This window comes from Dunckerocampus dactyliophorus, chromosome 6 (assembly GCF_027744805.1).
Source record: "Dunckerocampus dactyliophorus isolate RoL2022-P2 chromosome 6, RoL_Ddac_1.1, whole genome shotgun sequence".
In the NCBI taxonomy this organism is placed as follows: Eukaryota; Metazoa; Chordata; class Actinopteri; order Syngnathiformes; family Syngnathidae; genus Dunckerocampus; species Dunckerocampus dactyliophorus.
Window position 1 is genome coordinate 20,234,570 of NC_072824.1, and position 230,572 is coordinate 20,465,141.

General features: G+C 40.7%; 1 protein-coding gene across 22 annotated transcripts; it reads right to left on the reverse strand.

The window, feature by feature from the left end:
• Positions 1 to 6,497: 6,497 nt before the first annotated feature.
• LOC129182291 (receptor-type tyrosine-protein phosphatase delta-like) lies at positions 6,498 to 226,949 on the reverse strand. Of its 22 annotated transcripts, XM_054778192.1 has the most exons (45): positions 226,816 to 226,949; positions 226,565 to 226,687; positions 181,381 to 181,406; positions 155,741 to 155,817; positions 151,304 to 151,348; positions 88,539 to 88,688; positions 73,925 to 74,070; positions 71,943 to 72,084; positions 62,267 to 62,455; positions 61,247 to 61,255; positions 58,377 to 58,394; positions 56,741 to 56,851; positions 53,657 to 53,668; positions 52,433 to 52,702; positions 50,292 to 50,401; positions 49,859 to 50,056; positions 48,666 to 48,791; positions 48,414 to 48,561; positions 48,163 to 48,308; positions 47,535 to 47,679; positions 45,921 to 46,223; positions 44,830 to 45,023; positions 44,706 to 44,732; positions 43,975 to 44,092; positions 41,982 to 42,569; positions 41,537 to 41,631; positions 40,761 to 41,017; positions 39,412 to 39,505; positions 38,326 to 38,550; positions 37,851 to 38,011; positions 37,290 to 37,301; positions 35,980 to 36,092; positions 34,818 to 34,915; positions 29,340 to 29,463; positions 25,248 to 25,423; positions 21,735 to 21,758; positions 18,820 to 18,939; positions 15,482 to 15,636; positions 13,532 to 13,817; positions 9,616 to 9,794; positions 9,421 to 9,547; positions 9,190 to 9,315; positions 8,970 to 9,124; positions 8,076 to 8,211; positions 6,498 to 7,998 (listed from the first exon to the last, which is right to left on the reverse strand). In XM_054778192.1, exons 6-45 carry the CDS (start codon positions 88,621 to 88,623, stop codon positions 7,930 to 7,932), a joined length of 5,817 nt encoding a protein of 1,938 aa, XP_054634167.1. In that variant the 5' UTR covers positions 88,624 to 88,688; positions 151,304 to 151,348; positions 155,741 to 155,817; positions 181,381 to 181,406; positions 226,565 to 226,687; positions 226,816 to 226,949; the 3' UTR covers positions 6,498 to 7,929. The 22 variants fall into 22 exon arrangements, with proteins under 22 accessions (XP_054634167.1, XP_054634169.1, XP_054634173.1 ...); XM_054778194.1 differs by lacking the exon at positions 61,247 to 61,255; XM_054778198.1 differs by lacking the exon at positions 45,921 to 46,223.
• Positions 226,950 to 230,572: the final 3,623 nt, after the last annotated feature.

The following is a 230,572-nucleotide window of genomic DNA, read 5'->3' on the forward strand; positions in this document are numbered from 1 at the left end:
ATAAAATGTTGGTGCAACCCCACAGGTAAGAAAGGCACATGGAAGCAGCTCAAAATGAAATATACAGTATGGAAGGTAAACACAAAGTAAATATCGTTAAGTGGATATATATTTTTTTCTTACAAGGCACATTATTAAGTATTATGTACTTAGTTTTAAGTATTATGTACTAAAATCTGATACACACTTTGTAAAATATGCACAATAATCTGTCTTTTCAGATTTTGTTGGTAGTTTATTTTGCTTATTTTAAGTAAGATAGCTCATATATTATTTTTATTTATTATAATGAAATGCCGAAATGATCTTTTTTTCCGTTTAATTATGACAAACATGAAATCTAAAACAGATTAAATTATGAAATCAAGGTAAAAAATGTTTTTTTTTTGACTAAGAAGATATTTAATGTGTGAGACCAATTTGCTTAATTTAAGTAATATCGTTCAGATTTGAGTTATAGTACAATAATGAAAAAAAAACACAAAAATAATATACAGTTTTTAAATTTATTATTTATTATTAAAAAAAAAATCTAAGCAAGATAAAAAATCAGGGCTATTTTTTAATAAATAAGATATTTTTAGGCCAATTTTTCGTATGATAAATAATATGTATTAAAATTGGAGATGCAGTACTTTCCTTACATCTCTACACACAGTGGCTTTCTCTAAATGTTCTGCATAGCCTATATTGAGATTGGAAGATCCCCATGGCAAAGAAGCGTAGGACAACACACAGATTGTACTCTGATGTGGCATCTCGAGAGTGTGCGATATTGGATATGTATGGCTGGAGGATATTATTCAAATTATGGAGCGTGACGAAAAACAGGAGCGTTAGGTCAGATACTCATCTGGAAATGATGGTACATCAAGTATCAATTCGTGGACTCCAAATCCTCTCCCGATGTAAGGCTCCAGAAATGAATTCTACTGGGTTACGAAGGAACAAACACGCCATGTGTGGACGTTTGCTTCAAGTTCATCAGGAGGAAAAACACCCTCCTGATAATAGCGAAACAAACGGGCAGTGCCACAGCCAGGCACCAAGCTAAAGTAAGTTTTTTAAAGGTGGAATGGCTGTCGGAGAATGTGGGAACAGAAGAACAAGAGTTGAATTTTCTTTTTCAAATGAGAAGGGACTGCTCTGAGCCAGTTTTCCGAGTGAAAAGTTTGGACTGAATGAGATGCTAACCAGTGCATGTGGTACTGGCATGCTTTTATTTTGATATTTTGATGGCTGGACTTACCGAATAGAGGAAGTTTGCCCGAGTGATGCTGAAGGGACCGGAAGATGATTGTTTTTTTTGGTTGAGATTTTTTTTTTTAATTTAAATTTTTTATTTAGACAAAAGTAAACATATGCAGCAGGAAGGTAATAAAAGTAGACATCATTAACAAAATAAATGCTTAAACAAGAAAAGAAAGGGAAAATGAAATGATAAACGAGGTGTTTCAGATCATGAATTGGATGAGATGGTTGTTTGTCTATACGTGCCCTGTGATTGGCTGCCGATCAAACCAGGGTGTACCCCGCCTCTCGCCCGAAGTCAGCTGGGATAGGCTCCAGCATACCCGTGACCCTAGTGATGAATGAATGAATGAGTTCCACCTGTTTTGTCTGCGATGTACAAAAAAGAAAGCGACGTTGTGTCTTTTTTAAATTCTGCCTTGCTGACCTTTTGAACCCACTCGTATACAAAACACCACAGAATGGAAGTTGGACGACCTGAAGTTCTCAGGTTTTGGACGGGTGGGATGATACTACAAGTCCTGGAGTTCATGTTGTAAAGCGTGTTTGTGGGGATTGGCTGATTTGTGTGAATTGGCGCGATCGCAACATCCCGAAATCCGGTCTGACTAACGATCTTTCCTACTTACTCAAATTCAGATGATTTTGCTCGATCCATTTAATCTGACGTGTGCTGTTTCTCCTGGGTGACCTCCGCAGCATGTTTGGAATCAAAAACAACGACAAAGGACCGAGATGTCTGACGAATAAGAAGATTTTCACCAGATCCTTGCCATAAAGAGCTTGCTACCGCTTGCATCTTCGTCACAAAGGCTCACTCGTGTTTGTACCAATGACCGCAATGACCCATTTATCCGTGGAAAGCACTGTCGTGTTTCAGGAACTGTTCTTTTCTTCTTTTTGACTTGTTTAAAACCCACGGTAGTTTAAAAAATGCCATTTCAAATCCTGTCGTCTGCAACAGATTTGCCGATTTTTGAGCGTCTTATGGATAGCAGCAACATCTCCGGTGTCTTCAGCCGATAATGTACGTGGTCCCACGACGCCATGGTTACGAAGCACTGTTCTAGATGACGGATGGTTGGACTTGAAGCACTTAAAGTGCATCTTAAGGGCGTCACAAAGGAAACGCAGGAGCATTTCTTCAGAGACACAATTATCAGCTTTCGGTTGTCAGACGGGAATGCTGGTATCCTCGGGGTAGTCTCACTCCACCAATTCCAATCAGAGACTAAACGTCTTCTTCAAGGTTGGCTGATCAAACCCTGAGGAGTTCAACTTCATGTGCTCAAAGGATCCAAAGCAGGTACCCCTGAAAATACTGCGTTACTGCTTGGAATCTCCTCCGAGTTGTACGAGCTTTGAGATCTCTCAGGCGATGGTGGAGGACACCCTGGCATCAGCAGGCTCTCTTGGGTCATCATTGGGTTTAGCTCTGTCTACTAAATTTTTGTTTCCCCTCTCAGAGATGGGAGAAACCATGTAGAAAGCTGAGAGCTTTGCCTTCGTGTACACCAGCATCTCCTCCACATTTCTGCTGACACTGCAAACGTCTGCATGTCAACGTGATGTTTCATCCTCCTCTTGATAACTCATCTTATTCCATGAGACTGATTGTTGGATTTGACGTCCATGAGCTCTCCGACACTCTCCACTGGGAGAAGGCGCAAGTAAAGACCTTCTTCCAGATGTCTCCAATTCACCAACATCCGAATGCATCATATGTCCAACGGTGTGCTTCCGCTCCTGCGAAGGTCATATTCATTTTGTGCCATTATTTCAACTATTTTTTTTTCCACGGTGGAAATGATTATTGTAATGGCAATTTTATATTTTACGCGTATTCCGTTTGATTTGACCAGTAATAGTTATACACTAACATATACAGAATGTCTATGTACTTCTGCTAGCTAACATACACTCTTGTATTACACTGTGTGTATTACACTAGCTTGCTACAAGTAAGAAGTAACTGCTGTACAGTCATCCCTCGCTTATCACGGTTAATTGGTTCCAGACCTGACCGTGATAAGTGAATTTCCACAAAGTAGGATTCCTGATTTATAAATGGAATATTGTTGACGTTAGAACATAGAGAAGCTATTTACGACCTTCTAACATTATGAAAGCCATCTAGACATAAAATAACAACCTTTAAAATAACACCTTTACACTCATATTACACAATACAGTAGCTTTGGTATTTGACTCTGATTGGGTATTTGTTCACACCTACAAATACCTGGGAGTGCATCTGGATGATGAACTGGACTGGAATGCCAACGTGGATGCTTCGTGCAGGAAAGGGCAGAGCCGTTTTCTTCCTCTGAAGGCTGGCGTTCCTTCAACATATGCAAGAAGCTACTACAGATCTCCTACCAGACTGTGGTAGCTAGTTCTCTCCTGTATGCAGGAGTGTGCTGGGGGAGCAGCCTCAAGAAGAAGGACGCCACACGCCTGGACAAACTGGTGAGGAAGGCAGGCTCTGTCATTGGCACTGAGCTGGACAGCCTGACATCTGCGGCAGAGCAAAGGACGCTGAGGAGGCTCCTGTCCATCATGGACGACCAGCACCATCCAATGCACAGCATCATCTCCCAACAGAAGAGCAGTTTCAGTGGCAGATTACTATCACTGCCCTGCCAGTGAAAGACTGAGCAGGTCATTCCTCCCCCACGCCATGCGGCTTTTCAACACAACAGAGGGGGAACGATAAAAACACACACAGGACTGGACTGATGACCTTATTATGTATTGTTATTATTTAGTATGTATTATGGCACTACGGACTGTTGCAGGACAAACCCTTTCCTTTAAACACTGACATCTACATTGAATAAGACCCACAAGTTGACCACACACGTTCTGTCTTTTTATTTCACTTGAGTTTATTTGTAACAAATGAAACTTGTGTCGACAAACAACAGAATTCCATACAGACCTGTGTGTTTCTTTTTTTTTTGTTGTTGTTTTGTATTTTGTCCCCATCCACACCCGGACAACCCATGTAAGAAAAATAAAAAGCACTTGTTGACTCAGAGCAGAAAATGAACGAACAGAAAAGAAAACATAAAAAGCTTACATTTACATACCAGTTGGAGGTAACCGATCCACGTAATACACACCATTATTTTCATGTCTATACAATTTATAAACTCCCGTTTTTAATCCATCTATGTGATACACTGGGAGGGGGTTAAAATGGAACACTTTTTAATTGTGAGACGATCTGTTTTTTTGTGGTGCAACAAAGCCACAATGTGATGTATTGCACATATTTTTGTGCCATAAACTGTGATTTCTGGTGTATTCTTCTATGATATAAAATCACCGTATATCCAATAGAGTTCACCTTTGCAATTACTCTCTGTGTCTGGTGTTATTTACATATACACAACCGTGAGCATTACAGGGTCCATCTCCACCTAGTTCAAGTAAAACATCTTTTTTGAGGGGGCTGGGGGCGGATCTAACGGAGATAAGAGGATTAGTGCATAGTAAAAGAGAGAAAGTGCAAGTCTTCCTATTACAGGTGCGACCAACGGGGCCAGGGGAGGGCATCTCCAAAGTGGTACCATGCATACAAACAACATGAGGGTCACCACAACATGGTGGAAACGTGCCAACAACTAAGATGCAGGTTCTGTTTGGCTGCTATAGTAGCACCTGGACTTTTGTCATGAAGAGAACATACAGCATATGCAAGAGAGGAGGGGAAACACACTTTGACCGGTTGGCTTATTTTTTGGTGAAGGAAGTAGGATCCACATTTGTATGCAAGAAAGAAAGTCATTTTGCATGACAGTAAAAGCCTTTGCTGTTTAGATGAACCGTATTTCCTCATGTAGTGACCACGGGGGCGTTCATTCAGGCAACTGCAGAGTGTAGGTGAACACGCATGACATTTGTTTGCCTGTTTTTGGTGAAAGAAGTAGGATCCACTCTTGTATGCAAAACTCATTACTTTAGTTTGACTATAAAAAGCCTCCGCTGTTCAGATTGCATTTCCTCATGTTTACTCAACTGCCGTAATCAGATGAACACATGACACTGTTGGCTCTTTTCACTGAAGGAAGTGGGATTCCTTGTTGTAAGCAGCAAAACCTCATTGGTTTATTTGACAGTAAAACGCCTCTGCTGTTTCGACATACTTCATTTGCTCATGTAGTGGCCATTTTATTTACTCAACTGCAGAGAGTAGGTGGACACACATGTTAGTAAAAATCTGCTGTTTAGATTAATCATGTTTGGTCCAAGACAGGCGTTTATTTACTCAACTGCATGGAGTACCAAGCATCCGTGGGGGCAAGCCTTTGGCAAAACGGAGCGCAGTACTTAGCTGAAACCAGCAGAGGCGCTGTTGAGACAGTATAACTTGTTTGTTGTTTGTTAGCAATCAAGTAATTGATGTCTAATTGGGAGATGGCATCGAGCGTTGGCCACTATTTGAGGAAATAGGGTGTATAGAAAGTCAAAGACTTCGTGGCAAAATCGTGGCAAAAAAAAGGGAAATGGCTGCCAATGTAGACACTTTTCGTAATAAAATATTCATCCCAGTTATAGCTCTTGCTTTTGAATATCTTTGAACTGCATTTGAGTCTCATTTTGACTTTGAAGTGATATGACAGCATTCCTTTTCGAGTGATGAGGATGAGGAGCCAGGCTTCTTTAGAAAAAACAACTCACGCTAGAACTGAACAAAAATATAACACACACGCGCACACACACACACACACACACACACACACACACACACACATACAGTATATATATATATAATTATATAGTGTGCATACATAAAATACACAAGAACCCTTGAACGTAACATTATCAAAATAGGCGTGTAATATAAGGCACTAGAAATCTAAAATGAAACTATTGATCTGATGCTGTTTGAGGAGGAGGAGATGCAATCATTCCTTGGTTGTCCGGTTACCGTGACGACAATATTGTCTATTGGGGGTGGTGACATGATAAGAGGAGGTGGGAGAAGGGGCAGTCTAGAAAATGATGTACCATCACCATCATCATCATCATCATCATCATGGCATGTGACTGCTGTTAGTGAGTGAACACAAAAATATATAGATACATCTACTTATTATTATTATTATTATTATATTATTATTATTGCACACGGAATCAGACACACAAGAGCATTCCAGTGAGAAACTTCTTGTTGCTCCAAAATCTTTGTGTAGCTTTAAATATATATATATTTAAATCCCCCCCCCCCCCCCCCCCACCCAAAAAAAAAACATTCCGTAAACACTCAGAACACAGATTTGTGATCTAGACTCCTCTCTCGTAAAATGAAGAACTTCTTTGTAATTGGCTGGTAGCTGCACACTTATTAATACTTGGTGGCAAGACAACCCTAAACCTTAGATCTTTACCCTAAACCCTGACCGTAGCCTAGACCTGAATCCTATACACTGAAACCCTTATCCCTAAAACTGAACCTGACTAACTACTAACCCTAAACCTAATCCCTTAACCCTGGATATTTACCCAAAACCTGAATGTCACCCTAACCCAACCCTGATCGTATGCTCTTAAAGACAAAGCATAAACCCGTACCCTAAATACAATCCTAAATCCTAACCCATAACCCTAGCCCTAACCCTGAAACCTTTACCCGAACACTGAACTCCAAACCCAAACCCTACTCTGAACCTATAACCATGGACCCGTAACACTAACACTGAACCCTAGACCCCTACCCTGACCCCCAACACTGAACACGAAACCATCCAACAAAACAGCCGTCATCCACCACCTATTAGGTGGACAGTTCAAAGTTGCTCATGCAAATACACTTGAGTGACTTAATGGTGGTACTTTTCCAAAATCTGTCAACGCTGTTCTCCCAAAAATTATTTGATTGGAAAAAATATATATATATTTTGATAACATAAAAAGCAGACAAAGTAAAAAAAAAACAAAAACAAACCAAAACTTTAAGAGAGCCCACTTTTTGAAGAAAAGGAGTCACAAGTATTGAGTTTTTGTGGTGAGGGTGGTGCTTTTTAAAGCTCTGTCAGTATATCCCTTGTCTTAAAATGTGAAGCCTTAAGTGGTGCGTTGTGTTACTATATGATAGAAATGTCTTTTTCATTCACCGGAAACAAGAGTCTGCTTCCCCCAGAAAACATCAAGAAAAAGCAGGGCAAACAACACTTCATGGTGTCCTTTTTGGGGCTGTGTCCTTAATACTGTGTGCTCCGTGAGTCTCCTCTTGGCGCTCCCAGTTGTCCCGGTCGTGTCCGTCCACAAGGCGTCCATATGATGGATGCCTTGGAGAGGAGGTCTAAAGATAGAAAAATCAAATGTCCTGTGATTCTTTATCAAGGTTGGTGATGCTACACTGGTGGTGGGTGAGGTGAAGAGTTCCACACCTCGACAATGTAAAGCAACCGAAGTGCCCCGAAACAGCGCTGAAACAAAGACAAAGTAGATTCTGATCAAGACTGACCAGACTGACTAGAGTGACCAATGGACGTGTTTGGGTGGAGAGACCCCTTGTCAAGAAGGTTGCTATGGCTCAGTTAGAGGTGCGATGAACCTCCTTCACTCTGCGTGTGCTGGCGCTTTCTTCACAGACGCGTCGCAGCCTAGCGCACTCATCCACAGACGACTGGACTAGCTGGGACGTGCTATGACAGACGGCCGCTGGGTTTATGTTGCATAGTGATCAAAGCTTCCCAGGTACTCCAGACTGGCCCGGTAGCAGAACTGGTACTGGTCCTGAAAAAGGAGACAGAATTAACCAATCAGAGGAGCTGAAGGACAGACATGGATGAGCAAGAGAGAACACGACTCACCTCTGTTTGAACGGTGGCGGGCCTCTGTGTGCGCAGCATCTTCACCGTCTGGAAGATGTCCACCACACCTTCGTACCTCATCCTCTCCAGCACGATGCTCAGTGTGATGAACACGCCGGTCCGGCCCACTCCAGCACTGTGGTGGGGGACACGCGTTAACAGCTCAATGTTGGTCAAGTGGAACGCTTTCAAGGGGACATTTTCCAGGAAACTTCCAAGGGAATTAGCAAAGGGACTTTCAAAGTATCTCATTTCAATAAAAAATTCATATGACTTATTAGAGCATTTGGGATACAGTGGGAGGTTTAGGTGAGGAGTTTTACCTTTTTTAGCGACATTTATTTATTTATTATGTGTCAATTCGGGGAATTTTTGATGATATAAACTTGTATGCAAAACATTCCTAACTATTGTGTCAAGGAATAGTCGCATTTGGAATATATTTAATTATTAATATTTGTATTTATATTTCAATCTATAGTTTATATTAATTTTATATTCATATTTTAATCAATTATATATGGTAATTTGGATGAATAATGTATAAAACCCTGCAAATAAACAGCGTTTAGGGTTGGGAAAAGTCTGAACATTTCCATGGGAAGTTTAGCTGAGGAATTTTGCAAATACTGATTTCGATTTTTTACAGTTTATTTAATTAATTGACTGTCATTAATTGGAATTATTTGAATATTTTGGATGATGTTTATAATCTGTATTGTACACAAACATCTGCATACAAACACATTTTGCTCTGTCACAATCAAGACTGCAAAAAGGTCGAATATTTCAGAGAACTTTTTGGAATTCTTTGTAGGAGGTCATAGATGGATGAGTAGGAAATGAATGCAAGCAAAGTGTTGCTGGAGGAAAGATGTTTTTTGTTGCTGTTACCTGCAGTGTACAGTTATTGGTCCATCCTGGCCAAACTGTTCTTTAGTTTTGTGCACTTGACCAATGAAATCGATGAATCCCTCCCCTGACTTTGGCACTCCTTGTTCTGGCCAATCTGTGAACTGGAATTGACGAACTGTTCGAGATTGGCCATCCTGGAAGAGAGAGGGGGCGTCACTTTATTCTTCTCGGAACCCTAAGAAAGGAGTTGATGGCTCACCCTGGCGTCGGTGACTTTGAATTCTCGGAGGATGTATTGAGGCATGTTGTATTCGGCCATGGGATCCACCACAAAGTACTGGTACCGAGCTGAGCGCTCTGCCGGCCAATACTGGTGACACTTCTCCTGCATGGGCGCACAAACCCTTACATCACTTATACACGGCATTTGTCAACTATTTACTCTGACTTCAGGCAACACTATTTGCTTTGTGTCCAACAGTGTTCTCACCCGTCCCATCTCTCTCAGTTTGGTGAGCATGACAACTATAGTGGAGTTGTGCTCCCACAGCATCCGCCAGTAGTCCTCCGTGGTCTCCGCCAATGGTCCTTGTGTTGCAATGTAGGCCTTCTGTTGCCTGGAAACACATTTAACGTCACAAAGAAGCACACAAGTTCGCGTCTGAGCACTGAAGGTGTGACTGACCTGTATCCATCAATGAAGCTGGCGTTGATGTAGTCCGACCCCTCCACCCCCCTGATTGGCTGCAGACAGACGCGGGTGGTCTCGTAGGGCATGATGTTGACCAGCCTGTTCTTGAACTTGTTGCACGGCAGGTTGGCACTCACGAAGCGTGATGTGTGGGCCTTGGCACTGGCCAGACGCTGGCATGGGAAAGACAGTAAATAGATTAATGATAACTGGCTAATTAATGTTTGGCGCCCCCTATAGGTGGTGCTTAAAACGCTTTGGAAGGCATGCTAGCATACATGTAATACAGACATCCTTGAAAGTTTTATAATCATGAAACAAATTATGTGGCTTATCGACAATTAGCTGCTCAGTTCTGCCCATTCCACTGCAAAAACATTTTTCTTGATGGTGGCCTTGTTTCTCAATCTTGCTCAAATTTTACACCCTAGTGCTTGTCCGTTCCCTAAAGGGGTGTAACAAATTTTCTGGTATTGAGAGAAAATTTCAAGTCAACCCGGCTAACAGGGTTTAATAACGGCACCACCATGCGGTGTATTTGTATAGCACAGGCAGCACAGTAGTGGTGGATGTTTTTCCAAATTTTCCCCTTTTTGTGTGCAACGGTTCGTGAGTGGAAGACTTGCACCATGGGGTGTCCTCATTTTTTCACACAACTGTGGGCGAGAGGAGTACGGACGAAATACCAAAAATGGAGGGATAAGGAGGAAAGATGGAAGGTGGAAACCTCACTGAAATGTTTTCTGGCACACTGCACAAGTGAAATGAGAAAAGTCCTCATGTCTTGCCAGGCCTCAGGGCATACAGTCAGCAGACAACACAATAAACAAGAGAATATTGTGGGATGGGGGCACATAAGAAAGACAGATAAGAGGAGGAACAAAGTTGGTTGCAGGAAACCACAAGGCCCCACGCTGTCTCACTGTACTGTACATGTGTGACCTGCAACTGATTCCGTAACCCCGGATCACACATGCATTGACGTGTGTGTGTGTACTCTCTTACTGGACCAGTGGATGACATCTTAAAACAAGGGAGGGAACAACAGCGACCGCAGGGAAACCACAAACTCCAGGGGGAACGAAACAATACCCCTTTGCTCGATAACAATGGGGTCTCTCAAAGTAGTTAGCTTCCAGTATTGGTGACTATGGGAACGCTGCGTGAGAAACTTTATTTTCTTTAAGGCAAAGAGCCCAAGCAGGAAAATCCCTCCTTGACAAACCCAGACCAGATTATTTTGGTACTTTTAAGTCTGGTTTTCATTGCCAACAATCAAGATGGTCTTATCGAGAAAATCCGGTGAAAACAAAGCATTATTCATCTTTATGTCTGTATGTCTACTTTCATTTTTCAGGCATTGTAACTGTAAGTGTATGCACATGCACTGCAACCAGCAACGATACCCATCTTCATATGAGGCCAGGCTACTTAAGACTACTCCTGTGGTCGGACAATTCGGTATTTGGCCTGAATTTGTATGTGAGAGAAGAAGCAGAGAAAACACTACACAGTGTTGTGCGGAGAGGTTCACAGCTGGGGGGGCACTGACTCTTTTGGGAGTTTTTTATGTTAATACAGGTTGATCATTAAGAGGGTAACAAGAATAATTCACTTTTGTTTAAAAAATGTTTTCAAATACATCTTAGTCCCATTGGTTTATTTTTTTTATCAACTGGGAAACATTTGTGGTCTTACCTTTGTTTGTGTATGAAGTACATGCACGCTATCCTTCTCCAGAAAAAGCTCTGTTACTTGGTTGTAAAAGTTTGATCACCTTCTGTTGAGCTTGGCTATATAATCCTCCATCTTGGCAGTCAAATTCATTAACTCATTCAGCAGAATATAAACACATCTTTCATGCATTTGACTTGTTGCTGACTCCAGCTGAAGCAACTGTTATTATTTATTTCAATAAACCTTTTCTTTAAAAAGCTGGCACTGGCTTTTCCTTCCTGGAAAAGGATGGCAGCGACAAGCACCTTCCAACTCATGCACCGCAGAACTGTGCATTGCGGACCCCAACAAACATACGTCTTACCACGGTCTGTTTGATCAAGTGTTTTTTTCCGGTATCATCTGACATTACCAGTGTAAAAGTGGTAGTATTATATGTAGCACAGACTGCACAACCATTCTTACTAAGGAAGAGTACTCGATCAATACTTTGTGTAGCTCATATCAGACCTAAATCTTTAAAAACTGCTAAAAAATTGTCTATCGGTGAAGACAATTTGTTAAAATAAATAGTGTTTATTGAATGCCTTTATTACATATTAAACACAGTTTAAACAATGTCATGTTGTCAAGGCATCTCTCCAGCTGGTGTGGAGAAGTAATCACAGAAGTTGGCTTCGCTGTGCATGTGAGAGCATCGGTCACTGGTGTCGCTGGCCACAGCCGTTCGTTGCCTCGATGTGTTTTTTTTTGTGTGTGTAGAGCCCATGAGACAGTCAAAAGTGATCAAACGTGTAATTCTCCCCTTCCACAGCTGCAAACTTTTCCGTGTTACACACCTCGCGGACTGTAATGTGTTAGGCTACGTTCACACTGCAGGTCAGTTCCATTTTTTTTGGCTTATTTGTGACTTGTATCTGATTTTATCAGTGTAAACAGTACTATTCCGATTTTTCAAATGCAACTAAGGCCTCGTTGGTATATAGTTCTCCAGGAACTGCCATATCCAAAATTCTTGCCCACTTTCTTCTTAATCTCCAACACGGAATCATTTGGTTAAGAAAATATTGACTCCCGCTGAACAAAATCCTTGAAACTGCCACAAATGCATTAAGGAGCGCACACACTGCAGCAATTTTTACTTCCGTAAACACACTGAAATGCGCGTGATGTCGTGCTGTTACTTTTTGAGCCATGTTCGTAACATCAAACGAGCATCTGTGTGTGTGGACTGATGATACATACGAGTGTGCTACATTCATGTTGGTTAAAAGGACAATAATGTTTTCAGAAGTTTTTTCTTTTAAACACAAGTCTTTAAAATGTAAGGATAAATAATAAGAAAGATACTAGAGAGGGGGGGTCCTGTCCAAATTGGCCCGTGACCTAAAGTCGGCTTTGAGTTTTGGCCCCTTGTGTGCTTGAGTTTGACACCCCTGCCTGAGAGGCTCCACTGTACTATGCCCATGCCGGATTTACAACTTCACTCTTCAGTGATGTTGAAAAGTGTATTTCCATGTGTTTGTGCAAGTGTAACACTGAGATGGAATCTGTTGAACGAACCAACCCTTGCATGTGTTTTCCATCAATGCAAGACTGGAAAAGACAGCACAGAGGGCGCAGAGTTCGTTGTTATTCTGGTGTTCGTCAATAGAGGAGGTCACCAGAAGAGGCTTTTTTACCGACACGCTTTCTGAGCAGACACGTGACATTTTTCTCATGTACGTAATAACAATAATAGAATATAATAAGAACTCAACTTTTGAGACACGACTTGTTTTTTCTTTGTATCCCTTGCTTGTCTCCTAAAACCATCAGTAAAATGGTCTTTCCTTCGGTGAAACCCCATAATACTTCTTTAATTCCTAAATTCCTGGGGGCTGCTGGAACTGGAAGAGCCTTTAAAACAGCCTTAGGGAATGTGCTGTCAGACACTATGAAGGTAAAAATTCCAAGTTCATACATACAGTATGCCCTAAGCAGCGAAAATTCATCCCAAGATTTTCCTAGGGGCTACTTTGGTGCGTCCTCTCAATTCACTTTGCTCATTATCTCTATGTATTTTATGCTGCAATCTTAACTCATTTAGGCTTGAACATAAGTTCTAGGATAATTAGCCTTATACCAAGCAATTTGGATAGCGCTTCACATAGATGACTTTCATGCAATAAGCAGTAGATGGATGACCTTCAGAATCTATGATGAGAAAAAGGTTATTGTAGATTTTGCTGACCTTGAACTCCAGCTCCATGCCGGTGACGTTCTCGCCAGGTTCTATCTGCGTCAGCCTCTGGATGTAGGAGTACAGATTCCTGGCAGGGACCTCCGTGTTGCCACAGGTGACGGCCTCCAGCAGCGCATCATAGATGAAGATGTACTGGTCCTCCGTCTGAACCATGTAGTTCCTCTGGGAGCGCATTAGCGTGACGTGGCCGTAAATGTCCACGGTCTTCTCGTGCTTTATCCGCTCGGCCATGGCGTCGATCACAATGAAGCAACCGGTGCGGCCCACTCCAGCGCTGAATAGGGAAACGGGGGAAATGGTGAAGTACAGTAAAATTATAGCATCTCACAAAAGTGAGTACACTACTCAGTTTTATTTGTACTTCACAAGGGACAATGCAATTACAATGAAACTTAAATACTTTAGAGTAGTTAGTGTACATCTTATAGCAGTATAGATTTGCTATACTCTCCAGGTTTCCCAACTGGGAAGGAATCCGCAGCTCAAGGTGCAGCGGTGCCTTCGTCCTGACAGTCAAAACTTACTGAGACATTTGGTCGGCAAAGCAAATAGAAACAAAACAGTCGTGCTGACCGAGACTTGGATAAAGGTACTCGCAGATGTAGACAAAAGCTCTTGTTGTTGTCATCCAAAAATTATTTTTAAAAAGTATCAGTGAAGCGGCTCTCGGAAATGTCCCAGCACCGACATATGTGGGTGGTTTCTTCTTAATCTGCTATGCAGGATCATTTGGTTCATTTTGGTTGCACAAAATCATTGAAATTGTCACAAACGCACCGAGGAGAGCACACTGCAGCAATTTTACTTTCGTAAAAACACGGCAATGAATGTGATGTTTTATGCTTTTGCGCATGCACGTCCCTTCCCGGGCGCTTTGCGTTCACATTGACAAGTCGCATTTTTTTGGTGATGTCAACGACCACATAAAAAATAGGATTTTAACAAAAAATCTATATTGGGCACCATACCCTGCAGTGTGAACTTAGCCTAGCATGGAGTCTCAGTCTTGCAATATTTTCAACAGAAAAACAGCATGAAAAATGACACAGCGACGAGTCAGCACTGGCATTAGACAGAAATACCTTATCTACATATAGTCCAAATCTAAAATACATCTAGAAGCCTATTCTAACACATTATGCTGTGCTGGTAGTGGAACGATGAAACCCTGAGCAAGCAACTTCATGGAAACCCTCTTGGCAGAATGAATCGGTGTGTGTGAGTGGAATGAGATTTGGGCCCATTGTCTGATTCACAGGCTGCCTGATATGGTAAGGCACATTATGACAGAGGCTTGCCCAGATAATTAAATTTGACTGCTAATCCTGTTAGATACTCAATCTGACTGCTAGCAAAGATTAGGAGGCGCTTCTCTGCAGACAACCTTTTCACCCCCTTGCTTCTCGCCCTCACCGCCCTCTTTCTTCCTTTCCACTTCCACTAAGTACCTGTCACAAAGTCTCCCACCAGCCACAACTGTCGTCAGCCTGGATTTTCTCTCCACCTCTCCTCTTCTTTAATTCAGTACTTCCATTCGCTGTGTCCAAGGTTTGACCTCACCTCTTCCCTGGGCTCCCACAGTCACTCTTATTCTGCTCATATGTCATTATTTAAACTCCCAGTCCCTCGCTAACTCTTCCTCTCAATCATTGTCTTTTTTCCTCCATTCTGCATCTCTACCACACTAATTGTTCCTCTCTGGAGCTTCTGGCCCACATTCCATCAGCAGCCTTCTATCCTCTTCCCCCTGGTTACTGCAAATAACGGCCTCCCTTCAGCTATCTAACAACACACTTCCAAAAAAATCCCTCCTCTGGCTGAGAAGGTATTTGAATAAAGATTTACGAAGCAAGGCCAGCTTGAGTGGTTAACAGTAAAACACTGCTCATGCAAAATACGTAAAATAAAGCAATAAAATATGAAGAAAGCGAGACACACCTGCAGTGGACGATCATGGGTCCTGCATCAGGAGGGTTGCAGGCCTTGACCCTACGCAGGAAAGCCAGGAACGGGGTGGGGTGCTCGGGTACGCCGTGGTCTGGCCAGGCGGTGAACTGGAAGTGACGAACCTCTCGCTTCTCATTGGAGCCACTCTGGATCAACACACACATTAGGGGTCAGGTTCCCGTGGATCATGCTGTGTTTCACAATGTCACAGTACATGTTTTAATTCATATTTCCTTCAATGAACTGCAAATCCCCAGTGGCGGCAGCACTCATGAGGTTCCAGACCACCACAATGCTTGATGGTAGACCAGATACAAATACGGTATCTTGCTCCTCACTTACAATGTCTACCATGTTTTTAGCTACAATACTGCAAAATGGACATTTCACTTCACAGCAGCAAAATTCTAAGTCTGATTTCCAGTCATATATTTTTTAACTCATTTAAAAGAACGCAAGAGGCTTAGGTAGCAAAAGATTTTCAGTTTTAGCAATGGTATGATGACCATGAACTAGAATGTCACTCAGTAAAATGCAGAAGTGAAGGAGGGTATTAGTGTTTGTCCATCTGTTTGTTAGTTAGCAGTCTACTGATGAACAGATGGGCAGTGCTATTATGATTCTAGGGGTTGGGGCTGGGTGGATGGAAATAATTCCTGTGGCTGGGTGTTTATCCAGATCCTTACCAAAATGTAATAGCTTCATGCACCACCAGTCTACAAAATTGATGTGCATGTTTTTTTTCTCATAATCCTGCTCACTGTATATTATCTACTATTAACTGTTACAATAACAATGATCAAGCCAATGGTAGTCGACAGATTTATGCATACAAATCAACAGGTGGCGCCAAATGACTTCTCCCAAGCAAGTCAGAGCTTTTCTTCTTGTCTCTCTCTCTCTCACACACACACATAAACTGGAGAGATGCACCTGGGACACCTTCTGGAAGAAGTGTCTCAAAGGTGATCAATGAAGCAGAGTCATCAAACAACTGACAAGCAGCTAAGAAATATGATATCCATTTTTATTTTTATTTTTATTTTAATCTACCAGTTGTTACACACTCCTGGTCAAAATTTTAAGACCAGCTGAAAAATTGAAAACATTTCCATTTTGCACTGTTGGTTCTTAAGGAGGTTCTAAATACAGCAGTAATGTAAAGACAAAAAATATTTTCATTAGCAATTTATTGCAAATAACCATTGAACTGAAATAGGCTGTTCATCAGTCTATCAAACAAAAACTAAAGTTTAAGACCATAGCTAAAAAAAACCCTGAAACCCCCCCTAAAAAAGAAATAACATTTTCAAAAAAAGGACTCAGTCATGAGTAGCTGCGCCATTTTTGTTAATCGCCTCAAAAATTGGTTTGGGCATGCTTGATGCCAGTGTTTCCAGAAGGCTAGTGGGAATGTTGCTCGAGGGGGTGAAGATGGCTTCACGGAGGGCATCCACTGTCTGGAGCTGATGTCCATTTTCGTAAACTTCCCTTGCCATTCATCCTCATATGTTCTCAGTTAGATTTAGATCACGGAAACACTCAAGATGTTCCAAAAGAGTGATGTTATTCCTCTTTTTTAGGCGAGCAGTGTGAAATGCAGCGTTGTCCTGTTAAAAAACCCAGTCATTACCACACAGAAAGGGCCGTCAGTCATGACAAATGCCCCCAGCAACATCTCCACATAGCTACTGTCGTTTGACGCCCCTGCACAACCTGAAGGTCCATTGTTCCATTGAATAAAAAAAGTGTGATGGTATGATGGTGCCCCCTCCACTGTGCTGTGTGAAAAACATTTCAGGTGGGATCTCCTTGTCATGCCAGTAACACCGGAAGCCATCAGGACCGTCATGATTCCATTTTCTCCAATAAAAGAATAAAACTTTCTTCCACCTTTCGATGTCCCATGTTCGGTGCTCTCGCGCAAATTCCAAACAGTCAGTTTTGGGGTGTTGAAGCGGATGAGGCCTGTGAGGAGGTTTGTTCTTAAAACGCTTCTCTCGCAGATGCCGTCTGATGGTTATTGAACTGCACTCAGCACCAGTAACAACATTCATTTGGGCTGAGGATCGTCCCGTATCTTGACGCATATCCAGTTCGCTCCTCCAGCTCATGGTCGGTGATCTTTTTTTGGGACTACCACTTCACTTTTTTGCTCCATAACAATAGTTAAAAATGACTGTCTTACTGTGTCCAACCTCAGCAGCAATGGTGTGCTGCGAGAGGCCTTGCTCATGCGGCTCAACAGTCTGCCTGCATTCAAAGACAGAAAGCTTTTTTGCCTTTGCCACCAAGAGATCATGACAGTGTGAATACCCGACAGAAAATGACATTGAATCCACATTTTTGCCAAGATTTTGGCTTTTAAAGGCTGTGGTCTTAAACGTTTGATGAGATGATGAACAGCCTTTTTCACTTTAATGCTTGTTTGCAATAAATTGCTTCCTCAAAACATTTTTGTCTCACTCCTATTTCTTCTTTTTGTATTTTGAGATCCAACAGTGCAAAATAAATCATGTAAATTCTTGCCAATTTTCAAAACTAGCTTGACATTGACGTTCTTCTATTTCGATCAACATTTGCAATAAGAGTGACTGTTGTAATTATTAGATTACATTCAGCTCCACAACCCTACCCTGTCTCTCTATTGTAATTTTGCCTCAAAAAAATATTTTTCCAAAAACTCGTCTTGACAAAGAAGGGTGAAGTTATTTTCGGGTCAATACAGTACATGTTTCATGTTGTATCATTTCATAATTCAATTAAAACTGGCACATAAGTAGATTATTCCACTGGAATTTAATGTGAGAACTATGTTTGTGACTACTAAATCACGCAAGACCATAACCAAAACATGTGTTCCAATGCCATCAAATGGTACGGCACATCCGATCTGTTGAGTGACCTATCTTCCAAAGTGGGTCAGTAGTCCCATGTACTGTAGTTCCATTTTTAATTCACATAGCAGAAAATAGCGCATTGGCTGATTAATACGCGCTTGGTGAGTATTAAAAGCAGCCGGAGGGTCTATGAGGTATTGACTGGAACAAACTGTGTGGTCCTGACAATGCATTGGTTTGTTTGCTATATGGACTACACTCACTGATCAAAACATTAGGCACATAAGTTGTGAGATCCAATAAAAGAGTTGCAGCAAACATGATAATGCTTAATTGTGATTGACACTAACATATACAGTATATACAGTAACTGCCAAATGGCAGCACGACAGTGCATCAACACGCCAAAGCAAGCAGCATAAATATTTGAAGGGATCAATAGCCACTCGTAAAAAAGTGTGTCACGGCCAACTGCACACGTCATGTTACCTTGTAAAGCGCAAAGGTCCTCACAGAGTAGGTGGCCAACTCCACTGTGTCCAGCAGAGTGACCTGGATCAGGCCGTAGGTTTCTGTACCTCGTGTTGGCCAGTACTGGTCGCACTTCACCTGAAAAGGGAGGACGATAAATGCTGTGAGACATAGTAAGTGCGTCTTTGTATTTGAAGAGAAAGAAGTGCATGAGCACAGTGTACAACACGGCTATTCAACTGGACGGCCCAGCAAAAGCAGAGCGATCCTGTCAAACCATAACCATCATAACCATCTTTAACTTGCATTTTTGCTCCTAGAAGAGTGCTCCTGCCATAAAGAGAATCTTTGACTAGCTTTTTTGCAGTAGGCCCTTAAAAACAGCAGAGTGCTCCTGCCATGTAGAGGACCTTTGACTAGCCTTTTTGTTGTGTGTCATTAAAACAGAAGAGTGCTCTTGCCATAGAGGATCTCTACCTAGCCTCTTTGCAGTTCATCCTTAACAGAGCAGAGCGCTCCTGCTATAGAGGATCTTTGACTAGCATTTTTTACGGTAGGTAAACAGTAGTGTACTCCGGCCATACAGTATAGAGGATCTTTGACTAGCCTTTTTGCGGTACGTCCTTATGAAACAGCAGCGCACATGTCATATAGAGGATCTTTGACTTGCATTTCTTCGATGGTTTGGATAGTTTGGATTTTTTTACATGAAGTTGTATGACATCCCCGTCAGCAGTGGACTATATCAACAATGACTTACACCCCCATTTGGTGCCACGAGTCCAGTTCTGGACGGATTTCCGTGTCGAGGAACGTAGTTCTGCTTAGTTGCTGGGTCCTTTAAGTAAAGAGTTTGGCTTCTCAAAACAATATGCGTTCAAAAGAATATAACGTTTGAATCATAAAAATGCCTCCTCACAAACCGCTCGGCGTTATACAGTATTTGTCTCCTGCTCTTTTTTCCGCTGTGGAACACACGTAAACCCGATGGCCGCGGCGCTTCTTCGTGGATGAAGATGCGAGCGTCTTCATCACATACCACGAAGGGAGAGGCGCAGGCACATGGCGGGAGACAAATATACTGCCGAGCGATTTGTGAGGTCTGATTTTTTTGAGGCAATTTTGTGATGCAAATGTATTACTCTTTTGAACGCATATTGTTTTGAGAAGCCAAACTCTTTACTTAAATGACCCAGCAACCAAGCAGAATGTTATGTTCTATGTTCCTCATCACAGAAATCCATAACTGGACTCGCGGGCCCAAATGGGTAAGTAATGTAAGTCATTGTTGATATAGTCCACTGCTGATGGGGGTGTCATACAATTTCATATCAAACAATCCAAACTATCCCTTTAAAGACAGCAAATGTCTCCTGTCACATACAGGATCATTGACTAGCGTTTTTTGCGAAAAGTCCTTAAATTAGCCGAGCACACGCTGTCATATAAAGGATCTTTGACCGGTGTAAAAATATTGTTTCTGTTTTAATGTATAACTTTGTTCCCGTATTTATGACTATGTTACGCGTTTGTGGTAAAAATGTGTAGGTATGACACAGCCTGAGAAGTCTTTGTGAAAATGTGGGCCAGAGAACAATTGAGTTGAATAGCCTTGGTGTGCAGGGATAAAGGAAGAAGGAAGGGGGGATTAAAACAGATCTGTGAGACTTTCAGACAGAAACGTTGGAAAATATTGTGCATATTGAGGCAACCCAGTGTGTGTAAGAGGTTTTAGTGCATGTGTGGAGTGATAGAGCGAGAGGGGTGTTGTGTAGCTTTCTAGGGTACAACTTGTTTGATATTCTTTGCTAAGACTCTGCACTATGAAGATACCGTGTTTGGCAAGTGCTCACAGGGATCCACCACAGAGCTGGAAAAGTGGAGTATCACATGGCTCAACGTGGCCTCAACATTCTGACCTCACAAATCCCTAAAAGACGACAACGATGCACGCCTCGCCACCCCAAACACCTTGAAATTCCCTTCCGTCATATGATCATACTTGTAGTTCCTCAGCTCAGCCTCAGAGACCACAAGGAGAGGGAACCATCCCAGCGGAGCGGGAGGTAGGAGAGCCTTGGCAGAATCAGGCCAAACCAAACGCTGCTCGCTGATCCCTCCGGTCCTCACATCAAAGACAGAATGGAGTTCAGCTCAGCTCACTCTGCATTCCGCTGCTCCAGACTGAGGATTAAGCACCGTGGCCTGGGACGTTCAGGCTGTAATTACAGTTTTTCAACCGTGTTCCCACCAGACCTTGAGACACTATCGGGACGAGAACAGTCGTCCATGGTGGGAAGAGGAGGGTTGCAAACCACACCCAACGTATAGGAAGATGGATGATATGATGATATGATGATATGTGGACCACCAGCACAGCTTTGCTCTTGTGTGGTTTGCTCAAAGGAAGACTCATCTGTGATGATTTGTGTTGGCAATGTTTAAACACATAACGACCTTTATGGCTTAGAAAAGTGATCACATCATTTCCTCTAGCAAGAGATAGTAAACATCCAGACACTTTACATTTGAGAAAACGCTAATTTATCATGTTTATGAGACCGTTAATGTTCTTTACAGCAAACGTGCCACAGAGTTCAATTCTTACCCATGATATAAAGTGCTCCTGTGCTATGAAATGTAATGCTACACACTTTACAGCACCACAGCTAGACAGGAAGACCATTTGTAGGTGTGATCATGCAAGTGCAGACACTAATGTGCACTGTTTCTGAACTAGAGTGGTAACAAGAAACCCATGTCAGCCCTCATTGGCTGTGGGTGCCTTGTGGTGCTTTGAAACTATTTCAACTCATCGCATTTGGCTATTGCACACGGGTGGGTGGGGGGCTGGGGTTGAGGAAAGGGGTAAGGAGAAAACCATGTGAGGCATTTGAAAAGGGATTAGCAAAGGAGAGAAAGCGAGCTCTTGCCTTAGAGAAGAAATAAGAGGGCATCTGAGGGTCAAAGAGACACAACAGAGACAGTTGGAGAAGGTTGGAAAGGAGACAGCTTGAACATAATGCACAGGTTAATAATAATAGGAAAAGAAGCACAGATGAGAAGAGAGGATCATTTGCAACAAAGAAGTGGGTATCACTTGTGATTAGGATTTTTTTTTAAACCTCAGCCATTCTTTCCAATTTGTATGTCACTGTATATGCTGCATATTTTGTTAATAACAGTACATTAGAGCTACAGTAAATATACTGCCTGGTCTAAAAAATGTCAGCACCTGGATTTTACTGAGCAAATAGGTAAGATAATTACTGCATAGGTGATTACATTTCAGCTGGCAACACCTTATTTAACCCTAACAGATGCAGTGAGTAGCCTCTCATTTGTTTAACAACCACGTCGAAAGACACATGCTGTGGTCGTGGAAAAGTTCATCTGTCACAGGAAGGTGAAATTACTGGAAAACATGCATGAAAAAACATTTGAGGAGATAGTCAACGCATTATGAAAAAGTGGAAGGACAGTAGGGAAACTTTGCACAGTGGTCCGAATCTCCATCAATACAAGATTTTGGTAAAAAATTCATGCAACTCGGGACAGAAATAAATGTTGAGACATTGTGGAAATGATGCCACAGCGAATAAACGCCGCAATCAAATCCAAAGGCAGTCCAACAAACTATTAAGAGTGTGTGACCATTTTTTTGTGGCCAGGCAGTGATATGTTATTATATCCACTGTGTTGTATGCCATTCTATTGTGAACCTCATTCAAATTTTCCTTCATGGAAATTTAATTCAACACACAATAAAACCTCCTGGCTCTTCAATCTACTTTTAACAATCCCCAATACCCTAACTCTTTAACCTCTAGTCTCATTATTTGTGTAAAATCATACTTTATATAAGGTTGCTCTGATGCCAGTCAAACAATAATGTTTTACAGAAATATGCATTTGGCTTCATTTTCTGGAGGATCTGGTTGTAAACATATAAAGTTTGAAATGTTGCCACAATATTTCCTCACAAATGAACAGCCTCTACAGCTGATGCAAGCAAAGTACTTACCAACACATTTATAAACACAAGGCTTCAAGAACCTGATGAATTTATAAACTAAAATGCAGATGTGTACATTTATAGAGTCTGTACCCAGCATAATTTAGTTTTATACTTTACACTGTATATCATATTATGTAATTAAAAAACAATATTATTATATATATGATATAGTTTTGTAATTAAAAACTATATTATTATATACATTATATAGGTTTTAATTGCATAATATGATCTACAAACTATATAGTATATATAATTATGGGCTGAACGTGGACGAGTGGTTAGCATGTTTGCCTCACAATCAGGAGATCGGGAAGATCTGGGTTCAAATCTCCGCTTGGGCATCACTGTGTGGAGTTTGTTCTCCCTGTGCGTGCGTATTCTATGGGTGCTCTGGTTTCTTCCCACATTCCAAAAACATGCATGTTAGGTTAATTGGAGACTGTAAATTGTCAATGATCGTTTGTCTATATGTGCCCTGCAATTGGCTGGCAACCAGTCCAGGGGGTACTCTGCCCCTCGCTCGAAGTCAGCTGCAATGGATATATAATAATATATTTTTGGGGAATCTTGAAAAAGGTGCAATTATCATTATCACTTCCTTAAATAAATAATGACAGTTAAATCATCACAATAAATTGACTGTAAATAGTACAACGATCATTTAAATATTATATTACATCATTATTAAAGTAATTTTTCTGTACACGTAAAGGCACTCTAAAAGCGCTCTCTTCTTCTCAAGGAATGTTTTGTTCCAATCAGTAATTATTTTCAAGCCACTATCACTGTAAAATGTTTAGCAGGTTTTCTTAGGAAGGATCTTTCTCTTTGAAGTGAATACTAAACTGCAGCTTTACAGATGCCGTGCAATGGCAAGGTACTTATAGCTACTTAGGCAATGCACCTGGCATAGTGTGGAGGCTACTACAGTATGTGAGGAAATATGGTACTGCAATTCAAAAATGAAAAAATCCTATTGAATCCTCATCTATTCAATTCTTAAAGAGTCCCTGACATGATTAATCAACTTTGCTTAAATATGTTGTATATTGTAATTATGTTCTACATTGTTTGATTTTTGAAAGCGAACAGTATATTTTCAAAAATTACATTTATAGTTCATGGCACCAGCCATGACGAACGAGCTTGCTGCTCAGCCTCGTTTCCGGAAGGGACGTCATCGGGGTGACGCCTCCCAGCTAAAGCAGAGTAAACTAATGTTTCTTGAGGTAGATCGTTGACTTGGTTCAGTATATTTTTCATCAAAATAGTAGTCATGCCAAATATTGTGTTGCTGCTGGATGTTCACAGTATACCAGTGATACTGTAAGTTTACTTTATTTTCCAATAGAGGAAGATTTAAGACAACAATGGACGAAGCAAATACAGAGAACGAGAGATAGATGGCCGCCCACCTCGAGTTCTGTTCTTTGCAGTGATCATTTCACTGACGACGGTACGTAAGTACAGTATGAATGCATTTTGAAAAAGGATACTATTCCGCCGGTACACAAGAAAAAAACAAGAAAACGAAGAACGACCTCTATGTCAAAGTTGGCACAAAAGAGAAAGTGTTGTTTACATAATGTCTTCTATTATTCCATGAAGGGTTATTACATCTTTTGACAGCGTTATGTTTACTGTGAGGGGCAGCGGCGGCGGCCAACATTCATCCTCGACGTGGTCACATATACAATCAAACGCGCTATAAAACCCCTTTACGCTCATTAAGATTTAAAACAATAACACCAGAGTAATTTTCACTTACCGTTCTGTGTTTTGAAGGCGACCAATCTTCACCTCCACCACCATGTCTTAATCCATGTACAAGTTCTCTATTTCAGCTCCAAATGTTTCTTCCTCCTCAAAAACTACTGACACATCGCTCAAATCTTCACTCTGATCACTGTAAACACCCTCCGTCTCGTACATCGCCATGTTTGTTTACCTGAGTGATAGTACCCCGACGTCGTCACTTCCGGAAATGAGGCTGAACTGCGAGAGCTAGTTCATCACGGCTGGTGTCGTGAACTATAAATGTAATTTTGCGAATTTACCGCTCACTTTCAAAAATCAAACAATGTAGATAATGTAGGCATAATTACAAACTAAATATGTAAAGTATAACATATTTAAGTAAAGTTGATCAATCATGTCAGGGATCCTTTAATTAGAAATGTACATAGTAAGTCCGATTATGATCTGCAATCTGCATTTGGTACAAGTTACAATAAGGTGACTAAAGTATGTAAACCTTGCAGCTGTGAGCATTGTATTATTATATACTGCAACGTGCAACACTTTCTCCTTGCAATTGAATGCATCTATTGTTTTTTCTGTTCCTTACCACACAACATTCTTTTAGTATTGAGCCAGCAGTGTCCCACACCGCTCTGTCTTTGCTATTCTATCCACCATGTCTTACCCTTGACTTCTCCTCCAGCTTAGTCATCATAATAATATTGGCTGTATGCTGCTCCCACACCATCCTCCAGAAGTCCCCAAAAGTTTCCGGAAGGGAGCCCTGAGTGGCTATGTAGGCGTTTTGACGGCGGTAGCCATCGATGTAGTTGGCGTTGATATAGTCACTACCTGGGACACCTGCGAGTGAAGAATACAAGTCATTAAGGAAAAGCATCAGGGCTTCGACAAACATTTTATAGGACTTTTCCTTGCAGATAAACATAATTGTTATTCTGTGAAATAATCTACATTATATGGATTAGTTCCAGTCGAAGAGTATGAAAGCAGGTTTATGTCCCAGTAATGAAGGGTGCGGACCAACTGAGGTTGTGGCAGGAAGATTAATGTATTCACAGGGCCAAGTCCTTCAGTGTTGGATTGTTCAGCCGTCTTGTTTTATAATACACGCTAAGACGATCACGGGTCTAATCTGAGCATACTCTGGATGTGTGGCTTTGAATGGCAATATGACTGTATGGCCGCCTCTGTGTAAGACTAGGCTGACACTGGGATTGTGTCTAGTGTGTGTGTGTGTGTGTGTGTGTGTGTGTGTGTGTGTGTATGAGATGTGAGAGGCCATCTGTGTGAGTTTGATTTTGGATCAGTCCTGCTCATCTGGGGACTAATACCATAATCTCCAAATTCACTGAGTCATAGCTCAAACAAACACAAGTACACAAGAAATACACATGTAGGCGCACACACAAACACGCGCGCACTGTCAGCCGTGACCTGATTCTGCCAAAGTGAGCCACAAAACCTCCTTTTGCATCTTTTGATGGCAATTTACAGCTACAGTGAGAAGATGCAGACGGGGGAGTCTGTACATTAAGGGTGTTGGGCCAATGTATTTTGGCTTTATTCCTCTTAAACCCTACAAAATTAAAATGAGCCGCATTCCTCCAAAGTATTTTCCCTCACTTGATGTTTTTATCTACGCCCAGCCTAAAATGTACAAGAGGTGCTCAGTTGGGTTGGGATGTGGTAACTGTAAAGGACATGGCTTTCGATTATTTCAGACCTGCGAACATGCACGCATTCCGCCCCTTGAATACATATGTACGCTTTGCTGCTGCTCCCCAGGTACGCATTTTGTTGCATTTGGCTGGTTTCAGTTTGGAGTTGAGAAACCTCGAAAATGCTCCTGTGTGAAGGCACTAGTGTACGCTGCAAACCCTCTTGCGTAGCGTGACGTGCACCTCCGAAAAAAAAATCGAATCTTGCAAACCGTGAAGGCTGTCATAGGTCAGCTTGGAAAACATTATTTCCTACGTGTATTCGACTAATTCAGAGAGCGTACACCGCGAATGCCTTCTTTTCGAATTTCAGATTTCGCATCAACATTTGCAAGAAAAATGACTTTTGTAACGCATCGATTAGCAGCTGCAATTACACTCCTCTTTACTAATTACCAATTATCAAAACATTTCTGTAGTTCAGCTTGGGGCCTTTATCCACTTCTTGAAAGTATGTTTGCTCCGCTCAACCTTCCATAGTAGTTCTGAAAGGGCTCCCCCTTACGCCCATCTGCAGTTGGGTACTTTTCAGAAAAAGTTGAGTGCTTGTTTTGAAAATGTCTTTCAACATTACATTACATTTTCTGTTGTTTGCTAATTTCTCGCCACATATCAAGCACACGGCTGGTAAGCCAGGGTCAGTGGCTTTGAAGGTAAAGGAATATATCCATTCAGAATAAAACTCTCAATTTTCTTCTGAGATTTTTCTTTTTAGGGACCTATTCATGGCTATGACTAGCTTACAGTGGTGGCACGCTGTCAAGACATCTTTTTCGTGTCTCACTGACTGAACAAATTGACCCCTTCTCCCTTCCCCTGCTCATCCAATCAGCAGTCAGAACAACAGTGTAGATGCATTCACGGACTAACATTGAGGCGGATATTTCAAAGTCTTTTTGAAAACGCACATTTCTTCTGCTTGCATGTTAAAAAAAACAATCAGTGTTTGGCGTGGGAGCTGCAACAAGGAGGCTGAAGAGCTGCCGACGACTGCTATAGCCTGACACATGACGATACTGCTTCTCTACTATTAAGGTTACTTTAACCAGCCTGTTACAACAGGGTACCCAAATGTTTCCAGGCCAAATCCCCCCCAAATTGTATTTACTTCTGATCAACCCCCCCTTTTGAAAGTTGCTTTGGTTGACTAGTCAGAAATAAAACCATTAATGCTCCAGTTGACACCTCTATTCAATTAATTGCAGAATTTTCTATGTGCACTGAGTGCGTGGTCTATAAAAAAACTTTGGCATTAACAGCTGTGGCTGTAGGCAACCTCCTGATGTAGGTTTTTATCCCCTCCACAAGATGGCAGTGGCTGCATTTGCATTATAAAAAGTAATCAGCATCCAGCAGCTTTATCTAGATCTGCATGCACTTTATAATGCTTAAATTGTACTCATCTGTTGCTGTGAAACTCATGCGTGTTACACTTGCCGTACTGTAGTTTACAATGAACTAATCAGCAGTGTTAATGCTGGCCGATCAGTTCGCTCCTTACTGCTATTACAACACTGATTCTGTTGCTGCTGTGTTGTGTAAAAAAGTGTTAATAAATGTCACTGTGGTCAAAGAGAGCTAAGTTTTCCTTTCCACTTTGTCATGCACTCCAAATCATTATCAAAGTTTAAAAATGAAGTTGTTGAGGTTTTCCAATGTCGGAAATAACAGCTCTTCAATCGTACCCCATCGTCTTTTATTCACAAGATGTAATATATTAATATAAATCACATTTATACTGACATACTAGAACTATAGTATTCCAAACATTTTGCTGGTGAATGCTTAGAGATGCTGTGCTAAAATGCAGAGGGTAGAAATAAATTTAGGACGACAACACAGTTTAATACACAACGGCATATTATCATCAATCCACAAATATTGATGGCAAATTAAGTATGCAGTGAAAGGTGAAAGGACCAAAGACATACTATAGATCAGAGTTGGACTGACAGCAAAAAGCTGAGGGAAACCATGAATATTTAACAGATATGTTCAGTCTAAGCGTTGTAACTGATGTGTTTGCAGCATTTCTCCATTTGTGTGTTCTTATAAAAAAAATAGAAGGTGTTTGTTCATTTTGACTATAAAAACAAAGAGGGTATGTAAGCCAGCCATTTGATATGGGCAAATTTGGGTCCAATGATAAAAATGCTAGTGTGAACCAAAACGCAGCAGGTGCTTGGTCCCGAATGACAAATGGGCAATGAGCAATGCCACTGTTATTAAGTGAGGAAGAATAATGATTTTTTTGTGCATAACAGCATTAACTCAGCATTCACACAATTATTTTCCCTCATCTTACTTTCAAATTGTTGAAGCCCCCAAGGCTTCCTATAGTTGGCCTTAAAAGCAAGCTGCTAGTTAGTAGATGCTAATGAGAATCCTGCTTGCAGTCATTTCATGGGCAGCGCTACCACTCAGTAGCACCGTAGAAATGAGGTTTTATTGCTTATTGAACATAGCAGACAGCAGTAGTGCTCCAAACATATGTTTATCAAAAGTCTGTAGCGGGCAGCTCAGCTTAGAGTTTTGATACGCTATAACTTTATTGCACGAGATTAGAGCAGACGCATTGTGCAGACAGAACAAATACACGCACTTGCACTTAAGAGTTGCTTGGCAGCTGAAGAAGCTTCCCAGGAAGTGTGTGTGTGAGCAGTCTGGAAGCAAGCGTGCATATCTGTTGCTGTGCATGACTATATGAGAGACAGGACTCCAGGAAAAGCGGGGGTGAGTCAGGGGGGCTCCTCACACATGTTCTACCCAGATAAGGCTCATCTGTCTGGGCTTGGCCTCCCACCTCCTCCCTCCCTATGTACTGGTGTTGCCAATTTCTGACACCTGAGGTAGCTAAATGTGATTGCAGACACCCACTAAGAACAGCAGTAAGACACAAAACGGTGTCAGTAAATAGCACAGCATGTGACAGCCCTGAACTTAACCTTCGATGTGAGAGGAGGTACACATTGACACCCCAAACGGCTTTTTCTTCCTCCAACCACTCGCCCACACACAACAAACACAACATCTCTTACCCTCAATGCTGGAGAGGATCACCCTGGAGTGGTCGTAGGCGATGACGTTAGCGTAGCGGTTCTTTGGTTTGTTCACCTCCAAGTTGGAGTTCTCCCACGTGAACTGCTGACCCGGGTCAACGGACTGCAAGTCACAAAAATTACCGGCAAGAGTTAGGGAACAAACATGGTGGAGAGTTGTGCTAGTTTTGGATGATGTTCACACATGGCCCTTCTCAGTGTTTTGACTCCAAATGAAAGATTGTTTTTGAAATGGTTCTTCCTGCATATGGTCTGGCAGCTGGACTACAATCTGACAAATCACCACAGCATGTATGTTTTTACAGTGCCATGATTTGATGGAAAATGTACAAATTGACATCTGGAACACCATCTAGACAAGCCAAGAAAGGGAGTGTGTTTCACGAATTGGAGCTTACAGATATTTTCCACTGTTGATGAAGTCAAAGCACGTGTCACTTCCTGCCCACGTGGCTTGAATACATCTATGTGCTTTAAAGACGACCCATGTCTTTATGATGAATGGCCACAGTGTAATTGATCTCATACGATACAAAAGTTGGATACAAAAAATTCTACCTTTCAATAACTAAAATATGAAAAAAAACCTCAGCATGACCACGCAAAACTACAACCACAATAATGAACATATTATCTTGGTAAAATTTATCTCATAACATAATTTTAAAGTAAATTTTGTGCATTTCAGGGTGTATTTATATATTATTTTATTGATATGTTTACTAATTTAAAAACATACTATTAAACTCGGCTGTATCTTCGTACATGTAGCTTTTTTGTTGGATTTTTACTTCGTTATAAATAAAAAAATGCACTATGTTCTCTAATCTGATACCAAAGTTGTATTCACAATTCCGCCGTAACAAAGAGATGTAAATAGATTTAAATAATAAACATATTATGATTTTTTTTTATACAATTTGAGTGCATTCTTTTTTTTTTTTTTATCTTTTTTGGGACATTTTGAGTATTTTTTTATTAGTACATTTTCCCCTTGGGATGTAGGATAAAATGACAAAAATGGAGCATTAAAGATTGAGACTGGGTTTCAATAGATATGCAGATGTGCCTAATGTGGTGGCTGGCTAGTGGTGATACTGTACACAGAGTGTCGCAAACGTTCACCCCAGTCACTTCTAATGCGCAACTGTCTTTTCTAAAGCCAATACGAAGTGAACGTTTGAAGAAATGCGGGCCAAAAGAGATTCTGAGTTTCACTAAACAGAGCAGAAACGATGTAGGGACTTTCCGCTTTCTCCAGAGAGAACTAGCAGGAGAAAGATGATACTAGCTTAAAATGATTCCTCTGGGAAAGAGAGGATGGTTGTGTTAGACCAACACATTAAGTTCCTGGAGGGTAATTACAGTGTAAGCTGGGAGAGGCAGACATGAGGTCATTATGGAGCTGTCAATGGAGAGGGATGAGGATGAGAGAGAGCCAGAGCAATTTAGCCATTCTGAATATTATACCACACATAATTATGGTTTAGTGGGTGGGTGGGTGGCTGGGGCTTGGGGGTGGGGGGTGGACAGAGGTGATACTAGGGTGTGTGTGTGCTTGTATGCATGTGTTTCAGGCCACTCCTGCGGCTCTGCCTGATATCATGTGTGTCTGATTATTTCACCACAATCATTTCTGGCCTCCCCCTCAATGCATCCAACATCCATTTCTCTCCTGCTCCCTGTTAGGGGCTCACTCATGAACAAAGCACACAGTCATGCAGAGCGAATGCGAGGAACCGCTTCCTACACCGGCTCTTCCATTGTTCTTCATGTCCTCTCCCTGGTGCTGTTCTTCTACTTTTTCCTATAATGTTTCTCTATAAGCCTACCACACTGTATTTTCCTCCCGTGGGGGACCAATTAAAGTCACCCAGTCACAGCTAATTGTGATCTCTATTTGCTATTAAACTGCCAGTATTGGGCATAGTTTTTTTGTTGATGGACATTGACAATAGTGCGGGAAAATCTTGACTGACTGGCTTTATATGTGTCTCATGGTGAGACTGCAGCGCCTTTATTTCTATCTGCCTCTCCTCTTTCTGCACCAGTGGACTGGATAACAATCTGCCTGTAAGCAAACTTTCCTTGAGCCTTGCATTTTCAATTTCCATCTTTTCAAGCGATGGCAAATGTGCTCAGTTTTGCCTTACTTTGATCAATATACAGTTAGGTCCACATGTATTTGGACAGTGACTGAGTTTTTATTCCATTTTTGCCACAATTAATGTGAAATAACACAACCAATTTGGGATCGAAGTGTAGCCTTTCAGCTTTAATTTAACATATTTGACCAAAATGTGTCTTTTACCATTCAGGAATTAGAGCTATTTTTATGCAGATTAACTCCATTTTAATGACATAGTGATACATATCACATAAATTGCTAATACATTTGTTTGTGCGCTTCCTGTAATCAACATGTACCATTTACCAATTTTGAAATAGAATCCAATTTGAAATACCATAAGAAATGATAAGGCAGTATCACAGTGTGTTACAACAGGAGTTAAGGGTTGTGATATATTGATAACCTACAGTATGTAACATTGATGATAATTAATAAATACATAATTAGTGATGGTAAATTAATAGTTGACAGAAACATACAGTAGTTCGTTGTTGAGTGAGTACAGACAATATAACCCTTCATTTGAACGACGTGCACCAGACCAAATTCCTTCTTGGAGATGTTTCGCCTTCACTTTCTGCTTGTTCGTGGCTCTTCCTGCCTTCACGTTTGTCAGCACTAAGTGACATTTATCCTCTACTTTGGGTTGAGATGAGGACACTGACAAGTCCATTGACAAAAACTGAAATTCGTCTTTGAAAAATGATGAGATAGATGTCAAAGCCATACTTTGGTGAAACCTCACTGCACTTCAACCACATACACTTCAATCACATACTGACTGTTCAAAAGCAGTTGTGATGGTGATGGTGCCACTGTCCAAATATTTATAGAACTACAATAAGAACAAAAGTGATGGGGGACCTGGCCATTACAAAACATTAAGATGTTCCCCCATTGCGCCTTTAACAAAAATTAACATTTGACTTCTAAGAAATTAACATTTATGAGCCTGAGAGCTCACCATCTCTGTTAAAGTTTATCCCAAAGATGGGATTCCTCCACACCGAGTGTGCCTTCATTTACCTTGCTTGCACTGGGAACAGAAAAAGGGTCTTTTAGAAATTGCTCCCACAAAATCAGAAGCATACAATTAATTGTCCAAAATGTCTTGGTAAGGTGAAGAATTCAAGGTCCCAAAATCATACTGGAAACATAGCATTTTGTGTGTCTGTAGCTTTAATATTGTGTTTGTCCATCCCTGTCTCTGACAGTGTGTGTGGCTCCAAGAAGCGCTATTGTGCACTGTATCCACTTTTTACATACAGGTGGTCCTGGGTAATAGCGTTCTGTGTTACGGCGTTAGCGTTCCCAAAAAATTAGTTAATCATTTTGATCCATAAACACTGGACTCGCTCGAGATCTCGTTTCAGCACGCCCAGCGCATGACTACGCGCCGCACGCTGCAGTGAGGAGAAACACCCACTTTTGGTATTAAACATTGGACTATTAAAACCATCATTAAGCATAAAGATCGTATCCTTGCATGTTAAAGCATCTGCTCCTATAAAAGTGACAGTAATAAATAACCAGCACAGTGTTCTCATTATTGCAGTTGTGTGCAGTCAGGGCCAGCAAAGCCTTCTCTGCTGGTCCAAACACTAGGAGCGTCATGAGATTAAAAGGTGATGATATTTCTCGCAAGAACAGGGCAGCTAGAAGCCAATCAGACTGAACTATGGCATCACTACTCTGAATGATAATACGGTAATATGGACGTGTAGGTGGTAGGATTGGAACTGCACAATATAAACTTTGCAATTCAAAGCTGGCCTCGGGTTTTCCCGTGTCTCTCGTCACACACTTTTTTTTCAGCGGGGTTCAGCAGCTACTGCGGTGTTACTGTCCAAGCAGAAGCTGTAGCAATTCTACTACCAAATGACCTAAGATTTGTTAGATCAAAACACGATCGCGACATATGACTTCTATCAAAACATGTGATACTAATCCGGAAATTCACTACTTCCTCGTTTTACAGTCTAGACATCATAGAAACTGTAGTTCTTTTAGCGTAAACATGAAACTAATCTACTGCAATCTATTTTACATGTGCCTTTTCATAACTACACATCAACATAAATGTTTAAAACATATACAGGATGATCAAACTTTCAGCTCCAACGTCTGTAGCTGAGAAATGGATAGCTGGCAGAGGTCCAAGCTTTATTTTAAGATGTGTAGCAAAGTCTGCCTTTTTTTTCCAACTAAGCTGCCCTCCGTGAAGTTGTGGGCATATACGTGGTGCTGGCTCATCTAGCCTGGGGCAGGTCGGAGTTGGTATCGTGTCCATGAGGAAGGAGGTTTCTCCTTCATGACGTCATGAAAACCCATGAAAACTTCAAACGTGCTTGTTTAGTGTCTCTTTCGTCAAACGTGTAGCAAAAAAAGTGAGGGAGATCATCAAATTTTCTCATGTTTGGTGCTCATAAACAGGCTTTAGGGACACATATTGTGGAGAGTAGTCAGAGTGAAGAAATAGCCCCAATAGCAGTTTAATGTCTCAGTCAACGGCCCTTTGGTTTGGGACAATTCGTCTTTCATCACTTCAGTGGTGTCCCAAGACTTTTGTTCATATTGTGCAATGTAGACCAGTGGTCCCCAACCTTTTTTGACCCACGGACCGGCTTGTGTTCCCACAAATCCCCCGCAGACCGGGTGGGGGGGGCGTACATTCTAGCGATCTAATGCATCTTATTTATTATGTATTGTGTAAAACTAAGACATGAATAACATCAAATTAAAAGCACAAAATGAATGCTGACCCACCATCCACCAGTTCAAGTTCCAGCCAAGTTTATCCAGAAAGATTATTACTTGTACATCGCTGTTTGACGTGTGTGGGAAAAGGCAGTGCGCTAGCATGAATTAACTTCAGACAAATGTGCACATTAGCACTCAATAAGTCATCAAAACTTACCTTTATGCATTCCCACATAGTATCAGCATTTGACACCAAATATGAGGTAAAAGAAAAATGCTAAAAATACAGTAGTAGTCTATCTGTTTGGCGAGAGATAAAGTTAGCACACGCACAAAAGACATGTGTCAAGTGAAACAGATGTAACACAGAGAATCTGGCCACTTTTCAAAATAAAACATTTGAAAAAATGAAATAATGGAAATAATTTTTTCTTTCTGTGCGACCCGGTACCAAATGGCCCACGGCCCGGTACCGGGTGTGGCCAGGGGTTGGGGACCACTGATGTAGACTTTGATGTAGGAGTTTGTGGGGCCTAATCCAAAGTTTCCAAAACTGGGTAAGAAATAAAGGCAATGATCGACATGCACGTAGATTCACAGAGGGGGACAATCATCAGCATTCCTACCTCATATTCCTGAGAGAACTTCAGATTGTCGTTTGCCTTCAGGCGCTCAATGTTATCTGCCAGCTCCGAGATGGGGACAGGCGGGTGGCTTGCCATGCCTGCCGGAATAGAAAAAAAAAAAAAGAAAGGCCATTTTGGAACATCTCCTCTTGTTTTTTGCAAGGAAAATGTTAAGAGAGTTAAAAGGGTCCTCAGAGGAGGTGTTTTTATTTTTAAAAATTTTTTTAGTGTCTGTCCACACAGTGCCAACGGAGAAAGCGAATGGAAGTGTTTCTTTGTTAAGTGACCATTTTCTCTCCAAAGCAGACAGAAAGAACAATGTGCATGTTCGGAAAGCTACTGAAGCATAATAACATGTCCTTAGAGTCTGTGCGGCTGGTGGAGATTAAAAAAGGCTGTGACACAGGCTGTTAAAAATTTAGCATTGGGGAGAAAAAAAAAGTTTGGATGAAATACAGTGGAACCTCTCAATTTGAATTAAGTTGTACAAACCAGAATTCGACTAACAACAATTCAGAGGTTGAACCGTGAAACATGACAACAATAGAACCAACAATTGAAGTTATTGTGACTTACGAAAGTGCTACACACCCTCTCTCTGCTGGCCGCTAAGTACAATACAGCTGAAGCCGCAATCATAAGAAGAACAAAAAGAAGAAGAAAATATAGACTGGAATTTGAGCTGCACCTCGTCACCGAAATGAATGGCGAGTCAATTTTTTTGTATGTATTTTTTTTTTGTTTTTACTGTTACAGCAGTTAACTTTTTACACTTGATATTATGATATTTTAGAATGAACATTGAAACATTGCCCGTACATTTAATAAATGTTTGACCTAAGCAGTTCCACTGTATTCCCAAGGCTTTTTGATGAGATGTCAATCGAAGCAGCTTCATCCTACGTTGGATGGAAGTTAGTTAGCATGAACCTCTAATACAAACAGAGACAGACCCAAGAATGACAGAAATGAACTGGCGAGGAGGAGGAGGGTAACCATGACAGCAAATCTTTGGCAGACTGAGACCAACTAACTTGACAAACGCTGATAACCACGGTACACTGATACGCGGTAGGCTGAAAAGGAAACAATACCAGGGTTAAAGAAAACACACCCAACTACGTAGACGCTGTAAAAGCAGGGTGCACACGCTGATGTGTACCTGGAGTCTGGAAGTTGATTCTACGCAGCTCCACGGGATCAGTGGGGTGGTGAGACGACATGGCTTTGCTGCAGGGGAAACTGCCTTTCCTGCCCTCGGCCTCAGCTCGTTTCCTAGGATAACATTACACACCTTATCACTGCTCCAAAAAGTAATATTAAATGTGGCTACTACTACCACAGTTTCGGAGAAGTGTTGCTGGATGTTTCTTAGTTTTACTTTTAGACATGTGCTTATTTATTCATGCTTAATGGTAAAGCCATCGTCCCATGTATTCACACTCAATAAAAGAACAAAATGACGTGAGCTTTAGGTATTTGATCCTAATTTTTTGAATTGTTTCTTTTTTTTTTTTTTTACAATAAAATAAAATAAAATCAGTCTTCTGCTGTTATGGTATCATTGGGTTCCTATGATATACTCTGATGTGTTAACCTTCAACTCCTTATAGCAGGGGTCAGAGCCAGCTGGCCCATTAGACAAAAGAGGCAAAAGCTAAGGGCACTACAGCTGCCTGGAGTTGCTACAAAATTTGGAAAAAAACCCCAATTCACTATTAAAAACTATTAACTATTAAAAAGTAAAGCTCTCATTGATTCTAATGTAAAGCAAAGCCCAAATAATATACGAATTACATAGTTTTACATATAGTTGTATATATGTGTTTCATATAAATTCTGTATATTCTTTTTTGTACATAGTTATTGCATAGTGTAAATGTAGCTTATGTATTTGATTTATTGCAAAGTGTTTGGTTATTTAAATTAGATGATGTTGTTTGTATTTATTTGTCATTTGTTAAGCATGTACATTGGTTATGTAATAAATTAAGGACAACGGTAAAAACAATTCTATTCGATTTCTTTTGTGTGTATGTCAATCGTTGATGGAGGCGGCGCCAGATAAAATCTCGCCTAAGGGGCCATATTGGGTAGTGCCGGCCGGCTCTGGCAGCAGTCTGCAACCTTTCTGATGCCACAGACCTGCTGTGTTCTTTCAAACCCCTGATAATTGATATGCATTTACTGCACATAAAATCTGATGCAATTATTTACAAAACTACTGAAATAAAACGTGTCTATTATTTAAATGTTTCTGAACAGCTGTGTGTTAACAATAATATAGAAGAGTAGCATAACTTTTCTTATATTTAGTTAGAACCTTTCTGCTATGATGAACTTTCTTTGTTGCCTGGCTGTCTTTTACTGAGGCTGGTGGTGTCTATTTTGATTTAACTTTTGGGCCATATCTCCATTATTTCTTGTTGCCTAACAAAAAACTGTTAAAGGAAAAAAAGAGAGGTTGATTACCTGTCAGGTTTGCTGGATTCAGACGGAGACGAGCAAAAAAAAAACAAAAAACAAGACAAGAACATTATTATCTGACCTCACACAGAAACTAAAACCAGATTTTATCATTCTATTCTGCGTTCACTCCTAAAAGAAAATGACCGCATGTATGTTTACATTCCACTGATCTCACCCTTGCACACTCATGAACAAGCCGGTGACTAATGGATCATGAACTTAAGATCATTAGCATCAGGGAAATTTATCTTGCCGTACCGCATCCGCTGCAGCAATTATTCATGTGTTAACAAAGCTATAGCTGGGAGGCCTGATGATTATCATAAATAATGGTAATGTTTTGATAATTGTACTGTATCTACCTCCCATTTGTTTGGCATGATAACCTCTCCCTGTGCAGATTTCAAAGCAGATTACAAGTCCCATTAAACTAAGTCTGATCTGGTATAAGAGAGTTTGAGATGTTAATTGACTCAGTAAAAGCCTCAAGTCAGAGGTTTAGCCTGCTTCAAAGAAAAAGTAGATGGCTAAGAATAGATTTATATTCAATTCCCATGCTCTTACCTTTTAAAAAGAAGGATGGCAATGACAATGCACACGATGAAGATGACAGCCAGTACAGGCCCCACCACCCACAGGAGACCCTCCTCCTCGTCGACAATCGGCTGTGGGTCTACGTCTGATGATGTCACAGGATCGGAATACGGGCTGGTGGAGAACATGGTCTGTGTGGGAGCATGTGGTGTTACTGAGTGTAATAACCACAACTGCATTTGTTCAGGGGCTTTCAAAGTGTGAGGTGCTGTCAAGGGAAGCACTGCAACTTGAAAAAAATCAAGAAAAACAAATTAAATCTGTTTAGCTAATTTCAGTTAAGTCAAAGGCAAAATGGATAGAATTTAGTGACGACAGTGAGAGAATAAATGCCACAGAAAATGAGTTTTTTCAGGGAGTAGGGCTGGACTGTATTATATTCTGAGTGTGTCACACTTCGAAAACCCCTGCGTTTGACAAACATTTAGATATGAACTCTACTCACATTCTCCGAGAGGTCCAGCAGGGCAAGCACAAAGAAGACGTACTCCTGGCCATTCTGCAGCGGACGATTGCGGAAGTCGCCGTAGTTTCGACCATCACCAAGCGTAAACTCCATGGGCAGGGTTTTGAAGTGAGCGCTAACGTAAGACCTGGGATCTGACAGACCAACCTGTCTGCGGATACGGAGGGCTCGGCTCACGCTGGTTCTGTTAATCTCTTTCAGAAGCTGATAGGGAAGAACAGAAACAATGACTGACAGATACAATGACTGACAACAAAAGATCCGATGGCTTACGCAAACCTTTCAAAGCTTCTGACCATAATTTCCACATAAGTATCAGTGATCTCTTTAGAGAGTATGACCAAGGTAAATACGTCTTCATCATCATATTTACCCATCCAGACAGCGGGCATGAAAAGGAATCCCACTCAAATCATTAAGGCCTAATATTGTGAGCCATCTTATCCAATAATCACTATGTCCTTTGATATCAGTTTCATGTCATAACAAACAAAGGAAAATGTAAAAATGTTTGTGTATGAAGTGAACATTGATGGGTAACAAGAAAAAGCAGTTAGAAATTGCATTCCTAAATCAGATTTTTGACAGTAAGCATGTTTAAATTTCCTGCCAAATGTATGGCATAAAATCTCTGCTTGGAGAATATGAATCTGAATCTGAATCTGTTAGAAATTGCGATGGTACAGATTATTTTCCCTTTGACTTGAGTTACTTTGGTACAGTGGATGAACAAAGTCAACACACTGTTGTTAAAAACAACATTTTCCGTCAGTAAACCGCTGCTTCCCAGTGATGGCAGCACTCATGCGGCCTCAGACAGGCTGTAGATGTTGCCGGCTATGGCTGTGAGTCATTTTAAATGCACAGTCAATCTATATTACTATGCAAGCTGTACACTGACTACTCCAGAGTATATCTACGTTTCATTTCTTTGGTGTTGTCCTTTCAGAAGATACTGTAATAAAAATGGTTGCTGAAATGTGAGGGATGTACTCACTTTTGTGAGATATTATACATGGTCCACATGATTTCAAAAGTACAAGTAGTATGGCATGATGCGCTCACCTCATCCAGGTTCATCTGGTCTGGCTCCTCCCAGGGATTCAGGAATTTCCCTCCTCGTTGCTTCTTCAGGGGCACCACAACCACGTAATAACCCCTGCAACACAGCATCCATTGTGTTTATTTTGATAAATAGACAATGAGCTACTCTTCATTTCTTAAAACTGTTATAAACATATTGTTAAATTAATACCCCTCTATCTGTGTCACTCAGTGAAGGCAGAATTTATGCTAGAGCTATAGCACTGGGTCATGTGTACCTAATGAAGTGTCTAAAGTGCCTAAAGCCATGTAGGAGAACAAAAGTAAAAGCATCATTAGAGAAGGAGAATTTGTCATTAGCCAGAAGGCCATTCACACTAAAATGGTCCATGTGTCCCCAGAGCATGACTCACTCCACTGCGTGCTGTTAATAACATAACTTGCATTACATCAGTATGGCAAAATACTGAGGATGAACTGAAAAAGTCGAAATGTTGATGACGTATTTTTGCAATAAAATGAAATGTGCACCTGATTAGTTTGTGCCTCGATCTTTTACTAGGATGGAAGTGTTCTGTTGAATTTGGCTTATTTGAGAATACGGTATTAAAAATAAAAATCATATGACTGTACGTCATTGACTTATTTGATATCTATGTTATGATGCTAGGTGGTTGTCCAAAGTAAATGATAAATTTAGTAGACAACAGAAAGCATTACTCTAAGATCATCGTACAGACTATTCAAATGATTGTAACGAGAGAAGACCGGAGAGACCACTGGTATGCAACAGCTATTATTGTTCCTAAGTTACAACTGTGTTTAGTGATGAGTAATAATTTGATGCTATTCCTCTTTGATTGAAGTTATCAACCTAAGCTGTGCTGCTGTAAATAGCTGAAGTGTGAAATAAAACTCAAGAAAATCTACTTGAGTTGAGTTGATAAAGCATCCATCCTCTGCGATCTTCTTGGCCTTTTCAAGTGCAAGCTGGCCTAAGTCCAAGAGGACAGGAACAGACACTGAAAATAATGAGACCAGAACCCGCCATGGTGGGAGTTACAGTGGAATGACTCATGCTGAAATTTACAGAGGATTTCTAAGGAGTGCATTGGTTCTCTATGTTTATTCTTGGTTTGAAAAAGATTACGAGCTTTGTGCTTTAACCCTGCCTGATGTGGGAGTTTGGAGAACTGAATAGCCTTCAACTCATAAGGAGAAATCCCTCCTGTTTGGACAATGAATGCAGCATGCAAAGGAAGATGGCGGAATTTCCTCAAAGGACCAATAGAGCGCTCCATTTCATTCTGACTTAATTGTAGATGGAAAAGTCTGCACATTTGTTAAAATCACATGTTTGCTTCCCTTACTTGACTTTAGCTGCCGTCTGAACGGATGGAAGCTGCACAGTCACCATGCCGTCAGCATTGGTCTTTCCCACCACGATGGGCTTGGTTTTGAGGATATCCGGAGCAGTGGTGGCTGTGACGCGGTGCTGCAGGCCCCCGGCGCTGTTGGCCCGGTTGGTTAGCAAAAAGGAGTACAGGGTGTCTGGCTGCAAACCAGTGATCAGCTTCTGTGTCTGCTTCCCGTCCACCTCCACAGACTGACCCTTTCCATATAAGATCTGAAAATGGAGCAGATGTTTCAACATGTTTTTGAAGCATTAGGCCAACAAAATAGTATGCAGTACACTGTTTATGCCAAGATTTTATTTTTATCCCCACATTTTTGATTGTTGCAAATCTTGCAACAGGCATATTTTTTGGCTTCAAAGCTTTTCATTCCAGTGAGATTATTTCTACTTTTATACTGCCTTCCATTCGCTTAAGCTTAAGTATCTCGTGCAACTGTCTTGTTGACAGGGTATAAATGTTCAAGGTGAAGAAATTAATCAATCTACTCATGTGGCAACTCCAAAAAATGTGACTAATATGGGTAAATGGTGGCAAGAGTAGTAAAATACGGAGTCTGCCGGGAACATGAAGGCGTTAGCATGAGAGAAATTATTCTCCCAAAGATCATCCCAGTGAAATTTGGTGAGAATCCACACAAAAAATGTAATAATCTCTTTATCAATGTTTATCCCATTTGAACCTAAATTTAGGTCTAGCAGATCTAGGAGAAACCCATTCATCATACTTACAGTGAATGGCTGGGTAGGATTCTTGTCTCGGCTCTCCCAGGACAACAGAACAGAATTCTTCATGGCGGCCTTCACTCTGAAGTTGGCGGCAAAAACTACAGTAAAAAAAAAAGAGATAAACAAACAAATGAAGATTAACTTGATGGTGAACTCCTGTCAGGCAAAATGGCATACCTGGGCACTACTCTCTAGCACATGCCGCCTATTTGCTTGGATCAGCAACCCAGTCAGTGTGACCGGCCAGACCCAAGACACTTACCTTGTTTTGGGAAAAGGATGTTTTGTCTAAGAGTACAGCGACAAGACAATGAAAAAGGACACTTAGGATGTATTCAGATGTGTGTTTGTTTGTGTGCATGTTGGATCTAGGGTCCTATGTCAGGAAGCTTATGTGGTATCCCGACTGATGGAAGATGGCTTGTTAGGCAGTGAGTGTGAGTCCTACCTTGGTCTAGCCGCTGCGTCCTAAACTGGACACCGGGGCTGTATGGACCCTGCCCGACAGCCGTGAATGCGCACACCCTGACATGATACACAGTATCGGCACTCAGACCCTCCAACAAAACACTCGACCCTGGAGTGGGCACCACGACTTCTGAGGCATTCCCCCGACTGTTTACATCCTTGTACAGAACCGAGTACTTCACAATTTTTCCATTTTGCTCAATGAGCGGGACTGATTTCCAAGTCAGTTGAAGGGAGTTGGCAGACATCTCCTCTGAGATTATATTTTCTGGGTAGCCAGTTGGAGCATCTTCAGGGGTGGCAACCTCTTTAACTGCCTCCTCTCCATAGCCCATTTTGTTGCGGGCGGACAGTCTGAACACATAGTTGGCACCCTTGTGGATGTCCTGGGCTGTATAGCGATTCTCCTTGGTGGGGAACTCCACCACCGTAAAGGGAAGAACGTCCAGACGGCCAAACGTGAGGCGATAACCCAGGAGAGGGGTGGGCGGATTGGGTGGTGGGGTCCACTGTAGCATAGCAGTGCCAGAGTCAGTCGCACTCACCATTAGTTTGGGCTTTTCCGGCACTGCAAAAAAAAAAAAAAAAAGCGCATGAAGACAAGCAGGAAATAGCTATGGAGACATCTAAATTGCCAAAGGTGCCACATGTAAAAAAAAAAAAAAGTTTTCTTTTTCAACAATTTTTTGCTTTTTCAACATTGGACAACACTCACAAACAGACAAATAATATATAGACACTACATCTGTATGTATACATACACAGTAATCATATAATATAAAGATACTACATCTGTATGTATACATACACAGTAATCATATAATATATAGATACTACAACTGTATGTATACATACACAGTAATGATATACAGTAATAGAAAGATACTACATCTGTATGTGTACATACACTGTAATCATATAAAATATACAGAGGCAGACAGTTGTAACTATACAATTGACAACATCCCAGGCCAGGCAGGCTTACATAGATGCTCAATGTATGATGAGTGGGGGTAGTGGTCTCAAATGGGTCACAACATACAGTATTTATCATCATTTTCCTCATGAGTCTTTGTTTTTTGAGTCCGTCGTAGTCTGTTCAGTACCCATGGCATATGCACATGCCAACGTACATACCAACATACTTTGACAATTTACTGTATCGTTAGATCAGTCACAGACAGACAAAACCAACATTATTTCAGATCATAGTAAGATATCAATTTTTCTGTTCAATATCAATCTTTTCTTATCTGTGGCGTATCTCAGCGAAAATGTTATTTGTTCCATACTGTAAATATCCTGAATTTTCTTTCTCATTCAAAGATTCTTTTGCTTATCATTTTTTAGTTATTACTTTCTAACTACCAGCCCGTAATATGTGTAATAAATATCCATTCCCTCTTCTGACTATAGCTGGCATATTTCACAAGTATGTAACCTCCTCTCAAAGCTGCTTTTAATTGATACCAATTGGCATTTTTATATGAAAAAAATGGAGAGACTACTGTAGTCTCAATTAACAAATCACGGCAGTGGTGTATTTACTCAGGATTAGGAGCTTGACTCACGACGTTCATTAAGATGTTACCTGTATTGTGTCCACTCGAGTTTGTACTTGCTACACGGCTGGATGACCGTGCTGATGTGTATTTTTTGTTGTATATTTTATTAATTGAACAATTAGCTTATTTTCACTGTGATTGGTTGGTTTGTGTAATATCTTGTGTGTGCTACTTGGGAAGAAAACTGATGTCAAAGTAGTTTGTGTTTTTACGTACTTAAGCAGACTTCACAGCTGACATTTAACAGCCACAATTTGAGGATTTCAAGTACATAAATGTTGCATTTCTCTATTACCTTTTATTATATATAACATGACAACAAAAACAAAATGACAACTGGCTCGAGATGTTAGTTTTTGCTTGTATTTATATTCTAATATTTGCATAAAACAAATGTCTGTAGCTTACATGGCAGTGCGGTGCAGACGCTCACAGGCTTGCTCCGAGCGCCATCTCCCTTGGCGGTGTAAGCTCCCACTGAGACAGAGTAGGAGGTGTCTGCCTTCAAATCTCCAAGAACCGCCTCCTGCAAGACAACACAAAGCGGTCGGTGAGCTGCATCGCTCTACATTGTTGGCCGCTCGACTCTCTAAATGCCAAAAGGTACGACCCTCATAATCACAGCTAAGAATCTACATACAGTGAACTTTTATTATACAGCCACAATATTTCTGTTTATTGCTCACCTCGCTGCATCTAAAACACAGGTAGATATGCAGTACTACGTAAAGCCCAGCACTAGCTTGTTTTAATGACCTTTTTCACAGCAGTCATTTTGACATATTGCAATAAAGTCAGACAGATATAGTCATTAGCAATTCCATTTAAAGTTTAGCCATCCAGATTTGTTTGTTTTTTGCTTTACATGTGTGTTTTTGTCATGTACAGTCTTTGGAATGGTTTTAGAATACATTTCATTGCATGCTAATAGTAGTATAAACATTTCTGTTTTTTATAAATTACAAAAGTGTTTTAATTGAGAAGTACTGATCTCATCCAAAGCCATTGTTATTAAAAACCTGGAGAACACAGAGGTAAAAAGGGAGTAAAATTTGAAGGCCTCACTTAAATTGGAGGATCAATTTTGAACAATTTACATGCTGTGCTTTACAATGATTATAAAATAAATGTTTACTCACGTATTGAGCTGATTGGGCGTATTCCCACTAATTTAGAGAAAAAGGACAGAAAAGCCACAATTCTTAATACAAGAATATAAACCAATGGACTGATATTCAATTGTATTCATATTGGGACTGATACCTGTGAGTCCTCTATGAGGATGTCCTTGATAGAGGGTTGACCCTGAGGCTCGCCGTAGTTCATCCTCACATAGTGGACTTGGTAGCCTCGGATCTGACCGTGCTGCAGCTCTGGGGCTGGAGCTCGCCATTTCACTCTAATGGCTGAAGCGTTCACTGTCTCTGCGTCCACCCCTCGAGGAGGACCACTTGGAACTATAAATGCATTTTGGAATAGAGGTCAAGGGTCACTGGCTGGCACTCAGGTCTCAACGCTAAGCTGGAACTATGTTTTTTTTAATGAAAAATAGCTTGGGGCAGATACAAAAATATACAGAAAAACGTATGTAAAAATGCAACCATCCAAAAAGTCTAAATCTTCAGTAATGTCTGGGGAAAAAAGGTCAAAATAGTAAAAAAAAAAGAAAAATGTGGGTGCTCGAGGAAAAACATGGAGGAAAAAGCAGTGTCGGATAAGAAGCAAATGTAGAGAAAGATAAGAATGGCAGATAGAAAGGGATTTGTCGCCATGGGCAGATAAACAGTGGCAGACAGTCAAAGAGAAAATACTGTTATCAAGAAAAAAAAACCTCTCTTGTGCTGCCAAGAACTACACTTCTCCCCCACAGAACTGGAGAGAGTGTTATTGGTGGAAACACTGGGAATATCAGCCACTAAGTCAAAATATTGCTGAAAATATGACAAAATCAGGCAAACACATTTAGGAAATGTGGTTAAAATACATGAAAAACAGCTGTCTCTGTGTTGGGGAGTTGGAGGGGCAGTTGGAGGTGAGAGAAGGCCAAGGTTCAGCATAAGTTATTGAGGAGTATTGTTATTCTGAGGAAGGGAAATCCCAACATGGGGAGCTGAAAAGCAGTAAAAAGGGGATAAAAACAGCAGCATGGGAAAAAGGCTTGCTGCATACGGGTAGAAAGTGGTGGGGAAGAAAAGGGAGTTTTTCCAGTTGTGGTGGTTGCAAAGGGATAAAGGAGAGGTTCTTAAAGTCATGGTGTAGTTAGTTAGTGAAGGGTGCTCTGAGCTCATTAGTCGTATCAGTGGGATAGCCATTGATAGTGGGGCAGCGCATCCTAAGATTGTTTGCAAACATACCATCTTCCTCGGTGCGGATAATCAGCTGTAAACTCTCTGGTCCGTCGCCGGCTTCCGTCTGCGCCCGCACCGTTATTCCATACTCAGTCCATTTCTCTAGGTTTTCCAAGAGATACGGAGAACTTTCCGGAGGAATGTCGTCAATTCTTTTGGATGTTTTGTTGCCCCCCGTAGTGGAGTACTGGATGGTGTATCCCGTAATGATGCCATTCTGAAACTCCACAGGAGGTGGTGCCCAACTTACCAGGATGCTGGTAGAAGTGGGGCTGGTGCATGTTATGTCCTGGGGAGGTGCTGAAGGAACTGATTGGCCAGTTTTCAGGAGAGTTGTATTGGGGTAAGTGTGAGTAGGTGGTGGTGTGTGCAAGTTGTGTGCAAGTTGTTATTTGGTGGGTGCAGAGGGGTGAGGAATGGGGATGGAATGGAGCAGACGAAAGACAGAACAGAAGACAAAGAAACAAAATGAAAACAAAACACTGGAGAACAGAAGCTATCAAGAAAAAATGGCCCTTGACTAGAAAGCAAGATGACTGAACAAAGATACTTAATGATGGGTGTTGACTTCTGTTTGATTGAATGCTTGACGGATGAAAAGAAAGAATGACTTAAGAGACGCAACACAGAATACACCGACTAAAGCTTAAAACACACAAACATACCTGCCTCCATACCTCAAGTCTGAGCTCTCGATCCATGATAGAGATCACATCTCCAGCTACAAACCTCTCGCTTCTACCCATGCTTCTACTCAATCTCTTACAGACCTCACATTGATAGCCAACAATGAAAGATATGACTGCCAATCATGATTGAATGTGGCGAACGTTTGTTGAAATATCAACTCTGAGGTCAATGTAAGACTGGTTGGCCCATTTGTAACAATGCAAACTGTTTTTCATTGCTGTCTGTTTGGGTTGCGTAGCTTATGATAAAAAAATAAATAAAACAGCAACAAAAATACAATCAATTGCCCAAACTGTGGAACCTTGAAAGTTGAATGCCACACCATTTGGAGATTTTCTGGAAAGATATTCCTCAAAAGTCAAACAATCAATCAATCAAGGCTTCAGCTCAGTGAACTTCACACTTTTTTATTTTTTTTTTATGCCACTATAATAGAGCATCATTAATAGCAATTAAGAAAAATGTGATAACCATAGAATCAGAAATTGAATTCACTGCAAGCGTTGGGAGGCTCAGTATAGTACAAGCCATACTATTGATAAAATATCAATTTCATCAATTTTTGTTTTATTATGAAGTGATTAACTTGAATGTTGTCATACTTGTACAGTTAATAAAGGTTTTATGATGTCTCCAGTTTGGAACAAATCAGTTTCGTTTACTGTACATTATTCCCATGGGATATCAAGGGGAGAGTCAACGAGCTTAACCAAACAGATTGTGTCCGGCTTTGGAGGTTTCACTGTAACTTTGCAAAGTATGTAGTATTGTCGTATAACTTATTTAAAATTTTACTTGGATACAACGGATATCGGTTCAGCTTTGCATTGGTTTACCATTTAATCTCATCAGCATTTTTGCATTGTCCAAATACAGCCCAACTCTTTTCACTCTCTCCATTCACACTATTGAACATGAAACTGGACTTACGTGTCTGAGGCGTGTCAATGGACACTTCGTTGGTATATGCACCAATTCCATGTTTGCTCCTGGCAGCCAGTTGGAAAGTGTAGGCTGAGAAAGGCTTCAGGTTCTTCAACAGGTAGGAGGTGGTTGGCTCAAAGTTCACTTTCTTCTGCAGAGATATTAAAATAACATGACATTAATGATGATGGATGCTCAAGACTTAATAGCTATCAATAACCGTCCCGCCATGCATTTTCATGATGCTTGTCCTAATTAGCGTCACAGGTGAGCTGGAGTCTTTCCTAGCTGACTTTGGTTAAGCCCTGGACTGGTCAACGGTCACTGACAGGGCACAGATAGACAAACAACCATTCACACTCACATTCACACCTATTGATAATCATGGCGACTTGACTTAATCTAACATGCGTGTTATTGCTATATAGGACGAAGCCGGAGTACACGGGAAAACCCCACGCAAGCAGTAGCAGAATACTAATATGCAAACTCCACAGACGGGTTAACCGCTAGGCCACTGCGAAGACCCATATCAATAACTATAATACAAATTCTACTCAATAATACCATGAACCAACTTTGCACTGTTCATCCCTCCTTCATTCACGAACAAACCCTCTCATCTTGTCCTTACCTCCTCTGTATCATCTGCTCGTCGATAAACCAGTTCATATCCTGTGATCTGGTTGTCAGGGCCACCCTGGGGTGGCGCCACCCACGACAACAGGATGCTCGTCTCTGATTTGGCCTCCCCTTTGAATTCTGAAGGCTGGGATGGAACTGGAGAGTTTTAGAGAATTGTGATTATTGAAAACAATGTATTACGTATACAGTATTTCCTTTGTATTTACACACTGTGACATTATTCAATCTGTGGTGTTTTACCCCCAGTCTTGGCTATAATCTGCAGGTCCTGGGAAAGAGGACCGTCTCCTACTGAGGTGAAGGCCAGCACCCTGATGTAGTATGTCTTGTTAGGAGTCAAACCCTGAATGGTAATGAAGTTGGCACTGCGCACCATCTGCTTCTCCCACTGCATCGCACCAATATAGGAGGCAACATGTGAACCCAAGCATTAGACATGTAAACATCTTGTTAATCATCAGCCAACTCTATGTACTGTATATCAACACACACCTGGTTGACTGGCAACGTGTTGTCAGAGGTGTAGTAGACTCTGTAGCCCACCACCTGCCCATTTGGTTCCTCTGGCTCGTCCCAGTGGATGATTGCTGTTGTGGTGCTCAGCATGCGACCTCTGACCTGCAGATGAGTCATATTTTGTTGCATTCTGAGTTTACTGTTACTACTATATTATGTAGTACAAGTAAATTACAGGCACATGGACAAAAGTGTTAGGAAACTTTGCCTGTACATTTTGAAAGATTTTCTTTTTTGTTGATTTGTCAAGATGAGCCGATTGAAGTTCTTTGACACCAAACTCAACAAACCATGCTTTTATAGCCCATGCTTTGTGCAAAACCGGAAGCACAGAATTGGCCAAAACATATTGTACAGCTTATGATAAAAATGCGAGTTTAAAATAAAAATTAGTTTTTTTTATTTTAAACTCGTATTGGTTCTTGAATATTTCTTAGCTACCTTTTGAGTGGTAAGTTGCTGTGTGATGATTTTAGCATTTTTTTTTTATAAGATGACACCTGGAGTCAGACTGTTATATTGAGTAATGACCGCCTACAATTTCTAATGGGTTGACAAGCTCGTCCTGAGTTTTTTCATAGCTCATGATTGCCTCCTGTCCAAGATCTACCTGGTCCTCACGGACTCATGCGGGCCACAATATGCCATTTTATGACGTGTACAAATCTGTTTTTCTCTCTAAATTTAGTGGGTGCGGCCTAAACACCGGTGCGTCTTATACACCGGAAATTACGGCAATGAAATACCAGTGAGGAAAGATTAACTAGATAGAAATGGTAGTAGATAACCACAGTTTATCCCACCGGGTATCCTCTAATTGTTTATGATAATGTATATTTATATGTAAAATAAACTATGGGTTCAAATAATTAAGGCCAGCTCAAATAAAATTTGAACGAGACCTTTAGTACAGTATATGTCATTTTTTGGCCCTGTTGAGCTCTGTTACAAATACACAAATTTAAAATGTGATCCAAATACTGTATAACTGTTCAACTGTTTTGAGCAAACCAAAAAATGGGAGGACTATGAATTCAGTGTATCCCCATGGTTCATGTAGCATCAAATCTTCCTACCTCCAGGCCACAACAAAATATATAATACTGCTAATACAATTACATTTATGATGCCTTACAAGTTCCTTTCAAAACTAAGGGTATTGCCCTTACTTGTCGGGGAGGCGAGGAGGGTGCCTGCTCCGCTGTGCGAGCCTCCACCACTTCGCTGGAGGGGCCTTGGCCAATGGTGTTAACAGCTGCCACTCGGAAGTCGTAATGGGAGTAAGGGCTCAGGCCGCCCACACTGTAGCGGGTGGTGGCGATGCCATCAATCTCTTTATAGGGGTCCTCTGAGCCCTTGGACCGATGCTGGTGCAAGAGACCGTGCATCAAGATATAAGACACAATAATGCACCAACATTAAACCAACATACGGCGTGATTTATGACAAAAGATGAAGATGGAGCATTTGGTCAAATAAATGTCAACAGAGCACGCTTTCTACAGTAAATGATAAATTAAGCGTTTTTTAATATAAATATTGTCACTGGCAATATGACTATGTAACTCACTTGCTGTGTGTTTTTGTGCGCCTGCCATTTACCTGAATGATGTAATAAGAGACGGGCTCAGGGTTGCCAGAGTCCCAGGTGAGAGTGATGCTTGTTGCAGTTCTCTCAGTCACCACTGGGGTCCCAGGAGCCTTTGGGAGAGCTGAAACAAGACAAAATAATACAAATTGAACATAAATACAGTCAGTCGCCTCAGTAATAATACGTTGTAAGGCATTCATTGAAAAACTGTAGTCAAAAGTAGTTCTGGCAGTGACTTAAATTGTATGTTTCACTAACTTTGCTGCGTCAGCATTAAAAAAGGGGTAGTAAAGATTTTTAATAAAATACACTCAAAAATATAAACACAACGTATAAATGCAGTTTTGTTTTTGATACTGTTTTTCATGAGATGAACAAAGATGTAAAACGTTTTCTACGTACACAAAAGGCTTACGTCTTTCTAATATTGTTCACACATCTGTCTTAATCTGTGTTCGTGAGCATTCATCATTCATGATTCATAATCTATCCCACTCACAGGTGTGGCCTATCAAGATGCTGATGAGGCAGCATGATTATTGCATGTGTGCCTTAGGTTGGCTACAAGAAAAGGCCACTCTAAAAATGTACATTTAAAACTGCATTAAGGGTGGCCGGGGGGGTCTGAAAATCAGCCAGTATCTGCTGTGACCCCCCATTTGCCTCAAATACCGTATACACCGTTCCACAGCATCCCAAACATGCTCAATGGGTGACATGTAGGGTGAGTATGGTGGCCATGCAAGTACTGGGATGTTTTCACATTCCAGGAATCGTGTACAGATCATTACAACATGGAGTCATGCATTATCATGATGCAACATGAGGTGACGCTTGTGAATGAATGCCACAACAATGGGCCTCAAGCTCTCGTCACAGTATCTGTGCATTCAAAATGCTATCAATACAGTAAAATGCACCTGTGTTGTAGATGAAGTGATCCATGGTGGCAGTAGACAACAAACACAGGTGCATTTTGACGATAGCGAGTATGTTTGGGATGCTCTGGATCGCTGTATAAAGTATTTGAGGCAAATGGTGGTCACACCAGATACTGACTGGTTTTCTGACTCCCCCAATACAGTTAAACTGCGCATTTTGGAGTGGCCTTTTATTATGGCCAACCTAAGGCACACCTGTGCAATAATCATGCTGCCTCATCAGCATCTTGATATACCACACCTGTGAGGAGGATAGATTATGAATCATGAATGATGAATGCTCACTAACACAGATTTTAGACAGATTTGTGAACAATATTTGAGAGAGATAGGCCTTTTGTGTATATAGAAAAAGGTTTACATCTTTGAATTCAGTTCATGAAAAATTGAAGCAAAAACAAGCATTATGTTAATATTTTTGTTGGGTGTATGTGCATGTATGTGTATGTGTTTTTAATGCTGACCCTTCTTCAGAACTAATAGAACAGCTCATTAAAAGAATATAGCAATGTGAATAAAACTGATTCTGAAACTGAAAAGCTAGTGAAAGACAAAGCTTGACTCACTGTGGAACATTGGCGAAAAACATTTGACGCAGAAAATTATTTTATTGTATTTTTTGTTCTAAATGTAATTTCTTTCTAAATTAAATTAGCCTACTGCATTTTAAAAAATTGTGTTTGTGCCAATTTTTGAAAAATGTTACTCATTTTATTATGTATGTAATAATGATACAGTATATCAGTCGGCTGCTAGTAATGATATACCGATATACTTTTATGTCATTATAGTTATTCATGTTAGATTAATGTTTAATCATTTTATTATAGCGTGTGTAACCATTGCATTCAACATTAAGTACCATTAAGTTCGCAAAAATGGGCTAAAGAAAAAAAGTGAAGAATATTTTTACAGCCGTCTTTGTTTTTTTAAAAAACAATTTAGCTTTTTTCATTTTATTCTGAGGATAACAGTGGATGATTTTCTGAGCTTTATTATGTTATTTCTCATGCACAACCTTATTTTATTTCAGGACTTCGTTCCTTGTGTTTTTGCTGAAAATGTTATTTTTAGAGTATACCCTGCTACATATAAAAGATACTTGTAATTGAATGGAGGACTCATTCGTGTCAAGATCAAACACTCTTCTTCTCACTTCAGCTCTCTCTGCTCAGCCAGAACCTTCCTTTTCCATACGCTGATCAACTTACCTTTAACAATAATCTGTGCCACTGCTTCAATAACGCCCAGCGTCGACATGGCAACGCAGGTGTAGTTGTTAGACTGGCGTACATCCGTCAGCTCGAGAACGTTGCGGCCGATGGGCATGTCGTCCTCGGGGGTGAGGTCCTCCGCTCCGAGCATCCACTTCACGTAAGGCATGGGGGAGCCCACTGCCACGCAGGTGATGTTGACATTCCCCCCTGGCATGATCTCGCTGTCCGCCGGGGGAATGGAGAACCGAGGGGGTACGCGGCGGACTGGAGTGGGTGGCAGCAAACGCAGGAAAGCAGGAGAAGAAGCAATATTAGAATTTTATGACTGTTGCTTGGTAAAGTGCATTCAGATGAAGTTCCATGGCATACAGAAACCAACAGCAAATGTTCAGTCAGGTACAGCAAGTCATCACATGGCCACATGTGATTTATTCATGATGTTTATAGGTTAGAACAGAAATATATTACGCATGGAACCAGAAATGACACCACACACAAAAACAAAGCACAGCAACCACATGTTCACTCAAAGGAAAAAAACGCAATAGAATTGATGAAATGTTCATGAAGAGCAAACCTTAAACAGACACACCAACTCAAATGGTGGCTTATCTGACAAAAACAAACACTCAATCGAGCAGGGGTGTCCAAAGAGTGGCCTGAGATAAAATCAAACACGTCTGACATTAGAAAATTAAATACAGGTTCATGCTCTTTGGTGATTTTTCCTCTTTTGTCTGATTTCGGACTGCAAATCAATGCATAGTTCGGGAGATATCAGTGGATTAACTGCTTTTTCTTTGACTTTTTTATGGCACTTACTGCACCAAACAATTGCACCAACTGACAAGTTAAGCACCCAAGATACATGTGCTCACATAAATTGACACATACACGAGTGTGTCAAAAAGGTAATTCAGTTTCAATAAAATAATAATCATAATCATAATAATAATCACAATAATATTAAACAATAGAAATACAAAGAAAACAATTTCAAGGCGGTTTCTTTGTCACCCATAAGTTTATTTATTTGCTTAGCCTATCTTGACCCACACTGGATTGATTTGAGTGTGTTTAATCAATTAAGATGTGAAGAATATCCAAGTGTCCTCCGAACCCGTAAATTTTTTTTGTATGCAGCCCTCAATGGAAAAAGTTTGGACACCCCTGCATTGGAGAAACTCAATGGAGTCACACTGTCTTGACAGTACCAACCTTCTCGCAGCTCTGCAGAGGGAGTAAGGACAAGTGCGGGGGCAGCATACGGTAGAGGAGTGGGGTGTAAAGACGAGGAAAATGGCCGATATCAGAGAGGAGACAGGGAGAGAAAACACGTTAGACAAAGGAGCGTGGCAAGGCCGAAAGAGACGCAAGGGAGAACTCAAGAGAAGAAGACAAAGAAGGGAAAAAAACAGAAGCTGTGGATGGCCAGCGTGTCGGCCAAAGCCCGTCACAGCCCGTCAAACACTCACTGAGCGGCACCGCAACATTTTAGTGAGCCTGCAAGCACTAGACACACATCACTGACTTTGCGTATATACATGTATTTCTAAATGTATGACATTTATGTGTGCTTATAATTGTGCATCGGTGGCGTGTTTGTTTCTAATCCTCCAGAGCAAAGTTCCAATCACACTCTTGAAATGCAACAGAGCAAAAGGCTTAAGAATAAAAGCGTCTTCAAGACTCAAACACTGCGGGTGAACATGCGCCCGAGGAGGTGAGAAGCCTGTCAGAAATTGGGGGAGAAACACAAGTCCTAACTAGACAATGATTTGTTGTCTGTTTTTGAGGTCTAAAGGCTAAGAAGGGAGGGCAGAGAGATTAATAGCCTCAGTAAAAAATCTCAGCCCTGCCTCAACTCTCTGGAAACAAGACCCTTGTTTTGAAAGCCCTCTCTTGGCTTGGCAGTTATAACCAGGTTAAAGAGCATAGTTTTATTTACTTGCATTGGTGCAACTTTCAAATATAATTCCATGTAATTTAGTTTTTTTCGACAAATACATACATACTTAAAATATGTTATACAGAACAAATATACACTACAAAATATATACAGTGATTAACGCATTTACAGTATTCGTCCATCTGTCATAACTCTGTCAACAAACACTAAAAAAATCTTTCCATACTAAAACAAAAAATGTCATGTTATTTATTTGGCAAATAAACACTGACACGACTAAATACAGTCGTCCCTCGCCACTTTGTGGTTCAAACATCGCTCCCTCACTCTATCGTGTTTTTTCAGAAATTAATTAAAGATAAACAATCGCTGTTTTGTGGTTGACTATGGCCTATTATTAGTCAAAATATATTGAAATTCAAGTCATACGTAGTATTCTACACAGGTCACAAGGTGTCAGTAATGTTGCACTGATGAGACAGTACATTACCTTAAGTTGCACTGCATGGAGTTAGCCATGGATGCAGAGTGAAAAAAAGTCCTTCCATTCCGTGTGGAAGTGTTAGGTTTTTGGCTTCGTACTTTATCCTTTCTTCAGTTTAGAACAAATAAATTGGAGGCTGACTAGCTTGTTATGCTTAAATTGGCGGCCTTCCCTTGAGGTCCTGTAGCCTGCGCGTAAGCGTTGCGCAATGTGGTGTAAACATAGCAGTATGTACTGTATGATGTACCGTATGTGTTTGCCAGATGCATGTCAGCCTGGCTGCCCTGTATATCAGTCAAGTGACAAACATCATAGTGAGGATGGATGGCAGACTAACATCAATCTTTATTGTAATGCCATGCTATTGACCCACATTACGTTCGAGATACTACATCAACAAGGAACTTTACTAATGCTAATGTGTGAGTTATTGTGTTTTACTATTGCTTATCATGTCAACTACATTAGGTAATACGAGAGTACTGGTAACTATAGGGGTGTTATTTCACGTCTACAGGGCTCTAATAATGGTAAAAACAATATTTAGAAGGCCATAAACAGGTTTCCTATGCTCTGACTATGAAAATATTCCATTTGTTAATATTGAATCCTACTTCGGAAATTCACTTGTCACGGTTGGGTCTGGAACCAATTAAACGCGATAAACGAGAGACGACTGTAGTCCTTTTCACACATAAAATATAAAAATATCTTCTATGGCATTCTTTGCCCTTGAAACATATCCAGAGATAAACGTGTGTTGCTGTTTTTTTCAGTTTTTTAAAAACAATATAATTGAACATAAAAATTATATTTTAGCATTAAAATGTTTACATTTATACGATCATTGAGGGGGGACTGGACCCCAGTCAGGCCAGTCTGCCACTATAGACGGCAGTGACTCTTACAAAAACATAAATATTGATTTTGGTCCTTGCCAATACTGTTAATTTAATGCAACTGTGGCATGACGCACACATTTGGTGGTGGTCTAATACATTTTATTGAGCATTATATACTGTATCATAATAAAATTGTCATTCACTCTCTCTTGATTGTTCTTAAAATTTGTTCAATCCTTATTTCTTTTCAGGCCAGTGCTGAAACATGTAACCTTCAGTTTTACAGATGCCACTTCTGCATTTTAGGCAGTGTATGTTGTTGCAATGGTGTCTACTGCGATGGTGGCGTCAGTCACAATTACAGCCACCGAGTGAGGCATCTATTTGGGGTGTGGTGTTTATTAAAGTGGCTGATACAGGTGATTCATTGAGGCTCCATGTCAATGAGAGTGGCCGCACCATGGACGAGTAGATAGCCTCACAATCTGGAGATCTGAAGTTCGAATCTCCAATGGAACATCTCTGCATAGAGTTTGCATGTTTTCCCTCTAATTGTGTGGGTTTTGTCTGGGTACTCTGGGAAAAAACACGCATGTTAGGTTAATTGGAGACTCTAAGTTGTCCCTCGTGAACGTGAGTGTGAATTAGTTGTTTGTCTATATGTGTTCTGTGATTGACAGGTGACCAGTCCAGGATGTACCCCCCTCCTCAAAGTCAGCTGTGGTAGGTTCCAGCTCACCCATGACCTCAATAATAACAAGCGGTCTAGAAAATGGATGTATGGTCTATTAAAAGGCCACTATTTGTTTAGCAATAGTAGTTCTGTTAAAAGCTCTGGCGCTTCTCTGGACCCAAAGTGTTGAGACAGATGGCTGGCCCATCATATGATTTTTCTACTATTACACTGTTGTCAAGTTCTTCCTCATTTGGGGATCAGCTGGGTCTCTTTAAAGAGAGTGTGGTTCTTAACATCCAAAAAGTGCCATGAGAAACGGTTTGCTGTGATTTGGCGCTAAGTACCTGGATAGCAAATTGAATGGAATCCAGTGCCCAAGTTCCCCACTCACCTCGAACGTACAGGTTTGCCGGGGTGGAATAGCGAGTCCCATCGCTGTTGGTTGCAACACACTCATACTTGCCCTGGTCGGACTCTTCGCTCATCTCAATTTGAAGTGCACCTGGATGAGGAGTGAGGAAATGAAAAGACGCAGAGGAAGAAGAAGAAGAAGAAGAGGACAAACAGAAACATTGATGGAACAGTTGTTAAACTAATTATGACCTGGTACAAAACTATTATTATTATTATAAAAGACAGATGAGTTTGAATTTCAGCACAAACTGAACCCCGTGGAGAAGAGGGCTAAAAAAAAAAAGCCCGTTCAATGAAGACAAATACATATCTGTCACTGCCAGCAAAAATCTGCTCAAAACAAAAGGTCAGCATCCTGATTTAGAAATGGGAGGGAAACAAAAATTCCATAAAGGGGGATAATGTTCTTCATGCAAGACAGAAATAAATAAGCCAAGCAATCAACATGTTGAGAAATCCAGTCACAAATAGCCTTTTGAAAATTGTCTGCAAATCGAGATGCAGTTACATCACTTTTCAAGGATAAGAACTTGACAAAACCATTGCCATGGCAATAATTCAATCCCAGCTTTTTCAGATCCACCAATGGGATCAGGAGTGTGATGTCATTAAACGCACACCCAATAAAGGAGGGAAAGAAATCAACTGACCTCCATTAAGGCCAACAGATATATATATATAAAAAAAAGAACGACATACGCAAAGCCTTTGGAAGGGGCCGATGCTTTCTCACTCCCTGAAAATAGAAAAATGTCAAAAAAAGTCAACCAGAGTTTTTAGTTTTTTAAAAGATGGTGTTGGAAGGCAAAAAAGCGCCCATTAAAAACTTTATCAAAAAAGTGGTTGTTTGGGGCTTTTTATCGGCAATGAGAGAGAAGAGAGAAAGCAATGGTTGAGAAAAAAAAACAACAACTCATGAAGAAAAGTGTGTGTGCATGTTTGTGCGTGTATGCGAACACACTGATGTCTGAAAGTGTGTCTTCGCCATCTGGACGTTTCGGGCCGAGTGAATAACAGCTGGGAGGGGAAAACAAAACTGGGACATTTGATTGGGTAAATATAGACAAGGTAAAAAAGAGAGAGAGTGCGGGGTCAAGCTTAGGTCAAGACCACCCCAAAAAAAAAAAAAAAAAGGGAAATCAGGTCACCAAAAAAAAAAAAAAATTGTCAACCCAATCTAAGCAACATAAAAACACACCATGCTTTAGACTGACCATAAAGTCAATGTTAAAAGCTACATGGTATTAAAGTAATGATGATCACAATATGATGAATAAGGAAGCAATGGAATTCTGTTAACCAGTGTGTGGGGCTGATGTGGTAAAATGAACAGATGAGCAGATAATGAAAAGATGAAAAGAGGGAAGGTGAAAGTCATAGTATAATGAATTGCTCGCTCAATTCCAATCCATCCCCCCACCTCCCCCTCTTGTTCCCCACTGCAGATGTGGAGCAGCTGGATGAGTGGTTACCACTACAGCAAAGTCTTGGACTGAACCCACACTGATTCACTCATCCTGAGCCACTTCCCACATTGGTGAGACAAGTCGGGAAGCAGAGGGTTGGGATGGAATCAGGCCACTGTGTCATGTTGGTCCTCCCAGCGATCTTACCTCGTATGGGCGTGCCACCTGAGTGGGCAATGAATGCACGAGATTAGAGAGGGAGAAGAAGAAGAAAATGTTAGTGCACAGGAGGGGAAAAGGGCAAAGGAGGGATACTGAAAGAACTGGGGGAGTAACTTGGAAAGAAGAACCAAATTAGAGATAAAAACTAAGATAAAAAGATAGAATAACTAAGACAGAATAAGCTTGAAGAGACAGATTGTGTTGAAAGAGTGACAGAGCTACTGTATAAGGAGATGGTTTATTGATTGGACTTCATTGACTTGCAGCAAGAAGGAGTAAGATGTGGCTGTAGCGGGTCTCTAAGAGGCAGTCTAGGAAGTGTACTTAATGCTCAGGTTTAACCTACACTTATCCTGCATGTGGGTCAGAATCAGTGCTATGCTGCCGTGCAAATGTGCCCGAAAATTCTTTGCTTAAAATGGAAAAAAACCCAATCCCCACCGCTTCAACACTTGAAGGCATATGATGTACCATCGGATTAAAATGTCTCTCGAGCAACCACAAGAGGTTCTGACAGCAAAGACATTTAAAACGGCCCGAAAACGTCAAGCTGAAGCGCCAAGGAATCAGAGTGCAAGCGTGCACCAGGACTAACTTATACTGCAGCCAGGTTAGACAACTAATGATGTAAAAAAACCGAAATCATTTTAATTGAAGAATAAAAAATGCTAATTGCTAGTTGATGCATATGTTTTAAATTTAGCCTGAACAAGCTACCGCAGCTTGAACTGATCTTGTAATATCATGTAAGGCCTCAAGAGGCAACAGTGAGTCTCCTATGCTCCTCTGCCCTTTTTCCACTGGACGCTACCTACTCCACGAGACACAGCTCAATTCCATATTGACATTTCTCCACTGGCAAAAGTAAAAAAACACACACATACACATTGTGGCTTAGTTCAGGAAGCTACACTATTATACTCCAGATTCTCCACCTTGTTGCAGTAGTCCGTTTTCTTGCTGCCCTTAGTCTTCTCCCTTATAAAATAAGTTTCCTTACCGCGGCCAATAGCCACATGCTGAGTAGTAAATATAGATCTTCATTGTCCTCCATTATTTCACAGTTTCCTGCAGCTACTATATTGAACTGGTACTGTTTGAAGTGAAAACTTACTGTGCAGTGGCAAAGGGGCCAAAAAGTCACGGCATCTAACCCTGACGGTATGCTGTTATTTGTATTTCCATTGACAAAGGTTGTGAAGTCTATCATCTGCAGTGGTTTCATTTACAGTCAAACCTCGGTTTTTGAACACCCCAGTTTTCATATGATTCGGTTTTCGGCGTATAACAGACTGTCGTATTTTACCCTTTGGTACGCAGAATCTCATGGTATTACTAAAGATGTGGATGGACTACTCCAGGAATTGCTCGTTTATTCAGCCATCTTGAATCACACAGCCAACACCAATCTTGCGAGACATATCCTGTAAGGCTTGTTCATTTGGCAAAGTCAAACGAGAAAGTTAGTCCTTCTGTCTCCTCAACAAGAGTTTTCAATAAAGGTAAAAGTGATGTTAAATGTCCATTTACCCATGTCATTTATCATTAATTATTCTTATTTTGCATACTTTTTAAATGCACAACTTTATTCTCCATAATGTATTTTTGTTAACATTTTTAGTTATCTGGAACGGATTAATTGGATTTACATTCTTTCAAATGGAAAAATTGCTTCGGTTTCACTATGTTTCAGTTTTCCTCTGACCTTTTGGAAGTAATTAATAACAAAAACCGAGGTTCCACTGTATTCGTAGTACGGTAGTAGTTAGGTGTCATTAGATACAACAGTCCGCTGATCGACTGATTAGCAGCAAAATGTCGCTTCTGTATGAAAGCAAGGATTGAATCGGACAACTGAAAACATATCCAAAATTACCATAAATTACAAAATAGAGAGCATTTACAGCTTTTTGTGTTTCCTCTTTTTTGTTTAATTTATTGGCGGGTTACATTGTGTTGGACTGGTATGATGTCAGACTATTTATGTTATGATGCAGCTATAAGCATCAGGCCGAGAAACAAGCAATTACAAAGAAGCAGTGCAGTTATAGAACATATAGGAGATATCCCAGACATCTTTACTGTAGATGAGCTGACAATACAGTATTCTGGGAAATGAGTGACAGGACTAACAAAAATAGATGTTTTCTGCAAACATCCTGAAGATTGAATTAAAAAAATAACAAAGGTAAAGCAATAAAGGGTGGATTTTCTTTATTTACATACTCTATCCTCTATACATACTATCTTGCACTGGTATAGAAAACCAGTGCTAACGAGGTTATCCATATACTGTAGAGGCTACCCAGGCTACGCTGTCTAGAAGTCTGAAATATAGTAGCCATTGATTTCCTTACAGTGGCTCCGCTTAAGGCCTGCCTAACAGCCATCTCGAGTTGATGACTTATTGACTGGTAACTCTAGACAGCGGAGAGGGGGGGGATAGTAAGTGGGTGAGTGAATGACAGAGTAGGTGAGGGAAGGAATAATTAAATAAGTGAAGGAGTGGAAAAGTAAATTGGCGAGTGTGAGGAAAGAGTTATTATAATTCCCTGGATGTGGAAAGGCTGCAGGTGCACAGGTGAAGGTGAGGCCAACTACTGTACGTCTAGTGTGATGTGTGTAAAATGTTGAATGTGAACTGAATGTAAATGTATTCTGTGTGTTCAAAGTTGAAGCCGAGGTTGTATCTCATGTCAGTGTCCTGTGTGATTGTTAGTAAAATGCATGCCATGCGTTTTAATAACGCTTCAATGTTGTAAAGGTGAGCAGCAGCAGGAAGAGCAGCAATATTAGTGAAAGGTATATAGAAGAGTGGACAGTGAGGGTGTGAACCTCGGGGCAAAAGCACTTACCAAAGGATTCTGTGGTTAAAAAGATACAAAGAGAAAAGAAACAGCATAGACATGGCATTACAATCGGTCCATTCATGATACACCTTGAAAAACACTGGAACCCCCCAACCCCAAAATGGTATTCATTAGCTATTACATTAAACGTTACACTTATTACTAATAAAATAAAAACAAATATTCATTTTAAGGCACAGCTTTGAAAATATGTTTGCAAATATGTTTTAAATTGGTAGTAAAGAAAGTACAAGGAGTATGGGGGCTCTGAGCAGGGACTTTGGGTTGAACCATAAAAAACAAGCAGGTACAAAAGCAAGGAGGTTGTTTTCCACGCAGAAGCCAGAGATTTGGGTGACCAATCACAAGAGAGGGTTTTAGGTCCAGAGTTCATCCCTGGAAGTAGCAGGAGGGGACATTGAGAAGACTTGTTGGGGTTTTACACACTACTGTGGCTAAACAAAAACACCATAAGAGACAATAGAGTGGACATTTTTTGTATCCCACAAACTCTGATTTCACTTCCCTTCACAGTTTCCAAGAAAAAAAGGGAGAAATGTGATTTGATTGATTTGGATTAGTCACAGCAGTGAGATTACTGAGAAAAGGCAATTCCCTTTAAACACGCCACCATTACTTGGGTTATGTTTAAGTTATGTTTAAAGAAACAAAAAACGCATTGAGAAATGCAAAAGCAAAACATGGTGATATATTTTTTTAAGGTGTCATATAAAGCCTGCCGTAATGGTGATTTGCACAGGAAGGCCTCAGAGTGTTTGGAGCGAAGCGAAGAAAGTTCACGTTGAAAGGCCTAGAAGAGTTAAGAGGGATTGGCAACCATCCAAGGCAACTCATAGGAGCAGGAGCAGCACGGCCAGTAACCACGGCAGGGAGTGGCAAGGTTCACAAAAGCGTTGTAGAAAACAGAAATATAAAAAGGGTTGGGGAATATTGAAGCTCTTAAGGGGGAACTAAACCTGGGACTGAAGGGAGGGAGAAGAGCTCGAGGACAAACTCATTGGTTACCTGAGCGGAGCTGCTTGATTCGTCCATTGTTACTTGATGTGTTGACTGGCAGGAAATCCTTGAACCATGTAATTTCTGGGTCAGGGTTTCCACTAGCCGCACAGAGCATGGTGGCAGTCCGAGAGCGCTCCACTACTTTCAGCTGGGGTCCCATGTCTATGGTGGGGAACCCCGAAGGCAGTTGGTCCTCTGTAAGGATTACAGATATATGCGTCAGAACAGAAGTGCACAGTGCTTTTTTTTAACCTGTTTATATAAGCCAACCCCTTACATTCGGATTTAAAAAACATTGCATCACATGCAGAATAATGCAAGATCGAACGCGGATGGAGATATTAGGGCTTCATCCTCAGGGAAATTTCACACAGTCTTGTGACCCTCACATTGTAATAGCTTCAACCAGGTCTTAAATCCATGCTGTATTACATGATTATCTATTGTTAAAAATGTTTCTAAAATGTAAAAATGTTCAAAATGTTGTAAAACTGGGATATTTAGCTACATTCAGACACAATAGGAACACTTACATATATTTTTTAAAAGCAAGATCGACTTTCATGCGCTTTTATTGAAGGCCACGTGACAACTATAAATCAACTGTTCATACAACCTTGCCTTATATTAACAAAAACACGAAAAGATGACACTGATATCAAAATTCAGGACAACTGAGTATCATTAGTTTAGCCTACGGGTTGTGCTCAAAATGCTTTGGGAGACATGCTAGCGTGCATGTAATACAGATATCATTGTTTTATAATAATTAGACACATGGTAAATGACTGTTTGACAATTAGTTCCTAAGTCCCGCCCATGCCCCTGCAAAAATATAGACCATGTTTTTCAACCAATCTTACACACTGAGCTGTGTGAGAAATTTCAAGTCAATCCGACTCATGAGAAGTATGTTTTCCACTTGACTTGTGATATAAACTAGCATACACTGGCAGGCTAAATAGCTGTAATATGGGACACATTCAGTACAGCCTCAGGCACTCCACAGTATGCACAGCTGAGACCTTCAAAAAGAATAAGCAGTTTCTTTCCTCACTCCCTTGAGTGTAGTATTGTTCCGGTTATCCAAGTACATCTTTAAAACAAAACTGAAAATGTCAAACTATCTCATAAATTATTCTAAAAACTACTACATGGAGTTGCATGTTTGTTTGTTTATTTTAATTGAGTCTTTCCCACTCTGAGATCAATAAACAGGAGAAGCATTCAGCCTTAAAGGGCCTGATGTACTAAAGGTTTCCGTGTATAAAAACATGAGCGAAGTTGATAGCGTGTGCAAAGCTGATCGACCAGCAAAGGGTGCAAATGTATTGGTTGGTATTTTTGCGTCTTTTTAAGCATTTTTGAAAGGCAGGTGCAAACCAGCACAGCATTACTTACAGCTCTGGTCTTTGTGTTAAGTAGTAGGCCTATAGTACGTGCAATGACAGACGGCAGAGAGAGAATGTTCAGTGCGCTTATCAACATATCTGGACTGTCAGAAATTAAAATAGCAGAGTAATATTGTCTACCTTGCAAAATTGAATTTTCTTGCGTCTGGATCATTTCAGTGTACCATCACAGTTAGTGCCGGTGTAATAACAAGCCGTGCACTCCTGTCGCATATTTAAAGCATAATTAAACAAACAGTTCATGCTGCCTCAGACTGCTGTACATATCAATAAAAAAATTAAAAATTTAAATAAAATGCTGTCAACAAAATAAGGTGGCCACAGTAAAAACATATAACTATAGATAACTGAAGACTAGATAATTCTATATACTGCAAGTACATTTTCCCCATGTTCACATGAATATCATAACCTAATAAATCGTACATTTCACTGTTTAATCGGTTGTTGTGTGAAACATGTACAGGATATATACACGACATGCTGTAGTGTAAAACATGTATTGTATATTAAATAACAAAATCCACAAATATAGCATTTTTATGACGATGCAATGTCTCTGCTGTAGTTCACCAGTTTGTGTTTATTTGCATCCTCCACCAAGACCTCCATGTACAGGGCATTCATTTATGGCCTCTCTGCTGTCCCAAAGTCACTCTCATGGTGAGAGCCGCTGCCACAAGCAAAATCTTTATTGAAATAGGGCGCTCCGCACCACATTTGCACCAGTTAAAAATCACGCAAGCACTCTTAGTAGATCACCCACAACATGCCCACTAATAGTATGTGCTAGGAGTGTCATGAGACACTCAATTCATGAGACAAGACGATACATGAGATTGGGTCTACGAGAAGGAGACGAGACAAGATTTTAACATTACTTTTAAGAAAGGCACAATGAAAAAAAATATCAGAAATATGACAATATATTGAAATCTACTAATTTAATTTCTACTACGTTTAGGGATGGGTACCGGAAACCGTACTTTTATAGGCACCAACCGAATTTCATCAGTACTAGCACAGATTCACGTAAAATCAAAAGATACCATGTTTCGGTACCAAAACAGCAGTCGCCAAGTGGAGTGTTATGCCGTCGCTCCGAACAACATTCAATTCACAAGAGAAAAATACGTAGCCAGAGGAAGGGGGCGATGTTTACACCAAAAAGGACACTAATTAAAGCTACAGAAGTTGAAATAACTCATATTTTTAAGTATATGAATACAATAAAACCTACCTGTTTAATAAATGTCAGTGTTCTGGAGGAAGACACTTTTAATACATGACATGACGCCTGGATACATCCTGATGTGTAGAAACGACCAAGCTAACAGGTTGTAGATAGTATTAAAAGTATGTGAAAAAGAACATCCCCAGCGACATCTTTAGTAATACTTTTATTTAGTACAGCAAGACTGGAATGTCCACATATAACAAGTTAGATGTCATTGACATGTAATCCAGCAATTACAAATAATTCATTACGAAGCGGTTTGTATTTAATAGTGAATAGTGAACTTAATCTACCCCAAAGGCAAATTCTTTCTATGCCTCTCAGGAGCATCACAACCGAAGCAGATGTCATTTAAACAAACATTACAACATTACTGACAACACGAAAGAGGCATAGACATTTATATTATCTGTTAGACCGACGGCTTTAGCAAGGGAGGCTTCACAGCTAATAGGACATAGCTTCGTATTCTTCTACACGCAAAGCCATTCAATGAGCACAATCGGCCCCTAGAATTCATAGTAGTGTCGTTCAGAGCAAAGAAGCTTGCTTCACTTTCATTTGGAGTTTGTACTACAGTACTTCAATTTGTAAAATATTATACCTTTATTTATTTTTACTCCATCCACTTTTGCTCATTTGTTTTGAACTTATTTGACCTCCTTCACACAATTATTGTTACTATAAATACAAGTACGTAGAGCTGGGTTCATGTTGAAAACATTTCTGAAACAACCGCAAAGTTGCCATGCAAACAGTTGGATTCTGTTTTGATATATTTGTGAAAGTTTATAGAGAGACAAATATCTTAAATTAAAGAAAAATAATTACAAATTTAAATTTGCATCTCTTACCACATAAACACACACAAAAGTATCAAAAATTGGTGCCGTTGAGCACCGGTACCCCTGTATCGTTCAAATGTGAAAGGTATCCACCCCTAACTACGGTACACTCTTCTGAACTCTGTGCCACTGGCGCGGCCTCCACCCACCGAGACAAAGAGACTGTAGGACTGACAAAAGGGCTCACTCCGTTCTTGCCGTTGCTCTATGGAACAAACATGCCAAGGTGTTGAAAGGTGTTGAAATTAATGCACAAAAGTCAACCCTCTTCAATGCATGCATGCACATGGCAACATAATGAGGCAATAATTTCATTTGCCTTTCATTCATTTGCATTCATTGTGTGATTAATAATAATTACTAATTAGTAATATTAATAATTTGAAATTCATTCATTTATTATTGTCCCAGGCCTAGTGCCCACTAAACATTTTTTTTCTGAAAGAGTCACGTTTTAATCTTGTGAGATCTTGTGACGTACAGGCAAAGCAATTTTCTTTGTTTGCTTATGCAATTTAGCGCTCGTTATGTGGGCTCTTATTAGATCTAGCCCAAAGAGTAATGCAATGATTTAACATCAATTATTCTCAGTCTGTTGTAATATAAGATTTTAAGGATGGCCAAATTCTATTTTTTAGATGGTTTTCCTATATGTTTGATCTTGGAGGTATTTTCATTTTTGCCCCCCACCTCCATGCTTTAAAAAAAATCCAGAATCCCTTGTGATCCTTTTCAACCTCGCTGAGCCTCATTAACGGGAAATCCTAGCACCGAGTCTCACAAAGGAGATGCTAATTCTGGTAGTAACCCATCGAACTGTAGCCAGTGGGTCGTGAGACAGTAGCTCTGCAAGCACATATGTGTGGCCTTTTAACAGCTCTGGTTTCAATCAATCACAACACCGACAAATGGAAACATGACATAATAAACCAAAGGGAACAAGATGAGAAGGTGTTTGATGGCCTGTATGCACGCATTGGTGGGTGGGTGGGGGGAGAAAAACAGCAACATTTGCAAAAAAAAGTGAAACTGAATAGCGGGGACAAAGGAAGGAAAATAGGGCCAAAAAAAGAGGAGAAAGGGAGCACAAGAGACGGAATGCAGCACAACAATCGTGATTCTCTCTGCTTTCATTATGCAAACACTTCAAAGAAGGCCCCTCATAGGCAGCTATAATGCATTCTATTTCATCTACCTGGGGTGGGACACTGCTCAACTGTGAGGACGCACAGTTAAAAAAGCTGCTTCCTGACATATTTATGTAGCTAGAGCGCGTAATAAACACACACATTTATGTATTCCAACATAAAGGCTGTCAACAGGTGCTATACAATCATGCAAAAGTAATAGAACATCATTTGAAGCTATTTTCTTAGGATTAGTTCTTTATAGAATATTCATTATCTTGATTACATGGTAAACAGCATAGCTCAGTCAGACATACAGTATGGGGACAGTCAGAATCACGTTTTGTCCTTTAAACTTCAGTCTACATTAGGACCGTCCAAACTTTTTTTTAAAGAATGAAACCGCAAATTTTTGTTGATTAAACATTGTGGTTTTTTTTAAACAGCTCAACGCAAAATGGAGCTCAATGTATAAAAAACAGACAAGTAGACATTTTTAAGGTAAACTTATTATTAGTATGAATTTCGGTCTTTGCCAATTTTTTCTCATTTTTGATTTTTAATTTTTTTTTTCAAATATTTCCTCTTTCTTCTTAAATAATCTTTGTAAATTTACTTCTCATTATATTATGACTTTAGTCCCGTAATGTTTTCACGTTATCAAGTTATAACTTTTCCCCAACCTAATTTTCCAAAAATGACACCTTTATTTTGTTTTGTTTCTCATAATATCATGACTTTCTTTCATATCTCAACTTCATGCTACTAAAATGACACTAGTTTTCCTCATAATAATGCAAGTTTAACAGCTGTGGGCTGCAAATGGCCCCCAGGTTGCACTTTGGACACCCTTGTGCAAATGCAGCAAATCCACACAAAAGCAAACAATAATAAGGTGACTAGCAGAGAGAGCTAACTAAACTAAATAGTAGCCTGATTAACAATTACCAACAGGTGCTTCTGCCAGCCACAAGTTAAAATATGATCGTAAATTGTTACTGGAATTACAAAAGAGAAGCAGTGTGGATTATGGAGACGTGGCGTGGAAAAACGCCTTCTTGGGCTGCTCTGCGAACAAGGAGAAGCGTACAACTGCACGTCGCTTTCGAGGGAGATGGAGGAGGTGCCACAGATGGAAGCATTTTATTTGCATTTGACAACGAGGCTAAAGGCTAGACCATGACTCCGGTTCCATCTCTGCTATTGCTCATTTTACATAACCATTTGTAAGTGGTGAGTACCTATACACTTTATCATTTAAAATGCATTTAATAAGTGTGTGAGGCATATTATAGTCGAGGTTCCCAAAGTGGGGTTCCCCATGGGTACACAAATTGTCATAGGGGGTACGTGAATAAAAATGAAAAACAATTAGCGCCTAACAATCACAATAACAAGTACCCCTGAACGCTTCACGGTGCAAGAGAACAGAGCAGAAAGGGGACAGACCATGGGGTGATTTTGGTTGGCCGGCCACTCCTGGGAAGATTCACCACTCTTCTATGTTTTCTCCATTTGTGGATAATGGCTCTCATTATAGTTTGCTGGAGTCCCAAAGTTTAGAAATGGCTTTATAACCTTTTCCTGACTGATAAAGGTGAATTAATCTGAGTTAAGCTATGTTTTAACGGGGTGGGGACTGGGTGGGGGTGCACTGGGGGGGCGATCACATAATCACACAGGGCCATAAATAATAATAATAAAATAATAATAATAAAAACTTTCATTTAAAAACTGTATTGTGCGTTCAGTTGTGTTGTCATTGCCTAATATTATATTTGTTTGATGGGCTGAAACATTTAAGTGTGACAAACATGCAGAAAAATAAGAAATCATTTTTACCACACTTGTGAGAGGAGCGTTTTGAGACCTAAAGTAATAAGTGTAACTTCATCCAAAAAAAAAAAGAGTAAATATTATTAATTTGTCTAAAAGCATGAGCGAAAACCCAGAAGAGTTTTTGTTGTAGAAATTCTCTTGCTGAAGCAATTGTTCAGGTACATGGTTTTGAAGAACAGTACTACAAATAACTGTATGTGGTCCTGCCAAACCACACCAAAAATCACACCTTGGGGGACAACTGACAAGTAACATTAAGATATGATAAACTATCTACAAACTAAAATAGGTAAACAATGTTATTATGTTATAATTCAACATTATTGTTGAATTGGGTTAAGACAACAGATGAACAGATGGAGTTTTGCATTAATAGTCTGAAAAAAAACAACCCTAAAAAAGGCAGAGTGAGGACATTACCCCATGTACAACACAAGCTTTTTGTCATCCATCATCAGGACAAGTGTAAAACAACACCTAAATGTTTTCAGGGTAACGCTGCTGCTCCTTGAGGTCAGAGCAGACGCGTAACCCAACGCTCCCGTGTTGACGGAGCCTCCCACTGTTTCATTTGGATGCGCTCCCACTCCACTGCTTCCACTGTGTGCATAAGCCAGATAATTTCACAGCTCGTAGACAAAGCCGGTCTCATAGTCATGGGAACTGCCTCGCAAACTGCTGCATCTGCTTTGTAGGACATCCAAAATGAAATGTGCACACATTTGCTTGTTGGATTTGTCATCTGTAAATGTGGAAGACCGCATCACTGCTTCAGAAAACCCAAGTGTAATAAGTTCTACAGACCGTTTCTGCCATCTATGACAACACAGTTTGTGGGTGGACGCAATAAAATAAAGCCCTGAGTATCACATTCTCACGATGTACAAATTTCATGTTGTCCAATCTGTCTTTGACATTTTAGCACAAATACCGATGGGATTGAAAGAGCTTTAAGGACAGCTAGACTATGGAATGTACCGTATGTTATATAAGGTCATTGCGGTTTATTACTTTGACTTTTACCACTTCCTTGCACAAACATTTGTAAAGTCACACGTGGCTGTCATATTATACAGACCACTACATCATATCACCGTCAATTTAGATTGAGAATATGACCTGCCTTATTATGAGACATATGTCAGGCTTTAAACTTGTTGCAAATAAAAACTTTTGCAGAAGAACAATATTAAGTGCTGAAAAGCATCAACATTACGTTACACGGTTGTGTATTTTCATCACAGACTTTCCATGGCTGTTACCATTTAAGTCACAGTAAAAAACAATGTTTGTGGTTTGTTTGTTTTTTGCATCCAGATAATTTATGAGGTGCAATTTACGTTAAGCCACTGGAGAATGAGAGCATTAAATCATGGTAAGAAGCGAAGAACACCAAGGAAGAGAATGTTACCCATTGTCTGATAATTTTACTATACAATATTAATTGTCTATACATTTTCAAACGTACTTTTTTGAAAATGTACGTTTTCAAAAAGGGTCTTGTAGTGCAAGATCTGCAACTGTTTTAATTAGTGTGCGGTATAATCAATAAAAAAATGTGGCTATAATTATTCCTACTTTGATTACCTTTCCAACAAACACAAACTTTATGAATAATACAGCAGCTGACTCTACACGGGAATCCTATAGTGAGTGACTGCGCTCCAATTCATTATTATTTAAGCCTTTGCCAATCGCAGCCATTACTGAAGGCCAAGATTTCAATTAGACTGCTTCTAATCCTCAATAATGAAGCCGGCTGACCTTAGCATCACATCCCTGCTGTCAGACAGTCCGTCACTGGACAGAGACAGAGGGACACATGACTGACTTGTGTATGCGTGTGTGTGGGTGTGTGTGTGTGTGTGTGTGCGTGTGTGTGTCTAACTGGCATTTTGGACTGACAGTCTGTCAGGAGCTATTAGCAGCTCCCAGGTGGGCTCTTATTCACCCACAGTAGCAACTGGCTCCTCAGTGGCGTAGAAAAAGGCTAATCACCATGTAAAGAATGCTCTCAGATCCCAGGATGAATGAACATGTGTGCTTGTGCTTAGGTACATGAGCCATAATGTTCTGGATGAGGAGGAAGAGAGAAGATGAGGGGTGGGGGTGGGGTATAGACTTCCATCAAGGGAGGCAGGAAAATCAAATATAGAGGCGGCGACGACACAGCAGGAGCGTATACAGATGTGCATGCACCACTGAACACACACACACACACACACACACACACACACACACACACACACACACACAAACTGACACACAGCATGTGATGATGGAGATGAACAGCACAGAGGATGCAAAGAGCCATCTGATGTGAATAATTTAGAGGTTGTTGTGAGGCGGACCGAAGAGCATGTGGGGCGAGCGACTGAGAGATGGATAGAGTGAGAGAAATAAAGTAAGAGCGGCTCAGATGAAAAGAAAAGCACAAGGCTAAGTATATTGTACTTCCAAAAGACAATAGGCTGCCTTTTCCCCCACAAGCATGGACTTTAAAGGCAGTCGGTGTGATTATCCACACTTGAGCGGCTTCACTCGCTAAGACAGTCGTGAGCTTCCAACTACGGGAGCATAATGTTCTCCTAATGGACTCCTAACACTAACATCACCATCTGCATTAATGGACTCCTGCTAACACTAACAAGAGCATGCAGCCTTTACACTTATTGACTTCTAAAGAGACCCTTCTTCCTGGCTTGCAGCTTTGTCAGCAGTAATATTTCTAATTCATCATCTACTAAGAACATGTGGTGAAATATACGTAATTCTCTAACGTCAGGGTGGGATAGCTGTAGGGTTAAAAAAGACCTTCAATTAAGTTTATGGTCCTTTGTGAAGGCAGAATTTTTAATGAAGCTCCTCTTTTGGATCTATTAGCTTGTGCAGGCGTATCTAATAATGCAGCATTTCACTCATGTCCGTGTGTATGGTTTGAAAAACAGTGCTTGGTGGCATGCATCGAGGCATCATAGTTAGCCTCATGTGTGGCGTTTGCATGTTGCTTGCGTTGGCTCTCTCTGCGTACTCCGGCTTCCGCCCACATCCCAAAATTTGTCTATATGTGCTCTGTGATTCACTGGTGACCAGTCCAGGGTGTACCCTGCCACTTGCCCAGTTGCGATAGGCTCCAGCTTATCTACGACCATAATGAGGACAAGCATGGATGGATGGGTGCTTGGCAGCACGATGCCAAACTATGTGTGTGATGGCACTGACCTCTTAGCACACTTAGTCTGGTGGAGGCGGTGATCTCTCCTGCCGAGTTGGAGGCATGACATTCGTAAATAGCCTCATCTCTGGGTGTCCTCAGGGGCTGGATCCTCAGGACCGAGCCGGACCCGTCGTCAAACTCTATTACCTGTTTAAAAGGAACAAGAAGGTATATATGGTTGCAATGTACAATGTTCATGGTGTATGGTTCAATATATATGGTGCATTAAATGTTATAGAGATTAAATATAGTTTGGTGCCTTTAATTAGGAGAACCCATTTGAGTAATGGAAACAGGAGGACCAGTTGTAACTTGTGCTGACAAAATGTGAAATCTCTGCAATCATTTTTCTATTTGGAATATGTAATAACATTTGGTGGACTGGACTACTTAGATTAAACTATCCTTGAATATGATTAGTACATGCATATAAGAGATCAGGATTTTGAATTCTATGAAGACTTCAGCTGACTGAAATCCAATAAATCTAAATTCCCACAGTACCCTCCCAATGGACAGAATAGGACTGGCTTAATGAGGAATATGCAACAGGTTTATACACTGTATTAGAAATTAAAATAAAAAAATCCCTTTGTGATTCAATCACAAACAAAAAGAAGACACCCAGGAGGAAAGAAGTATTAAAGCAGGGGTTGGGAACCTTTTTGGCTAAGAAAGCCATAAAAGCGACATATTTTAAAAAGCATTTCCGTGAGAGCCATATAATATTTTTTGACACTGAATACATCTAAATGTGTGCATTTTTAAGCAAGACCAACACTTTTATAATAATATAATTTAATAATATAATAGTCCCTGAATTGATTATTTTTAATAACGTTGTTATACTCAAACTAACCAATAATAAATAAATACTTCTTACCATTAATGAGACTTCTGGTGCTGCATGGTTTTGCACCGTGCGCCCCCTTTCTTCTTCGTCAAAGCGGTTGGCTCTGCAGAAGTCACTAGCTGACTAGTTGATTAAAGGTGGGAAGTGTCACGTTCTGTGCTATGCCCTGCATGACAGCTTGTTTATTTGAACTTATTAGTTCTGGGCTCATGCGCTTATTTTGTAAGACTTCCTGTGTTGCTCTGTACAGTTTTCCGCTGCTTTTATGTTCTTTCTTACACGCACCTGTTGCTAATTTGGTCTCTTATTATTTAGTTCAGCCGGTGGCGTGTTTAGTTTGTTGGTGCATTGTGATACTACACGTGCGTCAAGCCAGTTTGTGTTGCTGGATCCCTGTTGTTGCACTGCAACAATTATTAAAGATTGTTTTTCCTGCACTTAGGTCTCGTCTGTGCATCCTGGGGCCGTTGCCGACAATACCACCGTGCCACACTGTGACAGGAAGTTTACTTCTTGACCTCTCAATGACCCGGGTAGGCTACCGCATTATCCAATAATAATCAAGTTTTGGTGTCTGACCCGGAAAATATCGGAAGGACAGCTGGCATTGGCTCTGGCGAGTAGAAAATGAATGGATGGATTAAAATGCATAAGAAAGTTTAATATTTTCTGTAATGTTTTACTTTAAAATGTCAGCAAAAAAAAAACAAAAACATTTTATTGTGTTAAGAAATGTCTGAGAGTCAGATGTAGTCATCAAAAGAGCCATATCTGGCTCGTGAGCCGTAGGTTACCTACCCCCGTATTAAAGTGAAAAAGCACCCTGACCTCCTAGCGCAGGGGTGGGTAGCAGGTGTTGGTGCAGGTTGCTTTTGATTGCGGGCCACATTGGGTTAAAAAAATTGCAGTGGGGTGAGCGAGGTATATATTCATGAAACCCTTGGTTTACAACGGTCCGTGTTACGAAGTTTCATGGTTAAAAAACACGCTCCTCTCAATGAATTCAAAATGTTTTTTTAAACACAAGACTTGCTCGAGAACTAGTTACTAAGGAACATACAATACTATTGTATGTGCCATAATACCACGGTATTGTTACAATGCCTGCACAGCTCCACTGAGGAAGGAGGATACCTCAAATCTCTGGTTGCTGACTTTTTTGCCTTTCTTGTTCCACACAATCTTGGGCTGCGGATCGCCGGTGGCCTGGCACACAAAAGACGCCACTCCGCCTTGGACTCCAGTCTGGTCTTCTGGAGTTCGCGTAAATCGTGGAGGGGCTGTGTGATAAGACACAATAAAAAAGTCAGAAATTTACTATATGTGTGTGCATGTGTGTGTGTAACTACAGCAATTTTGATGGACAGTTATGTAAGTCTTAAATGACAAGCAAATCACGTATACAGTACATTACTGCCCTGCTCTGGCATATTTACACATACAATACATCCTCTAATGGATTATTGCATTTTTCTAAATGCACTTAGGCACCAAATATACTGCTGATGTACCGCTGTAATCTTTCATTTGTACATCTGCAGCACTTACGTTTGAAGGCCTGCGCTAATAAAAAGAGTGTGTGTGAGAGGTGAAGGCAGTTTAAATCACTCTTAAATTTGAAAGATCAAATGATTTGTGAACATGAAACACCAGTTGAAAACTGGTTGATATTTCACTTGTGTGTTAAGAATGGATTCCTGGAGTTCGTACTGTCAATGTCAATGTGGTAATGAAAGCTGTGTGTGTGTGTGGGTGGGTGGCTTTGTGTCTCTGCAAGCATCTTATTCGTTTTTTTCCTGCAAACGCATGTTCACGTTCCACCATGTTCCTCTCTCTGCCCCTGCAGCACCAAAGAAGCTTAATATTTCTGTGCCATAAAGGATTTATGAAGACTTACTTCTGACATGACCACTAAAGCCCCCTCGTTCCAGGGACGCCAACAATATCATAACCACTGCCTCCACGGGATTGTGACATCACGACATCAAAAAGATTCGGCACGTCAGTCACGGCACGTCATCGGCCGCTCGCCTAATGGCATTCCCGCCAAACCAGAAAATCCCTACTTAAGGGCTTAGCGCCAACTGCCCTGACAAAGGGAAAGGAATTGCTTTTTGCTGTTTAAAAGGAAGGAGGCAGAGTGGCTAAGCTTTGCACACAGTGTTGGAAGCGTGGAGAGGACAGAGCAGGAGAATGACTGAGATAAAGAGAGAGATGAGAGATGAGACAGATGGAGAGAGAAATCAGGAAGGAGAGCGTCTGGACGCTAGAAGTGGGAGGTGAATGGAGGGGGCAGGCTAGAGGCCAGTCACCTGATTTAGAATCAACTATTATACTTGTTTCCAGTTGCATTTTGTGTTGAGCAGCACTTTCTGCAAACAGCAGCGTGTGAACCGAGTAGAGGACAATGAATGGCCGTGGCAATAAAGCCGTGGCTAGCAGGCTACAATGTGGTTGATGGACACTGGACACTTACTTAAAATATTACGATTAGAAAAGCAGAAGTACAGCATTTGGATTCAGAGGCAAGGTGAACAGCTCCGTTATGAGAAAATACTGTAGATTCTTCCACATTTTAGCCAGTTTTACACCAAAATGAAATGGAATGCATAATTGAACTAAAAATAGCGATCAATACAAGACCCAAGTCATGCTTGGCAGAGGTTACGTTCAATTACGTTGATCAGCCACTACATTAACACTATACAGGTGTATCTCCATCCATCCATCCATCCATCCATCCATCCATCCATCCATCCATCCATCCATCTATTTTCTGTGCCGCTTACCCTCACTAATGTCGCAGGGGTATGCTGGAGCCTATCCGAGCTGACTTCAGGCGGGAGGCGGGGTACACCCTGGACGGGTCGCCAGCCAATCGCAGGGCACAGATAGACAAACAACCATTCACACTCACATTCATACCTATGGACAATTTAGAGTCACTGATTAACCGAACATGAATGTTTTTGGAATGTGGGAGGACAGGTGCATCTCATTACAGTTGAATATCTTTGAATGTCTTTCAGCAGTTAAATTCTTTATCATTGACTACATACTGAGTGAATTATTTCAGTTATGTACTATATTTCTTAATTTCTTAAGAACTTTGATGATGATAGCTTACGCTAATAAAAACCTTAAATTCGGTATCTCAAAGAAATTGAAGAATTAATTATTAATTAAAAGTTCAATACTGTAAACTACTGGTTCAGGCTCTAATAGCTCTAAAATGAATTGCAAAAACCTCCCAAGCTTTTACATGGTCTCTGGGTCTTATACAAACTCCTGAAATAAAAAAAAACTTTTGAACAACATTGTAATTTATTGAGATGCACCTGCACCACTCTGCATACAAAAGCAGGAAATTTAGTTGGATTTCTTAGAAAAAAGGCACTATAGGTAGTAGCAAACAGACATATTTTTAAAATAATACTAAAAAGCTTCATTTTCTTATACAGTATGATTGATTGTTGGAAGGTTAGAAGACATCAGGTTAGAAATCTAGGGGTAATAATGGACTCAGACCTGAACTTTAACAGCCACATTAAATCAATAACATCATCGGCTTTTTACCATCTAAAAACATTGCCAAAATAAAGGGAATAGTGTCTAAGCCAGATTTAGAGAGACTAATCCATGCCTTTGTCTCCAGCAGGCTAGACTACTGCAACGACCTTCTCATCGGGCTCTCTAAACGAGCTGTAAAACAGCTGCAGTACATGCAGAATGACCATGTCTTTTTTGGATTAAAAAAATGCATGTCTACTGATGTCTCTTTTAGATAAGTTAGACTTCACAGATTTTCTTGACTCCTAATTATAAAACAAATCTCTACACAGTCAGAAATTATGGTATCAAAAGTAATCTTGTTACAAAATTGAGGCAAAATGGAGTGCAAATTAATCACTTTGAAAAAAAAAAGGCAAAATTAACTTACTGCTACTAACTGCGCTAAGCAAGGGATTCTTGTATGTTTTTTATGGAGTGTGTTGTGGCAGGAGTTAGTATTGTTTTGGAATTTGCACATATAGCTCAGGCAGTTTTTGTATGATGACCCATAGTATGCATACATTTGCTTATTGAATGCTGTTGTTACAGTAGATGTACACTAGTGTAGAATCATTGGGGTGTATATTTCAACCTCACAACTGTTTTTCTTGACATTATACCATTTGAAACCATTAACAATACCAGCAGTATTAAAACATCATTCTGGGATCAAGACCTAAACTGCCATATCCTTTCTCTATATACAAATTTTAAAGACTCATCTGAAATGAAACAACAGATTGACTTGACTCCCCCCCAGAAAAAAAATGTTTAGCTGCAGCCCAAAGCGTCCATCCTGCGCGCAAACTGTGCATTCATTTCACGGGATGCATGAGTGAGTGAGCAAATGTGCATGTTCCCATCTGAGAGGTAGCCAAAGAGAGGGAAGAGAAAGGATGGCAGGATGAGGAGCGCGAGAGAGAATCGCCCTCTTAATCCTTTTGATAATCTCTCCCCCACAAAACAAATGAAAAGTGTAAAACCAGTGGAGCCACACTAAAAGGAATGGTAGATCTTTCAATTGCTTTTTTATCTGACCCATCCCTCCTCCTCCTCCTCTGATCCCCTCCCTTCGAACACGGTAGCTCATGTTTGATTGTTTTAGTCTCTCCTTATATTTTGCCGCTCTTCTGTCTGCGCACTCTTGATTCTTTGTCACTTTAGCACATCTTCGCCCCCCTGCAGCTGCTCTTGTTGCTACCTCTTTCATCCTCCTCCTCGTTACTCTTTCTCCATCTCCTCCCTCCATCTCTGGGGTGTTACGTAAGTCCTCCTGTCACATTGACTGACTTAATGAGGGGAAGGGGGGGATGAAACAGTATGCTCCTCTTTGGTTCCAATTCATTTTTATTTCTCTCCACCCCACTCTTTGTCTACCATCATCTTTATTTTAGCACAGTTTTCTTCCATTCTGTAACTATCATGTCTCATGCCAAGTGTTGGAATTTATAGCAGTGGACATAGAAGGGCGGCAGGTTTAATATTTCACTGATGTAAAATGAGTAGTTGAAACTTTAAAGAGGAAGTCAGAGGTTTGGCGGCCTCTGATCGCCTTCCTCTATCTCCTTGGTATGACCCAAGATGGAAATGAGTGGGGAAACTACGGAGTGGGACCGCAGCAAGAGATTTAGATGGAATTAGACAGTGCCAATCTTCTCCTCTTGATGTGTGTATGTGTGTGGAATGGACGGCTGGAGGGAGGATGGCCTACATAAAGGTCGGCATAGAGTGAGATCTGATCTACACAGCAGATGGCGGGGATTATAGAGTCAGCTCCCTGCACTAGACAACTTTTTAAGTAAAGATGTGCGATAAACCTTGACTCCAAGGTAGAACACTACTACTTTCTATCACAATTGAGCTTTAAATTCACAAACGAGTAGTATAACACAGACTTTGGATATTAGCCATAATGTTGTAAATATAGACATACTGTAAGTGAGTGTTCAAGCATCATTTAGGAAACAATTACCCAGAGAGCTGCAACAATTAATCATTGATAATGGACAACTATTTGGACTAATCGTTTTTTTATTTAAAATTGTAAATATCCTCTGGTTTCAGCCTTTCAAATGTGATTTTTTTTTTAATTTCCAAAAGACAAGATTTAATCATCCCTCACTACATTGTTTTTTAAAAAAATGTATTAATTATTAAATGATCGCTTTTTCTTGGTTGACTATCGCCTATTATTAGTCATAAAACTATGAAAGACAAGTCAAGCGTAGTATTCTGGTCACTAGGCGTCAGTAATGACACAAAACATTGATGAGACATGACATTATATTCATATTGATTTGGTCCATCCAGGACCTAACTGATTACTCGATAAATCAAAACAAGCTTCAGATTAATCGACTAAGAAAATAATCGTTAGTTGCAGCCGTAGTTACACATTAACAACCAAGAAAAGCAGTTTCGCATAAATCTGACAATGTCGTTGCCATTTGAAGTACCTGAGTACAGTAATGCTACTCCCCAAGTGACACCTATGGACAATTTCGAGTTGCCAATTAACCTAACATGCATGTTTTTGGAATGTGGGAGGAAATTGGAGTACCCGGAGAAAAGCCACACACACACAGGGAGAACATGCAAACTCCACACAGAAATGCCCAACGGAGATTCAAACCCATGTCTTCCCGATCTCCTGGCTGTGACTGTGTGGCCAACATGCTAACCACTAGACCACCGTGCAGCCTGATTTGGAGGTATAGCATATAAAAACCAAAAACCAAAAGGCTTCTTCAGCAAGCGTGTAGTTGCCAAATTTGAATCACTAATGGGTGGTCACATCTCTGAATCAATAATTGTTAACTGCCCATCCCAAGTAGATATACTGTAGCTGTAACTTTAACACGTTGAGGTAAAGCTCAACGCTATGCGGCATAGCTGTGCCTTTCTTCTGGCTATTTTTGTGTTTTAGTTTGGTAAACTGTGACAAATATAACACTTGGATAAACTCTCCAATGCGATAACCTGCAAACTGCACAGGGATGATAAACGTTCCACAGCACAGTCCTTGAAAAAAAGACCAGAAACAAGATTAATTTAAGCTAAAGGCAATGTGTACAGAGATACTGTTAGCTGGAAGTCGCTTTCTAAACCTAGAGGGTATCAGTGGTGGTAAGTGCAGGAGATATAAAAGGGGAACAGAGTGTGTCTTCCAACTATAGAGGAGCAACATTCTGAGAAATCCCTTCAATGTCTTTGTGGATACTTGATACTTCACTAGGAAACGTGTTCTGTGTGGGGTGCTCCTCCTGGATGCCTCCCTGCTGGAGATGTTCTGCACATAACCAACCTTTGGGCAGAACGAGCCCATACTGGATTGGTTACTGGCCTGGGAACAGCTTTGTGTGCCCATGATAGTTGGGGGCAGGTGCTAAGAGACATGAAGGTCTGGGTATTCCCGCTTTAACTGCCGACACAGATAGGCGGAAGAAAACAGATTGATGGAAAATCATCTATGAAAAAGGCGTTGATAGGGACCAATCATTTATTTCTATCGAGCAAGTTGGTGGCTGTCATTTATAACTTGCGAGAGTAGTGATTACAATGAAATCTTATGTAGTTTTTGGCTTTGTGGATTATTTCGAGTCATTCGATTTACTTTTATTATGAAATGTGTTGGTTATTATTAAGAACTAGTGAGAAGCAATTGTATTGCATTGGTCATTCTATGACTCTGCTATGTTGCAGAGGTAGGTGCATGATCAGCCCACCTTTTGGTACCTTTTGTGGGGGAGGTGTGTCAAACTTGAGCATGGATCAATGGATCACAGCACTCACACTAGCCAAATGTGCCACACTTTAGGTGTTAAGTGGGGCCAAGCATGTTATGATTGGCCTAGTGTGAGTACGCCCTAATTGTTAGACATCGTTCTTATTAATTGGTCATTGTCTGTCCCATTCAGGCTCACGACTGAGGACTGCCGCCTATCCAAGCTGACTGTAGATAAGAAGCTACTGACACGAGGTGGACTGGACGCTTGATTGACAGGCTGTCAATTGCAGAGCATTTTGTGTGGGAATTGACACCAAAAGTCAGCTTTGTGAATCACTACACACTTCTTCTGCTAAAAAAAAAAAAAAAAAAAAAAATTCAAGACAGCCATGTTCAGCCGATTTTTCCAAAGGTCTGCTTAAAGCTCACAGGCCTCAAAGTTACTTAGTTGAATCTGAGTCAAGAAAGCATAAAGCAGAGTCTCCAATCCAAACAAATCAGATCAATGGTCAGCAGCATAAAATCGACCCAATCTGTCTGATCCTGTTTGTAGCAAATGTACAAATTGAACATAAGCACCCTCCATTTAAGAGAATATAGATACGCCTTCAATGGAAAAAGGAGCTTCAGGGGAAGTCGAAACATTTACAATCGCTAATCCAGAGAGTCTGTTGGCGTATATGGGGGTGTAAGCTTGGCTACTACTGCTCACAGGTGGAATACTGGCTCATCCCTCAGGAGGATGATGGGGATAATTGGTTATTGAACTTCCTGATCAGCTCAATATCAGGCAAATCCTTATGTTTGGACAAGATCTCTTTAAGTAGACTTGAATAGCATTTGGGAGTTGCTGTGTCTCTCTGCTGGATGTTTTGATGGAATCAAAACATCCGTGCCCATGCCCCGTCTTTCCCCATGTGTGAGTGTGGGTTCCGGTCGATAGTTAAGCATGTAATGAGTCATTTACAATCCTTGCCAGGGAAGATCCCGCTGCATGCGTGTGGTAGGCGGTTTAGCGGATGACTCCCCACAAATGAGAAGTGAGTCAGGCTCGTCAGACAAGTTGAGGAACAAGGCCAACATCGAGCCCGAGCCATGGATATGATAGTCGGTCTCGAGAGTGGGCGGGCAGCTAGCCAGAACCGTAACATATTAACATCAAGCCAACACATTAACAGCAAATTATCAGCTGCTCACGCTCTCATCCTAGAAATGAATTTGGATCGCCGGAGCCACTAAACACAGAGAGACAACTGTCAACACCCTGCAGTAGTGTTTGGAAACATTTGCAAAAACAGCACGTGAAAATGGGTTAATACGCAATGAAATGTATTTGATAAACATCACATTAAAGATCATTTCAGACACTACATCTCACAAATGTGTACTATTTCTTAGATTATTTTCAAATAATCCATGAAGGTCTTAGTGTTTTTACAACTTTGAGTTGTAAAACAACACCATAACACAATTGTGTTATTGCTGGTAATAATGTATGTCCAATTAGCATGCCGCTAACACGCTGTAGCTGCTTTGTGGTCTGGCTAGTTCTAAATTAATCAGGGTGCATTTGTTAGAATCAATTAGAGGTTTTCTTTCCTTTTTTCCTCCACATAGGTCATGAGAAACACATAGGCAACCTCTTTACTGGCTTTGGTTTGTGGTGGTAGTGTATTGCTCACAGACCTGCACTCAGACAAGCTAAAGCTAAGCTAAAGCTAAGATGACTTTACAGACGGGTGTGCCAATTAAACGATCCAAGATTAAGCCTTATAATATGCCTTACGCATTTATTAAAGGCATTTTAAATTGTAAAAAATATAGGTACTCACCACTGTGATGGAAAAAGATATGTAGTATAACTTAGGCCACATGTAATGATAGCATCAGTCAGTTCATATTACTCATGGAAGATAGATAGAAACTACTTTCTTATAACGATGCTGTAACTTAGTTTGGTGAGTTAATTCCATTCTTTGTATGCTATATTGCATATACTGTATAGTAATCCCTCTTTATCTCAGTACAGTAATTGGTTTCAGATATGATAATTACGGGTGTAACAAAATATCGAACTGTTGCGACATTAAACCCTACAATGGATCGTTTTTTTATTATGATTACAACACCGCTATAAACATCTTCCACCGTGCTACCACAGTGAGTCACCATTTTACATGTCATCCAGGAGGTGCGAGAGTGGCAGAGAATTGTGTGGAAGTCACAGAAGATGAAAAGAAAGCAGGGGAAGAAAATACAATGCTTCCCTACTTGGGCAGTGAAGTTAAACGGAAAGAAAGATGCACCAGCATAGTTGAAATCTAAAGTGTGGACTCTTATAGTGCGGTATAGTATTGACAACGCTGACTTGGAAGGATGTAAGCGACACGACAGACATGCACAGCCACCTTGTTCCCCAAGCTCACGGAGAAAACTGTAATAGAAATGTTGACTTTTCCTTTCAAATGCTAAATGTTGTGTTATTCAATCAAGAGATGTGTGTTTAGTTTACATGGGTTATTGTCAACAGTGTGCTCATGCTGCTCAACCCTGTCCGGGTCATTGTCCCTTTACAGTGATTATATCACTACTACTATAATACGCTAAATATTGATTTTTGTTATGCTTCTACTTAATAGATTTGATCTATTGAGAGACATGGTTTTCTGAATGAGTTTAAAATAGTGTCAGCGTTTGTCAGACACATCAAATAAAATCCTGTTTTACAGTTGTGTTGCATTAAAACAGTCTCATTGTTTTCCTCAAAGGGGCTCCCCTGGATAGCCCTGATGTAAAATAGACAAAGACAATTCGATAAGACAGAAACAGTACGCTAGCATTGTTCAACGACAAGCAGGAACTATCAATGCTGCACTTCAACCAATAAGGAACTTACATATACCTGGCACTTATGTACAGTATAATGTGAGCTTACGTTATACATCGGCAGACGTCCACATACTCTTTAATAGTCGATGTTTTATCGTTCACAGTTCATATTGTATATGACACATCCTTTACTCATGTACATTCTGGTTGTCTTATTCAGTTAAAAAAAAACTATAAAATTTAATTTTGTTATTTGATGTGGTCTGATGTTTAAAGTGCTCCTGAAAAAATGGACACAAGCACATATAGAAGTGTGTATTACACTTGTACAGATAAAAAAGACAAACAATTCCAGGTGGACTGTTAGAATTATAAGCTTAAACTATACTGTGTGTGTATCAAATATATAGTCTGGCCCCCTGGCCAATTTTCTTAATTCAGTGCAGCCCGCGAGTCAAAAAGTTTGCCCATCCCTGATATATATTATTATGATCATCTTTTTTTTTTTAAACAATACTGGCACTCACAGTGTCGACCAAGAAAAATGTTGGCTGATCAAGTCCCCACTGCCTAGGTACCAAATGCACCACTTGCCGCTGGTAACTACACATCTAAATAAATGTTAAGTAGTCATTATTTTAGCTTTTATCATTTTGGACATAGTCAAGAAAAAAGTGTCATGAACCTGCATTGTTTTGTGACTCACTTAAATAAAAAAGTCTGTTTGTGCAGTCCTGTATTTTGTAATTGTAGTTTTCTTAAAAGTAATGTTAAAATATCGTCTCGTCTCGTTCTTGTGAAGCTGCGAAATTCGACGCAATGTGGCGAGGCACAACTGTATTACTACCTGAACTACCTTCCAACAGCATTTGTGGCATTGGCACTATATATGGGCGATATCCAATCAATCAATCACAGAAACACAGATGAAACTTAAGCATATGTTTCACACCCTTCATCTAATCCCCAGGGGGCAGGACCCTGTGATCTCTGTGACCCTATGACAGTTGTCATCCATCAGCCGAGAGGATACGCTTGCACGTAACTCGATATTTACTGCAATCTAATCTGTTGCGCTACTCAAACGACTACACGTGTTTCTATAGAATACTCCAAACATACTCACAGAGGCTCAATCACGTGTGTTGCTAAACACAACAAAGCACACCAGAGGGCATGGCGTGTTAATAAACTGATCGATGAGAATTCACTGTCCAAAATCTAGCCTTGCTGCTGGAATGTAGACAGTTGCAAGTGCTTTTGGTAAGCCCTACTGGGAACCGCATGTTGTTACAGCCTGTCTCCGACAGAGTGTGTGGCTCCAAGAACCACTATTGGACATTTTAAGGACCTTTAATGTGACTTGCGAAAGAGGCAGTCTGTCCTGGCTGCTCAGTACAATATGGCAAAGTCGAAGTCAAAAGATTGTTCACTGAAAAGTTAGCTGTGAAGCAATTTCATTACTTATAGAAAACATGTCACATCTTTACGCTTTTGTATTGTTAATAGTGGTTGACTTCTTTTTACTCTTGTGTGACAGTCCATCAATCGTGATCAAAATTAAGGTTGGGAACATACTTTGTCGGTTTAAACGTTTCATGTCAACAATGGTTAACTTATTTTTACACTTGTATGACCGTCAAGAATGCTACATAAATGTACAGTCAATAAAGGTTATTTGATGTCGACAGCTTGACCGTGAAACTATTTCCTACATTGTTTCTAAATGCAAATCCAAGGTTTAATAGGAATAGATTGTGTTCACCCTCTGTATTTTATTTTATATTAGTTATGAAACTCACTACTACATAAATTCCTATACTTCCGGTACCCATACAGTTTTGTTTGTTGTAAATCAGAGCCCTGAACAAAGCACCCTAGGGATAGCATTGTCACAAACTCACAGGCCACCTCAGAGCTCCTGTCAAAGCACCTGTTATTTGCTGCTTCGCTTCAGGGCTCCTCAACATTGGCTGGTAATGGTTCAGTCATCCTGGACGACTGACCTGAAAACCTTTTAGATCCCTGTCAACCTGCAGGCCATGGAGCTGTGGTTGGATGTTGACAGGTCAATCAGCCACTAGGAGTGTTTTCCAATACACTCAGATCTAATAGTAGGTTTCACAATGGTAACATATAGAGCACAATATCCTGTTGTTCATGTAGATGATGGGAATACACGGTGTGGTAGAGGTTGTGTGGAAAGCAAGTACAAAAACCGGGTGCAAAGATTTAATTTCCCCCTCTAAGCAACCACTAAAGGGTTGTTCTTTTTTATCTTGTGACACATAAACTGAATTTCTCACTATTAAGGGACTCCCCAGGCTGCACCCCACTTGTTGGCTTTCAAAACACACACTCCGCTTACGAAAGCACTCAGTTAGAACTCAGCAATATTTTATGATAACTGCATTTTTAAGGGCTGCTTTTTTTCCTCTCTGTCGTTCCACCCAAGCTGGCTAAAGTGGCACAACAGGTTGTTTGAGTAAGGTCTGAAGAAAACAATGTGTGTCCACTGTCTCCATTTCCCTGAGCGACAGACGGGACGAGATCGTCACAAAGGGCATCTCGCTGCGTACATGGAGCAGTGGCCCAGTTTGTGACAGGATCAGGGCATTACTCTTAATCCACCAGATAGATGTCATTTGCATGCACGCGCTGGCAAACACAGACAAACCAAAATGGTGGGAAAGAGGGAAATGTGAATCGGGAGCAAAAATACATTATATACATAGTATTCCAACACACAAGGCATTGTCAGAACTACCCCTTTGCACACATATGGTGTATTGTCATGCAAGGTTTCCAGCTTTGCACACAGGATACTCTTCCATTTGATTGCATCTTAATACCCTCAGTCCATGGGTGTGTACGAGTGCACCAAATATGTTTCCAAAGGTGAGCAAAAGATAAAGATCCTGCACAGAAATACATACGAGTACAATTCATTCATTGCACGTTACATTGGAGATTTTGTCAGAGAGTGTTTAACATTTCAAAACATGTCGACGCACAAAGATGTTCCCGTCCCAGCAGTCTATGCCTCAACATGGAAGCCCCTGAGTCCCGGTTGTTGATATTAAAATAGTCATCGCACGTCACACACAGTGAGATTAAAGAGAAAGGAGAAAGCCTCCCCTTACCCCAACATCTAGCCCTCTGTCCTTCCTTTCTCACCCGATTATAAGGATGTGACAAGAAGAGGCAAAAGAGAGCACTGGAGAAAGTCACAGCAAATTAAAGGAGGAGAGGAGTACAAATGCATGTGCATGAATCTGCTCCCACCCTCATGGCGGAGGAAGTCTGGACCATCATCGTTTTGATGGATGACTGGGCCTTTACTGGCCGACCCCAGCAGCTTACACAGGGGATGAAAGGGCACTGGGCTGAGAGGGAAACAAGAGTGTTTGTTGATGGGGGTCCTTTTACTGCACTCTGGATGACCGTGCACTCTTAAAACGGTCTCCAAAACAGCGGCAACAAAAGATGGTGGGGTTTAATAACATCACTACCATGTGGTGTATTTGTCAGAAAAATAATAGCTCAAACAACACACCACGGGTGCATGTTTGCCAAATTTGTACCCTTTTGTGTGCAGCACTTCAAGGGTAGAAGTGTTAGCTTACGCAATACAAAGCTTTGCAATAGGCACCATTCTTCCGCATGCATCCACAACACCAGGATGACTCCCAGATGTTCACCAGGCACTGAGTGAGCCACTACTAATCTCTCTTTCCCCTCTGCCTCCTCAATCATTTCCAACACCCCTTCCTTTATTTTTATTACATCTTTTTAGTATTCTCACATCTTTTTATCCCCAGCCTCTACCCAAATCAGTCAGTCTGTTACATTGCCAATGTTACGAGTGGAGCGGAATCCTCACAGCTAATCTTCAGCCTGACAGTTACGCCGTGTCAATCAAAGTGTCGCCTGCAGGCAATGCATGTTTTTGCATGTTGTATACCCACTTTTTTCAATTGCTTTGGTTTTCTGTAAGACTTGTGAAGCAGATCCTCGCAATTCATGTGGATTAAGCTCTAAGACCACCTGCGAATGGCGAGAAAACGGGAGAAACTGAGACGCCCATAAAAATATACAGTACGTCTAGGCGCCACAATATGCTACGCAGGCTTGCTACTCCCCCTCCAAAACCCTCCTGTTAGCTTGAGGTTGATTTCTCCTCAGATTTTGAATATACATTTGCAATACAAGTGATTGTAATTATTACATTCGATTCAGCTACAAGAACAATGGATGTGGTGCCACCATCGGGAAGTACAAGGGAGCATTTTGGGGTGCGTGTGGGCTTCCCAGCATGCCTTCTGTTTGTGTTGATTGCACCTTGAGTGAGACAGTGATTCGAGTTGATGACCTCTTTTTTTGTGTCGCGTGGGTGAGCGAGTGCTAAGCTGCTATTGGCAAAAACATTGCGCCTGACCATTTCCTGTGCGACTCAGGCTCGCTGTATTATATGCTGTATAATTATGCTTTATTATCACATGTTTGTAAAATATGACTGACTTAGGGTAAATGAAATCGGTTTTCTGCAAAAAAAAGAGGCCTACAGTATTTTAGACATGCCTATTTATCACATTTTGTAAAATATGACTGACTTGGGGTAAATGACATCGGTTTTCTGTTTTGATCAAAATCCACAAATTTGCGGGTTTGCGAATGCTGAATGCTGAATATGTGGTGATCCACTCTATTAGACATAATAGCACTGGTTTCAGGGATCTTCAATAAATATGAAATTCAGGGATTGAGATTAGGAAAAAAGAATATAAAGCAGCGCAGCAATTGCAGTCACATCAGAAGAGCAAAGATGTTAAGGACTATTTTATACTTCTTCTGATGTTTTCGTTACAACTGACACTGGGTGCTTCTCAATTTCACACAATATACTGTATTGACTCGCATATACTGTAAGAAAAATCTTGAAAAAGATGTATTCTGCATGCAAAACCGGAAACAGGTGTGCACCTGACAACTTCTTCCAAAGTGAGTCAGATATTTTTCTTTCTGACACACACACCAGTGACCCAGCTGCAGCCACAACAGAGTAAAACGTGTCTCAAAGATTGTGCATCTAAGAACTATGAACTAATGGACATGCTAGATGAGCCATGGCATAGATATGAAGATATAAACCTTGTAAATACCAGGATAAAGACAAAAGAACTAGTGCCAGTCAATTTAAGATGCAGATTATCAGACTTCAGGATAATCTTTGTCCTGGGACATGAATAACTTGGTTACTTGAGGTTGCGTGTCAACATCGCGTCCTAATACTGCAACATAAAAACATGCATGAAACTAATAACTGTTTAGCCAGAGCAAGGAGCACTGGCTGAGGTACACAAGCGGGCATATTTGCCACAGTCACGGATCTGTCTCTCTCACACACACATAAACACACACTGTATCAGCGTAATCACACAAGCAGGCAAAATGATCTGATCTGCCATATGTGGTCTGACTATCGTTGCCAAGTAATACTGAGATGGACAAAAACAGCTGGCCTCACATCAAACCTACTCGCCAACCCATACAGATAAACTCTTGAATAGCGGGGACGCCATATCATTGTGGCTGGATTCAGATATATGACAGGCTGTATCCACATAGGGATGCACTCACAGTCGGCATCGGCGAGAAAGAGGAAGCTGAGGAGGAGCAGGCCCGGGCTGGCAGAGTGCATCGTGGGATATATCGACACATGCATGCTGTATCCGCCGTGAGCTCACTGCCTCACTGCACAACAGGACAATAGAGACAAGCCCTCACAACCTGCATGGGAGAGACACAAAAGAGAGAAGGCACTCATTATTAGGATTGTTTGCGAAAGCACACATTTGGTAGAGAGCGAATATATAAAGGACATACGGTCACACATACACACATGCACTTGGGAATATGTGTGAGTTCCCTCTAGGCCTCACACTCCAGTTATGTAGCTGCCTTCCTCTTCTCGCTTCATCAGGACCTTACATTACCTGAGGTGTGTGCATTTATGTGTGTGTGTGTACGTGTGTGTGCAAAATAGCCCCTGAACTTCAACCAACAGCCAACATTTGGCTGTAAAATAATCCCTCAGACAGCCTGCTTGCAATCAAAGATTTGTCTGCGGTAGGTTTACCTGTTTTACAAGCTGCAAGAAGAGATTGTGATTGCAGATTGAAGAGAAAGAACAGATGATGCTGACAGCGACTGATGCATGAGGGAAGGAGACTGACTGATTATGTTGCACACGCTGTTCCTAGCACTCAAAACATTTGCCTTTTTAGCCATCCTCTTTTCTGCTCTTTATGCACAAATTTGAGTGTACACATTCCATCAACCATTATATTATATCTTCTCAAGGGACAATACAGTGGAACCTCGGTTAGCATCCACCCAGTTAGCGTGTTTTTTGGTTACCATTGAAAATTTACTCCACAATTTTGCCTCTGTTCGCGGGCATTCTCAGTAAAATACGAGTATAGTGTTAGTGTAAAATATGGCACACGTCTTGTGTTATTACTACATTGTGTGAGTCCATCTATATTTTTTTCAGAAAACGTCCTTCCTTGTGAGCATCCTATTAGCTGGAGAACAAAATGGCAACTGGAAGTTCCGTTGCCTGTCTATGATGTCATCAGAGGTTTGACTAAAAAAAATGTGAACACAAAACACGTTTTATACGGTTCTACGCTGTTACAACCAATTTTCTTTTCAATAGTATTGTCCCTTGGGAAGAAAATGACTACTGAAATGTGAGGGGTCCTACGTTATATGTGCTTGTTTCAGTAGCTCACATTTAAACACATCATCGCCATGCGCTCCCTCAGCTCATCATCCCTCACAGTCTGTCTGCTATCAGCAAAGTCTACTGTGATTGTCTGGCATCAGACGAGACAGGCAACGTCTTGAGTGTCAGAAAACTCACAACTCAAATCACATGACACGATGAGACATGACGGATCAGTGCCGCTGTGTCAAGAAGACAGCGGTGTTAAGTGAGAGTCAGTCAGAGCAGAAGATAACCACATTTATGCATGCATTTTTGCTGATTATACAACTCTTAGCTTGTGTTGCGTATTTGTGGTGTAAATGTATGCATGCATGCAGGGTTCATCTCCTGTATGGAGCGTAATCTGTCCACGTGCAGAAACTTGCATAACACGCATGTATGCGAATGTGATTCCAAAACTGGTCATTATCATTAGCTGCACAAACAGCAGCAGTAGTCCAAAATTCTATCCACTCTTCTGCAAGCCATCTGATTAAAAAAAGAGAGAGAGCGACAAGGGGGCAAAGGGAGATCAGAGCAGGAGCCTAAATCTCCCAACATCCCTGCAAGCCTAAGCAACAAACTACTAAACCCACACTGGATTTTTCATTACGTTTGCTCTGAAACAATTGCTTTGGAATAACCTCCATCCCCACCTGCACGGATTGAGTCATCTGCATAGTAGTAGTACTACTACTACACCACTACAGCAGAAATGGGACGGTGCATGGTCACAGACTTACTGTATATTTGTGTTGCATTACAAGCCATGACAGCAACGCTACTAGATTGGCTCTGGACTCATATGATATTCACTGCATCATCACAACCATATTGGTTTTGTCCAATGAAGCGAGCCTGGCTTTATACTCGAATGGTCATGTAGTACAGGAGTCCCCAACCACCCATGGACCGGTCTGGGCCATGGGGAACTTTCAGACGCAATGAAAAAAACCAAAAAGACATTTTTTCAAATAGTTTTGTAAATGACTATGTAAAATTTTATGTAGAGGGATATATCATTTTTTGGAAATAAAGGTGATTTATTGTACTATGACATCCCATCGAAGTTAAAGTTGGGCGCACACGATCATTTCACTCCTGCTCGTCAAAATGAGCCAAACCACTTGTGTGTTTGTTGTGTGCAGGAAGAAGTTGGTTGTTTTGTCTTTGTGGGTCAAAATGAAAAGTAACTACCCGCAACTTTCCACCATGGCATTGAAGACGTTGCCATTCCCATCTGATCTGGTAAAAACACGCTGAACGCGTCATCCACACACATCACACCACACTATGCGGCGGTGAGTCTGGATTCATTTTGTGGTTTTAATTTTCGGCTGTCCTTTGGGCATGGTAGCAGTAGCAAGAAACCCAGGGGGCTTCTTGCGTTAATAATTACCTATTTTTTGGGCCGCATGGCAGACAGGGGACCTTGGAATTGTCCTAACTTTCCCCCTTATTTGGCACCCATAAATAAATTTACAGTTAATCCATGTGATTCATCCGTCAGGGGTTTGACACAACACAAACAGAAAGGTTGAGGACGGCTCATGTAGTCGGTAAGTACGGCTGACAACGTACTACTATATAATGCAGTATTTACATGCGCAGTCACATGTAATAATGTACAATTAGTTACATAAATGTACAATAATACAATCATGTAGTGTTCACATAACAAGCAAATAATTATGTGTATTTACGTCATAATACAGTGATAAAGCAGTAATGACTTGTAATCACTTGTTTGCTTGAGTTCAACAGCTGCTGCTGTGTTAATGTCCGAGCAGAATCTGTAGTCATTCTCATTTGATCGAACTTACTTAAGATTTTTCAGATGAAAATACGATTGTTGCATAAGACATCTATCAAAACGTGTGAAAGTAGCGTCTTCTACTTTCTGGTTCCTCACTCTAAGCATCATTACATCATGGGAACTGCATAAACATCATATCTAATCTACTGCATGTGTCTTTTCATAACTACACGTCAGCATAAATGATTAGTAGTAGCAGCAACAACTGCCGTGGTCATTTTAGCTTTCATAATTTTCCATTTTTGTTTCAATTTGTGGAAAAAAGTTAAACAGTTAAACGTGTTTATGCTTAGGTCATGCATGCAAAGTCATAAAAGATTTCAAAACGTTAAATAAAAAAAACGGTTAAATAAAAAGTCAAGTTTGTCCAGTCCTATATTTTATCATTGTTGTTTTCTTACAAGTAATGTTACAATATCGTCTCGTCTCGTGAGCTGAGTGTATCGTGACACACCAACACAGCGGTGTAGATATGTGAGTACTAACTGCATTACTGCATACCAATAGAGTATTGACTGATGAGTACCTACAGTATGTGATAATTTAATTAGTTTAAGATGACAAACATGCAGTTTGAATTGTTGTTCACAAGTTGCCAAATGTATTTTTCCAACAGTTACTTTCTACACAAAGTTCTTCTTTAATGGAATACATGCCAGTGGTGTTGCAAATTTCTTTCTGATTACACACGCTTTTGTGTGTATATATTGTGTGTATATTTTCTTCCACAAAAATAAAGTGGACATCACAAGAGAGAGCAACATCTTTAGTGTGTTTGTGTGTGTGTGTGTGTGTGTGTGTGTGTGTGTGGCCACTAATCACACAGGCTGATTTAATGTCACTGGAAAAGCCTGCATTATTTAGTAGCTCACTTCACAGCATGTCATGTTAATTAAAGAGCTGAGATAACAGACAAGGAGAGACAAAATAAAATTAAAGCTGCGAGCAGCGTTGACCGGGCCCTCGCACCCCCACGCAACTCTGTGTTCATGCGAGTCAGCGGACATGCGGACGCATGGCTCGACGCCAGTATCCAGAAAAAATCGGGGTGTCCCGAGCAGAATTTTAATAAGAATAATATTTATCCAGTAGGAGGCGACATCTGCCCATATAGAAAATGAATGGAAAAAACTTAAAGGGCCTCCGTATTGCTATCACTGGTGCTTGGGCTCTAATAGAGATAAGTCGATGTAAGATGGCAAGCAGGGTGAGCACATAGGGAAGAGGAAATGTGGAAGAAAAGGAAGAAAAATCCAACAGACCCACAGCAAGGTATCGGGCAGATCGTAATCTGTGTGGTGGTGGTTGTTCATTACAGAGGACCTCACAGAAAGCCTCCCGCTGTGTCTGAGCTTGAGCTGTTGCTTGTTTGGATCACAGTCGCTCTAAGCCATTCACTTACATTGGTCCCTATCGCTCAATTATACACTGTCTGTCTGGCCGAGACTGCAACCATCAGTCACACTTATCTAAGGGATGGCTTGTGACAAAACAAAGACTGGCTCAGTGACGGCTAGACAAAATGAGGGATACAATGTGGGAGGAACCAGAGCAGATAAGAGACTATGCTGTTGAGAATAAGATAAATAATATACTAATGGAAAATTATGGATTTATTTACATACACCTACACCTAATTAACTTCAACGAGGCTATCATTGGTCAGTGCTGATAAGTCCATTCTTTTAACATAATGAGAAACTGTATTTTCCCCCTCACATTCCAGCAATAATTTTGTATTACCATACAGCTTCTCAAGGTGCAATACTATAGAACTAAAAGCAAAATGACTCAAACCAGGTATTGTCTAAATAGGTGGCAACAAACGTGAGTAGCAAAATAATTGTGTCTACAGTCAAGAATGGTCTGGGGCTGCACGAATGCTGCCGGCACGGGGGAGCTGTGGTTCACCGAGGGAAAACATGCTTTCCAACATGTACTGTGACATTCTGAAGCAGAGCATGATCCCCTCCCTTGGCAGTTATTCACCTCCAAGATGACAAGCGCCTTGCTGAGAAAGCTGAAGGTGAAAGTGATAGCGTGTCCAAGTTGTGGTTTTGTAAGATCTTGTTGCGTGCAGTCTACAGTATATGGCACCATACTTCCTTTCAGCCCTTAAGATACAGTATGGTTGCCTTTTTCACTCATTTATTTTACAGGTGACCAATGTTAAGCCTTGTTGGAGTTTCTCATTCTGCTGCTATACTAAATGACTTCATGTTGGGTTAAGAGTTTTTATTCATTTGAGATTAAATGAGATCAGCGCCATTAAAAAAGAAAGAAATCTTAAAGGAGAGTAAAGAAAGGGAAAGGGTGGCTGGATTGATTGGAAGCAGAGCAGGCTAGACATGGAACACGAAGGCGCCATGCAGCTGCAACGCAGGCTGACAAAAGATAGGATGCAGACAAAAGGCTGTTCCTGAAAAGCGTAGCTCAAGGCAAAGTGTGTGCCACGGAAAATAAAAACACAACACACAATATCATAATTTGATTTGCTATTCCCAAAGCTGAGGCACCAAATGCAATTAGACACACTTATTAACTTATTCTATTTGCCGTGTTGGAACAGTGGCTGACACAAATGTCAACCATAGTGACAATTCGGATTTGTTGCATCATGGCAGAAAACAGGAGGGAAGGGGAAGCTCCTCCCCTCTTCACCTAAAGAGGAAATGTGCTACTATTTATACACTTGTCCCCCACCACATCATGCTTCGAATTTCTCGGTTTCACTCGATCATTGTTTTTCCAAATATATTAATGACGAAATCATCGCTGTTTCAAGGCTGACTACTGCCTATTATTAGTCAAAAAATATGCATGTTTAAGCAAATTATACGTATTTTTGGCCTGAGTTAAGCATTTTCAAGCATAAATATGACTAAATGAGCTAAAATACAAATATGAGACATTCAGAAAACGCACTGAAAGACACGCTGATAAGTAGTATTCTACACCAGGTGTCATTAATGGTACATTAGCCACCAAAAGAAGTAAAAAAAAGTAAGAACAACAAGGAACTCTCTCAATGCTAACTTGTGTGAGTCTATATTATGTCTTATTTTTTTATTATTATGTCTACTACAGTATATTGGGTAATACGAGTGTAAAGGTGACCATAGGGGTATTATTTAATGTCTAGAGGGCTCTAATAGTGTTAAAATCTGTATTTAGAAGGTTGCAAATACGTTTTCTATGTTCTAACTATGAAAATATTCCATTTATAAAGTAGGAATAATTCTAATTCTAATAATTCACTTATCACGGTCAGGTCTGGAACCAATTAAACGCGATGAACGAGGGATTACTGTATATATACTTATAGCGCCTTTCAAGATACCCAAAGCGCTTCATAGTGAAACCCATCATTTATTCCCTCCACAGATGGTGGCAATCTACATCTGTAGACATTGCTGCCCTGGGACAGACTGACGGAAACTTGGCTGCCAATTCACTCCAATGGCCTCTACGACCACTACCAAAAATTCGTTCACATGTATAAACCAGTATGGGCAACACTGGAGGCAAGGTGGGTGAAGTTTCTCGCCCAAGGACACAACAGCAGTGACTGGGATGGAGGACGCTGGGTTTGAATTCTGGTTTCTGGACAACTTATACCTCCTGAGCCACTGCCACCAATATTTCTTTACTTGGATGATATACAACTGGAAAGTGACCTACATGGATTGTCCCTTTAAATTTACAGGATTACTTAAATAATAAAGGGCCACACGTTGGCCTAGTGCTTAGCATGTTGGCGACACACTCAGGAGATCTTGAAGATCTGGGTTCGAATCTCCATTGGGCATCTCTGTGTGGAATTTGCATGTTCTGTCCGTGCGTGTGTGGGTTTTCGCCGGGTACTCCGGCTTCCTCCCACATTCCGAAAATATGCATGTTTGGTTAATTGGTGACTCTAAGTTGTCCATAGGTATGAATGTGAGTGTGAATGGTTGTTTGTCTATACTCTATTGTGCCCTGCCTGGCGACCAGTTCAGGGTGTACCCCGCCTCTTAAGTCAGCTGGGATAGGTTCCAGCATACCCCCGCGACCCTAGTAGGCTAAGCGGCATAGAAAAAATAATAACAATAAATAATTACATAAATAATTTCAATAATATTTCAAATATAATGTAAAATATAGTATGCAAACTATATAACATGATATATAACTATATTTAAGGTCATGAGAGACCAAGGTCATTGCAAGACAGTGTGTGATATGCTTGCTGCTATAGGTCTTACTGAACAGGATGCAAAATTTGCACAAATATATGGACACGTGATCTGTAAGATTATGCATACAGTATGGGCTTTATATGCATTTTATATTACATGTATAAGCTTTTTGTTGTAAATAAGTATTCATGAGCAACAACAGTTTTCACGCAATTTGTGTTTCATAGATTCCACCCTGAGTAGAAGTGTAACTCCGCCTCAAGTTACGCTCTTTCCACGCCTCCACTTCACCATAGAAGGTCAACGCAAAGTGACTGATGAATGTGGCGTACGTATCTAAAGAGCCTTGGTTGCATTGTCACGATGGCCTCTGTCATTCTGAATCACGGGAAGACGACAAGGACGAAGAAGCAGACTTTCATGGAGGTGGAAATACTGGAAAAAGGATCATATTTGGAAGACAAAGCAGTGGCATAACAAATACAACAAACTTAGTCACATGGAGCAAGGCGAACCGAGGCAAAACTATAAAATGAAGGTGATCTGATATCGAGGCACACATTTTCATCTGTAGTGTACATGTTTCTAAATTTTTCCTAATTGATACCACATTTTAGATTAATATAAGCTTAGCAAAATCTGTTTATTTTAAAGGTGGATGCAAAGAGTCACAACGGGGATGAAGTTGTGTCAAAAATTGCTGTAATTCCAGCGGGATATTTAAAAAATATTTAACGTTGTGATGGATGGCATTTACACCATCAAAATATTAGGTATATTATTTCTTTATGAGGAACTAATGTGTCTTAGTTCAAAGCGCAACAAAAAAAACATCATTTGTGGAACAGGAAACTATAAGAGCAAGTTTATGCACACGGCCGTGACACTATCACGAATAACGGCCGTGGTAAGAAAATTAAATGTTGCTGTTGATGACATACATGACATATCCAACAGAGAACAGAGTCTTATTTTTTGATAAATTGTCAAAGAAAAGAGAGAAACGGAGCGCTGAGGATGTATTAGCTTTGTGCCTTGCAAACTTAAACCCTATATAATGATTTCATTGACAACTTGATGTTTGTTATAATTAATATTAATTGAACACATAACATAGAAACGTTTAGTCTGCATACTGCATTGTTGCGCAATGGTGCTTATGATAAAAGACTAATTATATCTATCAGTGTTAATGGCTTCCATTACATGTTTATTTCTAACATATGATTTCACTTCACTACTTCAAATGTGCATCGCCTTTTTGCCATCTCTCCAAAAAGTGTGTACGCCAGGTACAAAGGTGCCGTAAGGGTGCGCACATTCTCACGCCAGGTTGTGTTTTTATAGATCACATTGAGTGGAAAACGGCGTACACAACTTTTCGCAAGCTTTACAGATGAGACCCCTGGTCAGTTTTTGGTGTTGAAGAAAGTGGTTTTCGGCTAGTTGTTGGGGGTCACTTAAGTGAAGCGTTTTGTTTGTAAAAACAATATGTTTTCAAATGAGTAATACATTTGCATCACAAAACCGTTTTCCACAAAAAAGTCAGGCCTCACCATCACTGTGCGCTTCCACCTGCCCACGGTTTTGTGATGAAAATGTATTGCTCTATTGAATGCGTATTGTTTTGAGAAGCAAAACACTTCCCTGTTGATGCGCGACACTGATGGAGATGTCAAAAAAATCCGATCTATCCCTTTAACCCTTGTTGCAACAGATAAGATAATAGAAGGTACAAGAGAGGATGCCACTGACACTACATTCGCAGATGGGTACTAATGTGCATGCTGATTCCTGATGTCGTGTCATCTCCTCTGACTGACACACACGCACACACACCCACACACACACCCACTGAGCAAATTTTCAAGAGGCATTGATCTTTACTGGCGCAGAAGCCAATGTCAAAGTCTGTGGGGCTGTCAACTGATTACATCACTCCGTGACAGGTTTTAATTGCCTCTGTGCAGGGTGACTCGTCTTCCTTTTGCACCCACAACAAACACTTATGTGCACCTTTTCCCATCAGGTGGCTCGAACTTGCAGGTACAAATACACTAGTTGGTCATACAAATGGCGTCTTTCTTTATAAAATAACCCTGTATCGAGCCTGGTACGACCAATATGTCATTTGCAACAGAAGAGATGGCAACAGGAACGTGTTTCCTGTGTTATGACTGGCACAATCTATAATGTATGATAATGTATTCGCTCACATCCCCCCAGTCCATTCCACCTTCAAAAAAGCAACAGTGATTACATTCTGAATTGCTGGGTTCACATAACATCTGAGGTGAACTTGCACAAATCCATTTTAAAGAAGGATAATTTGGTAATCTGACTTTCAGAGAGACTTGTTGTGAAGAGAACAGCATCACTGCCGTTGCTATGGTGACCACAGCTCACAGGGCGAGTGTGGATAATGTTAGCACTATGATTAAATAATCAATCATTTCAAACCACAATATATATATAACTTTTGCCGGTGTAGAAGGAGCCCAGAAGCAATAAAAATAACTCACTTGGTTTCCTATTTTCTCATTTCAAAACTGGTTCATCCCCAAGACCAAACTTTCTGCTACAGTATCATATCATATACATCTAAATTAATGTTAAAGGGCAATAGCCTGAATAACAAAGCAATTTGACTAAAAAATAGACAACAGAAAAAATGTATTTAATTTTACCCGATGAAACCTGACGTGCGATACATTTTGGGTATCGTTGGGCAACGTTGGGCAAACCCTGTTTGAAGTAACCGTTATACACTGCTTTGCTTAGGGACATAAAGGGATATCACATGCATGGTATGTTAAAGACTGGACAAGCTAGTCAAAAGTATCTTTCAAATTGTATGAATGTAAAGGTGAACCATAATGTAAAACTTGATCTGCACACATTGACCACATGGTTATTAACACATATTGTATATTGTACAACACAGCGGAAACAGAACCAATGTTGTAAAAGCAGTAAGAAACAAACTGCTCATCCAGCTGATAACTTCTTGGTAAAGAACAGTATGGCAAGTGTAACACCGTGAGTTTATGATGAGTCGCACAACCCACATTTTAAAGCGCATGCAGAGGTAAATAAGGCTGCTGGATGCTGACCACTCATGATATTTCAAATGCAGCTGCCGATTGCCTACAGGAGTAGCGCTAGTTAGAGACACCGGCAGTAATGTGCTTTTGTAGACCACTCATGCGGCAACAATGGGAGACTAATAGAATAGAGGTGTTGATTGGAACATTTACAATACTTTCTCTCCTATTACTTTTTTTTCCCCTTTTATCATGAACTCAAATCAACCTTAGAGTCATGACTTCTGTCTTTTCCCTCTAACTGGCAGTATCTTTACAAATCATTAAATATAAAAATATCTGAGCCACGTTGCAATTCCTCCTATTCTCTCATGCACAACCTTGAGAGTATAAAAACCCAAAACAAATAACACTTGAGAGATTAGGGCCCTGAAAACTCACAGAAGTCATTTGAGTCTTGCTTTCAGCACTGTGGCGAAAACAAGGAATCAATATGACAAAATAAGAGGAGAGGAAGGGAGCATTTGATTGATTGAGAGGAGGATTCAGGCTGTCTGGCATTACTCAACTTATCACCTCCTCTGCATCCTTCTTCCTCGCCTTGTTCTATTCCCCCTTTCCAGCCGTACTCATTTCCTCCCTATATGCTTGATGTATTTCCATCTGTAAAAGTCACACACAAAGTATGGTATCACTCCAATTCTTTGAGCTGTGTTAATACAAGCTTGTCATCCATGGCAAAAAGATGATGTTGATTGGACAAACATGGTTTCTGATGATGCAAGAGACAAACCAATGCGTAGAAATAAATCATAAACTCAAGACATACCGCTTAGCCTGTTCTCTGTCTGGCATATTCTACCGTGTCCTAAGCGTTTAGAACACATCGATCCTTCTCTATTAGCAGCTCTGGATTACATCAGCATTTAGCCAGTGGGCGCCTTCAATTTTCCAATTCTAATGATGAAGTGTCCCCACTGTTACATCTAAAGTGCAGCGCTTAAAGAAAGTGAAAACGGTGCGCTAGGCAGAATGCTGAAAGTGGCCACTCGAAGGGTTAAGCCAGCTGTGACTAACAGGCCCACGCTGGGCCTCCGCTGGGTCATCTCTGGCAGCCATCCATGGAAGAAGGGAACGACAGAACGTGAGTGAGAGCGGGGTGGAAGAAAGTTGAGTGAATTAGCAGGAGGTAGGCGGACAACAACATGTAATTACCTATTTACCCAGCTTTCAGTGGAGACCTCATTGAAGGCTAATTGAGCATTTGCGTGAGGCCCGTTAAGACAGAGGCAGCAGCACGACAGAGCGAGGCTAGGATGATGATGGACGAGCACCAGCTGAGGTGGCAAAGAGGTTAAAAAAAAGAAAGAAACGGAGATGGAGGGTGTAGTGAGAGAGAATGTCAGGGAGAGAGAAAAGGAAGAGTAAGAAGAAAGAAACAGGAGGAAAATAGTATGCTATTTAATGCGAATAGAACAAAACTGCAAAGGCAAGAAAAAGTGTTTTTCCAAGGACGAATGATAACTGTTTTCTTGCTATACCTAATAATAGATGTTGTCATACAGTATAAAGTAGCAGCACAGTTGTATGTGGTAAATTAGAGTGACCAGATGTCATCTTTCCTACAAATATGTCATCTTTTAGGGACTAACAAAAATAAGATTGTAGAACATGCTAATTCATTACAGGTAGTCCTTGTGTTCTGACATTTCATGGTTTATTAATACGTCCAAAAAAAGAGAGAACTACTTACGTGCAGAACATGTAGGTGGAGTAAGGCATAGTCATGTTTCAATACATTGGGGAAGGACATTGTCACTTTTGTTTATTTTAGTTAACATTTTAACTTCAGTGGTATGGAGAGGACCCACCTGCGCCCTCTGCCCAAATTCAGCGACTTTCAAACACACCTTGACCAGTCGTAGGACCAGCCTCACACAAGGCCGCTATACCTGGAGGCACAATCAGGTCCTCAAGAGTCCGGCAGCAGCCCTTGAGAGCAAGAGGAACACCATCAACTCCTTGCCCTTGAGAGCTGCCAATTCCATCTCTGTGCCAACATTTGTTCGAGAGGGACAGAAACAGCCTAACCACCCAGCTACCAAACCAGAAACTGGACAGCTAGCCATGGCCCGGGATCGGAAGATGATAGTTGATATTGGCAAGCAACTAATCTTTCCCCCAGAGATTGCAACCACCACCCTCAGGCTAGACTGCTATGTGCTGTGGTCCCCTTCACGAAAGGTGGTCTACATCATAGACCTTGAGGTCCCATGGGAGGATTTCACCGAAGAGGCCTACGAACTAAATAAACTGCGCAACACAGATCTGGCTGAATGGAAGGCCAAGGTCTATCCAGCTAAAGTAGAACGCAGAGGTTTTGTGTCTTCTTCTACCATTAGGCTTATGAAAGACCTTGGCATTCATGGTCAGGCTCTGCGGCAGACAATAAGATCAGCCCAAAACAAGCAGCCAGTGGCTATGGATCAAGCGCAAGGACACTTGCTGGGCTCAAAGCAGAGGGGGGAACACACCTGAGACGCCAGGTGTTGCCGATGAGCTGGCAGGTTGCCGATGAGCTAGCAGTTTATTTTATCCCAGGTCAGGACCTTACTGCCTAGCTCATCTCCCTCCGCCTTTCCAGGCACTACTTTACTCATGATTGGGCATGGGACACAGGCTCAGGCTTGATCACCGTGTTGGCCGCCTTTGATGAGGGTGTCTAGTGTTGAAAGGCTGAAACACCCACTGATTCAAAGGTACACTACTGATGATGTGTCCCAAAATTTACATCCTTTACATCCTACTATCTATTGGCACAAAGGACTTTTTCCATCAAGTCCTGTGTATTTATGAACCTAACCTCCATTATGTCTCAAAAGCATGAGACAGACTCTTCTGGTGGCAGGGCGTTAAAGAAAAGGAAAGTGAAAACAACTGTGCACAGCACGATATGTGTCCTGTCTGGTTCACCAATGTTTTAGACAACTAAGTCGTTCAAGGTTGCCATGGCACCATGTTATTTTAGTGTTGCTGCTTCTTTAAATAACATGCATGTCATGAGCCTGTTTTACCACACATGTGCCAGTCTTTCTGTCGCTGCTCTGCTCTCGCTTTTCAGTGTCCTTGTTTGGTGTTCCTGGGTGCGGAGCCACTTACTGGCACCTAATTGCTGTCTGGCAATCAGGCCTTTATTAGCCAGGACGCAGCGGCAGAAAGACTGTCTTGTCACTAGTTCATTCTTGATGATTGTTTGACTCGTCCAGGGGTGCCCAGGCGGCCCGCAGCACATTGTAAAAATACAATTAAACCGAAAACTCCCCCAAAAAAAGAGCAAAAAAGGCAAAATGGAAATGGGAATGGAATGGGAAGTGAAGAAGCTGAAATGTTGATACTAATAACTAATAATAAAACAAAGCTTTGTCCTTAAATATCTATAAAGTTTTCTCCCGTACTCACAAGCTGCACAGACTTTATTCATCTCCAAGAGAAATTGACACAGATGGACTAATATACTATATTTTTTACCCTTTTGCTTTCAACTCATATTTGCTCCCAAATGCTTATACTATGTGGGAACCCTGAAGCTAAGATTTGATGACCTTCTTGAGAGCTAATGTGCATATTTGTGGTACACACCCTTCTGAAAAACAAGTACTGGGTCTGTATTGATTTTGTGCTTTTAATTTGATGTTGTTCCTGTCATGGTTTTACACAATACATAAGAAATAAAATATATTAGATCGCTATAATGTACGTATGTTTTACTGATGTGTTGATGACTAGCTAGTGCACTGCTAGTTCTAGCTAATGCTAGCGGTGCTACCACTGAATTGACAGAAGCCCCTACATAGTTATCCTCAGCTATGTAGCAGTTAACTAGCAGTTCGTACCCAAATTTTAGCTCGCAGTTCCAAGCAAAAAATCAGCCCAGAGACGGCTCACTTCTAAAAAAAGCACTTGTTAGTTGGGACACTCATACGCCTTGGTACCACTGTATAAATGGCAATAAAAAATACGGGCAGTGCTTCAGTACCTTCCCGCTTCTCTCTGGCAAGTGGACAACGACGTAGTCCGTGACAATTCCAATCACAGCAACAGTAGATACAAATAACTTTGATCTTGTTGCGAGAGCCACCTGCGAGGGATTTGAAGCTAAAAATACCCCTCAAAATACCCCTTTCTTTCTCCATTTCTCAATATTTGCTCCTGCTTCTAGGTCCATGGTGGCCACTGCTTCCTTAAACTATGGCATCGGCCGAGGGTCGAACAGGATGTGTGCATGTTAATCACGTGTAAAAAAAAAATAGTGCCGTTAAAGGAAAATCCATCAATGCAGTGCCCCATATGGGTATATGCCACTGCTAGTGCTCCTGACATATAGAGGATCTTTGACTAGCATTTTTGCAGTATGTCCTTAAAAACAGCGGACATATGTGCACGGAGAAGAAGATGCTTTAAATTCCATTGTACAGTATATGTGTATAGTGATACTAAAATACATTTAATGTGGAATAGCTTTCTAAAAGTGTGGCCCTCAGAACAATTTAGCGGGATAGCCCTGCTGTAACTATTAAAAGTAGCTAAAATGTACAACAATGCAAGCCAGTTTGTACCTGCACGTGTAAGTGTCTACATGCATGTGTGCGTCCCATTGTGGTCTGACACGATACATCCGGCCCACAGCTGCAATACAGTGGCGAGCCCTTCGTGCTGGGAGGAAAATGGCCCATCTGAGGCAGTCACCTATGTAATGACTTTTATTACATGGATGGATGAACTTCCAGTATGGTGACACTGCCACTGCTTCGGCCCAGCACGTACTACTTCGGGCCACTGTCGCCACGTCTACACATCTTGCCAATGGAGGATGGCTGGCTGACCTCCACAAAGCAGGTGGAATACAGCAGTAATAATTTACAGGCCTTGTGTGGCTCCCACGTCAAATAAAATATGGATTTCCCAGAGCCCAGAAGCAGGCTAACCCCTTCAATAACTGAACCTTTTACCCACATGCTGCTTTATAAGCCACCTCACGCATCCTCATCTTTACCTTTCTGCAAAAACCAGCCATATCATGAAAATACTACAAATGACATCATCCACATCTCAGTGACTCAGTGAGCCTCACAAGAAGATGGGAGAACCCTCTGCCACCATCCTCTCCCTCACTGGATTCCACAGCACACCACAAGTTAAGAAAGCGCCTCTATTGTCAAAGCAGACTTCATCGAGACCAGCTGTGTCAGAAAACTGAGCCACACTCAATCTGTACCCACTTTAAAGTCGTTTAATGTGGTGTGGGCAAAATGCAACGTCGCATCTCTCTAATGCAAGTCCAGAATAACCAGTGGAATGTTTACACATCTGCCGAAAAACAAGACCAACAAGCCGGAGGAGAGATGGGATGGAGTGGATCTGACAAGTCAATTGAAACATAAAAAATGGGAGCTAAGCAACATAATGTTAACACCCTTCATGAAGGTCAAAGGGAACAACTGAGTCCAAAAATACCCTTCTTGATCAATCTTCTCCAATGTCATGTTACAACGAGTGAAAAAGAAGGATGGGGTTACATAACCTTTTCCCTCCCATTGATTTTGGCCAGCCCCGCAGTGAGAGTACACGAGTAAGACTCAAAATAACATGCAGGGAAATGCAAAGATGTGATCCGGTAACAGATTTGGGAATATTTCACACACTTTAGTCAACCTGAAACTTCAGCAGGATTTTCAAGATTATTAGGAGAAAACTCACAAAGCTGACAATGACATTTTTTTTTTTTACATGAATGGGTTCTAGAAAATAAAGGCAAAAAGTATAATATTTTCTTAGCAATATACAGAACATGCTCAAGTTAAAGCCTCTATTTGGTAGCCAGTGAGTCTCCTAGTCACCGGGTGAATCGTCTGCAAAAACAAATAACCGCTGGAGTGTCTGATTCATGCCGGGACGAAAAACATTGACATTAAAAGCTGTGGCTGTAGCCAACCTCCTGACATAGTTTTTTATTAACTCCACAAGATGGCAGTAGCTGCAATGTTGATAGTGTTACTCAGCTATTGGTGTGAAACCCATCATGTTACGTTTGCTGTACTGTTGTTTACAATTAACTCATCAGCGGAATTAACGCTGGCTGTGCAGTTTTCTCCTTACAACATTGGTTCCTGCTTTGGTTGCTGCTTTGTTGTGCACTATACTTAATAATAAATGACCATGACTCCAGATCATTATGAAAGTTAAAAAAGGAAGTTGTTATGTATCTGCTTCCAATTACTGACCTGTCCTCTCTGTAGTTCAGTTGAATACATGCCTCTGCTACAATTACAGCATTAACACTATACAATTGTGCAATTTTAAATTAGAGTACATTTTGTGGGGAAAATATGCCTCTAAATCTTTGACTTCCAACTTCTAACATACAGACAATCCAAGGATTAACTCTGGATTGTTTTGCTTACATTTGGTTGTTTGTGTCTTTTCTGTAACCTTTATTCCAAAATGAAGAACACACCTCAACAAGGGTTGTGAAGAAAAGAATGTGAGAAGAGAAGACAAATATAAAGTGCAAGTTATGTGGGTTTTTAAAATAGTTTTACTATTGACAGTGGTTAAATTGTTCCCGTGAGTCCAGTTCTGACGAGGAATTTAGTTCCGCTTAGTTGCTGGGGCCATTTAAGTAAAGAGTTTGGCTTCTCAAAACAACATGCGTTCAAAAACGTTATACATTTGCATCACAAAAACGCCTCCTCAAAAAAACCAGAGCTCACAAAACGCTCGGCGTTATATTTGTCTCCCGCCCTATCCCTGTGCATTGTTGGCTGTGCATTCTTGTGTACGTGATGAAGACGCTCGTATCTTCTTCCGCTGTGGAACACAAGATGGCTGTGGCGCTCCGTCGCGGAAGAAGAGTGGCATTACTGCGAGTGTCTAATGCTTACCTTTTAGTGTGGTTTCCAAGTAAAACGTGAAACGGCATCATAGCCGTATATGTTAATGGCGTGTCAGAACGTGGCTTTGTTCAGTTGGCCTATTTACTGTACAGATGATGTCATAATGAGCTATAACGAGGGTAATCGTGAGAGGAAGGAAAATGTCATGTAGGCCTTGTCACGTCGGCAAATTCTTCTGGTCTCTGCTGGAATGTTTGAGCTGTGTGTGTGTGAAACTCTCCATAACATGAGCTCCTTGGAGTAGAGCACACACGGAACATCACTTTTTCCACTGGTGGTTACTTTATATGGATCTGGAGTGGCATAGCTTTTAAGGACATAGCGGGAGAGAAAGGAAGAGTGAGCGAGAACCCACATCCCCTCTAGCTCAATAATTAAGACTATGGACAATAAATACGTAATGGGGGCTTTTTCCACCAAGAGCTCCCTGCCTCTTCTTCTTGGAGATGAGACCGCGGGGAGACAGCCTCAGGAAGAGCGACTAAGTACACTGGCCATTAAAAATGGATGCAAGGAACACCGGTCCTGACCGGCACTGTCGACTAACTATCCAGAATGTTATGATGGGAGTTGCCGTGGTTACAGGGCTCCCAAATGGCCCTTGGTTGTCAGGGTGAATCAAATCAGACATTCGAGCATGAGCGTCACCTCCACCCCTTTTTGCAGCTGGGGGGACTGCAACTTAGTGATGTCACTGAAGAAGGAACTTTGTGTCATATGTAAATGTACAGACTGCTCCATATGCACGCAGGACTTTAGTTCTATATTGTAGCGCTCTTACAGGAAATCTAAATGACAGCAGCACACAAGCCCATTTGATTCCTAAAGTTGTCCCTCATCATCATGTGTGTGTCAGCAAATTTCAAGATGAAGGAAACTCACTTGAAGCAAACTCAAGAGACCAATTAGTGCATGATGGGTGATGCAGAGCGTGCATACAGTATAGGCCATATGTGCATCTGCGCCCTTCACTTGGCATGTATGCTTGTATACTGTGTGTGTGTGTGTGTGTGTGCATTTGATCTCTGGTCCTCAGAGGAGAGCGGCCCTTTATGTCTCTCTATATTTTATAATGCCTTTTGACAGCAGTGCAGAACTTGTCTTACAGTGTACAGTAGTCCACAGCCGTGATGAGAATATCGAGGTGTGGGTGCTGTAATAGTGGCATGAGGTGCCCACAAATGCATGAATGGTGCCGCTTTCAGTGGTTGCTCACAGCAGAAAAATAAAACAACATTCCTAGATGAAGAGGACTGGCTCATAGTCGTGCTGAGTCCAAACACGAAGGAAACGGATGAGGCCGAGCTGCTGTCCATCAAAGCCTGCTCTCGTTTTTACGTCTCACTGATGCCGCTAATGACATCATCAATCATGAGGCTGGCGGCGTTGCAGGGAATTTAGGGAGCCTGGGGTCAGGGAAAAATGTCCTTAGGCTCAATGAAACCACAGCACAGGTACTGTTCATATAGTACAGTATATGCGCTTGACTGTGTAAACACAGTAGCTTGAAGAAACACCATTTGTTTGACTGAATCACTTCTGGTGATTTGAGGTTTAGGATGAATAATAATGAGCTTATTTACTGGTGTTGCCTCCTTACGATAATTAGAGATAATTATGAGAGAAATAGTATATCGATACAAAAAAAATACCCATCTATGATATCTCCTAAGATCTTCAATATCTCACAGAAGTGAGACTCATGTTTCCCTCAATGAACTGTAGCTCCCCAGTGACGGCAGCACTCATGCAGCCCCAGAGGGCAGAGGGCAGTCGGCAACAGACAATTTCCTTGGTACTCATATGTGTTGCCAGCTATTTAGACAACACGGGTGGTCCTCGGTTTACGACGTTCTGTTTTACAACATTTTGTGGTTACAAACGTACAAACGTAAATTAATAAAAATCTAAATTTTAGTCCATAAACACGAGACTCGCTCGAGAACTACTTACAGTGTGCACGGCAGAAGAATACAGTGCGTGTCTGCGCAGCTAAACTGAGGAAGGATAACAGCCCTTAGTTGTTAACATTATTAACATTATTAGCACTTTATTATGTCTCCCAAGCGGCAGTGTGCCAAGGAAAAGGAAACCTATCACCATGGAAGTGAAAATGAACATCATAAAAAGCTCCAAAAGCTCTGCCACCAATATCGGCTGCTCTTTTGGTCTCAACTGCTCGACTGTCATTAAGGATGCTAGAGGGGTCATGGATTCCGTGCACTGTTACAATAAGATCTGGGAGGAGAAGAAGAGGTTATCCTTCCAGACTAGCCTGGGACAAGATTTTTAGAAGGTAGAAAGGCCTGCAAGTCATCCAGTACCCTCTACCTCAGCACCTTCTGCAGAATATATCCCAACAAGCCGGTCTCTCCCTCCCATGCAACGTCCCTTCCAGTGTGCAAGACAATCACAGGGACAAAAGTAAGGAGATGTTGCTCTTTTTGTTACTCTTTCATTTAGTTATTTAAAAAAAAACTTTTATTACTGTATTTTACATGTCCTTCATGTCCTGTGTACAGCGTGACGGACGTATGAGTCAGTTTGTTATAATTTAGGTGTAAGTTACGACTTCCACTAAAACTTGACTTACACCGCAGTCTAAGAATGGAGCTCATTCATAACCTGAGCACCACCTGTAATGGCTGTGTGTTGAATCATTTTCTCTGGCTAATAAATCTATACTGCTGTAAAAGCTGTACACTGACTACTCAAAAGTATATCCAAGTTTAGTTTCTGTTGTATGGCCCGTCGAGAAGATATACTTTAATAGAAGTGTTTGCTGAAACGTAAGTGGTAAACTACTATGTATCCTGTATTTGATGCTGTTTATCCATACTGTGTCATAAGAGATACCCATTTTAATGTAAAGGGCCCGACAAGCGTGCACGCATGCATGCAGAATACAAATCTAGATGTGTCTGAATTTTCTATCTCAGCTTGCTGTCGGTTTAAATAAATAAGGCAGAAATATGAAAATTCGAAGCCTCTTAGACCATGACCATCTATAATTTTGATCTATTGCATGCACAAGATTAGCAGACCGCCACGGAGAAGAAGATAAATATGCCGCAGATTAATCATTAAAAAAAAAAATAAAAAAATAATGCGCCTCTATTGCCACTATACTGTATATCAGTCTCAGAACTATATGAAAATGCAGCCCCACTTGTTAAATGTAATGCGGGAATAAAAAGGTAGTACATGATATCCACTATTCCAAAAGTGATGCATTGTTTTTATGGATGTGAGCAAATAAGAAGTCACTACAGAGGCCGCATACGGTCGTCCTTTGCCACAGGGTGCTTCGAATGTGGCGGCTTCACTCTATGACGGTTTTTCAAAATATATTAATGAATAAATCATTGCTGTTTTGTGCTTGAGTATGACTTATTATTAGTCAAAAACATGCATGTTTAAGCAAATTGTACGTATTTTAGGCCTAAATTAGGCATAAAAATTCAGCTTAAAAATAAGTAAATGAACAAAAACACAGATACAAGACATTCAAAAAAACGCATTGAAAGACACTTTGATGTGTATTATTCTATACTGGTCACTAAGTGTCAGTACATGTTACATTAGCCACTGCAGGAAGTACCGTAAGTAAAAAAAGAGAAACAACAACAAGGAACTCTCCCGGAGCTAACATGTGTGAGTCTATATTCTGTCTCCGTTGGGCACCTATGTGTGGAGTTTGCATGATCTCCCCAATCATGCGTGGGTTTTCTCCAGTACTCCGGTTTCCAAAAACATATATGTTGGGTTAATTGGAGACTCTAAATTGTCCATAGGTATGAATGTGAGCGTGAATGGTTAACTGGCGACCAGTCCAGGGTGTACCCCGCCTCTCGCCCAAAGTCAGCTGGGCTTCAGCATATCCGTGACAGTAGAAAATGGATGGATGGATATGTCTACTATACTGGGTAATACGAATGTAAAGGTCACTATAGGGATGTTATTTCATGTCTAGAGGGCTTTAATAGTGTTGAAATCTGTATTTAGAAGGTTCCTGGGTAATTTACACAGACCAAGAAATCTTTACAGTTATGTGCACACTTTTTCTGGAGAAAGTGTGTTTGTAGCACACACAGTGTCAAATGTTTCTCATGCACCGCAGCATTTTTTGCATTGTTCAAACAAATAAAACCCAATATTCATGTATCATAAAGGGACCTAATGATGCATCTGTCATTTCCTCAAAGTCTGATAGGCCCATACATCATAGCAGGAAAACTCATTTATCACGGACGGCTAGCAGGTTAAAGATGGATCGGAGCTACGTCGAGAAAAGATGGCTAACTTGTCCTTGTCGGAGTTGTGGAAGGATGATGGAGGTAAAGGAGGGTTAAGGAGACTTAAATATTTCCCAATACTTTGTTAGCAATAGAGATGGATGCAGGAAACACCCGCTGAAGAAAGAGTGTGCACATGAAACCGTATACCAGACTTCATCACGCTGATTGCTCCCTGGGGAATGCATATCTCTGATATGGAAAAGAAAACAGTGAATAATGAGAATGTGTGTGTGTGTGCGCGCTTCAGTCAGAGGGGTATGCTTTGTGGAATCCAAAGCATTTGACCCCAATCTGTGTCTCTGCATTATTTATAGTCCAATGCTAGCTTCCCTTTTGTTTGTTTTTCAAAGCTCGTCTAAGGCTGCGCGAAAAAAAGAAGGGTGAGGATAAACTGAAACACGCAGAATCAAATATGAAGAAATAGTCATTCTTGAGGAAGCTTTTCAGTGGCTTTTAGGATACAGGATTCAACATTGTGGGGTACTTTTGACATTCAACTCCCTGTCCCACTGAGCAGTACTGTACATTCAGCTTGAAGTGACTGTCATGGATTTCCATTAAAGCTGCAACAATTAATCGATGAATCGATTATTAAGCGATTATCCAATTAATCAACAACTATTTTGGTAATCGATTAATCGTTTCATTTTAAAATGACCTGTAAATACACTGATTTCAGCCTCTCAAATGTGATTCTTTTTAAAAATTTTATATCGAGCTGTACAATTCGGTCCGATTCACCACAATAAACACTGATCAAGCTTGGATTTCCACTGCGGGGTGTGTATGTGCGATGCGAAAAGCCATGTAAGCTACATAAGAAGTGTGACACCATAGCGGTGAGACAGTTTGCACCTCACCAATGAATTAAACAAAAAAGATACAGAATAGTCAAGTGCGAATTGACACTGAAATATCGATGCTTCTGATACCAGCTCTTCGGGCTCTAAAATCGACTCTCAAATCAGAATATCAATACTTTTTACAGATCGGAAATGCAGCCATGCATGAATTGTAAATAAAGTGTTCATTCTTATAGTAGTTCTTCATAATTAATCATTTACTTTAATGTTTTTATTATTTATAGGGTTGTCCGCTAATATCGGCCACCGATAATTATCGGCACCATATTGGCATAAAAATGTAACATCTGCCAACATCACTATCATTTTTTTTACCCACATTGAAAGCTGATATTCAGCTTTTAGCACCAACGTCGCCAAATTGCAACATTGCTGAATCATGTAGCTAATGCTGTGCTGCTATGAGGAAGAAGTAACGCTTTATTTAGCAAGCAGAGTAACAACAGAGCTCACAATGAACTTACTTTGAACTTATTAAATGGTACTCCATTGCGGGGGCGGGGTTACCATTCCACATATCATTCTTACTCACGGTGTCTTTAAAGAAAGAGCTATAAAAAGCATCACACAGCAACGTAATAGGTAGATAACAACAGAGAAGACATGACCAACAAATAATGCTGAATAATCGACAACTATGTAAGCCCTCAATGTGTAACTTAGCAGCCATTTACAACAACAGTACAGCAAAGCACGCTGGGAAACAGGAAGCGCTGTTGTCAAAACCATATACAGTATATAGACGCTGCATCGAGCGCTGAGCCTTACGTCAACGTCGCCGCCATATTGGATGTGGCAAGGCTGCGCTGTAAGTGAATACAAATACATGTACTTACTTTCATAAAGCGCCTTTCGACAAAGAAATTGAAGTTAATGCCTCTCGTTTATACATTCACACACACACTAATATACTTGGGAAACGGTTAGCCACCAAAAACAATGTATCTGATCTCCTCAGATGGCTAAGATAAGAGCTTTATGGATCCCACACAGAAGTAATTCACATTACATCAGCTATAGAGCACAAAGTAGTGCCCAAAAACCATATGATACGATCATTAAACCTGTTTTGTGCTGGCACACAATGTTAGATTGCACTACCTCAAATTCAAACTGCACTTGATTGTCTTTTTATTAAATAGAAGCACTGAGAAATTGGAGAAAAATAATTGAGAAACACAATTTCAATTTGGAGCGCTGCTTGTCATTAAGGCGTGATGGTTGGTTCTGCAGTCAAACCAGTTGAGAACCACCACTGACACAACCCTCATTGGACTGATCACTGAGGGAGACAAGGTGGGAGACAGACCGTCTGGTGTCCTGGTGCAGGTTGAACAACCTGGAGCTCAACGCCCTAAAGACAGTGGAGATGATTGTGGACTTCAGGAGGAGCCACAGTCAACCCCACCACCCTGACTGACTCTACAGTGACTGCTTCACCCAGGACCTCAACAGAGGATGTACTTCCTGTGACAGTTGAAGAAGTTCAGCCTGCCAACAAAGATGATGGTGCACTTTTACACCTCCATCACCTCCTCCAAACTCACCTCCTCCATCACCATCTGGTTTGCTGCAGCTACTGCCAAAGACAAGGTCAGCCTGCAACGTATCATCCGCTCAGCAGGGAAGGTGATCGGCTGCAATCTGCCTTCCATCCAGGACCCGTGTGCCTCCAGGACTCTGAAGTGTGCAGGTAAGATTGTGGCTGACACCTTCCACGCTAGTCACAAACTTTTCCGATCACTCCTCCCATGTTTATTTGTTTATCTGAGTGTTTTGGCCTGTTTCTTTGAGGTGGAAAAAGTCGCAAATGAGATCTATTTATTTGTCAGACCATTAGCTCCGCTCATAAAAAAAAAATTAAATCAAATATTAGTTGACTATGGACAAATCTAACAAATCCAAATGGCTATGAAAATCCTTATTTTGTGCGAGCATTTAAAAAAGAGAGCAGTCAGTGGCTGCATCACACACATACATGCACACACACTCCGGCCCGGAGACCTGCTGGGCAAATCAATGGCGGCCACAATGAGCGCCACCATTTTGCTGGCTGCCACCCAGCGCCGCAGAGAAGAGGCTAAAGGGTGTAAGAGCACCGCAGGCATGCTTGCACACACACACGGCACAACAAAACACAACACACAAGAGCAAACATATCAGCACACTCCAGAAAGTGCAGGCAAATTTGTTGAGCGAACCTGCACTGCTTGTGTGGTTGCTCCTACAGACGCGAGTGGCCCATCTGGAGTGAGCGAGCGAGCTTATCGCAAACAGCCATGCTGTGCCGTTGCATGTGAGAGTGATGGTGTTTGTGTGAGTGTGTGTGTGTGTGTGTGTGGATGCCAATACAGCGGTTGACAGTTTGAAATATGCGGCTTTGCAATTCTCATTCGGATGATTGTTCTCTTTCATGTAGTCGAGCAGGAAGCATACGTTAAGCTTGCCTGCAAATAAATCCCCACCAACACACACACACACACACACACACACACACACACCATTGCGCAAATACATTATCATCCATCCAGTCTCTTGTTCTAAGACACACACATGCTGCTGGCATGGCAGACTGGTTTCTAATCGGTGAATCATCATATCAGCCAAGAAATGTCAGATTATGTTATAATCCTGCATTTTGGTGCCTTTAACTTGGCATCAACACCACCTTATTATGTCTGTCAAAAAAACAGATGCCTAAATAGTTTGTACACACACACACACACACACACACACACACACACATTCACACATTCCTGAACCTGGGGAGAGACTGCGGAACAACAACTGAAGGCCAATTGCATTTATATAATGAAGTCAATTGATGAGGAGAAGCATCTTAATAAACTCTCTCGGTGCTCTTACACGCCCCACATAAAAGCAAGACTTTAATTGAGCATTTAGGATTTCGGGGGAAGCACCAAAGAGTCGGAGCAGATGGAGAGGAATTTGCTTTGTGCCTTGTTTGTTCTGTCTTCAATTTCTTGTTCTCCAATGCACATTTGCTGTCAATTTGCTGTGATTTATTTACACCAATGAACACAACCTCCCTTTTGAAGTTATAAAATACGCCGCACTTTATTGACGTCCAAGCCGGAGACGGAGTCTGTAACTCTAGGAGACAACCGTGTTATTTTCAATAATCTATTAAGGCATGGGGGGGAGGCCGGCAGTTTTGTTAGGGTGTCTCGTCGCTTTAGTGGAGACATTCAGATGGATGCGAATGGAAAAACGATGCCGATCCCTTCACCGGAGGGATGTATTAGATAACAGTTCAAATTTAATATCAGGAGGACGTGCTGAGGCACTTCCTGTGTCTGAGGACTGTCCGCGAATGGAATCGTTGCTGAGTCGGGGGATTTGGGATACATTAAGGAGTTTACCACCACACAAAGTAGAGTGCAGATATCATAAAGCAAAAGTTGTTTTTGTCTATTTTGGTTGCATTATCACATTGGAACAATGCGTGTATATGTTTACAAAAATCACAATAGAGTCGTTGCGGTTCGAATTTTGCAGCTTCACTCTATCACGGTTTTTCAAAAATATATGAAGTAATAAATCATGCTGTTTTATGGTTGAATATGGCCTATTAGTAAAAAATATATACTGTATGTGCATAGTTAAGCAAATTGTACCTGTTTTTTTGCAGAAATTTAACATTTTCAAACATAACAATGGCTAAATGAAAATACTAGCGCCATCAGATGTACACACTGTAGTATCGCACCTGTCCAAAACCTGAGAAACCTGAAAGCTGAGAACTTCCATTCTGTCACATTTTGTATATGACTGGTTTCAAACAGACGGCAAGGAGGATTCTACAATGTAGCTTTCTTTAGTCTACTGTATACCTCCGACAAAACAAGCCATGGTCTCATATAATGAACCATCTGAATCACCACGGTGGACTTGTGGTTAGCATGTTGGCCACACAGTCAGGAGATCGGGAAGATCTGGGTTAGAATCTCCATTGGGCATCTCTGTGTGGAGTTTGCATGTTCTCCCCGTGCATGCGTTTTTTCCTCCCACATTCCAAAAACATGCAAGTTAGGTTAATTGGAGACTCTAAATTGTCCATAGTGAATGTGAGTGTGAATGGTTGTTTGTCTATATGTGCCCTGCGATTGGCTGGCAACCAGTCCAGGGTGTACCTGCCTCTCACCTGAAGTCAGCTTGGATAGGCTCCAGCATACTCGCGACCCTAATGAGGATAAGCGGCATAGAAGATGGCTTATTTTCTCTGGATATAGCTACAATATTGGGTAATACGAGTGTAAAGGTGACTATATGGGTGTTATTTCATGTCTGGAGGGCTCTAACAATGTTAAAGACCTTATTTAGAAGGTCGTAGACTGTTTTTCTATGCTCAAACTATAAAAGTATTCCACTTATAAAGAAATAACGCTACTTCACGGAAATTCACTTAGTATGGTCGAGTCTGGAACCAATTAACCACGATGAACGAGCGATTACTGTATTTCCATATTAAGGTCATTCACAGAATAAGAAATATATGTATAAGATAAAAATGCAGTTTTGCTGACCATAGCCAAAATAAGGCAATAACAATATTACTGTAAGCCCAGTTTTCTTACATCCAGCAGTATTTACAACAAGCTGCTTGATAACATCTGTTCTGTTTATTTGTTTTGTTGTCTAATGATGGTTAGTTTCCACAATGAGGACACGCACTTCTAGGCTGAGGGAGTTCTGCTCATTTTTAAAGGTCCCCTCTTATACAAAATTGACTTCTTAATTTTGTTGTAACAGAAATATGTGTCCCTCAAGCTAGTTTATGAGCACCGAGCACGAGAAAAAGCTATCGTCTCCGTCCACTTGTTAGCTTCACTTTTGAGAGAAGAGGCGCTCAAACGGTCGCTTTTGAAGTTCCGGGTTTGCATGATGAAGGAAAAACCTCACATGATACCACATCTGACCCACCCCTCGCTAGATGAGGCTTCACTACACATATTAAAATAAAGCCTGGAGCCCTGCCATCACTCAGTTACACACATGAGAGTTGTACGTTTGATCATCATCAGCATGATGTTGCTGTTAAAATGTGAGTTTAATGTTAGCACTGTAGCTAACATAGCTATGCTAGTGTTGCTAATGTTTGTCTCCTCCTGTCCCACTCCTAATTGTTACATTATTGTGATATAGATTGTGATATGTGATATATGGCATCTGTTATGTGGGACAAGTACAGAGTGTATATCTAAAACGTGGATACAAAAGTGCGCAATAGCGCTTCTTGGTGTCACACATGCTGACGGATACAAGCCTGGGCAAACACAGCTCATTAGCATTAAAGCTACAGACACAACACACTTCCAAGTACACAACCTCTGAGACGTATTTAAAGTTGTTGAACAACAGTACAGTACGTAACCTTTAATTGTCAAGAGCACAAAAAGTCTAGGAAAAATCCAAATAAAAATGTGCAGAGTGAACATTCGGTGCTCACAGAACGGTCGTCTTGTGTGGTACACTGACATAGCTCATGACCTCTGAGGTTTTGTACAACTTCTGTTGAATTACAAATTGTATGACTTCAGGGCCATTCCACTGCCTTATATTGCTTTAGGTAGTATAAATTCAATAATCGGGTTATTTCTGTCTATAGCCAGTGAAGTTGCTAACTACATGCTTTGCTACCACACACATTTAACCTGGCAGCATCTTCCCTAAACACACTAAATCCCAAAGATCCTGCAGGACATTTCAGGTCAGGTCTGCATCCAAGCCTGTGGCGTTCTATCTTGTGAGGTCAGAGCACGTCCAGTAATTTCGAATGTTTGGTGCTTGTAAAGAGATTATTCATCCACATGGGGCTGCAGACACATACACACACACACGCACACACACGCACCAGCTTGCACAGCCCACATGGCAGACCAATACTTAGCATTCTGTAAACCTTTAAACCTCATCTCAGGTCTGTCTTTACCATGATTGTTACACAGAGAAAGCCCTGGCACAATCCCAGCTCATGCTGAATGATGAGGGAAATGGCATACACACACATACACACATTTAATCCCAGGTGCCTAAGGGAGTCTGAGGGGAATGGGGGGGAGGCAGGGGGCAGCACATAATTCCTGAACATGAACAAGAGGAAATGGGATTTGTGGCGAACTCGCAGCCCCCCAAAGAGAGGACGAAGGCAAGCAAGCGACAACAGGATGAAGGCTGAAGAAGGGGACAAAAGAAACGCAGAAGCTCGTCAGTCTTATCCTGATTCCATTGACAAAAAACAACCAAACAATCAAAGACATTAATTACAAATCTGCACCCGAACAGCTAATCCTAAACATACGGGATAATTAGAAACCACAAAAGAATGGCGGAGGAGGATTGGCGGGAGCCATCTTGAGGCCTTCGGGTGCCACTTGGCCCTGGCCAGTGTGAATGGGGAGTTTGTGTGAGCGAGAGCCAAGGACTGTAGCTTTGCCACGGCAGAGGTAAAGACTCCCGCTGAGGACGCAGCGCAAACACTCTCCGCTCATATAATGGACTGGAAAATTCTTCACTCGCCTGAGGTAGCCGGCTATGAAATATCCATAAAAACGACTGTTCTACTTCTCCATTGCTGATTGATATAAGACCACAGCGCTTCATATCCAGCTCACATGAAAAGCTTGTACATTTATTGTTGACTGGGATTGGACCCTTTTTCCAAAGAGGAAGACATTCTCTGGAAATGAACGTATATATATATATATATATATATATATACGTTCAGAGAAATTGTTCAAGTTTGAACATAACATCAAAGATCATCCAAGACTGTTTGTGTTTTTTGTAAAACTCATTCAAAAATAAGTAGGAGTAGGAAGACTACATATAATGTACACTATACTACAGTGGTCCCCAACTTTTTTTAACCCACTGTTTGATGTGTGTGGTAAAAAGGCAGTGTGCTAGCATGAATTAACTTGAGACAAATGTGCACATTAGCACTCAATAAGTCATCAAAACTTACCTTTATGCGTTCCCACATAGTATCAGCATTTGACACCAAATATGAGGTGAAAGAAAAATGGTAAAAATACAGTAGTAGTCTGTATAGTAGAGAAAGTTAGCGCAAGTGAGACGGATGTAACAGAGAGAATCCGGCCACTTTTCAAAATAAAAGTGGCCCGGTACCAAATGACCCACGGCCCGATACGGTTTGGGGACCACTGCTATACTAAATACTGATGACAACAAATGTATTTGTTGGGAACATTTTTGGGTATCTGGAACTTAATTGGATTTACATTATTTCCTCATGGAAAAATTGCTTCAGTTTTCATATGTTTCCGTCTGACTTTTTTTTGAAGAAATTAACAACAAAAACCGAGGTACCACTTTACTGGCACAGCAAAGAAGTGAGCTTTACAAGGTATGGTAAGCTCCCATGTGGCGTCATGTTTGAATACATTCTTATTTTGATGTTTTGAAAAACTTTACAGATGTGTGTTTTTGTAAACCATCATCACTATCAAGCACTGTTCACACCAAAAAAGTATTAAACAACCCCTCCAAGATATTTTCCTGGGGCTAGCATACCATCATTGTCGTTGCCCACTGTCATTGCAGTAATGACGGTGATACTGTAAATGCACTGTGTAGTTTCAATCAGAAGCTGTCTTTCTCTTTTTCATCTGTTTTTCTGTTTAAGCCAGACGTGATTGGTCAAAATGAATGGTGCCGTATGTGTTGACACTGAGCAGAAAGGTGACGGAGGGGTTGCACACCCCAGAGCCATAAACCATTATATTTTATTGTTATCATCTTTCTACCTCAGGTATACCTTTATATACAGAAATAGATATATTATCTTTTATATCCATTTTGTATGTCTGTTAATCAAATGTACGTGGTTTCCTTGTAAGTATTTTTAATTATCTAAATTAATGTGTAATTATCTAAATTTTAATTCTCTAAATTATCTAATGTGTCAAACGGTGCAATGACAACAAATGTCTATTCTATTCTATACCAGTATCGGAAACATTGTTGTCAATTGTATTCACATTTCGATATCAAGCCGCCCATGACTACAAAGCACAACTGTCTCAGAGTTTTTATGAACAGCTGTTAATTTTTTTAAAAAGTCTGACACAGACAGTGAATCATTTCACTCCTGTCCTGTCGATGGCAGTAATGCACATTACGAACTGGTTGCCAATGCCAAACGAATTAGTACAGTTAACCTTATTACATTTTGATGATGGCCATTAAAAGGCAGATCTCGATCTCATAGTCTTCTACTCCTTAAACGTCATCTCCTTACTGGAGGTAAAAAAAGAAGCAAAGTTTCCCTCAGTTTCAAAGAGGCTATTTTGAGATCTAGCCTGAAGGAGGATTTGGCAGGCAAGGTGGCTGCAGGTTGCCAGGATCCCGCCGTGTGCTGCTTGATAGGAAGTGCAGCGGCATGGAGCGCAGGAGGAGCAGCGATGCTATCGATTTAGCAGATAGTCAGCGGCGGTGGTGGGGGAAGTGGGAGGGGGGACATTCTGATGTGTTTCCTCCTCATGTGTCTGTCAGCTCACTCCTCTTTTTGCCTTTGTTGTCTTTTTCTCCGTCCGACTTCATACGTGACACGTTAAATCCTAATAAGAGGTCTATTTGACTTGGTAGACCTCACTGTTGTGGTTTCCATCCATGAGGCTGCCTTCACGTACACGCTTTGAGCTGGTGAATAACAACCCGTGGTGAAATATTCATTTTTTTTAACTAAACGGTTTCAAAAGCGTGAGGCGCCGGAGGACTTTGGGGGAGACACGGTAACTTGACAAAAATAAAGAAAGCATTTTTAAACTGCTAAGATAAATGGATTGATTTTAGCACCGAAGGACATTGAATGGGCTCAAATGGGCCTCGAAAATCAAAACGTTTTTTGATTGGTATTTATTCATTTATTTATTTTATTGATTTATTATACACATTTTTATCTATTATTTCTTATTATTATTTTATTACATGTACATTTTTTAAAATATCATAATTATAAAAGTTATAAAAGTTTTAATTAAAACACATATTCAGTTTTTTTTTTTAATTATTTTTATTTTTACAGTACAAAAATGTATCATAAAATAAATTAATTTCATGACGCAATATCCAGTGTTCTAAAAGTAGATGTTAAATTGAGAATATTGTAAAAAGCTTCCGTGAGCCTTGGGAATGTTGCAAATGATTGCGTTTCCTACAAATTGTCCAATTCAAAATGTGAAAATAAATAAACATATAAATAAAATAAAATGAAAATGCAAGTATTTTTCAATAATATTTCTAAAACAACATCCAACAGCCTTGCGACTGGCTGGCGACCAATCCAGGTGGACCCCAGCTCTCAGGCTCCATCTTACCCATGACCCTAATGAGGGCAAGCGGTATAGAAAATGGATGGATGGATGGATGGATGTATTTCCAACAGTCTTTCAAGATATGCAACACAAACATTCACTTGAAGTGGTAATTTGACCATTGTGTGACTAATTTTGGGATCATCTTTTATAAATGAATTGGTCAGTTGTGCTCTTACAGTCGCCGATGCATTAATATGCATGTTTTAACGGAGAGAGGTGTATTATTCAGCGTTGGTGGAGGTCTGTACTGTATACCGAGAGCCACTGCAGTTAACCTTGTTTCATGTGTTTTTTGTTGCAGCATATTGAGGCGAGCAAACACTTTCGTTATTTTAGCTGTGACTATTCCACAGCAGATGTGCTAGCATCACATTTCCATACTTTACGTTATTATTACAGGACATGTGCTCCACTCTGCATCGCTGGCTCTTTCCCAGAGTAAGAATGGAAAAGATATGAAGATCAGACAGAAAATTATGGAAGGAGAGACTTTTTTTTCCCCTCAAATGACGGGGATTCTTTTACAAGCCTTTTCCTGTTCATTCAGAGAGAACCAGGCACAGCCGCAACAATTCCATTTTCCAACCTGTTTTTTTCCCCCCAACCTGTCTGTTTTTAAACGCACAGAAAATAATCAGAGCCAAACATGTTGTGCTTTTCTGCAGGGATTAACAGTTTCCCACCTCGACGTGTCTTTTCAGTCCACTTAAACGTCTGTCCTAGTCCTTAATTATCATCTCTGCTGCCTCCTGCTCGCCCATGCTGCACCACTCCATCCTCAATCCCTCCGGCACGCATCATGGTTTTACATAGCAAACTGGCGCCAGACCACAAAGTCTTATTTTCCCCTTCGCTCCTTCTTCTTTTTCTTCTTCTATTCCTCACCCCTCTTTGCCACTGTACGCTTTAATTTGCTCTGGAGGGGTGCTTAGTGGTGACACAGCTGCATCACTTCTTGCTCCCTTTTGACTACACTCACCGGACGCTTCATTAGGTACACCTGCAAGGACTAATGAGATTGAATAGGGGGGATATTGAAAATTCTGCACCATTTTAACTACAATACACAACACGTCTGAACAGAAATCCCTTGTCTATCGTGGTTAATTGGTTCCAGACCCGACCAAAATGAACTTCTGCGAAGTAGGATTCCTTATTTATAAAGCAGATATTTTTTTGTTAGAACATAGAAACCCCGATTACGACCTACTAAATATGGGTTTTAACATTATTAGAGCCCTCTAGACATGAAATAACACCCCAATAGTCAACCTTTACAGTCACATTACACAATATAGCACACATAAGCAGAGAAAATAAGCCATTGAAGACATAAATAAGACTCAAGCTTGTGTGTTTCGCAATAAATGTGTTCCGGATGTGTGGAGGACAGGAAGTGACGTCAGGGGTGCAGAGCCGAGTTTTAGCTTAGAGTTGATTACATCTGCGACAGTAGCCTACGTTATTATTATGACAATAATTACGATTAGTATGTGGTTATTATTGTGCCTGTCGTGAAATAATTCAAACCTGTAAAAAAGCCTGTTTTATGCGGTGATCATGTCTGATGCTCACGTGCCTCACCAAATATTACGGGAACATTACTTGACACCCACTGACCAGTGGAGAATACTACGCAGCTTCACGTTTTTGAATGCATCTTCTGCATACCTTATTTGTATTTTAGCTCATTTAGCCATTTTTATGCTTGAAAATGCTTAATTTAGGTTAAAAAAATACATAAAATTTGCTTAAATATGCATTTTATAACAGGCCGTATTTAACCACAAAACAGCGTGATTTATTAATTAATAGATTTTGGAAAAAACGTGATCGAGCAAAGCCGTGAAATTTGACCCACCATGTGACGGAGGATGACAGTACATTTTTTTATTGATCTGAATATAAAACTGCATTTTAGTCACGTTATATATAACAAATAACTTCTCCCTCAGCGAGTCAGAGCTTTTTTCCCTGTCACACACACCAGTAACTTGACTCGCTGGAAAAAGAGTGAAAAAAATTCAGAATGATGATCAATGAAGCAGAATCACACACAACTGTCGAGCAATAAAGAAATATGACCCTACCAAGGACAAGTGCTATAGAATATGGATGGATGGATTAAAAAAAAAAGTCTTTTTGTTTAAAAAAAAAAAAGAAAAAGTCTTGAAAAAGTGGAGGATCAACTTATATTCGGGTCAATATATAATACACTATTCAAACTGAACTTTTTTCCAGCAAAATGAGCATCACCGGCCTGCTCAAAATGCAAATATGCCTGATTACTTGAATAACTTTAATGAATTGAAAAGAACAAACTTACCCAATAATATGTCTGTGCACTACTTATTTTGTGTCAAATCCTACTAAATGTCCTGTGAGGACATGGCTCTGATGCCGTATCTTATTAATCTAATCTTTAATCATTGTTCCAACCCAAGAGTGCAATTTACAGCATGATGTCTGTAAAATTGCCGACACAGGGTGCTTTAGCCTATAGACCCACAGATAAGACTGTCATCCTACATCGACTGCAATTTTTGAGGAGACAGAATATTAATGCTGTTCACTTGACTTGGCTGTCATTCATGTCTTTGTGATTTAATCCCTCCGTTTTTTTTGGCTTTTGGCTCGCGTCTTTGGCACCAGGTTGAAACTGTTGTTTCATCCTTAAATTTTCTTCTTGCAGTGGAGCCTCTAAAGGCTGAACAGAATTAGCATTGATGAAAAGTACGATATGTCACTGACACGGCTTGTAAAATTTTACTGTCATGTGTCATTATTTAGACTGAATTCATAATTATTTTTACATTTGAACTTATTTTTATACGTGTATGACCATTGTGCCCTGCGATTGGCTGCCGACCAGTCCAGGGTGTACCCCGCCTGTCGCCCGAAGTCAGCTGGGATAGGCTCCAGCATGCCCCCACGACCCTAATGAGGATGAAGCGGTATAGAAAATAGATGGATGGATGGATGTATGACCATTAACAATATATTTGGGCATAATAATCGTTTATCATTTAGTATTAGGTTCATTGTCTGGAATTTACTTAATTAAAACCACATCAAAGCAATTGAATGGGATGCACTACTTGGCTGGAACCAGCAGAGGCGCTGTTGATTCAGTCTCAGATAGTTTGTGGTCTAAAGAAGAATATCATGATGTCAGCGATATGATGTTGACTCCTTCAGGCAGACAATGCTGGCGATGAGTTCACAACATTCTGAGAGATTTTCCAAGCCCATTTTCTACACCACTTATCCCCTATACAGCTAAAGTAAGAAAGGTCTTTATTTGTCACATGTTGTCTCTGCATTTAACTCATCCTCTTGAGGAGCAGTGGGCTGGACTGGGTGTAGCTCAGCATCTTGGTCAGTGAAATATCCATGTGTGGGCGAAACTCAGGGCAATGTGGGTGAAGTGTCTTTCAAGGACACATAAGCAGTGACTGGGATAGAGGAAGGGATTCGAACTGGTAAATCCTCCAGTTACTAGAACGAGCCACGCCAGCCCACATGACGAAGGACTTAATATTAAAACAGTCTTGAACTTCTTTTTACCTTTGTGTAACAGTTACGAATGTTACTTCAAACATTTTCTGTACAGTTAATATAGGTTTGACCCTGCAACATTATTTCTACTGGCATTATTTCCTATGGGAAGATTTGTACTTAAATCCAGACAAATTAGATATCCAACAGCATCCCGGTCAATACACTACTTTGCTCAAAGTTAGGGAATGATTTGCATCCAAATGATGAATGACAAATATCATAAGGCTCTAATACTTGGCATTAATGTTCAGTGCTAAGATTAAATGAGCTCCAGTCTGTCATCCTTCCTTGGCTGTCGTCTTTGTTTGTTTCAGGCAGAATCCTCTTGGTCTGCTCGTGTGCTCCCTGTCTTAGACTGTGTTGGTCTGGTCTGTGGGAACCCAAGTGACCGTCACTATAATTACCAGGCCGACTCATAACACCCGTGACCTCAGTGTCACCACTCCTAACCTGACCCAGCCCTCGGTTGTGCAGTGACACAACACTTACTACATATACATGCATACATGTGCGGCGCACAAAAATGTAGAAATGTGCTGACACACACACACAGCTGGCTCCGCAGACACTGGCATCCATCACATCTTGTGAAACTTAATCTCTCTGAAAGGAGGAACAGCTGCAGTGGCATGCATGTGTGTGCACGCACATAGACTCACACACACACACACGCACGGGGCAGAAAACCAGTCAAAGATCAGCTGGGGCAAAGTACTTGTCACCGACTAGCATATGACAAAGCACCTTTTGACCCAGGAATCGCTGGCAGGGCCCATAAAACAGGTTGTAGTCCACTTGCTTAAAGAGCCAAGTCCATCTATGGCAATCTAACACTTTTACAAGCCAACAGTCTTACTTCCTACGCACAGGAGTACTTCAGTTCATCATTTATTGTTCCAAAAACATATACTTTCACCAAGACAAGTGGAAAAACTTAAAGGGAGAAAAATACTATTGATGCAAAAGAAACCACGATGCAATAAGTGGGGCTTTTGCTCCTGGGCTCCCCCTGCTTTTATGAAGGGTAATTTACTTTCAAAGCTCTCATATTATGCTATTTTCTAACAATTTTATATACATCTCAGAGGTGCCACAATAGTGTCATGGAAGTGTTGTCCAAAATCTAGCCTTGATGCTGGAATGTAGTTTAAAAGCGTGTTAAGTGAGCTCTACTGGGAACAGACCATTTTTTGTGTCTGTAGCTTTAATGCTGATGAGCTGTGTTTGACCACGCCTGTCTCTGACCGAGTGTTTGGCTCCAGGAAGTGGTATTGTGCACTTTGTCCACTTTTTACATATACAGTCATCCCTCGCCACCTTGCAGTTTGAAATTCACGGCTTCACTCTATCACGGTTTTTCAAAAATATATTAATTATTAATAATGAATAAATCATGCTGGTTTGAGTTTGAATATGGCCTGTTATTAGTAAAAAAATATGCATATCGAAGCAAATTTCATGTGTTTTCAATTTTTCAATTAAGCATTTTCAAACATAAAAATGGCTAAATGAATTAAGATACAAATATAAGGCATTCAGAAGACACATTCAAAGACGCTGTCTCCTACACTGGTCACTAAGTGTCAGTAATGTTACTGACATTTTTGATGAGACATACACACACCAGACTTGACCGCTGGAACAACTGGATTTTATCGCAGGTTTGAATGATCTCACAACAGGCACAAAAACCCCCAGTAGAAATCTCTAATAAAAACAAGGGCTAGAACCAATTAATGGCGATAAATGAGGGTAAGTCAGCCCTTAGCCAACGTAATAGATGCCATATGTCATATACAACAATGCAACATTAAGGAGTGGGACAGGAAGACACAAACGTTAGCAACACTAGCATAGCAAGGTGGGCTCATCCAGCTGTCAGTTTGTCATAGGCCGTATCAAGCCAATGAGGATGGAGGTTTTTCTAGTCATGGCGACGTGAAAATCTTCAACTTCAGTTGGAGTGCCTTTTCTCTCAAACGGGGAGCAAACAAATGAAGGAGATGGTGATTTTTCTCACACTCTATGGACACAATGTTATAATGCCATTAAAAAGACAATTTTGCATTACAGGGGACCCTTAAAGCACTGTGGTAAACACAAATAAACAGTGACACTGGCTCATATGGGTTTACCGAACTTTTGAATTTGAAATGTTTTCTTGGACTCAAATTACAAAATGTATCAAAATTGGTCCGTCCAAATTCTAGTTTTGCAAACTCTATTTGAGACCTGTAAAATAAAAATAAAGTATTGGTGGTTGCCATGGCAATAAATGCGATGCAATTTTGGTTATTGCCAGCCAGTGTGCCATTAACATGGTTTACAGTTCTGTACAATATGTTCCCAGCCAAAACAAATTTGACTTCCACTGCGTGCGTTGATGTCTTAAACAGGATCATAAAGTCATTTAACTGTGAAATGATTTGCATAAACATCAAACACACCCATTCGTCTCTTTGTTTATAGCAACAGAAGTGCATTATACACCTGGATATATATACATACACGCTCGCACACATCTGCCTCACATATTTGAGTCTAATTGCTACAAAAGTACTTGCATGACTGATTGCCAGCCAGCGAGGGCTGTAATGCTGCTATAATGTTTGTGAGAGACTGCTGACGAACACACATCTACACGCATTAACACACACACACGGCTACAGCACATTATAGCCACTCTGTGTTGGCAAGAGAAGAAATGTAAATAAGTGTATGTAAATGTCACGCAAAGTATACTTCATAGGTGCGGGTGAGATCATGAAATCTGATAATATGTGCATGATGTGCCTCATCAACTGTAATCACGGTGTTCTAATTTAATTGGAAAGAGGTTGGCGGAGGGAAATACTCTCCAGTTATCCACTGTGTCCTCTTGAGTCATGCAATTTTACATACCTTCATAGATGGATTCAAATAGAATAAGTATTCACCTATTCATGTGCAGCCATCACTAAATTCCCATAGACTGTATACATTAAGAGCTGGGGGTGCTTAGCCCTCTGAACAGGTTACCAATACACTAGACAGGCACCAAGCAAAAAAACAAGCCTTAATCTGTCATCATAAGCACCAGGCTACAAAAGCTCATTTATAGAGTCGCCCTGCAGCGACAGGGGCTGCAGCATGACAGTCAATTGGTGGACATGGGTGCAAAATACCACGCAACAATAATGGACTGTATGCCAATGCTGCTTTTACACCACAGGATATAAAGACCACAATCCACTCTCACACACACCAGGAAGCTACCAGACAAGCAAACTCCGAAAAGAGGTACAGTGAGATAACGTAAATCCCATGAGAGAAATATGGTGATCATTCTGTCAGTCAAAGCACGAAGGGCTCAAAACAACCTAAAGAGGAAGGCTGAGGTGTCAGTCATCAGAGGTCTGGGATGCACGAGTGATTGGATGGGAGACGATGCGTGCAGGTGCTTTCACGTTATCACGAGAAGTTGACGCAAAAATGCACACAAGATAAAGAGCGAGCAGACTCACCGTATCAGCATCCTGTCTATGGAAAAGTCAATACGAGCAGACTGAAGCTCTCCGTCCGTCGCCTGTCTTGTGTTAACATCCACCGTGGCTGCAGCCGCTCTGCCCAAATGATCCAGCACCGTGCGCCTTTTCCCTCCCTCCCTTCCTACCTCCTCCCACCCTTTCTCTCTCTCTCCTGCACAGTCTCTCTCGCTCCAATAATTTTCTGCCCACTGTGGACAGGACTCAGTAAAGGCAGATGCCATATTGCTGGTGTGGTGGCTGTAAGTGCAGCAAAGTTAAGGCACATTGCACACATAGCTCACAGTCCCCTTTTTGGAGGAAGGTTGAATAATGTGCCGCTCATACCCCGCGAGTCTACACAAGCCGGTCCTGAATTAGGGTGGCTAGAAATGTGGGTTGACCAAGAGAGCCATCACTGAATCTGATGACTACTAACTGATTTTTCTGCCGTCAATGCCACAGTTAAATAATATTTCCAGTATATTTTTAGGCTCTTAATCCTCAAGCTGTATCCTTTTTTGTTTGTCTGCATGCATGGTATTCATGTTTGAACGATAGAACGATACACAAGCCTCCAACAAGCTGTCTGTTCAACACAGTAGAAGAAGTACACAGGAACACCAGTGCCAATGATGCACTGAGCAAAAGAAGGCTATGTCAATAAAGAGGTGCTAACTTCCCATAGCTGAAATCATGTTGTACTTCTTAAGACAGCAAACTAGTTGAGCTTGAATCAACAGCACCTCTGCTGGTTGCATCGAAATAGTGCACACAATGTGGAGTCAATTCTTCAAGACCAATTATTATGCACATCCTTATACCTAATATCTCTAGCATGTGTATTGTTGTCTTGATCAACATTGTGACCTTAACATACAATAGACACAAGGTCGTTCAAATAGTTGATTTTGGGTAATTATGACGTCAGGAAGAAAAAGATGGTCCTCTGAGCAGCCCTTAGACAGATGAGTCCACCCTGTGTATGTGCACACCACTTGAAGGAGGACAGCTTTAAAAAGGCTTTGCTACACATCTTAAATCAATTACACTGTCAAGCATAGAGTTATAGCGAAAAAGTGGATAGTGCAAGTGCACAAACGCACTTCTTGGAGCCCTGAGACACACACTGAGACAGGTGGGGACAAATACGGCTCATTAGCATTAAAGCTACAGACACACAAAACGGCATGTTCAACAACATTTTTACAAACCTAAAAATATAAGATCACCACCACCTGCTAGCATGTTACCAATAGTGTTTGAAAAGAACAGATCATACAAAAAATGTATATATTGTTCACAATTAAAATTAAACGACATGTCAATTGGCATAAACTTTCGTTCGACCCGAATAAAACAACTGCTGTTCATGGCTGTCAGCTTTCTTGTATTCACGTACGTGGCGTGTGCACATACACAAAAGCTGTCTCAGAGATGTGACTGACAATAGGAGTCATTGTGTGATTATGATTTGTAAATTCGCGGTACAAATTTTGCGGCTTCACTCTATCACAGTTTTTCAAAATAAATTAATTGATAAATTAGCATAGTGTAGTGGTAGACTATGGCCTATTAGTAAAAAAATATGCAAGTTTAAGCAAACTGTACATAATTTTTGTCTAAATGAAGCATTTTCACGCAAAAATATAAAGCATTCAGCAGACGTGATATAAAGTACAATATCTGTGACTTTTGGTGTGTGCCTTTAAGGGGCGGGGCCTGGGAAGCTGGCTAGAGAGTTACAGTATCAGCGTACAGAGCGCTAAATGACTGGTGTGAGTTGTGGCAGACAGCAGCTCCTGTATGAATGGTCACTGTATATGTGCTCTCTGCTTGTTCATAAAGTGACTGAAGTGCATCGGTGACGTAGGTGTCTCCTTAACCACAAACATTACAGTAGTGAGCTACACTGGCCATGTTCACACTGCAAGGTATGAGCCCTAATGTTTCGTTTTTTTGTTAAAATTTGCAAAGCGTCCAGGAAGTGACGTGCATGCAGTCACACGCATCTATAAAGACGTTTGGGTCTGGAACCAATTAACCTCTATAAATGAGGGATTACTTTACATTCAACGATATATTTTGTTCGTAGCTAAACTTAGCCACATCGCTATGGAGAATGCGCATGCGTGTGTGTCTGTCTTACGTGTTCAAAGCAAGAAGAAGCATGATATAATGCTATTATAATGCTATATATATATATATAATGTATATATAATGCTATACATTCAAATGTTGGCTTGAGGAATATTCTACATACTGTCCCTTTAAAAGAATTCAGATTCCCCTGATGTTTGGTGTATTTTGAAACATTTTAAAGATAATCTAAAATATCATTTACAATGTGATGTCATGACTTGGCTTTGTGTGCGCCTATTTATCAGGCAAACAAGAAATGTGTGCGACTTCTGTTTGAAATTTGATGGATCACTCGTCTGTATGTTCATCTGTAAGCCAAAACAGCATATTTCTACTGTAAGATATGTTATCATGGCAGGGCAGTTTTGTGGGTAATTTTATCAAATGAATGACACAGGGTACGACAGCAAATCATTTTTAAGGCACTGAGGATAATTAACAACAGTTGGAGGGAGCTAAATTTAAACCACAAACGCTTGCATGCGCAACGTTTGGTGAGCATCTTAACAGGCCTGTTTGCATAAGGACTAAATGGAAGATGGAATTTTAAACAAAACAATGTTGGTGCATGAGACGACATCCAAAGAGACACACACATGCACGCACTGACTAATCTGAGCGTGCTGACCTTGAACACCAAATATAATCAGTGGTGCAGCAGATTCCCATTAGTGCGATGTAAATGAGATGGAGGAGCATAAACGCGCTTTTGTTGCAGAAACTCTCCAGCTCATTGGCTGCAAGATAACACAACCTCAGGTTGGGGACACTACACACACACTGACAGCCTGGAGCGCCCTAACACACTGAAGAAAGATTGTAAACACACAGCCGGGGAAGGTGTTATCTGCAAATTTTGAATAGAAGCCATCAAGTGTAATAGAAATCATAATGATCTTGGCCATCATCTTGACCATTGAAAAGAAAGAAACCTCAAAAAGTGATGGTTGAGCAAGAGTTTGCAATGATAGCTTCCATTTACATCTACTTTCATATAGGTCGCAGCCCTGACCAAAACGAGGCCTGTGTCCATCACTGCATCCACGCTGTAGAGTGACCAAAATTCAATTACCATGCTAGCTTATGTTATGCAAAAACGAATGCTGATGTCAGCTTTCTTAACAGTGAATAAAATATGTCTCGGTGGATAAGATAGAGTGAATGTAATTGAATGTTTCTGTACATTTTTGTCTCCTAAGCGGCTCTGTGGGGTGCAGACGCAGCAGTTTGTGCATAAAGACAACACACTTGAACAGCATCAATGTGTCTTTAAATGGAAAAGGCTTGGGGGGACAGTGTTATGGAAGCATTCACCTTCAAGCTACAGTTTTTTTTTTTAAGTCTGAGCAAATACTTTTCTTAGAGTTTGAACCGCCACTGTGGGATGTCATACGAGTATATCAGGTGACAGCTCAGGAGCCCACAGTTCAGCGAGCATTAAAGAACTAACAATGTATGTGTTTCGCCTGTGCTTTGTGTTTTTTCTAGCTGTTTTAGTGACATTTTCCAAAAGGAGCAGCCTCATCCAGAGAGTTAAGAAAATAAGAACATGAGAAAAATGGATTTACATTCAAACCAGCATGACTCCAGAGGCACCATACAGTAAGCGATGCCAATCATTGTTTAAGGTTTTAACTTCTTTTTATGCTGAAATGCGTCATCTTTATCAACATCACTGTTAAGTATGTTAAAATGTTTATCTAAAGAAAAAATGCAATTTAAAAAAAAATTGCCTATCATCCACAATCTTATGTGAGACAATAACACATCTTTCCCTTTTATGTGCATACTAGATAGTGAAAAACTGCTAGCAGCAGCTAATAATACATGTAATGGGATTCACCTATATCACCTATTTCTGATTCACGTATATCAGCAAACGTTTCTACCACTGCAGGGTATGTTAGCGCTAAAAATTCTCCGCTCATTGTGACACAGTCTCTTGGAGCAGTGTCCTTCTGGCCAGATACACAAAGCGTTTCCATTGATGACAACACTGTGTGCCACTCACTGTGCAGCAGAAGCACTTGATTTCTGTCAGCATGGCTTCTGGATCCTTCTGGATCCTCATTCGTCCCAAAGTAGTCAGTGGTGGCTCTCACCAAGTCTGTGCTAGTAAATGTTGATGTGGACTACATTGCCCAGCTTAGCGCTCTAGGGTAAAACTGGAAGTATATACGCGGTTGTTGAAACTATGAGCAAGTAAGGGTGTTGTGCTAATAAATCAATAAAGATTTGATAGATATTGCTGCACACCGTTGTTCCTGGGGCCCAGAGTGTCAAGGCTTAATTAGTTGCACAAAGTCCAAGCCAGGATGAATAGACACTGATTAATCAAGCCAGGTGAAACCAATCCTGGATAAGTGCGCGTACGTGGCTTCCTTAGACCCTGCCTATCAATCACAGAGTCACCGATTCACCATGGCATTATTGGTTTCCATTTATGATGAATGCTGATTAAGATAAGGGTTGAGAATAAATTGATCCCGGACATTAGCCTGGCCTGGTGCAGGCTAACTCCACAGACTAAATCTCCATGGTAACTTATGTCAGAACCTATCCCACTTTTATGCAACTGGTTGAGCTTAATCCCTTATCCTAGTTTTGTGCAGTAGGTCCCAGATTTGTCCCAGAACAACAACAAACATAACAAAGTCTGCCATAATTAGTGATGGCAAACAGCTCTCTATGCTGGTGTTGTTGACGGAAGCAGCGTTAGTTGCTATGCGCTTTGTGAAATCAGTACGCCCAGGAAAGAAGTTCTGGTAATGCTCAAATTACAGTAGTAGTATTACATGTTATCATGAACGGGCCTGTTACTACGGGGTTAGAACATTCAGCTTCCACTGTATTTTGCCCCTTCGTTTCTTAGTAAGCAAATGATTAAAACAGCTCTCAGTATGTTGCATGACACCACTCCATGTAGTGTTGATTGCAGTGGTATGCAAGGTCCTATAACATACCGTGCAATGCATACCTTGTTGCATTATCATCTTTGTAAAGGCATCATACTGTTCTTTACATAAACACAGTGGTCTCCCTAGTGTGCACACATAACTGAGCTGTACACAGTTCCAATCAAATACACACACACACACACACACGCGCACACACACACACACACATCGAGGCACTCAAAAGATAATAACTCAGCACATTAGAGATAAGGGCCTTGCTATCAAGATAACTTCAGTGACTGAAATGGGATGTAGAGCTATATTTGATGGCCCTTGTGTCGGAGCACCCACAATGCACCGCAGGCGCCGAGCTGCAAGGCACAGCTGTGTTCACCATATAGACCTCCACTAAATGCATCCCATTCATCAAACGGTGCTTCTTCTGTCAATTCACACTCCTGACAGCGTAAATCTATGCTTCCTAGCAGCTCTCAATCACATAATCAAGCGGCTCACGGATGAATGTTTATTCATGTACTGGGTCCATTCAAAGGCTTTGCACGTACTGCAACTATATGTATCTGATAAAGCACAAGGGATTTGAAACACACACACACACGCGCGCACACACACATACACAAACCACGGTTTACACACTCCCTGGGGGAATACCACACATACCATCAAGCAACTAATTTATCAGTTGTCAGTGGCTGTAGTCACGCATGAACTCTGCTATTTCCTGACATTTCCAGTCACTACACTACACTTGATCAGTGTCTACTAAAGCCTCCATCACTCATTCACTCACTCACACACACACACACACACACACACACACAATTGTACAAGTGACTTTTAAATTGACTTGTCACTTTATTGTTAGAGATACTGCTTGCGACCGCATTAAGCAAATTGAAGGTGGCTAAATGAAATACTGTACCTCTGGCTCTTAAGCTGAATAATTGAACATGTTCTCAGTTATGCTCCATGCATGCTTGTGGGTTTACACTTATGATGTGGAAACCCTACACCAACATTACTACCTAAATGTGTATTCATGGAAATAAATAACTGTCATGTCATTGTTTCTAACCTACTGGAATGAAATACAGTATGACAAGACAGCTGAAACATAAAGACACGTAAAAAGCTGTGGTATTTCACGTCATTCGGCCCATATCCAAAGTAATCTGTGATTTTCCATCTTGAAGGAACTGGATGTAGCGGATTCCTCCAGCGGCCTGAAGGACGGCAACATTTGAAAGTACAAATACATTAAATCCCACCTTTACCCGCTTTGAGTATGTCAGACGTAACACACAAACACACATTAGTTATGTTTGTTGTCAGTCAATAATAGCGATTTTTCGCTACTAACCTTAGCTGTCATTGGATGTATGCCTATCATAACCACACAATGATTCAAAATTGTCTGCTTGTGTGATGTGCTACAAACATGTACGTGCGTACCAGACAGTGGTGAGTGACAGACCGTTATTTCAGTCATGTCAAACAAAAATATCCAACAATTTTTATGCAGTTTAATTTTCTAATTGTGAAAAATATAAACTTTTTTTGTACAATCTGTTCTTTTAAACCACTATTGGTAATATGCCTGTACCGGTATGCTCTCAGATGGTGGTGTTCTGATATTTTGGGTTTCACAAAATGTAATTTGGAGTGAGTTACATACAGTCGCTTTAAGTTAAAGTTAATTCAGTATTAAACTGAGGAAGACATGCCAACCCGCTAAAAGAAGTATGTGGTTTTCTGGTGTTTTCGAGGTAAAGGAAATATTTCCAGTACCTTTTCCATCATACAATTAATTCACCAGGATGAACTGAATACAAAGCATTAAACACTGACATTTTAATGTATGCAAACGACTCAATGTAGACAATGTAACAACGGACAGGAGGATTTCAACAAAATATTTATAAAAGAAACCAAGTCCCAGACAAACCTTGTTGTGTCACCTTGAAAGTTCAACTAGTGACTTATGAGGAGGGTGCAGAGCAGAAGCCCATTAAAGCCATGACATTTGAATTAATGTCAGCATCATAGCTACAGCTGCAGCGCCTCCCACTAGCACACTACACACACAAACTTGCCTCAACCACCGATGGTTCGTGATTAATAGTGATGCCAAAAACCTGGACGCCCCCGCCCTCCATAAAACGCTTGACCCCCACTTCCATGAACATCCATCCACTGAATATTTTTTGTACACTTTAATCATGGACATCGCATTCGTTTACTTAGTACTTGCTAACTTCTAGCAAGTACTGTACTAAGTTCTAGCTCCAACTCTGTTTTGTATTTCCACATTTTATTTCATCTTACTTGTTCATCAATCTGTAGTGACTGCTTAAAATGTGCTACACACACACACACACACACACACACACACACACACACACATGCACAATATACTAACAGGTTTTCTTCTAGGAAACTTTTTAACCATTTAACACTGGCCTTTTATTAGCGGTGGCACTTCCCCCTATTTGTAAAAAATCAGTATTGCGGCTAATACAAGGAACAGTTGGATTCAAGGGAAAACAATAATGTAAGAATATTCAGGAAAAAATAGTGGAAAAAAGTAAATTAGCAAGAAAAAGTCATGCTAGTGTAATAATGGATTAGACAGAAGATACTTAATGAGAATTTTACACTGACAACTAGGGGTGTCACAGTACACTCAGCTCAGGAGACAAGACGATTCACCAAATTGGGATCACAAGAACGAGGCGAGACGGTATTTTAACATTACTTTTAAGAAAACTACGAAGACAAAATGTATATCTGATCAAACAGACTTTTTTTTATTTATGCTGTGATATATTATTGATGTTATTACACAGTATCGCCATTATTACTAATACTAATACTAATAATTAACGTCAACATTATTGCTATGGTTGGTACTACACTATGTGCTTTGTGTGGGTACTGTGGGCTTGTGGGAATGATGTGGGGTGGGGCGGTAACTTTGAGCCTGTGTATGCTGTTTGTGACTGTGCTGTCGTACTGTATTGTATTGTATGTTGTATGATGGACCCCCTTGAAAACGAGATGGTTCATCTCAAGGGGCTATCCATCAATACATTTGCTCAATTAGTCACAAAACAATGCAGGTACATTTGGAAATGTTGTATAACTTTGCATGCATGGCCTAAGCATGATGCTTGTAACATGTTTCCACCAATTTAAACAAAAACTAAAAATGATAAAAGTTCAAATAATGATGGCAGTTTTAGCTGCTACTACTAATCATTTATGTTGATGTGTAAAATAGATTGCAGTAGATTAGATTTGTTTAAGGTAAAAGAAGAAAGTTCCCATGATGCTTAGCATGCTGCACTAGTAAGTACAGTGGTACAGAGGTTTGTATTTTTTTTCGCCCTTAATATTAAAAAAAAGTCCCGACGTGCGAACACTCGTAGATACGAACACAAGCCGACTGGTCTATATTTTCATGTGTTTTGCCTTATAAGCCCATAATTATTTATATTTAAGTCCATATTTCACATGCTTGACCAGTAGAGGGCGCTGTGACACTGCTAATGGGACCAAAAGGCGATTAAGACCAGTGGGAGGAGACTGAAGAAAAGCTAAATCGTAGCTGCATGCACCACCCATGGAACACCCATGGAACACTACCTCTTTTGGAAGAGTCTAACGACGACGATTTGTCCTTTTTTCAATATCTCCGCCTCCTCCTGCACCTCCAACGACGTGTGCTCGACCACTCCTCTTCAAAGGTAAATAACATTTATCATTACGTATTATTATATCACTTTTATTATTGTTTTTTTTCATTAATTATCCTCGATTAATATTACTACTGCATCCAAACTCATATTTACATACATACGCATATACTGTATATGTATACACGTACATGTAGTACCTATATCATTGGTAATATTACCTTCTCCCCTACTTAAGAACAATTCGACTTAAGAACGGTCGTCTGGAACCACTTGTGTTCGTTAGTTGGGGACTTAGTGTAAATTTTGTGTTCAGTTGTGTTGTCAGTGACTAATATTTAAATTTGTTTGATGATCTGAAACATTTAAAAAAATGCAAAAAAATCAGGAAGGGGGCAAACACTTTTTCACACCACTGTGGGGCCAAATTAGCCTCTACTATCATATGTTTTGATAGAAGACATTTGTAGCGATTGTGTTTTCTTCTGACAAATGTTAAGTATGTTTGATCAAATGTAGAATTATTACAGCTTCTGCTTGAAAATGAACACGGCGGCAGCTGTTTAACTTCGATGTATAAAACAGTCACACATCACAAGCGCGTGACGCTGAATTAGTCCATAGTGTGCGTAAAGCACATCATGTGCAGTTCCAATAATGCCTTGCTCACACAAACTCCAAATTATGTGTATGATCATTCACAGTCGCGATGCCATAGCTCACAGTCTGATAGCGTTTCTCTAGTTTAGAGATAGCGTCACATTTAAATTTTGCGACATCTTGTGACACTACTACTGAGAACCCATCATTCGTTCATTCCACAGTCATACACTGGTGGTAAACTACATCTGGAGGATAAGTGATTGGAGGGAGAAAGCTGGGATTCGAACCAACAACCCTCCAACAACCTTCCTCACCTTATGAGCCAATGCTGCCAGGAAAGTTGTAATATTACAACAATAATGTCAGAAAGTCAAATTTACGGATAAAGGTTAGAGCATAATTATAATGAATGAATTCTGCCTTTCATTTTTTAATATTACAAGTCATACCATTTCACAAGAAAAAAGTTGTATGTTGACGTGACTAGAGCCATAATGTTAGGAGAAAAAAAACGCAATGTTACAAGAATAAAGCATTAATGTTACAAGAAAAAGTCCCAGTATTCAAAAACCAATGTTGTATGTTTAACAATGAAAAGCCGTAGTTTTGTACAATGAAGTTGTAACTTTACAAGTGGAAAGTTTGCGTTTACATGAATAAAATTGTACACGTGCCCTGCGATTGGCTGGCGACCAGTCCAGGGTGTACCCCGCCTGTCGCCCGAAGTCAGCTGGGATAGGCTCCAGCATACCCCTGCGACTCTAAAGAGAAGAAACGGTATAGAAAATGGATGGATGGATGGATGAATAAAATTGTAATCCTAAGAGAAATATATCATAATATTACAAGAATAAAGTAGTAGTAAGTAATTATCATTTATTGTCAAAATCACAAATTTATTCTGATCGCGGTTTTTTTCCCACTGTTGCCCTGATAGTCCACCGTAGTCATAATATGGGTCATATAACAGATTGAAGTGGAACAACAACAGTTTTCATGTTCCATTTTCCACTATATGACACAGAGCCTTCTATATGTGACGTGTGTATTGGCCTGTTAAAAGGCCTCAGCTTGTAATTGTGTTACTTTTGTGCTCACAATAGCAAGCCTCCCCATGGGTTTATTGAGAAGAAAAAGGTAATTGCTATCTTTTCAAATTGCAAACTGATCAGTTCACTAAAGCCGGCGCCGAAGTGTTTTATTTCAAACTCAATGTAAGTGCTGTGACATCGTCATTGTCTGAGTTAATTGTCTTTTGCAGAGACAACACAAGATGCACTTGGCTGGGCTGGATGGTGAGTTCCTACCAGCTCAGAATGTAAAGCAGCATTGTAAAGAAACAGTCAGGGACGAGCGGCGATATGCACTTTAATCAGGTAGCAGAGATTGATACACTGCATCAGACCTGCAAATGGCAGGAAGGTATGACTCTGCAGTGTGTGTGTGAGTGTGTGTTCTTGCATGTGTGTCTGCGAGAACGGACTGAAAATGAGGGTGTGTCTGAAAAAAAGGGCACAAAAGAAAAGAGACCAGCAGTTTATTAAAAACTAAGAAGGGGGGAGTATGGAATGATGAACATCCAGCCACATGGAGGAAATTGCATTTGGGCATATTGAGCTGGCTGGAAAGATGAAGTATGCACGCGGATGTGCACATCTTCATGGTAGCAACTATTAGCAATTGAGAAAAGATATTTGCAGTATAAACTGAACACATACGGTATATACTGTGCATGTGCTGCATAAGCCAGCAGCCACGGGGACGGAGAAAAACATGTCGAGAGATTGAGAAGGGGGAAAATGTGAGCAAAGAGGAGGTGACAGAAATATGGAATGAAGAGTGAGGAAAAATAAATGACAAAACTTGGAGAAAGATGAAGGAAAAGAACAAAAAGAAGTGAGAGTACAAAATGAGTCATCCTCCACTTGCTACATGACTGCAGCTGGTCTGTTCTCCCAAGAGGTTAGTGGAGAATTACACAGTTAATAAGCACTATACTGTATATTACTATAAAACTCAGACCCATTACTATAGAGCAGTGCTTCTCAAATAGTGGGGCGGGCCCCCCTGGGGGCAGGCGGTGAACTGTCAGGGGGGTACCACTTCCAATATTAGTGCAGACCTGGCAACATATATGAATTTGTCGTACTCAGCATGCAATTTGACTCTTGAAAACGCTTGTATGCTTCACGGCTTTCCATTTTGTTGCATTTTGGTGGTTTCAGTTTCGAGTTCAGTCTGGACGGTACAGATACACATATAGATATTATCAGTTTCTCAATAGTATTTCAAATCGGGGAGGCGCAAAAATATTTCTGTCCCCCGGTGGGGGCATGTTAGAAAATAATTGAGAACCACCGAACGACATGTCACAGACATGGTTGTCTATGTAAACGCTCCATTCGGACACCATTTCACCATTGTTTTCTACCAGTGGGTTTCTACTAATTACAGTCACAGCGGAACCTCTAAAGCAGGGGTAAGGAACCTAAGGCTCACGAGCCAGATGCGGCTCTTGATGACGGCATCTTGCTCTGAGACATTTCTTATCATGATAACATTGATTTATTTTAATTTGTTTTCTGACATTTTACAGTAAAATATTGCATAAATCACCGTGATAACAATAACGTTCAAACTAGAAAACACTCTCAGGCATTTTCTACCTCAGTGCGAATGGTCAGTACCAATGCCAGCTATCCTTCTGATATTTTCCGGGTCAGACACCAAAACTTTATTATGATTGGATAATGCGGTAGCCTACACAGGTCACTGAGAGGTCAAGAAGTAAACTTCCCTCTTTTAATTAAATAGTCTGCTAGCTAATTCTGCAGAGCAAACCCTTTTGACAAAGAGGATGGAGAGAAGAAAGAAAGATGAAAAGTACCGTGCAGAACCACGCAGCACCAGAGGTCACATTAATGGTAAGAAATATTTTATTTATTATTGGTTAGCTTCAGTATAACAGCGTTATACTGGATATAGTTGGGCGGTGGAAGGAATACTTTGAGGCCCTTCTCAATCCCACTGACATACCTTCCCTAGAGGAAGCAGAGACTGAGGATACGAACGCGGACAGTTCCATCACCGTGGCTGAGGTATCTGGGGTAGTCAAAATGCTCCCCAGTGGCAAAGCTCCGGGGGTGGACGAGTTTCGCCCTGAATTCCTCAAGGCTTTGGATGTTGCGGGACTGTCTTGGCTGACACGTCTCTTCAACATTGCGTGGAAGTCGGGAACAGTACCTCTGGATTGGCAGACTGGGGTGGTGGTCCCCCTTTTCAAGAAGGGTGACCGGAGGGTGTGTTCCAACTATAGGGGGATCACACTCCTCAGCCTCCCTGGGAAAGTCTATTCCAGGGTGCTGGAGAGAAGGGTACGACCGTTAATCGAACCTCGGCTACAGGAGGTGCAATGTGGTTTTCGTCCTGGTCGCGGAACACTGGACCAGCTCTACACCCTTGCAAGGGTCCTGGAGGGTACTTGGGAGTTTGCCCAACCGGTCTACATGTGCTTTGTGGACCTGGAAAAGGCATTCGACCGTGTCCCTCGCGGTGTCCTGTGGGGGGTGCTCCGGGAGTATGGGATTGGTGGCGCGCTACTACGTGCCATTCAGTCCTTGTACAACCGGAGCAGGAGCCTGGTTCGCATTGCCAGTAGTAAGTCAAGCCTGTTTCCGGTGAACGTTGGCCTCCGCCAAGGCTGCCCTTTGTCACCAATTCTGTTCATAATTTTCATGGACAGAATTTCTAGGCGCAGCCAAGGTGTCGAGGGAGTCCAGTTCGGGGGCACTAGGATCTCATCTCTGCTATTTGCAGACGATGTGGTCCTGATGGCCTCATCGAGCTGTGACCTGCAGCGTTTACTGGGACGGTTTGCATCTGAGTGTGAAGCTTCTGGGATGAGACTCAGCACCTCCAAATCCGAGGCCATGGTTCTCAGTCGGAAAAGGGTGGATTGCTCCCTCCGGGTTGGGAATGAGGTCCTGCCCCAGGTGGAGGAGTTCAAGTATCTCGGGGTCTTGTTCACGAGTGAGGGAAGGTTGGAGCGTGAGGTCGATAGGCGGATCGGCGCAGCGTCTGCAGTAATGCGGTCGCTGTACCGGACCGTCGTGGTGAAGAGAGAGTTGAGCCGGAAGGCAAAGCTCTCAATTTACCGATCGATCTATGTTCCCACCCTCACCTATGGTCATGAGCTTTGGGTCATGACCGAAAGAACGAGATCGCGGATACAAGCAGCTGAAATGAGTTTTCTTCGTAGGGTAGCGGGACTCACCCTAAGAGACAGGGTGAGGAGCTCGGTTATCCGAGAGGAGCTCAGAGTAGAGCCGCTGCTCCTTCACATCGAGAGGAGCCAGCTGAGGTGGCTCGGGCATCTAGTCCGGATGCCTCCCGGACGCCTCCCTGGTGAGGTGTTTTGGGCATGCCCAGCCGGGAGAAGGCCCCGGGGAAGACCTAGGACACGCTGGAGGGATTATGTCTCACAGCTGGCCTGGGAACGCCTCGGTGTCCTCCCGGTGGAGCTGGAGGAGGTGGTCGGGGACCGGGAAGTCTGGGCTTCCCTACTGAGACTGCTGCCCCCGCGACCCGGACCCGGATAAGCGGAGAAAAATGGAATGGAATGGAATAACAGCGTTATTAAAAAGATTAAATTAAGACGCTTATTATATTTAGTTGTATTCAATGTTAAAAAATATTATATGGCTCTCGTGGAAATACATTTTAAAATATGTGGCTTTCATGGCTCTCTGAGCCAAAAAGATTCTCGGCCCCTGCTCTAAAATCTAAAGTCTCAGAGTTTGTACAATTTGGAATTCATCCAAATTTTGGCGAAAATTCGCACCCAACTTCAGAGCCTCAAGACCTCAGCACAGTGCTTAGTTGTTCTAAAAAGTTGGAATATCATAAGACAGTACATTTACGGGAATAAAGTCGAGAAGGGTCGCAGAAAAAAGTTGGAATATTACAAGAATAAAGTGGTCATTTTAATGCCAAAATTACCAAGCAAATGGGAAGGCAATATTTGTAAAATGACTTGTTTTACAAGATAAACAAGCTGCACATTCTTGTAAATTAATTCTGAATGTTAGGACAAAAAAAGACACAATATTACAAGACATTTATAGTGGGTGAAAGTCATAATCACTAAACAACCATATTACAACACTTGCATAAGCAAAAAAATGAATGTGAATAAAATACTAACATTGGGAGAAAACAGACTCCGTATTGGCAGAATAAATTTGTAAACTGTACACAATGTGTTCCTCAATGGCCTAGAGCAGGGGTCGCCAACCCATCAATCGTGAGCTACTAGTCCATCTTTGGAACTTTGCCGTTCGATCGCGAGAACATTTTGAAAAAAAATATTCTCGTATCAGTGCCCTCACCTCCCGGAGAGCGACCAACGGGCACGCATTTTGTCCACTGAACACACCCGTACGCCTCGCTGCTATCCAGGCATCAACCCGCGAGCTCCAGCAAGGAGCCCCGTCCCCAAAACCAGGTCGGAGGTACACTAGTACACCTGCTCGCCTGGTACACCGACTCACCCCCTCGCTCTAGCAAAAAGGTCGAGCAAGAGAGGGAGGGAGTGACAGCGCTGCAGTGATGTGCTTGTGATTATTGCACATTAGTAGGGCTCAAATTCTGCCTTTGCTACTTCAAAGTTAAGGCACAAATATAACTCCATAGACGTGCACCTCCGAAAAAATCTTTGAGCCACGGGGACACCGCTCGTTAAGGGCTGACTGTTGTAGCGCATTGACCAGCCTCTCTCTCCTCAATCTGGATCGCTCGTCCACTACACTGAGCCAACAAGCCAAATAGTTGTGGTTTGCTCATGACGCCGACGGCACAACCCCAACCCGGACCAACAGCCAGAAAAGTAGGGGTGCCCAAAGTGTGGCTCAGGGGCCATCTGCAGCCCGTGGCTCATTTGTCATTACATTGTATGTACTTTATTTATCCCACAGCGGGAAAATTTACTACATCACTGCAGAAACAAAATAAAAATAAAAAAACGGCAAAAATAATAAAAATACAGCAAAAGGCTCAATTAGAAAAAGCTTAAATGTTGAAACCAACAACTAATAATCACGCAAAGCATATATTGTATGTATACATATTTTTTTTCTCGGTATATATATATATATATATAATATATATCTCGCTTGCTGAGGATTTTGGGCGGGGGGAGCTAGAGCTTGTGCAGATTCACGGTTTGATCTTGGTCTCAAAAAGGTTGGTGACCACTGGCCTAGAAGGTGACAACATTTGAGTGTGCTGCAAGCAGTATATCCTTGATGTAGGCCGTGCGTAACACACACAAGAGCACTATTTATGTTTGTTGTCAGCTAATGATAACAATTTGGCAAAGTTTAGCGACTAACATCAGCTATCATTGAATGTATAGCCTACCGTAACAACAACATAAATTAAAATTGTTGGGAGCATCTCTGAAACTGCTTTTGTGTGTGTGGGCGAGCCAGTTATTTTATTCGGGCTGAACAAAAATTTTTATGCGGTTTAAGCTGTTCTTTTTAGCCACTATTGGTAACATATGCTAGCCGGTGGTGGTGGGCTTATATCTTTTGGTTGAAAAAAAATGTAATCTTTACCCAGTGGGATACAGTCCCTTTAATAAAAGCTTCACAATGGCAACATACAAGAAAGTGATCATTGTTATTATTTCAAATGGGAACAATCAGACAAACAAAATGGAGCAACCCCCGAACTGTACAGATTACATTAGATGCTATCATGTAGTTTTTGGTATGAAATCCTACTAAATTCAGGCTCTGCAGAAAGTGTTTGCCCCTGTGTGAACCCAACTATGCTGCCTCCCCCCGCTAAAAAAGCATTATGTTGTGAGTGTGGAGCAATTGGAGTCATCAGGTTCGCTGGCAAGAGGACAGCCCATTAACCAGGGATGCTGACTCCCTCCAAATGGGTGACGAGTGACAAGCAGAGCAGCGACCATATTAGTGAAGAAGTGCACGACTGCATTTTGTTATGCTGCAGTCCAACATACTAACCTCCTCCAAATGCACATATTGCAGTCGAACAGCTCTATTTTAATACAAATGCAAGAAAGACAGGGGCAAAAACAGCCACGAGACTTATAATATTATTATAATATGCACATTGGTCTGGAGAATACTTCAAATGGTGTGTTTTGCATGCATGCAGACACATTCACAGGTCTTAGCAAAGTGGCTGTCACTGTGATTGGTTCCCTCTGCCGAAGGCCAACCCGCAATAGGCAATTATCTGTTATTATACACCACAGCAGGCCTGGATGCCTCATGTGCACATCTTTGCGAGTGTGTATGATGTGTATTCGCATACGTGGGTGTCATCGTGGGCATGATTGGCAAATTGCTGGCTATGTATTACACTGTGCTGAAAGAAGGGGAGGAGAAATGTCGATTGGAAAAAAAAAAGGGACTACAAAGACGCTGATTGTATTTGACAGTGGTAGAGAAGACGGCCTCATGGGGAGCCACAGACCTCCAGTGAGTTGCATGCTGATGACAGATGTCTGGTGGCCTGAGACATGTGAGAGGCAGCCAAGCCGAAGCAGAGCTCGCCACAGACTGAGGAACTCAGTCAGCGTATGACTGGTGTTCCATCATGGATGAGCAGGATATGACTGAGCGCTGTGCGGCTGGATTTTTAAACACCATATGAAAGTGTTTGGAATGCATGATGGTGGCCAAGAGCACACAAAGAAGCTCATATAATGCACAAATCCCGCCCTAATTCAAAACAATGCGTTGTGAATAACAGAAGACAGCAGAAAAAAACAACAAAACATATTTCATAGGGATGTCTGATAATCTTGGCTGACTGATATTATTGGCCAATATTGACATCCATCCATCCATCCGTCCATCCATCCATCCATCCATCCATCCATCCATCCATCCATCCATCCATCCATCCATCCATCCATCTTCTACTGCTTATCCAAGGTCATGTCGCGGGGGCAGCAGCCTAAGCAGAGAAGCCCAGACTTCCCTCTCCACAGCCACTTTGTACAGCTCTTCCAGGCAGATCCTAGGGTGTTCCCAGGCCAGTTGAGAAACATCGTCTCTCCAACGTGTCCTGGGTCTTCCCCGAGGCCTTCTACTGGTCGGACGTGCCCTGAACACCTCTCCAGGGAGGAGTCCGGAGGCATCCTGACCAGATGCCTAAGCCTCAGCAGTTCTACTCTGAGTTTCTCCCGGATGACAGTGCTTCTCACCTTATTTCTAAGGGAGAGCCCAGCCACCCTACGGAGAAAACTAATTTCGGCCGCTTGTACCCCCGATCTTGTCCTTTCGGTCACTAAGCAAAGCTCACGACCATAGGTAAGGGTAGGAACGAAGATCGATCGCTAAAATGAGAGCTTTGCCATTCGGCTCAGCTTTCTCTTCACCACGACAGACTAACGCAGAGTCCGCATCACTGCAGACGCCACACCAATTCGCCTGTCAAACCCACGTTCCATCCTTTCCTCACTTGTGAACAATGTCATGCTTGCCCGCATTCTTTCATCACTGTGGAATATCTTGCGGTAAGGAAGGTAAAGAGAAGGTAAAAATGAGAAGAATAAATCCAATATACAATAAAAATGCTAAACGGATGTAATGAATCAAATTCTTTGCAATATGTTAACAAGGTTATTCTCTTTTTCTGCCTTCATGAAAAAGTTGATTGCTTTTGATTGAACTGTCTTCGTATTTCATGACATAAAAGTCAAGCTATCTTAATGTACATTCTTCATACATGCCCACTATGTATGTTTATGAGGAATGACACTGATCTGTCTCGGCCTGATTTGTGGCTACAGGGATGCTTCCCTAATCCCCCATCCTAATCCATTGCCTGTGTGTGTGTGTTGTACATTATTGTTTGTGAGGCATGGTATTTAATCTTTCAGAGGCCCTCTCTTTCCCACAATTTCCACACCACATGTGATACCACCGAACGACCTCAAGTTATCCACTGCAGCACACAACACAATGGCCTGGACAGTGATACTGCACACTGTGATGCCGGTATCTCCATTAACCATGCAGACAATAGAATGAAGCAAGTGAAAACTGAAAGGCTTCGAGTGAAGTGAAAAGATGAAAACGGGCACAGTGAGAGAAGTGAAGATGATGTTTTTTTAACAGTGAAGGAATGCATTCATTATTTATTGTCTGGAGAAAGGATGACAAGCAAGATGTCCTAAACTGGCTGCTTTTCTTTCCAGTTCAAATGCGGCTTTATTTTGTCTTTTGTAGGACACAATATGCGTCACTTTGTGCCTTTAATTCGTGAACTATTGTGCCTATTTTGGTATGAACTCCTACAAAAGCAGCTTGGAGGACCTGGCAGGTGATTTCACTTATTGGACTGTGGATGTTTTTTATCGTAGTCAATACAAGTTTGTAGTTTAGTTGAAAACTACCTAAAAAATTCTACACAACATTAAGGTAGGAAAGCACATACAGCCATTGCTCGCCACTTCGCGGTTCGAAGAACGCGTCCTCGCTCTATCGTGGGTTTTTAAAAAAATGAATTAAATGACTGCTGTTTCATGGTTGACTACAGCCTATTATTAGTCAACAAATATGCATTTTCAAGCATAAAAATGACTAAATTAACTAAAATACAAAGGGGATTAAAGGCCGTTGATGAGTTGTAGTCTACACTGGCCACTAGGTGTCACAAACACATGCACCAGAGCAGCAATTATTGCAGGTTTCAATGATCTCACAGCAGGCACAATAATAACAATAATAATAGTCATCATAATCACGATAATAATACGGGGTACCAGCTAAAACTCAGCTCTGAATTCCCAACGTCACTTCCTGTCCACACATACGGAAGACATTTATTGAAACACACATGAGCACAATTCGTATTTATGTCTAAAATGGCTTATTTAGTCTTGTTATACCCACTATATTGGGTAATGTGAGTGTAAAGGTGACTATGGGGTATTAATCTATGTCTAGAGGGCTCTAATAATGCAAACAAAAATTATGTAGAAGGTCATAAACAGGTTTTCTATGCTCTAACTATGAAAATATTTGATTTAGAAAAAAGGATTCTTGCTTCATTCATCGTTGTCGGTAGGCCTGTCATGATAATTGACAAATCGATTAATCAAACGATTAAAAAAAAAAACAAAATTGATAATTTTGCTGCCTGGATAAACTGATGTGTGCATATATGCCCATTTGTTTTCATCGTCTCTCTGTACCACACAGGCTGCATGACAAGAGGGTTCACTCTGCAAGTGTCTGTGTGCATTGGTTCTATAGTGGAATGAACAGAGAAGCTAGGCTGTACTTGTTTCCCCTCAGCGCTAAGCGTTCTGGGTAATGTAGTACACATCGACAATGACCAAAGCAATTAACATCTTCGAAAACGTACTTGTACTCTGATTATGGATCCTTTGAAACTGGAGGTGAAATTGACTTGAGAATTTAATAAAATTGTGTAAATACAACTCCATCAGACTGTAATAACTCTTTTATCTTGCAGATGTGTATTTTAACTTGTATGTGTAATTTATATATAGTATGTGGTAGAAATGATCAAATAATCACCTAATGATTACAACCTCATCTAAAATAATCTACAATGACAGAAATGAATGATGACAAATGGTGAAATAATGACAGTGGGTGTAGTTGAATGTGATAACAATATGTAGTGGGCAGTGGACTCATTGTTGGTTTCCATTTATGGTGACTACTGACTGAGATAGCTCCACAAAATAAATCTCCATGGTAACTTATGTCATAACATATCCCACTCACCACTATCCCACTTTGAGATATAACAAACGGATCACGGATAAATTGAGTCAGGATAACCACGATATCCCGGCTTAATCCCTTATCCTAGTTTTGTGCAACGGGCCCCTGGATTTGATCATCGTTATAAACGGTTGTGGGACCCTCAGCAATGATAATCTCATTAGCATTGTTGTGCATGGTAAGACTGACATTTATATGTGTATGTGTGTGTGTGTTTGTGCGCCCTGCTGAATGAGTCTCAGGCCATCCTAATTATGTGGTGTGACTCACGTGAGGGTAATTACAGAATGAGAGACAGTGGGAACAAGGCTACGAGTGACCCAGAAATCCACAGGCTAATGAAGCGATAAGACACACACTCTTCCTCTCTCGCCCAAATGCTCACCTCACAGGAAGCTTTGCAAATAGAAAGTCAAAAAGACACGGATTGGGAATAATGTCTCCCTCATACTTTATTAGAGAGTGGAGAGATTTTGGAGGAGCTGCCAAGAGACGGCCTGTCAGGCTCAGACCTCTTCCTCGTGCAGACTAATCTGGCTGCTCTTTGTTCTCTGTCATATCTAGCTATGGCTCCACAGCGCCAAGGTCCCATTCCACACGCACGGATTAAGCCCTGCTGGCCAAAGTGAAATTCTCTTTTGAAGAATCATCTATGTGTAATCCCTGTGTGAAGCCAAGGTGCAGCCCATTCTACCTCTCACAGGGACTAGAATACACAGCAGACTGCACATACAGGAGGCAAGTATGTGTGATGTTTGGCTGGCCATGTGCTGCAAAGCCTCGGGGCTTCTTTGAAATCTTACATAACATGAGACTTTCACGTCAGGTTGCCACCCCGCCCCCTCCCCCAAAAAAAATCCTGGTAAGTTTTTACCTAAGTATTTGGGAAATGAAATATTTAAAATCCACTGTCTATTTATAACATCTCAATAATTCATATGTTTTCTATTAGATACCGAAGCATCAAGAAGAGGAATAAAAGCGAAACGACAATGCACGCACATTCAAAGACAATCAAAGGCAATTAAGAACATTTCGCCAAACGACAACATTTACTGAAAAATTCATTTTGTGCCATACTATCACCAGCGAAGAAATATTTAGTTTAATTAAAAAATACAATTATATTGCTAATGTTTGTATTTTCATGCTAGAAAACCATTAGCAATACCTTGTATTGTCTAATTAAGAAAAAAAAAACACTATTATTTTTTGAATTAATACAAATGACTATATGTAACGAAACCTTTTGTCAGTCTTTATATTGGCATATACAGTATATCGATATTACTTTTTATCGGTCCATTGTGGTGGAAAGGGACAGCTCTCAATTTACTGTTCGATCTACATTCCTACCCTCACCTATGATCATGAGCTGCAGAAATGAATTAGGGTGGCGGGGTTCTCCCCTCGAGACAGTGTGAGAAGCTCTGTTATCTGGGAGGAGGCGCTGCTCCTCCACACTGACTAGAGCCAGATGAGGTGGCTCGGAACGTCTGGACATTTCCCTGGGGATGTGTTCAGGGCACGTCCGGCCAGCCTTGGGGAAGACTCAGGACATGTTGGAGAGACTATATCGCTCAACTGGCCTGGGAACTCCTCAGGATCTCCCAGCGGGAGCAGCCTAAAGTAACCGGGAGAGGGAAGTCTGAGTTTCTCTGCTTAGGCTGCTGCGCCTGTGACCTGACTAGGGATAAGTGGAAGAAGACGGATGCATGGATGGATGGATGAAATGTTTTTTTTTTAGAAATACTTTTAAAATACTGCAAAATAGCAGCAGTCCTTTCAAAGTTGGGGCACCTTTTTACAGAATAACATCAGAGGCTGAAGCACAATCTTAAAAATGCTTTACTTTATGAATAAAATTCTCATGATGTGAACATCATCGTTCACATAAACTTGGTAACTCATGTGCAGTGTGTGAGGTAACAGTGGAATTAAAAAGGAGCTAGAGAGCAGATCATAAATGGGAGAAGTGGTGTTACTGCCTTGAAGATAATGATGCCGGAACATAATCTCAATGTTCTGGGCTGAATTAATTTAAATCCTTGCCTAATGATGTTAAAAAAGGGATCATTTTCAAGGCAGCTTTAATTTAAACAGCAGAAGATTCAATGGGTTTTCTCTTGGAAGTTTGAAGAATGTTTGACCGCAGGTGCTGCATTGCATAATCTATTCCGGACCATGTTCTTCTTCTTTTTCTTAGAAATCTTTACTTAGCCATCTTGATCACGGCTTGATGGACTAATACAACCAAACCGGTGTGTAAACATGGTGTCTTCCTCATAAATTCAGAGAATTAAACACGACAGCGGGCTAAAAATGTAAAAAAAGAGCCACCAGATGGCAGCAGATAGTGGCAGATCCTGCCGAGACTAATTTGATGGCGCCAGAGCAAAGTTTTATCATTGAAAATACATTTTCAATGTATATATATATATATATATATATATATATATATATATATATATATATATATATATATCAAATCCAGCAGCGACATTAGCACTGAAAAAGATGCATAAATAGATGCATATACTGTATATAAATATATATATATTTATATATATATAAAGAAAGAAAACTAAAATAACACATCCTAGAGCTGAATGAATGAAATATTGTTATTAAATACTTTGTTCTTTACATAGCTGAATGTGCTGACAACAAAATCACGCAAAAATGTATTTATTTCTTTTTTTAAATTAATTTAATAAATATGCATATTTATAAGGATGCATATGTATCCTTATAAATACATACGGATTTATAAGGATAATTTGGGCCAAATATTTTTGGGCCAAATTAATCATTTTCAAGCATAACAATGGCTAAATGAAGACCACCATTCAACCTGTAAATATAGTATTCTACATTGGTCACAAGGTGTCAATAATTGTTCAGTGAGGGCACCATCGAAGCACCAGACTTGAGCAACCCGCTTTTATTGCAGGTTTAAGTTGACATTGAAAAACAATACACTTTTTCTACAATACTGATGTCTTTCGCACGCCAAAACTTGCCAGTCTTGTGACTCCATACAATTGGAGTCGCATGAGTAATGAATGAATTCAGACAATCCTGGCAACCCAGCTTGAGTCCACCCCACAAACACAGCTGTGTCACATCACCTCCATAGATGTGACAATTGAACGGATGCTAAACACAACTACTCAAGGCATCTGTGTGGATCCCCAGTCATCCAAGGTCATGCTAATTCTCAAAGACTGAATCAAGGGAACTGGATTCGACTTGTTTGTTGAAGACATTTATGTTGAAGACAACATAGGACGACCTATTTTCATGTAGGGTGGCCGTTCACCAGTCATGCCAGGCCGCAGTAAGAACAACAATCTTATTGTGACCGCCCCCAGGGGACACACCCACCAGGGGCATAAATAGGAAAACTCCACGCCTGTTATTTTAGAACTAAAGACCCCTTTTGAACGAAAGGTGAAACGTCTTAAACAAACGAGAAGAGTCCAGTTGCCTCGATTCAATTTTGCGAACCACTCAAGTTGTCAATGGTGTGTGAAGCAGACAGGCCGGTTACCCCCAACCTACGCTGTGTCTCTCATTTGCAGACGCAACATATGTATTTATGTGTGTGTGTCTGCGTGACTTCCTATCCTGATTGCGTTCCTCACAAGACCACATACACACATGCACCAGCAACACTGCACACAAACTGGAGGCAGCAAGCACTTCATTTCCAATTCCACCCCCTCTCCTCACCCTCTGCACCCCTCATATCCCACTCAGGCCTCTCCAGCACTAATATGCACTGTCAACATAGCACCCTTGCAGACAGCTATTGGAAATGACTTGGAAATTATGCCAAGAAACCCCAGCAACCCAGTGAACACGCATACAAACACGCAAACACACAAATTACCTTTACTCATGGTTCATGCGGAAGCAGGACGATTTGAAGTGGGAGCTGAAATGCATAGAAAGAGTATTAACTGTCTGCAAACTTGATTAATCAACAATATCTCATGTGCCCAGAAGAGTCAATTGCTTGATAAACTTGTCTTTTCGATGAGGGTTGGCAGACACATTGGCTGGCTAAGTGGGCCAATCAATTCTTCTTTTTCAGAACTCAACACTGACATATATCAATTCCTGATTAAGAGCATAAAAGGCATTCATTTATAAGCAGTGTTGGGCAATTTACATCCAAAATGCAAATGTATTGTGGCGTGTATGTAATGTAATGTATTATTATCTACTATTGTCACACTACTTCTTTACTTTGATCACACAGTAACATAAACTGTAAAAGTACGACTTTCATACGTTAATGGCCCCAGCAGTGCAGAAAAAATGATAATAAATACAGTGCGAATACAAATGTTTAAAATGCATTTTTGCAAATAAATTGAAAAATATTCATATTTGTTTTTATATTCAGAAAATAGAAATTGATTTCTAAATATTAAAATCGGGCCGCACGGTGGTTGAGTGGTTAGCATGTTGGCCACACAGTCAGGAGATCGGGAAGACCTGGGTTCGACTCTCCACTCGGGCATTTCTGTGTGGAGTTTGCATGTTCTCCCCGTGCGTGTGTGGGTTTTCTCCGGGTACTCCGGTTTCCTCCCACATTCCAAAAACAATTGGCGACTCTAAATTGTCCATAGGTATGAATGTGAGAGTGAATGGTTGTTTGTCTATATGTGCCCTGTGATTGGCTGGTGACCAGTCCAGGCTGTACCCTGCCTCTCGCCCGAAGTCAGCTGGGATAGGCTCCAGCATACCCCCGCGACCCTAATTAGGCATAGAAAATAGATGGATGGAATATTCCAATCAAATAATAGTCAAAAATGCTACAATAAAAATACTAATATTAAATTAGAAAAAAAATACTATATCAACAGGAGCAATATTTTTTTCTCCAATTAATTAAACAGAAAATATTTAATTGAAAATTTTAATTTAACTTTGTATCAGCATTTTTTTTAAATAAATGTACCAAAAAACAGCAAATAAATAAAGTAAACACATACATATTTATCCATCCAATCTTCTATGCCGCTTATCCTCACTAGGTTCACAGGTAGGCTGGAGACTATCCAGGCTGACTTCGGGCGAGAGGCGGGGTACACCCTGGGCTGGTCGCCGACCAATCACACACCGGAGAGTACCCGGAGAAACCCACGCACGCACGGGGGAGAACATGCAAACTCCACACAGAGATGCTCAACGAAGACTCGAACCCAGGTCTTCCCGATCTCCTGACTGTGTGGTCAACATGCTAACCACTAGGCCACCGTGCGGCTGAATACGTATTTAACAAAATAAAAATATTTAATATACAGGAGTAAATGTGTATTTTTTATGATTGTATCAATAACAGAAAAAAAGAAAAAATAGCAACAGAAGCATTTATTCTTGGTCATCTTTCATACTTGCTTAACAAGTTACATTAAGGCACAGCGGGTTCACACTTGCACGATTCAACATGTCTGAAAAGGAGTAAGAAGAAGCAGATCTGCTTTAATCCTACCCACATTCACCATGTCCCACTCAATTACTGATAGTTCGTTCACTTCCTGTGTTTAACATGTTAAATAATAGATAAATAAATACATAGAAAATAAAACAAACTAAATAAAGCGATTAAAGATTGATAAATAAATAAATACGTGTTAAAAATGACAGTAACAATGTATGAAATATAAATAAAGGCAGGATATACACGAATCAGTAACTTAAATAATGACAGATGAACAACTTGTCTTTGAGCTACTATCTTATCTTGGTGGAGGAGTTTACGTGTCCAGATGGTCCTAGGAGCTAACTTGACAGGACCTAGTTTTCCCTTGGCCGGACGGGAGGCACCAGGGCCACCACTCTGGACTCAGGCCTGGAGGAGGGGCACGATGGCGAGTGTCTGGTGGCCGGGGGCTGCACCCATGGGGCCCGGCAAGGCACAGCCCGAAGAGGCAACATGGGTCACCCCTCCAATGAGCTCACCATTCATGGGAGGGACCAAAAAGGTAAGTTGGGTGGCAGTCGAAAGCGGGGACCTTGGCGGTCCGATCCTCGGCTGCAAAAGCTAGCTCTCTGTATGTGGAATGTTACCTTTCTGATGGGGAAGGAGCCTGAGCTTGTGTGCGAGGTGGAGAAGTACCAGCTAGAGATAGTCGGACTCACCTCAACGCATAGCGAGGGCTCTGGAACCAGTCCTCTCAAAAAGGGCTGGACTTATTCCACTCCAGCAGTGACAGGCAAAAAGCAGGGGTGGTAATTCTTGTTGCGCCCCCCGCCCCCGCTCAGGGCCTGTTTGTTGGAGTTTAACCCGGTGAACGAGAGGGTAGTTTCTCTCCGCCTTTGGCCGGGGGCACAGGTCCTGACTGTTGTTTGCGCTGATGCGCCAAATAGCAGTTCAGAATACCTGGTGGTGAGTTGGCTTCCATGGTGAGAGAGGACGCCGGCGAGACCTGGCAGGCCCAAATGTATTGTCAAAGTCTGCTGGGAACATCTGGCAGAGTCCCCTATCAGAAGAAGTTTCAAATACTACCTCCTGGACAGCTTTGACCATGTTCCGAGGGAAGCAGAGGAAACTGAGTCAGAGCGGGCCATGTTCCATGCCTCCATGAGAATCAGCACCTCCAAGTGTGAGTCCATGGTTCTCGCCCGGACAAGGGTGAAGTTCCATCTTCGGTCAGGGATGAGATCCTGTTCCAACTGGCGGAGTTTAAGTACCTCAGGGTCTTGTTCATGAGTGAGGGAAGGGTGGAAAGTGGGATGGACAGGTGGATTTCTGCGGTGTCTGCAGTGATGCAGACTCTGCATCGGTCCGTTGTGGTGAAGAGCGAGCTGAGCCGACAGGAAAAGATCTCAATTTACCAGTCGATCTGCGTTCCTACCCTCACCTGCAGTCATGAGCTTTGGGTAGTGACCGAAAGGACAAGATTGCGGGTATAAGCAGCCGAAATGAGTTTCCTCAGTCGGGTGACTAGGCCCTTAGATATAAGGTGAGAAACACTGTGATCCTGGAGAAACTCAGAGTAGCACCGCTGCTCCTCCGCATTGAGAGGAGCCAAATGTGGTGCTCAGGCATCTGGCCAGGATGCCTCCAGGACGCCTCCCTGGAAGGACCGTTAGCAGGCCTCCGGAAGAACCAGGACACATTGAAGAGACTATGACTCTCAACTGGCCTGGGAACGCCTCGGAACAGATGGAAGTCTGGGCTACGCTGTTAGGCTGCTGCCCAAGTGACCCGACCTCGGAAAAGCGGAATAAGATGTATGGGTGGATGGGCAGATGAATACAAATAAATAAATAAATAAACTCAAATTAAAATATGAAAAATAAAACTATTTTACAGACAGGAATATTTATTTAGAATCAATAAATATGACAATTTTTTTAAATGCTGTACCAACATTTACAATCCTTGTCTAATACCATTCTTAATATTAAAAGACATTAATATGGTGAAAAAATACTGGTGCAACAGCGGCATTATGTTTTATTTATCCACTTTAAAATCTAAAAAAATGCTGTAGCAACTGGAACAATAAGAAAAGAAAATCTAATAGTGCATCAACATTATAAACATAAAAGTAGCTCGAATCATCAGTGTTTCCTAAAGCAACAGCTCACAGTAACCTGAGTTCCCCTGAGTTCGTTTTTTGTACAGAAACAATGTCTGCTGGGTATGTTGCTGCCACCTGTAGACCACATTGAGTACTACACAACCCCTGAGGACCCTGACCCCAGTGAGTTAAAACGGAGCTCCTTGTATTATTTAATTCAAAAGCTATCCTCTTGACACATGTGACTTCCTCCTAGTGTACAGTAAATGGGACTCCCAGTGAAGCCCTCTTTCAAAGCATGTGATGATATCTTTTTTGTATGGAAATGTGTTGTTTTAAAATGAGTCAGACAAAAGTGAAGGAAAGTGGCATACAAGAGTGTGCGCCGACACACACCCCCACCCACACACACACACACAGCCTCTGCATCTTTAACAAAGCGAAGAGGGGTGAGCTCATGTTTTATATTTAGAACGGTGACGGCATGCAAAAGTCGACATGAGAGTGAAAAAGCTCAGCGATTCGTTGGAGAGCTACACAGTCAATAATGTATAAGAGGCGGCCTTTTAAAAACAGCCCAGGATCACCGCTGTGTCTTGCCTGCTTCTTACACGAGTCTGTCCACTCTGTAGAGGATGATGGTTAAACTTTCATCTGTTTGCCCCCCAGGAGCTGTCTGCCTTCGCTTACTTTCCCATAGACAAGATCCTCTCTATCTGCATATACAAACTTTTAGCAATCTGGCTGGAAGATAATGTGTGGAGGTCATCATGGCGGAGAGCTCTTACCCCATCTCAGTGAACAGGTCCCCAGTGCTGCTTCATCTTTGAGGATTGAAAGAGTCAGAAATCTCCCCAGAATTCTCCTGCAACACAGTAGGGAGAGAGGGAAGGGGTGGGAAAGGGATGAGGAGATTAGGAAAGAGAGCCTTCGCCTTTCAAAATTCAACGCTCTTAAAACCAACTCTGGCTTTCGGCTAAGTTCCCTCTGGTGCTTGCATTTGTGTGTGTGTGTGTGTGTGTGTGCGCGCTTATGCCACGGCATTCCGATCATAGGAACTGGTATGCATCCTAAGTTTAAGTACTGCAGCGGAGTTGTAAAAGCACAAAGGGTCAAACGGGCAGCACTATTTCAATTCCCATACTTGGTGGGGGGCTTTTAAGACTGTGGGTTGTGCACGTGTGCGTGTGTAAGAGAGAGTGTGTGTGTGTGTGTGCATGTAGGCATGAAAGTGAGTGTCGAAAAAGCATGCAGCACCTCAGTATGATAAGCACATTTTCCGACAGATCAAAGGACGTTGCATTAGGACACACGTGTGAATACTAACACGGAAGTGAGTGCAACGTAAGCAGCAAGACACTGTGTACATTTACACATCCAATGTGAACTCGCCAAGTGGTTTGCAATTTAAGTAATCCTGCCATCTTAGCAGGCAAGCACACACAAACTAGCAACTCCGACTCTTTTTTTTTTGCATTTTTATTCTTCATTATTACTCGGGGGACAGAGTCCAACTAAGGAAATTGTCAGGTTCACTGAAACGCTATGACGTCTCATTAGCAACTGGAGCAACAGACCATGGCACTGATTCACCACTAGTCTGTGCTGTTACACCACACCTGCATCTGTGCTTCTGACCGACTTACTTTAGAAGGGCAGACCATGATGGCAGCAGGCACAACGCTCCAGTCATTGGTCGATGGATGATAGATAAATCAGAAATGACTTTGCCTTAAAACTACTAAATGTATCACGAATGTGTTACAATTTTTGGACCTATAAATTGCAGGTTTTTCAGGTTTCTGATGCCGTGTGAGGAATTCCCACCTCCAGCTCTCCTGCTCCACCAGTTTGTTTACACAGTAGGCCACAATATTGGGTACAGCTGCATCATTTGATCTGGAGTTGCATCCAAAAACACTCAATTTCCACTGGCACTTTCAGAGTACAGATTATCATATAATTTAGTATAAATTAGATTATAAGTATGCGTTTGCCAATATTTTTATTACTGTGGTTGTAGTGCTTTATACAACTGCAAGGCATCACTTCAGGAGGCGTTTGTAACATTTGATTTCATACATGTATAGGTATGCAAAATGTATAAAAATAAAACATTTAATTAATACAGCTCTGAAAGTGCCAATTAAAATTGAGTTCAACCAAGGTTTTGTGATATATTATGGCTCAAAAGTTCACACCATCATCACCGTCGTGAGTGTGCAAATCATGTTAAACTTGAAGAAAAGCTTTTGCCCGTCGTCCACAACCCTTATGTGAGACATCAACACATATGTCTTTCTCTTTTCGGTGCGTTCTGAATATTGAAAAACTGCTAGCATGAGGCAGCTAATAATGCAAGTTCTGGGGATTCACCTATTCCACCGAAAAGGCCCTCTATTAAAAAACCTCCAACAACATTGTATCAATGTACTGTATGTCCATGCTGAGACCATGTAGTAACAGGCACATTCAGGATAACTAGGACTGTCAAATGATTACAATTTTAATCAGATTAATCACGGTTTTTTAAATGAATTAATCATGATTACTCACCATTGGCAACTATGTCTGAAATATGCCAATTTTTACTGTATTTATTGAAAGAAAAATAAATGACCGGCCAGGGTTACGTGTATTTGTATCACTTGAATCACACTTTAAAGCTGTTATGAGCAATGAGGGGTTGCGTTCAAAGACACCACGTCATTTAAGTTGAGTTCACATGTTTTGAGTGTATTTTCTGTTACTTCTGCGCATACCTAAAATGCAACAAACCGTACTTCCACTTTAAAAGTTACAAAGTGAGTGATAAGAATATCCGCAGATTCTTTTTCTTTGTATTTCTGCTTATTTAAACTACACATACATGCATAATAAAGACGTTGCTGTGATGTTCGGTGAGTCCGCGAATGCATCTCGCGGCCTTCTAGTGACAATGAGGAAGTGTTGTCCAACGGTGAAAGGACTAGAGACGTGCCTTGCCATGATGCGTACCTGTTAATTAGGCAAAAAATATATATATAATTAAGGAAATAAATTATTTACCGTTGTTAACGTGGTATTATTGACAGCCCTAATGATAACATGTAATACAGTATGTACAGTACTTTGCCTACCATAACTGTCTTCATGGATGCAGTGATTTCACAGAGCCCAGAGCAATGAACACTACTTTCGTCAACAACAGCAGCACAGAGAGTTCATGAAAGCCAATGATGACGACTACTTTTCACTTTTACTCTTCCCAGGCAGAGAATAATGTTTCTGGGCGCTTGGCAGATCCAGCTAGAGTGAAACACTAAGTCATTGTTGTAGCGTTATCATGTAGCACTAGCGCTAAACGTTTCATTGACTACAAAAAAATACCACTTACAATCTCCGCTCTCATCGGGACGCCGACTGATGGGATGGCTGTATCTTTCAGCACAAGACTTGCGCTCCCAGTTGAGCTGGTAAATTTAGCATAGCCCTCAGGTAAAAAATGCTGAGAGCAAACGAGCATCTAGCAGAGTTTCAGAGTGGTGCCGTCAGGTCTGAGTTGAAAGTCAGTAACCACTGCTTCAGTTTGTCCGCATATTTAGTTGATAGCGTGTGGAATCTTAAAGTTGACCAACTCTTCAGCTTATTACCACATCCTTTTACTATACAGGTGCGAGGCATGATTTATAAACTAGCATTAAGTTTTCCAAACTCACTCACTAGTGGCCTGAGACGCTGTGAGTGAGGCGCTGTGTCACTACGCCAGAAAAGTAGTTCCTCTGTGTTAGCTCCTACAATAACAATGTCGCTGTAGCTTAATATGTTAATATAAGGTTAATATGCAGGTATGTTATGTGAATGGAACATTGTTGGTGTTTTTTTGGAGGGCTTTATAGGCCAAACAGGTGAATTCCATTCCATGCATTGTTAGCCGCCTTGTGCTACCTGTTTTCCTTTCTTTAGAATGCACAGAAGAGAGAAAGATGTGTGTTCATGTCTCACATAAGGATTGTGGATGATGGGCAAAATCCCCAAAAAAGGGCAGTTTTCCTTAATCTCATCAACTCCACAGGTGTATTTTGCACAGAAGGGTACCGGTGTTGGCAAATAAGAAAATGTAATGATAACCATAGAACCAGAAATGGAATTCACTATGACGTAGTAAAGCATCTTTCTAATCATTAAATAATATGAGCAATACAATGATTTCTTTCGGTTAGGCCCTACAGCAAGGTTAGGCAACCCACGGCTCCGGAGCCACATGTGGATCTTCAGCCTCCTTGTTGTGGCTTCTTTTGGTCGTGACAAAAGAAAAAAAAAGCTGATTGATAAATGATAAATGCAATTATTATCTATATAATATTTTACTTTGGTTTATTTTGTTGCACTTATCTTGGAGGTCCAAGTGACACTTTAACATCACATTTCATTTTTTTTTAAATAATTGAATTATATCAATGTCTATGGCCCTTGCCTTTACCTGCAGGTGGCTTCATGAATGTGCAGTCCCCACGGTAAGCTAACCATGAATGCATCAACAACAACAAAAATCGATCACAAACAGATGGGAACACTAGCAATTAAAAGGCTGTTATGTTTCAGAAAAATAAAACATTTATTTCAGACCCGCAGCTGATGGAGTTTTTTAAATTGTACGTTCAGGTGCTTTGGTTGAAGAGGGTGAGAGCGCACTTAAATGGACTCATCAAGAAATGTTCCCAAATGTACGTTTGCTTTTTTAAAATTGCCAAGCTGCAACTACTACATGTTTTTTTATGTTAAAGTGGCCTATGTTTTATTTTAATTTGACACAAATTAATACGGAAAAGACTCAACAAGGCCTTGCAAACTGCACTGCTGTTTGTTGTATTCTGTTGTTGTTCGAGGCTCAAGACTATTTTTCTTTCGTATAAGAGAGGGCAAAATGGCTCATTTGATAGCAAATGTTGCCGACCCCTGCCCTAGACGGACCAAATCAATATGAACCAAACACAAAGAGTTTGTGGTTTGGTCTGCAACGTATCAGAAAAGTGGCAAAAATGTCCATCACTGTTTTCCAAGTCAAAAGCTGATGTGTATTAATATTTTGTTTTGCCTGAAACACAAAGATAATAGGTCTGCTTTCAGGACATTTAAAAAAATAGTCCCGATTAATCATAGATTCATCGATTAATTGCTACCAGCTTTAGAATTTAATATCAGTTGCATACACCAGGGGTGTCCAAATTATTTATCCTTGGACTGCAGACTGAAAAATGAAAAGGTGGAGGACCATTTTAATACTTTTAAGTTTGTAAACTGGCGTAAAGAGTAGCTTTACTTTATTTTACTTTTATTTACTTCTATGTTATAGTGGTTACCTTATCTTTATACCTTTTTGACAGTTATGGATGTTAAATGTTACTTAAACATTATTTTACAGTAAATAAAGCTTTTATGATGGGGACATTTTGAGCGTGGAACTAACAAATTCATCCATCCATTCACTTTCTATGCCGCTTTTCCTCACTAGGGTCGCGGGGGTACGCTGGAGCCTATCCCAGCTGACTTCGGGCGAGAGGCGGGGTGCACCCTGGACTGGTCGCCGGTCAATCGCAGCTCATGATTTCAGTTGTCATGATCTCCTTTGGATAACAGGAGTGGAAAAATAACCTTGGAAGTCAACCAGCATCAGCAGCATCAGGGAGCTGGTAGTGTTCACCACTGTATGTGTTATCCTTTATTGTGCGTACCAATTTTACTTTCCATCATGTTGTTTTCCTGTGGGGGTTTCACAAGTCCCAGCTGGAAAACCACCTTGTTAATGAGACCTGTGCTGGGACAGCACAAGTAATTAAGGCATCAGCAGCCTTGTGAGCAAGAGTTCAAACTAGATAATTTGGAAAGCTTGTGTCAGAGTGTTTACTGTATATAGCTTACACAACCTGTGCTTTTTATTTTTGCTAGCAGTTGTGCTAGCTCTACCCAGTAGTTTTTAGTATACAGTATCAGCTTTAATGCACTTTTAATGCCAAACAACACTCTTATTGAGGTCTTCAGCCATTTTTGTTGTTTACTTTCAACTACAATGCTTTCAGGTCAGCCCTTGGAAGATCCAAGTGAGATATTTCCAGTTTCCCAGTTGTCTGGAAGATCAGTGCAACTATTGACGTCATTGCAATGAAACGTGGCGGCCTCCAGGATGCTGACAGTTCTTTTCTAAAATGCGTATAGACATTTTAAAGTCACTTTGAGACATCTGATGGTCTTCTGTCATATAAGGCAGACGTGTTTGAACAATAAGGTTTCGTTTGTACACTGGCTAATGTAATATGTAGAATAACATCACCTACTTGAGTGACCTTTAATACTGGTGTATCAGCCAGGACACCTCGTCAGTGCTAACATTACTGTTCAGAAATGTGTGCCACATTTATACTTAACGGTGGCTACGTCTGTCAGGATAACAAAACAAATTTTGCTCGACAGTAATTTTCCTAAAAATTATTGTCAATAATCGATATTATTGACAACATTTTTTGAGGCTATTTTTTCATTAATTATAATAATGAGAATGCATTATATCAAAAGCAATGAACTTTAATTTGTCAAGAGTATTTAACATTGTAATTGGAATGCCAAGAGCTTTTAAATACATTAAACACACATAATCAATTAAACAAACAAAAAAAGAAAATAAAATGGACTCTCAGTCTTTTAGCAAAAATTGCACTTCAAAAATCACAATCATAACCAAAAACAATAAAAAATAGAAGCTGTCTCTTAAGAAAAAAAATCTTCTAATTAAAAACCACACACACACACATGCAGTTATGTAGTGTATTAAATTGATGTAGGGGGTCATATTTGAGCTGGACCACATCTGTGGTGGCGGAGTAAAATGTAACGATTTTGATGCCCTTCAACACGTCTTCCTTCACTCAGTTATACAGTTCAAGAATTGCTGTTTGTGACACGTACATGTACGTTCTCCCAGGCAATTCGTACTGTCTGTCAAACACTTTGAACATTTCCCGAAATGTTGGCTTTTCAACCGTACTGAAAGGTTGCATTTCTCTTGCAATGTAGTGAGCGACACTGTCTGTGAGCGTGCACCATTTTGCGCTGTTGTTTAATTTACTTTGCCAACCAAATGGCTCACTAAGCTTTGGTCGTATCGCCCTTCTTCCTCGTCACAGCTTTCGAACAAATGCGACATATCGGTTTGTTGGTGTTAATGCGCTCACCTTGTTCATTCTGTTGAAACCGAAATATTCCCACACTGGGGCTGTAATGACATATGCATCTCTCAGACAGCCATGAAGCCTAACAATTATTTCTTATAGCCTCTTTAAGTTGCTTTGATCCCCGTGAGGTTCCCATAGGAATCCCACACAGAAACCTTCTTGGAATCACCTTCATGGTGGCGATGACAAAGTAAAAGAGTAAAGTAAAAAAAAAAGACAAAAGTAAAATCTATGAAGCATACTATTTCTGCAAAGCAATGTGCCAGAAAAATGTTTTGATATGTAACCCCAAGCAGGTCAATTCAGTGGAACTTCAGTCACTCAGCATGTGTGAAACATTCTTCTTAGGATTCTGTCAACTCGACTCAACATCAAGGAAAGTGGGTAAGCAGGGCAGCAGATGCGCTGTCTCTTCAAGCTAGGCTAAGTAACTTTAGATTTTTTTGACAGCACGATTCAAAAAGGAAGGGAATGTTCCTTTCTGGACAGGGTGGACAACTTTGACTGTTGCTGTCAAAGGCAGGACAGGTCATTCACAAATTTGAAATGCAATAGCTCCATCATTGTGACAACTACTAATTAGTAAGATAATATCATATGTGTGGCATAAGGCTAGACCAGCTCACAATGTATAGAAGTTGTTTGCAGACGTATTGATGCTCTAACCTTGACAGTGTGGGGAACCTCAATCCATTAATTTTCCACCAGTCTGTGTTTTATACAATATTTCTCATAGTTAAAATATGATTACAGTAATCCTTCTTTTATTGCAGTTAATTGGTTCCAGACCCGACCGTGATAAGTGAATTTTTGCAAAGTAGACATCCTTATTTATAAATGACAGTTGTGTGTGTCACAGTAAATGTGTTCCTGATTGACATGGTTTACAGCCGTAACATGGCAACATCCACGGTGGACTCCTATCTCTGGGACTGAGTTTCTCTGTGGCACGGTGTCGGGGGTGGATGAGACCCGTATGGAGTTCCTTAAGGCCCTGGATGCTGTGTGGGTGTCTTAGTTGACACGACTCTGCAGCATCACATGGACATGGGGACGGTGCCTCTGGATTGGCAGACCTGGGTGGTGGAGAGAGTGTGTTCTATCGTAGAATCACACATCTCAGTCTTCCTGGTAACGTCTATTCAGGGTTTCTGGAGAGGACGATCCGCCAGATAGTTGAAAATCGGATTCCTAAGGAGCAGTGTGGTTTTCGTCCTGGCCATGGAACTGTGGACCAACTCTACACTCCCAGCAGGGTCCTTGAGAGTGCATGGGAGTTTGCTCAACCAGTCCACGTGTGGTTTGTGGACTTGGAGAAGGCATTTGACCATGTTCTTCTAGGAATTCTGTGGGAGGTACTCTGGGAGTGTGGGGTACCGGACCACCTAATTCACTCCCTGTATGACCGGTGTCAGCGCTTGGTTCGCATTGCCGGTAATAAGTCTGACTTGTTCCCAGTTAGGGTTGGACTGGCCCAGGGCGGCCCCTTGTAAACAATTCTGTTCATTACTTTTATGTACTGAATTTCTAGGCGTAGCCAGGGCGTCAAGAGGATCCTGTTTGGTGGCTGCAGGATTGGGTCTCTGCTTTTTGCAGATGATGCGGTCCTGCTGGCTTCATCGGGCCGTGATCTTCAACTCTCACGGGATCAGTTCGCAGCTGAGTGAGAAGCAGCTGGGATGGGATTCAGCACCTCCAACTCTGAGTCCATGGTTCTTGCCCAAAAAAGGGTGAAGTGCCATCTCCGGGTTGGGAATGAGATTCTGCCCCAAGAGGAGGAGTTTAAGTACCTCGGGGTCTTGTTCACGAATGAGTGAAGGATGGAATGCAAGATCAACAGGCAGATTGGTGCGACGTCTGCAGTAATGCAGTCTCTGCATCGGCCCATTGTGGTGAAGAAGGAGCTGAGCCAAAAGGCAAAGCTCTCAATTTACTGATTTATGTTCCTACCCTCACCTATGGTCATGAGCTCTGGATAGTGACTGAAAGGACAAGATCTTGGCTACAAGCGGCCAAAATGAGTTTTCACCATAGGGTGGCTGGGCTTAGAGATAAGGTGAGAAGCACTGTCATCCTGGAGAAACTCGGAGTAGAACTGCTGCTCCTCTGCATTGAGAGGAGCCAGATGAGATGGCTTGGGCATCTAGTCAGGATGCCTCTCGGACGCCTCCCTGGGAAGCTGTTCAGGGCACGTACGACCAGTAGGAGGCGTCGGGGAAGACCCAGGACACGCTGGAGAGACTATGTCCCTCAACTGGCCTGGGAACGTCTTGGGATCTACCTGGAGGAGGTGGATGAAGTATCCAGGGAGAGGGAAGTCTGGCCTTCCCTGCTTAGGCTGCTGCCCCTGCCACCCGACCTCGGACAAGCGGAAGAAGATGGATGGCTGAATTATATTTAAATAAATCCCGAAGTCACTCACACTATACATATGACACATGATAGACATAAAATACAGTACTAAAACACAAAATACAAGAAGAACTAAACACAAGCCAAAGCACTGACAACCTTTCCATCTCAATAATAAGATCATTCACTGTCTAGTTATTATTGTTGTTATAGTATTATAATTATTTAATAGGAGCAGATCCTTTAACATGCTCAAAGATACTGTAGCGACCTGGCAGTTATGTGTAGAGTGAAAGAGTTTTGTGAACGTGACTGGGGTCTGACTGTGTACTGTATATGCGGGCATGGGAGGAGGACAGCTGCGTGCAGAGAGGACAGTTGGGTTTGCTGATGTTGTTTTAGAGTGGTTAAGCCAACAGTACCAACAGTACCAACAGCCAAAAGAGAGATTGTTTTTTGTTTTTTTTAATAATAATATTTATTTATTTATTTGATTAATAGAGAACAAAATAAAAAAACAACAACAAAAAAAAACAGCTCAGCGTCATCCTAGTCCAGCTCCACAACACCCGAAGAGCTGACTCAGAGCTGTTCTTCGTGTCAGTCGCACACAAAACAGTGACCTGGAGAGATATAGCCACAACCGAGACCCACTGGAAAAAAAATGTCTCAAAAGTTGGGCAAGTTAGCAAATAACAGATGAGGGGTTATGATGATAATTTTATGATAACAGTGATTAATGAAGAGTCGTATAAAATTGTTGAAAAGTTAAGAAAATATATCCTTTTTCATAGCAATGTACCTTTTAAATAATCTTATTGAAAATGTAATTTGCCCTTAATATAGTCTTCGAAAATTATATTCGGGTAAATATGGTACACTTTTGTCATTAATTTCTTCCAAAGGGTCAGAAAAAATTAAATGTAGAAAAACAGAAGCAATTTTTCCCATTAGAAATAATGTAAATTTAATCATCTGTTCCAAGACACCCAAAAATATTGACAAAAATACATTTTCTAGAGAGTAATTAAAGTTTTACATACAGAAAACAATGTGAAATAATTATAAACGACAAATGGATGGAACTTATTGTTCATGCGGACTTCCTGTGCATTCTGGCGAGATCAAATTCAATAGTGTTTCTCACCTTCTCTACCAGATTGCTGTCAGCCGCAACATTTAGCATTTATCAATAAAAATGCACAGACAATTAGTTAGCAATGCGTACGGTGCTCTGTTTGGGCAAAGGGACTAGTTTGTTAAGTTCAAAATTCCATCCATCCATTTTCTATACCGCTTCTCCTCATTAGGGTCGCGGGGGCATGCTGGAGCCTATCCCAGCTGACTTCGGGCGACAGGTGGGGTACACCCTGGACTGGTCGCCAGCCAATGGCAGGGCACATATAGACAAACAACCATTCACACTCACATTCATACCTATGGACAATTTAGAGTCGCCAATGAACCTAACATGCATGTTTTTGGAATGTGGGAGGAAACTGGAGTACCCGGAGAAAACCCACACGCACACGGGGAGAACATGCAAACTCCACACAGAAATGCCCAAGGGAGAATTGAACCCAGGTCTTCCCGATCTCCAGGCTGTTACTGTGTTGGCCAACGTGCTAACCACTAGACCACCGTGCAGCCTAAAAAAACCGAAAAAACGAAGCAAACAATTTCGATGAAAATAAAATCATTCATAAACTGGAGCATACAAAAACCAAGGTTTGACTGTATACCGTACTTCAATTTCACCAGCAAAATGATTTTTTTCATCTTTGGGAGTAGCAGTACATCGTCACGGTTTGACTTTTGGACATACTTTCCACAACGTTTTTTTTTTCTTACATTAAATGATCATGTCCAAGTTTAGCACTGGGAAGAGAAGTGATATCAGAGAGAGTGTGCCAGAAAGCTGCACATTCCATGTAATGGTAACATAATGACGCAGCTTACATGAGCGGCACAAATATCCCTTATGTGATACCATGTCACGCTTCCTGTGTGTAATAATCCCTTCTTGGTAATTCTACTGAAAGGACGATGACTGAGCAGACATTTGCTTGGGGTGGCCCTGAAGTTATGGATATATGGTGACAATTGTGAATTATCATTTGTTTTCGCGACAAATTACTCAACGTTGCCCTACTTTTTAAGACGTATTAGACAATACTGCGCTCCAGGCCACGCTAAAAAACAGAAGAGTGAGTGAGAAAGAGACGTTAAAGACAGTGTCTACACTCCAGATGGAAAAGCAAGAATAACGAACAAGCGTGGTGCGCAGATAGGGGTTGCAAATGAAGAGGTGCAAATGAGATATTACACACTACATTTACCCCCCTTGCACAGTGAGCATCAAATTATCACAGCTTCCGTCTTCTTCTTTTATTAGTGCAACCCCTTGGATGTTAAAGTTTTACATTAAAAAAACACCTGACATTTCTACTGTGAATTTTAGTTTAAGCAAGAATTATAAAGATGTGGCAAAAAATGTCACAGGGGTGTCATCGTGTGCGCTTATTTTTCACTTCTGATGAGATCATAAATGTTAGGCTTTTATTGGACTGCCATCAGTGCAGGAAAGCTAAAGCAGAATTAGAAAAAGCCCCAGAATGACTGCAAAGGTTTTCCTAATGAAGCCTCTCATTCCCTGCGCCAAAGTGACCCATTTTCTATCTCTCTCCTCTCTTCTTCCTCTCACTATCACTGATGCAGCTGCCCTGAATTCTTCTTCTTCTTGGGAAAAGCATATACATAAATTTAATTAAAAAAGGCGAAAATGACTGGCAAAGATTCTTATATTCAATTTCCCTGAGCCATTAGTCCTTGGAATTACTGGGACTCAAGGGGGTGAAAGTGTTCGACGGGGGTCAGTCTGCATTGGTGGCAGAAAATGTCACTGTGCAAATTGCAAAAACACAAATGAACTTTTATTTCAAAGGACAAAAAAGGGGGCTTGAGAGGATGACATAACTGTGTATGTCCTTCTGCTTTTTAACAGAAATCAATTCACTATCATACTGACAATTTCCTTTTTGCATTCTCATTTACTCATCTGTACCAGAGGTTTATTGGAAGAGAGGCATTTATTCCAGAAGACCATTGGGAAATTGCTTATATGTGCTGTCCGTTCAATTAACTAATAATTGTGACATCTGTGTTACATTAGTAATGGAATGTGTAACTGTCTCACAACTTAAGTCTCCGCTTTATCACTTTTACTACTGCTTAACAGCCTGAACAATGCGAACGGAGCAAATAAGTTATGTGTATTCAAGTTTGCACTTGCTTCATGGCCATGAGACTAGGCTGACGTGTATTTAGTTTGCTGTATGTTTTATTTATTAAGTAACTTGAGTATTTTCAACATACAGTAGCTCTCAAGTCTAAAGCAGCAGTTTCTCAGGTCAAAACTGAAATTAGAATAAAATACGTCATGCACACTGCCATCCACTACTACACTGTACATACTGTATAAATAGATAAAGAGCACAACAGATGGAAGAGGCAGGAGGGTGACTACACAGAACACTATCCTCACTAAATAATAAAACAGCAAAACGTGTAAAAACGTGTCCCAAGTAAACCACACACACAACTACTATACTACTATAATAAACAGCAACTAATGTTAACCATAAACACACATCATTTTAGCAACTACTTTGCAACTACTTTACTCCTGCACTTATGAGTTTTCTTTTTATTACTTAATTAAGGTATTGTTTATCATAAATTCTAAATTAATACATTTATTACTGTACACTTTCATTTATTTTCGATAGCGCTTGTCCTCATTAGGGTCACAGGTGAGCTGGAGGCTATGCCAGCTGACTTTGGGTGAGAGTTGGGATACACACTGGACTTCAGTCAATCACTGGACACACGCAGACAAACAACTATTCACACTCTCATTCACACCTATGGACAATTCGGCCTTCAATTAAGCTAACATGCATGTTTTTGGAACGTGGGAGGAAGCTGCAGTAACCGGAAAAAAACAACGCATTTTTACCTCTTACTTATTTATTCATTATTACTGAAAAGGTATTTCCAAACTCTATTAACTTTACTATTGCACATTCCTTATCCTGTATTTTACCTTTAAAAAATCATCAACTGCTTGAGCCAAGAGCCCAGTCCTCAAAACCTGGCCCCAGATACTAGCGCACGTACACCGGCTCCCCTCGCCGAGCTAGCAAAGGTTGAGTGAGCAATGTGGAGAATGGTGGAGCGAGGGGGAGAGAGAGAGCGACAGAGCGCAGCCATGTGCCTGAGCATACAACAGTAGCTATTGTGCGTTAATATGACTCAACATCTGCCTTTGCCACTTCAGAATGAAGTCACAAATATAACTCCATAGACATGCACCTCCCAAAAATATCTTCGAGCTGAGGCTCGTTAGGGCTGACTATTGTAACGCATTGACCGGTCTCGCTCTCCTCACCACCGTTTGCCCACAACACTGCCAACAAGCGGTATTTTGCTCATAGAGCCCACGCTACAAGCCCGACCCACAAAGTACGGTCGGCCAAAGTGCGGCTCGGGGGGCCATCCGCGGCCCGTGGCTCATTTGCCATTACATCACTGCAGAAAGAAATAACATTTAAAAAAACAGCAAAAATGGCAAAAATAGAGCAAAAGGAATAATTAGAAAAGCTGAATTGTTGAATAATAAGTCAAAGCTTTGTTTTTAAAGACAAAGCTTTAAATTTCTATCACTTTTTACTTACCTAATGTCTAAGCATGCATATATATATATATATGTATGTATATATATATATATATATATATATATATATATATATATATACAGTATATGCTGAGACCAGGAGTTTTGGCCTCAAAAAGGTTGGTGACCACTGCTCTACATCATCTTAACCATTATCATTACATTCCGACCGCAGGGTCTGTTAAAGTAAAAATTAGTACAGAACTTGGTGTATTTGGAAGAAAACACTATACTGAAGGAACAGTCTGTTAAACACAGAGCTAGAGAGATCTCAGAGAGGGCTTTCCACACACTGCCAATGCAATCTCTTAAGGATCTACACATTTTGGAGGAGGATTAAACTTTGAACTAGGGATTGTTGCAAGCTTGGAAAGTCCATCCAGTGAAGAAATAGCATTCGTACGTGTATGTGTGTGTGCTGCATCACATTGCTTTGATTGAACACGCTTTTGTTGTCCCTGCAAAGAGACAGCACTTCATGGTGTTTTGGCTTTAATTGTTTTGCTGTGTCCGCAGCTGCATCAGCAATTTAAAGGTTTCATGTTGCAATTTTCTTCAAACCTTAGGGATTATTACCTGCATCAAGTTTTGCTTTTGTGCAACTTCCTGATTGGTTTGAGTGCAGGGTAATAATACAAACAATTCTTGGCTGATTTCTACTTTGTGAAAGGGGTGTGTGGCATGAGCATTATACAGTATTTGTATTATCAACTGCACTACTGTAACTAGACACGTTTACAGCCTGACTCATTTGCATTTGGTCGAATCTTTATTAACAGCAAGACAAAATTACAATTGAGACAGCTAACGTTCGCATAACCTGTTTCTGGGTCATTCTCCTGAAAGGGGTACCAAAAGAGTGACATAGCAAGCGGAAATGAAAGTTATTTTCTAACCAATTTGCATATTCAAATAAAGTATCTCTTGCTCCTTTTCAGTTTATGAAGAAAAAACTTGCAAGCAAATTTTGGCATATGTCATGGCAGCAGGGCACTGTTGACTGAAATCTCAATTGTAGCATTTACATGAAAAAAATGCTTGTGCGCGGACTACGTTGTTTACGTTTAATAAGGTGTAATGTGTTTTGTCGGAGTTTGGTCAGAGTACACGTTTGGTGCACAACGAGGTGTTATACTTCGGAAATCACAGCAGCTGAAATGTAAGTTCCACCGTTTTGTATTATTTATGTCATCATCTTTGTGACTTTTTCATGTCACAAAATGGCAATGTGCAAATGGGCTGAAATTGATATCAGATCATGCTTAATACGCAATAGACATGCAGAAATTAGCATGCTGGCCACACAGTCAGGAGATAGGGAAGACCCAGGAGACCGGGGTTCGATGCTTGGGCATCTCTATGTTCTCCCGTGCATGGGTTGCAAAAATATGCATGTTGATGACTCTAAATTGTCCATAGGTATGAATGTGAGAGTGAATAATTGTCTATATGTGCCCTGCGATTGGCTGGCGACCGGTCCAGGGTGTACCCCGCCTCTCCAGCATATCCCCGCAACCCTAATAAGCGGCACAGAAAATGGTTGGATGGGTGACAATACAGGTAAAATGTACCACTGTTAGAAAGCCAGTATTTTTAAAATGTTTATGTCTTTGTCTTAGGTTTTGCGCTAAAAATACCTAAAGAACACAGTTCCACTCAGACAGTGTATTCATAACACGACAAAACACACACTGTATTGTACGCTAACAGGAAAATGGACGTAAACTGAGGCAAAATTTTGTCATATTTTTTTTACGTTAACTGAAAAACACGCTAACCAAAACGTACACGAAGCAAGGTTCTACTGTACAAGCAACTTGCTTTTGACACTTGATTATGCTTTTTCTAATTTTATTTTCCAGCATCCTTAAGCAATTAAAAAAAAAAAATTAAATCATTTTTCATTTTACATCTGCCAAGCTAACTTCAGCTACATGTTAGAGACAAAATGTCCACACCAAAAGTAGCACTGTTTCATGTGTGAAGCAATGAATTATTTGGGCCTTCAAACTGAACCAGAGGACGAGGGCATAAAATCAAACTCAGTTTTCAAGACGTCTTTTGCAGAACTTTTAGGCCAATGTTTTAAGAAGGACCATAAAGATTTCATAAGGTACAAAAATGCTTGAGGTAGCTTGGCTCAAAGGTCAGATCTCTAATCAGCACTGTGCTAGATGCAAATATCTACTGAAATTCTTATTCTACGGAAATTCTGCTACTCTTGGGAATTACTGTTCTATATGTGATGGATTCTCTTTTAGATCATCTCTAATACAATTCTGTATGCTTGCGCTGGCTGAGGTAAAAGGTCATGGCAGATGATTTTATGTTTCATTAGTAAAAGAAGTACTGTATATATGCACAAGTTATGATGTTATCGGACAAGAAATGTCACTCATGTTACTAGTGACTACAATTTGTGTGCCATCCATCCATCCATCCATCTTGACACTACTGGTTTTACTGCACTGATGCAATTGCAAGTTGCATCACCTTTTCCTCTCTTGTGCAAACCTACACGTGTGATACATGTGTGTGTCATCCCACTGGTGAAAAACGAGGTGCATAAGTCTTCCAGTGAGAGGGACATCAGTAATAGGACGGAGGCAAACACACATTGACGGACAAATTGTGCGCGCACACACACTCAGGCATGAGCTACGGCCTTATCACCCCACCCATCACCACCCTCTCTTCCATTCCCAATCCCATAAAAAACAGTTTCTATCCTTCAAATGCTCTATCCATCCATGAATTAATCCATTCTTAGGCCAAACATTTACCTATAGGACTATTTCTCCTCATTCCACACACCCTTCTTCCCATCCCTCCTTACCTCCAGCACCTGCTTTAAAATAGCCTCTTTGCCTCTCCCCCATTTACTTAGATCTCTTCCGCTTCCTCTCTACTCCAAGCCTACCTTAACTTGACCTCACATCCTTCTCCTTTCCTCTCTTCTCCTCTTTCTCTCTCTCTGTTCTTCTCTAAACTTTCATCATACGCCTCACCGCTTGATCTATTAATCTCTGTGTCTCTCTCTCAGTCTTCCTTATCCCCTCGGCTCCTTTCCTCCCTTGCCGCCTCTTCCCTCTCCTTCTTCTTCTCACCCCATTTTTCTCACCCCTCCCAAATTCGGCACCTGCTGCTGAAGACGTCTAGACCAGTAAGGAGGGAGGAGGAGCAGTGGAGAAGATAAACAGGATATAAGTGGAAAGACTGCAAAGATATTGCAAAAGGTTGATGATCAAAAGTGGATTTTCTTTTCTTTTAAAGAACCCGCACTCCTTTGAGTTGTCAGTTTCATTCTTGCGTGTGTGTGTGTGTGTGTGTGTGTGTGTGTGCATTTGGCCTCTCCAGAGCAGCACAACAGCAATCATTCAGCGGATCGCAGCCACTTCACACCTCTGCCCGCTCAGTTGTCATTTCTCCTCAAAGTGTGCCCCATTTTTAAGACCTGCCCAATTCATACTTGCTATCAAAGTGATGAAATCTGATCCGAAGGGATTTTGGACATTTCTTTCACATGAAAAGGTGCTCAGAATGAATTTAAGGGAACTGATGGTAAGCGAGGCCTCTACTGAGTGATGAAGAAAATGAGGGCAAACAGATGCTAGATTACATCTTTATATGACACACACACACGCACACACACACACAAACACACACAGCAGTGTCTTTGATCGACTAGTCTGGTTCCCACTGTGTGTGTATGCAGCAGGATGTGGTAATTAACCTTTCTCCTGCCGAGCGGAGCCATTAAAACGACGACTGTAAAGGGGTTTTGTCGCGAACATAAACCATAACACAACTTGGGCTGTTAAGAATTGTTGCACATGTTCATTGACATTATGTGCCGCATCATGCAAAGGGCACACTTCCTGTACATGTCTCAACATACCGTATAGCTATGTTGATCATTTAAAGCTATATGTGTGACTGTCGCTACAGACAATCTAGCTTTAATTGTAACCCTGATAATTCATAAGCACCGTATTTTGACTATATTGTGACTTTCCATGCATATTTCCCAAGTGCAAGCTGTACAACCATGAATGCTGATTGGATTGGTGATACGTTTTTGTGGTAATGAAGGTTGGGGCCACGCATAATGTGGACCTTTAATTCACACGGAAAAGTCCAAAAAAGGCAAAAGTTTTAAAGATGATTAAAAAAAATGTTTGTTGCCTTTTCTCTCAAAAATGTTTTTGCCAAAAACTCTTCTCACCCACAAAGTTGGTAATAATTTTGAAATATGTGATAGTAAAGCATAAAATGTCAGCATAATATATAATGGCATAATAATAATAATACAGAATACAGTACATGTTGGTGTGAGGTTTCAATGGCTGAGCGCTTTTGTTTGTACCTTGTACTTCCTGCTGGTGGCACCTTCTCAGGATTTTGGCAAGAAACCTAAGCGCCAGAAAAAGGTAATGACGCTGCTTAAGGCGGGAACAACTTTTGCCGCCGTAAGTCGCCATTATGAAGCGCTGTTGCATACATAATGCAAAAACAGAAGGATATCAGAAGCACTGTAAGAGCGAGTCTTTAAAATTTAAAGTGTCAGCTCGTGCTGCGCTGTACATGTCTTCATCATCACACAGCAAATTTCATCATCATGCCGCACAAGTCTTAACCGGAACCAGAAGAAGAGATCGTATTTCACCCCTTTTAGCTTTACTGCGCTGGTTACCTGTAAAATTTAGAATTGAGTTTAAAATTCTCTTACATATAAAGCACTACACTTCTCTGTTTTCATTTGAGTGTGACTTTCATGTGTCAAGTGCTATGAAGTAACTGTTGTTGTGATTTGGCGCGATATGAATATATTGAGATTGAGTCATGGTTCATTATAATTCCTTAGTGGTGAGTACCTGTACATTTTACAATTTAAAATGGTTTAGTAAGTGTGTGAGGCATAGTACAGAGCTTAAGCTTGGATTGTGCGTCTATGCATCAAGCTTGTTGGTTTTTTTCATCACAGGTGAACATTTAAAGAGCAATCAAAGAGAGCGTTAGGGAGCGTTATTGAAGGTGAATTCAATCTAATAATTACAACAGTCACTTTTATAGCAAATGTTGATCCGAAGAATGACACAGGCTTTATTAGTGTCAAAAACAGACAATTCAATTACTCACGTTTATTAGCTATTTACAGGTGGTCTCAAAACGTAACCCCCCAAATAGCGGTGATCTACTGTATTCATTTTAAAAAGTTTGTCTAAATTGTAATCCAAAATACATACAGTACATTTATTTTGCTTTTTTGTACAAAATCCTACACATTCTTCATGATGACAGGCTGCTACAAATCATGTTGCAGGTTGAGGTGAGGAGTTAAAAGCTGACAGCTGGAATGAAACAGATTTATGCAACACTGAGTATTTTAATGTATAAGCAGGGATACCTAGTGTGGCTTTATTGCACCACTAATTGCATGATTATAAAGGTGACTCGTTTTAATGTCACATAGTACAATCAATAATAATAAAAAATCCATCCATTAGAGGGTTTTTCATTTAGTTTCCAGACTTAATAGAGGAATGTGCATAAGGGAGGGTGACAATGAGAAAATGGCCCAAGATGGATTTGAATCCAAACAACTGTTGTAATTACGTTTGACAAGTACATATAATACGATTCACGAAATGAATAAGACGAACTCTCGCAGTGCAGCAGAGATGACATTAGTGTTTGCTACTAACCAATCAGTCACCGTGAGGGGTGACGTTATTCAGATCCAGTGAAACCACAGAATAAATTGGAGTTGTAATAAAATATATTTCATTATCATGTTATGTTAGCAAATATGCTTGCTTGAAAGAGCGATACCTGTGATACACAACCATAAAATATTATCTTTGTTGGTAGTGGATGACCAGTTAATCTGCAACAATTAGATCATCAAGATTTTGGACATTACAGCCCTGCTGAGTGGAGGATCACATCTGGTATGTCTAGCCTTCAGTCTAATTTATTAGATCAGTAACTGCATGCAATAAAAACTGTTAAATATCACTTGGCCCAGGGTTAGATTACTTTAGACCTCGCCTTACAGAGATGAATGTACACAGAAATGAAAAAAAGTCCTATGTTTGGTCCAATGTGACAGATGGACCGACGGCAGAGAAACACACGCCTTTGTGCCCTTGAGTGCGTTTAGTGGACGAGCACCAGCCAAACCTTAGCTACTAATGAGAGTCTACTCGGAACTCCAACTGAGCCCACTCCAAATACTGGTGACCACACACACAATTGGGGGAAGGCTTCGATGTACCAATCGTGACAAACACACATGCACACACACAAACACACACACAGAAAACAACCTTGAGCACCAAAGCAAATAGAACACCAAGGGATACACTACACTAACATGGCGTTGGTGTTTTTCAGCCTCATTTTGTTCCACATTGTAGGAGGGTTATGTAGATATTTATAGACCACAGACTGAAAGATTTGACAATCTCTTCGAGCTGAACATGATCTTACACTTCCAATACGTTTCACCAAAAAAAATCTCACAAAAGTGAGCACAGCATACATTTTACACAGTAAAATACACTGTATTCATTCATTTTTTATTAGTATATCTTCTCAAGGGACAATGCTAAACGACACTCGGATATAACTTAGAGTAGTCAGTGTACAGCTTGTATAGCAGTATGGGTTTACTGTCTCCTGAAAATGACTTAACACAGAGCCATAATTGTCTGAATAGCAAGTGAGCAGCAAAATAATTGTAACTTGTCTACAGTCATGGTCTGGGGCTGCATGAGTGCCGCCAGCACAGAGGAGCTGCGGTTCATCGAGGGAAACAGTGGCAAAGTTTGTCTCCAGATTTGAAGCCAGTTGAGCACCTGTGGGGAGGGGCGTAGCACCAAATTCTGGACCCCCATACACACACTATAGTCTATCCTTAAGTTGTTCTAGGTTTGAGCTCACAGTAATCGATATCAAACGGCAGGCCAATTATTGACCCCCAGTGTACACTAAAACACAACCAGTATCATTTCCTTCCTACAGGTTACTTTAAAGAATTGATAAGGCCAACCACACCAGACTCCCCAGTCAGATTTGACTTTCAAAAGAAACATAAACAGGTTTAAGTGATACAACTTTGCATCTGTAAACAATACCGAATTTCCATGCTACTTCTAAAACCATGCTACTTCATCGGTTATAATGTTCACTAACATTTGGGCTTAACTAACATTTCTTTGAAAAAAGCATTCGGCTTTCTTTCTCTCTCCTGTCTCTCGTTCTCTTCTGGCAGCCTGATTTTTTTCTTTGCAGGGGACGTGATGCCGCGTCGCTCACAGCACTGTGTACGAAGGAGTCGCTTAGCAATAGGCTGCAATAGCAACCCTGAAAGCAAACTTTACCATTCGCAAGTCCTACCAGGTGGAATGAACTATTTTGCATTTCTGCAAGGTGGGTGTGGGTAGTCTCCGGCAGTCATAATTTAATTACAGCAACCTAATTATTGAACTTTCACAGCAAAATGTATTTTATCTTAACATTTATGACTTTGTTTTCTAACTGATATATTGAAATAAAAGTAAAGGTCGTCAAAATGTGCTTGCGGCCCTCGTGCAACTTCCCCCCACTTCGATATACAGTCATCCCGAGCCACTTTGAGGTTTGCGTTTTGCGGTTTCACTCTATCACGGATGTTGTTGTGGGGTATTTTGTGACTTCTTCGATGAGTCGTTGCTGCGCTCTTGGGGTAATTTTGTTTGGGAGGGTTCTCCACTGTCCAATGTTTTCGTCATTTGTGGATAATGGCTCTCACTGTGGTTCACTGGAGTCCCAAAACGTTAGAAATGGCTTTATAACCTTTTCCAGATCTCAAATAATCTCGGTTAAGTTATGTTTTAACAGGGGCGCAATCATTTTTTCACACAGGTCCATGTAGGTTTGGACTTTTTTCTTCCTTAATAATAAAAAGTTTCATTTAAAAACTGCCTTTTGTGTTCAGTTGTGTTGTCATTGGCTAATATTTAAATTTGTTTGATCATCTCAAACATTTAAGAGTGACAAACCTGCAAAAAAAAAAAAAGAAAAAAGGAAGGGTCAAACTAAATAAACTAAATAAAGCAAAATTTGTCTTTGACCAAAAATCAGTCCTTTACTCTTTATTGGTATTACTACATCTAACTTATTTTGTAGAGATATGGGGTAATAACTATAAAAGTAATCGTTGCTTGCAAAATCTACAGCAAAAAAGATCAGTTAGGATCATCCATAATAAACAAATTCTCTATTTTTAAAATCAGAAATATTAAAATTCGCTGATGGGGTACATTTTCAAACAGCTAAAATTATGCATAAAGCAAACAATAACCTGCTACCCAGAAATGCCATGCAATGCTTTCCAACAAGAGAGGAGAAATATGACACAATCAATATTGACACTTTGGACACAATTTGCATGGATTCTGTAGACTGAGTAATAAGTTATATCCAAGTTTCATTTATATGCTGTTGTCCCTTGAGGAGATAAAATATGGGTAGTGTACTGGTATTTACTTTTGTGAGATGCTGTACATCTAATTTGGGATCTATTCCAGTTACTGTTCTAATAAACATAAAACAGAATCAAAAGAAACAAGCACAAACGCCACACAGTGATCCCTGACTCCACACTGATATTACACTGATACACTGCTCCCTGCAGTTGTGAGACTCCGTTGCACATTTAATTTTGCAGTATTGGGAGTCTACTGTTACAGCACATCATCTCTGCCTGAGAGTAATAACTCAGAGATATACTTGCAGTGGAAGCCGTGATCCGTAAATAAACAATAACAGCAGACTGGCTCGGTAAAAGTAGGAGGCAGTTTGTGACAGCCAGTTAGGACTCACAGTGGATGAGGATTTGCTGTACTGTGTTTTTATTATTGTTTGTGTGCCAACTGTGCAAGGCAATTACACAGCTCCTGTGTTACATCTCATTCTCCAAAGTGATAGTTTAACAGGCACAGGCTCTTCTATTGTGCCTTTATAGAACGTAACCAATTGACTCATTTTCTTTAACTGATAGTGTTAAAAAGAACAAATTATGTAAACTATTAAAGCTACAATATGTAATAATTTGACCTCAAAGCTAGCTGTGTGCACTTTCATATAACATCCTGCAATAAGATAATTGAATGCATGATCAGTGCCAGTGTGACATATGCAATACTTTCAGAAAATCATTTTCAACACAACAGGGCAAACAGAGGTGACCATTACACATAGGCAGAGTCCCGCCTTTGTTTGCGGTTCTCCCAATTCTGAAAATTGCTGCGTGCTTTATGTGTCAGTACAGTAATACAGAACAGAACAGATGGGAAATGGCTGTTTTTTCAGGCAGAGTGAAAGTGGATTCTGTAATCGCCATGACAACCTCAGAGTAGACCGGCCAGGACACCAATGATGTTGTGTTACCGCTAGCATCAAAGCTAACCTCACTATTTAGAATTGTGTACAGCGCTTGTTTATTACAGTCCATTTACTTTTAGAACAGTCGCTCAAAAGTCAATCACACTTTGTGACAGTAGGAGGAGCCCTGGAGCAAAGTCAACCTCTCTGCACAAAACACTGCTAAACATGTTACAGTGTTGCCTCGCTACTTTGTGGTTCACATTTTGCGGATTTTATTGAGTGCAATTTTGCATATTTTTAACAGCGTATGAATGCGCATGCATTGTGTTCTGCGTCCTTGTGGTGTATTAGATCGATCTATCAGTGCGCCTATACAAGCATATTAGGAACCCACAGCAGACAATAGCTGGCTAAATATAGAACCACAATAGTCCTTGTTGGCTAAGGGAGAACCCGCCCATTGTGTTCTGCGTCCTGATTGGCTGTAGACCATTGTCAATCAATCTCCTTTGTGCCATTTCCTGTCGTGGTCAATAGTCAGCAAACTTGCTAACTGTGTGAGCTGCTTGCTAACCACCAATAAACAATACAAGAATAAGCAGCTAACCGGCTGAATGAATCTTCGGTTCAACGAGTAGGACGAGGAGGACGACGACGGCAGGAGCAACATGTTTTAACAAAGATGCACTACAGCCGAAGGGCGCCAGGACGAGGCACAGTCAGAGTGAATCCGCGTGAGTCATTTAATAATTTCTTGTGTCCAACCGAGGAGATTGATCATTAAAATTCAAATGAAATTGGAACTTTGAGAGTGTTTAAACAAGAGAGAAATGTGAGAAAATGTTCATGCCTGTCTGAGAAAAGTGTATAAAGTGTACGGTGAGTGGTTTTTACAGCCTTAAAATATACATAACAATTGTAAATAAACAAAGTTGGCTACTTCGCGGATTTCGTTTATTATTGCGGGCTATTTATTTCCCACGCGACAAAAGAGGGAACACTGTATACTAGGGGTGTTGAAAATAATCGACTCTGCGATATATCGCGATATTTCATTTCTCATATCGATTTGAAATGCGTTCAAGTCGATGTTTGTATACTGTATGTACTGTATATTGGGGGTTAGTACTGTATTCATTGTGCCTTTTGTCCTGCACTTACACTCCCGGTCACTAGTTGGCAGCGTTGGCTGCACACAACCCAAGCCACCAGAGTATTAGTAGCATCTCGCGAGAGTGATCCCAGGGTGATATCTTTACACTATATTCTCGCGGTGTTTACAGAACATCTAAAGCAGGGGTCACCAACTTTTTTTCTTGCGAGAGCTACTTTTGTAGCTACTAATTAATTTTAGTAATTATGTTATAGTGTTTAAATATTGTTTGTTTGTTTTCTTCTTTCTTGAATGGAATAAACGTTTCAATCAATCAATCAATCTAAACTTTTAGAAAATGAAAATGGCCACGAGCTACTCATTTTTGTAGAAATGAATTTCATACCTTATTTCAACCCAAACAAATCAAATATGCTTGTTTTACCAAAACATTCACAAAATGCTGGTATCCACAACTCACATTTTATGTTTCAGAATACATTTCTTTCTAGTGTTCTCACGTTATTAACTGAAAACCTGAATGAAAAGCAGGCTTGCGGGCGCCTCATGTGGTCGTGGGGGGCTACCTGGTGCCCGCGGACACTGTGTTGGTGACCCCTGATCTAAAGTTTCAGTATGTAGACGGAATTACGAGATGCTCCGAAGCACATTTATAAATTTGAACTCATTTTGGCTTTTACCAGCACCACAGACGGAGGCCCAGATTATGACAAAAGCCACACCATCTGGAAAATGTGTTACGCGAGAATCAGATACTGCGGAAACACCACGAACCCCCGTGCACATGTTGCCAGACATCACAGTGAAGTGGAGGTAAGGGGAGAACAAGCGACTACCTCATCCCAAACTCTTGAATAAGCTCACCGTGTGCCACCAAAATAACACACTCAGTGACTTACTATAAGTCCAAAGACATGCGCCCTCTGAGCTCGGTGGAAGGTGACGGCTTTCGTTACATGAGGAACGCTTTAGAGCCAACACTTCACTGACGTTGCTTTGCCCCGATTGTACAAAGTAGTAAAAAACAATGTGCTGGGTGATCTTCACTTTGCCGAGCGACTTACATTAACATGTGATGCCTGGACTTCTAGGATGTTTTTACAGCCTTTAAGGTATGTCCTTCAAATACATTTAAGCGGTTTTGAAAATGGATTGCACTTTACTTTCTTAAAACAGGAGCATTTTTATATACTGTTCAATTTAAACCCAAAGCAAGTCTGCAACTTGTTGTTAAATACAGTAGCTGTTGCAGTTATACTTCCGACATTTCAGATAATTAAATATTTCATACAAATTTGTACTAGTTTAGTTTGTACTATAATTACTTGTTTCCAGAATCATATATTTTTAAAAATCGCAATAACCGTCTTGCACTTAAGTATCGGGATATATCGAAATGGAGTCCAATCGTGACCTATGAATCGTGATACGAGTCGAAAGGCCAGATACTAGACAATGCACACCCCTACTGTATACCCACTGAATAAATACAAAAAAAAATACATCAATAATTGACCTCTTTTGTGGCAGTTTGAAGTGTTTCATTTTTCCTTTTTCATGTCAACACAATATACAGTGAGTTTCCTGTTGGTGTCATGCTGCATTTTCAGTAAGGGTATGGGGGGATCAAGAATGAAACTGTCTTACCTTAAGAAGCACTTGAACACGTCAAACTGTGAAGAGAGAAAAGGAAAGATATAGGGGAGAGGGCGAGAGAATACGTTAATAGAAACGTCGGCATGGATACAAGAACAAGAGTGCGGTGCTTCAAAATAAGGTGGCTGATTGCACTAAGAGGCCTGTAGAGCTTTTCCCTGTAAATGTAAAAAGTACATTTCAAATAACCCACGGCTATGCAACAAGGCTAATACAACACTTCATGTAATCCCATTATAAATACCTTGTAGTTATTCCATAATTAAGAGCCAGTATATTAATTACACTCACTATGTACAAACCTTTATAGACCTGTACAAAACATTACAGTACATTATTTTTCCTCATGTAAAATGTATTGATTGTGGACATAACCAGTCTAGACAACAGTTGATAAAACATTGTACAGTAATCCCTTGTTTATCACAGTTAATTGGTTCCAGACCCGAACGTGAGGAGTGAATTTCAGCAAAGTAGGATTCCTTATTTGTAAATAAACTATTTTTATAGTTACACCTGTTGACGACTTTCTAGATAAGTTTTATAACATTATTATAGCCTTCTAGACATGAAATAACTCCCCTCCAGTTATCATATTACCTGGGGACGATTCAGATACCGATCATCTATGAGTTAGAACGTCCCATACCGATATCAATACCGATGAACTGTGATTTCTCTAATTATTTATGTAGTGTTGGCCAGTGGCATCGTTAGACAATTCCAAGGGCCCCTGGAAAATAGGTAATTATTTTAAAAAAAAATTTCGAGTGGATTGTCTTTTTTTGTGTGTGTGAAACGATTTTTGTACTTTTTTTTGACACAAACCTGAATTTAATTTGACGCATGGAGTGATATGAATACATGGGAAATAAATTGTTTAATCATTTATTTTTTAGTTCAGGATAACACAAATTTACAGAATAAAATAATACAAATAAATATCTTTATTAAACAGAAATCTGTCCTGCTTAACTTAAAACAGGTTGCGGGGGCGTCCAACTTTCATCGCTATTAGAGCTGTCAACAATTGGTGTTTTATTTATGACTGGCAACATTTAAATTGTACACGACTTTATTTACCAAGCATAGCTCCACTCAAACAGCGTGGCTATCGTTTTTATGCTATTTTGCGCTAATTTGTCATTATATAAAAGGTATCAAGTCTGAATTGAACAGTTACAATAAAAAACTACGGAGAGTTGAAACAAATATTCTTTGACCCTTTGGTGAGCTACTCAAACACTATGTGTTTTTGTTCATTAAACAACCACACACAAATAGCGTTTTGAGCGCAAGACATAATTAGTATAATGACAACAAGAGTTGCGGCTCAATACGGGTGTTGGCAACCCTACGTGACACAACACACGTAGTGTTTGCCGTAGCATGCCGATCGGTTTTGGTGAGTGGCTTTGAACGGCGTTTGTCGGCATATCCTGATCGCGTGTTTTTTACGGAAATTGCCAGATATTGATCGGTGGCTGATCGATCGGAACATCCCTCGTATTACCCAATATAGTAGCTATAATAAGAGTAAATAAGCCATTTAAAACATAAATAATACTCGTGCTTGTATGTGTTGATATAAATGTGTTCCCTAGGGGACCCGAATGCCAGGCGGACAGGAAATGATGTCTGTGTTTCAGAGTTGTGTTTATTAGAGATTTTATTAGGGAGTATTGTGCCTGTTGTGAGATAAATCAAACCTGCAATAAAATCCTGTTCCGGCGATCAAGTCTGGCACTTGTGTGTCTCACCGAACATTACAGTAACATATGCATATTTTTAAAAATAATAATAGGCCCTATTTAACCATGAAACAACATTATTTATACATTAATATATTTTTGAAAAACTGTGATAAAATGAAACCACGAAATTCAAAGTGCAAAGTGGCGAGGAACGACAGTAGTCAGAACACAAAATGCTGCGTCATCATGCTTACAGGACATGGGAGGTCAGTATGTCGTCACACAGTTCTCTAATGAAATGGTTAACCACTTAATGCAGTAAAGCACTCCTTGTAAGATGAATGCTTTAGCTGCAAATGATCCAGATTCTGACAGAAGCAGTGCAAAGCTACTCAAATAAAAATCATTTGATAGTGACTTTCATGAAATAATCATAAGAGGCTGCTCGGCAAAGATTCTTCAGTTGAAGGGAGAACTTGCATAGTTTAAACAAATAAATACACAAAAATACTCCAGAAAAACAGCCTTCATTTGCTGACTCTCTGGAACCTGTACAATATTTATTCCCCTCAGACCCCGGCAGAGCAAAGCAGAAAGTGGGGCGATAGTGCTGGTGCACTGTGTGTTCGTCTTCTTTTTTCTGTTGCCAAAACAACTACACAGTACTGTTTGTAACTGCAACACTTACCTGGCTTAAGTACATTTTTTGCCGATTTTGTGGCACTTATTGCAAATAAAGGAGTAACTGCAACAAGCTGTATAAAGAGAAGATGTCAAACATGCACTGATGAATCTCCAGTGGGTATTTCTGTGTGGAGTTTGCATGTTCTCCCCATGCGTGCGTGGGTTTTCTCCGGTTACCCCGGTTTCCTCCCACATTCCAAAAACAGGCATGTTAGGTTAATTGGTGACTCTACATTGTCCATAGGTATGAATGTGAGTAACAAAATGCAGTTAGTCACATTTTAGGATTAGAGCTCTCTGTGAGTGGCTCAGTTCTTTTCTGAAACTAACACCATCCATTTTGGCTAATTCCTCGTAATTAAACATTGGACACCATGTATAATTTGGGGACAAAAATAAACAGAAACAGTCTCAACAAGCAGAGGCGAGACTGAACACACGTTCTCAGCGAACAACCTGTTTACGTGGACAATGACTGAATTTAATTAAACTGCATGCGTCTAACTACAAATAGAAATAAGCTGTAATTTAGATTTCAATACAACAGACATTCAAACACACACACACACACACACACACACACACACACACACAGGGTTGAGAAGGCGATCAGAGTGTTTCATTAGTGAGGTGCAGATAGATAACCCTCCCAAAGGAGACATTGACCAAGGGGCCATTGATCGACTGAGCTAAGCCATTCTGTGTGTGTGTGTGTGTGTGTGTGTGTGTGTGTGTGTGTGTGTGTGCATGTGTGTGTGTAAAGTACCCTACTGATGGAGTCTTTAAGTTGTTAGAGTAAGCACAGTAAATCTAAACCAGTCGTATTTAATGACGAGAAAGAGAATCAAGCTGTTGGCATATTCATTAGGTCCAATTACACTGTCCAATCACTGATAGCCAACCACAGTCGGCGAGCAATATTTATGCCCAGGCGAACCGCCACCTGAATAGATGGATAGCATTTAAGTAATAAATAAAAGAAATTAATTATTTTTACTGAATGACAACTTAGTGCATGCGCAGGCATCCCGTATCATTTGATTTGCTGGCAGGAGGAGTGGCATGTAAATCAATCTGGCTAACACTGCAATCACAGTCTTATTGATGAGTCAATAAAGATCGCTGGCTCAGAGGTTGTAATCATCATTTATGCTAATACTTTAACAACGGCACTAATTTCTATGATAAATGTGCTGTAAACAAACAATCAAGACACCAGAAAATGCGACAGTTTGCTATCTCGTGTGCGTGCTCCAGTGTATCCCATCTCCATGCTGTGGCCTTGTAATTAGCTCTGCAGCTTGTTGTCTTACATTGGATGTGAAGGTAATTGGGCTCTTGGACACACACTCTCAATCTCTGTCGAAGCCTGTGTGTGCTGCATACTGGAGGCTGGCCAATCCTTTACTGTGTGCTCAGCCTGCGCGAAAGCAGCTTGTGATTCATTAGTGATGAGTGTGTTTAGGAGTAAATGAGTGTCTGAGTGGCCTAGTGGCTACGTGCATGATGATAGTGTCCACTTACCCTGCTGAACGCAATGCTGCTCTCTTGGAATAATTGTTGGGTTTTCATTTTAGCTCCAGGGCTTCCTCGACAGTAATTTACTGTCAAGCCACTTAAATACAAATCGACAATAAACATGCATTTATTACTCGGAAAACATGTGAAAGCTAATGAATGTAATGCTTAAAGAACTTGACTGTTACCAATACCAAACAAACATTTTTATTATACACTCCTGATCCAAATTTTAAGACCAGTTGAAAAATGTAAAGAATTTACACTTTGTACTGTTGGATCTTAAGGAGGGTCTAAATAGAGCTTCAAAATGCAAAAGGAAGAAATGGGAGTGAGACAAAAAAAAAATGGAGTAAGCAATTTATTGCAAACAACCATTAAAATGAAAATGAACGTGGATTCAACGTCATTTTCTGTCAGGTATTCACACTATCATGATCTCTTGATGGCAAAGGCAAAAAAGCTTTCTCTCTTTGAATCCAGTCAGGTTATTGAGCTGCATAAGCAAGGCCACACGCGGCGTGCCAATGCTGCTGAGGTCAGATACAACAAGTCGTTTTTAGCTTCTTAAAAGATCCTAAGTGGTATGGAACAAAAAAGTCAAGTGGTAGACCCAAAAAATGTCACCGGCCCTGAGCTGGAGGATCCAATTGGCTGTCCATCAAGACACGAGCCAATCCTCGGCCCAGATGATGGTTGGTACAGAGCGCCGTCTAATAACCATCAGACGCCATCTGTGAGAGAAGACTTTTAAGAACAAAAAATATCTTCAAATCCCTCACCTCCTTCAATGCCACAAAATTGCCTGTTCGGAATTTGCACGAGAGCACATGGAACATGGAACATCGAAAGGTGGAAGAAAGTTACGTTCTCTGATGAGACAAAAATGGAACCTCGACGGTCCTGATGGCTTCCAACGTTACTGGCAAGACAAGGAGATCCCACCAGAGATGTTTTCCACACGGCACAGTGGCCTGCATGAATGGATGAAGAACTTTGCAACCGCCACTGGGCGGACTGGACTGAAAAACGGATTCAAAACTTGAGTCATTTTATTGTTTTTAGCCTGTAATAATACTTCCTCCAGCAAGACCCCACCCATACCTTAACTTACTCATGCTTCAGTCCTGTCTTTGAAGGGGCTTGCTGATACTGCTGTTGTTATTACTGATGATGCTACTACTGGTGGTGCTTTGTAACTGTGACTCCCTTACTTCTGGGCTCGCTCGCGCACCTTTATCTATTCCAGTTTTTACAATAGATTGGCTTAATAATTGGTTTGAAAAATCAAAACACATCCTGTGCAGAAATCCTAAGAATTTAATAAAAATTAAACCAATAATATCAGTCACAGCAAGTGATTATTCCTTCACTCATTCAACCTCAGACAGACTTTGTATTGCAAATACAACAATTTGGCACTAAGTGTCTCTTTGGGTAACAGTGCTAACTGTGGAAAACTGCTTGTTTTAGGAGTATATCGTCCTCCTTCAGCACCATCATCTGCAATTTCGGATTTAGCTCATCCAATATCATCTCACCTTTGCCACAACAAGGCCTGATGCAGCTAACCTGGAGATGGCTACCTTATTGGACCTCATTTTAAATATCTTTAAATCCTCTGGAGTTCTCCTCCCTCTTGACTTTAGTGATCACTGCCTGATCGCTTGTATTAGAAATCCATCCATCCATTTTCTATGCCGCTTCTCCTGTTTAGGGTCGCGGGGGTATGCTATTAGAAATGTGAAGCAAGAAAAATGTAAGCCTTGTTGTATTACGAAAAGGACTTTTAAGAACTCTGTGGATCATTATTTTTTTTTATATGATTTGTCCTTGACTGATATACCTTATATAACTACGATCCGGGATCCTAATGTAGCCCTAAATTATTTTGTTAAAACATTTAACTCTGTTAGTGATAAACATGCAGCCTTTATGAAATTAAGAGGGAAGAACACGAATAACCCCTGGTTCTCATCTGACATTGCTGCAATGTTGCGCAATAGGAACATTGCCTTGTACAAGGCCCGTGCCTCTGGACTGAGTGATGATTGGCAGTATTGCCTTGTTGAAATCTGTAAAGCAAAATCATCTTACTATGTTACATCTTTATCAGACTGCTATGGCAATCCATCAAAGTTCTGGTAAATAATCAAATCTCTCTCGAAGAACCCCTACTTATGCTTACCAGTACAGATCTCCCAAGACACTGCCTCCATTTCTAAGAAAAATGGACTCTACGACATTCTCAATAAACACTGTCATTTCTTCCAGAACATAGGGCAGAATGTACCAATCAACAAATCTACATTTACCTCAACAAACACGGAACATTATAGTTTTTCCTTATTTCCTTTTTCAAAAATATTAGAAGGTCTCATAAGAAATCAAATGTATTCCTACCTACCAAAACATAACATCCTAAATACTGTATGTCCCAGTTTGTTTTTTTTAGACCTGGACATACTGTAGTGCTGTGTCAGCAGCCACAAAGGTTGTCAATTATATTGTGCATGCTTTAGACAACCAACTCAATTGTGCTACTCTTTTTATAGATCTTTCTAAAGGCTTTGACACAGTTGACCATGCTGTACGTCTAGAGTGTATAACATTAGCTTCGATGATGCGTCCTGTAAATGGATTGAGAATGATTCTCTTGTAGAATGTAGGCTGTGGTGGCTGATGGTTTCCAATTAAACTATCTGAATGTCTGCAAGGGTCTGTTTTAGGACCACTGTTATTTTCCTTATATGTTAATGAGTTTAATGACAGTATCAGAAACAGATTAATCCATCTGTACAGGGAATGACAAAGTTATCCACTCAATTTCCATCTCAGTTGACCAAGCTTTGCAAAATCTTCATTCTGATTTTTATTTAATCCAAAACATTTTTTAATTTAATCTTGCTCAACTGAAATTGGTATAAAATCCAGAAAAATCTAAACAAAATCTATACAAAAAAAAACTTTCCATTGGTTAAAAAAAAAGTAATGTATCTACTGTTGATGGGGCTCCTTTAGAACGGCTATCATTTTCTATCTGGATATCTGGCTTGATGACAAATTGTCTTTTAAAACACATATAACAGAACTTTTGAACAAACTGAAAGCTTTATGAGCAACCTTTTATAGAAATAAATCTTGCCTTCCCCACTACTCCACCTCCCCTCTGCTTGAGGGCGCTCCACAGGTGCTAAATTGAATTCAGGCATGGAGAAGACCGACTTGGCCATTCCATTACCTTGATCTTCCTCAGCATGGCACTTGTTATCTTGGAGGTGTTTTGGGGCTTATTATCACAGGACGGGATCGTGGTCTGCTTCATAATGTCACAGTTCAATTTGAAATTCATGTTTCCATCAATCAACCACAGCTCCCCAGTGCCAGCAGCACTCATGCAGCCCCAGACCATGATGCCACCATCACCATGCTTGATGTAATTATTTTGTGTGTTACCAGTTATATAGACAATAATGGCCGCCTGTTGTGTAATGTTCAGTGGATAGTATATGCCACTACACAAGCTTTACACTGACTACTCTAAAGTATATCCATTTCAGTTCCATTTCTATAGTATTGTCGCTTGATAAGATATACTGTAATAAAAAAAATGGTTGCTGAATGTGAGGGATGTCCTCACTTTTGTGAGATACTCTGTCTTGAAATAAGCATTAGCGCCTTTTTCAGAGTGACAGAGTTTAACCAAAAACCTTAGACAGGAAGTTGCACACATGCATACAAAAGCTTGAATGAAAACATTCTCCTTGGTGGAGGTAATTGCCACATACAGGGCGTGTCCACACGGGAACAAGATTTTTGATTTTTTTTGGCGGGTTGAAAAAAATTTGCGTCCACACTATGCCGGATTAGTAAATACTTGCATCCAGACGGGAAGGGATCACTGAGTGAAAACAATGTAATACACAAGGCACACCACGTGTGGCGCTGACATTGTGGCAGACACACAGATGGAACCAAGTAACACACTAAACCATAGAAGAAGAAAGAACGCATCCGCATAAGTCGTCGTCTTCTGCTTTCCAAGGCTCATCTAGACTTCTGTAAGTCATTATGGAGTGTAAGACAACAAAATACCAGGAGAATGACTACTGGGGCGAGTCATGTCAGTCAAAATATTCACATATTATGTTGGCTTGTCATCAAAGCTTACTTCTGGTTATGTGACGGCGACGGGATGGTGTTAGGTCGGTGACATCATCGTTTTCGTAAGACATAGGTGGCTGCTATCTACACGAAAACAACAAGCCGGCATTTTGAGATGTTCCCAATCTGGAAAAAAATACTGTTTCAGGGCACCCGGAACACCGATTCCATGTGGGTGAGATGCTGAAACGATAAAATACTTTGCCGTGTTACCATGTTTCCATGTGGATAACCCCACAGTGTCGCTACGTTAAGGCATGCAGGCCTTGCAAATGCATTTTTGCTTGTGTGCGTTCACACCAGAAGTGCAGGAAGAGATAACAAAGTCAGTTAGTTGTGTCATGAATTACTTTTTTACACCTGCTTGTCTCAGCTAATTAGACACATACACAGCTCTCATTTTCAGTCTGAAGAAGGTGAGCACTCTTTTCTTCTCGCATGTGCATATGTCCCTACACCTCTTTTCTCACTCCTTTCACTTCACACCATTCTGTATGTCTTTAAACAGAATTCCCTGCTGCACTCCCATCATCTCACACACACATCCATCTGTGGGTAGGTACATGTGTGTGTCCTCCCAGCTCCATTCCCTCAACAAAGACCACAGCAGCTGCCGGTTTGCTGAATAAAAGATGACAAGAGTCGTAATATATTAGAGGGTTACAAAACAGTAATTTTGTCCAATTTAAAGGAAGATACCGGCAAATCACAGCAAGCACTTCTGTACGTCAACTGTCACCTCACAACACGATGATGCAGAGGAGTATTGGATAGTACATTTTTGTAGTTCCAATAAAAAAAGCTACAATAATAAAGTGATAATAATAGAACAAATAAATGTTTCAATGTTGAAACTGTAAGAAGTCAATGTCAAAATTCCCATACAAACACAGCAGCCTGACGTGCCTTCGGAATCAGCAGCTAATACAGTCTTCTCTCGCCACTTCACGTTTCAAATTTCGCGGCTTCACTCTATCATGGTTTTTCAAAATAAATTACCGTAATTAATAAATGATCAAAACTTGCTCTGCATTGGATTGGTTTCAGCATCTTTAATGTACAAAATGTATCATAGTGGCCCTTTCATTTTTCTGCATCCAGCAGTTGGTAGAAAACGTTTTTTGCAAACCTGACATAAGCTGTCCATCGATCTCTACACAATCTCTGGTCTGAGGAACTTAAACGCAGGAAGTGAAATGTGAACAAACTTTTTATGAAAAAATGGAAACAATGTATTCAAAGTGCCAACAAGTTAAACACATGGCGGGTTTAATTATCAGTAATAGATATGGAGAACGGGTAGAATTAAATATGCTCTACTTCTTCCTACTCTTTTTCGGACGTGCTGAATTTAATCATGTGACGTTCCTTCACGTACCTTGTTAAGCATGTTAAGCATCACCGTGACAAATATTACCAATTTTTTATGTGTTTTATGCTCTTGGAATGCTATAACCCCTTTCTCTTTCTGACTTGATATATTTTTAACCAGCCAATTACGACTTTACATTTCCTCGTGATTTTCGCATTCTTGTAATGGTATATTCACGGTAAACCCAATGCGTTGTCGTATTTCCTGTTTATTTTATTCCCGTTATCGTCACTTGTTTTCCTTGCCTCTGACGCCTTCTCTCTTTTTCCAGAATTAAATATGCTGTACTTCTTCCTACTTCATTCCTGTTAGAAACGTCTCCACCTCTTCAACTCGGTCAGCTCTGCACACCCGTGTTCCTGTGTGATGAATGAATAAAGATGTTACCCCCCCCCCCCCCCCGCGTATTGTTTTAAGGTAATAAGATATACCCATCCAGGCAGCTCAGTTGTTCATGCATGCTGACTTTTTTTCACACTTTTCCTACTGTGTAACAGCTTGGGCTCAAGCATCGCCCTCTACAATCAGACCCACCACATCTCTGTACAACCACGCCCTGAAAATAATGGCCAAAAATCCCAATATGGATAAAATACAATCTATACAATTTTTAGAGCGTTACTCATTTTAGGGATGGGTACGTTTTACATTTGAACTGATACGGTACCGACCCCCGATACCCGGTACCTGGGAATAGGTACCGGTGCTCGATGATACCAATTTTTGGTACTTTAGTGTGTGTTCATGTGGTAATAAATGTTAATTTACCATTATAATTAAATAGTTTTCAATTTAAGATATTTACCTCTCGATATATACACTTGAACAAATATATAAAAACAACAGCCAACTACATTTAAAAAACAGCTCTACGTACTTCCTTTCCTTTCCTTTCCCCTCTGGAAAAATTGTGTGACGCGGTCCATGGAGGGCAAATAAATTCAAAACAACTGAGCAAAAGAGGTTGGAGTAAAACTAAATAAAGGCATAGATATTCCAGTATTTTTCTAGCAGGTGTCTCAAAGCAGCTTTATTTAGGTAATTCCATGACTTCAGTGTCATAATTGTTTGGTTTTTTTTCAATTTCCGTGTAACCCTAATACTCATTTTTAAGATAATGTCCACCACTGAATCGTCCCACTTTTCTCATCGTAGTAGTGATATCAGGCCCTTTCCACACATTTGTTCTACACCCCCCTTCCTCCCCCTCTCCTCACACACTCACACATAAAGCACGCTGAGCATATGGCTATTTCTCTCCTCTTTGAAGGCTCGCTTTGAAGCTATGGCGTCTGTATCGATTGGCGCTCAGATGAGCTTGCTTCACCAGAGCCCTGCGATTATCTGTCGCTTTATTTCAAACAGCACGCAAGAGAGTTAAGGGGAGGGGGGAGGGCTTACACACCCATCACTCACTCATACAAACACACTTAAGGTGGGGTGGGATAATGAGATGAGCTTACGTGACCAAGCCTGATACTTAAGTCAGGCTGCACGTCAGAACTGACAAGTGAGAGCCAAGTGTTGAGAGAGTGAGGACACAGTGATAGAAAAAGACTATAAAGTCTGGGAAAGTAATGAAACTTAAGAGAGAGAAAAATGCTCCACCCAGCCCCCCTCGGCACTGGTCTGATTAAAAATAAAACCTGCTTTGAGATTTGAGGCATTCTTGGTCAAACTGAACATGAAATTTAGGAATCTTTGCAGGTTCAAGGTCGGCAGCCGCCCACTCTTAACGGCGGTTCTCACATAAAAAATAATATTGGGCCTCATCAAACTATATAAAATATGGTGGGATTTTGTATATTATTCAAAGAGGTGCTTCCTGCGTGGTGCCCATGGGAGTACGTCAGAGACGCAGTCAGGGTGACATGAAATGTTAATGGTGTGCCCAGAGCAGCAGAACTTCATAAAAGACTTGATTTAGAAACTCCAGTAGCTTTCAGGGACAATGAACACTGTAGAATCACTGACACACAAGAGACACAAAAACACACACACACCCAACACAAACTCTCCGACTTTCTACCTCTTAGAGTAGTTATTGAAAAAACAGTAAACAGTTTTAGTGTAAAATGCATGTGTCAAGGACAGAGTATACCATAAGGTCTAGTGTGCGTATCATACTGTATATAGCTCCTATGTATGTATATATCTATATATATATATAGATATATATCTCTATATATATATATATCTATATATATATATAGATATATACAGTCATGGAAAAAAATCATTAGACCTCCCTTGTTTCTTCAGTTTCTTGTTCATTTTAATGCCTGATACAACTAAAGGTACCTTTGTTTGGACAAATATAACAATGGCAACAAAAATAGCTCATAAGAGTTAAATGTTTTGGCAGTACAATGTTATAGCTATTCATGTAAGAACTTAAGTGATTTTGGTTATTATCAAGAAAACCATGGAAGTTGCTAGATATCAGCTCTTAAATTAAACTCTTATGAGATAGATTTGCTATCATCATTATATTTGTCCAAACAAATGTACCTTTAGTTGTATCAGGCATTAAAATGGATCAATAAACTGAAGAAACAACGGTGGTCTAATCATTTTTTTCCATGCTTGTATATATACTGTATATATTACTGTATATATATATATATATATATATATATATATATATACCTGTATACAGTGCTGTGAAAAAGTGTTTGCTCCCTTCCTGATTTGTTATTTCTTTGCACGTTTGTCACACTTGTCAAACACATAATGCTTGACAACACAACTGAACACAAGTTTTTAAATGACACTTTTTATTTTTAGGGGAGAAAAAAAATCCAAACCTACATGGCCCTGTCTGAAAAAGTGATTGCCCCCCCCTGTTAAAACATAACTTACAGTAACCCTTTCGGCGCCGGATTTTTTTTCAGTTTTGACATTACTATTTCAAAAGGTTGTCGCTTGAAAATTGAGAGAAAGGGATACTGTCAAATACAAAAATCGTCAGTATGACCCAACGTTTGTGATGGGAGTAAATTTACTCATCTAATGTGCATACTTTGACATCACCAGGCTCAGAATTTGTCAGATCCCTTTCTCCACGATACCGGCTCATATAGAGGCTCATCAAAATGTCTGATCCACTTGTGATACTCTTCCTCATCTCTCAAGCAAACCCAGCTATCATCATCGTCATTTACAGCGGGATCATAAACACTACCACCATTACTACTGCTATTATTACATAGATAGATATAAAGTATCTAGCTACTGTATCTATTATGGCTGTGAATACTGTCATTCATTCAGGTCATAGTATTCTCAGGTTATATCTAACTATTAGCAGTGTATATTTAAACATGGAACAGTGGTGAACCTTCCCAGGAGAGGTCGGCCAACCAAAATGACCAAGAGTGCAGCAACAACTCATCCAAGAGGTCACAAAAGACCCCACAACAACATCAAAAGAACTGCAGGTCTCACTTGCCTCAGGTAAGGTCAGTGTTCATGACGCCACCATAAAAAAGACACTGGGAAAAAACGGCCTGCATGGCAGGGTTCCAAGACCAAAACCACTGCTGAACAAAAAGAACATAAAGGCATAAAGGTGATAAATGGAATCATGAATCCTGCTGTCTACCAACAAATCCTGAAGGAGAAGGTCCGGCCATCTATTTGTGACCTCAAGCTGAAATGAAATGAAAGAAAAACCAAATGAAGACTTTGGAGTGGCCTTGTCAAAGTCCTGACCTGAATCTTATTGAGATGCTGTGGCATGAACTTAAAAAAAAAAACAGTTTACGCTCGAAAACCCTCCAGTGTGGCTGAATTACAACAATTCTGCAAAGACGAGTGGGCCAAAATTCCCCCACAGCGCTGTAAGAGACTCATTGGTAACTCAAGTTATCGCAAATGCTTGATTGCAGTTGTTCCTGCTAAGCGTGGTCCAACCAGTTGTTAGGTTTAGGTGGCAATCACTTTTTCACCCGAGGTTATGTAGGTGTGGATTTTTTTTCTCACTTAATAAAAAACAAAAATCATTACAAAAACTGCATTTTGTGTTCAGTTGTGTTGTCACTGACTAATATTTAAATTTGTTTGATGACCTGAAACATTTAAGTGTGACACGCAACATGCAAAATAATAACAAATCAGGAAGGGGGCGAACACTTTTTCACACCACTATATATATATTGTATATACTGTATATACTGTATATGTAATTTCAAAACAAGCAACCTTATTGTGTTTTCTGTGCTTTTATTTTTCTGACAAACACGCCACATGGTGGCACTGTTATTAACCCCCTATTTAAACCCCCCAGTGCTTGACAACACTAAGATATGTCAGTTTGGTCCAAAGTGATGGATTGATGAACTGCATTGTCATAAATCATTCTTTGAACAGCACACGTTTAGTTTAGAACACAATGTTGAGAAAAGCTACCCCCAAAACTATATTTCTCATCATGCAAGCCATGGTACTTTTATAGCATCGTTGATGCATGACACATTCATTCATTCATTTTCTATGCTGCTTATCCTCACTCGGGTCGCGGCTAACCACCTGCCCACCGTGCGGCCATGCGTTACATATACCTTCGTTAATATATCATCTGCATTACATACACTACATACATTACTTACATGTCCTGCCAAAGCTTCATGGCCCATGGCTAAACATTGTGTACAATGGACGTACTGTAGTTTCCCTTTCACAAGGTACATTTTAAAATAATGCATAAACAGAAACCAAAATGAAAGATGACAAGTTGATTTTAGCTTCATCTGCTCCAGTGTAATTAACACTTTCTCCCATTTGCGTGTGTGTGATTTTACATTCGCTTTAACATTAAGAATGTGAAAACAATGACGTCGCACGCATCAACTCCAATCACCTTGACAATACGGCTTTGTCTTTAAAATGAATATACTGAGCACTGTTTTTATTTCTTAATATAAACACTGGTTAACTTGTTTACATATACATATACATATGTATATACATACACATACATATATATGTATGTGTGTGTGTATGTGTGTGTGTGTGCATAAAGCAGGTCATAAAAGGTTGCAAGAGGGATGTCTGGGCTAGTGACTATATTAGTTAAAGTGGGTTTATGTGCAGAGGTGTGCATATGAGCACTTCAGAGGGAAGTGTGCGGGTGTGTGCATGTGCGTGCGCGTGTGTGTGCGTCTGCCCTCGTTATGTTGGCATCCAACCCTTGCAATCAGCGGTGATCCTGACTCAGCATCAATTATGACTCCATTAGCCACAAACCCCCTACTAGTGCAGACACAGTTTTACACATACACACGTACACGCGCGGACACCTGCTCTCATTAAAGTGCATGTCAACAGACATTCACACACACACACAGGACACACATGTACCACAAACATAATGGAAGCATATTTCCTCCACTGCAATTAACAAGCACCGCATGGACAAAGCAGCACAAAGGAAGGCTTTAAGCCGTATTGATCAGACATAAAAATCGGTCACAGCAGCCAAGTGAACGTTTATGTTTTTGGCAAATCTGCCGTAGGTCAATGTTATTGTGACACTTGTTATATAAGCAAAAACATGTTTAACTTCATTAGAATAATGATGGATTCACCTACACATACTTGTGCATATGAATATGTATATGAGTATATTATGCATTTACATCCATATACCTTTTTAATGTTGCCTGTATTTGTGGAAAAAATAGATTGTCACATCATAAGCACGTGCAGACAAAAATAATGAATGTCATCTCCTTTATCTCCAAGGACAAAGACACTAATAATATACAGTACCATGGCACTGAATACTTTAATGGTAATAAAGTATGATTTAGTAGACTTCCACTCAACTGCAAACTAAATTACTACTACACAAATGGTTAAACATGGTTACGTCCATGAGGTCAGTCCAAACTGAGCATTCAAATCTTACATTGCATGCAAAGGTCTTAGGTCACCACTAATTTTATTATTTTCAATGACCTTTTTGCACAGCACTCATTTTGACAGGTAAGGGATGAGTGCACGTACCAAGGAGGAATGCATTAACATTTGGTGAGGATCTGGAAAAAGGTCCGAATATGATCGTTTCTTATTACGATTTGAGTCACTATGGTGTCAAAGGAATGGGTTACCCCACTCCAGAATCAGAATGACACCCCCCATCTTATTTTTCATCATCCATAAAACAGAAAGTACAGTAGACCGCTAAAGAACAAACAAGCACAAATACACACCACTCTTATTTCGAGTGTGTTATGAATCAGCTGTACGTCAAAAACAGATACTTTTATGGATGAAAAGCAGGGATATACTGTATTTCTGTATACTAAAACAACATAATCCATGTATCGTTCGTTCATTTGATTTTCCTTTTCAAACCAACACTCAAAAAATAGATAACGACAACCTTGTTTTACATCTATTCATTAAATCAAATATGAAGAAGATGGATAATAATAAGCCTATAAAGTCAACGATTCCGTTTGGTATGCCGAGTTCACCTGGGAATAGTTTTGCGTGGACTCGGGAGTGCAGGTAACGAAATGTAGAGGAAGACAGAGGAGGACCGGGAAAATCTAGAATACACAAAAATAATGTAGAAGGTTTGGAGGCTTTTGCTGACATAATTAAACTTTTGAAAGCGGAAATCGCACTGATAAATATATAATATAATCGCGCACTAGCGTTACGCCGCCAGCGCGAGTCACGCAGGCGGGCTCCCTCCTCTCCAAACGTCTTCCAGGTGAACTCAGCGTAGAAGAAAATAAGAAAAACAAATGTTTGTTCATTTTTTTAGCTGTAGATTAATTATGAAGAAAACATGTGGTTATCCGTAAAACCCAAATGATACACAGAATCAACGTATCTAATAAAGGCCTAAGAATATTGCACATAGCAAATAAGTAAAACATTTGGAATAATTAATGAATGCCACAGTGATATTGAAGAGTAAAATATGTGCTTGTACAGCAGTACAGCTGGCAACACACATACATGCACTCGGAAATCAGATGTTTAGTGTATAAGGGTGAGGGAGACTGAGATAAATTGAGAGGTAATTGATTGGCTGGATGTAGTTTGACAACAAATAAAATATAAAGCTCACAATAAATCTAACAACAAGCGTGCACACACACACACACACACACACACACACAAAGTGCTGGCAGTGTAACGGTTATAGTTCAACTGTCAAAGGTTAAGGTCCAGTCAGCAAGAATGTATCTCTCACAGGACTTCACCTCACAGTGCAGCGCATGCATGCGTGTGTGAGAGAAAAGCACACTCTTGTGAGGTTCTTTCCATTACACAGGAACTTGATGTGTCTATGAAAGTGCATTTATAACTCAGGTTTGTGTTATATTGTATTAGTAGGGCCCAAGACTTGATATCCCACCTGTTACAGTTTTCTTCGGGTGGACATTTAGGAGAGAAACAAGGATGAGAGCGGCAAGGGTGAGATCCTTTCACCCTGTAAGACTGTGCTTTTGTGCGTGAGTGTGACCCTGTGCCCGACATCCTGACAGGGAGAGCCAGTGGGCCAAGTGAGGACCATTGGACCCCGAGGTGTCAATCACAGATTGAGACTGACAGACAAGTTAGCCACAATTGTTCTCACACTCACCCCCAAACACACACACATACTGTAGACACCGTCCCTCTCAGGGCCGTTCTGTGTCACTTTCTCTGCCTGCTGTGTTTCTTTCACTACCCTCCTACTTGTCTCTGACCTGTTTAAAGCAACTTTGTCTCCAAGATGGTCCTGGTGCATCCAAAGTGTTGGCACTTTGTAACAAAATTCATGTCTGTTAAGTATTTTTTTAAACATTAATTTGATAAATCAGCTCACACTTTATGTCAGTTTCTTGTTTCTAATTTTGATCGTAAGCCAAAAAAAATGAATGGCCACTCATTATATTTTATGTATACACCATATTGACCTGAATATAGGACGATCTCTTTTTTGAAGACCCATTTAGACAAATTACTGTGTTTTCAATATTAGTGACTGTTAGGTACATTTCAATTAAAAAAAACATATATTTCTTATCTACTCTATAGTTTACTCCAGCGGGTCTCTGTGTGTGTTGCATCTCTCCAGGTCACTGCTGTTTGCGTGTGTTTGTGACATGAGCTAACCGGAACTGTTCCTCATCACCGAAATCCGACCAGAACTCGGCTCAGAGGACCAATTGGGGGGTAAGTCACTGTTGATGCACCACACTGCTAACGGGGATGCCATACAATTTCATGTCAAAAAATCCGAACTATCCCTTTAACGTTACTTTCATTTAAAACAAACTTCAGCCTCGCTTTTAAATGTTTAGATTTTTGAGGATGATATAACATAACTACAAAACCAAACTAAAGTACCTGTGCAGAATTTCGTTCAGGATTTATCAAGATCAATAAATTTGATATTGTTTGATATCAGACTGTCTTTCATTTTTTTTTACCAGTAAGGATGTGAAATGTGTTGAAAATTGTATTCATTATGGTCTTAAAAAAGTCTTAAAAAGTCTTTAAGTCTTTAATTTGTTGAAACCTGCAGAGACCCCGGTCCGGTGTAAACACCCACTTGTGTTATCAATATCAAATATAATTCTCTGCTCAATAAAAGATTACTTAAGAAACCTGTTACTATCAGAAGTTTTAAAGCAATGATCTGTGCATTACCGAAAAGGAAATTATTCATCTTCATGGAAAAAATTTGTTGGGATTTGAATTTTCTTGGTCTTTTCAATTTCCAAATAAATAATGTAACTACTTTTCCTTAAAAACATAATAATAATGTGTCATGCCCCGCATATGAGACTAGAGCATTCAGACGGCAGTAGCATTGCATACATGCCGTATCGGATTTGTATCTACATACGAAAGAGGCCTAGGTCGCATATGAAAGAATTGGAATTGTGCTGTTCACACTGACAAGAAAAAATCTGATACCTGTCACATATGAGCGAAAAAATCGGAATTGACCTCCAGTGTGAACATAGCCTTAGTCTTTGCTTTCTTGAACTGTTTGCACTCTGAATTTTGGCCTCGATGCATTCCGCAGCCCTGTAAGCCTTCCTAGTTCTTGTATTATTCCTCCTTCTCTGTCTTGTTTGTTTGATACTTTTTTATTTTTTGAGTCATGCTGCTCCCTGTGAGCTTGATTCTCTTTTGGTTTAATAAAGACTCTTTTTTTAAGACAATATGTCATCGGATCCTGGGGAAACAATATAACCCAGCTTAGCGCTACGTGATAGAATGAATTAAATGCTTTTCCTCCAAATATGAGTAATGGCTGACTGTTATATTTACAGTCTTTTAGCCCTGTCGCTCCTCCATTTACTTGACAGATGGGACACTCAAACATTTATTTACTCCTGCCAAGCGGTAACGTCACCATTCTTTTGTTTTCCCTTCAGCAGCAATGCAATGCACGTTCATTGTGTCTCGAGTACAAGTAAGGTCGAGATTTTTTTTTTTTTTTTACTGTCAAAGACAAAACAAACGATTGGGACTGTTTACTGCAAAAGAAACAGCGTATTAAATAAAATACAAGTCACATAGGCAGTTTTAAATGTTCATTTGTTGGCCAGAAGCTTTATAAACCAATACAAACAGAACTCGGGTAAGGTTTACTACCAATATTATAGATGATGATGGCCTTTAAAAATGCCAAAACAACATTGAACCACTCAAGTTTTGAGAATAAATCAAACAATAAATAATACAGACCAGCTAGTGACTGAAAAGCTGGCCAACGAAAGTACAATGAGTGTCTGCACAATAAGGCTGGACTTACAGAGAAGCATAATCCAAAGCACAGTGGAAGAACGCATGCAGACAGAAGTAACACAATTCGTTGCCAGTTTAAAAATCCTGGACGACATTTTTTTATGTCACACAAGAAGACATTTCCAGGGAGAAAAAGATGTCTGATCAGCCTCATTAATATAGCTGCTACCACTGCTGATGTATGTTAAAGTCTCCTATCAATCGCATTAGGCTGAGCATGATAATTAAACGCAATTATTGCCTGTATTGAGCAAGTGGGATTGAAAATTCTAGAAGGTTATCTCTACAGCATGTGTTTGTTGTGTTTGGTAGCATGGTTTTATTTCCACTGCTTACCTAATTAGTGTTTGGACAAATGAAGACCATTTTGCTGACATGGTACCTGTCCAGAGTTGTAAAATCCTCCCTCAAAGGAGTACTAACGATGGTGCAACGTCTTAGCTTATGATAAGTCTTCAAATACGGAGCTGCTGCATTTGTATCTCAATTAGTGGCACACACCCACACACGTGCAACCCCTTGTGTCCTTCTCATGCATTCTCAAGCTATTTATAGTGTGCTAGGCTATAGAGCGCTTTACGAGCAGTTTCTTAATAACACAGTTATGACAAACTTTTATATGTTAATCATTATCTAACTGGAGGCATCAAATGTTGCTTTAGTTTCAGATGATATTTTCTGCCCTATCATATTATTTATGCCAACAAGTACTTACTTAATGTGTGGCTAACCGGAGCACAGTTTAAGGGGACGTTCAAGAGGGGGTCTTCTTGCTGTGCTTTGCTGGAAATACACACCAACGTAGTATAATTTTGAAAATAAACCAAGTCAATTTGCAAGGCAGGACTTGAGACATGATCTGATGAATCACTTGCATCACGCCTGAAAACCAAACAACAGTAATCCGCCCCCCCTTGCCCATTCAATTGAACTGAATTGAATTTCTCGGCTTTACTCTATCACGTTTTTTCTTAATTATATTGATTAATAAATCATGCTGTTTCATGGTTAAATATGGCCTGTTATTAGTAAAAAAATATGCATATTTAAGCAAATGTTTAATACTTTTTGCCTAAATTAAGCATTTTTCAAGCATAAAAATGACTAAATGAACTAAATATAAACAAATATAAGGCATTCAGGAGACTCATTCGTGAATGTGAACATATGTAGTATTCTACGCCGGTCACGAGCTGTCAGTAATGTTACTATAATGTTCGGTGAGACACACAAGCACCAGACTTGACCGCTGGAACAACAGACTTGCAGGTTTGAATTATCTCACTACAGGCACAAAAATACCTCATGAAAACCCCTACTAAAAATATGAGTTACCGTTGCCTGTGACCCACACCAAGCTGAAACTCAACTCCAAACCTCCAACGTCAACTCCCCTACCGCCGGAACACATTTAAAGCAACACACACAGCACGAGTCTTACTTACAGTATATCTTAAATCGCATGATGTCTAAAATAATGGGTAATGTGTGTCTAAAGGTGACTATAGGGGTGTTACGTCATGTGTAGAATGAAAAAAAGTGCAATAAAAAAAGAACGTTAAGAAAAAAACGTAGAAGGTCGTAAACAGCTTTTCTATGTCACTAACTACGAAAATTGTTCATTTATAAATAAAAAAAATCCTACTTTGTAGAAATTCAATTATCACGATCAGGTCTAGAACCAACTGACCGCGATAAATGAGGGACTACTGTACATGGTTACATCCAATAAAATCCTATAAAATTTCAGACAATGACAATTATAATCATTATTTAAAATTATGACCAAAACAATGGCCTGTACACTTAACTTGCATTGTGGGATGACTGATACATTCTGTTTTTTGTCATGTTCATTTTGTACAAAGTCATAGCACTATTTCCTATTCTTATGGATCAGTGATTGCAAGCCTGATTGAAATATTTAACAATTCCGTGCATGCACTTGCAGTTATATCATGCTGAAGTATAGTGCTGGACATATTTATAGGCAGGAGCCAGTCGGCTGCAAACTGTACTTAAGGCAGTCAGACTTTAAAGATGGATGTTTCCTCTTGGGGCAATAAAACTGTGTCAATAATCTATTAGAGGGTTAAACACATTCTCAGGGACCCGACTCAGCTGCAAGTTTAAAAAACGGTCCAAACTACTTTAGGGTTGAGACAGAGTCTGCTTTAAACAAGAAATTGAGCACACAAGTTTATTTGTTAGCGTCACTGTGAGGGGAAAACATCGAGAAGTAAATGAAAAACCCGTTATAGCTTATATCAATAAGGAATAAATGCTGTTTCTTGCAGGCTCCCATTACAGTTATAAAATGCTTTATATTTGTAATTAATGGGATTACAGCTGTAAAAATGCTATTTATTTTTAAGATACTGTGGTAAATACAAAAAAAATACTAAATAGTGATGCCACTAGTTAGCTAGGCATGATGTGATTTGTGTGTTTTTTTTTTAGTTAGGTTTGTTGTGTTTGTGTGTGCATTACAGTTAGGTGTGTTAACAGAACTTACCCTCCTGTCGATCCTGTGTCTATACAGAAATCCCTTGTTTATCACGGTCATTTGGTTTCAGGTATAATAAGTGAATTTCAGTGAAGTAGGATCCCATATTTATGAATCAAATATTTTGGTAGTTCGAGCATTAAAAAAAATCAGTTTACAACCTTCTAAATACGGTTTTCAACATCATTAGAGCCCTCTAGACATAAGATAACACACTTATAGTCACCTTTACACTCGTATTACCCGATATAGACATAATCAGATCAAATAAGCCATTTAAGACATAACATTGGGGGTTCAGAGTTCAGTTTTAACTTGGAGTGGATTACGACCATAACAGTAGCTCATGTTATTATGATGATTATTATGATGATTATTTATGTTATTATTATTGTGCCTGTTGTGAGATAATTCAAACCTGTGGTAAAAGCCTGTTGTTAAGTCTGATGCTTGTGCCTCACCAAAACAGGAACAGGAACATGAACCTGGTGACCAGTGTAGAATACAACATAGCAGCACGTCTTTGAATGCATCTTCTGAATGCCTCCTTTAGACATTTTTATGTTTGAAAATGCTTAATTTAGGCAAAAAATACATCAAATTTGCTGAAATATTTTTTGACTAATGATGGGCCGTGTTCGACCCCAAAACAGCATGTTTTATTAATTAATAGATTTTTCAAATGCCGTGATAGAATGAAGCCGCGAAAGTCGAACCGCGATGTGGCAAGGGACGACTGTAGTGGTTAAATTACTAAGTGCTCTCATCTGCTCGCTTCCATTGATATGGACATATGACCCAGAGCTACTCTCAGTGATGAGATCACTGCCTGCCTACTTCATATGTAGTTTTGGTGCTAATGCTAATGCTAACAAAATATGAAGTGTTCTGGCTGACCCACTTAATCATTCATACATACCACCAAAGTAGGTGATGCTATTCTCCTTATGACAAACCACTTCAACCTATTTTTGAAAATGTGCAACTTCAAAGGCAAATTACTACAAAAGTTGCTTTTCTCGAGAAATAGATCCACAAGTGGGTTTAATAAGAAAAAAATGTATATTACTTCAGATCGTGATTAATCTTCATTAAAACCTTTTTTGGCGCCACTGAAAAACTTTGAGCCTGTTGACATTCTTGTCACTCTTTCTCATTCTGTTTCCCGCATCTCCCAAAAAATCTCCTCTCTTTCTTCTCACCCATCCTCTGATTCTCATCCCATCCCCTTTTCTTCATCTTCCATCTGTTTCTCCCTCTCATCGCTTTCCTTTCGTCTCAACACCTGACAGAGACGGGATCCAGTCGTAAATCTCAAGCACATCCACACCACAAAGATGGAAAGAGAGGGATAGCGTGAGTAAAATAAGACAGGGGAGGGGGTGATAGAGGAGAGGAAGGGGGGTGCGACATTGTTGAGGAAACTAACAAAAGGTAGCGACATAAGAGAAAAGACAAACAGACATAATAAGGCCTGAGACACGGGGATGAGCAGGTGAGAGAGCCGACAGGCGGTGATGGAGGTGCTAAAAGAGCAGTGGAGGCAAAGAGACAGAAGGGGAAGGGAGATAAAGACACAAGCTTCCACATAACTCACACGCACGCTCCGTCAATGCACGTGCACGTAACGGCGGAGAGATGAGCAGCATTATTAAGAGTCCCCCGGAGGCCACAACACATCCTTCATCACTCGCTACAGAGGGACAAGTTAGTGGATCGCCACTCAGAGTTCATGGATTCACATTAAGCCATGTGTGTGTTTCTATCTTATAAGACTGCACTTACACTGCAGAGCATTTATTCATTCATTCATTCATCTGCTGCTTGTCCTGTTCAGTGTCCCAGCTGACTTTTAGATGAAAGGTGTGGTACCTAGGACTGGTGTCAATCACAAAGGAGCTTGTGATTGACTTCTGGCGGTCAGCTCCACCACCCACACCAGTGAACATACGGGGATCAGACATTAAGAAGACTTTTTTAAATACCTGGGTGTTCACCTCAACATCAAACCGGACTGGACACACAACACAAACAAGAAGGGCCAAAGTTGTCTTCGCCTAATGCAGACGCTGAGGTCCTTTGGTGTGTTCAGGTCACTGTTACGGACCTTCTTAGACACTGTGGAGGCATCTGCATTGTTATATACTGTGGTGTGTTGGGGTAGGGGCAGCACAAACAGAGACAGGAAAAGATTTAATAAACGGATTAGGTTAGCTGGGTCTGTCCTAGTTTGCCCATTCGACACCATTGAGGAGGTGGAAGGACGTGCGGACATTCCTGATGGACAACCCTTCTAACCCCCTGCATGACACTTTGGAGGCCCTGAGAAACTCCTTCAGCAACAGACTGGTATATACGCAGTGCATGAAGAAGCACTACCGAAGGTCATTTGCCCCAATGCCATAAGGGTTTACAACACACAGCCGTTAATAATCTGTATATAGTGTTATTTTTTGTTTTCCAGGTGTGCAATATGTGTGCTCTACTGTATTAATTATCATTTTTCTACTCTTATTATGTGGCTTTAATCTTTTTTTCATTCTTTTTTTTATTTTAGTCAGGTTTATATGTAAATTAATATTTTATACAACAATTTCCCCAATGTGGGATGAATAAAGTTGTATCTTATCTTACAGTCATGGAAAAAATGATTAGCCCACCATTGTTTCTTCAGTTTCTTGTTAATTTTAATGCCTGATACAACTAAAGGTACCTTTGGTTGGACAAATATAAAATGACAACAAAAATAGGCCGTAAGAGTTAAATGTTTTGGCAGTACAATACTTTAGCTATTCACGTAAGAACTTCAGTGATTTTGCTTATTATCAAGAAAACCATGGAAGTTGCTAGATATCAACTCTGAAATTAAACTCTTATGATCTATTTGTTATCATCGTATTATTTGTCCAAACAAATGTACCTTTAGTTGTACCAGGCATTAAAGTAGATCAATAAACTGAAGAAACAAGGGTGGTCTCATCATTTTTTCCATGACTGTATGTTGAATTGTACAAGTGTAAACATGATGTTCCCCTATATAACTTCGTTAAGCATGTTTGAAGTAAACTAAACTATTACCATAACTAGAAATGTCTGGATTCTCGCTAAAATGGGTATATACAAACATCCATAGCATAATTTTATGTGAAATTGTATTTGATTCGCTTTATAATCAAATATGGCAGCATGGCTGAATAGTCTGCCTGTGACCGTAATGTGGACAAGTAGTATATACAATGGATGGGCATAGTCAAATACACCAAACATCACCAATTCCCCACTGAGTATCATTCTAAGAGAACAGTATTTGATCTTTCTTTCACTTATATCTTCCGCTTACTGCTTCTTAGCAGGCTTGGCAGCAATGTCAGAAGCTGATAAACCCTGATTTAGGCTGCTGATCCCATCGAACCTGACCTGAATGTCTTTACAGGTGAATTTGAGCACATATGTCTGTTTTTGTGAGAGATAGCACTGAAATTGTACTGTCTCATGCACCCACGGTATATCTTCCATTCCAGGGCTGCTCATCCGACAGCCCCAAAGCTTTTCATTTGACCAACCAAACATAACCCAAATAATGTAAACCATTCAGTCTAACTAGACATACTAATTCATGCAGTAATTCCTCCGCTCCGTAGGGGGCAAAAGTGAGACATATGAGTGACAATGAAACAGCAGTAGAAAAAGACGACTGAGATTTAAACAAATATGGCGCTATCAACTCTATTAAAAAGAAAAGTACACACTGAAAATTTGACTTGTAACAGTGCTGGAATACAAAATATGCATTTACCAAAAATGCAGTGGGGAAGTCAATGTGTGATACTTGATAATACACATATTATATATTGTTATATAACAACTGCATGCTGGGTGCTGTACACGACGTGGTACATGATGGCCAAATTAAAAACCACGTAATGATAGACTTTTACTTTTACTGCACTTTCCGGTGTATAAGTCGGTACTTGTTTCTGAGGCTTTGAACCCTGCAGCTTATACAGTGATGCGGTTAATTTGTGGCTGCGTTCTGGTCTCGCGACATCTGGTGTGCTTCGTAGCAGCCATTTTGCCCTTTGTGTGTGCGCCCTCATCATTAGTGATGTGCGATACCACTGACTTCTTTTCTGATTCAATACTGAGTAAAATTAAGACTGGTATCTGTGATATCAATGCGATAGCATTGCTCATCTACAGTATGTTGTGTGGGGCTATATGTCCCTGGTAGGGTCTCCCAAGGCAAACAGGTCCTAGATGACGGGCCAGACCAAGAGTGCTTCAGAAGACCCTATGAAAAAAACAAGAGGAGGGACTGCACCTCGCCCGGTCATGTGATACCGGGGCCTCACCCTGGAGCCAGGCCCGGGGGAGGGGCTCTCAAGTGAGCGTCCGTTGGTTGGGCCTTCACCTGTGGGGCCCGGCTGGGCCCAGCCCGAACAAGCCACACTGGATCTCCCCACCGTAGACCCACCACCTGCGGGGGCAAGTATAAGGGTCTGCTGCTATGTGTTTTGGGTGGCAGTCGAGAGCGGGCGCCTGGGCGACTTGGTCTTTGGCGGCCAAATCTGGTTCTTGGGACATGGAATGTCACTTCTCTGGTGGGGAAGGAGCCCGAAGTTGTGTCAGAGGTGTGAGAGACATTCCGACTAGACACAGTCCTCGACCCACTGTTTGGGTTCTCGAACCAAACTCCTCGAGAGGGGCTGGACCTTGTTCTACTCTGGAGTTTCTGCAGAGGAGAGGCGGCAAGCTGGTGTGCATTTATGAATAGCCCCCCGGCTCGGGGCCTCTGTGTTGGAGTGAGAGAGGAGGAGAGAGGGTCATTTCTCTACGTCTTTGAGTTGGGGAAAGGCTCCTCCTGACTGTCGTTTGTGTGTACGCTCCAAACAGCGGTTCAGAGTACCCAGCGTTCTTGGAGTCCAGAGAGGTGCTGGAGAGCACCCCAACTGGTGACTCTGTCGTTCTACTGGGAGACTTCAACGGCCATGTTGGCAATTACGGTGTGACCTGGAGGGGCGTGTTTGGAAGGAACGGCCTCCCCGATCTGAACCTGTGCGGTGTGATGTTATTGGACTTCTGTGCGAAACACAGTTTGTCCGTAACAAACACCATGTTTGAACATAAGGATGTCCACAAATGCACTTGGCACCAGGACACCTTAGGCCTCAGGTCTATGATCGACTTTGTAGTCCTATCAGCGGTCGCTGTACCGGACCGTCATGGTGAAGAGAGAGCTGAGCCAGGAGGCAAAGTTCTCAATTTACCGGTCAATGTATGTTCCCACCCTCACCAATGGTGATGAGCTTTGGGTCGTGACCAAAAAAACGTGATCGCGGATACAAGCGATGACTTTCCTGAAATGAGTTTCCCCCGTAGGGTTATCCGGGCCATCCGGCCATCCGGGAGAGGCTCAAAGTAGAGCCACTGCTCCTTCACATTGAGAGGAGCCAGTTGAGGTAGCTCGGGCATCTAGTCCGGATGCCTCCCTGGTGAGGTGTCCTGGGCATGCCCAGCCGGGAGAATGCCCCGTGGCAGATCTAGGACATGCTGGTGGGATTATGTCTCACAGCTGGCCTGGGCATGTCTGGCCTTTGGGGCCATACATTTGTGAAACAGAATAGTCCTGTGCTATTCTCCCCCATCCTATGCATTGCTATTGTGTTGTAGGCTAGAACTGTGGTGGTGTCACTTCAGCTAAAACCTCTGTGCCTCACCTTATGGTGTATTCTAGGTTATTCTTTGAAAAAATGAATCTCTTTAACCAATGCATAACTTGTAAAGTCACTGTGGTTGTTGATGTGGAATCCTCTTTCTGTGCATGATTGGTATTTTTACCGCACACCTCAGATGCCACCTTGTTATCGATAGCCAGTCAAGTAAATCATAACACTGATTAACCGCCATGCTTGCTCAGTGGGATAAGATTATCCTGTAGGAAATGAATTGTTTGGGTGCCACCAAACATAACCCATCTAAGGTCTCATCTGTCCACAAAACCATCTTTCACAAGTTCTGTCCTACCCATTTGTTATTTAGCAAACAGGTAGAGATGTTCTTGTTGTAAAATGATGGAAACGAGCAGTTGTGCTGTAACCTGGCACATGTACATCTGTATTGTTTGCAGATGTTCATCAATATGCATTGTCCCTAATAAATAAATAAAATAAATAAATAAAATACTGTCTTCTTTCAGCGCAGCTCTGTAATGAAAAACATTGTTGTTTAGTGTCATGCGCTCGGCATTGGTAATCATACTCATTGTATTAGAACACATCAAAACGCAACCCAACAACTCAAGTCAACAATTTACACCTAAAACGTAAATAATTATATTTATTGTCTATATTACACGTTGCATATGCAATGGAAAGCAACAGGTTCTTTTCCGTGGGAGCTCAAGCCTGACTTCTCAACTTGAATCCACCTGTACACACATGCTGGTCATGTTCAATGGGATCAGCAGTGTAAATCAGGATTTATCACTTCTGACTTTGCTGGCAGCCCGCTAACAGTAGGGTCACCGACTTTTCCCAGCCAGTGATTTACGTGATACTGTGATAACAGCTGAAGGCCAAGGAGGGTTCTTCAGCCACACTGGGGAATAAAGAAAGGTGCGTATGCTGCAATATGCAAGCTCACCCCTAGATGTCACAAAATTGGATGCTGTGGTACTGCAATAAGGAATGTTGCAGGGAGGCAATAAGGGAGGTGAGGTGATAATAAAAAAAATAATTAATATAATAATCATCATCACCATAAGCACTAATAATAGTATTGTTTATATAATAGTACTTGTTAATAATAATTGTTATCATTAACAATTAATTGTTGTTAATGGGTAAGGGGTATATGACTGAAAATGGGGGAGAGGCTGAGATGTTGTTACACCTATTGAAAAGTAGGTAAGCCCTTTGAGCTGTGGGAATTCAAATAAGTCGGGGGGGAGAGGCAGGACAAAGACAGGTAGATGCACCGGGGGAGAGGAGCTCAGTGAGCGATGAGAAGGAAAAGAAAGACAATAAATAGACATGAAACCCAGATGGACTTAAGAAGGAGGGGCGGGAGCAGAAGAGACAGTTGCTGGGAAGATGGACAGTGATGTATAGGCATGCTGGGCAAGCCCGTGCAACGACGCCACACTGGGTTATTCTCTAGTGTGCGCCGTGGATAGAATTAGAGAGAACAATGCAGTGTCGAGCATCAGGGGAGATGCTGTTACTGCTCAGTTCCAGTGTTATGGGAAGAACCACTTTTATACCCAGTCACTTCAATGCAGTAAGCCAATAGGATGTCAAAATGTAGTTTGCATTGGACCCTCCCAAGAAGGTCAAATAAATATAATTTTATTAAAATTTTTATAGAGCGCCAGGTCACAACAGAAATAATTTAAGGATACTGTAACAGTCTTGTTGTGATGTACATGTTTATGTCTGGAATTCCGGTGTCTGTGAATGCACCCAAGCGTGAGTGTGAGTGGTGGATAAGGAGGATATGTGTCATGTTCCACATTTCCTTCCTATGTTGTACTTTGTTGCATTCCGGGCCTTTTTCTCTGGCTGGAGGCGGGCCAACTGGGCACACCTGCAGCTGATTGCCGATTTCTCTGTTTAGCCTGACGACATGCAACCTGGGAGAAAATTCTTCTTTCTTTAACTCTTGCTTGTCATTCATGTATTGACGACTCCTCATGCTTTGCGAATTGCATGTTGCGAGCAAGCTATTCTTGCGCTTTTGCTACATTGCTTCTTTTTTTTTTTTTTTACCTCCACCAAGCGCAGCGTGGAGGTGATGTTTTTGCCAGGGTTTATCTGTTTGTTTGTGTTCAAACTAACTTGACAAGTTCTGAATTGATTTGGATAATTTTTTTTTAGGAATTGTCGGAAATGGGATATGGAAGAACTGATTAAATTTTGGGGGTGATCCAGATCACCGTCCGGATCCAGGAATTTTTTTAAAGATTCTTTAACAGTGCGAGATAGGATCATTTTTGGCATTTGCGTATGTAACTCCACAAAAATCAGATATTCTCAAAAATATCAGACTGATCGTGCTCTATTTTAGTTTGTAACTTGTTCCATGGTGCCATTTTTTACAGTTATTTTTTTCCCTGCACCATCGCCCGTGGTTTGTTTATTTTCATTTCTTCTGTTGCTATTCTTCTGTTTTATTAAAAGACTTAACTGATACCAGCTTCCTGGTACCCCAGCTAACTTTGGGCAAGAAGCGATGTACACCCTGGACTCGTCGCCATTCGCAGCCTAGGTAAAAACTGTAATCCTATTGATAATAGAAGGATTCATGTAGTAGTTTGTATTTTGCTCATCCACCCATCCATCGTGTTCCACTTATCCAAGGTCAGATCGTCGGGGCAGCAGCCTAATCAGGGAAGCCCAGACTTCCCTCTTCCCTGCTTTTTCGTGCAGCTCCTCCTCATGTGACCCAAATATAAAGTCATGGAAAAAATGATTAGACCACCCTTGTTTGTTCAGTTTCTTGTTCATTTTAATGCCTGATACAACAAAAGGGACCTTTTGTTTGGACAAATATAACAGTGACAACCAATAACTTAAGTGATTTTTGTTATTATCAAGAAAACCATGGAATCTAGTAGATATCAGCTCTTAAATATAGTCTCTTATGAGCTATATTTGTTATCATTATATTTATCCAAGCCAATGTACCTTTAGTTGTACCAGGCATTAAAATGGATCAATCAACTGAAGAAACGAGTGTTCTAATAATTTTTTCCATGACTGTATGTGCAGTACACTGCGATTGGCTGGCGACCAGTCCAGAGTGTACCCCACCTGGCGCCCAAAGTCAGCTGGGATAGGCTCCAGCATACCTCCGCGACCCTAATGAGGAGAAGCGGTATAGAAAATGGATGGATGGATGGATGCATGTGCAGTACATAACATGATGCAGTGCAGTTCTACAACCAAAATAAACATATGGGTGCATTAATTAAATGGCAGAATTAGCTCTTTTAGATGACAAATATTGTACCTGATGTAATGCAGGCAAGTGTGGTGTTTCTTATCAATGTGCTTTAATGCGCAGTTTAAGTGTGTGTGGAAAAAAATCAGGCTTGGGTTTTTAATCACACCCATCTGAGTGTTGTATTGGGACTGTGAGAAGCTTTTATATAGTCTCTCTCTCTCTCACACACACACGCTCATAAATATAAATATATATATATATATATATATATATATATATATATATACACACACACAAAGCATCCCCTCATGCCTTCTGTTCTAAATTTACACCAACATGAGAACAGGAGAATGGGGGAGGAGGCAAGACGGAGGAAGGAAGGCGAGGTAAAGGAACGAGGAAGGACCGGTGGAAGAGGCAAAAAAGGCAGCAAGGAAGGACAGAAGATGGTGGGTGGAGGCGTCAGGGGACGAGTGGGGGGAAAGTACATCAGGAAGAAGCAAGCGAGATGGGGCAAGAAGTGCGGATGGGGAGTCCAATTTATGAAGAGAGGAGCCAAATTTGATTTGGGCAGACCTAGATGGTGCGGGAGAGTTGTGTTTGGGGGGGAGGGAGGATGACAGCGGTATATTAGTCAAGGTGTCCAGTCTATGTATTGCCTGCTGTGCAATACCACCCTTCTGATTTACTCTGCCGAGTGACTGATGAGTGCGAGGACGAAAAGGAGGGATGCAGAGATGAAGAGAGGAGGGAGGTCTAGCAACAAGCGTTTAAGCCAAATTAACAGAGCCTCATAAATTAGACTAACAGCCGAAGTGGTGGGGCTGTAAAAATGGGTGTATACCCCACTAGTGAAGATGTGTTCACATGTGCATGTATGTGAATGATTACACGTCAAGAGGGGAGCCATTTGGGCCGGCGTCAACAGATTACTGTCTGATAAAGTAGCGATATCCAACCGCTCGATTGAACAAACACAATCTCGTCTTGATTGTCGCACGCAGACGAGCTGCTTTCGGCCTGCAGTATAAGCGGAAACAGCGGGGACACCGCACGTTTCGAAGATGCTGTATGTCAGCTGTCATGTTTTTTTCTTTATGCATGAATTTTCATTTTGTCCACTAGTAGGAAAAGTATATTTCACTTTCAAAGCTGGCAGCATATGCAATGTGCATATGCAATGTTTACATTACCAAGGAGGCTGTAAGGTATGTTAATACCAACTATTGATTGCATTTTTGAAGAAGCAGGAGTGATTCAGTAAATGGAAACTTTGCTCGAGAAGCATTTTAGTGTATTAATTGTAGCACAAAGCTGTGTTTCCGACCGTTTTGAGAGTGACATGAATGTGTAGCCTCAACTCTTAACACATCAGCACAAAGCAATCTTCCAGTTGAAAACCCATCCATCCATATTCTATGCCGCTTCATCTCATTAGGGTTGCGGGAGTATGCTGGAGCCTATCCCAGCTGATCGCCCGAGTACACCCTGGACTGGTCGCTAGGACTGGTTTAGTCGATTAATCTAAAGCTTGTTGTTTCAATGGATTAATTGGTTAGGCCATAGATGGACTAATCTAATATGACGCAAACACCTACAGTTAGTGGTTGGGTCCGCAACATATCAGCAAAGAGGCAAAAATGCCCATCACTGTTTTCCAAAGTCAAAGCTGATTTGTGTGAATATCTTCTTTTAGCTAAAACACAAAGATAATAGGTCTGCTTTCATGGATGACAAAGGACATTTTAAAATATTCACATTTGAGAGGCTGAAATCAGAGATATTTACAAAAAATATATAATATAATATATAATATAATATAAATATATATCTATATTTTTTTAAATATAGATATTTAAAAAAAAGATTAATCAATTACCAAAATTGTTGTCCATTAATTGGGTAGTCGATTAACCATCGATTAATTTATTAATCGTTGCAACTCTAAGGTAAATGTTAGTTTATTACAGAGCCGATCCTTTTGGAAGATCGAAATGGCATTATTTCAACCAGAATAAATAGAAGGGTAAAGTACATAACAGTAGCTCGATGAGGTAACATCTGTAATTTTGTCAACAATGCAACCATTCAAAGAATAAAAAGGTGCCATCTTCTGAAAGCTCTATTGGATATGAAAAGAAGTCACTTGCAGTTTAATTATAAGTCAGCACGTCCATATCTTATCCTTGTGAAGGCTTCCTATTTCTTTTCAAAATGCCTCCACATGTACTTAATGAATGTCAGTCTAAGCACACCTTACTCTTACACCTTAAAGTTCAGTTTGTTTAATTAGTGAGAACCAAGAATAACACATCAGTGAACCATGCAACGGGTTGCACAAAAGGTCAAGTATGAGAGATTAAGAAAAATAAAGTTGTCCCTTGCCACATTGCGGTTCCAATTTCATGACTTCACTCTCATGGTTTTTCAAAAATACACTCTTGATTAAAATTTGAAAAATTGCAATGTACATTTTGCACTGCTGGAGCTTTTCTCAGGATGCAACAAGGAGAATTGGGAGTGAGACAAAAAATGTTGAGTATTACAACATACAGTGTTTTACACCCATTAAAGTGAAATAGGCTGTTCATCAGCTCATCAGAGGTTTAAGACCACAGGCTCTAAAAGCCAAAATCTTTTCAAAAATGTGGATTCAATGTCAGTTTTCTGACATTGTGTTCTGTTTTATGTGTGCAAAGGCAAGAAAGCTTTCTCTCTTTGAATGTGGTCGGATTGTTGAGCTACATACGCACAGCGCGCCATTGCTGCTGAGGTTGGACACAGTAAGACAAACATTTTAAACTTCTTCTAAAAGATCCTTAGGGTTTGGAACAAATAGGTCGGCCCGAATGAAGGTTGGTGCCGAGTGCAGTCCAATAACGATCAGACGGCATCTGCGAGAGAAGGGTTTTAAGAATAACAAATGTCCTCAAAGGCCTCGTCTCCTTCAACACCACAAAATTGTCCGTTTGGAATTTGCACGAGAGCACCAAACATGGGACAGTGAAAGGTGGAAGAAAGTTTTGTTCTCTAACAAGACTGACGACAAAAAATTTAACCTTGACGGCCCAACATTACAGGCACGACAAGGAGATCCCACCTGAGATGTTTTCCACACGGCACAGTGTAGGGGCGTCATCATGATCTAATGATCATCAAACGGCAACTGGCTATGTGGAGATGTTGCAGGGGGGCATCCCTTATAACCGAAGGCCCGCGTCTGTGTGGTAATAACTGTTTTTTCAACAGGACAAGGCTTCGCTTCACAATGCCCGCCTGACAAAGGACTTCTTCCAGAGGAATGCATCACATCCTGCGTGTTCCCCTGATCTAAACCCAATTGAGAACATTTGGGGATGAATGGCAAGGGAAGTTTACAAAAATGGACATCAGTTCCAAACAGTGGATGTCCTCCGTGAAGCCATCTTCACCACCTGAAGCAACATTCCCACTATTCTCCTGGGACACTCTCAAGTATGCCGAAACCAATTTTTGAGGTGATTAACAAGAATGGCGCAGCTACTCATTACTGAGTCCTTTTTTGAAAATTGTATTTGCATTTTCAAGCATTAAGCATTAAATGCAAATAGCAAAATGTAAATTCTTGCAATCTTTCAACTAGTCTTCAAATTTTGATCAGGATTGTCTATCCATCAATTCATTTTCTATACTGCTTCTCCTCATTAGGGGCGCGGGGGCATGCTGGAGCCTATCTCAGCTGACTTCGGGCGAGAGGCGGGGTACACCCTGGACTGGTCGCCAGCCAATCGCAGGGCACATATAGACAAACAACCATTCACACTCACATTCATACCTATGGACAATTTAGAGTCGCCAATTAACCTAACATGCATGTTTTTGGAATGTGGGAGGAAACCGGAGTACCCGGAGAAAACCCACACACGCACAGGGAGAACATGCAAACTCCACACAGAAATGCCCCACGGGAGAATCAAACCCAGGTCTTCCCGATCTCCAGACTGTGACTGTGTGGCCAACGTGCTAACAACTAGACCACCGTGCGGCCCAGGATTGTCTACTAATACTGTAAATCCTCGGTTCCCAAAGTGGAGTACGCGTACCCCTAGGGGTATAGCAATTGTGACAGGGGTACGTGAATAAAAAAATAAAAACAATTGGCGTCTAACACTCACAATTACGAGTGTGCCTGAATGCCTCACGGCCCAGGGAGAACGGAGCAGAAAGCGGAAAGGAGACAGAGCATGAAGTTGTTCATTGCTCTGTGTGCATCATATGAACAACAAATAACTAAGTTTGATGATTATTTTGAGCATTAAGAGTGTTTCATCTTGGAGATTTCATTTATGTTGGTGTTCCAATCCCCGTATGGCGCAGCGGTGAAAATCTGTCACTGTGAGTGTGGATTCCCCCCGAAAATGAGAAGTTATCGTTGGTTGTATGCATTTTTGTGCTTCAAATACTGCTTTATCTTGATTGTTAAACTTTTAACTTCAATTTGGTGTTAAATTAATATGCAGACCATAGCCATCGTGTGTGGACAAGAAAAGTGAAGTTCAAATTCAACCCATTCAAAAAGTAGACAGATCAGCCTTAAAAATTCAGAGACAAAAGTTGTATGGACTGGTGAATTTCTGGAGGGCATGATACATGCAACCTTTGGGTATTGAAAAAGCTCAAGGGTTTGAATTAGGCCCCACTTTTGTGATTTAGTCCAGTTCTGAGCTTCCAACGACACTATTCAATTATTAGTACCTCTTATAGTCGCCTGGTGACTGGTCTACAAAAAAAAAAAAAACTGCCAGGATCTAAAATTATCGCAGGGTGAAAAACTTTGCCATTAACAACTGTGGCTGGAGACAACCTCCTGATGTATTTTTATTAACTCCACAAGATGGCAATAGCTACATTCAAAGTGTCATTAGAGGTCAGCATCCAGCAGCTTTATCTACCTCTACATTCACTTTAAAATGTTGGTTGCCCTACTCAGCTGTCGTACTGCGCTGCTGCGTTGTGCAGTATACTAATAAATAGGGATGTCACAGTACTCTCAGCTCACGAGACGAGACCATACACAATATTGAGTTCACGAGAACGAGATGAACGATATTTTAATATTACTCTTAAGAAAACTACACTGACAAAATATAGGATTGGACAGACAGACTTATCTACTTAACTGAGTCACAAAACAATGCGGGTACATTTTGAAATGTTTTACAACTTTGCATGCATGACTGAAGCCTGATGCTTTTTAACCGTTTAACTTTTTCCCACAAATTGAAACAAAAAGTTATAAAAAAAAAATAAAATTATGTTGGCAGTATTTATTACTAATCATGTTTTGAAATGTTTTACAATTTTGCATGCATGACTGAAGCCTGATGCTTTTTAACCATTGAACTTTTTCCCACAAATTGAAACAAAAAGTTATAAAAAATTAAAATTATGTTGGCAGTATTTATTACTAATCATGTATGTTGATGTGTAGTTATGTAAAGATACATGTAAAATAGATTGCTGATTGCAGTAGATTCGTTTTATGTTTACGCTAAAAGAACTAAAGTTCCCATGATGCTTAGAGTGCCGAACCAGGACGTAGTGAAATACATGTAGATGCTACTATCACATGTTTTGATAGAAGTCTTATGCAGCGATGGTGTTTTGATCTGACAGATCTTAAATAACTTTAATCAAATGTAGAATTACTACAGCTTCTGCCGGAACATTAAAGCGGCAGCAGCTGTTCAACAATAAAATTTTAATCATCACGTTTTATTTGGGATGTTACGAGATCTGGTGACACAATTTTCTCATGCACTCCAAAATATTTCTAAAGTTAAAAAAGTAAGTTGTTACCTGTATATGTCACATTGTCTAAACTATAGCTTGCATTCTTGCTTTGGAGCGTGTGTGTTAGAAGCAAAACAAAAGGCTTTCTAGACATGACTGCAGTGTATGACTCCAGTGTGACTGCAGTGGACACGAAAGGTAACTATTTTTATTGTATTTCCAAAGTTGCTGTACACCGACAATATTGTCTGTGTAGCGGGAAATTGTCTTTTCCAGACAGGGAAGTATTTTGTAAAAAGCACATCAATAATGACTTCCATTGCAAATTATTTTACAGGATGCAATTAGAGTTAATATCAGAGCCACTCAAGTTTTTGTTTCGCCCCCCAATATCCAGGATGAAATCATCAATCAAGATGTTATCCAAGATTCATTTTTTCATCACTATACCGCCATAGTATAAACGTATAAATGTTGAAATCTCATTGTACATGTGTGTAGTGACAATAAAAGGCACTATAATGTAACAATTACAACCATGGAATTTCTATAAAATGAACTTCTTGTAGGTGACAAGATGACGAGATATCAGAATACTTTTAGGCCGGCATGTGTGCGGCGGCCTCAAGCCTTCCTTCTGCACAATATTTACGGTGGATATTTCATGGACAGAAAAGTGAACTGAAAAGTAAAAAGTGTGTGCCCTTCCTAAACACATCACTCAGCTGACTGAGTGAGATACTACAAAGCAACACACACGCACAACAGCACCTACTCACACACACACACCCATCTCGACAGTATAGAGTTGATGCTCAGAGTGATTAAAATGGGCTCGGTTCGAAGTGTGTCACCTGGGTACTGCTGTATCTTAAATCAGGACAGTGGGGCTCAGATTGGGTATTGAGTAGCCCGCAGAAGTCTCCATCCATCACGCTGAGAAATGACGGTAGGGACGCCGCCCTGAGGTAGCCGCCATATATATACTCTGACATATATATCCTCCTTGGCTGTCTGAGGTGGCTTAAGGTTAGATTATGACATGAAGCTCTATGTAAATTGCAGGGTGAGCAGGGGAGAGAGAGGTGGGAGAATGTTTGCCATCAAACGACAAAGTTGAGAAGACAACACTAAGGCAACAGTTCAATATGCTTGAGCGCGCAGTGCTTAGTGTATCAGAAAACAACAGACTTGCGTTTCTCTTATTGTTCTGTTGTGTCTCACTTGAAGAGATACATTCTTGTCTTGAGGGCCTGAGCAGCATCTTTTGACTGTGTGCCTAATGATAATAAATGAGCCATCATGGGTGGGAAGGGAGGCACTAAGTCATCCTCTTCATCGACAGGAGGAAGACAGGGAGCCCCAAGGTCACCCCACTGTCAGCATCACTCTCCCTAACGACTCCTCTCGCTCCCTCACATGCATATATGTGTGCATACATATACACACAAAAAGGAACACAAAAAAGCACCATGGCCCAGGCAGTGACCACCCTGGAGATAAACGCCTGAACGCACCACAGTAGATTTACCTTTAGGCATGAAAATCTGACACTTTCTTGGTGTCTTGAAGCCACGCGGCGAAAGACTTCATTTCCTTGCATTTTGGCTTTGAAAGCCTCTCTATAAAACAAAGTGCTGTCTACTTGTTTCCCCTTGCCGCGGGCTGCATGCTTCTGTGAGTTTTGCGCACTTCCCTTCCTCAAGATTCTGAGACTTTTTAGAGGGCTGGAGAGTTGCGACTATCCACTGTTTCACAGGCAGAAATAAAGAAATAATTTTTAAAAATAAGGGAAAAGATGAGACAAGAGTCAACAAACTGAATGCGTGCTGTGCACAGGCCCTTAGGGTGTCTCCACGCTCAGATTTAGAAACCATGTTCTACTTTCTCTGTCATTTTTAAGTTTCATAAAAGAAGACAAGATTCACTTGAAACCATCGATTGGCCATGATATGCTTGTTTTACCATAAATGGGACTCTAATTAATATGTCAAAGGCACCGTGTCTCTTTCAGCTCTGTTGTCACAACAGTTTGTATTCTTTTGGCGGCGACATTACCTCCTTCAAGGCGGTTTTCATCTGGGATTGCTTTGATTGTCTAACTTGCCATCTATAGTTTATGATGTACCACACTGGATTTTGTTTTGCAGGTCAGAAGCTACAGTGTCACACCAGATGTGACCTGGATCTGATCAAAGTTGCACATTTGGCAGCAATTCAACATGGGAAATAACATTTGTTATATAATAAATATAAAACCCAATGTTCACATGCTTAAATCTGTCAAATTGAATCAAATCAATTTGTAAATTGTTGTACTCTTACACATTTCTATTACATTTTGTTCTTGGATTCAAAAAGTAAATATGGATCGACATTATAATGTACCTGGTTTGATTGTGTCTGCCCAAGCAATTCTAATAGTTGTACCTCGCCTCTTTGCTGTTAGTCTTTTGCCATTTTTATTAATAAATCATGCTGTTTCATAATTGAATACGGACCATTATTTGTCAAAAATTATACATGTTGAGGGATATCTAAAATTTTGTTTTGCCTAAATTAACACTTTCAAGCATAAAAATGGCAAAAATGAACTAAAATACATTTTAAACGCATTCAGAAGATACAGTCAAAGACTCTGTGAGTGATATGTAGGATTCTACACTTGTCATTAGGTGTCAGTAATGTTACTGTCATGTTTGGTGAGACACACTATGCCAGACTTGATAGCCGGACCAACAGGCTTTTATTGCAAGTTTGAATTATATAAAAGATGGGCCTAAAAGGTTGCACAAAAGACACTTCAGGCACACTTGCACATGGCATCAAACAAGACCTCTTATTGCATGGAAATTCAGCTCAGTTAGCATCTAAAGGATTTTTTGTAGGGTTGTTAAAAATAACGTGTTAACAGCGGTAACATTTTATTTTCCTCAATCACATTTACATTAAAATCCTTAACGTAATTAATATTTATGCATCATGGCAAGCCACACCTCTCTGTTATGACGGAGGCACAGTATTATGATATTATGCTGACATGAACACATCAACAGCAGTGAAATTCCAATATCATCTCTCCCTAGGAACAACACTTCCTCCTATCTTTTTTTTAAATAAAATTCAGTAAAAAATGGGCATTTTTCAGACATAAATGCAAATCGTTATTAATCATGATTAACTCATTTGACAACTGTGATTAATCTGATTAAAAATTCTAATCATTTGACAGGTTTTTGTGATTCCAATACAGAAGTATATCAGTAATGACGTGGACGAAAAAATGAAAAAAGATGTTACGATGACCACGTATTGTGAGGAATACACTGCCCTGGCTGCTCAGTACAATACAGCTCAAGTGACAATAATAAAACGAGAACAAAGTGAACAATGGAAATGTCTGGTCTTAATGTGAAGAGACAAAACTACCAAGCACTTGGAATCTCCCTCTGCACATTTCTCACCAAAGCATGGAGTGAGCACACAATTTATTGTATTTATTTGTCACTACTTACAGCATCTGTTTACATTTCTACGACAGGTAATAAAAAAAAACGATGGTGTCAGTTTGACAACGACTACATTTTACGTACTACTTTTTGACGGGAATTGTTACAAAATCCGAACAACTCAAAGGCTGACCATTTTCTGGAAAAGACTGTGTTTACTATGTTCAACCTTAGAGGTATCCCTGTAATTTCATACCCATCCCTTGCCTATAAACTGCCAGAGCGTATGTTTTCACATCTTTCATAAGCTTAAATGGAAGGTGAGATGACACAATTGGATTCTTTCTGTCAACAAATGCCCTCAAAACCAGCAAGTGTTGTTAATGTGGCACTAAAAATACACCGTTGTGGGACAGGAGACACATTGGAGATGTAAATAGCTAAGGTAGCGCATTCACTTTCAACTGTGGGAATTTTTTTTCACATACATATATATTATATACACACACACACACATGCAGGTTGAGACTGGAGCTGTAGAAAGCTAATTTGCACCACATTGGAATGCATCTCAATTAAAAGAGAAACACGTTGAGGTGCCAGGGGAGGTGAGAAGAGAAAGATGTGAGAGAACAGGGGGAGGAACAGGGTGTGAAACAGATAGTGTGCCAGAGAGTATGAGAGCAATAGAAGAAGGTGGTTAGAGCTTAACTGTATTTGGCAAGAGATGGAGAAGGAGCAGGAGAGGAAGAGAAAAGGGACTGTGTGTTTTCAGCCCCCTCTCTTGGAAACCATCACATTTTGGGATAAATCAGATTGTGGAAAAAAGGGGGTGTTAGGAACTTGACGAGCGAGCTAAAATCATCACTAACTTCAACCTCATTATCACCGAGTCTTTGGTTAAGTACCAGCACACTAGGGCTGTCCTACCTTAAAATGTGTGTCTGCGTGTGTGTGTGTGTGTGTTGTACAGTGCAGCTTTACCTAAGTGTGTAGGCAGATGCGAGTGCATGTCTGCATCAGTGTTTATAGACACATCTTTGTGGGACAAAAGTATTTGGACAGACCTCTTTATTTATTGATGGATGGATCATCTGATCATCAAGTAAAAGCTCAATCATGAGGTTGAACACGACCCCTAAATCTTAACTCTTTATCATGCAAAGACATTTTAGCCACAATTTCCAAGTGTGTGGGAACAGTTTGTAGAATGTGACTATGTTTTCATCCAGCAAAGCAAGGTGCATAAAGGCATGCTCAGATGAGTCTGGCATGGAAGAACATGAAAGTCATGGCCTTAACCCCATCAAACACCTTTGGAATGAACACAAATGGGAATGGGAAAGGGAATCCTTAGTTTCTAACATACTTAACAAAAAAAGAAACATCATGTTTACACTTGCACAATCATTTCCGAAAAGGAGTAGAAAGAAGCAGTTTATTTAATCCTAGCCCTTCTCCATGTCTCAGCGGTTACTGATAGTTTGTTCACTTCCTGGGTTTAACGGTATAGAATCTGAATGGACAGAGACAACCTAAAATCTTGTAGAGTAGAAGCTGTGATATGCAAAAAGGGAGAGAAACTATATTGTGTTCTCTTTTAATTTCTTGTAGATATAATGCCCAAGTGTCCTAAAACTTCTAGGCTATATAGAATGCTTCTAAGTGAGAATGGCCGGGATGTAGTAAGTATGCATTGTAGGGAACAAACAGCAACTGGAGGAAAGCGGGAACACACACACACAATCTGTCACATGAAAAAAAAAAATAGCTTTGTATGCCAAGCATTCTGCATGGACTGTCATGTTCTTCAGGCTGTGATGATTCTGCCAGCCCGCCATCTTCACAGCAACACCAAACACAAGCGGACCATTCTTTCTTTCTTTCTTTCATGCTGCCAGTTGCACAATTTGGCACTTGCCGCATTAACCCCATGTTGGCCTCTGCCGCTCTGAAATAACGTCACTCGGATATTATTCATGACATTTCTGCAGTTCTCATCATGATGTAATGAACACGCCGGGCCCTGCTTGACGGTATCAATGCTAATCAGATCATCAACACATTGGCGACACTGCGTCAGCGCATCATCGTAAAATACATCATCTCATTTTCACCTGATAAATCAGAAAAAGGATGAGGGTGTCATTTCGGTTCAGTTCACAAAAAATGTGATTATCAGCGTGAATTTTAGCCGGAAGCACAGAGTAAACGGATCTTGAAATACCGTATATAGTTTTACACTGCATGTAGACGTACAGTAGAATGGAGCACACACCACGGAAGACCTCCACTAGTGAACAAGGTCACTGTCATTATACATGTTGTTCCACTGAACCCACACGTTCCAAGACAAATGCACAAAAGTACACGCGGGCATTACACCCAACCATATACATATACATATACATATCATATACATCCATCCATTCACTGCTTATCTTAGATATCCTGACTCCAAAGCAGATTTTCTAACCTACACCGATACAGGAATTGAACAACAATAAAATAGTGTGGAACCCCCAATATATTCTGGGACGCAATATTTGGATTTTTAAACAATTGTTACCATTGCAACCCAACCCTTTAATAGCACTGTTTGGCACCACAGGTGAACCCGACTTGTGTTTGACCCCCACACGACAACGAAGTTTGTCCTTTGCCTCCCTCCTGGCCAGACGGGCAATTCTGTTAAGGTGGAAGGATGCCGCTGCGCACACCCACGCTCAGTGGCTGAGAGATGTCATGTCTTGAATTTGGAGAAAATTCATTACTCAATTTGTAATGCCAATGTTGTTGTTGTTGTTGTGTTGGGGTTTTTTGTTTGTTTTTTGTTGTTGTTTTTTTCTCTCGCTCTCTGTCTAAACTACCAGCAAACATTGTGTGCATTTGTTTTTCACTTTGTCAAAATTTAATACAAATATTTGTGATATAAAAAAAAAAAAATACCATTGCAAATAATGGAATATATAAATAATTGTTTCCCCGGTCAAACTCATAAAACCTTTACCCACTGTTGAAACGTTAAAAATGTTAAAAGTAACATTTTAAACAGTCATACAGGAAGTTGCGGTTCTTGCTATGGGCCACATGGGTGTTTGCCCAGGGCTGCAATCTCTAAGGGGCGTCCCAAGGATAACATTTTTTTTTAAATCATATTTACATGTGCTCAATGCGTATTCACGTATCAAGTCAGAATATCAGGTCGGGATATGTGTGTCGGTTGGGCGCCCTCCACAGATGGGATACTGGCGCCCCCATACTACTCACATGAAGTGGATAAAACCAAACCGCGTAGATAGGGTGGTGAGTTTACGCCTGAGCCTCCGCGGAGAAGGAAAGAAAAAAGTACAACATAAATTGTTTAAAAACAAAACAAATTTCATTCTTAATATTGAATATATCGCAGGTTTCACACAGGACACCACTGGAGCTAGAACCACCACTGCATAGTAGTGTAAAACTAAGTCAACCACTGTTAAAATGTTACTAGATACGACAACAGTTGAAAACTTGATTTAACTTTATCGATGAATGAAATTGCAGCTGTGTGATAGAAAGGATCAGTTGTTGAGCATTCTTCATTGTCACACAAGTGTAATAAGAAGTTCCCCACTGTAAACACGCACCTGTGGTGACCTAGTGATGCTTGCTGAGGTCTCACGTGATGTCATGCATGACAGTGGTTTGAAATCTGAAATGTAATACAATTTTATCTACATATTTATATATATTTTAACTTTTATCCACATTTTCTAAAAGTTTTGGGCCAAATTCCCAATTGCAAAACTTCAGGGGCATTTGACAGGGGCTTCAACTGTATGGCGTTGGTGCCCCCTTCGCTTCATTAGCTCTGTGACTTTATACAACATTTTCGAGACTGTCACATTAGTGAGCTCAAGGGTCACTGAAACTGGATCTGACTCACAATCTGTCCTAGTTCATCCCAAAGGTGTTTGACAGAGTTGATTTACAGACTACTATAATTATACTAGATTACGGATCTTGCTTTGGGAACAGTACAAAAATGTTCCCACAAAGCTGGAAGTATACAATTGTTTTGAATTCCTTTGCACATTGATTTGGGCAGGTCGAGAAAACAGCAGTACTTGTGAAGCAAAACATTTTTGAGGTGGCCTTGGTGTAAAAAGTTTCAGAATTATTGTCTTAGTAAGGTGAAGATTCTCAGCATGTATGTGTCAATACTTAAGTCCGTCATATCTCTGCCTATTCCAGGCTAAAATAAGTCGTTGCCCCTCTTACACGCAAAGCTCAGGCTGGTGACAATGTTCCAGACTGAGAATTCCGACAAGCTAAGGCCCTGACAGCTAAATAAAAATATAAAGGAAAAACTGCTTACATGGGTATTCCACTTCCTGCCATACTTTTGAGTTTGCATAATCTCTCTTTCTTTTTGGGCTCCACTTTCTCCTGCCTTGCATACACACATGAGTGAGCAAGAGCCTTCACACACACACACACACACGCGCACACATACACACACACAGACGCACATTTATCAAGTACATGTTTCAGAATGATGGCCCTCACGCAGTACACGCACCATAAAACGCATCAGCAAACTACTCAGACCATCTCGTTTGCCGTGCCCTCTGTGTCTTTATGACCTCCATCTTCACTTGATGACTCCGCTCATGAGCCTTTAAACCCACCCCGCCGGCATGACAAGAACCAAAAGTCACCATTAAAGTTAAGCAGGACCCCCCCCTTCCTCCTTATTAGTGCAAATGGTGGCACATCACCAACTAATCGGCTGTGGACAGCAAGTGTGGCTGTGTGGGAGGTGCGATGCTAGCGGATGGTGTGTGGGTAGAGGAATGTTTTAGCTTGGAGGAAGTGTGAGATCTACATAATAGACAAGCTTAATTGATAAACAGCAGATGAGTGACCTGCTCCATCCAAATCCTACAATGTTACACTACACATACAAACATGGAGTGTTTCAGAGGAAAGCCTTTACACAATATCATCATTGTGGAGCCAATTAAAATGGGCACTGTCCCTGAGGGATTCCTAAAATGTTTCCTCACGTTCCCTCTCCGACTGTCATTATAACCATTCCCTCCATCTATTGGACTATAAGCGACCAGTTTTAATTCTGCTCCATGATTTAATTTCTACAGTTTTCTCAAAGAATTAATAATCATTTGATTTGTGATGCTGTAGTGGCAGATTTAAATCCAACATGTATGTGCAAAACAATCACAAAGCACATGTAGAACTTTTGCATTCAAATAAAGCCGTCACCTTAATTAATAATATGTATTTTTTAAAGTGAGCTCACCAGAGAGTGTGAATGCGTGCACGATGCACGGAGAATCCCGAGGAGTTTTCCTTCGTCTTTCTTCGCCCTCAAGTTGAAGACAAGCAGCCAAGACCCGGACGCGCTCCCACAGTTCCGAAGCAACTGCAAAAAGAGAGAAGGACGGGATGAGGGGTGGCGGGTGAGCAGAAAAAAAACATCGCATCCTGGGCGGCAAGTGCAAAACATTTTTTTTTAAACAGAGAGAGAGAAATGCATCCATAATTACACACGTTTAGCTTCTTGACTGATATCCGGTGGGGGGTGGATGATAAGCCGCAGCGGAGAAGGCGGCAAGTGGACCGGGCCAGGCGGCAGCTGTCAGGATTGACTTCAGACTGGAGCTGACGATGTGCACCGAGATAAGAGCGGTGGAGGGGAGAGAAAGAGAGAGAGCGAGAGAAGGAGGGAGAGAGGCAGATCAGTGGGGGTGCATCGAGCGTACAAAACGTATAAAAGGTGATAAGTTGATAAACTATATGAATAATAAAAAAGCCGTTTTTGTATGCAAAATTATCTAGTCTGGTATATTCACTATTGACTCCCGGGTCGAATCATTAGGTACACCGGCACCCCTGAATACTCATGCTGGATGTTAAAAGTCTTGATCGTGTAATGATGTTCAAACAACAATATGTGGAGTGAAACCCTGTTTATGACCACCAAATGTGATTAAAAATCTCACTTCTTTGCTCCACTTTTGAGACAAGAAGTGCTTATGGTGGCTGTTGAAGTGACGTAATGAAGACAGAAGCCCCCCCCTCATTTCTTGGTTGCGAATGAACCTTAGATACTGAGTAAGAATTAAAGTCAAAGTCCTCTAAGCAGGTGCTATGAAAAGTAGTTAACTAGGGTTGCCAACTCTCATGCAATTGGTGTGAGAGTCACACAAATGTTGCTATTCATACGCACTAGTGCCACACCTACCATTCCACATGCATTGACAGAAATTCAGCCAAGAAACCATCCTGGCGACCTCTGATTGGCTGAATTACAGGAAGAGACGGCCTGCTCTTATCCAATCAGATTCCCTGTGGAGAAGAGTCGTCAACAAGCTAGCATGTGAGCTAGCTTACAAGGATGAAGAGGAAACCGCAGGGAAACCGTCTTCAAGGCAGCGTACTTCTTTTTTCGTTTTTTTTTTTTCCATGGAAAATTGTTAAATCTAAAACTATACTGTTTGAAAGCTAGTGACAGCTGGACCCTCAATTTCATTTGTATAATCCATCTTCTATCTAGTTTATCCTCACAAGGGTTGCGGGGGTATGCTGTAGCCTATCCCAGCTGACATTGGGCGAGAGGCGGAACCTGCACTGGTCGCCAGCCAATGGCAGGCCACATATAGACAAACAACACTCACATTCATACCTATGGACAATTTAGAGTCGCCAATTAACCTAACATGCATGTTTTTGGAATGTGAGAGGAAAACGGAGTACCCGGAGAAAGAACATGCAAACTCCACACAGAGATGCCCAAACGGAGATTCGAACCCAGATCTTCCGGATCTCCTGAGTGTGTCGCCAACATGCTAACCATTGGCGCACTGTGCGGACCTCACTTATATAATCTATCAGCTAAATGTGGCGCCTCATACCATAACAACTGATGATGTATAGACTAATTTGTTTCTGACTGATTGAATCATTTATTAACACAATATCACAGTCGTCCGAAATGTTCAAAAAGATCACAGCCAATGATTCGAGTATCAACCTGTGGCCATCCTCAAAGCTTTATTAAGTCTACAGGCAATGTTTTAAGTCACATTTTAATGTTCTTAACTGTCATACAAGTGTAAAAATAAGTTAAACACCAGTAATCATGTTAATTAAAATAATCTGTTCAAGAGTCAAACTGTGGCCATCCTAAAGGTTGTTATTAATTGCACAGGCGATGTTCTAAGTCACATTGTAACATTCTTACCTGTCATAGAAGTGTAAAAAAGAAGTTAACAAGCAGTTAATAATAATCGAAATAGAAATAATCTGTTCCAGGGTCAAACCGTGGCCAAGTTTATTTAAGTGTATAGGCAATGTTTTAAGTCACATATGAACATTGTTACCTGTCATACAAGTGTCAAAAGTATAAAGAGGTTAACCAGCGGTGTTATTTGAACTAAAACTTCAAGGGATAGTTTGGATGTTTTTGCATTAAGTTGTATGACATCCCCATCAGCATTGTAGTACATCAACAGTGACTTTTCTCCCACTTCGTCCCGTGAGCTGAGTTCTGGTCGGTTTTTGCTGTTGAGGAGGAGTAGTTTCAGCGAGTTGGTGGAGTCATTTAAGTAAAGCGTTTTGCTCCTCAAAACAATATGTGTTAAAAAGAATAATACATTTGCATCCCAAAACTGTTTTCCATGAAAAAGTCAGACCTCACAATCGCTTTGCGTTATTTTCTCTGCGTTGGTATCACTGCGCGCTGCCGCCAGCTGTCAACTCTTGTGCACATTTCCATCAACTGTTTCACAATGTTTACTACTGGGATAGTAAAAGTAAACATGTCTGCCTCCGAAACAAGTGATAGCGACATTTCTTTTAGCACAAAGACAAAGGGAAAGGAATACATTGATGCCGAACGTCGTCAGATGGCGTTACAACAAGCAGAGAGAGAGCGAAGAGACAGAAGTGCTACAGCTGGACCCACGGCTGTAGCTGTGGGTAGACTATACCTACATTCACTTTTTCCATGTTATTTGGACTGATTTCCAAATGACACTGGCCATCTATGTTGTTTTTTTTAGAAACTGACATACAGCTAACATATATATATATAGTGACTGGAGGCATACTCATACACTTCCATGTAGATGACAATGATAATAGCAACAGTAATCATATAAAGTTATGTTATGTAGTGGCTTCACTGGTAATATGACATTTGGTGGTTTGCACACAATGTTACTCGCTGATTTTTGATAGCCTGTTCCAAGTATAATACCTTTAGCTTGTAAACAAGGTGGTGTGCAGCATTAGCTCGTAGCTACAGTAGTTCTTACCTGGGGTGCTGGAACAGCAGAACTCTTCCAAACATGTTTCTTCTTCTGTCATGATCGTGTAGGAACGTAGCGTAATCCTTCTGTGCGCAGTACACACACGGAGCTGTTTATCCTGGCCACTTTGGTTCCCACTTCATAGCAAACATGGCAAGAAGTCAAAGCTGTCTAACAGCAATGTCTGTGATGGGAAGAAGATGGACTATATAGGTTGATTCAGAGACATTCTTGTTGTTAAAGCCCAGATAATTACAAGTCCGCATCATTTTTGTAGGTATTTTCTTTTGTGACAATACTGTACCACTCTGGCCTAGCTCTCACTTGAACCCTCTTCCGTCGCAGCGGTCGTCATCAGCGCATGTAAACCCTGTGGAACACACACATTGATACGCATTGATACGAATGGAGGGAAAATAACGCAGGTCGATTGTGAGGTCTGTATTTTTCATGGAAAACAGTTTTGTGGTACAAATCATGACTCTTTTGACCGCATATTGTTTTGAGAAGCAAAAGGCTTTACTTAAGCGACCCCACCAACTAGCCAGAACTACTTTCCTCAACACCGAAAACGGACCAGAACTCGGCTCATGGGACACAGTGTGTGTGTGTGTGTGTGTGTGTGGAGGGGAGTCATTGTTGATGCACTACATGATGTCATACAACTTCATGTCCCTACCCCTTTCATTTTTCCTTTACATGGTAAAGCAGAGGTCTCAAATGAGCAGCCCACGGGCTACAATAGGATATCAGATAAGATAATAAGATAACACCAATTTACGCTGGAGACATTTTGACCCTGGAACTATTAATATTTATATGTAATTTTTTTCTATTTCTACTTTTTTATGGGATTATTTGCCATGAGAAACAGTACATTTCCTTAAGTTTTTTCTTTTCTACGTACGTTATGTGACTGTAATGTGTATAATCTGCAACACACATAGATGATGTGCCCTGTATACAAATCAAGTGAAGTAGAAGATAAATAGGTT

Excerpts from the sequence above, each read along its gene's own strand:
- LOC129182291 (XM_054778192.1), bottom strand. The coding sequence starts at position 88,623 with ATGCATGTGTCGATATATCCCACGATGCACTCTGCCAGCCCGGGCCTG. Across the intron at positions 39,506-40,760 it reads CAGACGGCAGCTAAAGTCAA|GGGTTATTACGTGGTTGTGG; the intron begins GTAAGGGAAGCA and ends GCTGTGTTGCAG. Across the intron at positions 21,759-25,247 it reads AGCTGGAGGAGAAGTCAAGG|ATGCCCTCTTATTTCTTCTC; the intron begins GTAAGACATGGT and ends TTTGACCCTCAG.